The following is a 287,537-nucleotide window of genomic DNA, read 5'->3' as shown; positions in this document are numbered from 1 at the left end:
AAAATCATCAGATCTGTCTGCTTCATACCAGCAGAAAACTTGGCCCCAATTTATTCCTTTGCTACCCTAGTCCCCTTTACCACATCAGAGGAGAGCTAACATTTCCCTGTTGCTATAAAAGCTCTCCTGACTCTTGCTAGGGGCTGCCTGCCTTGAGGGGCATTTCCTTGAGCAGGACCTGAGAAGCAGGCACCCAAACATGGCCCCACATGGCCCTAGCTCCTTTTTGGCCAGGCTAAGAGCCAACGTGGGTCTGGTGGAGCTTTCATCTCCCTCCCCACAAGGCCAGACCCCACACCTACCTGGCCCCCAGACAAGCCCCAGCAAGCACCTGGAAGCTGGTCTGTCCCCATGAGCATGGCCTAGCTGGTGTGTGACCAGGACCCAGTCAACTTTGGAAAGGGTGGGAGCCCTGCACATTCCGTGCTCCCAGGGCCCCTGTGGGGTGAGTGTCCGTGCAGGAGGGGCCTGGAAATCAGGACCATAAGTAACAATCAGTTAGCTGAAAGGAATGTGCTCGAGCTTGTAGGCCACAAACCCTGGGAGGACAAGGAATGTGAATAGACAACAATTAACAGGATGGTCATGCCAAGAAAAGATAAGGGAATGAGGCACAGATGGCACCAAGGAGAAGTAACACCTTGCTGTTAATTGATGACTGTAAAAACTTAGTTAAAGTGTCCTTTGCTTGTAGTTAACCAATCAGGGATGGCCTAGTATGTAATGCTTAGCTTAAAGAACCAATCTGTTTAAAGCGCGCAGCTTCTGAAAACATATATAAACTCGTGATTGTGCACAATAAATCGACATTTGCTTGCATGAAGCAGCATCCCATCTCTCCATGGCAGCTCCCCCGCGCCTGCGAGCCTAACTGAGAAGAACTGTACTCTGCCCTGAACAAGGTGGTCCTGCGTCCTCACAGCCGGAATCTGGGTGCCCAGCTCTGCTCACCTGGGAGTCACAAAAGCGGTTTTCACAAAGCCAGGCAGCGAGGTGGGTCAGTGGTGGTGGGGTGGAGCGTGGTGTTGAGGAGATGGGGGCTTGCACCCGCGCATGCTGGGGAGGGCAGGAGCACTTGGCACCCTGCTGGCTGTGCCGCCCCGTGCTGGGCTCCCTCAGCGGCTTACAGCAGGGAGGCTGCAGGTGCCTGGCCTGAAGGCAGAGCTTGATGGGCCGTGATGAACATCTATCATCCACCTTGCAGTGTTATCATTGTGGTTTGTTGTCAGTGGAGTCACGCTATGGTAGTCATTATGGTTTTAAATGACTCACTTTCCACTTAACTGTAGTATTGTGGCTTACAGAGCATCTGGAGCTTTGCAGCAGTAAATACATCACTGAATACTACAGCAATATACTAATCTGTTGCTCTGAAGGATCTATTCAGCAAAATATAGTCAGGGCAGGCAGGTGTGTCAGTGCCTCCTGGCCCAGCTTGCTGCTCACTGGGCATCTGTCCTGGTTGTACCACAACACAGAGCACTGGCACGGGGCATAAACACATCCAGCTGGCGACATGTTTGCGGAAACTGATCGTCTTTAGTACAGTCTCATACCATCTGAAGTTGGTATCTTTTATAAGAAAATTATTCTTGTCAGGTGAATGTGAGAGATCCTGCTTTGGTGCTGAGGCGGCCAGGCCCATAAGGCATTGGTGTCCCGGGGAACGACGTGGGTCTGCTCTGAGCAGTCCGTCCTGTCTGGAAGAACCCCTCGGGACTCCTTAGTTTTTTTTGTTTTGTTTTGTTTTTACTCCTCAGCGTGAGCCCTTCCGTTGCTGCTGGCACGGCCCAGAACCGAGCTGCAGAGGGCAGTGTGGGAGCGAGAGAAACCCGAGCCAAGATGGCGGCGGCGCTGCCGGCCCGCTCGGACACTAGAGGGAGACGCCGGCCCAGCCTGGCAGCCAGCGGCCGCGGGCAGCGCCAGCCGCGGCTGGAGCCCCGGGGGGGACTGCTGGGGGCTGGCTGGCTGCTGGGGGGTTAACCCTCAAGCGCACCCCGCCTGCCGGCAGCTCTTGTGTCAGGCCGCAGACAAGCGGCAGCCAGTGCCCGCCAAGGACTGTGCTTCGCAAGTCTCCACAGATTTCAGCAGCCCTCGCCTCTGATTTTAGACCTGCAACACTAAGTTTGAAGAGTGAGAGGAAGCTTTAGTGAATAAACCATTACGGCAAAAAGCTGGCTTCCCCAGCCTGCACACAGCCGCTCAAGTCCTTGGCCTAGTCCAGCGTGTTTGTAATCCAGCTGTTCCCAGCATGGCACAGCTGGATGCTGCAGCGGGAGAGTGGCAAGGAGCCGTGCCATCAGCACATCTGGGGCCATGCAAGGGGTGAGCCTGTCCCAGGCAGGGAGTCCCAGCCTGGCCTGGAGGTTGGTGTTTTGCAGGACAGCGTCCTCCCAGGGCTTGTCCAGCTTTGGGGAAGGGGCTGGCTGCGGCCACACCGTGCCACAGCGCAGGGATTGGATCTGGCAGCTGCAGACGTGCTGCCTGTCCCTGCCCAGCCCACGGTGACCATGCCCCACGCTCGGAGGGGGGCAAGCTGGCTGCTGCGCTCTCGACATGGCCCTGCTGCCTGTCCAAGTAGAGTCTAGGTTGGGAGTTACTTTGATGAAGGCATCCTGAGGAACGCAGTAAGTTGAAAGAAAGGATGTTTCATATGTCGGCCAGGGCGATGGAAAAATTAAGTAGGAAAAGGAGATGGTAGACAGACTGGGCTTTTACAATGTATTTATTTACTTATCGTCAGAAGGAGGCTGCCCTCCTTGATCTGCCAGCACCTCTGAAGGCCGCCCCTCGCGTTCAGGGCTGTGGTGCCCTCAGCCATCGGAAGAACAAAATGGTGGCACGCGGTAGGGGCCAGGCCGGGGTGCCGGGGGCCTGAAAGAAAGAGAGAAAGAGAGAAAGAAAAAAGCCGGTCTGGGTAGGGGACAGAGCCCCCAGCAACCCCACTCCCTTTTTTCAGCTTTTTGTCACCCGTATTCAACTTGTTGCCTCTTCCCTAATAGCCTGCTTGATTTCCCAGTTTTACCTCAGATTAGCAAGGCAGGGTGCTGGGGAACGAGACCAACATTTGGGTGAGTTTTTTTGTTTGTTGAATTTCATTAGACAAGTTTGAGTGGGAAATATTTCTGTTTCCCAGGCACACCCTCAGCAGCTGAGTGGCAGGGTGGGATGGCCGGGCAGCAGGACAAGGTGCCATCCCGCTTGGCTCCAGCCCAGGCTCCATTTCAGCACCAGGGTGGGCCGGATCCTCCACCCCGGTGTAAAAAAAGGCCAGATTTTTGAAATGGCAATGCCGTATGTCCCAGCATCATGTACGTGTAATGGGACAGTAGGGACTCATGAGCTCTGGTAACATGGGGATACTGCCAGACTGCGTAGAATTAGAGGTAAAATTTGTTCTCGCTCCTGTTGTGTGGAGGTAGATCAAGCGTGTATTGTTCTGTGGCATGTTTCTTCAGATAACTGTGTGTTTTAAAATTGTATTTCAAAGCAAAGGACTAGAGGCTTCAGGTTTGTTTTCTGGTCTAGCCTGTTCAGTGGGCAGTCTTGAGAAAGCTGTATTGAGAATCTATGCTTTCGTTTCTCTCTCTGTGATATGACTCTCCCCCCGCCCTTTCCTTTGGTAAGGGCTTTTAGGTCTGTGATCAGAAATTCTATATCAGGGCTTTCAGCGTGGTGGTTTGTTTGTTTATTTCTCCCAGTTATATTTTGTAATACTTGTTATCAATGCAGTCTCTGTTCTGGCAGATCATTTAGTTTTATCTTTAGGTTGACTTGAATTTGGAGGGATTACAGTCAAAGCGGGCATCGGATTTGAAGAATTTTTCCATAATGACTGCAATAGCTTTATATCACTGCTAATTCTAAACTCAATGAACTTGTTCCCTCCACAGCTTTGACTTGGTAAACTTTGCTCTGAATGACACCAAGTCTGCTTGATGAAACGGTACATTCTATTTCCAGTAAATCTAGCATAGAGTAGTTGGATCTAGTCTAATTGATCATTTACATGAGTTTCCATGAAAATCTGGCAGACTTCTGTGTGATCACATTGGACCTTGTTTTTGTGCATGTACCTTGACAACTTTATCTCTACCCAAATGTGCAGGACTGAATTTGCCTGTTACTGAAGAGGTAAATTATGAGTGTTCTTTACTTTCACTTCCAAAGTATCTTGCATACGAATACCTGCAGCATTTTGGGGTGTGAGCTAAGCACTTTGCTAAACCTGGGAATCCAACTGAAAAATAAGGTGACAGCTCTGCAACGCTACACTTGATGATTCGTGGTTTTGATTTTCATTTTAAACATGTCCCATCAGTGAAATTGCAGTGAAAGACTATCATACTGCACGCATAACTCATCAAGACAGAAAAAAGACACTTGTAAATACATGGATTGGGGAGGACAAAAGACAAAATGTGGTGGTTAACTGTAAAATTGTGGGATTTTCTTTTATCTAGAATACTAGATTTGAGGTTTGGCTCTTGTAAAGAAGGATGGGTTTGCTGTTTTCTTTTTAGCATGTGGAAGTTCTGACAGATTCTTTGGATGGCTTACGTGTTGGCAGATACGGAGTTAGTAGCCTGGAAAAATAGCTGATGTGTATAAACACAGTGCTTTAACAGTAGCCTGGGAGAGGATGTTTTATGAGGGTATTTATGCTTTTGAGGAAGGGATAGAGGCTTGCCTAATGGGGAGATGAACAGGAGACCTAACAGGAAATTAATGGGAATGATTTATACATAATAGAATACTCTGTTCCAAAATAAAAATGTTTTTAATGTAAATTTTTCAACCTGCAAGTGGTACAAAGACAGAGGCTGATGATACTTGGGGATCTTTTCTTCCTCTAGGTAGCTAAAGACCTGTTGAAGATAATAAAACTCTTTCACTGCTAAGCATCAGAGAAATCCTAGGAGTTCTTAAATTTGCCACAGGTCTCAAAAAATTGATTAGACATGATACTGAAAAAGTTGTGGCAAAAGAGCCAATTCACTAATTATGGCTGTTGCATTTTTATTCCAAATGTGGAATACAAGGGAAATGGGCAACCTGGCAATGGCACCAGTCTGGGATTACAAAGCTGTGTGTATTTTCTTTTCAGTTCAGTAACAGACTCGCAAGCTTACATAGTTTACCCAGTACCAAAATAAGCCTAATTTCCCAAACTTCCCTGTGTATATTATACATTGTATTATATCTCCATTCTGTAGATGTATGAAAACAACAAACAAGAAAAGTCACTCTTCTGGGTGGCAAATGAAACTCTTCTGATAATGTTAAAAGACAAAACAGGAAATGTCATTTTGAAATGTTCTACCCAAAATGAACTAATAGTTTCTAAAGCCCCAGCCTGAGACTGATTGCCAGCAGCACAGACGGAGAGCTGGGACTATACCAGCTTCAGGAAGCAGCGTTCAGCTCTCTGTGAAGCCCAAATTTGCTGTGCAAATTCCAGAGCAAGTCAAGTTTCTCAGGGCTGCTAAGGGAAGAATTGAATCTTTGCAGTAACCAGACTTTCAGGTTCCCAAAATACTGACACGTAGCAGTCCAGAGGATCCCAAAGTAGTTTCTGATGAAGATACTTCCCTTTGAAATCTGACCAAAGGCTCACTTCTCATATTTTCCCTGAGGGGTGCACAGACCACAAATTTGAAAGCACTGCCAACTTGGGTAGATGCAAGTTTCCTATGGCTGCTGATGCTGTAGCAGTTACACCAAAAGCCCTTTCAGGTAATTTATGTGTCTGCTCTGCCTGTGATGTGAAATCCCTGCAGTCTACTAGGAGAGTATATGGGGAAAGTTGCCTCTGTTGTTGAAAGCTAATACATTTCCAGGAAGCATTTTCATTTTAGTTCATTACCCTTCCCCAGTGTTTTCCTGGAAAATTTTCAGCAGCTCTAATTCTACCTTATGTGCTTAGGTGGCAAATATCTCAGGGCACAGCCTGGCACACTGAGTGTGTGCATGTGGTACTGAGCCCTGTTTGCAGCTGAGCTCCACAGACCTCCAAAAGCTTAGTGAGCCTTGTATGCTTGGCTAAGGGATGTCTTCTACCATGTCACAGACAACACATCACATCTAGCTGAACAAGCTTTGATACTTTGCTTAGGACTTCACACAGCTGCAGAAATAAAACATGAAGAGGAATTGCTGCCTACCACACCAGGAGGGTGCCTCATCTCAAAGCAGCTGCTGGGTGTTGTGCCATGATGACTTCAGCTGTTCCCTGTGGGGCTATTTGCTTGTTTAGATTTGCTTAGTCTTGGATCTGAGTGACTTGTGCTGGACTCCGTGTAACGCAAGAAAAGATGGCTCACTAACCAGGTATGAAACAACCGAGACTGTGCAAAGGCCCTTGTCTTCAGATATAGCTTTGCCTTATCAGGATGGGCTTTGGTGCCATTTTTTTCAGTTAAGTGTTGCCTAGCTTTTTCAGGCAGTGAAAAAGCACTTCAAGGTGAAATTTGATGGATGCTCAAACCAACAGCTTTGTCTAACCTTTCAGGTGAGCTTCTCCCCCAGGTGAGAGGGGAGAGAATGGGAGAAAGTGTGCAGGTGTTTGCCTATGTAGCCTATGAAAGCTACAGCTGTAGCTGCAGCTTGGAGGAAGAGGAGAGCTGGGAGATTTTTTCTGTTCCTTCTCTTACAGCAGTCATCCTAAGCCAGGTCAGGGTACAGATTAATAAATTTAGTGTCTCATTGAACCATAGAGAACAGTGGAGGACTTACTGCTACATACTGAAGACAGAACTCTGTCCATCTTGTGGAGAGTGTTTTTATTCCCAGGAGTCTTGGTAAGTCTTGGGTTTTGCTAATATCTTGTAGTATGTGTTAGGCTGGTTGTCTAATGATCAAAATGCCTCCTGTTTGTTTAGTATTTCTGTATCTCACAGACTTAAATGTGTTTTGGTTGTTTGTAGGAGAGGTTTTATAAATGGGGAATGCAGTCAAAGAAAAATGAAGTTCAAGACTGCATGGAGCTGGTAAAGGAAGAAGGGGTGAGACCTCAGCTATGGTTTCCCAAGTTCATCCTTTTTCACCAGCTTGGTGTGGGCATCACTTGCAGTGTTGTTCTAGAAACCAAGAGCCAGATGCATTGTGAGTTAGGAAGGAGCAGGGGAATGCAGAGTAACAAACAAGTAAAGCCCCAGAGCTGGTCACTTCAAGCCACGAATGACTCTTGGTTTTGAGGAATTCTTTCTAATGCTACTAGTGCTCAGGCTGCTCTTTACACGAACAAAAGACTTGTCTCTTCTGGGTTGCCATGTAGCATTTTTTGCCTGTCCTGAATTCACTTAATTTTAACTTAATCACTCCATATTTTTTAAAAGTCTGTGAGAGTACCATGTTGCTGTCTCAGCAGTAATAGTGAGAAGTTGAAAGAAGTTAATCGTGCTGTGTAGCTCAATGCCTTATGGTTTATTATTAAGAATAAAGACAAGCACTCCACTATTTTGACTCTGATGTGCAGTTAACTTAATTCCTAATCCTCTAAAGAGATGGTGTTCTTCCTAACAGTTTGGCTTCTGCCTTGCTTTCAAGCCGCACATGAAACTTAAAAGCTGAAATGCTCAGTGCTGGGAGAATTTTAATAAATCCATACATAAGTCGGTCTTCATTAGCCTCTCCTTAAACATACAGGGAGAGAAATTTTCCATTTACTGGAGTGCCTAGTTGATAATAATGCTTAGCAGGCTGTTTGTCTTGTGCGTATAATGGCCATTGACTCGTGGTGCAGTGCAAACACATACCCATGGACTGATACAACATTGGCTTAGTTGGCTGCTTTAAATGTTGGTAACTGTCTCAAATATTTATTCCTCCTTGGCTGCTAGCTCTTTTCTTAGCCTGGTCGCCACCTCCTCCCCATTATTTTCATAGTTGCCTGTTAGATCCAAGTATTCACTGAGGACGTGTGGGCTGTGGTACAAGTTAATAAGCTTCTGCAAAGCAGCTAGATCTTTACAATGATAGTTTTCTTTCTTTTCAGAGTATTATAGTGCAATGGTATTTAGCAAACAGTTTAACAAACTTCATCTGCAGAGTGTTGGCATTGTTGTGTTTTCACTTTGGAAAAACTTGCACTTTTGTCCTTTTTCATTCTCCATCTGGGATATTTCGGCGCTCCAAAAGTGCCGAAATGGCGTCTGCTCAGGTTAAGTTTTCAAACCCCATTGTTTTAGAATATTGTTTTCATTGCCCCTCTCTTTTAGGTACATTTAATTTCAGCATCTTGCAGTCTTCCTGCTTCACTAGTATTCCCCATATTTATCTTGCTCCACTCAGCTAATTGAATTAACGCACTTACTACATTTATTGTACAGTATTGATTTGATGATACCAATCTTCCATTCTTAACTGTAATCTCATATTTTCTCTGGCCTCAAAACAGCCTTAATAAATGCCCTTCGTCCCCTACCTTTGCGCTTAGTCTTCATATAAAATCACAACAGTGATTAAAAGCCCTGAAGCTAATCGTGCTCTGCCCTGCCAGGCCCTGTGTGCCTTGCTGACTTCAGAAGCACTGAAGCTAAGGCGAAGGTGTTGGATAATGCTCCCACATCTCTTAATAGCTGCTCAATGCTGACATAAATGAACTCCCAATATCTGAGGCTTGTGTTTTTGCAAGTGGTTAAGTCACTTGGGTGCTTAGCTTTGGGGGAGGTTAAATACCTCTAATATTTGCTTGCCTGTGCTTACTCTTCAATGTTCAAACTTCTGGCAAGAGCTCAACATCCAAATTCCCTGGTGCCCTGTGAAAATCTCTGTCAAAGTGTCTAAAGCATAAAAATCTTAAGCTTTCCTAGAGTCAAGAAATGTTTTCAATGGCGCAATGTCTGATTTACTGAAATTATCAGCATCTTTCCAGAAATTGTGGCAAAACGGAACCTGTGTTGACCCTCTCTGTAAAGAAAGTCTTTTGTTCTTAAGCAGTCAGATGTACAAGTTTAAGTATGGACTTTGCAGAGATTTAAGCTTCAGGTGCATCTTTATTTTGATTCCTGAAAAAGCATCTTCATTGTGCACTGCACTTTTTGAAAAGCTGAAATTGTGTTCTGGGCTGGGCAGTGGTCTTCCCCAGCCACTCATCAAATAAGCTGAGGCTTCCTCCTACCTAACCTGCCTTTTCTTGTCTTTGTGTGGCTCTGAATGCTCTGAGGCTGCATCCACCCAGCCCTAGCTGAAGTCTTGTGTGCTGCGGAGGGGAGAGGGCATCTGAGGCTGATGCTCTGCCAGGAGCTACTTGCTTTTGGGCTCCTGGTGGTTCTCCTGTGTCCTCCAAAGCAGTACTGCAATAATGACTTGTGTTGGCACAGGGGAAATGGAAAGCAAAATGGCCTGCCTGCCCCTTTTTGCTGTTGATCCAGCATTTTGGAAATAGGGCTTGCCCCCACTCAGTGGCTGTGCAGAGGCTGATGTGCTCATTCACAGAGAGTACAGTCTCCAGGTGTAGGCAGTTTCATTTTCTGTCTCGCTCTGTAGTTGTCACGGAGTTTTAAAGAATACTTTTATTATACTATGGCAGTTGTAAGATGCTTCCTTGGCTTGACAGCTTCTACACAAACTCACTACTCTCATCACATAGATGAATTTCAGTTTCACATTCGATACTAACATTTCACTTTTCTGAGATCCAAAGCTGTAGTGTAAGCAAGGAGAGGACAACCATCAGAAAGTAACAGGCTGTAAACACGAAGTGTTGGATGGATGCTGTCACAGGGATACCAAAGGCAGGTGCGATTGTGAGAGGACTTTTGTTTTGTGCTATTTGACATTACGTTAACTTAAATTTTAGTTCATTCCTTAAAGAAATCCTTCTGAGGCTAAAACCACAACCCAGGACAGCAAGCATCCTGTGATATTTTGCTGTCTTTTGCTTGTTTTGGGGAGTCTGGGCCTCCAAATCTCTCTGCAGACTGTGTTGGGGAGGTTATTAAAAAAAAAAACCAAACAAAAAAAACCCCAAAAAACAAACCACGAAATCTGGGATCTGCGCTTGCCCCTTTCAGAGACTGGGCAATGTTATACCTCCTGTAGGAAAAGGAACAGAGGCAAAGTGATCTCAATATAGACAGTTGTGCATTGGGGTTTTTAATCCTGGTCTTCTCAAGTTTTTTTGGGGCCCTGGGCCAACCTCTCTGCTGTTGTAAACTGTGACCTATTCAGTGCCAGTCCCAGCAGGGTTGTGAGTTCTGGGTTAGGGTTGTGCTAGGCTTACTTGCTACTTTTTGCTCCCTTGTGGCCTTTTGCATCTGTGCAGCTAATGCCAGACGGCGCTTCATCTCAAAAGCTTACTGTTTCATTCCCTTTACTTTGCATCTAGTAGGTGGGTATCTAATCTGTGCTCCCAGGTGCTGCTAGAAGTCTGTTTTGTGGCAGCCTTAAGAAACCTTTGTGATGCTTTTCTGTGTTAGAAAAGCGTTCCTTGGGTTAAAGTAACTCCTCCTATCTGCAACACCTCTTCCAGCTTCTCTCCAACTCTCACGTAGGCCTGTAAACAATTTCAAGCAGTTGTGTTGTTATTTTTCCTCCTCTAAAGCATTTTCCAGATTCACTTCCTACCACCTTGCTTTCCCCAAAGTCTCACTTCCCTGGGAGCCCTGGGAAATACTTGGCACCACTGCAGCATAGGTGGGAACAGAAAGGAAATAGGGCAATGGGATGGGGCTGGGAGCAGTTGCAGCAGCAGCTGGCTGAGCCCAGTCCCCTCTCCCTCCTCCAGCCTGTGCAATCACAGGTCATACGTGTGCATTTGGGTTTGTTTCAGCCCTCTATGGACAGGGCTGTGGAGCTGGGATCTGGGTGGCCCAGGTTTGCCAGTGGAATTTTGAAGGTGGTTGCTGAGGATTTCCATGCAGCCTGGAGGTCAGGAGGTGGCAAAGAAAGAACTTTTGCATCTAGAGAGCTGGAGAGCTCTGCCTTAGGGCACAGGAGTTGCCAAAGCAGTGAGGGCAGGGAAGCCCTGTTGCAAATGAAAGAGCAAAATCTGGGGAGCTGTGCATGGCTTGGGGCTGGGGCTGAAGGTGGTTGAGCTGAGTGGTGTGAGAGCTGGCTTTTTTTGAGCCTTATGCAAGTATTTAAAAAGATACCATGTCTGGAAGAGCCTGGAGCTTGTGCATGGGGCTTAGGACAGGCCTGAGACAAAGACAGGGCAGGGGTACCCTCTGTCTATTATGACCCCAAAAAAAGGCTAATCCCTAACGCTTTGGAAAATCTGGTTTTCATCTGAAGTGAGAGTAAATGCTGCATTTCTGATTTGATTGTATTTGCTGTCTGACTTCAGCTTTGTTGCCATATGGGGCAGCATACTCTGTGGGGCAGGAGAGCAGTGGCCTCTGCTAGAGCTGCTGGGAGCGATGGGTTTTGAGGCTGTAGGAATGCTTGTTCTTTAATAAAACTGCTTCCTTTTGGACTGGAAAGAAAGCAAATACTAACTGCTGCTTCAACAGCTTAAGAATGTCTAAACTTCCTTTTGCAACATCTCATGTCGAGCCCCTTACACTCTTGCATGGTGTCAGTACTGCTGTCATCCTCTGGTGCTGGATCATTGGAATTGTTAGCAGTAGAGTTGCTTTAATACTGAAAAACAAAGTGTCAAACTACTGCAGTGCAACACGAATGGCAAATAGCTTTTACTAGAACAGCTTCTTAAAACTGAAGCTGAGGGGCTGTGGGCCTTTGCTTTCAGGTATGGGGCACATGCAGTGTTAGTACTAGTTGTGTGTAGGCATTTGTGTGGTATTGCGAGTGTAACAGCACATGAGAGCATTTTGTCTCAGGAAATCTCACGTGTTCTGTGGTGTGCTGTACAGCGATCCAAGTCTGAGGAAATGGGTTAGTCAAAACAACAAATCCTGGTTTTAGGATGTCTTTTGATGTAAACTTTCTAAGGAGCTCTAGCTCCTACATCAGAGTTAGGTTACAAAGGAAGAAGATACACTATCACTGCCACTCTGTCATGAAAGCACCTGCGTGACCCTTGTTTTCCCATTGACCACGACTGTAACCTGTAGGGCTCTGCTTAGAAACAATCCTACTGTGAGCAGCTTTTGATGCCCAGAGCCAATTCTCAAATTCTGCATTTCGGTTTCCTATTCACAGATCGTTCCTGAGTTGTCTTTCTGCATTTGATCCCCTGAACCTTTCTCTCTTGTCTTTTTGCTAGTTTATCTGTTGCTTTTCTAGTATGCACTTCAGAGACCGGGTGGAAATAGCTAGACTGCTGAGATTAAGTGAGGAGGGAGAAGTACAGCAGAAAAATAGCTAGTTGTATCTGCTCAACCGTAGACATTTCTTGACAAAATAAACCTTTTTCCCTTTCTTCCCTTGTGGCAATTTATCTCTGACTGAAGTTTTACTTACATTTATTAAATAGAAATAAATTTACCCCAGAGGAAAGGATTACTCTAACTCGCTAATTCCTCACACTTCTTTTAAGAAACCGCGCAGTAGCTGATAGCACGCAGTTTTGGGGAGGCTCAGCCCTGGGTTGTGGCTAGCTCAGGAACTGTGAGCAAACATTTTTTTCACTCTGCACTCTGTCTCCAAACAGTGGTGCAAGGCTTGTGAAATGGGAGTATAAGCAAATTGAGGGCAAGACTCTACAAGAAGCAGCTGGTGTACCTTGGCTTGTTCAGCTTCAAGAAGAAAAGGCTGGTGACCTCATCGTGGTCTACAGCTTCTTCATGGAGGGCAGGAGAAGGGAGGTGCTCATCTCTCTCTCATAACCAGAGATAGGACACAAGGAAATGGAGTGAAAGCGTCGGGAAGGGACATTCGGATTGAATATTAGGAAAAGGCTCTTCACTGAGAGGGTGGTTGGTCCTTTGAACAGGCTCCCCAGGGAAGCGTCACAGCACCAAGCTTGTCAAAGTTCAAGGAGCATCTGAATGATGCTCTTTGTCATGTGGTTTAGTTTTAGGTTGTCTTGTGGGGAGCAGGGAGTTGGACTCAATGATTCTCTTGGGTCTCTTCCAACTTCAGATATTCTGTGATGCTATAACATACCATTCTGTTCTTTTATGGAGTAAATATTTTGCAAGGTAAGTAAGCACATTAAACCAGCTCAGCTACCAGCATCCAATGAACATACTTTTGGGTGGATGTGTCAGTCACATGTTTCTGAATTATGTGCAAAGAGGCTTGTTATGGCCTGGCAGTGTTCATGTCACTGGACAGAGAAAAGTCTGTTAAATTGTGTTGGTTTGTAGTGGATAGCTTTGTTTTTAAAAACTGAGCTTGTGAATTAGGTTTTGCTTCTCATCATAGCTTCTCTAGAATTTAAGTCATCCTTGGCAAGTACCTGAGGAGCATGGATGTCCTCTGGTGTAATTTAGCATTGTCCATGACAGTTGGGTATCACTTCATCTCGGAGCAGTGGAAAAGGAGAGAGCCTTTTGCAGTGTTTAACCAAGGGATTGGTGTTAAGAGCCAGATTATGATAAAAATTAGGAAAGTTTTATATAAATGGAAGTTTCCAGTTGTGTAAACATAACAGCTAACAGGTGGCTAGTACTAACCAGGCAAATAGGAGTAAATTATGATTTGGATGCAGAGCTGTTGCCTTGTTGAAGATACCCAGCAACTTAATAAGCTCCAGGAATGTAACAAATTCCTAAGGGCCTGGTCCTGCAATGCATTCTGCAAATGGACTTAATTGAATTGTAATGAGGCTAGTTATGGACAACTGTTCCACTTATATGCAGCTCATTGCACGATAAGATTCAAACTCATGAGTGCAACATATGTTGGAGAATTACTTTATTTTTAAAAGTTTTCAAGTTCTCAGAAGGCTATCTGAACACCTTATTTATGCTTTTAACTTCATAAAGACTTGAAACCACCTTCCTGCAAATGGGCAGCTGATGAGGAGCTGAGTCTGAACACAGCCTGCAGTGGGAAGGACAGTTGAAATGTTTCCAGTGAATCTTGTAAGATGACCTTGTTGTGATCTGGCACAGGAGTGCTCCTGTTGAGAAGTTCTATGTCCGTCTTTAACTGAATATGACTGGAGAAGTACTTTGCATGAGGAAGGGATTGAGGTGGGCTTCCGGTGTTCAAAAGCTATGAAGACAATTGAATTCTGAAGCTGGTGGCACACTCTGTAGTCCTGTTAGAAGTGATTGTATTAATAAAAGGTAATATGTTCTTACATCCTTAAATATTAATAGCCAAATTTCTTGAGTACAAGAGATAATTCTGAACAAAATATTTTCCATTTATTTCTGCCAGTGTTTACACACTGACAGTTTAAAAGAACAGTAAATACCTTCAACTGTTTATTTAGAAATAAAATTGGCTATAGGGCTGACTAATACTGCTGAGGTTTGGGACACAATTATGTGACATATCAAAGGAGACTGACAAGCACAATTCCCTGAATGGGATCTTGGAGGGAAGATGTGGTGCTGCAGCAATAACTTGTGCTGTACAATACAATTTCATCCTAAGATGCTTTCTCTGGAGGTGAGAGAAGCATGTTTTAGTAAAATGCATGACTTTATTTCATCATATTTTGGGTGGAAAGTAGGCAAAGTTTGAGGCCTCTATATTAAGAGTGAGTTGAAGTAATTTAAACTGCATCCCACAAATTCTTTTCTCCACACTGTAGGCACAGTACTTGTCCAATTCAATTTAACTTGCCCTCAGGCTTACGTATAAATCTCTGCTGAAATATAATACTATAATTACTGTCTTAACTATTTTTAAATAGGTGAAAATGACCTATCAATACATAATAAACAGAGATAACGGAATATTTTATTCATGTTTTCTGAAAGCTTCAATTATTTATATTTGGATATCAATTAGAGTTTGCTTTTAAACAGAATTCAGAGCACCAGCATTCAATTCACTTACTCTAAATTAGATGGCAGTATGTTTCACTTAATATAAATTGTGTGTGATTACTTACAATCAGTTTAAATCAATAAGTTTTTGATGGATTTTTACCCTGTGCTGTGGTTTCTCAGTAATAAATCCCTTGTTTAGTCCAGAAGGCATTGCTTCTTTTGGCAGCTTTCCATGCATTTCAGTAATGAGTATTGGATAGGCACAGTTTCAGCAAATCAGCATTTAAGAAAAAAAAAAGTCCCTATAGAGGATAAATGCATTAAAAAAAAAAATCAATTTAACTCAACTACTCCCAATTCAAATGAATAGAATGCTCAGCTTTGAGAATCTTAGAGGCTGTTCTTTGTAGCAGAAACTTGTACATATCCTGGCCTGATAATTTAAAGGCAGAATATGGTCTGTAATTCAAGGGTTGGAAGCTTTGTTACAAAATCAGTGAAGGGTAGGTGCAGAATATTGTTTTCATGTTTGATTGATTGAACTGAGTCACAGGCTGGCTTGATTTGTTCCTGAGGTTGTGCCACCTATCTGCAGAAACCATTGCCTTATCCCAGAAGAGAAGACTCCTATGAACTAGGGGAGTTGCTGATCTGGAGAAATTGGTTAGTGGTCACAGTGCATAATAAAAGATATCCTGGCTGCAAAACATTTGTAGCTGGGTTTTAACAGGAGGGGGGAAAAGAGCCCCAAGAGGTGGTGGCCAGGCAGCAGGCACTTACGGATGGCGACATCCTGCATTTTGATGATGACCTTGAAGTAGGGCTTGCTGGTGAGATGGGTGGGGAAGTTGTTTGCCAGTTCCTTGAAGATGGAGGAAAATGGGGGCTCTAGGGGTGATAGAGCAGAGTGAAAGTCAGCCTGGCTATGGTACTGCAGCGGTATGAATGGCAACCTCCAGCCCCGCTTTGTTGAAGGTCCTGGCACAAAATCTGTTGGTTTAAAGTATTTACTCAGTCACATGTGGTCGGCTATAGTAATTAATTGAACCAGAGTGGAAAAATAAATTTTCATCTTCCTGAAAGAAGCTGGAAACCTTCTTCTAGGCCAGGAAGCTGTTCCCCATCTCTTGTGTGAACTCTATTCTCCAACTCATTTATGCTATAGTGTGAGTATATGTATGCTCAGTCTTTCTCCCATTTCACGCTTGAGCTCCTGGTTACAAAAGGCACACCCTAGCACAGTGTTGTTTCCCAAGACTGAGCAGACTTCATGAAGGAATTCTTAGAAGAAATAAAGCATGGAAATGAATTAGTGAAATCCTGAGCTTCAAAGACCGCCAAAAAAGTCAGGGAGCGTCAAGTATTGCAAGGTCTGGCAGTGGAGCGGCAGCGAGGGAGCAGTGTAGTGAAGGGTCTGTCGGAAGAGAGCAATACATTGTGAAACAAGCATTTGTTTTGGTGTGAGCATGGTAGGTTAGGGCTAACTTGCATAAAATCACTGAACTGTAATGCAAGCATCAGGGTTAAAGATATGTGCTATCACTTAGAATCATAGAATCATTTAGGTTGGAAAAGACCTTTGAGATCACCAGGTCCAACCATTAACCCAGGACTGCCAAGCCCACCACTAAGCCATGTTCGTAAGCACCGCATGTGTGGTTTAAATACCTCCAGGGATGATGATTCCACCAGCTCCCTGGGCAGCCTGTTTCAATGCTTGACAATCCTTTCAGTGAATAATTTTTCCCAATATCCAACCTAAATGTCCCCTGGCTCAGCTTGAGGCCATTTCTTCTTGCCCTGTTGCTTGTTACTTGGGAGAAGAGACCGACCTCACCTCACTGCACCCTCCTCTCAGGTAGTTGTAGAGAGCAAGAAGGTCCCCCCTGATCCCCCTCCTCTCCAGGCTGAACACCTCCAGCTCCCTCAGCCGCTCCCCATCAGACTTGTGCCCCAGCCCCTTCCCCAGCCCCTGCCCGGCTCTGGACACGCTGCAGCATCTCTGTGTCTGTCTGGGGGTGAGGGGCCCAAAACTGACCCCAGGATTCATGGTGCGGCCTTCCCAGTGCCGAGTACAGGGGGACGATCGCTGCCCTGGTCCTGCTGGCCACACAGTTTCAGATCCAAGCCAGGGTGCTCTTGGCTTCCTTGGCCACCTGGGCACTCTGCCGGCTCAAGCTCAGCTGACCATCAACCAGCCCCCCCAGGCCCTTTCCCGCTGGGCAGTTCCCAGCCCCCTGCCCCCAGCCCGCAGCTGCCTGGGGCTGCTGTGACCCATGGGCAGGACCCGGCACGGAGCCCTGTTGAACCTGATACAACTGACCTCAGCCCACCAGCCCAGCCTGCCCAGACCCCTCTGCAGAGCCCCCTGCCCCCCAAGCAGGTCAGCACTTCCCCCAGGTTGGTGTCACCTGCAAAGTGACTGAGGGTGGCTCAGCCCCCTCCCCCATAACGTCGATGAAGACGTTAAACAGGGCTGGCCCCAGCACTGAGCCCTGCGAGCACCGCTTGTGACCTGAACCAGCTGGATGTAGCTCCATTTACTACCATGCTTGCTGGATGCTCTGTTCTTTGGATAAATGGGCCTAACTTTTCATTCTTTTCTGGAACACTTGGATTGTTTAGGAAACAGGTGGCACTTGTCCAGCTCCTGCAGCAGAAAGGTGGTAAAGGGACTTTTAACAGCATGGGTTGCCTTCTGTTTTTTAAAGATTCTGCAGAACTGCTGGCTGTCTCGGCAAGAAATAGAAGATGTTTGTGGCTGTTTCTCTTCAGCAGAATGAAGCGTACTGGACTGGGTGTTCTTCATCTGCTTTGCCTGCAATGGCACAGAGGTGCTTAGTGTCTGTTAATAGACTAACCCGCAACCTCCACGAACATGCTGTGTGCATGCTTGCCAGGCTTATACCTCAGGCTTTTCACCCACTGCTTTTTTCCAAAATATATTATTATCCATGAACGTGAAGTATTATTTTGTATCTGGGCTACCTTAGTGCTCTGATTTGTAAAGTAATTGCCACTGGATCCAGGCCTTGCATCAAGACTAACACCAAAAAAGCTCTTTAGGGTGTGCATGCAAGTGAATAATTTTACAATTTTAGTTAGATTTAGAAGATCATAGAATGATTTGGGTTGGAAGAGACCTTCAGGATCATCTAGTTCCATGCCCCCACAGCATGGGGTAACCATGTGCTATAATTAAACTTTTGCTGATAGGCAATGCAAAATGACTGTCCTTTGAAGATTGCCAATCCTTTTCTCTTTGTGGTATCTGTGTTAAGATCAGTTTGTAGTAATCGCAATAGTTGGCATTTCTCATCCTTGGAGCTTTTCAGGTCTTGTCCCTTCAATAACCACTTGGACTTCTTGACCTGCGCTTTAAGCCACTGTCTAGGTATTCCAAGGACATAGTTTAGGGAAGAAATATGTGCATTATACTCGCTCTCTTTTTCTCTGCATATGGATACCATAGCAATTGCACAATAGCAAGAGCTACAGGTAAGGTGCCCTGTGATCTTAAACTAAGTTTCTGGTGCTACAGTGCTCAAGTGTACAAGCCTGTTGCAATGGTGCCTAAGGGTTTGCAGTTACCCTCAGCACATTTACCCCATCCAGAGCAGGGCAGATGAAAATGGCTTCTTGTGGTGAATATCTGCTCTACAGCCACACACCCGCCTCTGCTTTTGTTTTATTTCTTAAAACCATTTGTGAGCGCATCACAGTTCAAGATGACGTTTTTCTTGCCTTGCCATTTAAGAAAATATTCAGGTGATCCAATGCCTGAAGTTTTGTGTAACTGTTAGCAAAACCCCTACCTGTAGCCACCTACACCCCTGCTGAAGCCTCTGGCTGAGCAATTCTGCTGTCTTCAGTAGGAAAGGGAGCTGCAGGCAGTGGCTGAATCCTGAGATGTAATAAGGCTGCAAAGAGGTGCTTTTTTTTTTTTTTTTTTTTGAGTAGGGTGGGGGAGGACATTCCCAGAAGAAGCAGTTACTAAACTTTCCACTCAGAAATGGCTGCTGGTGGCGCAGGTTTCTCTGAACAGTGGAGCATGGGTCTTCTCTCCCATCTCCCATTGCAAACTGGTGTGGAACAGTATAATTGGCAAATTATTAAGCACTTGAGTCAGGCAAAGCTGGTCCTTTGCATTATAAAGCTGTATGAACAGACTTTTTAAGTTTTCCCCCAGCCCTTGCATGTGGCTTGAAAAATGTGGATGGTTCTTGTGTAGGTAGACTTGAGCACCTTCAGATCTGCCATTTGGAAATCTGGATTCTCTATGCCTTTTGGAGCAGCAGTTCTTTCCAGGCAGCCATCAGTATGCCTCTGTGTCACTTCCCAAATGCTTTTCATCTTCGGGTAGCTGTGCCTGCTCTTTCAGGCTTGCCAGACTTCTTAAATCTTTCCCACTGTTACAGCTGATCCATATTCCTATGGATGATTTTGCATTTCAATGTTGTGAAACTTCAGAGGGGACTTCAACTCGCCTTAGCCTTACCTTCTGCTCATGAGTCGTTTCTCAGAAGATACTGACTAAAGCTGGCTGAGTCCTGACAGGTAATAAGGTTGCAATCAGAAGAGGCAAAAAATGCTCTCTGCAAAACTTCTTCCCCATGTTCTTCTTTCTCTGAGGAAAAAAGTGCATGTTTGCAGGTGCTGAATCTGAGCAGCAGCAGATTCTGCTTTTTCTCATTTTCCTGGGAGAACAGGGAGTGACAGGCCAAACTCCTTTTTGCTCCCCTGGCTTGCTGGAAGAGTGGTGTGCAGCCCCGTGTCACGGGCGTGGGAATCTGCCCAAATCCTGCACGCCTGATCATCCGACAAGTAGTGTTCCAACTGAAGTTTGTGTGAAGGCAAACTGCCTGAGGAAAGGAGCCAGAGCAAATGGAAGTATTGCTCCACCTGACCCTGGGAGGTCTCTGCTTACTGCTTTTATTTTTTAATGCTTTATGAAGAATGGACAGGGAAAGCAAGATAGTGGGCCGCTCGTAAATAAAATCCATGCATAGTTTGGAAACGCAGACAGTTACAGTTGCATTCGTTTAGTCCTAAGCTACTGAAAGTTCAGAGCATCAGTTGCAAGTGCATGCAGATTTCCCTCTCTCCATCCCTAAACTGTTTCTCCTCTCTCAATGAACATGCAGAGATAGCATCTTCTGAAAATATCTTTCGGTATGTACTGTTGTGTGAGGCTGTTTTCTCCAAAGAACTTGTGGCTCCTTGGCAAGAGAGGACTTGACAAATGTGCAGTCCTCTTAAACATAACAACTGTTTTTAGAAACTGAAGTCTTTTGACCCAGAGAAGGGACAGATTACACACACATGCCTCTTCCCACCCACCCCACCCCCCGCATTCTTAGGTTAAATGGCAAGTAATGGATGAATTGGAGACTTGGCTTTGAGCAGTCCATATTAATTTAAAAAAAAAAAAAAAAGAAAAAGATGAAGTTCCTTCTTGTTCCCCCTCTCCCTTTTCTTTTGATTCTCTGTCAAGGTGATGTTACTAAATTTCTGTTGTCAGGCCAATGACTTACCCTGTGTGTGTCTAATGACCAGTGAACTTGGGTTGAATGTGGAAGCTTAGGTGGGAGTTTGTACGTTATCTACAAGCCAAAACTCCATCTCATAATGGCAGTGTTCTCAAAATGTTGGGGTTTTTTGCCACAGCTATGCTTCTAGACATTTAGCAGCTTGCATCCTGTCTCTACCCTCTGACTTAAAAAAAGGTTTGTGTGCTTGGTTTCTGCTGCAGTATATCTTCATTTCAATTGCAAACTGTGGCTATTAGTATTCCACAAATAACCATTTAGGCAATTGGGTTTCTCAGTAAAAGGAGAACTTAAAACAAGAATGGATGTGATACTCGGGATAGATGTCTCCAGAAAAGCTTGAGGTTTTGCTCAGAGGCTGTCAGATCTTGTTAGTGACCTGGGCTTATTTTATAATTGCCCCCCCCAATATTCTTCACACGCACTTTTTCTGTTTGTAACAAAGGCAGACTTTGAACTTGCATTTTATTTTATGACTTTTTCCCTGTTGGGCACAGGGAACATTCCTCTTGCTTAGCTACCAAAAAGCAATACAGAATTGAGTGCTTTCTCCTGAAGGAGTTGAGTGAATAATGAACTATGTACAATTTATTTCAAGAACAAAGTGCCCGCGCTTTTGTTTGTCCAAGAGTTGATAAACATTCAGAGACCCTCACTACTGACTTTGGAGATGCACTAAATTCTCGAATTGGTGACGTAAAGAATGTACTAACTACTGAGGCTTCGGATTTCTGTTATCTTTAAAAAGACACCTGGTCCTAATGATATGAAGAAATTGTATGGAAAAGGGACAATAAGTTAAGTGAAAATATATTTACTCAACGAATGTAGGTATAGTAATTAGGTCATGTAACCATATAGTTTGAAAGAAATAATTAATGAAATAACTAATGAAAGAAGGGGTCTGTTTCTCTAACTTTCTCTGACAAGGGACCTGTTTATAAGTTATCTAGAGGGAGCGACTAAAAGAAATAAGAATAAGACACAGATGGTTGACAAGGACATAAATTAGTTCAGCCCGATAAGAACACTGCAAGCTTGCAAGACCATCACATTGCAGGCAAAGGGTGAAAAGTACACCATGAGGAAGACCTACAGCCTTCCTCCCAAAGACCACTGCCCATGTCCCGCAGACCCCTGCCCACAATTCTTGGAAGAATTTGCGCAAGCACGAAGGACTGATAAGCTAATTAACATACGAAGCGAGAGTAGGCGGGTTTAGGTAGTGAATATGTATAGGCGTTAATTGAGTATTCATTGTTTTATTATATGAATATGAGAGAGTTCGTCACTTAGGGCGTGCATAACTTTGGAGCGATTCCCCCCATGCACCCAGCGCTGCCGAATAAAGATAACCTCTGCTCACTTGAATATTGGTGACTGATTCTTTAAATCATGAGGTAGCTTGTGCCGTGGGAATTCAGGGAGCCTGCAGGTCGAGCTGGTGAAGGCAAAGTGTGCTGGGAGGGAGCCTACTGCTCCTCTTGGTCTGTGGCCTCAGGCAGCCATCCTCTGGCTCTGTTGTCTTGTTTTCCCTTCATCCTGTCTTCTGACTCCCATTCATCCGTGTCAAATAAGCATGGATAAAGCTGAATTGCTGAGTCCCTGGGACTGCACCAGGTCCCATCAGTACAGAGAAGCTAACTCTGCTGAGGAGCAGTTGGTGCTTGCCATGGCTGAGTGCGTCTGAAGAATGTAAAGGAATTTGGGATGCACAGACTGTAGTGTCTTTCATCTTACCCATGTATTACCCTACAGGATCCTTTCTGGGTGCTTTGAAATTTTTTGGGATTAAATGGGGCTCTCCAGTGACCTCTTCACTTGCCCTCCCATTCCTGCGAGGGAAGGCATCTTGGCTCTGGACTGTTAGCGTGATGGTATTTCTACTGCAGAGAAGTTGTTTGCTTTGTTGTTGTTTTTTTTTTTTCTTTTCTTTCTATGTTTTCTGATAGTTGAATCGGGCTGGTTCCAGCCTAACTTCATAGCACAGCCTTTCTGTCTGTCGTGAAGGGCTGAAGGCATAATCACTACTTTCTCATTTAAATTCTAAAACTGCCTTTCAAATCTCACCTTTTCATTTCTTTTGTAAAAGTCTTCTCTGGCCTTTTGAGGGATGAGCAAACACAGTTTCAGTAGTGCAGTTTTGGAAAAAGACTATAAATTGCTCTCTGTGCACTTAACACAGAATTTACATAATCCCAAATCGTGGCATTGGAAGAGTAACTTCTACCCACCTAACTACGCTTAACTTTTGTGAAGTTGGATCCATGTCCAGGGAATGTTGGTGCTTCTGTCTCAGGGGATGTGGTTTGCTTGTCCACTGTTTGTGGTTTGCTTTATTTTTAAAAGCTATGCTTGAGCAAGGTGCCCCTCTGCCTCTGTTCATCCCTGGGCTGAGCCTGCATAAGAGGGCTGCTTCCTTTGTGGAAAGCCACAGTGCTCAGCTGGGAGACACCGAGGTGCATGGCAAGCACCCCACGAGCAGCAACGGGGGACAGTGAGAGGAGCTGGCGGCAGACCCAGAGCCCAGCCTCAGCGTAGGGAGCACTGACCCTTGGAGCAGCTGAGAAGGCAACAAGGAGAGAGGAGTCCCTTGGTTTATCCCTGCTTCCCTCTTTGCATGCTCACCTAGGAATGGCAATACCGGTTTCAGACCCTTTTATTTGAGTCTATCACACTTGGTGCGTTTATGGTTTTGCCACTGCAGAATTTAACCTGCTTTGGTTTGTTTTCTGCTAAGCTAGCTCTGGAGATTCAGTGCTCTTTTGGTATTTTTTACTGTGTTCACTTTAAAGGAAAAGTATAGGCAGATCCATCGCCCAGCTCAAGTTGACGCAGGATACTGTCACATAAATCAGAGCATCAGAATGTGTTTGCTACAGAGGACGGTCTGCTTTTTGATTATACTACCGTATTACCAAATATATTGCTCTTGGGCAAATGTGGGGAACCTTTTCCTTGCTAAAGGCTATATAGACCTTTCAAATAACTTTGACAAGCTATGTGTTAAAACACACTGGTGTGGGTTTTACCCCTTATGTTACTATTGAATAATTTTGCCGTGAGCTTTACAAAATAAGTAGTTAGCTGTAGTCAGCCGGAGGGTTTCGGATTCACCATATCAGTTTCACAGACTAATAAGCTTTCTCTTAATAGTGCCTATAAAGCTGATGCTGCTAGAGCTGTAATGCCATTTCTCAACTTGATGTCAAATACTTCCAGACGTGCCTGCCATGTTTTCTTAGCTGTGTTAGCCACTGAAAAACAGCCATACCTTGCTGGAAATGTTGATAACGGAGGGTATCTTTTGTAGCAGGATGGCCAGAAAATAGCCCTGAGTAGCAGCCCAACCTGTGTCGTAAGGTGAAGAGACAGGTTGCAACTGCATGCGTGCATCAGGACTTGGAAGCTGGGAAAAGCAGAAATTCCCTTGTGAACAGAAACTTAAGTTTTGGCAGCTATCCTATTGGCCACGTGAATTTTTTTGAAAGAATTACATTTTTATTTTTCTTAAGAGAGCCTTGAGTGAAGTCAAAGGACTTCAAACGTGGCAAAGCTTTGCCATTAATGGCTGAGTTAATGAGGGACTGAAATGATTTGTCTTTGGAGGTAGCAGCATCTTCATCCCTGGTGGCTACTGAGGTCATGTTGGATAAACACCTTTGGGGAATGGTGTGGGCTGCAGCTGACCCTGTCCGTGACAGGGGGACAGATGAGGCAAACTTACTCTCTTCCTGCCCCGTTGCCTAGTGTTCTAGGACTCGCAACTTTGAGAAGTAACAATGGCTTAATGCATCTTCACCATACATGCTGGCCCTGACCCTCAGCTCTTTTCCCTTTCCCAAAGAGGATTTTGAGCAGTGGCAGTACATTGCATTGACTGGTGCTTCAGTAGTGCAGGCATGCCAGTCCACACAAAGGTCAGCACTGCTGCTCACTTTTGGAGAGCGGTGCTGAAAAAACCTGTTTCAGGATCTAAGACTCTGAAGGAACTTCTCTAATTCTTTGAAGCTTTTATGAGTTTGCAAGTTGTTAAGAATAGGTGGTGGGTGAGGTCAGAAAGTGTTGTGTTGAAGCTTGTCTCCCTCATTACTAGCAAGTTATATAAAGGAGGAAGTGAGTAGGAAAAACACTAATGAAAGCATATAATAGTTTTTGCAAGCAATTAAGTAGGAGATAGCTTTCTGGCTCTGGAGAGAGTAAACAACTAGAAAATTATGGTCATTTGACAGCAGGAAATCTATTTTTTGTCACTTCTCTATATTGAAAAGATCAGTAAATGAGACTGTTTAAACCTCGATCAGTCACCAGCCCACACAGGATCACTTTCTTCTTTCCTCTTTCTTTTAATTTAATTTCATTGCTGAGATTGACAGATTCAAGTATGAAAGGCTTTAAATAGGTGATCATTCCCATCTCAAGGATTTGCCTGGCTTTTTAGTTTTCAAATCTCATTTCAGAACACATTGCAGTAAATGACATGAAATTACCAGGCACTTTAATTACTTTTTTTAAAAAAACAACAAACCATTCTTATCCATTGCTATTGCTTACAGGCTGTATGACGCAGAAAAGTGTAGTTACTGGTGTAATACCACGTTCTTTAATTGTATTATGCGTCAGGACATGAAGAGAAGTTACCCAGCTACAGCCGTGTGAACTTTGGGAAGCACAATGCAACTTCTAGTGCCAGAATTACAGCTTGCTGTAGGACTCTTCCTTTGAAAGTGCCTCCACATCTGCAGAGCCAGCTGTGTCTCTTGAGCTGCTTTTGCAGAAGAGAAGAAACCAATCATTGATTTGGAAATGAAGATGAATGGGTTGTATTATGTTTTTAGGTGTTGCTCCTAATACTGTCGACGTTGACTTGCTGCTGATGTAAAGTTTTGTTACCTGGGAAGGAGAAGTGAAGGAAGACAGCGCAACATGGAGCAAGCGATAAATTTACAAAGCTTCTAATAAAAAAGAATGGCAATGAGGAAAAGATTGTTGTTTCTCATTGGAAGGGACGGTGGGATCTTCCCATACAAATTACCATTTCTAATTGACTTGTAGGAGAGTGCTCGCTGTGTTTTTTCTTCAGTGGTGTTGCTAGGAAATGTTGCTAGGCAACTATTCAATGACTGAACCGACCTTTAAGATAAATATATGTATTTTTTTCCCCATTTTGATGCTGGAGAGCAGACCTCTGTTTTGTCTCTTGTATTGGTGTCTCTCTGCAGTAGGAGCTATTTGGGCATGGGGGTTGCTAAATAATAGTCCGCTTAAGATTTGGCTAAACTGTTTTGTAGGCACAACCTTTTTGTGTGTAACATTCTCAGGAGCTCAATTTCTTTCTTGCAATGTGAGCAGCAAAAGTTGGGAAATAATATCTTGAATAATTTATCTGATTAATTTTGTGATCTTTATTGAATAGATCATTGAAGAAACATTCTTCACTATTCAGGCTACACAGGGGCAGGCAGGGCAAAAGGAGAGCATGAAGTGACTGTTGGTGCAGTATGACACATAGGATTTTAAAGACTCTCATGTTGATTAGACCTTCTCGTAAGAAGTCTGGTAGCACAGCACAGAGCAGTTGCTGGGACCTATTGGGGAGTGTTTTCCTTTTACCAGCTGTCTTTGAAGCAAATCCTTTTGTCTATTATCATGTTCAAATGAATCACGCTCATAATTTTTGAATGCTTTTGCTTCTCCAAGATAAGTTGTGCCATGTGTTTTTGTTTTGGTTTGGGGTTCTTTTTGTTTGTTTTTGTGTTGGTTTTTTTTTTTTTTTTTCCCAGAGGAACAGTTTGAATAATCTGTAAGGCTGATAATTTGAGCATACTTCTACTTAAAGACAACTTGCAGAAAGCTATAGAGATACTATAGGTTTTTCCTTAGCTAAGACTGAAGTCTTAAAATCTTAAAATACAAAGACTTGCTGAGTGCATGCTGAGTGCCAGCCATGTAGGAGTCCTGTACTTTGTCTGCAGTCCTGTCGGAGAGCTGCTATGGAGAGGCAGCTTCTGCTCTGTGGAAACACTCAGGCAGAGGTTCGCATCCTTCAGGAGTGGGCTGTGCAGTCCCTCTCCAGCACAAAGCAGTGAAGAGGAGGAGGAGGATCCTGAAAGCTGAGGCAGAGCAAGTTATTTGATGGCTAGGAGCTGGATAGTTTTGTTCCCTCTTGCAAACCCATGGGTCTCACAGTGGATGACTGAAAGAAGAGCATAGGGCTTAAGGCAGGGAAAAGCATGAACCCACCTGCAAGCACCTCTGAGGAAGGAAAACAGAGAAGCCACCAGCTGCAAGGAGGCAGGTTTTGTTTGGGTGGTGCACAGCAACTGCAACCTGCCACTCGCTGCATTGTCTTGCTCCCTTCTTTCCTCACCTCTACCTGGACCTGAAAAGAGCTGCAAGTGAGAATACTCACTCCCCACCTCTAAACTTCCCAGAGACTTCACAGCTGGCCCTGGGCCCATCTATAACTGTCTTGAAGGATGCAGATAGAGATCTCTTCTTCCCTATACATTGACCCCCCACTCCCATATATACTCTGTGCAGTGAAGAGACCTGATTTCTTGCAGTGTGTTGCAGACATGCAGCTGATGCAATGCTGCTTTTGAAATAAACCCAGATATCCACCACTGTCCAAATTAAAATAACCCACGTTTGTTTCAAGCTTTAAGTTAGCTGATAGGGATTTCCCAGTGTCTGCCTCTACTGTGTTTGTTGCCAAGGAGGATGTTGCCAGCTTCTGCTTTTCCAGAACTTAAGCATGAAACCAGTCTGTCTCTATGTATGAAAGAAAGATGGACTGAGATTTATCCACCCTTTGTACAGCTTCTGTTGTAGTGGGGGGATTTACTTTGACCTAGCTGCAACCAGGGGAGAGAGTACCTGCGTCTGAGCACAGCAGTGGTGGTGGGAATGAGACTGCCAGGGAGGAGAGGGGAGCCTTGCAGTGAATAATGCCGCAGTAATTTCTAAAAGAAAGTGGGTTTTGCAGCACTTAGGGCACAGTACGACCTGCTCCTACTACATGTAGCAAGGACTTGGGATGATTAGCATGAAATTGAGTTATGTGTTAATCAATCTAAGGCAGTAGTACAGCACAGAACTGACTAGCACATAATTTCATTCCTTCCCATCCCTTAAATAATAAGAGAGCTTCAGTCCAAACTGGAAGGGGAACACCCGCTCCTGCACGGTCATGGGAAAGAGTCAGTGTAAGGACTGCTCTTTGTAAAGGAACAGAATTTAGATTCAATGAAGCAGCCCAGGGCTTAACTGGTGGGGGGGTGGAGGCTTTGGTTTTTTAGTATTTTTATTAGTATTTGGTTTTGACCTTTTCTTTTAGTTCTATGCCTAGGAGCAACAGTTGTTTTAAATTAGGCCAGAATGCAAGTTTTAGAGGACTATGACAGGGTATTGTGTAGATATTCTATTGCCAAATTTTAAAATCTAATCGGGTTTTGTAACCTCCTGATTACAAAAAAAAAAAAAAAAAGTCTTCGATCATAGTAGTACAAATGGACTTGTTTTATTCCTTGTTTGGAGAAAGCGTCATGGGTGCATGCAACACCTTACAGAGGCCAAAGTTTTAAGTCGTTTGTGGAAAGTCTAGATTCTGCAAATACATAACTCTCAGTACATGTTTAGTCACAATGGAATTAAAGAGTCATAGAATAATTTAGGTTGGAAAAGATCTTTACGATCATCAAGTCTAACTGTTAACCCAGCACTGCCAAGACCACCACTAAACCAAGTCCCTTAGCACCACATACACGTCTTCTACATACCCCCAGGGATGATGACTCAACCACTTCCCGGGGCAGCCTATTTCAATGCTTGACAAATCCTTTCAGTGAAGAAATTTTTCCCAATATCCAACCTGATACTCCCCTGGCTCAGCTTGAGACCATGTCCTCTTGTCCTGTTGCTTGTTACTTGGGAGAAGAGACCGACCCCCCCTCGCTACACCCTCCTCTCAGGTAGCTGTAGAGAGCGAGAAGGTCCCCCCTGAGCCCCCTCCTCTCCAGGCTGAACACCCCCAGCTCCCTCATGACACTTGTGCCCTAGCCCCTTCCCCAGCCCCTGCCCGGCTCTGGACATGCTGCAGCATCTCTGTGTCTGTCTGGGGGTGAGGGGCCCAAAACTGACCCCAGGATTCGTGGTGCAGCCTCCCCAGTGCTGAGTACGGGGGGACCATCACTGCCCTGGTCCTGCTGGCCACACAGTTTCAGATACAAGCCAACTTATTCCTTGAAAACTTAATTTCTGGAGGAGCAAGGCTTTCATTGTCTTTCAACTATAGAATGCCATCAGTTGTTAAACACTTCACCAAGCATTTATAATTGTTTTCAAAACTGAGTTTCCATAGTTGATTTGATGTTTTGGTTTGGATACCCCTATAACATCTAGATGGTATTAGCAAATAAAACATTAATATGTATTTGGCTTTACAGTGTTAAATAGACTAACTAAGTATACCATACCTCAATCCTTCTTGCAGGCTGCTGTCCTCTAAAATAGCACACTGCTGTTCAAAAATTACTTTCAATTGAAAAACAGCAAAAATGGGTAAGTTACATAGCTAATAAAGGACACAAAATTGTACAGCTTGCCACAGACTGCTATAGCTTTCAGAATATATTGATTTTGCAGCATTAAACAGCCTATGTGATGCCGGGGCCTAGATTGAGAACGTGTAGAATGAATAATTTACCACCTAGAGTGAGCGAGTCTGTCTGCAGGAATAAAAAGAAAACAGCCCTGTGAACTGAGACTGTGCTCTCAAAGCTGAGAGCTTTCTTGGAAGTGGGAGCATCTGATGTTGAAAGACCTCTGGACAGGGAGGCTTGTACATGAGAAATTCTACGCAGCAAGCAAGAAGAAATGTGTGTGTCTCATCTTGTGGCTTCCCTTCCCTGTCTGAAAAGATGAGAAGCTCTGCAGATGCATCTTTGACCTGGGCAAAGCTTCAGGTCATCTTGCTTGGAGAAGGCAGATAAGGGCTAAGGGTCAAACCCTCGCCGCTTCATGTGGCCCTGTCAGCTTGGCTGCAGTGTGGAGGGCTGGCCAGGAGAGATGGATTACTGGCATATCGAAGGAAAACACAATGCTGGAAAGGCTGTCTCTTGTTTAACTCCTTCAGGCTGTGGGTGCAGGTTTGTTGCTACGTGCAGGGAGATGACTGTTCCAGAGCCTTCTCTTGTTTCCTGTTATTTGGGTTAAAGGATGGATCGGTCCCGAGGAGAGGGTTAGCTAGCCCAACTAGCCAGGCCCAGGAGTCATTTCACAAAATGAATCATGAGAACAGCGGGTATTTCCAATTCTGTGGAAACTTTAAAACGTGATACTCACACAGAACTTCAGCAACAGAGATGGTTTTCCACAGAGCTTCTCACATCATCTGCAAGGCCATTTTCTGAGAGGTTTCTGACTGTTCTGACTTGTTTACTTAATTGGGATGAAGTGATTTTAAAGGCAGCAATCCCTCTGTTCTCCTCCCTCACCCAAAGTAAAGCACACGTATGCTCTGCCTCCCCGCATCTTTCTTTCCTGTCTCTTAAGGGGAGGACAAAAAGAATTAGAATCAAGGCAAGCACTAACAGGTTACAATTAACATACATTTCAAGTAAACCAGCAAGTTTTCACTTAGTATAACAAGTGAAGGAGGAAAGTGGAGGTTGATAAACATGAAATGTAAATGTTCTTCTGCAAGCAAACTATGGGAAAGCACATGGTAGAGAAGTGTCATTCCTTACTGCTCATCTTCTGTGTCTCTTTAGCCTCCCTTTGCTTGGAGTTATGTGAAAAATTACAATTCAGAAAGTGTTACGTCTTACTGGTCAGGTCACGAAACCCAAGGAATCTGCAGACAGGGACTCATACCCTGCTCCGCTGTTGTTTCTGAGCACATGGTTTCACTTCCCCAGGCCTTCAGTTTCCCTCTCTCTGTAAAAGGGAGCAACCTCACATGTCTGTTCACATGTGGATCTTAAGGAAATGTGTAGAAGGAGACCTCCGAAACTCAACAGCGTGTATTTGAATTCCTGGGAAGGAACCTAATACAATTTTTGATGTTTTTCTAACATTTGAAAACCAGACACAGTTAGAAAGATTAAAGCATGTGCTGTGAAACTCTGGGCTATGTAGATGCGCTAATAGATAGTAGTTGTACTGAATGGTTCAGGTTTTGGTTTCCCAGAATTGGCGCTGCCAGCCTTATGTTAATTTGTGTCTTGTTCTAAGGTACAAGTTCTTTGCCATAACATCAAAGCACATATTCTTTATTTGAATTACTATTATCAGCACAAAACTTGTGTTCACTCTTCTCCTAGCTTTACTTGAAGGAAACCTCTAGTCAATTGAAGTTCTGGGGTAGAATAATACCAGGAAATGGAGAGATCTTTGTCAATTACCTTGTGCAATTTGTAGGGGTAGTGACGCAGATGACAGATCATACTATTTTTTTGTGGGGCTAGCAGGCAAATGAAAATGCTTACCTGCTGGAACAGCCACCATTGCCTCCTTTTGAACCTTTCAGAGGCTTGTAAGATCCCTAAAAAACATGGGGTTTTTTTCTACTATTTGAAAAAGCTGGTGCTAATTCTATTGCTGCTTGCCCAAAGAAAGTGATCTTGCTATAAAAGAGGCTAAATGTTTCCAACAGCTCCCAGAAATGAAGAAAGCTTTTTTTTTTTTTTTTCTTCTGTAATGACTGTAAATTTGTAGAGCCAAAGAAAAAGCCACTACTTCTTGGACAAAATTTTAGGGCAGTACTTCACTTTGCTTGTTTCCTTATGGTACAAGAGCAGTAAGAATGCAGTGTACTATGAAGGGAGATCTACAGGAACTGATGTCGGAGAGTCATGTGCATGGCTGGGTTGTACCTGTTCATCAAGAAAGGAAGTAAATGACCCTTTTTGCAGCTGCATTATTCATGATCAATGGCACCTAGAACAGCAGCAGGATTTTTTTCAGTCCGAGAAACCAAAAAATCCTGAACTTGTTATTCTTTTAGTGACCCAGAAAGAATGTGGGTCTACCTGAATCATTGCAGGATGGGAGGTGTAGAGCAAATGGAAGGGAACCCACATCTGATTCATGCACACTGGTTTATAAAGAGAGCATGTTGCTCTAGAGGCAGTTGTGTAGAAGGGAATGCAAGTTGGGAAGATTGTGCTGATAGCTTTAGTCCTCATATTCTGAGGCTGCATTTAAAGGGAAGGAAGAGTGCAGAGCTGCAAACAAGTAACACCCTTGAGCTTTACCCTCTGTTCAGTTCTTCACTCCTGTGTTCAGCCCCTTCCCTGTTGCCATACCAGCTCTCAAGTGCTGCTGCTGAATTCAGTCCTTTCCCCTCCCTTTCCCTGTTCCCATACCTTGAATGCCTGTGCTGGATTCCCCACCTTGGTACTCAGTAGTCGGACCTCACCTAGACCCTTTTGAAAATGCTGGGGTGAGGAAGCTGTGCTGGGGCAGACCTGTGTGAAGCAACCCACAGAGATACTACTGTGTTACGGGTAGAGGCTTTGCTAGCTGGGATCATGCAGGGTTGCACAAAGGGGCTAAGTGACTCTTCTCCTTTTGTTTAGACCTTGAATACCCAAACCCCGGCCCCCCTGTGGGATGCAGCGGGACTAGTAAGTGCTTACAAGACAGTGCAACCTTTGCCTTTTCTTTAAGCCTGATGCAGTCTGCATTCCAGCAAGAAAGTGTGCTCTGAAATTAAAACAAGTCTGTGATAAGTTTAATAGGATTCATGAGTTTAATCTCTCTTGACAAACTGAATTCATCATGATAGTAAAAGAGAGGAGTTACTAGGCAATTAAATTGTTTTAGTTTCTAGGCAGGGTATTTAATGGACAATTGGTATGAACATATTGCCTGATACTGTGTTTTAATACTAGATTATAAAATTGTTTCCTGCCAAAAACTTTCTAAATGTGGGAAGCAAGAAAATATCTTTAAGCCTAAGAATGTTATTTAAGTATTCATAAAAGAATATTGGAAAAATGCTGGAGAGCATATTGCTAACTCCACTTTCCTTTTTAAATGAGAAGTCTTGTTAGCTGGAAGACCAAGTATTCATTTTTCTGCTAAGAATCAGAGAGGGCTTTCCACACTGGATTTACAGAGGCTTCTGGTTTTAGAAGTCCATGCCAAATCATATCAAATATATTGGTTAAAACTGAGAAACTGGCTGCAAGCCTCCAGCTCCAACATCTGTTCAAGAATGAATAGAACAAAGAAAACATAATGGCTGTGAATGATACGAGGAAGACAGTATTCTTTCATTTCTGAATAGGAGGTTTTTTGTATCACAGTAATATTTGAACACTTCCCAGTAGTAAATTAAATAATGGGGCTAACATCTGTATTCATTTATCAATTTTCAGACTGCAGAAAATTCATTTCACTTGCTCTCTTTGTGAGTGGCTCTCTTTGCTCCTGCAGCCACACACAAAGCTGTTGCATATCGCATTACTGCGCCATGTGGTCAGGTCTCTTCCAAATGGCCTTTATCTGCCTGTTTGCTTTTGATAGGGTTGTTTGCAGCACTACAGTGAGAAGTGTAGAACAAACACGTGGAGGCTGTGGAGTTCAGAAAGCAGGTAGGGCCAGGGAGGCTGCCTGGGTGTAAGTCTGCCTGCATCTCTTACCGGAGCAGCACCTCCTAAACCAAACCTCTGGGTAATGCAAGAGGGCTCCCATATGCTTTGTGTTACATAAACATAGATTCTTACATGCAGGTAGGCAGAAGGAGGACAAATCTATGCTAAAAAGCACCATATTCTGTAACGAGATACCTACAGTTATATTAGGCTGTAAGAGAGGAGAAGGCTTTGACGAGTTGGAAGAAAATGACTGTGCTGTTACCAGCAGTTGTATCCTTCCAGCTTCAGGGATGGAAGAAGTGTAATGACCCTCTAACGGCTTCAGTAATCTACTGAATTATAGCAATGGTATACAGAGATGCAGCAGAACAAGTTTGCTGCTGTTTGTGTACTACTGAAGAGTAAGAAGTTCAGTGCCTTTTTTTTTTTTTTTCCTTACTTTCTCTTTAATCCTCAGGGAGAAACTTCAGTGACCTGTATCCACAGTGGGTGTAATAACTTATTATAATACATCATATTCATGTTCTTGAGTCTGTATGGAGAAATATTTTAGGAAGCATCACTAAGGAAGTTAAACATTTTTTCTTGTCTGCAAAGGACTCTTTGGCCTCTGGAGAGCATGCTTTCTGGGTTAAAAATGAGACCTTTTTTGGATATATTTGGATAATGTTCGTTGCAAGACACTGTGACTTGCTTATGAATGAGCATGAAAATTAATCTCCTTCTTAAGAGGATATATAGATTAGGGGAAGCTTGAGAAATTATTATATCCTGTTTGAGAACACACCAAGTGAATAGAGCTTAATATTATTCATAATGATACATTTCTATCTGACATTAGCATAATATACCTGTACAGAAACTTAAAAATCTATTACTTCATTAGTGAAGACCAGTCGCATGTTTACTGTAATGCTTCAAACTGTCACTTTTGGCTATGGTTAAAAGTGCAAATTAGGCAGTAGTATTTTTGACTGAAGGCATCTGAATATATTGCTAATAAAGTCTGTTGTATTAATATGTCTCTCTTTGAGAATCATCTTGGGATGTAGCTCCTGTTTAAAGGCCATAGCCACACAAATGAGCCATGAATGGAAAAAGCAGGATGCGTCTGGTCATTTGCTCATGAGGGAAGAGTGGCTTCTTGGCTTCATGGATGAGCAGCAGCTTTCTCATACGTCAACTGAGGATATGAACCTTAGGATAAATGGACAGATGTATGCTTTTGTCCGTGAAAATCTAACAGCCATCTAATAGCCATCTCTGTTTAACCTCTGTCTTCTTGTGCTCCAATATTTGTCACTTCTCATGGTATTGTCAAAACAACATCTAGAGAAAACACTAAATTAAGAATTGCTTAAAATGCATTTGGTAAATGTTGAGACTGTCTTGGGTCCCGTCCCCCCACTTCTCAATAATTAACTGAAATATTAATTAACAACTCCAATTCTGACTTCATCTCATAATTAAGGGTTTGGGAGTAGCTGGGAATCTGTGATTGTTGGGAAAGCAGCCTTTAGGATCCTTTAGAGTTTGTTTTCCTTTTTAAAATCATAAACAATGTTAGTGCTGACCTACACAGCCTTTGATTTTTACTTTCTTAATCTAAATTGTTGCAAAGGTTACTAATTATACCATACTCAAAAATAAATTAGTAAGCCATCAGTAAAAATTACATTAAAAGCAACATTATTTCCCATAACATTAATAAGGACTTCTTAGGTGTGATTTATTTTTGCAACAATTACTGTAAAGTCTCCTGGAAGATGTATTTCTGTGTAGTTAATGTAATATACATGTATGCAATTTTCCATTTTAGTGCCTATTGATTGCTTCATTTTTCATCTGTCTCAGGCTATTCTTATAATTTCCTCTGGGCTTTCAGAAATGGCAGACATCAAGGGAAAATTGTAGTGGCATGCCCTATGGGAAATGCAAAAAAGCAAATAGATCAGAGTCTGACAGAAAGGACTGAGTTCAAGTGCACTTGCATCATGAGAATTTAAACTGCCTTCCAACCTTTTAGAGATCTGAAAGTATTTTATTGAAGAAACTTTGCTTTTATATCTTTTACCGGGAAGTGAATTCTAATTGTGAGTGAAGTCCTTGTGCATGTAAGAGAAGTGTGTCCATTCTGCTCTGTTTGGCAATCTTTAAGTTGAAAAGGTGAGGATGATTATTTCTCACTCTCAGCTATATAATTTGAAAACTTAGGTTCAAGTTATGGGTAGCTCAAAGAATTTATTAGAAGTCTAGTTCCCAAAACTCAGATTTGCTACTTCAAATGCCCAGGCCTGTCAGGCACACTAGTATCAACATACAAGAAAAGGTAAATTCTCTTGCATCCAGTGCGTGTGACCTTAGAAGCAAGTGGTTTAGTTCAAAACAAGAAGGAATGCATGCATGTGCAGTCTAGCTGCCCGTAGTTAATTACTAGCTCTTCACCTTCACCTCTCACAGCCTCCCAGTGGTGGTGGGCTCGGGGGGAACAGACTCTTTTTTCGGGGCAGGTGGTGCAATGTTAATTAGAGATATGAATTTACCTTCACAGCTCTGAGTAAGATAATTAAATGTCTTACTATTAATATATCCTGAGTGCCACAGTATGTAGCTCTTTATAATACAGTCTGAGATAATGTAGTTTATGCTATGTTGGCAGTGGTAGCTGTAACTTTTTGCTGGTTTAATGGTAACATGCTTTTACAACCAGTTGACAAAGAAGGGAGTTGGGTGCAGGATTTGGCTGCAATTGAAGAGCAAATGAACAAAATTAGAGCAAAGGAGCTGACACCTGTTGCAGCACAATCAAACTAGTAGACTGCAACAAGGCTTTACCGTTGATCAGATTCTACTGTCTGTGCTGTATCTCCTTCCTCCAGAGGTCAGAGGACCCTGCTCCTTCTTCATTCTGACATGCGCGCGCGCGCGCGCTGCGCGCACACACACACACACACACACCCCCACACACCCACCCACACACCCACACACCCACCCACACACCCACCCACACACCCACACACACACACCCCCACACACACACCCACACACACACCCACACACACCCACCCACCCACACACCCACACCCACACCCACACCCACACCCACACCCACACCCACACACCCACACACCCACACACCCACACACCCACACACCCACACCCACACACACACACACACACACACACACACACACCCCACCCACCCCCACCCACACCCCCCCCCCCCACCCACACCCCCCCCCCCCAATCCTCAGGGCCACCCACACCCCCCCCCCCCAATCCTCAGGGCTATTTAACCACTTAGCAGGAATGAGCCACACCTGCACATCATGGTCCATCAACCCACTGCCTCTGAGGCAAGGCCACAGCTGCACGTTATATGCGCTAATTAACCCACCACCTTCATTCCTCTACAAACACCCAATCCTTTAAGACCACGTTATTCTGCTGAGACCAAAGGTATTGCTTAGGGACACGGGTGAGAGAACCTCCAGCCAAACTTGTATGTAGCTCTGAGGAAATTCCTACCCTAAACCAGGTCACTGCATCCAGTCTGTACTTACTGGGGAGAGAAGGGTTATACTGGATGTTTCACCCAAACTATTTTACAAAGTGCTACAGTTTGGATGGATGAGAGTCTGGGTCCAGCTCAGCCCTCTGAAAACTTTTTCAATTTTGTCACAGAAAATAGTAGCATTGGAACCGATGAACCGGCCCACTTGTGATGAATGTAAGATTTTTCAGAAGTGCCTATGAAGGAGTTATCACACACCCAGCTAACCTTTTTGGAGGGATTTGCATGCCTGGCTACTTTAGCCTAATTTGAAAATCCTAGTGGCTGTAACTATTCCGTAATGAAGACCTTTGCAAGTTACATGACAAAAGTCTTGCGCCTTTTTCCTTTCATGCATTTCTCTTCCTAGTGCACAGAGCAAAACATTGTAAAGAGATGTTTCCCTGTGAACAGTAATTTAGAGGTTGTATTTATGCCCTTCCAGAAAGGTCAGCTTAAAAACTCCATTGCAAGATTAAGCATGGGGTCAAGATAGATATTAAACAAATGGTATAAAAAAGTACAAGTTCAGTTCTTTTCTTTGAATTAATTTAACTCTTGATTGAATACTACCCTCTGCTCGTGATTTGGCACCGTTAGTGCTTTCTGCCTTTGCTATAACCTCTTCCACTGGCACTTCAGATTCAGGTAGGTCTTCCAAGGCCACTAGCTCCTGCTGTCTTGGGGGGGAAGAAAGACTTCTAGAGCTGAAACCTTCCAACTAAAAATAAAAATTTTAAAAAGTCTTTTTTTTTTTATTGTGGCCTTATCTTCTGTGAAAGCTCCTTTTCTACCCTGATCATCCACTGGCCTTGCAGATTTCCTAGCACATTGCTACCTAGGACATTTTTATAAATGATGTATTATTAGATGTTACAACTTTAGCAAGCTGTTCCTCAAAGTATTTTGGCCTGTTTTGTACTACCTCTACAGTCAGCCTGCAGCTGTAGTACGTGGTGCTTTCGTTTGGGATACAAATAAACCTTCTTGAAGCCTCAGTACAGTGTTTTTATGTAATTTTCCTGCATGTGCAAGGATCATGCTTCTCCTGGATGATCTTTTGAGGTGTATGGGGGTTTTCTAAACTTAGTTCAAGTTGTTCTTGATTGCAACAAGAGTCTCTCACTTTTCTGTTAATCCAAGATGGACCTTGAACTGAAATACACAGGGATCCATGGGCCACAGCTGATCTGCATGAATAAGCATGAAGAACTGGATCCTTAGTGCTGACCAGGGCCAAGTCAAGAGTTGCTTTTCCTGTGGTTCCCTAATTAGCTTCTTAGTGAAATAGCCATTAATGGTACTGAAAAATCAGTCTTGGCATTATGCCTGGGTATGACATTTACTTGATGCACGTGTGGGTATCTGATTCTCCCATTACAGCTATGTTTTTTGGCACCAAGTTTCTCTAATCTCTATGAGCACACCAAAGCCATGGCCACTGGCAGCTACAGACAGTTGGTAATATAAAACTGTTCTTGTATTTCTCTTTTTAAGTCCTTCAAGATGCTACTGCTAGCTGTATGTGCAAGAGCTCATTTGTGTTGAGAAAAGGCAGCTGGGACAAGTGTCTCCTGCTCTTCGTACAATGCAATATCCACATAACGAGGTGGTGTGGGTGAGTAAAGTGACTATTGGCTTTCTAATTTCATATACTCAAAACCCTCTTTTCTTCATCCATGTTAGGATCAAATTGATATAAAATACTAGATGTCTGCTGGAAGAGAGATCTTTCCAGCTAAGACTGGGGAGGATGAAGCACTATAGACCATATTTTGTATGTACCAACCTTGAAACCCTGATCAAGACCCCTGAGAAATCCTCACTGCTTGAGCTAGCTGGGCCATGCATGTGATGCAGGTGGCAGCCAACCTTTTCAGTATCATTGACTCTTCAGGTGTTCTCCACTCCTGCTGCAGAATGTGCCAATTCTAACTGCACAAAGCTTACCTGTGTTCCCTAACGTGTTATCCTTTCCCTACCTTTGATGGGCCTAAGGATCTTTGTGGTTTCATTTCCATTGTCATTTTTTAACAAACTTCCTAGAGTAGCACACGCATGTCCTATCATCTGTTTTTATTGGGTGTGATGCAACTAAGGAGGGGATTTCTGCTGGGGAGAAGATAAGCTCAGAAGGCCTGAGGATAAGCATATCTTAACTACCATTCTGCTTATTGCTCGACACAACCTGCTTAACTTTTCAATCACTTCCCCAAAGATGACTACAACCAAGAACCGTAAGTTTGGCTATTTTTCTGAAGCAACTGATAATACCAAACACTGTTTCACATTTTTCTAGGCTATTTTTTTGCGACATTCCCTTTCTTGGGAAAATGTAACATTTGTTAAAATTTTAATACACAGGACAAAGTTGCCTGAATAAATTTGCTGAGATAAGGCTGGAGCATTTTAGTGATGAGTTTGAAGGGAGGATTAAAGAGGTAGGTAAGACACACAAAATTAAGTAGGCAAACTGTGTCGTTGCTGAGCTGACGTTGCTCTTGGGAGTGTGGAGACTTTCTTCCAGCACATGAGAAATTTTATAAGGACACAGACTCAGGCAAAAAGCAGAGTAATTCAAAGATCATCCATCTCTTCTAGTTATAATTTTATAGCTTTTTATCTCTCATTGAATCTAAAAACACTTAGAAAGGAATTGGTATATGTTTTCCCTGCTAGCCTGTGGTCAACTAACAGCTGAACTAGAAATCAAATTTGAGTGCTGGGTTGTCACTCTGGTGAAACACTGGTATCGGGGTCTTTGCCAAGATGAGGAGAGGTGGCTCCTGCCTGACAAAAGTGGCGCTGAACTTTGCTGTCTCGGATTGCTGTACGCCTCTGCCTGTTTCTGAGGTCACAGACGTTGGATACCCAGCGTACCTGCGGTGTGTGCCGCTCCTGATGCTCTGCCGCCTCGTGCGTGGCACTGCGTTGTGGCAGGGAATGCAGGGGAGGACATGGGGACTAGGGGTTGTGTTGGAGCTTTTGAGCCAATTTGCTCATTTCTTTTGGAGTGGGCAAAAGGGTGAAGAAGGCAGGTTTTGTACAACAAAGCTTTCTTGCAGCTGTACTGATTGCGCTGGGAAAGCAGGCCAGCCTGATAAATGATTGTCTGAATGTCATTATTGCTTTGCAGTGGTGTTGAATGAAAAAAACCTAGATTTTTTTTTTTCTTTTTTAGTCTACTGAATCTATTTTTATCAGATGATTTCCTGTTATGGGTCCTAAATTTATTCAGGAGATTCTAAAGGAAACCCTTGTAGCTACAGATGTGTGTCTGAAGCGTAGGCTGGTGGGGTTTTGGGGTTTTTTTTTGTAAAAAAAACCCCACAGTCATAAGCTAGTTAAAAATAAGTGATTTCAATATATGAGGCAATGTTGCAATGACTACAGGCTGATTAGCTCATCATGTCGCCTGGATCAAATTACTTACATGTAAGTAAACCATTTCTGAATCCCCCTCATCAGGTTTTGATATTATCAGTGTGGACTTGGGCAACTCAAAATGCTCACAATAAGTACAAAGAAGTAGGTATTTTGTCTTTACCCAAGAAGCAGATAAAACCCTAGGTGTGTGTAATAACACAAACGTATGTCATATCTGGTTTCCTTTTATATCTTCTTATTCCAGTTGACGACAAGAGTCAGATGTACCAGATACGCTTAATCTGGAAAAGAGTGGCAGCAGTATCAATTCTTTCTGTGCTTTCTTATTTCTTGCCCTCCTAGTACTGGGGCCCACTGATCTTATTTCTCCTGGCTGCACTTCTCTGTGTGCTCTTTTTCCTATTTCTATTTCTCTGGCTTTGTGCAACTCAGTGTATATAAATGTGCACATTCCTACCTTTACTTGGTTCTTCCAGAAGGAAAAGGAACTGCAATAATAAATGAAGTCTGGTGGGTGGAATGAAGGTTGAAATAATGTGGCGCAGTACATCATGTCTGTGACTGTAGGCTACTTTGTGGTAGATCTGTGTTTATTTTGGAAGTGTCTTAGTTACTGCTAGCTTTCTTTTACCTCTTCCACACTTTAAAAAATACACTAACAATTCTCATGCAGCAAACAGAATTGTAGCACTTTATGGCTTTAAAAAATTGGAAGCAAAGTCACTTTTCCATACTGAAAACTTTGCTAAATGATAATAAAAATCTTTTTTCATCAGAAATACAATTAAGATCAAACTACTTTAATATTTCTGAGAGGAAAAACTTGTAATTTGAAATGTTTAATTGAAATTTTCCTTTTCTTCTACATTCAGTGCGAGAGCCTATATTTCCAGGTCATTGGTGAGTTGAAGGTTGGTATAACACAATTTTTCCTCCTGGAATTTCTTCTGCTTTGTGCAATTTCAGTTAAATCGCCCGTGTGAGTGGGTGGGCACAGTCACCACAGGGGCCAGACTGTGGTGGTGTTGTGAAAGGGTGCACGAACCTTTGCCAAGCTTGGGGGCAGGTACTGCAGTAGTGGAGATGTTGGCCGGTGGCTTGACTGGAGTTTTAACCTCAGCAGTCTGTCTCCGTGGTGTTATTCTGAGATGTTGTTCAGAAAGCATTTGCAGTGAGTTGTTTTCCAGAAGATCAAATTGCAGGTGATGGCCAAACCGTGAATGTGGGAAAGGGTGGGGCAAGGGAAGCGTGGGGGTAGTTTCAGTGGAAATGGGTCATTTGGTTTGAATTTATGTTTGGCGAATATTGTAGGGGAATTACAAGGAGGTTAAAGTCCAGTTCCTCCTGTACAGGGACACTAGTCAGGGAGAGAAAGCAGATCTTGGTACAATTCAGTGGGAGGAATTGACACATACCTCTGGTAAAGAGGGAAGAGAAATCTTTAATGCAGATGGGCTGGAAATTGCATAAAGGTATGAGACGCAGTGAGCAGGTGCACGAAAAGGGCAAGGCCAAAGAGGGCATGTCTGGGACCACCAGTTCAGCTACTTGGCCTGGGCAAGTTGAGCCAAAGCCACAAAAGCCATGAGGGTGAGGGGTTCTCTGGGCTTGCCGATGGGACCCATGCCCAAACTGCACTGCCGCACAGAAAGCCTCAGCAATACAACCACCAGTGCTTGCATGTTCTCCTGGTCTTTGAAATGAATCAACAGTAAAAAAGTAGAATTTTATTTTTTTTCTCTCTGGACCACTCTGTTTTTTAAGCTACTGGAACTGGTACTAAGCAATTGAAATCATCACAAATACGACACTTGCATACACTGAGGGTCAAGACACTTGTTTCTGAATGGAGGGGAGAGGATGTTGTGCTGGTTTATATCAAAGCAAAACTGCATGTTTACATAAGGAATAGGATCTAGAGAAGTTTTAACACGGGTATTTTGTTTGAAAACTAATTTTTCATGTTAATTAAACCTCTGCAGAGCAAACCTTATATATGACACTTGGTGTTACAGATGGCAAGGGCTGGCTTCTAAGATCTCTGGTTTGAATCATTACCCCTATGTAATATACCGTGGGCCAACCATGCATGATATTCTTGACAAGGATAAACCCAGCTGGCTCATATTAGCAGAAACCAACATTTATTTCAGTCAGCTATTGAGTGATAGTCCTTTCAATGTTGCTCTTGTTGCCAAGTCTGTTTTCCAAAGCCCCTGAGGACATTGCTGAATGTTGTCAGGAACAGTGATTTTTCACACTCCTGCTCTTTGTGACCAACTTACCATTACTTTCCAAGTGTAAAACTGTTTTCTTTATCATCTAGCAAGAACATTTCAAATGAATTCATATGGTAAAATAAATTTGGAAAGCTTTTCCTGTCTGTTCTGAAGAAAGCTGCATTCCAGACATTGTCGGATGAGAGTCTTTTGGTGCATGTGATACGCTTTTTTTAAAAACAGCTTAAGAAAGTACATGAATAAGAATGCAGAAATTCAGCTCATGGGAACTAGAAACCGAAATGGCTCCAGGATCTGTGGGTCAGGAGGAAAACTTGGTGAACTTCTGCATATAACAGATACTTTCCTAGGGCTACGCTATACTTTTCACCTGTCCTAAAATGCAAACTGTGCATAGCGAAAAGAGAACCAAACGTGCAGTGGTACTAATGAGAAAAACAAATGGGAGGGGCAGGGAGTAAACTGATTTAGGCAGTGAAGTACCAAACAGTTGGCATTGACTTTGAGGGCACTGCAGCACAGCCTGATTTGGTGCGGAAGGGTACTTCGCATCCCAGCTGAGAGCTTGTAATCAGTGCTCTTATATCTTGCGATCTTGTTCTTGGTGTGACTGATCTTACTTACTTACTGAAGAGCATCAGGCGTCTACTGAAAATACTACAAACATGAGGAAAACTGGTTTTACAGTAACACAGAGAAATATCTAATTTAAAAAGAAATTTATTTCTTGAAGCAAGGCACTTCATTTTACTGTTACCTACATATTTAAGAAATGTACATATATGAAATTTGGTTTGCCTATAAACTTGTTGAATATGGGCTTTGCATTAGTTTGGACATGAAAGCATTCAATTGACCCTCCTTAGCATACATTACCTTAGTTTGAGTTTACTGTTGTTTTTCTCTTCAACTGTTGCCTGGATTTTTGTTTTCCTTACCGATACTCGTTCTTATTCATCCTTCTTGTTTGCCCTCATAATCTGTGAGTACATTTGAATTTTATTGTGCATCCAGAATTCCTGGTTATTGCATTTGACACACGTCCTGGATAGAGCTATTGGAAATGTAAACAAGGTGCTGAAAGCTGAGTTGCAGAAGGAATGTGTGAGGACTCTCTCAGCCCAGGGACATAAATCCACTCCTAGAGAGAGAGGAACAGGATTGCATTGGTTGTTATTGCCAATTCCAGGCTCCCTTCTGTCCGCAGAAGAGCTGCAGGGGACAGAACAGGCAGGATGATTTACACTTTATTCTTCTTTCCTGTTGACCCATCCTTGCTCTGCTCTTGAAGACTGAAATCTCCAGGAGCTCCCGTGTGTAAAGCTTATGTCGTCTTACAAACACAGAACAAAACACCCATCTGGTATAAGTGTTCATTACACGGAGGAGATAATCAGTGGCTTTAACAGAAACCATAAGGTTGCATTGCTCAGCTCACTGGATGACTGCCCCACTGTACCACTCTGTCCAGAGGGCCAGGTTAACTGTGGCCAGTTTGAAAATTATGTGCAAACCCTCTTGTGCTTGGTAGGAGGCGTGCCTGTTTGAGTACTAGAACTGAGTGTGTTGCCTAAATGCATGCTACTTGATCCACTTGGCTGTGCTTCTTTATAAACTGTTTACATAAGTGTGCCCAAAATAAATTACATTCTGATTACTTCATCACTGTGAAGTTATTGTAATCGGGAAGATGGTCAGAGAAGAGTAGCTAAGAAATTAACAGGAGCCTGAAGGATCTGGTTAATAAGGCAAATTGCTAGAAGGTGCTGAAGGTGAGGGAAGGAGGGAACAAAATACATTGTAAATATTTGAAGAACAAAAATACGAAGAGGGATTACTCAAGACAGAAGCAAGCTGAAACTAGAGAGGTATGAAATCAGTGCAAGGAAGAACAACATTCTTAACAGCGAGATGTTTCAGGCTGTGTATGCAGTACCTCGGAGGGACACTTGACCAACAGCATGTCTTTAAACTGAATAGAGAAGGAACAACAACCTATAGCAGGCAATCCTTTATGGTAAGGCAGGAGGAGATGATGAGCGACTTAAGACATTACTGGCAAGAGTAGGCACTGGTAACATGGATGGCACTCTGACATTTTAAAGTTGAAGCATCATGTAGGTGTGTGAATGGGAACAAGATAGTTGAGCAGTCTAGTGCATAGACCTTGTGGAAGGGAAAAGCTGGAAGCTGTCAGTCCTGTGATTTCTGGAACAGAAATACTACTGTCAGTACAGCTTCTAATTTCACCTTGGATTAAAGAATTACAATTTTGTGATAGAAAATGGATTTTTTTCATTGCATATTAGATAGATACAGTTGTGGTTTAGACCTATCCCAGTTGCTCCACCGTGCAGCAGCTGTCAGATGTGTGAAAGAAGTCCCAAAACCACGCTGTGGAAGGAACCCTGCGCTCATCTGCCTCAGTCCTGCTGCAGGGTAGGACTAACAACCGCATGCTGCCTGCTCAGCACACTTAATAGAAAGCACACTTCTAAAGCCTATCAAGCAACTTCAAAATGCAAACCAGTGGGACTGCAAATAAGGGTGCAATGAAGTTACATGGCAGTGTACAACTCCTAAGTGTTCCCTGCCCCTGCATGGGGGAGTAAGGTCTCCCACCAGCCAGGCTCCTGCAGCCCTGAAGAGCCACAGGTCTCCTCTCCCCTCCTTCAACCACCTCCTTTCGGTTAATTCCATACTATCAGGCAAGAAAAATGAAATGGATAAACTCAGGTCTATGTGGTATGTCTTTATATTATAATGTTTCTCAGTTGTCCAAAATCCTCTGCAGGAACACGTCCCGGTAGATCTATATAACTATCTTCAGTATTTAGTACAAATTCAATATTGTCAGCAAGAAGGATTGCTTACAATGCTCACATTGTATTTTACTTTTAGCGAGCCATTACTGGAGTCACGTCTTTTATTTATATTAACATGTTGCTAACTGTAACCTAATAAAGATGCAAAATGCATGAAATCAATTACCTACAGATTTAAGGGCTGTACATAAAGGAAACTTCCTCATTTCCCTTTGCATTTGTTGAATACAGACCTTGCACTAGCTTGAACATGAAAGCATTCAATTGACTGTTTAATTCCATTAATTAACTTCTGTTATCATTTTCCTTGCCCATTTACTTCAGTTTAAAAATACCTGGATCCCAGTTAGAAAATTCCCTTAAGTCATAACGATTTCAAATTATAAGGTTTATTATAAAAATATCATTTGGGCTCTAAGAGCTTATTAGTTAAAACCTATGTTCCAAGGTAATCTTCAACTTCACAGAGGGATTTCGGGTTTTTAAGAGATTTTTGTTTCTGTTTTTCATTAATTTGTAATTTAGAAAGTGTGGAAAGCCTCTGATTCAATAGAGAGAACTTTTCAAAACATGCCCAAGCCGATAGTACTTTGGGGTTTTGGGGTTTTTTGTTGTTGTTTGGGGTTTTTTGTTGTTTTGTGTTTTTTTTTTTAACAAGCAAAAAGCATATTAGCTTATTTTTTGCAGTATTTTGTCAAAAATATTGAAATCTCTATATATCAGTGCTATCAAATTAGATCTGGTAGGAATACTTTTTTTTTCCTGCACTGTCTACTTGTGAACCAGATTTCCATAATGCTTTTTTGTTGTTGTTAAAAAGCTGCTTCTGAACTGAACTGCAAATAGTGGCAACTGCAAAGCATTTGGGAAACTTGTTTGTTGGGTGGGTTTAGGTTCTTTTTTACTTGTGTTTAGCTTTTTGTACTGGCCATGCATGGATAGCATGCACATCCAGGTTTTGTTTTTTTTTATTTGTGTTTAGCTTTTTGTGTTGGCCATGCATGGATAGCATCCACATCCAGTAGCTCTACTGACAAAATAAGCATAAATGAGTCAGTAAGAATCTGGAGATCGGTCCTGTGAGCCAGTCATGTGGAGAGTTGCTAATGCCGATGTGCTGGTCTCGTTAAGATTTCTGTGCATGCAAGTAGGATGAGTTATGTTGCTGACTGGCTAATTGGCCTCTTGTCTGTCGTGCAGAGCAAACGAGCAGAGCTTGGTCAGTTTGGTCTCCCAGGGCTTTGATTCCTGCCAGCCCCTGGGTATCTGCAGTCAAAGGAGCCCCTGTGCTTCCCCATGTGATGCCGTTCACTTTGCTAGGAGCCTTGCTGTCCTACTTCTGGTGTAAACTTTGTCACATTTCTTTCAGATTCCTTACCAGAATCATTTCAGGTTGTATCTCCCCAGGTGAAGCCTCTCGGTCCAAGTGGAAAAAGCCCAGCTGTCTGTCCAGTGAGCAGAGCTGGCGGACAACAGGACGTGTGCAGTCTCTCAACAGCCTGCTCTTCAAAGCTGTGTGTGTGCACGTCATAGAGTGAGGATCAGGCCAGTGTGACTTGTAGCTGGCAGCAGTCTTTTAATAAAGTCCTTTAAAACTTAGATCTCTGATGCATTGAACATGCTGCCCCAGTCTCTGGGCACCTGAGCGATGTTTGAAGGTAAGGATGTGAGTACTTGGTTCCACAGGCTTCACGGGGACTTCTAGGTGTCAAATTTAGTAAATACTTAAGTGATGAGTTAAGGGCTTGGAGACCGAGGATCCTGTGCCAAACAGTATAGTATTGAGCCTCCAAGACAGCTGACAATCCTAAAACCCATAAGGGTTTATTTTTACAATTAAAAAGGCAAAAGCTCATGAATAATGTATGCGGTCAAATCAATTGTGCACATTCAAAACATCAGTTAATCACAGAGAAAGAAGCAGGCTGTGTACTGTGCTTTAATGTCTGCTGTTGGGAAATTAGGGGGGAAGAGGCCACTTCTATTTGTTCTTTGAAAGTAACAAGCAGCAACAGCAGCTGTAGTTGGCTGGGGCAGAGGCTTGTGCTATGAGATCACTTTGGAAAACAGAATTAGTAATGGATTGAAGTTGTAAAGTTACGATCTGACCCATGGCTGTGTCACCAAGCGTTTACAAGGGAAGTGCATCCAACATGCTCCTAAATGCTTATCATCTAATGAGACAGAATAGAGTAATTCTTCAGGGAAAGGATGAATAAAGGATAGCAGATATGCCACACCACTCGATTCACAGTACTTGGCCAGAAAAGCAGGGGTTTTTAAAAGGCTCTGGGGGTATGTGTATCGGTGGCTCAGGTGGGATATACCAAGCCAGGGATAATCAAAGTTTTTATGGCCACTGGGGCTCTGTACTGGTTGAACTCCATAGCTGTTACAATGGAAACAGATTTGGGTGGGATTTTTTTGGTGGGTTTTGGGGTATTTTTTTCGCTTTTGAAACCAAGTGGCTTATTCAGGCTTCCTTCATGGCAGTTATTTGTATACACTAACTGGGAATAATTTTCTAGGTAAATCTAATTTAAGCTGTCTCTCTTGCTGCTTCTCTTGGGGCCAGCTGAAACTGTGGAACGCCACAGCTGGGGATGTTGTCTCCCATTACAGCTGGAGGCAGAGAATTCTTTAGGGACTAAGAGAAAAATTCCACCAGGACCTTGCTGCATCTTATAAAGAACAGGCTATAAGTGACTTTTCCGGTATGTGACTAAAAGTCCGTTGGCACAGCAGAGAGTTGTCATGGATACTCCAACTCCAGGACACTATAAAGCCCATCATTCGCTACATTTATAGAATCTTCAACACTTTAAAATCTGCTCTCGGTACCATTACAAACCTACATCAAAGCAGGTGGTACAGCACTACAATAACCTCTTTACCTCCTCAGGCATGGTGAGGGCTCTTGTGCAAAACACTACAACGGTGCCAATGAGCCATCACCTTGAGCACCATTAGGAGACTCTTTAATGTAAATAAAGGTAAAATTCGTCACGGTTTGACTGGAGATCCCTTATTGCTATAGATATGTGACTGCATTTTTCAGTCTAAAGCATTCTGTGTTCCCTTAATTGAGGTGAGCTATTTTGGATACATGACATCACTTGATAAGCATGGACCTGCAACCCCAGAGCTGTTTTGTATGTTTTGGAAGTTGGGGTAAATGCTAGGATAAAAGGTTGACTCAATTATTATTATTTTGTTGTTGTTGAAAAGGTGTGGGGAGAAATTTTCTTCATGTTAAAGTTGCAAACCAGAGAACATAAGGAAAAGTTGGAAATAAGACCCATTATTAAAGTGCCTTGATTTGGAGTGGGTCTATATTTAATAGTCTGGCAGACTCTACCCTATTTCCCTGCTTAATTGCCAATTAGTGCAATAGGTCTCTATGCATCTCTCTAGAATTAATTTTAGCTAGGTGATGACTGATCATAAGTAGAAGCCAGGCAAACAGAGGATATGTCCTGAAAGGCAACTTCTCCCATGTCTCCTTCCCTAAATATTCGTTCTAGGAGCTGACAGTAACAACAATGCCCATGTTACTGCTCTGTTGAGCAGATGTAAGGAAAACAAATACATTTTTTCAGAAAACTTAGCTTTCAGGCCTGGTTCTAGTAAAAATATTTAAAATTACTTCAATAAGCAAGCTGTCGAGTGCATCAGTATTCGCATGATTCCCCCTTTTCATGTTAAAAAGGATGAAATGTAACTTCTCTGAGAGCGTGGTGTTGATACTTGGTTGTCTTGAGTGAAGCAGATAGCTAATTAAGGTCTGATTGAAAAAAGTGTATGTGGTAATAGTAATGCTTTCTGGCTGTAGTTAGTATGGGATAATAAATTTGTAATTAAAGGTGGTGTTTGCTTCCTGAGCACTCTCTGCCACTCTGCAGTGAAGAAATACAGCCTCGCTGGCCACTGACTGCTATGAGGGCATCTCCAGCTGCCAGAGCTCTTTAACGTGTGCATCTGGAGCCAGAGCGGACCTGTGGGCAACTGCTACAGGTGGGTTGTGCTCGATAGGTTCAGAGCCTGGCCCAGGGCAGTTGTGGCACACCGTTGGCCTTGTTAGGTGAACAAAGACGAGCATGTGAGGGTTAAAACTTTAGAAGAGCTTCGGACAAATTCAGAAGAGAGCTGTCTGCAGGGGAGGACTGCATTCCTGAGTTGGACAGGATGACCTCTTGTTGTTCCTAAGGAAAACAGAGGGGTTGAGTTGGTCCATTTTCCTGATGAAAGTGCATGTCATACTGACGTCTTCTGCCTCATCCTGGCCCTGAGCTAAGCACGGGAGGCACAGAATGCTGCAACCCTTCTTTTCTGTCTGTTCTCCATGCTGGGAAGTGAATCCAGTGACAGCATGTCGCTACAGAACAGATTAAGAACAAATACAACCTCCTCCTGAGCTGTACTTTAAGGTCTTGTCCAGGGTCTATCAGAGGTGATAAGAATTTTTCTTGCAGCCTTTGCTGCATTAGGCCCTTATTCGATATATGCAGTGCGTTTTGCAGCAGCCTCCTTTATCTCGGGCTTTGTCCTGTTTCCCAGCTGTGGTGTGTTTGATGTTATTTTCTACGCCCATGTGAAACCCTGTACTACTTATCCTACCACTTACTACTACTTACCACTTATGCTGTACCTCTTTATGCAGAATATTTTTCTGGTCTCTCTCTTGCGAGTGAAGGTGAACAACAATATAATATTAGAGAGGATTAGGCAGGGGGTACTCTCCCTTCATGCTGTCAAAAAAAATTGTTTTGGTGGTAGTTTTGAACTTTCAGTGCAGGAATAAATACAGGAAGTTAGCATTTCTTTTAATCATGCCTGAATTGAACTTGAATGAATCATTGATTTTATTTTTTTTTTGGTGTCAGAGATATACTGCATCAAAAAAATGTGTCTGTACCATAAAATTAAAAGTAATGGGTTTGTGTACGTGCTTATAGAAAATGGTCTAGTCTTATTCAGGGTGATAGTAATAAATACTGAAAGCCATGCATCCTACTAGGAAATATGACAGACCTGTAAAAAGAACAACTATAATTTGAAGGCTCTCTGCAATAAAGCCTCCTTTGGTGTTTGGTGAATCCGCTGAGGTTAGTAGCAGTGAAGCAGTGTTGCTTTCAAAAGGGGTCAGCTTCCTGAGATTTTGGTGTAGATGCTGGCATTGTCCATGGGAATGAACCAGTGTAAAGATGCAATACCCTTTTCTAAAGCAAGAGGAAACTTTCTAAGAATAGTAACTTTTATAACATAGTTGTGCAGTTTGAGACTTTGAGGGGTTGCAATGTTTTTTCTTGAACCTAGGAGAAACTGTAAAGCTGTCCTCGTGATGGGGTTGAAAAAATGATTACGGTAAATCTACACTTCAATGGATCTCCGTCATTAGCTTCAGCCTCAGGTATACTAACCTTTCAAGGAGAATAAATAAAAAATGCTTAAAAGTTTTAGATATGCTGAAGGTAACACCCACCTTTTGCATAGTTAGAACATCAAAAGGGAAAGAGGGCTTGACAATAATGAAGTTTGGGAACTTGAGAAATTACAGAGGTCACTTCAGATCCCATTGGCCCCGAGGAAAACTGTTTCAAGGCACTTTTGTTTTCTGACCTTCTTTGTACGTATTTGAAAGCCACAGCTTTTTACCTGAAGTGCTCTAAAGAAGATTAAACAGCTTTTTAACATCTGCTATGTTCATAGCGTGTGGGAAAAGTTATCAGGTTTGGTTGCTATTAAGATGGATGGGTTTTTACTTGATTTGGAAAAGGTGTTTAAACATACTTTGTTTTATTTTTTTATGTTCTGATATACTCTGAAAATGAAGGGAAAAAATACCTTGCTTTAATTTGGTGACTTTCATTTAAAAGGAAATAAATGCTTTAAAACCAAATTGCACCCACATCTAGAGGTCAGTTCTCTTGCAAGCATAAATAGCAGCATCTGTTTAACAGCAAGCAGCAACTCTGCGCAGTGCTGTAGTGTAGAGGTTTATCAATACAAAGGAGAACTGGGGAAAACTAGAGGATAAAAATATAGACTGGTTGGTTGAGTTGTAAGAGCAACTAGCATTTGACAGTTGTGTGCTGAATGAAGGATTAATCTGCCTGCCTGATTTTGTATGATCGTATCCTGCCTGACACGGTGTTAATCAGAGGCCCTTTTGCTCAGGACAGAGCTACTCAGAGTGGAGAGGAGTCCTGGGACATCAGGACTTGGCACGTCCCTACTGGTCTCCATGTTAGTTACTGGGTCCGACTCACCCCGGCCTGACCTGAGACTACTGGACGGCGAAAGGTCTTTGATCTGGAAAGGAGAGTGAAGCAGTGCCTGGATGAGGGGACTGAGAGGCGCCCAGGTCTTGCAGGGGGCAGTCAGCTTTGACAGGCCAAGGAAAGGCTCCAGAAGTGGCTTGTGATTTAGGTATGGAGACTGCATACGAGCACATCTCAGTGACACTCATCTCTGCATGAGGGCATCTTAAAGTCAATGAACAACATGTATTGAGATGATGACTGCTTCTGAAGAACTTTGATTAGAGACGCCTAATGAAAATGGTCTCAACTGGAGCAAGCAACAAAACATAGTTGCAGCTCAGAACTGGGGAAATTGTAAGTACCCAGAGACTGTTCTTGATTAACAGGACCATGTTCTGGAGAAAGGTGCCAGACCTAGGGCCAGGAGGTGCAGGTGAGAAGGACTGAGAAGACTCTAGAACTACAATTCTTAACCTTCTGTTTTTATTCTTCCATGCCATTCTCATTTTTCCTTTGGGTTGGTTTTGGTTTGGCTCTTCATGTGACCTCAGTCAGTAAAAGGTGTCTGGCCACATAGAACATTTGGAGTCCTCAGTGGAAGCCTCCTGCGCTTCACATTGGCATGTTACTGGATGTACAGAGCTCCCACCAGCACGGCAATGTCAACCTTTTGGTACAACTTCGGCTCTGAGGCAGTGGAGAAGCTCAGTTGCCTTGCCAGCAGCAGTTCCCAGCCTTAGATGTTTTGTTTTTTGTTTTTCTCAGGGGACTCTCATTGCAAGCACAAAGGTGAAATCAGGGCTGTACTCTGCTCGGTTTATGAATTCCCCAGGGATCATCTGGTAAGACAGAAGAGCAGCAGACATTGAAAGGGAAATGGTGGCGTTTGCAGTATGCTCTAGCACTGCTAATTGCAACCTGTGTTGCAGGGCTCTGATTCCTTCGTGTTCACCTAAATTCCCGCTTGGGGTTTCTAGCCCGGGAATACAGGCTTCCTGCCTGAAATGGCCTCACAATCAGATCTGGAGAAGTAACTGTGGATTTTTGAACTTCAGATGAAAAGCCAGTTGCTGAATCTCTTATTTATCTGAATTTCTCTTGACTTTAATAAGAGATTGAAATGAGCAGAGGATGCAGCGATTCAGCCTGACGTTTCTGGAATTCAAATTTGCTGTTGCCTGATACACATTGCTTTGCATAAGTCAATTAGCCTGTGTTGAGGATCAATATTTCTTTCTGTTCTATATTTACATGCTTTGCTTAGAGCTTGCTTCTGCTGGGATTAACAGGTTTCCTCTTTGTGAGGTTATTCCAGTGATGAGTATAAAACCAAACTTGAGCAGAGCTTATTTGATGTCTGGGCTCCAATAAAAGCATTCTGTAAATTACAGCAGTGGTTCTCTGGGCAGGTTATCTGCACATACAGGATGCTTCTGGTGAGGAGCAGGCGGCGGTGTCCAGATGCTTTTGTGTCCCCCAGCCTCTGGGATAGATTTCACATACAGGTAGGTGGGGCTTTGAATGCCACCTTGAACTTCTTGGAATATTCATGCTGTTGGAGCCAGCAGGACTGATCGTGCTTCCCTCAACTCTAATGAATACAGCACATCAGTTTGGTGTGTTTTGTCCCAAGGATAAAAGCTTTTATAGCTCAGCATATTTGCTAAAATCTCCACTGCTCTCTCAGTAAGGAGATTAGTTGAGGAAGTAAGTTTTGCTCCCTTAGGAACTGTGGTGCTTGCCAGTTTTTAAATACATAGATGCCATTGCAGGAAAAAATCCAAATAGTGTATCAAGCAGTGATGTCTGAAACATTGTTTTATATTCTAAAAGGCTCTTGCTTTAATATTGAAGATGTATATGTCTCAAAAGGGTATGTGTATTTAATTTTTGCAGGGCTACAGCTGAAGAGAATGGCAAATTGCTAGTGGTGGCTACTATTAGTATATTTGCAGGAAAAAACCCAAACATCTTCCTAACGTAAACTTCATGCTGTATCTTCTGGAGCGTGTTAGTCACAGTGTAACAGTCTTCAAGAGAAGGGAAACAGGAATATAACCAACCCTCTCTAGCCTCAAACTAGCCTTTATAATTGCTCATCTCCTTTTGCTTAGCTCTTGGCTTGAGTGTCCCAGATGATTCGAATTCTCATGTAGAGTTGGAGGACAGTGAAGCTGCCAGATATTCTCCTGTAGCTTTGTATTTGTCACATGAGATGTTTGGCTTGGAGAAATCAATTCCAGTTTTGTTTTACTTGAAAAAGGAAATACATGCAGCACCCTGCGTGCCATGAATAGGCTCAAATTATTTCAGGCCTGAATTTTCTTTCACGTTACAGTGAAAGAAAGATCCCTAAAAACTTGGTGATAGATTGGGCTGTTGGTGCATGAGATGTCAGCTGGCACCGTGGTCTTGGGGACCTTATCCCCTGCCTTTCTGCTTCCTTCTCACAAAGAAGTAGGTCGTTGCTAAGTTGCTTCTGGTGCTGCTGTATTAAGTTCCCTTGTTCACCTCATTTTACTCTGAACTGAGTGGGAAAAGATAATTTGCAGTAATCTTCAAGGACTGATGCAAAAATCCCAGTGTTGACATGAAAAAATGAGGTTATGTGAATCTGCGATAAACTTGTGGTGCAAACATGTTGGTAATTCGGGAGGAATGATGAATTTAACAAACATGTGCCCTGTGTTTTGGTGCTGTCACTGCTACCATCAGGCTAAAAAGGTCCCTGCTGTAGCTTTGACGTAGGGTTGGCTTCTTTGAGCTTTAATTTCTTCTGCTTCTAATTGCATGCAGATACAGTATTTGAGAAATCTATATACATGGTGGCTGCCAAGCTAAGCTGGGCTGTTGTCTGCCTCCAATACCTGGTGCTAACTGCTGCTCTGCCAATGCTGCTGCACCATGTCCTGCTGTTTGTCCCCAGCCCCCAGGAGCCGTGAGCAATGCTCCTGCTCCTCTGTCCCTCACGCTCCTGCTTGTCCGTCCCTCATGGCAGCTTAAAAAGCTTAAACACTTCAGGTCCGTGCCCTGCAAGGGGCCTTGCTGCTCTCTCCCACTCCACCACACCCAGGTGAACAAGCCCAGAATCTCCTCGCAGGCACATTTTAGTAGTTCTCTCTTACCATCCTTATCAGTAAACCTAGGTGGGGAAGAAGAGAAAGCATCTTGCTACGCCTCATGTTTTTAGAAGCTGTAAATAATAGAATATAACTTAAACTTTCCTGGAAAGGACTTTGTGCAATCTGATCATTTTTCACCCTGATTTATAATCTCTGTAAAGTATCTTATTTTCTTATAGATTTATTGTTTTCATTTGCCCAGTAATTCCCTAAGCCTGTCAGTGAGTAACATTTTATTTAGTGTATATACGATAAAGGGCTTGGCAATTAAAAAAACAAACAGAAAAAACCCACCCAGAAAGTACTTTGAGGTTTGGTTATTAAAAAATTGCCCTGTCCCTGTGGAGTGTCTGCAACGGAGACAAGTAAAATCTCTTGGGTTTGATCTGGAGGTAGAGCCCCTTGGAGAAGGGTTGTGGGGAGGAGGAGGACAGGGGGGCTGGGAGCCAGCGTCGTGGGTCTGGACTCTCGTGCTCTCACTATAGGATGCTTGGGAGACCTCAGCACGTTGGCTGGAAATGAAGATCTGATACCCACTTTGATCTGCCAGGTTCATTAATGTTGTGGGCATGATCCCTTAATAAAAGTACCAATATGAGACAGTTTAATTGGTAATTAAACCTGATGAGCCAGGAGGAGGTCCCTTCCCGCTGTGAAGTGCTCTGTGGCAGAAGGAAGCGATTTAAATTCCTTGAAAGACAAGGGCAGCTCAGCAAGGATGCTGTACAGAGGACAGCACAGCAGTGTCGGGGGTTTAGTGGCATCACCGTTTGGAATTTCTGCATGGTTTGAGTTTATGTAAGCCACGGAGAGTGCTAGGCAGGCAAAGCATCACATTAAAATTAAAATAAAATATTCAGCCATCTTGGACAAGTTAATATGCACTAAACAAGTACATACGTGAACTGCGTAGATCAAAGAGAAGTGCTTGATAATGTCTGAATAAATGCTTCCCTTTAAGGGACTTGTGCTAAACTGTACTTTTCCTCCTAAGACACAGGTATGGGCTAATTGCAGTGCTGTCAGTCTGACAGCCTTGGGTGTAGCTCCTGCCCTATGCTTTCTTCTCTGAAAATAATCAGAGATTGCATTCATAGGCTTTTGCTCGTGGCTTTTTATAAATGACCACCAAAGTCTGCTTCTAATGAGTTTAGACATTAACAGGTACGGATTTACCTAAGGAGGACTTCGCAAGGAGGTACTAAAGATCCTCCTTTCCCCTTGGTACCAGTTGCTAGACACTCTGAAGAGCTGTGGTGTGATGTTATTAAACTCATGCATCCTCTGGTTTAGAACAGAGCTGCGCTCTTTGCAGCATAGCAGGGATTTGATGTTTGTTGGTTATTCTACTTGTTGTCCACTCAAAGCTGGATTAACCTATCATTTCAGATTTTAAAAAAGCAAACCCTAAAACCACTATACAGTGCAAGTAATTTTAAATAATGTCAATATATATTAGACTTTTTGACAGGCCTGTGAGCATGGCTTAGCATAGGTGGATCTCTGACCACGTAAAATTGTAGGGATTACTGTTGGCCTTTCCTGGGTTGCTGGAGGATTTCCCTGTGATGTCTGTGGGCCTGGAGCATTCCTTGGTTGCTGGGGTGGGTATTAACATTCCAATGCAAATGTCATTGTGGTGTTTGGTGAGGGCATTGCTATACAGTGCAACAGTCCTAATGACTTCCATATGATCTTAATTGCTGGTTGTACCTTCTGGAGTATCCATCTCCTGTTCCTCCTCAAGGATTCTCCATCACCTCCCTTCAAAATCTAGCCAACCCCATCTCCCTGGTGTACAGGCTCCCCCCCCCCCCCCGCCCCTTTTTGTTGTTTGCTTATAATTTGGAGATGAGCTGTAAACACTTAAACACTGGCATGTTAGCAGGTGAACCTGCGGGCTGCTGCAGCAGGCATTGGACCCGACCCCGATGTACTGAGCTGAGCTGCAGCTACGGAAGACGAGGCTCCTGCAGGCTGAGAGGGATGGCATGCTCCTTAACATCATCACGGAGTCACCTGGAGCCAGGGTTTGGAAGAGGGCTAAAACTGCCAGTTGTAAACAACTGTAATTATAAGAAATATACAAGATATACGTTGCATTTAATATACTTAGAGAAGGCCAGGCTTTTCTATTCTTATTCATAAGATGTTAAAACTTACTTTGTGATTTATTCCAGGGATACAAATAGGCTTTACTAGGTAAAGTGCTACCTAGTATAAATAAAGATGTCAAATAATAGTCCGTAACAAAAATCCAGATAATGGGTGGAGGATGATGGCTTTCACTGTGTACCTAGGTCTCTTATATCTAATATGCCATAAAAGTGTTGTATTTTATAGCCATGGCTTATACTGAAGGTGAGTGATGTTACATTGCTTAGCCTCCAGTATTCCCTTTGAACAAGCCTTTATGCTCAGCCATATACTAGCAATTGCAAAGCCCGGTAAGTTTTTCATTTAAGGACCATATGGGAAGCATGTGTGAAAATATCTCTTTGGTTGACCTGTCATTTATTAATGGCACCTTATGAAATCTATTGTTTGTCTTTGCTTAGGTGTTCTTGCCTTCCCTTGAAATTCAACTCTCCTCCTCTGGGCAAGCTGATACTGTTGTCTGCTTGCTGGGGAAATGAAAAAGATATGCCTGCTGTGGTGGGCTGAGAGGGCCGGGTGCCCACCAAGCCGCTCGGTCACTGCCCTCCTCAGCAGGACGGGGGTTAGAGGAAATGTACCGAAGGGCTCGTGGGTCGAGGTAAGGACAGGGAGAGATCACTCGCCAGTTACTGTCACGGGCAGAACAGGCTCCGCTTGGGGAAATCAGTTTAATTGATTACCGATCCGGTCAGAGTGGGAGTACGAGAACTAAACCCAAATGTTAAACCCACCTTCCCCCCAGCCCTCCCTTCTTCCCAGGCTTAACCTAATTCCTGATTTCTCTGTCTCCTCCCGGGGAATGGGGCTGGGGTCAGCCCCTCACACGCCGTCTCTGCCGCCCCGTCCCCCGCACGCTGCCCCGCTCCAGCGTGGGGTCCCTGCCCCGGGAGCCAGCCCTGCGCCTCCTGCTCCCACGGGAGCCCTTCCCACGGGAGCGTCCCTCAGGAGCTGCCCCGGGGGGTCCCCAGCCCTGCCCCAGCCCTGCCCCAGCCCGGGCTCCTCTCCCCATGGGCCACGGGCCCTGCCAGGGGCTGCCCCAGCGCCGCTGCCCGCGGGTCACGGCCTCCGTGGGGCTGGCAGCCGGCTGGCATCGGCTCCGTCGGGCACGGGGGAAGCTTCTGGCAGCTCCTCGCAGAGGCCACCCCTGTAGCCCCCCCCTACCAAAACCTTGCCACGCAAACCCCATACAATGCTGAGGGTCAAACTTCAGTTTGGGAGAATAAGCAGCAGTAGAAGACGAGGACACTAATAAGGCTCTTGCTTCTGTGAAAGTGCCCTTGATGATTCAGATGGAAGGTAGATCAGCATGGAAAACTTGACCTAGATGTTCTTTCTAAGCAGAATACTTGTATATACACATAAATATATATATAATTTTGTTCCAGGCACTGGCAGCTCTTTAAAGGAGCAGCAAAAGCTCTTTTTTTCAGAGGAATACCACATCAACAGGCTTATTTGCCTCAGCGCAGTCCCCAGTGATTAAAGCTACACCTACAAGAAAAGCTGAAATCTTTGCCTACAAGCCTTCCTCCTTGCTAATGCAGCTGAAAGACCATTCATTATCCCACCCAAGGCAGAGTTTAAAAACAGCTCCTTTCCAGACTCCCGCATCAAAAAGGAGAGATTCAGGCATGCTTTTGTTCAGCAGCAGAATCAAGTATACACAGGAATATTTTAGCCCTTCTGCATTGATTCTGTGTAGGACACCCATACTATAGGTATATAGACTATCTGTGAGTGGTCAGTTGATGTGCTTATTCAGAAATTATGCACGAAGTTGTTTTGCATTATGAATGTTTTTTAACATGAAGTCTAATTTGAGGGTTCCTGGATAGCTGATAATTATAGCCATGAATAACTTGAATATGGTTAGTTAACATGAGCTAGAGAAATGTCATTTTTATAAGCAGATTTATCAAGTTATTAAAGTTCATAGCATTTGAATAACAATTTATTAAACATTAACTTGGTTAAAATTAACCCTTTCTTGGCTCACTGCATGTATTATGTCAAAATGTATTTTTTTCCCTGGTTGCATTGTAGTCCAAATTAATGTTGTGACCTTGGAGCTGTAGATCACAAATGATCTCATAAGCCAGAGTGGAACTAGGTAAACAGCATGATAACTCAAACACAGACTTGTACATGCTGATTATTCATGTGATTCAGTTCAGTGGGCTACTGTAGTGAAATTTTAAATACGGGGCTTAAATGGGTTTGAGTTATATGTAGGTATTATCCTGGCCATTTGCACAAGAATGATTAACAGGCTGTAATATATGCCTTCAGGTTCCTGTTGCAGTACTGAGACTGTAGTTATTTATTAAGAGAAATAAAATGTATCTTTGCAAGCAATTCGCAAATGCAAGATTTAAATCCTGTAAATGGTGTTTTCTTACTCATTGAATTGCTCGGTCTGAGTAACTTCTAGTAACTTTTCCCTGCCCTGCCCCGCCTCCAATCTAAAGCTTTATTCCAAAACCCAGTACTTAGGATCACCGTTTCAGCACTTACTGATGTAGTACATTTTGTCTAAATGAGTGGCATCGCTGACTTCAGTAGGACTCTCCATGTGCTTGGAGTCAGGTGTGCTTAAGCATCAGCAGTCTCAATAAAGCGATTTCTCGGTGTCTGGATGTCCGACTCCAAAGGCCGTTCTGTGCCTGCAGGGCTCTGGACACTAGGCCTTCAACTGGTAGCTGGAACTGGTCAGCTTAAGACCTGAAGTCCTTAATTTCAGTTATTTGGAGAGTTACTCTTGCAAGGCTGCAAAATAATTTGTATGTGGCACCTCTCCCTCTGTTAATCCTGAAAAGCGATAGCTGGTGTGCTCTGTGCACTTCTTAGCCTATTGAATTTAACCTATTGAATAGTTTCTTGTGATCCTGTCCGTGATTCCTCCTTCATCTGTACTGAAGGCAGCTTAGCAGATAAACTGAGTGAGTAGCTTTAATTTGTTTTGGTTTTTAAAATGTATGTGTATATATAATTTCCACATGACCTACTCAGTTTTCACTTGCTGCAATTTTGTACAAGCAGAAAAAAAAAAAAATCTGTGTAATTTTTCTGTTCAAGATTACAAATGCTTGGTTTGAAAGCAGGTTTCTTCCACTGGGTTAGCCACAAAGCAGGGATAGTCAGGCACATGTGTTTGCTCGGAGCTATGCTACATGCATCTCACTCTCCAAAAGCCTGTTCCCTGCGTGCACATGCCTTTCTCCATATCCAGCTGCTGCAGAAATGGGCTTACAGTGTCGGAGATGGAGATGGCCAAAATTACGTCAAAGAATCCTCCTTCCACCTGATTCAAAGAATCTATCACCAATATTCGAGTGAGAGGAGGTTATCTTTATTCGGCAGTGCTGGGTGCGTGGGGGATCGCTCCTCCAAAGTCATGCACCCTGAGAGAACCTTTCAGCCCCCTCTGTGTACAAGTCACTCATGTCTATTCCTTAACTTTCGGGGAACACATTAACATATCTCACACCTGGACAATTAGCACATTCCCATTCAAGGACCTAGTATATCTTCAAGTTAACAATATTAACATATCTCGTGCCTGGACAGCTAGCACACTCCAACATTAACATATCTTGTCCCTGGACAACTAGCACACTCCCATTCAAGGATTTAGCATATCTTCGAGGTAACAACAAGGATCTCCTCAGATAAACATGAGCACACCGTTCTTTAAATAAATCATATATGGCCCATTATTCACACCTTTGCGTGAATTTCTGAACAGCAAAATGCCGCATACTGAGAAGAGAAAAGTTATGTCCCATATTAGCTGTCCTGTCTTATCTGTTGTGAATTTTCCCTGGAGTAGTTGTAAACAGCCTTTCTGAATAGCCAAACCTGTGGAGTGAATTCTGGAAATGGGACGATGTTTCCCAGCGAGAGCAAAGCAGTTTGCAGAGCTTTGGGATGTGTTCAGCCTCTCAGGCCTGTGGATCTTGCTCCTCACGGACTATGATCTCTGTGGGTCACAGTAACCTTTCTTTCTTGCCAGAACCGTCTCCTCTGTACTTCAAGTACTTTGTTTGTAATTATTATACTGCTAGTGACAGCGCCATGGAATGAGTCAACTCCATACTGCTTACACTCGGCTGAATGAAGGGATGCTGAAGGCATAATTTCTTTATTACTGAGACCTGGTTTTGAATTCTAGAATTTTAGAAGCATTTTAGAATTTGGTGCTTCCTTGTAGATATGTGTGTTTAACTGATCAAAAGCAAACACCAAAGCATCATGTAGAGATCAGAGGCACATCACTGTGGCAGTAAGTTGCATGCCCCAATATCTGCTGATGCAGGAAAATAAAAGCAGCAATGCTCTGGTTATTTAATCTGCTACCTCCCTTCCTTTATCTTTTGTTTGTTTGTTTGTTTTTAGGGGGGTGGGGGCGAATAAATTGTTGCATGTAGTAGGTTATTTCCCAGACAAATACCAAAAATATATATTTTCCATGAGTTTTAGCCTTTCTGCAGTAACTACTCTGCAGAAAATGCAAATACAATGTCCAGGCCACACACAAACCCACGCTGGGATGGCATCACCGCCAGTGTGTGGTCCTGGCTGTATTTCTCCATTTCATCATCTTTCATTTCCACCTCTGCTGCCTCTACCAGGAGGCTCGAGCACATAGCCACAAGCTAGAAACTCACCTTATGTCCTCCTCATGTTTTCCAGTTCTTTGAGGCTTTGAGGAGCTTAAAGATCACCTTACTCGAAATATTTGACAAAAGTATCTCTACTCTGTGAGAAGGTAACTCCTGCATTCCTCGCCTGAAGCATTTTTCCGTCTGGCTGGTCTTTTCATGTTCTCTTTCCCAGAAAAATCACCTTCCTCCTTTTTTCTGTTTCATGGCCTGTATCCCCTGGCAAGAGGAAAGTTCAAGACCAGGTACTTACAAAGATAGGAAAGAAGCAAGGGATGGAACACAATTAGGCTTTGCATATGAAAATCTCAAACTTTATTTCCCGCTTGCATTACCCAAAGACTCTTTCCTCCCTGTCCCCCCATCTCATGGCAGCTCAACCGTTCCTCTTGCAAAGCCCTTCAGAAATAACCAGGGCATCTAGGATTAATAGGTCCACTTTAGTGTTTCCATCCACAAAATGGATATTGCTCATCTGGTGGTTATGGTCAGTGCTGATGGTTCTAAAGCTCCTTAAAGATATGATGCCATAAAAAAAAATGCAAAGGCTATTCATAGTTTATTATTTTTTATGTGTAATATTTACTGCCTTTCCCTGCCTTCTTGCATAACATAACGAATGGTATTCTGCTTCCTGAAAATGTGTGGTAAATCAATTGTTCAATGTTTTTTTCAAGTATCCTTACTTAATGTTAGTTTTCACACACACATTTTGGAAACTATGTAAAATATGTCTTAAATGGCAGAATAAAATAAATGCCAGGGCTCTTATAGCTTTTTCCACCTGCTTTCAATGCAGACTTGCCAAACAATTTCAGTGTTTTATAGCCTGTTGCCCCAAATCAAATTCTGTGTTGCTTTTGGTTTAAGGGCTAATAGCTTTTTGAAATATATTAGTGCTTTCTGGTGACAGATCCAAGATTAGCTGTTTATCCATAGTTCCAAGAGGTATTCTATAATCTTGTGGCACAGTAAACTTTATGAGGAATTTTACAAGCTTTCACGAGTGTGTTGTGTTTTAAAATGCTAAAAAAACAGTTAAGGAGAGAAGAAAACAAAGCACTGCAGTGTCTCTGTCTGATGTTCCTCCGGTCTTTGAAGTGCAGCATTGCTGGTGAGGGAGGAGGAATGACTGCAGGAGGTATGGTGAATGAGGAAGCCGGCAAGCCAAAAGCTTTAAGTGCTGCAGAACTGGTTTACTAGAGGCAGATAGGCCTTAATATCATGAGCATCAGGCGTGGTGTAACTCTGCCTTGAGCTGAACTCGCTGGCAAACCTTGAGCATGCCGTCGGTGGCGATAGCACTGGGAGAATGACATCCATCTGATTCACCTTCACCGATTTTTTGCTTAATTTTTGAAGCAGAGTGGAAGCAGGACCTTTGGAGCACATTCCCTGCACCGCTGCCAGTCCTTCGGCAGGTGGTTCACGCAGGGCAAGGAAGAGACAGAGCACTTCTGGGGTGATGGCAGGGCAGAGGACGGCCCTGTTTTCTTGTGCCATCACACACTGTGGATGTGACTTGAGGGGATCCCCCCATCCCGTAATGCTTTATTCCCTTTCTCTATGTAGAAAAGAGGAAATACCCAGGTGCTATGATGAGGCAGACCGAAGGCTCAGCACAGTGTTTTTTCCCCTTAAAAAATACTCTTCTCTGCAAGATCTTCAACCCTAGACATGGATGTATGTTCCTTCAGGGGATGCATTTCAGAGGCAGGGTCTAGCACATAATTCTCCCTCCCTCTGCTTCCTTAAAGCTGTCATATCCTTCACCCACGACAAATGCTATTGTTGGAAGGGAAACAGAAAATCTTTCTGGCCATTCTTCTAAAATGAAAGCAGCAATCCTCAAAGCCAAAAACAATCCCTTCAGGGTAATGCAGTAACTGCTTAGACCTTATGAAAACAGGCAGTTTGTACTTGTGAGGTATCAAGATTTGTAACTGTTTCATTAGGCTGGAGCTGCCTGTGGAGACGGTTGCACCTGGCAGTGGCTGGAACCGTGCTTCCCCCAGGTAGGGTGGCTGCGCTTGGTGACAGGGAAGATTGCTCGAATCCTGCTTTTATAACTGGGGAGAAAATTGCAGTCTGGTTTGGGCACAGGTTTTGATTTGATGGAGCAACTTACAAGTTTTACTCAGCCTGGGATCTGCCTTTCTTTGCAGCTCTGGCCGTCCAGTGAGCGGTGTGAGCGGGGCGGACTTGGCTGTGGCCGGTTGTCCTCCTTCCACATTCTTGCCTTGTGCAGCCTGGTAAGAAAGTGCAATGCAGCCAAAACTCTGGTTTGTGTTGTCCCCAATCTCCTATAGAGCTTCACCTAGACATTAACGAAGGAGGGGAGACAGGGTTTTGCCCTGAATGACTTCCCAGCTGAGAATATTTCCAGTAGAAAGGAGACTCCACCCTGGAAAGAGCTGCTTTCAGGAGCCTCCACACTGGGTTTTGCAGTTTTGTGAACCCCATCTCATAAACTAACCACCCGAAGCTTGTGATGGGGAATATTTCAGCACCGTTGCTGAGATGAAGATTCAGATCTGTTTCTCAGGGCTGCTTAAAAATATGAATGTAGCAGCAGAGAATGTGGGTTTGCACAGTATTTGTGCAAGAGGACAGATCTGCCAAAGAGCTCCCTTTCCACGCAGGCACCAGCTGTTCAGAGGGGCTCAGCACACTGGGATTTATGTGCAGAGTGGAGCTCTTCTGAATCCGTATGTCTGAATATTTGATCCATGACTACCCTGAAAACTCAGCTCTGGGCACTTTGCCTGGGGACACCCAATGAATCAACAGCAAATCTGGAATAAAATCCCATTTTGGTTTGGGTTTGTGGGTTTTTTTCCCCCACCCTACCTTTCATTGAACTGCACAAGGATACGCAGCATCCTGTATTTATCTATGAGATATTGCAGAGACATGCACTCAGTATGTTTTGGCAAGTGGTAAAACAGTTGATATCCAGACTCCTAAAATAAGACAAAAGGCTACCTGACAGGGAAATTCAGTTGTTTAATTCGAAGTATAAACATATATGTGTCTGTTTCTTGACCTACTTGATTTTCTACATGTTAAGAACTGCTTTGAAGTATTCTTTTTGCTGAGATGCAGGCCTCTTGAAAATTTTATGAGATGTACCTTTCAACTTCTGTAACAAGAACTGTATTCATATTTGTCAATGATAGTTAATTAGTGGGAAACAGTACATAAACTGGCATTCATTAAGCAGTTGTGGCAGTCTGTGGTACCTCTTACTGGGAGGTTTACATTTTTAAAGTTAAAATTGTGCATTATTTCCAGATGGTCAGCCTACCATTCAGAATCACAGCAGGATAAAAGCTGCCCTAGCATGACTGTAACATAGTTTAAGCACAATTCCAGTGCAAGAGGTATCTTCATTATCTGGAAAAAAAAAAAAAAAGTGAAAAAACTACATGACAAGACATGAAGAAGCAAGTCTTTGCACACACTGGCTTGTAAAACATTTTTTTTCTTGGTTTTCTTTATTTAAGATGACATTCTTTGTATTTTTGACATCAATTCTTGGAGAGCTCTCACAAACGTGGAAAAAACCATCAGGTGTCAGTTTTCCATTGATTTCTGTGGCTGCACCACAGCCAAGTCTAGAATATGTAACTTCAGCGCAGCCTCCGTGGCTTCGAACCAGGCTCCAGCCCCAGCACTGCTCTTGGGGTGGGGGGAGCAGGGTGCAGGTGGGAGCCATGCATTGCACCCCCAGGAGTCCATGGGGTCAGAAAAGGCTTTGCATCTTGACGCTGACCTGAATACTTGATATAAGGTATAGGACAATAAGTTATCCTTGAGCATGAGCTGTAGCATCTAGGCAGTCCTGAGAGCCAGGCTTAACGAGCAGCAGACAGAGGGGATACTCTTGTTTCTAGATCCCTTCTGCTGCAACAGAGGCCAGGTTGCTACGGGAAGCAAGATCAGGCTTTTAGGGAGAAAACTAAACCCTGAAAGGTTTTACTACATCCAAGCAAACTGATTTCTTGTCTCTGTTTTTGTTGCACTATCAGATCTGCACTTCTGACAGTCAGGTGAAAGGCACGCTGATGTTAACAGGAACAGGGATATATTTAAATTGGCTTTGGGGATCTTTGTGGATTTCCCTGCTTTCCGCTGGCATGGACATACTAGAGTGCTGATGAAGGAGCCATCAGCTGAGTGTGTTGAACTTAAGGGGCTGGTGGCAAACTGAGCTCTTGTGCTAAAAGCTCTTGGTTTGATCCTGGGCAGGTTGTTTTTGTTACATCTTCATTTTCTTGGGAATTTAAAGTACACTTTTTCATAGGTCTTTAGGTATCTTTTTATTTGCATGTGTAACATGAAGAAACAATAGTATTCCCTGGCTCACTTGAGATGCTCTGAAGGACTAAGGTGATTAGGTGCTGAAATTATATGGGCTGTATAGATATCTTCTGTAATAAAAAGAAGAGGGGAATTTTTTTCTAGTCACACAAAACCCCAACATTTAAAACGTATTTTCTTTTTTTTAAATTTTGTCAAAATTTCAATGAACTTGCGCATCTCTATTTCTTCCTGCTTTTTGAGAAAGAAGCTGAAACTTTTCAAACCAGTTTTAATAAGAAAATGATCTAAGAACTACATTCTGGTCATTCAAGAAGAATACTGAAGTTCAAAGCAGCAAAACTGAAGGGTAGTTGAGCTTTAAGCTATGGTTTTCATAGAGTAATAGAATCACAGAATGGTTTGGGTGGGAAGGACCTTAAAGATCACCTCGTGCCACCCCCGGCCACGGGCAGGGCCCCCTCCCCCCAGCCCAGGCTGCTCCCAGCCCCGTCCCACCTGGCCCTGAGCCCTGCCAGGGATGGGGCACCCACAGCCGCTCTGGGCAGCCTGTGCCCGTGTCACCACCCCCACAGCACAAATTCCTTCCGAAGAGCTGGGGTAAATCTCCCCTCTCAGCTGGAAGCCATTCCCCTTGTCCTGTGGCTACAGGCCCTCATAAAACGTCCCCCTCCAGCTTCCCTGCCGGCCCCTCCAGGCCCTGGGAGCTGCTCCAAGGTCTCCCCGGAGCGTCTCTTCTGCAGGCGGAACAGCCCCGACTGCCCCAGCCCCGCTGCACAGCAGAGGGGCTCCAGCCCCCCGAGCATCTCTGTGGCCTCCTCCGGACCCGCTCCCACAGCTCCGTGTCCTCCTTATGCTGGGCCCAGAGCGGACGCAGCGCTGCCGGGGGTCAGAGGGGGGGAATCCCCCTTCGGCCCTGCCGGCCACGCTGCTGGGGATGCAGCTCTTGCATTTCTGAACTCAGTCAAGAGTTGAAGCCATTCTAGAAGCTTTAGAAATGCTGATCCTGAAAGATCCTTATTGATAACCATGGCAAGGATATCTTTTTAATATCCTTGAGGGAACCATAAAGCAATCTCATAAGCCAGAAATACAATAAGTTGCTTGTTTTTTCACAGCATTTCCCTGATGTGTCAGTGATGAGCTGTCCATGCTCGCAGGCTGACCTTAAGAATTCATGAAATATGAATTGAGTTATTGTAACGTAGAACTAAATATGTTCCCAAACTTTGAAGATAAAATTGAGGAAAGTTACTTTTGTGCATTAGCTGTTCCCATAGTGGAGGAAGATTTCATGGTTGGAGATAAGGGGTTCGCTCCTTGCTGTTGAATATTTGCCTAAATTACTGTCAAAAATGAATCTGGAGGGAGCAGACAATGCACCGTCAACTTGTTAATATTAGATTCTGAAAAAAACCACCAACCCAGCTTCGTTTGCAAGCACTCACTCATTTCACATGGCCAGTAAGCTGGGGGTATGGAGAGCCCCAGTGACAGTGGTGACCCTCGCAAGGCCGGGACCACTGCTGCACATGCGAGGTGGCCCCGGACTGGGGGTGGTGGTGCTGTGACCCTCGCTAAGCTCCGCCAGCGGGTGGGCGCACGCCCCAGCCTCCCGTGCAAGCACTTGGCACTCGGTGGAGCAGATTCCTGCGTGGAGAGAACGTTGGCATGAAAAACAAAGAGCCCATAGGCGATGTGGAGGCTTCAATTCACCTGGGCAGATGTGGGAGGACCGTCTCAGGGCAGCAATTCTCGAGCGCCTGAGAGAAAAAGGGAAGCCTAGCAACTCCTGAGCACCACCTAAAGCCTGAAAACAAAGGAGAAACCCAACTGCACTAACAATACTCCAGCAGAACTTGCAGATTTTGAGGAAACAGCTCATGGCTTTAAATTCAACCCTTGGGTGGTTTTTTTGTTTGTGGGTTTTGTTGTTTTTTGTTTTTTGGTTTGTTTTTTTCTCCGGATCACGGTTTTCATACAGGGATTCCAAGTCACAGAAAGGCTAATGTATTTTAGACAACCCAAACATCTACTTTCTTACGTTGGTGTTTACAAGGCTGGAAATGTAGGTGTTTAGAGTTCTCCGGGTGGGTGCAGCCCCCTCCTTGCTGGCTGCCAGCCCTGGGAGCAGGTGGGAGAACTGGAGCTGCAGGGACGACGCCTTTGCTGCTCGCCCTGGCCAACACGCAGTGCAGCGCTGGCTGCAGCAAGTAGCAAGAAACCATTTTTTTCTGCCTGTTTTCCACCTACCAGAACGTGAAGAGAGTTTGCCCCTGATGCGTCATGGTGTTGTACTATCGTCGCAGACTTCTAAAGCAATCAGGATGAGAGAACTTCTAGAAACCAAGTTATTTTTGTGTTTTTAATTCTTCTTGTAACTGGCAGCTAGTGTTCATTATATTTTAAAGAGCAGAGATTTTAGCTAAAGGATTACTGTGTCATTAATCAATCCATTGAATATTCATGATTTAGAGATTTTTTTTCCCCCCACAGAAGGAGAGAAGTAATTATTTTGGCTAGCACTTGAAAAGTGCGTGTGTGCTGTTCGTAGAACTCCACTGTATGTGGCAAAAATAGAATTTTTCTATTAGACATGCGAACTGATCTTCTTCCCCCAATACTGATAAGTACCCTTTAGCTCTTCTTCTCTATTTAGTAACAATATTTCATGCTTTTTTTGTAAGAATGTAATGAAAATGGAAAAAATGAGGGGAAAAACCCCACCCAAAACCCCAAGCCCTCCAGTGGGGGTTGAGCTAGTCCTTGTTGAAACCCTGATTTACAGAGTGGGGTCTGGACAAAACTTTTCACATTTACAGCAAACTGCCGTTTTTGTGTTTGTTATTTCAGGTTTGTTCAGTTGCGCAGCGATGTGAAGCTCAGATGAAATACTGATTGTGGAGCGCATGGGAGGCTGTTCTGAAGACTTGTAACGGCACAAAGTGTAACCTTTTCTGGTCTCCTACAGCTACACCCCATGGTGTCCATCCTCAGTGGACTGTTTGGTCCTCATTGGTGTTTGTTATCTAAACTTTGCTGCTTTCTCCTGTGTCACCGCAGGGGAGGTATCAAGGTAATCTGTTAGTAGGTGACACTGCAACTCTCGGTGACGCGGGTAGGGTTAGGCGATTTGGGAATACAATGGAGTTGGGCAAGTCTCATGCTGAGTGTGCTAGTGGTCGCCTCTCAGGACATGCTAAAAGGGCACATAATGATTGGTGCTAATTCTTTGGGTTTTGCTTGATCATCAGGCCAAAAGGGATTGTAGGACAACTGAGCAAAACTTTAAAATCTTTCTCTGAGTAAAAGAAATTCAGAGAAGGTTGTTGCTGCTGCTAAAAGGAGCACACTGGAAGGAGTCCTGTGGAACATGCAACATGGCAAACCGGTTCAGGAGTGGGGGCTCAGTATTTTGTAAGGTTTCCCTCCACCCCCAAAAAGCCAATGCTGATTCATATCAGGAGTTTTGCAAAGGCAAAGAGCATGCCCAGCTGCTCCTCCTCCTGGTGAGGCCAGCAGCAAAAAAAACTTTCTGCTCTGTGATGGTTTGCAGGTGGCTTGGTGAATTTCTCAGGTGACGGCTGTTTGTGTCAGCTAGCAAAGCTTCAGAGCCTGTACTGCTTAGTTCAACCCTTCGTATAAAGAAAGGCAGCAACAACACCAGCTACCTGGGAAAGTTTTTGAAGTGAATCCTCCTGGACAGGGCAGGGGGGCTGTATGGTTGGCTGCGGAAAGCATCTGTATTCTTAATTTTCAGTCCTCGTGCTAATTTCCATATAGGGCATTTTTTTTCCTACAGGTTTTTGGATGTTTGTTTGGCCCTGGCATGTTGTCCTCATTGGGACCACGTACCTGCAGCAGCCGGGTGTCCTCTAACTATACACACCAACGCAGAGGCAGTGCAAGTTGTTGCTTCCTCCCTCCCTCACTGCTTTCTTGAGGGACTTAATCCTGGTCCTTTCTTCTTGGGTGGAAGGGGGCAGAAATACTCTCCTTGTCCTTCAGCGAGGAGCTGATTCAAACTGTGAGGTTTTTTTTTAAAGAGGCTACAATTTTATTTTATTTTTGCATTAGGGTTATATGTAGTAGCCATGTGCCAAACTTATTTAAATTTAGCTTTTTCCAACCACTGTTTTGTAATTAAAATAGATCTTGCTGTTTCTGTGCAAGGCAACAACGCTAACTTCGGTGGGAGCGTTGCGGGAGGAAGGACTTGCGGGAGGAATGGGTCTTCTTTATTTGAGACCGTTTTAAAATAAGCAGCAGGTAGTTTTTCTGTTTGCACAGAGATTTCTGCTCCTGAGAGTCCGAGGCCATGTGGCTTCCCTTTTTGGCAAACAGCTCTGCAAAGCTGTGTTGTTTTTTGTTTATTTGTTTGGGGTCTTTTTGTTGGGTTTTTTTGTTTGTTTTGTTTTTGTTTTTTAATAAAAAGTGCTTTTTTATATAGAAAAATGTGTCAGTTGACAGCTCTGGAAACAAAACTCCTCTGTTTATCCACTTGCTAAGACACCCCAGCAGAACCCCCAAAACTCATGATAAGCTTCCCCTCAGTGCCAACAAAAAGCTCTCACGATTTTTAGGAGTTTGTAAGGTTATTCTAGCCTCATGTCACCAAAATTACTCGCATCTTTACCCTTTTAGCTGGATAATAAACGTCGGTGTGGACTGACCATGTTCTTTTAGACTCTGACTATGAGTTATGTGCCTGTCTGTCATTTTCAGGTTCATAGCAGGGTCCTGGGTCTGAATGCAGAAACAACAGAAGATTTCATGTGCAGCTAATACTAAATTAAAACTCCAAATCCTTTAAAGCAATTTAAGGTTTGTTTCCATGGCATTGATTTCTTTTTTTTTTCTTTTTTAAATTATGCCTTGAAGGTGAGAAGGGGATATTCTGACATCTTGAAAAGTTGCCTTGTAGGACACAGTGACTCAACGTTGTTTGAATTTCTAATCCACATCCATGTCACCTTTGGGAAAGGCCGGGCTGGCTGTGACGGCGGGACACAGCTCTGGGTACTGGGGTTACTGTGGCTGCGCGGTGGTGGCCGAGCTCTTGGTTGGGGATACCTGGCACGCTGGGGTTAGAGCCTGTGTTGGGGATGCCGGGTGCTGGTGTGCGTTGGAGATCTGCGTTGGGGACACTGGGTGATGGTGTGTGTTGGGGACGCCGGGTGCTGGTGTGCCTTGGGGACGCGGGATGACAGTGTTCAGCACTACCCTGTTTTCGTGTTTGAAGCATAGAAATGCAGGAGACCCTTGCTGGCCGCCCGGGCGCCAGCCCGGAGCCGTCCCCTCGCACGGTCAGGGTGCGGGGGCGGTGCGGAGCAGGCCGGTTTCTCCGGGGCTCGGTGCTGCTGCTGGGGGACAGCGCTCCCGGCCGGGGGCGGGTGTCACAGCCCGGGGGAGGGACACAGCCCGGGGGGGAACAGCCCGCGGGGGGCAGCCGGACGGCTCAAACTTTCCGCGCAGCCGAGCGTCCCCCGCCCGTCCCGGCGCCGGCGGGGGGGTGGGGTGGGGGGCTGCCCGTTCTCGCCGCTCGGTGCCGGCTGCCGCCGTCGGGCGCCTCCGGGCCCCGCTCCACCGCGCGGTGCCCCGGCCTCCAGCCCGGGATTTACCGGCAGCCGGGCGGCGGCGGCGCCGCTCTCCGCAGGCGCGGTCGGTGCGCGGAGCGGAGCGGTGCCTGCCGCAGCCTGCCGGCCCTGCAGCCCGCGGCGGGCCGGGGGCGGATCCGCCGCCGTGAGCCTCCCCCTCCGCTTCCCCGTGCGCCGGGAGGGGCGGCCGGCGCCCGCCCCCCGCGTTCCCCCCGCCCCGCCGCGGAGCGGCGAGGCGGCGGCGGCGGCTCCGGGCGGGGCGGGGCGGCGGCCGGCGGGGCATGCCCCGTCCGCGCAGCGCAGCAGCGGCCCCGCGCCCCGCGGCGCAGGCAGGCGGAGGCGGCGGCGGAGGCAGGCGCGCCGGTGCCGGTGCCGCAGGGCTGCCGGCCCCGCAGCGCTCCCCGGCCCCGCGGCCGCCCCGGAGCCCCTGCGCGGGTGCCCTGCGCGGGGCATGAAGTTGCGGCGGCGGCAGCGCGGCGGCGGGCGGGGCGGGGCGGGCGGCCCCGGCGGCGCGCGCTCTGCGGGGCCGTAGCCCCGGGCGGGCTCGGCGGCGGCTCGGCCAGCGGTGCCGGTCCTCGGCGGCGCCCCCAGCCCCCCCCCCCCCCTCACCCCCGCGTCGAGCCCGGGGCCGGGCCGGGGCGCGCAGCCCCCCGCGCTGCGGCGGCGTGGGATGTGCGCGCCGCGGCCCGCCCCCCCCTAGCCCCTGCAGGCAGCGCGGCGGCCGGCGGAGCCCCCCGGGAAGTTTGATGGCTTCTTTGAGGAGAGTCAAAGTCCTGCTGGTGTTAAACTTGATCGCGGTGGCTGGCTTCGTCCTCTTCCTGGCCAAGTGCAGACCCATCACGGCCAAGAGCGGCGACTCCTTCCATGACATCCATCCCAGGGCAGAAGTGGTCAACCTGACAGCCCGCGGCATCAGCTCCATCCAGGATGCGGTGTTGAAGAGACTCTCCCTCCTGGAGGACATCGTCTACAGGCAGCTGAACGGTAGGAGTCGTCCCCCTGCTCCTAACGCGTCGGGGTCCGGCACGGTGGGCAACGGTGGCAAACGCCGAGTTTGCACCCTACAACCTGGCCTTGCCCCCTGCGTTACCGAGCAGGCGGAGGCTCGGTGGACTGAATCGTGATTTCCAAGTTCTGCTTGTGTTCAGCGCTCAGCGTGCCTCGCACAGGCTGGAGGAAGCCGTGCTAACATAACGCTGCCGTTCGGGTTGGTGGTAGCGGGCAGGCAGCGACAGCGTCGTGATTTCCGCATCAAACGCGGAGGGTGCTGGCTGAGGCAATGGCTTTTACTACTCCAGAGTTGGTTTTTTTGGAAGGGAGTTTTTCAGCGGCTGAAGTACGGTGCATCATTTGAGTGCAGAAGGTCAGAGAGCAAAATGTGCTTTCTCTGATATGAGTTGAGCAAACTATTCAGTATTTCCTATGGCTGAGCATTGACAGCTGCTAATTAAAATCTCAAGTAATGCTTCTCTTTATAGCATAACGAAGGGATTTCTATTAAAATCTCACCAGGTTCAGTAGTTCTGAGCTGCAGAAAGGGAGTTTTAAAGATGCCGTATGGGATAGAGAAACATGTTGTGAAGATGCTAGAAATCTAGGTGAGGTATCTAATTAAAACACTGACTGTGGAAGCTAATTTTTTTAAAATTGTTCCCCATAGATTCACAACTGGGAATGTAATCTCAATTAAGAGTCCCGTTTATTGCTTCCAATCTCCGTAGCTTTAATGACTGCAAGTTTTTGTGTATTGGAATTAGCAGAGTTAATGTTTTTGGCAATGTCAGTGCGATTCCCTCTCTGAGTTTTGAATATGAAGCTGATGCACGACTCTGTGCCGTGTCGAACTGAGAGCTGGTGTGCGCTGGGTCTCCGTACTGAATCAGAGCTATTGCTGATTATCCTTCTGCACCGAGGATGTGAGACAGGTGCAGGAATGTAACATGCCCTTCCTGGTGCATAGTCGTCCTCTCGGTCGGTGTGTGTGCGCTTTGGAGAAGGATAGGGTACGGAAGGAGAAGGGCTCAGCTGAGTCGGAAAGTGTTATTTATATTGCTACTTTATACGCTGGCATGAAAAACCTGTCCTGCCTGTGAAAGCGCCTCGCACCACGAGATGTTGAAGCAGCACTGTTGGGTGACAAACAAGGTGAAACTAAAGAATATAAAGGGATAAGGTAGAAAGCTGGATGTTATTTACAATCAAACTGTGAAACTGGCTGCTTCTGGATACTGCTGGGGCAGAAGTTCCCAGGAGGATTTAGGGCACTTATTTAAAAAGGGGTAATAGCTGCAGTTCAAGACAGGAGACTTTATGCTAGGACCTTGGGATTGGGCAAGTAATCATGCTGCTGCCTACTGTTCCCACAGAGGGAGAGATGAAATTGCAAGTTACTACCCTTTTCTGTGGGGATTAATGTGGGCTCCCTGCTCCAGCAAGCTCTGGGGGCTGCTTTTGGAGGTGGCTGGTGCTTGTAAGAGAAGCCGTGAGCACAGGGACGGCTCTGAGTGTGTGTCTGTCTGTAGGCTGCTGCGGGCACTCAGGGAAGTGTTAGTGGTGTAGTACAGGAGCCTGCTCAGTGCTGAAGAGCAGTCGTGCACCTGAAGACCAGGGGAGGCAGAGGTGATGGGTATGTTGCCCATAGCACAAACGTTTTCTTAGGGTGGCAGAAAGCTGAGCATGTAGATGTGACGTGTTGTCTGGCCCTTGCATACTGGCGTGATTTATAGCAGTGCTGATGAGTCTGGCTAAAAAATAGCTCTGGCATCGCGCTTATGTAACTTTGGGTCAAGTATATATTTGGTGCATGTGTTTTTCAGAAAAGTACGACACGGTCTGTTCTCTGGGTGACACCTGTGTGTTGTGCGCTTCAGGAAGGCATGGGTTTAGAGCAAGATGTGGGGGGCCGGGTGAACCCCCGTCACCACCCACTGGCACTCAGAGGAAACAGCAAAGTGTGCTGAGACAGCCCATAGGGCTGAGGATGCAGAGGCAGCTGGACCAGCTTCCCTGCCAGGAGCTTTCTGTGCCGGAATCAGCATTCATTCTGGGCACTTAAAGACTACCTAAAGCTGAATTCCTGGTGCCCGCTTGAAGCATGCAAATACGAGCTCATTTCTTTCTTTTTTTTTTTTTTTTTCTTTTCTTTCAGGGTAGGGAAGTTGAATGCTGGTGAGAAGTGCCTAACAAAACCCACCGCATGCTCTTAGACAAGCTCCCTGCAGAATGCATCCACCAAGAGAATTCCCTTTCTGTTGCATAAGGTCCTGTTTTGTTTTAAATCTGACCTGTGGTTTAGCACCTACAAAATCACAGAATATAGTACCCCACCGTGTAGCATGTGGGAAGGCTGCACTTCAGGGAGCATTGGGAAGCGTTTGGCCAAAGAGAGAAACTAAACCACAGTTTGGGTGCAGTCAGCTGTGGATTTCTTTCTGTATTATGGGACTTGGCTGGATTTCAGTGGGAGTTGAAGCCATCTTTAAAAAACTGAATCTCTTAAAAAAGCTCCATTCTGTAAAGATCAAATGAGCAATCTGATCATACCATTGCTGTGGTTTTGTTTTTTGAATCATGTAGTGTAAAGCATATTGGAAATAACAGCTCGCTGTGGTATGGCAAACCTTATTTTTTATGTATGTATATTTATTTCTGTAAATGTTGGCCATGAAAATAAGCTAAACAACACTGCCTTGAGTCTGGTAAAAGAACAATTTTACACAGTTGTTCCTTTTGAATGATATTTCTCTGCAGTGCCATTCTGGAAATAACACCAGTGCTCCCTCTTACTTCTCCACTGTCCTAAACGTGGTCCAGTCTGCCTCCTGCAATGACTCCTCGCTTTCCAGGTGATGCATCTTGCTGGTCTTGCAGTGTTTTCCAGCCACTCTTAGCTGGGGTTGCAGTTGCACAAAGCCACATTGTCAGCTGTGGGAGACTTGTTTCAGACAGTGTGTGGAAGGGTGCCTTGGGTGCTGCATGGGATCGGGGAGTCATCGCAGCAGACGGTAGCCTTGCTTAGTTTTCTCCTCGTTGTAATTCATAAGGTGTCTTTGAGAACTGTATGTGTGCTTTGTTCTTTCTGAAAGTTTATTATTGCTCCTTAGTTCATTGCACAGGTCTTGTGGGTTTTGCTTTTTGCTCTGCTGTTGCTCTTTGCAACTGGATGGCTCCCATGGTCACAAAGAAGTATAAAGGTGCCCTTTGGAATGAAGAGTTTTGTATGTGAATGCACTTATCTTAGAATTCAAAGGATTTTTAATTTCTGTAGTCGCTTTTATGGATGGAATTTTCTTGTTCAGCAGATGTTCAGAGAAAGCAAATGAAGGTCGGGAAGGAACGTGTGTATTTTACTTTGGGTATTAACTGCAACTTGTCTTTTTGATCCAAACCTAATTTTTTGTGTGCTGACATTTACATAAGCAAAACTTGTGGTCCAGATTATCTCCAGCTTCGGGGAGATACACACAAATGAACTTTTCAGTTTGGTTCTATGTTTACAAAGAGAGGGTTTCTGTGCTTATATGACAAACTAGTTAGCTAGTGAGGAGCTGGAATGAATAGAGACCCAGAAGAGAGCATTCAGCTTTTGCGGCTGCCGGCTGTCGTGTGCTTCCTGGAGAGTGCTGGACAAACTCTTCAATTAACCTAATCCTCTTCCTCTGGGGCTAATGTGGAAACCCGTTAATGACCATGAGAAATTTGAAATTGTGCTTTGTAGTATCCTGACACAGCAAAGGTGGGCCAACTTTTTCACATAAAAGTGACATATAGGATGAGTGACACGACTTGAGGAAGGGTGCAGCTTGTGTCACGAAGCAGCATATAAAACTCACCATGAGACTCACCTCAACGGGATGGGTCCCATGTCCATTGCATGGTGAGAAGCTGCTCATCTCTCACCTCCTATGAACGATGGCCTTGGGGGAGTTACCCAGGCAGCTTTTGTCTGGCTATGTTTCTTCTTCCTTGGGCTCTTGCATTACTCTCTTCCACCTCCCTTGGTCCTCTTGAAGGTGTGCTCGATCCCACCCTGGGTGTGGGGAAAGGAAACGTTTATGGTGGTGCAGTGTGCGTTCACCCCCTCTGCAGAAGGAGAGAGGATGAGGCTGGTGCAGGCCCTTGGCGTGCCAGCCCTCGACAGGAGAAGTGTTGAGCAGCTGGACATCCACTGCTGAGGCACTGAGAGGCTGGCGGGATGTACAGGGTCCATAAGGAGGTTTCCTTATGTGCAGAGCGCTGGGGCTGCACCGATGTGGAGTATTCATCCCAGGTGGGAGGAAAGAGCCTGGATCTGACTTTGTGTGTTGGTTTTTGTCCCCATCCTTCGCAGTCTGATCCCGCCCAGAACTGGGCAGTCCCCTCTTCTAAACCTTGTTCACCAGAAGCTCTTGAAGTCAATATATAAATGATTTATTTATTAAATAGCACTACCAGTTTGAGAATAAGATGCGCAGGAGGGGAAGCACTCTAAATAAACCCTTGGTTTGCATGTGGGGAAGCCATCTTCCATATCTACCATAGCTGAGCATCTTGAACCAACATAAGCAGATCAGTTTTCTGCTGGTCACCGATGATCTAAGGATGTGCTGGGGCCAACCCCTGCAGGGGCACGTGCAGCAGAGGGGGGGTCTTGGGTTGAAGCCTCCAAGCAGCATGAAGGCTGTGAGCTCCCTCTCCGGTGCTTGTTGGCTGAGACACGCAGGCGCTCAGCTGCCTGGGAGCCAGTGAGCAAGGAACTGTGCAGTGTCTTTCTGAATTGTGTGGGGAAAAAAAAAAAAAGTATAAAAATTCTTTACTTCAAGCTAAGTATTATCAAGACAGAAATCACTGTGAAAAGGCACTGATGACTCATCCTAAGCTCTTCTTTTAAATGTTATTTTGTAAACTCACAGCAGCTTATGTATAAGATCAGGGAGAATAGAAGCTTTTTGCAAATTGTTGTAAACGAGAGGGCAGTGATGAAGAACCGCAGAAGTGAAGCTGGCCAGAAGATGGGTGAGCAGAGAGGGCTTTTCCTCTCCTGCTAAGGCAGTGCACAGAGTAAACTGCAGCTTTACGAACGTTAAAGGTTGAAGAGGAACCTCAAATTCCTCAGCAGTTACATCAGCCTGTGCTCATTATTTAAACGAACTTGCATCTGTGCTTGTGCACATGGAATTATTTGCACACGCTGAGATATGAACAAGTGCATGTCAGCAGCCGCCTGCATACAGATTATGCTCTCCTCTGCTTATCCAATTAGGAAATTAACTTTGTGAGGGTTGCATATGGACATTGAGGCCGATACTGAAACACAGCCTTTTGCACGGTCTTGCTATCCCCCTTGTAAAGTGGCACTTAATTAACTTTAAACACTTTAGAGATATGTGGATTTACTTCCCGTAAGGATAAGATAATGCTTATCTTCTGTAGCACTTATCATCCTCAAAGTACATTACAAACTTAGCTAACTACTGAGTATAAAAATTATATATGTAAATAAGGCAGATTAAAAGCTGTTCTATCAGCCATTTAGTAGTATGTAATAGTGTTACACCCACAGACTAGTAATATTAAGATTTTAACAGGTATGTATTAACTAAATTGCTAAGAAATTCTCTGATTAAGATAAACAACTAAATGTAAATAATTGAGAGCAGGGAAATGCTGTTTGTAGGCAGAAGGGCCCAAACTTTAAATGTGTTAATGAAATAAAATACCTCGTTATATGAGCACAGCCTTGCTGAGGGAAATCCTTTGATACAAGAAATGATGATTTGGAGATAAAGTGGTACGCTATGGGGCTGTGACTGCCGTGTTAGATCCCGTCTCATAACCATCGGTTGAGATGCTGTTTCCCTGTCTACCCTGCTGCTGTGGTATTTATGAAGTAGAAACTATTATTTTATATGGCCTTGTATAGCAACTTGATAAAATTGCAACTTTAATATTTATTATATGCCTAACAGATTTGTTTACCGTATTCCCCATTAGGAATAACACAAGTTATTGAGATTCAGTACATGCTTTTATAAGTTCCCAGCCTAAAGTTACTAAGTGCGTAGCCTGCATGGTCTGCACAGGCTCGAGACGCCCAAGAGCTGCTGGCTGTAAATTATTCTTATCAGGTTCATGGAAATCAGGCCTGATACCAGTCAAAGGATGACTAAAAGAAATACTTCTTAGAGAAATAATAGAATCCAAAGATGAGGCTTCAGATAGCGATTTAGGAAGTATCTGGAAGCTTAGGCATTAACATGACATTTAGTTTACAACCAGGCTGACTAGGAACTGATAGATAATTTTTGGTTTTGGTAGTTATTTGGCTTCATCATCTGAATATTCACTGTCATTGGCAATGAATGAGTAATAAGCCTCTAACACATTTACCATGCAGAGACAACACAGGGTTCATGAGACGCAACAGCAATGACCAGAAAATAGTGACAACATAGGAATGTTATTCTTGCCTATTGATTCAGGTTTGCCTAACAGAGAAACAGAACCTTACCTCGAAGGTAAAATTTACAAAGGTAAATTTACGCTGCCAGATTAGGTAGGCAGCTTTTAGGAATTTTTTTCTAAGGATACAAAAATTTGAAAGATAGGTGCTTTACTTATGTGAATTACAGTATTATTTCCAAGCCTCAGTCTGAATCACCAGTGTGCTATTGTGTCTCCAGTAAGAGACATTTGGAAACGGATGTATTTGGCAAAACGTGGACATTTAGTGACATTTCAGTGCCAGAAGGCATCCTGCCTGGCTTCCAGCTGCCACTCCAGAAGGGCACGACTCAGCCTTCAGTGGAGTGTCACATCTGCTGGGTTTGCACAGCATCTCGGATACCCCGAGGCCTTTCGGCTGGCAGCAGGCACTGCTGAGACAACAGTGTCCCGTGCTTTGCTGTCTTGGAGATCTTCTGCTTTGATCAGGGAGGACAGACAGACAAAGTTAGCTTGAGGCATATGCTGTCAGTGGGCTTGGATTTTGGGGAGTCTGTCTGGTCTGCTCTTGGCCACCATCTTCCCTTGGTACTTCTCTTCTGGCAGAAAGCACGTGCATTTCTACTAAAAATATGCTGTACGCAACCTGTGAGCAAACTTACCTGTTAATAAGGCATAGCAGAAAAGAAAATAGAAATCAACCTTTCTCAGGTAATTAAAAAGGTTTTACTAGTTTCATGATTTATGCCACTAATCTTTATCTAAAACTGAACAATCTGGTCCAGATGTTACGGTGGGCTGGCAGACTGCCAGTTCCCAGCTCCTACAGATACGCCTGAATCCTGGGGTAGGTGAGGACGTTTTGCATGTTGAAATATTAAATGTAAAAGGGAGACATTTTTTTGGTAAGGTGTCATTACTGAAGTCTGTAAAGGGCTGTTCAAACTGAATGTGCGTAGTATTGACCGTACTGAGGGTTGACAACAGCGGTTCAGCTTCGGTAATGTATCCTAGGGGTACAATATTATTTTTCCTAAACAGTTTTGGGAGTACTGGCAACCGTATTTTCTAGCCCTCAGTCCCTGTGGTTGAATTTCTTAAAGAAATTGTCAAATGCTTTACATCTTATTGCTACAAGCATAGCTATTTCTGCCTATAAATCTAATAGCTATCGACCCGCATTCTGACATTCACTGATGGTTATCTAAAAATAATGTGGTAACGATGCAATGGGAGCCCTACGTAAAGCATTACGTGCAAGGCGAGTGCTGTGCTGAGCCTGGCTGTGCTGTCATTGAGCAATTACATACCGTGGTTCGTTCTGATGCAGTCTTAGGGCTTTGATACTTGTGCCACTGAGGAGATGCAAAGTTACCTGAAAAAGAAAGACAATTCCCCAAAATCGGGAGTGCGTTGGATAAAAATCACAGTTTGTCTTTTCCTTTTTTAAAAACCTGATGATCTGTGCTTGCATGCCTCTTGCTGTGTGATGAGTTCCTATGATACTGCCCTCCCAGGGATTCGCTCCCTGTGATTCACTCTGATACCCACAGACAGCGATGCTAAAGGCTATCTGCCATATTACAGCACTTGTTCCCTCTTTGAGCAGGGAACACCTACAGCTTCACAGGATCCGTGATATGGGAATAATAGGAGAATTCTTGGTAAATGGACTTTTAAAAAATATGGATCTTCCTAGGTTGTCCAACCTAGGCTGTTGTGCAAGAGCACTGTTCTTCCTGCTGACAGGGAAAATGATGGATCTCTTAAAAGCCAGGGCTGTCATACGTGGTAAATCACCCCTTCTTGCTGCACAGCTGGCATGCCCTGTTGCACCCGATTACTTAATTTTAGCGCAGTAAAACCAACGCTGTGATGTATCGGCATTTGGTGCGGAGGGAGGAAGGGGAATCCTCGGTCCCTCTACCCTTCGGTCCCCTCGGCGTCAAGCAGAAAGAGCTTGTGTGCCAGCCCGTGGCTCAAAGAGTGGCTGCCCAGCACGAGCCCCTCTCTGGGCTCTGGCAGGAATCTGGTGGGAAGGCAGGAGAGCTGGGCTTCGGGCTCTGCTGCCTTTGGACCCGAGCATCCTCTCACTGCACCCAAACGGGTTACAGGATTTTCTTTGCTTCCATCTCCTCTACGTAAGAGTAGGGCCTTTCTGTGTTTGCGGGCAATGGAAATCCAAATTGCTTTTCCTTGGCGTGTCTGTGTGTTGCTGAGATACAGAAAGCGGAAAACCATGACAGGAGAAAACCCAGTAGATTACCAGACACCAGCAGTGCCTCGGCTGAGTTATTTCGGGTGATTCCTCAAGGTGCAGAGAGCACGAGAGAGTCAAGCAAGGTCTTCTACCTGGTGGTCGTCAGAATTTATTTAATCTTCATTTGCTCTTGTATTTTGGGCAGTGTAACAGCTCGCCATGGTTGTGTGTGTTCTCAGAACATAAAGATGAAGCGGGAAGGTTAATTTTAAAATGCAACAATTACAATTTCTTTCTGGGTCTTTGCCTATATTACGCTTTAAATTAAATCATGAGAGCACTTGTGTTTGTGCCAAATTACTACAAATTCTTCCAAAACAATTGCTTTATCATACTCTAAAAATGCAAAGTAAGGTGGGGGGGCAGGGGCCGTTGGCGAAGACTGAAAAGCCGTTTTATGGTATTTTTAAAGCTTGCTTATATTCCATTATTGAGTTTAAAATAATTTTTGCTGACCTTTATGTGTTTTTAGCGTGTACCACCTTTAGTGAAGTGTGCTAGAACACTGAATGCTTTAAATAATTTCGAACATAAACCTCCTATTCTGGTAGATTTTATTTCGGTTTTTCATATTTGCACTGACAAGACAATAATAGTAATAACCATTACACTTGTCTAAACCTGTAGTCAAGGCTGGGGCCCTGTTGTGCTTTGTCCTTTGCTAAGTGTAGACCAAATGCCATAATGTGGAATTTCGGTTTGCTTGAAGATGTTATTGATGTAATCATGAGGGACTGGTGTCACCATTAAGGGCACCAGGCATCCAGGAGGAAAGGTTTACGTCCCGGTTTATGCCTCCAGTGTTCTGAGTGATACTGGACAACCCACTTATATTTTTTCTAATATTATTCTAAGAGTTAGGGATTCAGGTTCCTTTATGTATTACTGAACGAATGTCTCAAGGACAGAAGTGCTGATGAAGAGCTTTATAAGTGGGACGTGGTATGAGAACAGAGAAAAAGTTGCAGATGTGTTTTGGTGATTTGAAGATCCTTGGAACTGGCGTCAGAGAGGTAGGAACAGAAGAAGCGTGAGAGGTGTTTGACTGCCTCTTATTCCTTACCATAACAAATGGCTGGAATGGATCCTCAATTAAGTGAACTTACCATCCAGTGAGATAAATCAGGCAACAGAACGAGGCAGAAGATGGGGGGAGAATTACACCTAATGTTGTGTTAATTATCTCCGGCTTTTGGATTTAAAAAACTCTCCGTTGGTTTAAATCTGTATTAATTATACGTCGACTAGGTTGAAGGGGAGATGCGTAAGGAAATGAAATAGCAGAGCAGGGCGATGTGCAGGTGAAGCTGGAGGGAGGGAGGGCTGCAGCGGGGGGGAGCAAAGGCAGGGGTAAGGTTTCATCCAGCAGCAACACGCTGAGCGGGGTGGTGCAGCCGAAGGGTCGGTGGGCTCTGAGGGCTGGGGAGGGGGCAGGCGGCACATCCTGCCTGCCCTTCCTCGGGGTTTCTGCCTCCGGGAGCTTTACCTGCCCCTGGATTTATGGAGGGCAGCTCCGACATTTGGTTCCACGTTAGGGAAATATCCGCCGTGCACCTGTGGTGAAGGTGAAGGGCCAGACGGGGACCCCGGCTGTGGGAAGGAGGGGGGACCAGTTGCAGTTTGGTGGGACAGGTGCTGTTTGGATAAAACTGATCGACCCGGTGCAATGCCCGAAGGGACAGAACTGGTTTCTGAGCTCTGCAAGTAGAGGTTGGAGACAAACCTGCATTATCTGGGGAAATAAATGAATAATTGACCGAGTGGGCCCAGGGTGGGTGAGCTGCCTTCTCTGATGTGAAGGGGGACGGTTCAAACGTGGTGCTCTTTGCTTGGTGCTTGTGTCTGAAGGGGCAGGGTGACGGCTGGATCATGCAGATGATTTGTGGGCATACAGACAGCTTTCATTTAGAAATCTGCCCATCAGGAGTGTCTAAAGGCAGTTAACAGCTTTTGCAGTGTCTTACGTGGAAGGTGTTACTGGGGTCAGGTCATATTAACTTCAGTTGTCTTTGGATCAAGCGTTGAGTCAATAAGTGACTTTCTGGGGGACTTTAATAGCTGTTCTGCACAGACATAAAAGGGGTTAGACAGTAAAATGGGATTTTTCGCTTTTATCAGTCTTTTCTTAGGAAGTTGCTCAACTTCCAAATACTAACTAATGCTCTGTTCCTTCCACAAATTTTCCTCCTTACTGATGCCGCCTGTTTGATCCTGTCGAACAATATCAGACCTTGCAAATTAGAATGGCCTGACAGGCTGCGCTGTGGAAAGAGGCACTGAATGGAAAGGAGTAAAACTTTGATGTCACATCCTGATTTGAAGCATCCAGCATAATTTATACTCTTTATGCAGCTGTTTGGAAAATCCTGGAATTCCCTTGAATGGTAAGCTCTGATGAGAATTACTGGAACTGCGTATCCAGAAATATCCAGCTCCAATTACAGTTACTGGAGTTGTATATCCATGGAAAGTAACTCATTCCAAAGCTGCAGACCTGGGTGTAGACACCTTTGGGTAGCATCTTTTTATGACCCTGCCCAGCCTTTTCCATCATGGGAAACTGCTTTAATTTGTTTATAATTTTTCCAATTAGGCTAAGGTGGTCAGGTATTGTCACGATCATGTTTGTCTTCAATCTCAGCAAACCGGTCCGGATGTTTTTGGAAATGATGTATGAGGAAAACGTGTACCATTGTCCCCATGGAGGGACAAAAGCTGGTACAAATGGGAAAAGGAGTGGAGGGACTGAACTGGCAGCTCTGAAAAAATGGGGCTGAGAAACCACAGGAGAGGAGAAGGAGGGAGATGAGGAGGCTGACATGGGTGGGCAACATGAGAATCCGTGGGGAGAAGAGGCATGGGACAAGCTGTCCAGGCAGGGAGTAGCGGCCCCAGGGAGCAGAGGTCCTGGGAGCATCTTTGTTTTGCTGCAGGGATGTTTGAATGCAGCACAGTTGCTTGATGTTTTTGTTACAAGCAGGCAAGAAAAGTGTTATTTTCAACTTGATATTTTATATAAATGAAATATAACTAGAAAGATAGGTTACTTCCAGAAATCTTAATGCCAAATGTGGTTCTTGGGATATTTTTGCTCGTTTGATGATTAAAGTGTTAGCCTTGTAGAGCATTCAGAAGATGTGTGGGTATAAAGCCAGGGCAGGTATTATTAGCTGTGTAAAGCAAAACAATACAGTCACTGTGGAAAAATTATGGGTTTTGTGCTGAAGCAGATATTTAACCTTTGTTTTTACAACTCCAGAAATGAAGCAGTTTGTTTCTTAATGTAGGCTTAATGCTCAAAGTGTATGCTGACTGGATTTTCACATCTGAATGTATGAAGTACTGGGCTATTAGAATCTGTTTTAACGATCTCTTTTCCCATAACTCCTAATATTTGCCATTTACTAATTATGATGTGCCTAAGTAGTTCTCATTTGTAGTAGGTATTTTAAATGCTGCAGCTGTCCTAGTTTCAAGCTAACTGCTGGTGACTTTTTTACTGCCTGAGAATTGAGTAGCATGGGTGATTTTTTTGCAGGTTGGTGTTACTGCTTGCCTTGCACTGTTCTTCATTATAAAGTTTTTGATATGCAGGTCCCCAGTGGAAGCAGAAATAGGTTTGGCAGAGGAGCAGCAGTGCTGAAGAACACGTAAACTCATGCTGAGTCAGCAAGGGCATACCCAGGTGGTTGGTGTAAGCACTTGTGGATTTGGGAGTTCCTGCTCTTTTTTTTTTTTTTAATCCTTGGGATTTTCCAGCAAATTTATAATAGGGGACAGGGGGGGCGTTTGGAAGGTAACAGCCTGAGCAGCAGCTTTGCAGGCTTCCCAGGCAGCCTGTGGGGCAGGGGAAGGCAGGGTGTCTTTGTCAAGGTTCATTTTGCTGCTCCAAGGGCTGCTGTGACGGGACCATACGAACTAGTTTAAGGCCATTACTAGTTATGAGGCCGTTGACATTTGTATGGGGCTTGCGTGGCAAGGTTTTGGTAGGGGGGGGCAACATGGGTGGCCTCTGCGAGGAGCTGCCAGAAGCTTCCCCCGTGCCCGACGGAGCCGATGCCAGCCGGCTGCCAGCCCCACGGAGGCCGTGACCTGCGGGCAGCGGCGCTGGGGCAGCCCCTGGCAGGGCCCGTGGCCCATGGGGAGAGGAGCCCGGGCTGGGGCAGGGCTGGGGACCCCGCGGGGACCCCCCGGGGCAGCTCCTGAGGGACGCTCCCGTGGGAAGGGCTCCCGTGGGAGCAGGGGGCGCAGGGCTGGCTCCCGGGGCAGGGACCCCACGCTGGAGTGGGGCAGCGTGCGGGGGACGGGGCGGCAGAGACGGCGTGTGAGGGGCTGACCCCAGCCCCATTCCCCGGGAGGAGACAGAGAAATCAGGAATTAGGTTAAGCCTGGGAAGAAGGGAGGGCTGGGGGGAAGGTGGGTTTAACATTTGGGTTTAGTTCTCGTACTCCCACTCTGACCGGATCGGTAATCAATTAAACTGATTTCCCCAAGCGGAGCCTGTTCTGCCCGTGACAGTAACTGGCGAGTGATCTCTCCCTGTCCTTACCTCGACCCACGAGCCCTTCGGTACATTTCCTCTAACCCCCGTCCTGCTGAGGAGGGCAGTGACCGAGCGGCTTGGTGGGCAGTCAACCTTGTAGCCTGTTAGACCTCCCTGCAAAACAAAAGTGTGGAGAATGCAAAAAAAATGGTAATGAAGAAGAACTTGTAAGGTGTAAGTTAGGAAGCCAGGACTGTACTTAAAGGAAAAAGGGAAATAATGCAACTCGGAACAATTTAGATGCTCTGCAAGCAAGGAAGGCCTGTTAATGCAGTTGTCTGTCCTCCTTGCATTTAATTTTATTTTGAATTTTACCTGTTGATGTTTGTTTTTTTCTTTTTTCTTAATCCCTTTTGTCAATCACCTTCACCAGAGGCAATCCAGCTGTGACTTGACAGCTGCTACTGTCTTCTCCAGCATGTGCTGCCAAAAATCCCAGTTGATTCTAGGGCTTAAGGCACAGTGCTGTCTATTTTATGTATTTCTTCCTACATATTAATATTAAATGCGCTTTCCAAATTCAGAAGCCTCCCAGCCTATTGCAATTATGCTATTTTTTTAAAGTTCAGTTTTTGGCAGGTATGTCCTGGCAGTAAACATGGCTTATGAGCACGTTGCGGAGTATGGGCAGTGCGGGAGGGCTGGGTGCAGTGGACAGTACTCGCGTCTGGAATCAAATCCTGCAGCTCTTAAGGAAACTTGAATGTGAGTGAAAGCTTTGAATACAGTCTTTTCACTTTACATTCTGTGAAATAATTTCTTCTGATTTGGAAGAAGAGACTGTGGTGCCAGGGGTGCGATGTGCTGCGGGTCCTTCTTGTGCTGAATGTTTCCAACCAGCCACGGTGACTCCTGCACGGTCCTGATGTGGTTTCATGTTTTCTGAGCTTGTTTCTTGCTTCTTAGCCATAGGCTCCCCTTCTGCTGTCTAGAAGGCAAAACGCTGCGGCTGTTCAGGCAGCGTCAGACCCTCAGCCTCTTTCTCTCTCTCTTCCACAAGGCTAAAAAAAGAAAAGAAGAAGAAATTTTAACTTTTTTGCCTGCTCCTTCCTTTGCATGTCTCACACCTCCATGCTGAGCCTTGGCTTAAAACCGTAAGAGCTGAAACTCAAGAAGCTGGGGGGGAAAAAAAAAAAAAGCTGATCTAGGAGTCTTCTGACTGGATCAATGGAGCAAAAGAACAGGCTGAAGCTGCACAATTGTGAGTTAGAACTTTGTGGAACATGCTGCGTCAGGGTCTTGTACCAGGCGATTATCTTCAGAGGTGCACAAGGCAAATGCTTTTCCAGTCTTAGGAAATTCCTTTATGCTTGAATTTAAAAATGTTGATCTGTTTGTTTATTAATTTTAAAACAAAACTGCTGGTAGGGACATTGAAGCTATAATGAAATTCTTATGGGTCGTTTTCTTTGACTCATTTTTTGGAGGTTATTAGATAAAACCTTTTCAGTATTTGCCTTCTGTGAGTGCTGGAATTTCTTTTCAAGCCGTTATTTGCATTTCCTGCAGTGTGTATGCATACTCCGTCCTGCCAGGCGCCCAGAGCTTCCTCCGAGCAGCTGAGCAGCAGCATCCATCCCTGCAGGCTGCAGGAGCCCAGGGTGTCTGAGCCCCGGAGCAAAGCTCAGCTCCCCCCATGGTGGTCCCTTCTGTGTTCAGCGATCTAGGCTGAAATTAGAGCTGCTTGGTTCGATCAGCACGAATGATTCCTGTGAGGCTGTATGGGGACAGCTCAAACTGCTGATAAGTGTTTAAAACCCTTTAGCCCAGCCTGTCTGGATTGGAAATTCTTCTGATGAGTGGATCCTGCCTGCATCCCTTCATATGGGTGGGTTGGGAAAAAGCCAAAGAACTCACTTTCATCATCACGGGTGCCAGCTGTGTCGTTTCCAGGGACTTCAGCAGGGTTAGGATCAGGCTTGTCTTATGCGCTTTATTAATCAGAAGGCTCTGTGTTCGGTTGAAGAAATGAAAAGGTAGGGCCTAATTTACAGGCTGAAATTGGTATGAGCTGGGCTTCTCTTGCATCAGTCCCTCGAGTTTTTAGTCTAATTCAAGAGATTTTTTTTTTTTTCTTCCTTTTTTTTGTCCCCTTGCTAGGTCATGAAGACCCTTTGTATTACATTTGCATTGTGTTATCTGTCAGGGACTTGGACTTGTAGCTACGTACCAAATTCAGAACTAGCTGTATGGCAGCTACTTTGCAATCTTCCATTCATTTTTCATGTTTCAGGGTTTTTTTGGACAAGTAAATACAGTTTCATATTTATACCCATGCCAGGAATAAATCAAATTAGTCTGAAATTAGCCTTTGCTCTTACAGTGCTTTGCACACTTCTAATATTAAGGAGATAAGGAGGGAGAAGAGCAAACCTGCTTTGAAGACGAGCTGATTTCCATAGCAGGCAGTGTGACCTACTTAAAGGGAGGGGGCGAGTGAGCAGAGTTGAAAATGGGCTCTTTATTTATTTATATAATTTTCAAGTATCTGCGTCACTGCTTCCCAGGCTGAGCCCTCCCCTGACACTCACCTGACACAGCGCTGAAGAAACGTCGTTTGTCCTACAAGAGCCTCCTTTGTATGAAAGATTTGTCTTGGCTTTGCAGCCGGGGTAGGACCGCGCAGCTCAGTGTGGAGGCATTTGGTAGATGACAAGATTCAGACAGGGCTTTGGGGGGATGTTAATCACAGTTTAACATTTGTAGGAGATCTTCTTCATTGCTTCACTTAAATGAGAAGGAGCAGTGTGCGTTGCTTCAGGGCTCTTGAGCATCGTGTTCAAGAGCACGGGATGTTCGGGAACAGCCTTGCGGAGCGTTGCCAAACTGCTCAGCAGATCCGGAGATCCCCTGGTAGATGGGTTGGAGTAGCAGATGGGCGGTGAAGTGCTTCTATTCTTACACATTCCTGGTTTGGTAGCCAGGAGATGCACAGAGTCATGTGTGCATGTATGTGCCATCAAATAAACGCTGGCTGGGTAGGTGTATGGTTTGTTGCCTTTTTTCTTTAAAATGAGCTCCTTTAGTAATAACGTATGTCTGATTTGGGTCTGGTACCATCTTAGTAGGGAATTAACTACAAAACATCAATCATCAGTGTCTGGAGGGCTAATGCTGCTCGTGGGGCTGGAGTAAGCAACGCAAGCGTGTGAAGTTACAGGTTGCTGCCCTGTCCCTGGTACGGTCATTTCCTTTGGTGTGAAGTCAGTGTAACGTGCACCCAGATCAGAATGACCATGGATCGCACCAGACACTGAAATGCATTAATTTATCTAGTAAAAGCTGATTTGTCAGTCCTAGTGGTTTTATAACTTTTTTAGAGAGCGAACACAAGGCTGGCCATGCCCTGCTGGTGCTGGTTTCTGGTCTGCAAGCTGGGTTTGTGTCTTGATTCACATCATCTGTAAAATCATTTCTATATCCAGGACCTGAGTTGGGTGCAGCTCATGCCTTGCAAGAAACTGATGATCTGAACTTTCACATGCTCAGAAACTGATTGGCACTCTGCTCTTGTATTTAAAAGTATGATGATGTCTTGATGGGCAGAAGGGGAGACAAGTTGTTGGTCTGAACTTCTGACCGAGCTCCGAGCTGGTCTTGTCTGAGCTGTTCATGTTGACAAGGTTATGTAGAGATGAAAATTCAATCATTTAGTCAGAGAAGGTACCAAGTTTTCTTTGCTCACCCTGCATAGTAATAAGTGTTTTGTAAGAGCAATGTGTGTCTGGTTGTCTTTGCTTGAAATTTTTATTGCTTCCAATACCTGAGTAGAACGAGATGAAAACTTCCCTGCCCTGTGGGTAGTTACATTTCACTGGAGCCATATGTTAAGTCTGCAAAACCCCTTGGGAATTTGGCAGGATCTATGAACTAAGCTAAAAATTAAGAACTGACAAGTAGGTGAGAAAAGACTGCTCACAGCCACCTCAGGGCATTAATGCTCCCATAACACCTTTGTTCTATGCAATTATTGTCCCCTGTTGCTTTTTTTAATAACATTTCTTTTTCTTTGAGTCAAAACTCAGCTCCTTTTAACTTCCGTTCTTCACTAAGCAAATCTGAGAAGTCTAGAGGAAGTCTTATGGCCTGTTTTAAAAGTCTTGTATGTTTTAAGTACCATATATAAAATAGAACTGGACTGACCCATTGCAGAGAGGAAGATCTGTCAGGTCAAGCTGACGGTGTGATGCTGCTGCTCCACTGCCTAAAACACCACGCGGCTGTGCTGCTCCTCAGCCTTCCCATCCTGCCTGCGCTGTGCAGGGGCTCGGGGTGGCTGCTAGTCCCTCCCGGGTCCGGTGGGAGGATGAAGAGGATGACTCTTAACTACATTATGTTATGTGGAGAAGGAATGTTTCTTGGGATACTGGAATCAAGCACTTGATTGCAGTGGAAACACTTTGCAAGGAACATCAAGGTTCTGTGGGAAGCGCAAGCTCACCTGTGCCGAGGCAAAGCGGTCACAGCGGCGCCGGGATCACTGCGCGGTGGGTCCTGTGGCTGTGGGAGAACCTGGCTTCCCAGCTTGGCCGAGCCAAGGGACCACCTCTCCCAGCGCTACCAGTGGCAGAGCTTTGGGGAAGGACCACGGCAGGGCTTCTTTTTGGCTTTTAGCAAGTTCTGAACTGCCACTGGTAACTCCTTTGGTGACCTCAGCTTCTGGGGAGGGGCAGTGAGTAGCTGTATCTTTATCATTCAGCTTTGCAGAATTCTGTCATGTCCTCTGAGCTTATCTGCCTTCTTCCCAGGGTGGAAAGTCTTCATTTATTTAATTTCTCCAATATAAAAAAGCATCTTTAAAGTCTTTCATATCCTGTTGCTTTGTATTCCTAGATTATTTTTTTATATACTCCTGTTGGTTTGGTTTTCACTGGAGGTGACTCGAGCTGTGCCCAGCATTCCCAGTGTGAAAGCCAGGCCCAGAATAAATACGGACCGAATGCTTGTGCCAGACATTGGCAAACTGGCATCGGTATTTGCTGGAAGGTCAAAGATGTTCCTTTATATATAATTCGTACTATTAATGTTTAAAATGGTCCAGGTCTCAGATGGACGGTTTCCATACCCTGGATTGAATGGTGCTAATGGTTAAAGTCCTGCTCTCTCTACTTTTTTTTCCTGTGGTGTCTTGGTGCTGCAGAAGGCCAGACTGGGTGATCCCTTCGGTCTCTCAAAACTTTGGGCTGTTTAACAGGGTCTGTAGAGTCTCGGTGTATCAGAAAATAGAAGTAAGCTGCTTAAAGCTGAACCTGGAATGACATGGGCTGCTTGAGCCACTTGTGGAACTTTAGACTATTAATTTTGTTAGTATCAGGATGTATGGGGTTCTTAGAAGCTGATGTTACTCTCCACCCCCAAGGACGTGTCTTACCTGTTGTAGATGGGATTGCAGATGGATTTCCATCCCCACACCCCTTTTCTATGAATGTGCATGTTGTGGAAGTCTGTGGAGCTCTTGCTGAGCAGAATTTGGCAAGTCTGCGCTTGTTCCAGTCTCCGTTCTGCAGCTATTCCTCTTGCCCAGTGATGCAGTTCAGTCTTTTCCAGTCTTGCATGATGGATTATCTTGTTAATGTCAGAAACCAATAAGTATTTGAATTTTTTTTTGTAGCAGTTGTATTTAATATGTACGTCGATATGATGCACTTCAGATATGTGTGTGCCCATGCTGCAGAGTATGAGCAGTCCAAACAGGAATGTAAAACGTAAGACCTTTTCCAACATAATTCTGTTTCATTAAAACAAGTTGTGTCTATGGTAGGAATTTAACGATTCCATTCAGAAGGATTTATTTTAATATAATATTTTTAAAAACCCACTTTAATCTGCTGAACTCTTGGAGAGCTAGCAAGGCAGTGCTGTCCTAGTCATTTTGCCATTTGATTGAACAGTAAAACAGGTAAGTTTTAATAAAAATCTTATATTACAGAGCACTTAGAGATTTAAGAATTCTGAAAGACCAACTAATTCATTTTGGCTCAGCCCTGTGTGGCTGGTTAGAGGGGGGGTGTAAACTGAGGGGTGAGTATTTGATTTACATGACTGAAGCCTGGGCGCTGGATTCAGCTCTAGTCTCTCCCTCCAGTTGGTGCTGGTACCAGCAGCACCTGTGCTGTCAGCCAAATGGCTCAGCTTTGAGCCGGAATGATTTGCAGCCTTGGGGAGCTCGTGTTCGAGTGCAGGTTGTCACCTTGAGCCCTGGGCCACTGGGTTCGCTCTGCTGCTGGCGGGCACGAGCCAGCCCCGGCCCGAGCTGCGGCGGGATCAGTGGTTGAGGGTGCGGAGGTAACAACCGGGTTGTAGCTTTTGTCTGCCCATGAATCTGGTCTTAACCTCACAGTGCTGTCAGACACAGCAGGAAAAGGTGGGGAAAGCTGTGAAGTCCTGCCTCCCCAGCTACGCTGCAGGTCGCTCCCCAGTGGGGTGCAGTGTGCTTGAACCCTCTGAAAACAATTTGCAGTCAAAAGGTTGTTATACGAGCAGTGTTGGCGCTGCTCAAGGAAAGAGTCTAGAAATGTGCTCAGGTTCTCTGGCACTGGTATAAGGGAGAGGTTGTGAAAGGCAGGATATTGCCCAAATAAAAGCAGTTACCAAACCAGGATGCTTTATTTTTACCAGAAAGCCTGCTGAGAAGGGAGAGCTGAGAAGTGGCTCTGGTTCATGTCAGGGATTAACTCTGGGAAAGGCTGGCCTGAAAACAGGACTTGGGGATTGGTACAAACCGGAAGGTATCCCAAAAGGGAATAAAAAATCAAAGCTGTTTTATTCTTTGTTATTATAGAGCTGTCCTCAAATACATGGTAAATGAAAGCTTAGATTTTTAGTTCTGTAGCCTCTTGCCTTCAGCCGAAGGCAGTTTGTTATGGATATTGGCTTCAGATGGCTGGCAAGCCATTGCCAAGGTCTTTGGGGTACTGAACCAGTGGTGGCCATCTCTCACAGTGCCCAGAACAATAATCTGAAATCAAAGGTAGCGAGGGTGTTAGGGGATGCTGCGATCTGGTTTCATTTCAAATCTGAAAGCTGAGGCATTGGTGAGATGTCTCCCAGGGATGTGATTTAATCCTTGATACACATCTAGATGAAGGGTAAGTCTCCCCATGTAATAGCACTTGCTTTGGGTCAGCAGTTTCTCTGCTTCTCACCATCTTTTCATTCAGTTATTCTGCTCTGTCAGTGAGGTTATAAACACAAGGATTAAGCCTTATGCTTTGAAACCTAAAGCATTCTGTTATCGGTTGCTCCGTGTGGATGGCAGTGGACAAACTGGGCTGAAGCCTGATGATAAATACCCCGGAGTTTCTGTCCTCAGTGTTCGGTAGCTGGCAGAGTTTAGGTCTGGGGAGGGAGAGTGCAAAAATAGTTGAGCAGTGACAACGACAGTGTCCTTTTTCAGACATTCTTGTCCATGGCATAGGATAAAGACATTCCCGTGGGTCTGGCAATACAAATAAAAACAGTGGAGCTCTTGGATCCAGTTGTGAGAGATGGAACAGATGGGCCCTTGTGTGCAAACAGAGGGTGTTCTGCATTCGCTGGCACAGCAGCCACTGCGTCTGTTGTAGGAGTGGAGCTTTGATAATGCCAGGCCCTGTAAAAGCCCTGGAAAATCATATTTGCTTGAGAAAATTAACTAACTAGTTGGGTTTTTTTCTAATACATGTAAACTGACAACTTGTGGTGTTACATATGGAGGTTCTGCATCAGTGAGGCTTAGCATTCCTTCCCTCTTGCTCCTGTTAGGCTCCTGCAAATCCCTCACGCTGAGGGCAGTGAAGCTGCTCCTGCCCCTGGGGCTGCTGCCTCTGACCGCTGCTCCTGCGAGAACACCTGCCCCTGCCCTTGTGTAGGCACTAAAGAGATGCAACAGCTTTCTGGAGCCACGGGATGGATAAATAATGACAAAATGACTTTGAGATCTTACCTTGGTGTGGAAAAAGGATAGATGCAGCCACTTGGAAAGGGTTAGCGGCTGCTGGGGTGCCTCTGAGCAAGACTGCGTCGTATGAGCTAAAGGTGTGCGGGTGGGGGCTGGGGACGGGGTACATCACCTGTGCCTGGGGGAGGGAGAGGAGTGTGGCTTTAAGGGCTGCCATCTGCAATGAACTGGGCTTGGGGAGAGTATCTTTCCTGGGAGCGAGAGGAGGGTGCAAGTCTGGATTTTGAAAAGAAATTCTTGTGTCAGGTTTCTGCCTTTAAAATGATTTTGTGCAGCTTGGTGGGACCTTGCTCATGGGGCTGTCCAAAGAGATGCTGGGATTGGTGCTTCCAACAGATCTCGGAGCCAGAAGAGGGGGTTGATATCAGTTCGGTGCTTCTGTTCAGGTGTGTAAATAAAGGAGCAAATGCTCTGCATAGCTCATTGCAGCTGAGTCTTCCTGAAGGGTAAAACCCAGAGTGCTGCAACGTGGAGACCTTGAAGTGGAACATCTGGGATGCCTCAGGGTCAAAAATCCTCTCTGGGTTTGGAAGTGAAATGACAAAGAGTGTGTTGGGTTTTTTTTCGGTTGGGATTTGGGTTTTTTGTTTGTTTGCTTTGGAGATTTTCTTATTTGTTTTGTGTGGTTTTGTTGCTGTTCTGTTTTTTTGCAGCCCCTGTGGACTGGCTTGCAGCACAGTGCTGATAAAGGGAATACAGTGGTGGTGGTGCAGCGTAGGTGGGATCTGAGTCTCAGCTGAACATCCTGACCAGTGCAATCTCCTTGCTTAGAAAACCCCAACAATTCAAACGACAAATGATGTAGCCACTTGTGTATGGAAGGAAACGTAGAAAACGATGTCAGAAGGAAAATCGACACTTAGGCCCTGTAAAATAGAGCTTTTTATATTTTCAAATATCTAGTACCTGTTGTCCAAGTGTGGCTTGATAATGGGTTTAATTTGCTGCATTTTTTTGGTCTGGCTGTGGCATACCTGAGAGCTTTTGATCTGTCCCAAGCCTGTGATAAGCAGCTTCCCTTTGGCAAGAGGTCTCTGTGTTCCTCCCACTCTTTCTCTTTATGGCTTAATTTCTTCGGCTGTGCCACAGTTTGATTTTATTTTATGGCTTGCAGCATGAGGTCCCCAAATCGTTTACGTTTGTTAAGCAAACACCTATTTCTGGGATTGATGTTTTAATTTAATAAAACATTTTCTAATGGGGGTCAGCTGCAGCCATGAATTTGTAACGAGCGTTTGTTGGAAGCCCCGTCAAAGGGCAGCGTTTAGCACGGAGCACGTGAGGGTGCTTGTTCCAAGCTTCTGCAGATGGGCGATTTGTCGGAGGGGCTTTGCATGGCTCGTGCTTCTTGCCGTGCTGCTTGTGTTGGATCAGCTGCTCACGCCTGCGCTGTCTGAGCCCCCATGTTTGCCCTTTTCGTGTAATCTCAGGAACTGTACGGCACTGACATCTGTACGAAGAAAGGCATATTGGAGGCACAGTGTTTGGATCCAGCTGGAGACAGTCTCAAATGGAAAGAGCAAATACGTACGCAGAGGAGTTGAATATTAAAAGGCACTAGGGGCTGTTTCGAGGAGCTCAGCTAAGGGATGGTCTTCTGTAGCACACATGGGAGATTTTGCCCTGAAGTGTTCCAGAATATTTAGGTTGAGATTATGGCAGATGAAGGCGTTGCTTTCCCGCGTAGCCACTAGGAAGCCCCCGCAAACAAAGTGCTTGGCTTGTGAAAGCAGGTCCAGGGCTGACAGTCACGGATGCCCGAGAGCACCTCACGCTGGCTGGGGATAACTGACTTGTTGCTTAGCATCAGGCATTTCCTAACTATTTCTGAGGGTTAGAAAAGCCCCAAGACACAGATTGCTGCTCCAAATCTATGTTTAGGTAGAGTATGTGTAAGCCAGGACACAGGATTTTTGCAGAGGTCTGTGTCTAGTGAAGTTAATTGGGGTCTTGTTTGCTTGCTAAAGCAGCGCAGAGGGATTCCAGGCTGCTGGCTCTGTGCTTGGCCCTCAGGACACCAGGCAGAGCGATCTTGTATAAATTATGTAAGATAGATATATTAGTTTGTATATTCTTTCAGTATGGCCTTTCCTATCTTTGCTAATCTCTAGTAAATCAGGGTTTGGGGAAAGAAAACAGCGGCATGAAAAATCTCATAGTAACAGGTTTTTAATAAATTCTCCTTTGAGCCCTTCATTTCATTTTTCACTTTAACATGCTCTGTCCTGCTGCCAGTCCCTCCTGTTGGGGTAACATTTTAAAATGCACTTCCTTTGCCAGACTTTTCCAGATAGATTTGGGATAGAACATTAAGCATCTGATTAAATTTTGTTTTCTTTCCCCCTGTACCCTCCAAAGAAAATCCTGACTCTTTTCCAGAAGACGGAAATGAATTTCTAATGCAAGTCAGTGAACTTCTTTCACCACTGCCTTGAAGTGGTTTGCTTAGCCAGCCTCCTGCCAGCTCTGACCAGGGTATCGCTAGTCACACAGAGTGGTGTGCTGCCTTCCAGGGTATAAAATTATCTGTAACCTCTGATTTTAATTCCGAGATGGCTGTCAGGGACCCCTCGGGCAACAGAAGTTTTGTTGGCCTGTGTTAAATTCGAACTGGTGGTTTTAATTGGTGAGATTTTGCACCTTCCTAAGCCCCTCTAACTCTCTGCAGTCGCTTGTTTGTGGGTGACGTATCATGCTGTGCTTGCACGGTTTTTTCTGCTTTTCCTTGAGAGGTCTGTTACCACCTGGTTTGGACCATGTGTGTGACCCAGAGTGGCAGCTCTAATGATCAACACCCATGCAACCTTGACTAGCAGTGTTAAGCTTTAAATCTTTTTTTCTGCACTCTTCATGCCTTCATGTCATCTTCCTTTTCCTTTCTTTTGTTCTGTTTTTACATCCCTCTATATACTTTTTTTAATACTTCTCCCCTTTATTCCAGTGGTTATTGGAGTTGGGCTTTAGCACTGATCTACAATACGGCTTAAACCTTAGCAGATGGACAAGGGTACCCGTCTTAAAGTATTAGGGAGATGTAGCTGTCTGTAGGGGTGGTGGGGAGGAGGGAGAGGAGCGACGTGTGATGGCAGAGGTCAAGTAAAAGACATCTAGATCCAGACAGAAAGACGCTTAAGCAAAAGCTAAACTTGCCAAGAAGTGTCATAGTTCTTTTGATTGGTTTAGGTGGTGTTGGTGCCCCAAGTTATGTAAAATATTCTGGATGCTTAACATTACTGTCTGTTGACCAGCCATGGGCACCTGTTCTTTAAAACTGTTGTCGATCGCTTTCACCAAGAATTATGCTCTGCTTACAGCTGGAGCTTTGCAGGTAAATAACTTGTTAAGATCTGTGGGAAACCTCCCGATGTAACCATTGTTCTCTGATTGCAAGGAGTTGATGCTTTTCTGTGTTTGCCTTGTATTTCTCTATTAGGGACGTATGATTATCCTGTAGCAAGCGGCATTGCTGTGCAGAGAAATCTATGCTCAGTATCTCCAGCCTTAACCATTATCATGAGAAGAATGGATTTCTCCTTTTCTGTGTATTAAGGATATGTTGTGACATTGTGGAATCACTGCAGGAGTAAATGATGTATGAAATGAGAAATCTCTGCTCCATGCGTGCAGACACAGCCAGTGCTGTAAAACGTTCAGCTCTGATGCAGCCAGAAAAATCTCTGAAGTATTCAACATGACTCCTGGTTCTTTCTCTGGTTAAAGCATGTTCCACCAGGTTTGGCTTAAATTTCTTCCACAGGTCTTGATTGATCATTTTGGAGAGAGATGTCCGTGCAAAATGATGACACTGTTCCCCTTGAAGCCTGTAGTGAAGGACAGATGCTCGTTAGCTTGGGAGGAAGTTTCATGTTCCTTCAGAGTCCCTAACCCTTATATATTAAAGCCCTTATATAAAACTTCTTTTGTAGATATCCCGCTTCCCTCTTCTCCCCAGACAGACAGGCTGGAACTGGCAGGTGTTATGTGGAATTAATGCCCAAGTGAGTCTTGGAAAGTTCTGCAGTTTGCTGATTTATTGCTGTATGTGGATAAAGCCCAAGGCTGAGGTTAAATCTGCATCGTGACACACAGCTGCCCTTCTTCTGGGCCCTGATCCTCCTGCCCTGTCTCCCGCAGAAGAGCATGTGCTCCCCGTGCAGACGGCGTTTGCTTGAGGGTGAGAAGCTGATGGCTCATGGCTCATGCTGGTTTGATGACCATTGTCCAAGCTGCATGTGGAAACTCTACCGTTGCTGCCAAAGGGCTCGTTAAGCCGTCACCTCCAGTGACAGTGTTCACTGGCTTGAACCTACGCGGCGTAAGATGATGGTACTTAGCTCAGACCCAGTTCCCATTGCTACTATTGCTGCTTTGCAGACTCTTCCACAATACTTCTCTGTTGTCCAAGAGAGATGATGGGGTTTAGAGAACAGAAAGAAGTACTGCAAGAGGCGAGCACACAGGGTGTTTGGCTCTTGCAGCTTGTTCCATGTATGTTTGGTACTGCAAGATGGGAGGGAGCATGGAAAGGAAGATGGTTACTAAAACTAAACTGATGGAAGGGAGTTCTGTTGGGTGAAAAATGCAGAGGAGGTCTTCTGAAAACTTCAAAATTTTAAATGTCAGATTTAAGAAATTTTAGAGGAAAAAAAACCCAACTGTAGGAAACAACAAAGGTTCACATCAGAGAAAGGGTGCAAAATGTTTTAGTGGTCATTTCTGTGCTTTGGTGTATGGATCAGCCAAAAGGCACGTACTTTTTTTACACTGGAAAAAGGCAGCAACAGGAGCCTAAAACTTATTGTAAGGTAGGTTCATGGGGCTAAAAGGGTAGGACTACGTGTATTTTCTAAAACAATCTCACCTCCCTTCCTGGAAAAGGAGATTCTGTAGTTCTCTGTGAATCCCTGTAAGATCCCTGCAGATAATTCAATTGGAGAACAATTTGAAATTACAAAGGACATTTTTCTTCCTATCTTTAACAACGAGGCAGAATGACTGAGAGATAACTCCCTTGGATTTGTAGCAAGAAGCTGCATCAGTGTTCCTGGGAGAGTGCCTGGAACTCGCAAAAAATGTATCATCTGTTTAGCCAAGGCTAGATGAGTTATCAATTCAACACAAACTGTACCTCTCTTGGCTGTTGTAAGTGGGTCCTTCTTACCATAGTATTTGAGATGAACCCTTTTCCTCTTCAGACTTTCTGTGTGACAGATAGGTGACATTAATCCCTGAGGTGCTTCAGATCTCCTCCACCTGCTCCTCTGGTTCCAGATAACGTTGAGGGATTGCATCTTGCAGTGGCAGTGACCGTATTGCCTCCTGCGCAGGCTGCTCTTTCAGCCCTGCGGCTGCCGCCGTGCCTCCCCTGCATCCCTCCGGCCCTGGTTCCCGGGAGCTCTCCTTGCCGTGCCACATTTAGTGCAGGGTGGAGACAGAGCGGTGCTAGCTGCTACTCTGCTGTGATGTATTAAAAATCCTGTAAATGGCGCTTCTCTCCATCAGAATGTTAGGTACGGGGATAATATGGGTACAGCTGACCTCTTGCAGTCCTGCAGACACCTTGCTCACTGTTTTTTGGCAGAGGTTTCTTGCTGCATTAGTCATGCATGGGGAAAAATGACGGTGTTCTGTCGTCAGCTTCTTAACTGTCACCCTCAGTAAGTCTCTGCCAGGAACAAATAACCCTAAGCTAGGGAGGGGGGGAAGTAAGGTGGTGGTTGTTGTGGTTGTTGTAGCACTGATGTGGCTCTTTTTGCTTTGCTGTGCATTTCAGGTGTGCTTGATCAGCTGTAAGAGCTCCTTCGGTGATTGCAGAACATGGCTGTTCACAGCAGACCTGTAGCAAGGGTACCGGCAGTTCTTTTAAATTTTAAATCACAGCTCTATGTGATCTTCTATTGAGAAAATAGCTTTATCAAGCATTTGTTTGGGGGCTTCCAGCAGGCTCTGAAAACTGTTTAACATAGGTCCTCCTGCTGTCTCCTCCCAGGGACTGTTCTGCAGAGTTGTGGGATTGGCTCTTGTGTCTTAAAAACATCGGCAGTGCGTCTGCCCGTGCATGTTCATCTGGAGGTCGGTTCGCTTTCTGTATGGCACGTGGTGCTTTTCGTGTTTTTGTGCTGCTGTTTCAGCCTTGACGTTTCTCTGCCTTTGTGTGTTGAGGACTTGTTTTTCCTCCAGCTGCTGTTTTCTGTGCTTGAACCCCTGTTCTGCTACTGTTGAGCAAAACCCAATTTAAAACTTCTTGAGCTGCCCTCTGCGTTTCTGGAGAGACTCAGCTCTTGCAGGGCTTTTACCAGCACAGCAGCCACTTGCAACTGGCTCTTGAAAGAGCATTTTCACCAGTGCCATTCCCACATGTCCCGGTTTGTTCTCCTCCACGCACTCTGTAGCAGGGTTATTGTGTTGAGCCTTCTCATTGATGTTATGTAGTATTTTAACTTTTTATGTTCTCCTTGCATTGCAATGCTGTTATGTCTGCACATTTTTTTCAACGTGATTTGTTAGGTTTCTGCTGGCAGACATAGCAGCTCAATAACTATCTTGCAGTTGGTTTTCGACCTATCCCTCTTTTAACTTTTTTTTCAAATGTGGATTTGGGGTACCAGACAATACACTGCAATGACTAATTGAGCAGCTGATGTATGAGCAGATGGGGAGGTGCCTGCCGGATGGAGGGCTGTGCACAGATGGGGTGGTGGGCCCTGGGCTGCAGCACTGCTGGGGTGGCATTTCTGGGCCTGATTAGAGATTATGTTCACGCCATCATTAATAGTATATGAATTGCCTGGGCATTTAAATGTACTGTCTTTTTGGCCATTTGCATGTTGTAAGTCACGAATGCCAGACTTTGCAAAGGTGGCTACAAACAGGCAAAGGCAACCCCCCCTAAATTTTTGTATAGAGTGCATTAAACCCCAGATTATTGGTTGTTCCCGATAGACCTGGATCAATTTGCTCCCAAGTCCAGTGGTACCATATTTCCTTGTCCTTTAACATAAACTGATGAGAAGGTCCTTCCAGTGTCACATGGAGTGTTTGGCCATTAGAGGACAACTGATGACTTCTGTTTTGAGAAAGGTGTGTTTTATTTTTCTCTAGCATAGACCTGCAAAGGTCCCAGTGTAGTGAGCAGCAGAGCACAAGGAGGTCTCTGTGGGGCTTTTGCTTTGCTGTTTGAGGTTTTTGTTTTGTTTTCTTGTTATAGGTTTATGTTTATGAAAAGTGGTAGGTAGGTTCTTTGGTTTACACTTTTCGTCACAGTCTAATGGTTTCAGATGCGTGTTTTATAGTGAAATTAATAGTCTGCTTTAAAAATACAACCACATAACTTAGCTGTGGTAATATAATAATGTTCATAGAGAAATGTAATAAGCTTGTGGTTGAAACCACTGTGCCTGGAAACCTGCAGAGCATGGCTGTGAGCGGGAGCCTTTCTGTCTGGGTTTTGAACCGAGGAGGGGACATGGCTCTCCTGAGTTCTGCAGAATGGTTCAATAAACCTCATTTTGTGACACTGGATAGGACCTCTCCATCAGGGCAAACTGATAGCACTGGAGGCTCGAAGCCCTCCTTTAATAATGCACAGAAGTATTGTGTGGTCTGTAACTGCGCAAGCTTCCCAAAGAGATGGATGTCTTTCATAAGGGTAGCTCACAGAGCCTGATCTTTTTGGTGTGTGTGCAGGCTTGATTCACCTAATAAACCCAGCCGCATGTTGTGCTGTAATTGTAAATCCTGGAGATCAATGCATTTCTTTTCCATTTAACAACTCATGAATGAATGCGGAGCCGCACAAAGGCGGGTGGTTAATGATAGTGGTTAAGCAAGATGTTACAGGCAGGTGTGGTAGTTAGATGAGCCAGCAATCCCGTGGGTGAGTCTTGATCCTGATCTATACCATCCTCTGCCAGCAGCAGAACCTTCACCGGCTTTGTACTAAATGCCCGGGTCATTTGGGGGCATTTAGGAATTGTTTTTGTCTTCATTTTCAGGAGGGAAATCTGCTTATCACCCGTGTTTGTGGAGCGTGGCGTTTGAACTGCCTGCCTCCCTTGCGGGGAAGGAGAGGACGAGGCGAGTGGCTGCTGGCAGCTCTGCTCTGCTCTGGGACACGCTGTGTGCAGCGGAGCAGGCGGGCAGAGCGGTGTGAGAGGCGCAGTCTGGTCCGATGACTCGCACACTAACTTTTCCCCAGCTCCCGCTGCCCTCCTCCTGTGCTTAATGGCCTCACAGCTTTGTCCTGGGAAGGAGGGCAGGATTTGTAACCCACAGGAGATGTGCTGAATGATCATTACCACGTTACATCTCTACACTTTGATTCCTGGCTTGCCAGGCACATCCTCTTTTCAGTGTTTCAGCCACAGGCATCTTCTCCCCAGCTGCGCCGTGTCCTGTGAACCCTCCCAGCGTTCCTCTTAGGCTCGTGTCCTCCTGGAGAGATCTCTAGCCGGGGATATGTACTGGCACCAGCCCTAATCAGAGGGTGACCCTGTGTAGGGGAAGCACTGTGGCGGTGATGTGAACTCCTCCCTGCAGCTGAATTTGGGGTAAAGTTTTGGAATAAGGAACTATGTTAACATTTTTGCATTGTTAAAGGCTTGGGGAGCAAAGCTCAGAGCAAGGCTGGTGCGTCGCTGCTGGGGCTGTACTGGGTTAAGTCGCTGGACTCATCATTTAAATTCTGCCTGGGCTGCCTGATGTTCAGATTGTTGGATAACGGCTGGTGTATGGGCACAGATGGGCTGTGTGGTGCGTGTCGGGGGTTGGTTTCAGACCCGGTGTACCCAAGGAGCCCACCTGTGTGCAGGTGCTGCAGACAGGCACAGCTCCGCCACCCCGCGCAGACATGCTGGGGCTCCTCGGGCTGCCAGTGCCGGGGCGCCTGGTGCACCGCACCTCCTGATCTGTTGTGCTGTCATCTATGCTAATGTTGCACTGTTTATATTAACATAATTGCATTAACATAAACAAAATATTTATATTAAAGTCATCAAGGGAAAAATCTCTTTCACCTCCTTAATCTGTCTCGCATCTCCATGTTGCCCAGTCTTCTTTCATCGTGAATGTTTTAATCTTCGCTTATATTGCTAACAAAACCCCCCGAAGATCTCGAAAGTGCGGCTCACAAGGAGTAAGAGAGCTCGTACTAGAGCAGGAATGGTGTCAGCCTTTCAGGTACGGTTTCCAGAGCAAACGCTTCTGAATCCTGCTTTCTGTGTGAGGAGGAGATTTTCAAGGGCATGGCACTGGATGACGTCGGGAGGATTCAAAGGCAATATTTTCAAAGGAATCCATTTGGACTGAAGACCAAATTTTATTCAGAAGTCAATAAGAGTCTTTTACAGAAGTTAGGCTTTGGACAGTTGCATGTGCTTAAAGTTCATCAGTAGAGCTGCTCAGCAGTGTATTAAGATAAAAAGATACATAAGTTTCTGCAAGATGGCAATTCTAGCGGCCTTTGGAAAAAAATCAAAGCATTCAACTTATATATAAGGCTTTGGAAATACATTCTTTAATCTCAAGACCTAGCTTGAAGAGCCTACTAGCTTTAGGGAGCCAGTACTGAAAATCTTGGCCTCAGCCCGAGGCATACGGGTTTTGTATCTCCCAGAAAGCAAGGGCGTTTTACTGTACCAAGACCAAAGGTTATAGTAATTATAATTAATAATAGTCTCAGATTTTTTTTTTTTCCCTGTTGCTCTTTTCTGCTGCAGGAGGCTCTTAATACATTTTCTTAAAACAGTTGCTCAGGGGCAGAGGCTTGTATGTCAGGTTTCACCCTGGAGCCAAGTTCCTCTTTTCAGCTGGAAGGTACAGATGTTCGGGGAGATGCTGACAGCCTCCTAACGACACGGCTCCTGCACCGCGCGGGGAATGACGCATGATGGTCTGGATCTTCCATGACATTGATCTGTGTGAGAAGAGAAGGAGATTTGATAAGTTCAGCTACACCAGTCATGAGTTGTTAGGCCTATTCTGTGTCTTGAAGATGAATGTCAGGAAGTACCTAAGGCAGCCCCTATTCTTTAGACTTTTGCCCTGAATTATTTAAGCATATTCATATCTGCTTTTGCACCATATTACATCGGTGGCCATATGACAGAGGTGCTGTGGTTTGTGCAGAATACTGAAGCAAAAACACAATTTCCAAGCTGTGGTCACTGAAGAGGGTACCTTTGTCTTGTCCACCTTTTCCATCTTATCCATGATATCTTGGTAAAAGCCACATTTTTTCATTTGCTGTCCTTCCTATTAAATTGTTACTCATTTTTTCATTTGACCCTGTTACAGTTTGAGGTTTTTGCTTGCTTACTTGTTTCTGTTTGGTGTTCAACCTGGGTCTTTCTTACATGTTTGAGGTTAAGGAAGTGCTTGATGGCTGTACAGCAAGGCATCAGTGTTCCCTGTTTTTTTGTTTTTTGGGGTTTGGTGGTTTTGTTTTGTTTTTGTTTTGGTTTTGGTTTTTTTTCAGTTGAAGCCCAGAGGAAAATGCTGTGTGCATGCCACGGGAATACTCATGTTTTTAAAGTTAAGCACAAATGAGTAGACTTAAATAGTTGCTGGACCAGTGCTTCTGACTGTAGCGCTGCAGAGGATCTCTGTGCAGTGGCTCCTGTCCCCATGGAAGTCTGCTGGATGTATGGGATCCATCAGGAGCTCAGGGCGTGGGGAAAAGTAGTTTTAGTTAAGTTAGAGAGGAAAAGTGGGGAGAGAAGATCAAGGGTGATACCTTGGATCATGAGGGTCTCCTGTAGCCCACGTGAAAGCCTTGCTTCCTTTTAGACTGCAGACCTCAAGCAATTTACTGGTGCCTCCAGAGACATACTCATCTCCCTGTTCCCTTTGACCAGAAGCAGAAAACAATGTAGATGCAATGAAGCATTTCCACAGAAGTGAGCATTTTGCGTGTGAGTTGGGGGTAAGCATGTACCAGCCCCCCATGCCTTGGCTTTGCTCCCCCATCCATGAATTATACAGCTCTCTTCTTTGAAGTGCTTGCTTCCACGCTGAAAATGGCTCCCGGGACAGTGCTCGTCAGGATTTAGGTTTCCAAGAGCGTCCATGCAGTACCTTCCCTCAGACTTAAATTCACTTTTAAAACCCATTACAGGTCCTATTATCAAGGGCACTATTAAACCCCTCTAGCATTCATCTCTTTGGTATATAAATTAAGTGGATGATCTATTTCCAGACTAGAAGATACTATGACACCATTTATCACAAAGCTGCAGGTATCTCCGTGCCAGCAGTTAGATTCTTGGCTCGGTTTGCAAGGATGCTAAGCACAGATAGTTTCCTTCAATGTCAGCCATGGTCGCGTGTCCAGGTAAATTTGGTGTGAGTACTAAGCAAAGCTGGGCTGACTGTGCTCTCCCACTAAAATATTGTCAGTCCTTGCTGAAGGGAGTGGGTGTCTTTTTCCAGGTACAAATGGCAGCAGGTACCGTGGGGATGTCTTTTAGCCAGGCATCAGGCTTCCTTTCTTGCCTGTACGCATCTGCCCCCTATTAATCTGTTTCATTGGCCTATAGAAGTGTTTTAAGACCCAGAACCACTTAAGCACATCTTTAGCTTGAAGTTGGTTAATAGCCACAATTTAATGGGACTGTTCACATGCATAAAAAAACCCCATCAGGCTACCAAAAGCACTTAACTGCCCCTTCAGCTCTACTTAACTGTGGTCTGGAGTGTTTGAAGTCCTTCTCCCAAACCCAAATGTTTCTTAGAAGCCCAAGGGTGTGTCACAGAGCTTTAGAGTTGAGCTCGGGGTTGGGTAGGCATGGCTGGCAGGGTTTCTTTTCTCCCCAGTGCAGGGTGCGACACGCTTTGTCCATCGGAGTTGTCTGGTTTTTATCATTGGAGGGTATTTTCCAGACCTGCCCATTTAGGTTGTGTAGGGTGGTGTGGGTTAAGGTGCTTGCTCACCCTCACACTTGTGGGATACCACGGGGAGAAAATGAGGGGTTGCACCAGCACTTAGGACCCCAGACCTTCATCTGTGAGCCTGGGACGAGTTCCTTGGTACATGGTCACATCTTGCACTCGGGAGGTGCTGGGTGAGCAGCAGCCGAAATAGCACTGGTGCTGTGCCTGGGCCCTTGCAATGAAACTGGTTTTTTACCATGGCAAGGAAGATGCTGTGCCGTGCCGGGAGGAGTCTCCTGCCCTTATTCATCACCAGCGTGATAAATGCATCCACAGCTGCAAGGGTCAGGCGCTACAGAAGCAGCCAGGACTGCACTGAGAATGGGGACACAGATGGTGTCCGAAGCATCTCCTTCTGTGTCCCCAAGGTCCCTGATGTACCAGGAGGAAATATTATCTCTAGCTAAGTTTGTTGCGGGACAAATTGCAGTTCTGCCTCTTTCCAGCTGCCTCCTGTGACCTCAGGCAAGACATTTGGCTCAGACCCTCATAGATCATTTGTATTTCCAATATGATTTAACATGTAATGAAATTGGTGGAAATTGGAGTCTAAATACCCTTAGACACCTGGTTATAGGTGCTTGTCTGGAAAATCTCACAAGGTATGCAAATTGTGTGTCAGATGCCTAAAATAGAGCTTTCATTTGGCCAGAGGACAGAGAATTTTTTTGTATTTCTATATCACAGCTGGAAACATCCAGTCTGTAAAAGAAATGGATAATAAGTGGGGAGACAGATAATTTATTTTTTTTTCCTGGTCAACTCCTGTAGCCACCAGCTGGTTCTCTGTATACATATTTTATATGCAGCATGATTCAGTCCGGCTGGGCTTTTTGCTGTGTGCAGTGAGCTCTGTTCAAGGTAACAAACATTTGTGCTGCCTCAGTGGGAAGGAAAATGTGTTGCTTTGAGGACTTAAGCTTCTGCAGTTTGCTGTGGCACGTGCGAGCATCATGCACCGACAGAAGATGGAGTGGAAACGAGTTAAGAGCTCCCAAGACGATGAATTTGCTGATGTACACCAGTTTGGAAACGTGCAGCTCGTGCTGTGAATGAGGCTGGGGTGTGTAACAGGTTGTGATGTGCTTCAGCAATCTGACGGGGCAGTGACATGGGAGATAACTGGGGATGTGGTAATGCTGCTTGGATCTGCTCCAGCAAACATGCCGCCTTGCTTCTGTAGTGCCTTTTCTATAATCTCTGCACATTGTTCACCTTTCTTATCTTAATCATGCCTTGCTGCCTTTGAAAGGCAGTACTGTGATACTATTGGTATTTTATTTAGTGTTTGTGCTAGCACACTTGCATAGCACTAGCTAGATCTGTTGTATGGTTTCATTTTTCAAGGGGTGCACAGAAGTATTAGGAAATAAATATTAGAATATTAGAAAAACAGGTATTGGAAGAACAGCAGATAGAAAAATAGAACAGATACTAGAAAAAGAGCAGTTTTTCCATGGGAAAATTTGCCCTATGAAATCACTCATTTTGCTTCTGATTCCGCTTAAGTATCATTTAGTTGTATGTATTTTAAAGCAAAGGCTGTTCTTCCTTTGCCATTGGCTGTGTTGCATTGATACTTGCATTGTCAGATCCGAAACAGTTGTGCCTCAGAAGACAAAATCCAGCGGTCTGCAACTGAACTTACTGCTGAGATAGCGTGGAAACGGGGGACGTGCCAGTGAGCTGTGGAGGGCACGCTGGAGCTCTGCTGGGAGGGCTCGCCTGCTCTCCACCAAAAGCTGCAGAATCCAAAATCAAATGCAAAGAGGAATTAATAGCTCTACTCTTGCCGTTGCCTGCCTTTAATTACTATCATTATTTATTCTGGACCGAATATCTGAGTCCCAGCGCTGTCATGTCTCCACTCTGCTGTGGGTCTGGTGGTGTGGGGGGCGGCAGGAGCACACGCGTGGTGACACCAGGCTGGGGGCAGCTCCTCTTCCTGCAGTTGAATGGTCGCCACTGAGATTAAACAACACCCTTCATTTTGCAGCATCTTAACACTTAAAAATGTTTTCTATCCAAGCCGAAGTCAGATGCACAGAAAGATGCCAGAAATCTGCAGTTCCTCCACTTGTTTTTTATATCTCTGTTGCCCTCCTCTCCATCTGGCTGCCTTCCGTATGTGAGTGTTGGCTCTGGGGCTTTCGTGTGTCTCTACATACTCCTGGTTCCCGTGAGTGCTCTTCCTGCAGCCGTTAAGGGACAGAAAGTGCGTGGTTTTGGGGCTGTGTGTGATGGCACGTGGGATGGCAATAAGCGGTATCTGCTGGGGAGTGGCAGCACGTGCATAACCTGAATGTTCCCATGAGTGGCTGTGGTGGGACATCCACAGCTTCCCAGACCTTTGGCTTTTGAGGCTGGAATTCTCCAGACTTGCCCTGGAGGTGAATAGTTAGTTGGTGTATGTGTATGCCTGTGGATGATTTTTTTTTTTTTTTTTTTTTTAGGCACAAGTAAACTTAGCGAGTCTTGATTTGAAAACATTTTAACCAGCTTCTCTGTATTTCTGTAGCGATAACATGATGTGCAGAAATTACTAGAAAAAGGTCATGGATTACTTGCCTCTAACCTCGTTGCTGGTGCAGGGGGAGATTCTTGCTCTACCTTTACCTCAAATGGTTTAGAATTAAAAATAATCTTAACCCACTACGGTGTAAGACTTTTGAGGCTGCTCAGCTCTTTGCAGGGTTTAAATGAAACCTCAGGGTCCCAGACTGCTGGGTGGGATTCAGAGAGGTGCCTTCGGGAGCGCTGCGTGGTCCTGATGGAAAGAAAGGGGTGATTAGGCTGTCTTCTTTCCCAGGCAGCTGCAGACAGCTCTAATGTGTTAGATAACACTGCAGTTCAATAGTTGCATGCTAATACAAACCCATCTATCTTCATTTACTGTCCTGCTGCTGTTCTTTATTTTTTTCTCTCCTTATATTAGTGTTTTGGTTAGTTGACACAATTAGTTTATCAGCTCAGCAGGACTAAGCCTAGGTGTTGCCTGGTCGGGAGGCACCGAGAGGGTGCAGTGCGGATGCCCTGGTGTCAGAGGGCCCTCCAGTTGGCAGCACGCCGGTGTCTGTGTGATGCTGTTGCCGGTGATTGAACTTGGAGAGAGTTTAAATCTGTGGTCCTGATCCCTTTAGCAATTTAGTGATTGCTAAAGAGCTTTGGGCTCTTCCAGGAACCTGATATCAGCTCAGCTGGCTGCACTCAAATAACAGATTTCTCTACCTAAACCTTGATGCGGTGTCAGTAGGGATTTATTTCCCTTCCTCCTTTGGCGGTAGGATGTTGCAACTGCACGTTGTTACTTCAGTGTGGCTTTACGGAACAGATTGCTTGAAAGAGCGGTGTGCTGGGAGGAGGGTAAAATTAGCTTTGTGGAGCTCTCGGTGGTGGTTTGGGCCATGAGGTATGTGGTTGATGATGCCAATGTATGGATTTCATTTAAATTTAACATAGTAGCGAATCATGTGGATGAAAGCATGATGTGCTTTGCTTAATTTAGGCAGGGGAGCAGTGACTATGTTAGTCTGAACATGGGATCAAGCCTAAGAAGAAAAGTGACTGAATTTTCTCTTGGCCATGAACTGGGATTACCTGAAAACTTTTACTGGAATCTCGGAATTTCTTCTGTTGCTAGTAGTAGGAAATAGTACTTGATTACTAAGTCTAGGATATCATAGGATTAGACTTTGTGTACGTGTAATGATTTGCAGCTGTTTAGTATTTCATTTGACTAATGCAGAATTCACAAAAGCAGTTTTAATAAATGCCAGAAACGTGCACAGCAGGGGTTTAGTGTTGTTTTTTTTTTAAATATAAAGAGCAAGTTGCTTTCTGCAGACAATTACAGGCATGTAACGTATGGGGAATTACGGAATGAGGTCTGCAGTCGCCCTGTATTTATTGCAGAGTTCATATGGGAAGCATTTGTCTTGCTGCTTTGTGGATAGACCTTCCTGTGCAGGCAGCTCTTTGGCACGGACCCCGGTGGTCCCGAGGGGCTGTGGTGCCCTCCGTGACTGAGAGCCCACACACAGCCCTGCATTTGGAAATTATTTGTGATTTCATTGCCCTGTGATCTTGCTGTAAGGCAAGAGGTAGGTGATGCTTGGGAATGTTGGACTTCATAGGCATTAATGTTGACGAATAAGAGAAAATTGTGATTGCAAACACCAAGTCCAGTTGGCTCACCCTAGGAAGTTACATGAGCTTCTCTGACTTGGAAACCAAGAAAAAGGTATGTGCTGCTCCTCAGATGCTAATAAAAGTTTCCTGCTGGTAATTCGTGGGGCACTTGCCTTTCCTTCCCCTCCTACATTGTGTAGCCCAGTAGCAGTCAGCAGATGGGATCTGCTTTCCCGAATGAGATGCAGCTCTTCTCTCCAGCCTTGAGAGGGGAGGGATGTTCATTTCATAAAACACAGACAAGTGTTTAAAAATAAGTCAGCAGAGTGGCAGCCAGTGTTTGCTGGAGATGGGAGTTTTGACATTGCAAAAGATAAAGCAGATTTGGTAAAACTCTGTTTAGTCCCTGAAATCTAACCAGTACAATAAGCAAATCCCATTCAGTTTCCAGTCTCGAATGCAGTGTAGTTTCTGGTTACCATCTATTTTTCTTTCGCACTAGCAGACAGAGCCCTCCATCCAGGTTCAGGTCTGTGCTGAGGCACGTACTGAGGGTGATAAAGTTGTGCTGATTAACGCCTCCGTCCTGGAGTCTTGCAGTCACCTTAAATGTTTTGCATTTATTGTTGTCATCAGTTACTTACTCCTAGGTAGCATTTAGGAAATCCAGTCATGTATCAAGATCTCGTTGAGTTAGGCTCAGTTCAAATAAACAGTAAAATGACACACTGCTCCACAGACCTTTACAGTTAACGGCTTAACTAATTGCTTTAATTAATCTGCGCAAAATTTGGAGTATTTGCCCCAAGACCTTTTGAAAATTAGTAAACGTGTATTATCTTTTTTGTCTATCAGATATTCTTATCCGGCGGTTTTTAATCTCGGCTCTCCATTACAGAGGAGCAGAATAGCCACGCTGAGATGTCGAACTGTAGCCAGAAATGTTGATTTTTGTCCTTATTTGCCGAAGCCCCTGCTGGGGGCAGCAGGCTGGCGCTGAGCAGCACTGGGGGTGCCCTTTGGGGGTGCAGGGGGTCGGCGTGTGCTGGGGGTGGGGGGTATTTGGGGGGTGTGCGGGGTGGTGTGTGGCACGTGTGCTGTTTCTCTGCTTCAAAAGACGTGGCCCAGGAACAATTGGTTTTTGAGGCGGGTCTAGTTGAAGTGAGCACCACGTTTCTTACCAGAGTGCCTGTATTGAAAATACGACAAATTATTTGGCCTAAAGAATGCAATGCTGTCCTTCTAAATGTATCCTCTTGGGTAGCTGACCTTTTAAAAAGGAATCTTTTTTTGTTGTTTGCTTTTTTAGCAAGTTATTTTCTCGTACCTCAGACTACCTTTTTTGACAGCCCCATAACCATAGCCAGTTTGGAATGAAACCTCAAAAAACTCAGAGCAGAGATATTATTTTTGTGCTGTGTTTTTGTGTGCCTTTTTCGCCTCCTCCCCCCAGTGCAGAGCGTAGAGCATCTGCATGCACATATGAAGAAACCTGGTGCAAACTGCTAGTTACCTGCCTGGTACCAAAACTAGGTTTGTACCTTTGAGAAGCGATGGCAGGTACAAGTAGGTAATGGGGGTGATGTGTCACAGAGAAAACTTTTCCTGCGTCTGAAATGAGATTCAGTAAGTATGCAGCTCCAAATGGTAGTGACCCTCAGCAAATTGGTAAGTTTCAGATAAAAAGGTATCTGTTTTAAGGCTTACTGAAATAAGGTGAGGGACTCCCGTGAAGCCAGACTGCTACGAAGCCATTAGCAACTTAGGTTCAGTAGTTCAGATGCTTGTTTTAATCTGTAGAAGGTGGTATGGAGAGTAATTGCCAATATTGCAGTGCCTTCAGGTGCTGTCATGCAGGTTGCAAGCCTTCTGCCCTTCCACCCAGGGATCATGACTTTGGTTTGTGATGCATATAACTTACTTTTGCTCATGCAAATTAATCTAATGGCTTGCTTTTAAGTTCATGTGGAGCACAGCAAGGCACCAGCAGTCGGATTCACAGGTTCTTTCTGCATTTCCTCCAGGGAAAGCTCTCACAGAGTTACAAAGTTAAACTCCACATTTCACATTTCAGAGTTCTGCAGTCTTTGTTTCAAGCCCAAGTGCATACCTGGATTGTGGATTGATGCCAAAGCAGCACCAGCCTCTGAGCACGTTCACCTTGGTAGTTTGGAGTCTGGATTTCTGATGGTGATATGCTTCTATCAGTACTTTGAAAACTGAGTAAGGGTGTATCCAGAGGAATAAATCCAGAGCAGCCTGCATCATGCTTAGCGTGGTTACACAGGGTGAAAGGGTTTTGGTCCCTGGCGTTATCTGCGGGTAAACTCATGTGGCAGACTGAAGTGAGAAGGATCAGTTTTGAGGAAAAGAGGGATGAATGCTGTCAGCCACGAGATGCTTTAGTAGTAACAAACACCAATATTCCCCTCTCTGGTAGAAAGAAGGTGCTTCAGCATTCTCGTTTCACTGGAGGGTGTTTCTGAGGTCCTTGAACACGTGTAGGAGTGAGGTGCCTGAGCCGAGGGGTGGATTGTAGTATGGAAAGTGTAGGAAAAGGGAAAGGAAGGGCTGGGTGGTGCAGAGGGTAGGGGTTGTGGGTGGGGATCCAGGGCTGTGGTCTGGAAAGCCACTTCCATGGAGGCTGAAGGAGGACCATGCGCGCAGGGTGATCGTAGCAGTTCCTGGTGGTCGCAGGGAAGCAGAGATGTGAACATCTGGCATGATGGAAAACTGCACTGGAAAAGCAGCACTGAAGAACAAGTGCTTACAATACTTCAGCCTACCACGTTCCACTTTGAGAGTGTGTACTGTAAACTAAAAATTTAATCCCCAAAGATGAGTTGGGAGAGCGAGTCCCTGCTCTGCCTGTCTTTCCTTGCTTCCTGCTTGACATTTCTTATTCTCTTTGAATTGTAGATCCAACTTGTCAAAAGTGTTGTCAAAAGGTGGTATATCCTTAATAAGTAAATATGGAGAAATGAATGTAATGCTTCTGTTTTTTCTCTTGACCCGCATCTGAAGCGGGTGCTGTGTTTTGCTCATAAATAAATAATTTCCCCAAGGAGAATGCAATCTCTGCAAACTCGAGGTGTGTGGGAGGCTTTGTCGTGGCGAACGGGAAGGAAAAAGGTAGCAGATCCTGTACGGATGGCTTTGGGAGAGAGTGGTGGAAAAGAAACAATCCCTTTCAGCCCTCGTGTGAGTCTGGGGAGACTGTGACCCTGTCCTGCTAGAGAAAGGGGTTTGCAGCTTGTGTCCCAAGCTCCCTTTGTCTACCCTGAGCTCCCAGTAAGGCCTGGTTTTCATTCCTTGCTGTGAGCTTTGGCTTTGTAACCATTTTGGAGACTGTAAGCAATACTCTCCTTTCCTGAGAAAGAGCATCTTTTTAGGGCACCTTTTCCACAGCATTTCCAGGACCTGCTTGAGCAGTGAAAAGATGGGGCTGGGGATCTGGCAGCTCGATGTCCATTGCAGCTGCATTTTCCACTGGGAATCTGATTCCTGAACTGGAAAGGCAAGGAGCTGCTAAATGAGGTTGGTGACCCTGGGTATTGTACAACCACCTTTCCCCACCCCCCTTAAGTCCTTTAATCTGCTTAAGGGTGAAGAGGGCAGGCTTTTCCAGGTGGGTGTTAATTGCATTCCTCCCTAGATAGGTGGAGGAGCAAGAAGAAGATAAAACGCACTGTTTGAGCAGTTGTGAGGTACATCCCAACAAGTCTGGACCAATTAGCTTAGGCTAAGGCTAGGTTGGGCAAATTTGTTTTCTTTGACCATCTAGAAAAGCAGTCAGGTATATTTTCTCTTGTGTTCTCTTGTAGCACCAAACACAACGGGACCAAGACCCTGTTGTACCAAGTGTTTTATGTAAAGAACAAGGACAGCCCTACTTCAGGTAGCTTAAAATCTGAGTCATATATTTAGCTCCCTCTCAGGAGTGCTCTGAGCGTTAATTATGTTTTTAAAGTACTTAGTGCCTATCATCAGAGGCTCTCTATAGAAACACAAAGTTAAATAGTCACAGATCTGTGGCCTCTTAGGAATTGCTTCCAATGCTGTACGACATAACCATTCATAAATTTGCATTGATGGTAGAGAGCAAGCTCCAGTTCTCCTTCCTCGAGACCCCTGTCTGGCAAAGCATTTACACTTATGCTTTACTTAAGCACTTGAATAGTTTGACCAAGTTCAGTAACTTGGGTTTGGTAGCAAAGTACTTGAACTTAAACAGAGCTCTGCCTTCACCATATAGAGACCAAGACGTGCTAGATGAATTCCAGATTTTTATCTTAAGAGGTACCTATTGTGCTCGTATGTTCATTACAGTAATACATATATTACATAAAACATTTTGGATCCTTTAATAGTGGATATGGTTGGAGAATGTAGGGATGTGGTTGGAGAATGTAGATGTGTACAAGAATAAAAGCATTGCAGTGGAGAATTTCTCTCTGATAACTAAATTAGCATCTTTATTTCTGTCCTTAGATGTTGCAAGTCATGGTGTGTCACCTCTATGACCTATTTGCAAAGCACAGACAGATGGGAAGAAATTTGAAGAGCAAAAGCGCTCTCTGGGGTGTCCCGCACGTCTGAGAGTGCTGAACGCACGCCAGTAAACCAGCAACAGATTGGTTCAGTCTCTGAGCGAGAATAGCAGCTGAGCACAGCCAGAACAAGTATTATAAAAGGAATTAAGTGCACTAAGCAAAACCCTGTAAAACAGACTTTCCTGACCTTAAAAAGTAACTAGTAGGTCCTCAGCTCAGTAAAATGCAGTTAGCAGGAAGAAGCATGTACACACATGCTAAGATGCATGTTTTAACTCTTTGAGTTTCCTTTCTGCAGCTACATTAACATAATATTTACATGTTGGCTTCAAATGTTCGTTCATCTTTTGGGAAAGCCCATTGTGGGCTATTTCATCCCTTCCCTAATGTGTTGGTCTTTAAAGAGTAGCCTAATGAGCGGGTTTAGGGTAGCCCAGGGAGGAATAATACGGATCGAAGGGCCCCGGTAGAGACACTTGGAAGCCCACTGAGGACCCCTCTGAAAAGTGCTATTTCTCAGGGTACAGTCCCACATGCCCTTTTTTCTTTCTGTCCACTGATTCCCAACGTTTTTAGCATCTTGTCTTAGTGGTGTGGCTCTGCTTGGGGCCATGGGTTAAAAATACCACCCGTGCTCGCCTCCTTTGCCTCCCACGCTTCAGGAGTGGGAGCGAGGGGAGGAGGAGGGAGCTCTTGGTTGCCCTGGTCAACCTCTGTAAGGTTTTAGAGCCTGACCTGGTACAGCACTTTGGTGACCGTCTCCAGTTTTCTGCCGTTTCCCGTTCCATGGCTCCGGGTAGCTCCGCAGAGGAGGTGCCGTGTACACAGCCCGTGTGCTGAACGTGTAACCTGTCACGTAACCGTACAGCCCAGAGCGGAGTAGCCAGCTCTGTGTTTATGATATCTGCACTATAGTTATAGTGTGGTATCTCTTCTTTTCTTTTCTTACCAAATTGCAACGTTTTATGCCTTTCCAACAGGCTAATCTATAGAGAGAGGAAATGTTTTACGAAAAGGAAAACAAGAATATGCATTAAAAGAAACCATAAACACTAACAGCTTGTTATAGAAACACAATCTGGAAATAACAGATTCCTTTTGAAAATAAAAGTGCAAAACATTATTTTTAACCTTTGAATGGGGTTTACACAAAGTTGGCTTGTGGTTTTGTGGGTTCTGTTCTCTTCCTGTTTCCACACTTGTTCCTGTGGTTCTGCTCCTGTTCCCGGGGCAGTCCTGTCCCTGCTGGTGTAACTCTAGTCATGGTTTCTCTGGGGGCAAGGTGGTTTTAAGAAATTCTTGTTTCCCCACCTTGGGCTGTGTAGTCCTGTGCTGGCACTGAAGCTCAGCATCCCTGTAGTGTGCCCAAGTGGCAGCTCTGCCTGGATGCAAAAGAACTGTGATGGGGGTGGGAATGGACTGCATTACCTAAAGAAGTTAAATTTTACACTGGAGCATGAACACAGCAATGTGGAGTCAAACAACCTTTAGTCTGACCCTGGGTTTCTGGCAGTGGCTGGAAGGAGCAACTACCTGGGGATAAATAGTTTGCAGAATGGCCCCACAAGTCACTGCATCGGTGCAAACAAGAGGGGCAGTGTTTTGCTGCTGAGGACAGAAAGAGTTTGGGAACTTCTTAAACTGCCTGTACTAAAGAAGAGGTTATAATGAGCAATATATCCTAATTTGCCTTTGTGCTTTCTGATGCTTGGGCTGGATCTCAAATGAGGAGATCTCAGTGCAGACTTACAGAATCATGGAGCGGTTTGTGTTGGATTAATGATCATCTAGTTCCAGCGGTTGCTCAAAGCCCCATCCAACCTGACCTTGAACGCTTTCAGTGATGGAGCATCTAGAACTTCTCCGGGCAGAAGAGCTGCGCCTGCCATCTTCTCTGAGCCGGTCTTGCACATAGGCACGTGTCCTGCCAGACTGATTTCCAGGCTACTCAAACAGGAAAGGAAGATAGTTTTACTTGCTTGAATTGCAGCCTACCTTCTAAAAATAAAGCTGCAGACAATTGTTTAATTCATCACCCAGACGGGCTCATGGCTGACCAGCATAAATATGCACGATTGCTTTTGCCCTTGGCCTTTCTCATTCAAGCTCCTGGGCCCTGAGCTATCTGGTAGGGACGGAGTCAGCGTGTGTGGGAACAGCTCGGGTGCTTCGGGAAGGTCCATCAAGTGCAGAGCTGGCGCTTAGGTGTTTGCTGAATCAATACCCCATCAGGTGCGTGGACCAGGGACCTTGGCTTTCTTTTGAATGGTGACGCACCCTGAATTGATCTTCAAAGTTACTGGAACAATGTCAGATGTTTAATGTGAAGTCCTGCCATGGTTTGTGTTATATTACGTTGGTACACCACTAATACAGACACTTCTTATGATACTTCATCAGTTTTTAGATGGCTGTATGTTACCTCGTAGCAGATGTATTGCTGGACAAAGCTTTTAGTCTTGCTCTTTAACCTTGCTGCTGTCAACGTGAAGAGAAGCTGTGATGTTTTGCTCCTGTACAGAGCATCCCCCTCTCTCAGAGCACCCACAGCAGCAGCTGCGTGCCCAGAGTCCCCCACTGGCCCTGGAGCCCCCCGCTGGCCCTGGAGCCTCAGCAGGTGGCTCCCAGGTGTATGGCAGGTGTATGCTCCAGGTGGTGGAGCAGCCAGCCCTGCTCGTGTGGGATGAGTCTGGTCTTAAGAGAGGAAAAAGGCCAGACAGGCCTGGTGGGAGATGCTTATGGAGCATCTTGTTGGCAGCCACTTAAGTGACCACTGGTGGAGGTAAGGATCCTTGAAAGAAATTGAACCTGGATCACTGATGCTGGAGTGCCTCACCAAGAGGGTGCGTTTCAGCCATACGGATCTAGCTGTATTGCCTCTGAGTCCAGCTGCGTGTCCCGGGATGCTGGGCTGTGCTGGGGCAGACCTGCTCTGCTCTGTTGGGCATCTGTTCTCTCTCCAGTTAGGTCTCGTTACTTGTATTTGGTCATGCTGGATGTTCTATAGATTATTTTCCCTCTACCCTCTCTGAGAATATTTGCTTTCTTACTGTTACCTGGGCATGACAGTTCTTCGTGATGTTTTATGCCAATATAAAATAACAGTGTGAAGATGGCTTCAGACTGTTCTAAACACTTCATGGAAATATGTTGCTGTGTGTTGGTGGGGAAATGATTGTGCCTGAGTCCCAGCAAGTCCCAGCAAGATTGAATCCTTGAAAGCAGGTCTTAGGCAGGGCTTAATAAAGTGATCTCTCGAGTTCAACATCTCGAACGTGGATGCAGTGTGCCTGGAGTCAGCCATCTCGATAAATTATCTTAGTGATATTTTGGAACCCAATTTTCCTTTTCGTTATGCATTGCGATCTACTACCTTTTGCTTCCCTCCTTCTCTGCACTCGATAACACAGGTATTTCCAGAATATGATGGTCCCATATGTTAGTCAGAGATACAGATTTCTATTTGTGTTGTAACGTGCATGTGGGATTGCTACAACACATTCATTACCTTTTCTGCAAATAGACTTCATCCATCCCCCTCGCAGATCCAAGTCTACTGTCTGGAATTGCAAGTCAGCTGCTGGTGCTGCATATGTCACTCCATTACTTGGCAACTGCCTCAAATACATCAATGCCTTGCCTGCGAAATACATATATATATATTTGTCTTTACAACGCATGTGTCTTGCACCCGCTGGTGTAACAATGTGGCTCATGACAGCATATTTCATCCCCAGAAGCACAATGCACTGCGTAGCAGTCACCAGGGTCCCTTCTCCCTCGGTTGATGCAGGGGTGCTGTGGGGTGCAGACACCAGCTGCTGAACACCGTGGTGAAGGGGGGCAGAGCACGGGGGAGCCGTGTCTGTTCCCTGCTGAGGGTGGCAGGGTGTAATTGGTCATTTTGAGACAAACCTTTCACAAATGTAAGCCATCAGCCTCTTGATTATAATTTCTTATTTGAAAGGGGGAGCTCCCAGCAGCAGGGCATCTCCCGGGGTCTTTTGTCGGTGCACGCTTGGGAAGAGCGTTGCTCTAATTAAATTGCCAGGAATGCTTTGCATGTGTCCAGGGTTTTCCCTGGGATATAAATCACCTTCAGTCTTTTGTATCTGAACGAGATGTCTATACATTAAGACTCCCATTGAAGCACTGCCTGTTCTCCCTGCTGAGCTGCAAAGAGCTTTTCCTAGCCTACGTTTTTTTGACTCTAAACCAGTTCTGTTGCTCCATCCTGTCTTTTTTTCCGCAAGTTATTCTAGAAATATGAAGCAGAATGGTAGACGCTAACATCTTCAGACTTTTGGGGAGCATAGATCTACGTCCAAGCTTTTCTACTAGTTCCAGGTCTTAGAATTAACTGAATAATTCCTGCAAACTAAACAGCTTCAGCCAGTTGTAGGCCTTCTGTTATTTTGTGCCTGAGGTGAATTTTGATCGGGAAATTATCACTTGGAACCAGAACTTGGTGGTGTAATGGCCTAAACGGGGTGAGACTGGCTTTGAAATTCTCCTGCTGTCTGTGTTCTCCTTGCAATGTGCTGATCCTCCCTCTGGCTCCGAAGGTAATTTCTCTGTATTTCCATATAGATAAGAAAACTTCAGTTCTGAATATGTGTGTGTATGTATGTACATATATATGTGTATAAGTGTATATTTATGTTAAAACACTTCAAACGAGTCTTCAGACTCCATGCAGTTTGCCTGTTCTCTTCTCCCATCCTTTCCATAGAGTGCAAGGTAGGAAGAAGCCTTGATGTTGTCTGACTGTTCTGATAACGGTGTAAGCGCAGCTGTGCTTAAATCATCCTTGACACAGGTGTTCATCTAATCTATCCTTAAATATATTTAATACTGAGGAGTTCTGCCCATCCTGGGCAGCCTGTTTTGGTCCTTGCCTGGCTGGGCTGCAGGAAAACGCGTACAATTCTCACACACCCACCTGTCACAAGTATTTCAGTGAAATCTTAATGGTCTGTTGGACAAATTCATCTTAGTGAGAATTATTCAAATCATTTTACATACACAGGAGCTTTTTTTAGAGATGAAATATGTTGGGTTACAGGTGAAATATGCTCTATTGTCAGTTGGTCTGTGCCTGGCTAAATCCCCTGCTTGCCAAGCATGGGCGCAGCAGCATTCGTCTGCTGCTTTTTTTGAGTTCACATCTGGCATTCAGCGTGAAGCCAGAGGCGTGAAACTTTCTTGAAATCACCTGTTGCCAGTTGCAGTATTTTGAACCAACAAATCCTTTGCATGGCAAAGGACAGCAAACAGCTCTGCTGGATCCTTGCAGAGAAGGAGGTGTTCAGGTCAGCTAAAAGTGCACTGGGAAAGTACTGTCCCAATGGAAGGTGGTGGCATTAATCCTTTAGTAAGGGGGGTTTGTTGGAAGCCCGCTGCAGCACCTGGTTTTGGGGACATACTGGCTTTTGATAAGTGATCAGCCCTGTGAAAAACATACCTAGCATGTACACTGAATGAAATTGTATATTTTCCACTGGATTCTAGTATTTAAGTTAATAATAATAATAAAAAATATTTGGCTTAGTTTTCTTTTTAGCCTAAGAAAGTGATCTCTTTTTCTTCTAATCCCTTTACCACTATTTCTGGTTTCCTTTGCAAGAGTGTAAGGATGCCTGGGGAGGCAGCGGGAGCAAAGGAAGCTGCCAGAGCCGGTTCCATTAGGTAGTTCCGAGACGATTTCCATAGCTCTTGAACAGTGCGTGGTTGCATGTTGCATAGGTGTAGACCTGTAGTCAGAGGAACTTGCACTGTTTAGTCTAACAAACAAAAGGTCTGAGCAGAGACTGGGTAAAAATTGTGTAAAAGATGCTGCAGGGAGAAAAGAGAAAATCCCAGGTCTCGATTCCACCAAAGCTGCAAAGGAAAATTGGTGCCTCTTAGTCTGCTAATTGCCCTTTTCGTTAATGAGTCCTCCCTTTAATAGTCTGTATTTGCAGCAATCAGCAGGACAACACTAAAAACTTCAGCAGTTTTCCATAATTTCTAGCGTTACCTATGGCATTTCGCCCTTCGGTATCTATTCTAGTTTCTCATAAAATACTCCTAAAAGCCTGGCTGTTGTACCCTCTCTTTCCATCTTCACTGCGAGGTCGTGCAGAGGCGATGTCTGCAGCATAACACACGGCATGTATTAGGCTCATTTACTTCATCGGTTTTGGTTTTTTTTTTCCCTGAGTCAGATATTTCACGTTAGCCTTGAAATCTCTGGCTGAAGTGCAGCAAGCAGCACACATCCCTAGAAGAGCCGTTTGGGCTGGGAGATCCCTGGTGCTTAGCTTAGTAAGAGCTGTACTTTTCAAAGAAATCTACTTTAATTTTCTCTTTATGCTTCCCTTATTTTTCAATACCGTTTCAGTGTTGATTATTTATTCTCGAGAAGGAAGCCTTTGTGTTCCTCTTCCCTGTAGCAATCTGCCTTTCAATCCGAGCCCTACGTACTCTAACTCGTGCAGCAGGGTGACATGAACAAATAAGGATGCGATTAAAACATCTGCTTTTCCAGAAATCTTTTCTATATTATTTCTTCCTGTTCTTTTCCCTCCTCCTCCCTCGGTGTTAAGGCTCAGGACCCCTGTTTCTCAGAAACGCCTTTCAATTCCAGATGCTCTTCCCTGGCCTTAGAGGTTTCTCTGGCCGAGGTTTGTCGCGGTGGGGTTGATGCTGTCCTTCATCTGGGCTGACATGTAGCAGCAGAAATCTTTTCCACCACGCCTGCTGCCTGGGAGCCTGTTTGGCTGGTGCTGTAGAAATGAAGGCTGTGTATCCCGTTATATCGTATTTTACCAAAGGTTTTCTCTACCCTAGAAAACTCCTGTCTCCTCAAGAATTATACTGCCAGTTTAAGGAGAGACTAATATATTTACTATAACCGTACTCAGCCTGGGAATACTTTTGCTGTAGAGATTAAATTTTTTTATCATCTTGAAGAAAACCAACTCTTTTTGGGTCCCCAGGGGATCTGTTGTCTGGCCATTTCAGCAGGAGTGGCTCAGATCTTAGCAGCTCTAGGTGGTGGCTTTTTTTTCTTTCTTTTCCTGCAATATAAAGAGCAAAATGCTCCTTTTGTCCCAAAGTTCAGATGTGGTAGGAGATTCTGAAAAAAATTTTAAAAAAATCCTCGTTTCTTTTCTAAGGTACTTGTTGGGTGAATGTGGTTTAAGTATGAGCAAAGCTCCAAAATGTTCAGAACTCTGATCTACACTGAACATCTAATCTTGATGCAGCCGATTACCATCTCATGAGCTTGAAAAATTCACCGGGGAGTGAATTCACTCCAAAGAACAAGCTTTTTGTGTTGGGGATTAGTGCTGTTGATTGCGGTAGATAGGCTGGAGCAGGCATCAGGAGAGGCTGCTTTGGCAGCGGTTCGGCGCTGCTGCTTTGGTGCCTGCCCAGAATGAGAAAGGATTTGGTCTGTGACCTGGGAACACTTCTGACTCTTCATTTTTTAGCCTCATTCTTTAAGGAAACAAGCTGATGGGGTCATGCTCGTGCTCTTCCTTGCTTGGTGTGTCTCTGTGTGTAACTTCTGGCTCTTCTGCACCAATTTTGAGCAAGTTTGGAAAAGGGCCAGAGGTTTCAAGATGTGAAGATGCTACAAGCACATCCTAGTAAGAGGCCACAGCAGAAGGCTCTGCTGGAAACCAGCCCTGGACGGTTGTGGCGGGGAACCAGTGGCTTCAGAGGGGATGTCCCCTTTCTGCTCCTGCGCCACCAGAGGCACTTAATCATTCATTTGCAGTGGACACAATATGAGAGATTGCTTGTCCTTTGAGACCCAAATGGCATTTCCCTGCAGGCTGTGGAGGGCAGACAGAAGATGAAGGGAAGCCTGTATGTGCTGTCTCTGGAAACCTGCAGGCTGTAGCTCTCTGCTCATGCTGTGGGCCAGGGCCCCGCTGCAGGGACTGGGAGATGATCAGGTGAGCCCTTACTTAGGCTTGGGAAGTGTGTGGGTGTCTCTGTGCCCCCAAACGGGGGTTAACGTGAAGCCCTGGGACCTCCCTGCTGAGCAGGAGCTTCCCTTGGGTTCCTGCCTGGCTGAAGGGACCACAGGGGCCGGGCTGGGGGTATTTTCTGAAGCTATAGCAAAGGCATCTCAAGCTTACAGAAATGCATCCTTTTTTTTGTACAGCCCTAAATTGGGGCAAATAAAAGGAAATGGATGAACGAACTGACTGGGCGAGAGTCTGCTGTAACCGTTTGTTTTCAGTCCTGCTTCTCCTGAGGCATCTTTCAGCCAGCTGGAAGCAGATTTCTTCCTCTTCTGTTTGGCATGAATTATCTTTCTTGCCAAACATTACTTGAATCTTGCTTCCAAGTGCTGTACACCAAAGTGACACCCCGGCTGCACAGATGAACTCTTCTGACAGCCCAAGCTGGAGGATGAAATGTTTAACCAGCACGGGGTCAGACACGGAGATCGTCCGTGTCACATCGCACCTGGGGGTGCTCGAGGTCTCTGTGACTGGCCCTGCGGGTGTGTTTGCTGGCCTGGCTGGCACCAAACACGAGGGTGATGGTTTCACGGTAGTGCCCTGCCCAGCACCTATGGATCCATCACCTTCACTGATTCCTTTGGGTAAATGACACGGATTGATAGGTACTTACTGAGAGAGCGTCTATCGTAGTAGGAGGACCGAGAAGTTCATATGCAGAAATAAGGGAGTGTACTCGGTGAGGAGAGAGAAGTGCGTCCTGGGGTGTGTTTGTGTGTGCCTAGTTGTCATGTTTATGGTCTTGGAATAAAGCAGCTAATGGCATTAAAAGCTTTTCAGTCAGATCTGCTGAATGTAAGTCATGCCTTGGCATTTCTCTGGTGCTTCTGTGGTCAACAGAGAGGCTTCGTTTCAGCAGGATCTTCATTTTGCCTTGTCACAGCAGAGCTGCTACCTTGCGACAGCCAAGGGCACTGGGGGCACAGATGGGTCCCTGTTGGCTCTGCCCATGTCGTGACTGTATTTTGGGAGAGACGGTGTGTGCACCACCCCCTTGTGTATCTCTGTTCCGTAATAAGACCACAGATGGGCGAGTAAAGATGTCCTTGTGCCGGCTGGCAGCTCGCAGCCTGCTCTCCCCAGTCTGCCTTGCTGGTGGATGAGGGTTGGAGGTTTGGCTGCAGAGTACACCCAGTCTGCAATTTCAGTGCAGCCAGCTGAATTGCTTGGCAGATACATCCTTGCTCCCAGTATCTCTGGCTGCTGCTAATACCAGCTCAGGTTCAGCAGGCTGAGCAGCGTGGAAGAGGCTGGTGTAGCTCATTCCTGTAGTTGTGGGTAGTTTGAACATGGAGAGCTGGATTCCTCATCTCTAGTTGCAGGTACTTTATCGAGATGCTGTAGCTGGGAGCCCAGTTACTGTAGCTGAGGCAGAGGTAAGAGACAGATTCAGACCCTGTGGTGGATGAACGAGCCTTGGAGGGACCAGTCCTTCCCTGTTGACTTCAAGTGCGGAGCTCTGGGAGAAGGTGCTGCTTCGGCTGTCTGAGTTACGCAGTCACAGCCTGCTGGTAATAACCCGAGCTTGTGGTTTTTAAACCTGCTTTAAATGGAGCAAGGTGCCGTGATGTCGGTGGTTTGGGTACCCCGCTGAGCGGGACCCCCAGGTGCTGCTGCCCAGCACCAAGGTCCGCGGTCCGCAGAGCCTCTGCCAGCCCTAACCCAGCTCAGAAACTTCCCACTTCAGCCCTTCTGACAGATGTGTAGATTCAAAGCAGCAATAGCAAAAGCACTGGGGAAGTGAGAAATGTGTTAAAATGAAGGAAGAAAGGGAAAATGAAGCTTTAAAAGCAAACTGGTAGATCCTGAGGGTGCCTATGGTAGAGGTGTGAGCGTGCTCCATGCTGCAGGAGGAGCTCGTAGCTCTGCGGCACCGTGTGTCTGGCTGAGAACTAGCACTGGCAGACAGTACGCATGTGGTACGGATTTTGGTGGAAACATTTCATGGGGAAGGTGAAGAAGGAATTAAAATTAGGAAGTGAATTTCTGTTAGAATGTGTCTGTTATAGGGGTACAAACCCCTCAGCTCATGAACTGAGGAAGCTGTTGCCTTTCTGGGTAACAAGCGGCACGATCTAGGGTACCCTAAAGGAAATATATGCATCAACAGCTGCACTGGTCTGGGGTAGAAAGGTCTGATTTTGATAAAGGAATAGACATTTTGAGAAGAATTGTCTCTCCATGAGAAATTTTTTTTTTTAAAAATACTGTTATAATTCTGTTGGAGCCTATGTCTGCAATGAAATTGGTGTATCTTCTCTCCGTAAGCAAGCTGAACGCTGACCCATGTCCCTCCAGCCTTTTGGGGCTAGGGGGTTCCCAGAGTGATCTGGCCTTCTGCAGGCCAGAAAGGTTCAGCTTTCCCATCTTTGACTTGCTCCTCTGGCTGTTGCAGAGCCTAGGGATGGAAAAAGGCTGCTTGGATGGCTAATCCATCCCCGCATCCCAGCCAGCTGCTCCTGGCAGTTAATTTGTTATTATTGTCCTCAGATAAAATCTGACCAAACCCAGTGTGGTCAGAGGGGCTCCATCACCACAAGCTCCCTAGCAGGGAAGGCTGTTTAGAGGTTCCTTGTCAGAAGGAATAATAATAATGATAATTCCTATTCATGTGCTTCAAACTGTGATGTACATTCACCGATGATTTCCTTACTGCCACGCAATGCTACTTTTTGATGGAAAGGCTGTTTAAATCTGTTTTGCTAGATGGGCAGACAGTGCTTTGTCCAGGGCAGTGGAAATAAGTGGTGGGTTTGGGGGCTGGACCACGCTCATCGTGCATGACCTCGAGGTCATCGTCCCTTCTGAAGCAGCAGTGGAGATGATGGTCCGTTCTGCTTTCAGAGTCAGGGCTCTGCCATTAAACAAAGGGGATTATACCCTGGTGTCTTCTTTATTTACAACCCCCCCCCAAACCACCACCAATAAAACTGAAAACCAAACCCAAAACATCCATCTTTTTGTTGCTGTTGTTTCTGTGAAAGAGTGTGAGTCTCTGCTAATGAAAAACATTAAAATTTCAAGTGTCCTGTATAACAAATAATATCAGTATGAACTTGGGTTCCTACAATCACCACCAAATCATCAATATAGCTCTTTTTGTGCTGCTTGTTTTGAACTTTGCCTGTTTCCTTCAGCTATGCAGATATAAATAAATAATTCCCCTTGATAAAGGTCTGGGAATGCTATACTTAAAAAGATAAGAAGAAAGCTTTGAGGGGAAATTGGTTTTAAATCCATAATATTTGTATGTTGTTCCCTGTTCATACTGAGCAAAAATTTGTTCAGCTGGCAGTTAACCAACCCTATTTTATTTTTATTCTGGTTCAACTTATCCTTTTTCTGGGAACATCTAACTTTATGTGTAATTACCTCTCTGAGGGTGGGAAGGATGCCTAAATGACCTTCTTAAAAGCTAAATAAATGCACAACTGTCTGGGAGAGGTTATCAGTTGCAAGCTGGTGGCAGAGCTGTCAGGAACAGTGTGCCTGAGCCATGAGGAATTTCAAGACTTAACTCATTTTTCTTCAAGCATTGGGCCAAAGAACTAAAATTTGAATTGGTTTCAGAAAACCAAAACAGAAGACCCTGAATTTTCAGATTTTTGGTTTTTTTGATAGCTTGGAAATAACAGCGATGAATTTTAAGTGATGGCGTTTGCTGTTTTTTTTTCTCTCGAGGTCTGTCCAAGTCACTTGGTCTCATTGAAGGCTATGGTGGACGTGGTAAAGGTGGGCTTCCAGCCACCCTGTCCCCTGAGGAGGAGGAAAAAGCAAAGGGACCACATGAGAAATATGGCTACAACTCCTACCTCAGTGAGAAAATTTCACTGGATCGCTCCATACCAGATTATCGTCCAACCAAGTAAGTACCTGTTGCTCCTGGAAGGGGTGCGCATGTTGAAGCGTCATCCGAGAGCCAGGAGTGATGGTTGCTTTTATATTCTCATGTGATACTGTTCGCTTTTCCCTCCTTATCGTTCGCAGGACCATGCTCAGTAATGAGCCACCGATGTAGTTTGGCTGAAACTGAGAACAGTTCATAAAGCTGATTTATTGGGGGGGGGGGGGAGGGGGGGGGGGCAGGAAGAGCATTTCTTCCCACTCTTCTCTCTCTTGCTGTTTATTTTCCTAAAGCAATACATTATTTTGGGTGGTAGTAATGCGATCAGAAGCTGGCATCTGCTTTCATCAGCAAAGGGCTGTTCACTGAGCTATTGGCCTTCGGTGTTAATTATCCTGTAAATATGTGCAAAGCTTCTCCCTCTCTCCCCCCTTGTCAGCTCCTTCGTGTCCCTGCAAGACCTCCGGGGCTGTCCGGCTGCCCTCCAGCTTCTCCCAGCACGGTCCTCCTCCTGGGATGCTGCTGTGGGGTTCCTGTTGGGGACCTGTGCAGATGCCTTTGGTGGGAGTCGAATGGCTCAGGTGCCAATATCCTTCCTCTGCTGGTTCCAGAATCACCTTTTAAGATGATTGTGGTGGTGATGTTTACCTGCTAAGCACCACAGAAGAACAGACTTTAAATGCGGTGCCACATCATTTTGTTCGGAGTATGAGAAAAGACATGCCTTAAGTTTATCTTTATAAAAGTTAATTTTAGATATGGCCAGTGGAGTGTTCCTCAAAATAGGAAGGTGTCAGTTTGTCCAGGCCTGGAGTGAAATCCCTGATAAAAAAATGAGCTGAGAGAGATTTAGATTCTGAAAGGATACGTGTCCGATGCCTGTGTCATCAGGGCAGTGACAAAGCCATTGCTTGGCATCTGCAAACGACTGAAAATCATGCAGCAGGGGGATGCAGCTACTTGTCTCCAGTGTACTGGCAAATTGTTAAGGATGTGAGAGCATGGAGAGCTTTTGTTTCTTCACTTCTTTGCATGCTGCATGAATTTCAAGCAGCCACTCAGAGTTTCCAAGGCTGTCAGCCACTGACAACAGAAATATTTGGATGAGTTTTCAAAGGAATGGCGGCCCAGCCTCCAATTCTGCTGCTGCAGTTTGTCTGGACAGAATGAATTGCAGGTACAAATTGCACCTTTGGCTAGATGATATGCAAATCCCGCTACAATGACAAATCCTTGAAGTGAGACCTTCTCTAGCAGTTACCTGAGCCTGAGCTTCTTATTTTCATTTCTCATCCAGAACTCTGACTTCTAGCAGAGCCAGCATTACTTTGTGAGAATTAATTTGCGAAGTAATGTTTTCTCAGATCTTGGGGGGAAGAGAAGGATTAATTCTGACATTTTTAGGTTTGCACTTATTCTTCCTCAGTGCCACTATCCATCATTTCATGGGAGGATGGTGGAGAGGATGGAGCAGACACAGCAATTTATTAAAAATGCACCATTTTGGAGCTGGGCTAATACTTTGGAGAGAGAATTTGTGGGCACTGACTGCAGCTGCATAACTTAGTGCCTTTTATCTAGATAAAAAACTTCAGGAGCATGTAACATGTTTTGGTTATTGCTGCTTTTTTTTTTTTTTTAGGGATCAATTGTCTCGGTATTGTAAGAGAGCAGTTGGTCTGGTTGTGAAATAGGCTTGAGTTTGATGGAGGATTTGAAAAGTTTCGGCTTTTTCTACTGACTTCAAGATCATTCGCTATTTTGTGCATGCAATTTTATGGCTGATTTTATGAAGGGTTTAATACAAACCATTTAAGTCAAGTATCCTGGTCTCTGATTAAAATGGATTCAAGTCAAAGGAAATTAGCCTGAATGGTTTTGAAATTGCTGCATTAGTGGGGAAAAACTGTTGAAAACCCTCCAGCTGATAAGCATTACAAAGCATGTATTAGTTTTAAATATAATAGTGAAGCCTGTTTGGTTCAACTGAAGACTGTTCAGCATCCAGAATGCTGATGGACTTGAACTGTTCCTAGCAGCCGCTGTTGCTCATGTATTCTTTCCTTTTAGTCTTCTCTTTTTAAAAAGAAAGATTAATATGGTCAAGTGTCACTCTCCTGAGTGCTGAGCTATGCTGGACCAGACCTCTTTGTCCTTTTCCTGCCCCCTTTTTTTGTGGCTGCGGCCAAAGCGAAGGGGAGTTTAGGGGAAATCTGGCATATTTTGTAATCTTTCTGTATTAGGCTCCCTTCACCTCCTGGTCAGCATCACTAAGGGTTCAGAGGCACAGGTGTCCCTGCTCAGAGTGATTTGCAGGCAGATGTTGGCAATGAGGAGGCATGACGAGTCCCAGCTGGTGGCCTTCTGAGTTGCTGCCCGGAGGCAGCAGGAAGGATAGAGGTCAGTTTCCCTGGGGAAGGTGGTCCAGGAGGTGCTGAATACAGATGGTGCTTGGGAGAAGGTGAGGGCTGTCCCAGGAGTGGGGGCAGGGTACCTTGCTGGTCTTGATGCAGGGAACCGCAGTGTCTCTTTTTGTTAGTTTGGATTATCGCCATTGTTTTGATAATAAAATGCTGTTTATTTAAGCGTTTTTCTTAAAAGATGAGGTTGCTTGCCTAGGCTGGAAGGTAGAAAGTTTACCCTGCTCTTCACCACTGGAGCAGTACTGGGCTTTATACTAGACTGATGCCCCCCAAAATGCTGCTGATAGTATGGATACAGGAGATGCTGTGTGTGGTACTGATACCATAAGGGAGCTGTGCCTGTAAAACCTTAGTCTTGATCTCATTAATACAGATGTTTCTGATCCTGGCCTTCTGCTGAGCAGGAAAGGTTGGGTTGGGTGTGCTTTGTCATCTGCTTTTAGAGTGAGTCAGGTTAACGGTGTTAAGATTTCGGGTGAGCGAGAAACCTACCCCTTTGGCTGAAATGAGGGAGGACTGGTGTTTTCGTTCCAGGAGCCTTCTTTTAGTTCTTGCTGTGAAACAGTTGCCTAATGAGATGGGCATAGGCAGCACATTTCTATCTTGCTTGATTAGGTTTTTGGACTTTAAGATGAGATTCTTGCGTGTTCTGGAAAACAATTACTGCTTCTAGATTAGAAGGACCCAAGGTGCTGCCTGCAGACTGCGGGACTTCTACACAAATCTCCAAAAAATGAGCCAGAGAGATTCTCTTCAATTTTCTGCAAAAACAGTGAAGGACAAAGCTGATCTGTGAATTTTGTTATTGATCAATTCACAGCATTTTCCACTTGCCTATGAAGGCTGGTGGGGAGGGGAAGTTTAAGACATGTTGCTTTCTTCATTGAAAGTGAAGCGTGTTTACGTGGGATCCTGGGGGCTGCTAACATTCCTGGCTTTGATACTAGATTTTATGCACCTCTCTTTTGTTCTGTGATGTATGATTTAATGGGAACCCCTCCTATGTGTGGCAGGAAAATAAAAATTGCTGTGTTAGTTCAGTGTGCCTGTCCATTTTATCCAGTATCTAATCTCTGATAGTGGAATTACCAGATGCTTCAGGTTGAAGAAATCATATTAAGGAAAACTATGAAATAATCTGCCCATCTGGTACGTTCTGTCTGCTCTATTCTCTCTTTTCAATCCTATCTTATATAAATGTGGAGTTCTCATTATCTCTTTAAAAAGTCTGTTCCTTTCTGGAATCCTGCTAAGCTCCGATTCAGTGGTATTTTATGGCATTATAGGATTAAGGAGTAGATTTAAGAAAAATAATACCCACAATTGTTAGGACTGTTGAATCATTGGGTGAAGATGACACACTCCTGCTGCTGTGAATCTCTTAACAGCTGTTCTTGTACAGGCAAGCGTCAAGATACTAAAGGGAAGAGGAAAGACAGTGGAAGTGATAAGCTTACACTTGTGGAAGTTGCTTATCACAGCTTGATTTTCAGGTGTTTTGAGGGCTTTCTAGCCAGCAGAGCCTGTCCCTTCCTCCTGCCGGCCCTGTGGGTCCTGCACGTGGGTCAGGCAAAGCCTGGGAGGACTTCGGCAGCGTGTATCAGGAGCGGAGTCTGCTTTTGTGTTGTATGCAGCATGTCCCTGGCAAAAAGTTTGCATTTACAAGCTGGACCACATGGCCTTAGAGCAATGTCCTGGGTAGAGCTGCACCATCGCTGGAAGCCATTGCTAAGGATTAAACAGTTACATATCACTGACTTGATTTTAATTTTTCCCAGTGGTGTGTTTGGGGGTTGAGTCAGAGTCATTACACTCAAGTGTCTCAAGTGGCTGAATCACCCGTTTATTTCTGTAGCTGCCTTCCTTGGGAGCCGGGGAGCAATTGGGCTTTTTAGCACCATCTGGCTTTAGCTGCTTTTATTACCTGAGAGTCCTGTGTTGCGGCAAGTTGAAAGTCTTTCTTTGGGGTATAGTGGAAAAGACAGAGTTTTAGAGAAGGCTTCGGGTTGTTCTTTGACAACCTAAAGGTATTAAATCCGTTCTTGGTTTATTTTTATTTCAAGTAGTCTGTGTGTGTCCTTTGGGGGTGCTCAGCGTGTACGTACTGGGTGCTAGGACATACTCTGGGGTGGAAGGAGCCAGCTGTGGTGGGAGACGCTGCTCCCTTTGGGGTCTCTCCCCATCCCTGGAGAGCCTCGTGCCCCCTGCCACGGGTCTTAGCCTCCGCCTGGATTACTGGGATGTTGCAGGGCCAAAGAATTGGGTTTGGGTTTTATAATCAAAACTGAATACATCTTTGGAAAGTCGTGGATGTGGATGCCACTTAGATCCATCAGGGCAGTCCAGGAGGATGGGCCTTGGAGACCTGTAATCGTCTCCCTCCTGTGAGACCACACGTGCCTTCACATCTCGGCTGTGCTGGACCCCAGCCATTCTTGTCCCATGCTGGACGCTGGCCATGCTGGCTCTCGGGGGCTTCCCTTGCAGACTCCAAGACTGGCAACGTTTTGTGTCCTGAGGCTCGACCTGTGCCCTCTGCTTGGCTGCAACATGGCTCAGGAAAGTTTGAGGTGCTGTCATATTTACTTATTTTCCTGTGAAGAAGGGCAAATCTCCTCCACTGTGGAAATAACTAAAAAGACCTGGCTTGGCACGTGCCTTTGTCTCAGTTTTCTCTCATGCCAAGATGCTGAGATGAGATCATTTCTTAGCACATACCATGACACGGGCAGGAGACTGCCCTGTGTGCTGCTTCATACATCTGGCACCACATCTGCCTCAGCCTTTTCTTTTCTTCCCCAAAACAGAGGTCATACAACCTCCTTCAAGCTTTGCTTGAAGCAAAATGCTTCTTGCCTTCCACTCCGCCCAAACGAGCGTATTCTTTTTGGTAGACATGGCTGAGATCTGTGAATATTATTGCAGCCAGTGAGAGCGCTCTTTATTGGTGGTTTCCTCAATTTTTTTATAGCTGGAACATTCCTGGAGCCACACGTTTGTGGTGGTGTGGCAGTTACTTGGTCACGTCCTGCCCCAGGGTGTTTAGCCAGGCTTGATGAAATGAGTCTGAGGAGAAGGACAGCGCTTAGGAAGACGAAAACAACCTACTTGAATTATGCTGGTGATATTTGCTGGGAAAAGATTTCATGAGTTTTTATTTGTAACCATTGCTGTTTATTGCAAACAAAGGAGGTCAGAAGAGCTCTTTCTCTCTTGCATGCACGATATGTGATTTTACCTTTTGCAAAGAGGTTTTTTGGTTGGTCTTTTTTTTTTTTTTTTTTTTCTCCAGTCTTACATACAAACGATAGCAAGGAAAAGAGCAGCAAGACCTAGTGATTTTTCTTCATCAAATAACTGAAGGAAAAACTAGTGAGGAATCAAGACACTGTAAGAAGGAAAAAAACTATGGCTGTTTCAGATGTGAAATTCTGTTTGGATAGCATGTGGGAGGATATTAAAAGACTTTCATTTCCAGGAAAAAGTCAAAGTTAGTTGTGCATCTTCTCTCCTACTAGATAGTTGTGGGTCAGATCCAGCAGTATGTGAAAAACTCTTGCCCTTGGGCGTTTTTTTATGGCTGAAGCTGTGTAAAAGGGAAGGTAATGTTTTCAAATACTTGGAAAGGTGCCACCTGAACGTTTTCTGGGAGAGCCAATAAAGAAATCAAGTCGTTGAGCATCAGTGTCAAAGGTCTGGCATAAAGGAAATGTGCCTCAGAACAAGGCTCATCGAAACTGGGTCCGTTTCGCAGTTAGGAGACAGGTTGCCAGATGCTTTTGGTCTGTGCGTGCCACCCTGCCCACTCCCTGATCTCTGCGTGGCTTTGGGCATTTCTGTTGTGCCAGGCTGCACATGTTCCTGGTGCTTTCCAAAGGAAATGCTTGTGGTTGTGCCCCATCCGTCCCCTCTCTGCTGTGAAGATGATGGGGGTAGGAAGGTACTTGCAAACCCAGGTTCAGACCTGAAACAATTTGTTTTTCCTTTCTCTGGCATCATCAAAGGACGTGAGCTCTGCAGAGCCACCGCAGCTGTGCTGGGCCTGCAGGTGCCGTGGGCACTGCCTGCCTCTCCAGGGACGGTGCTGCAACTTTGGGTGATTTTTGAGTGATTTGCACGAGGAAAAAGCTGCTTTAATGCTGCGTTGCTTTTCCAGGACTAATACAAACCAGCGTGCTATTGAGTAAATGCTGGTATCGATCTTTATTCCGCAGCGCATACCAATGTGCGTGTATGGAGATATCGTTACTGACTTCCAGTCTTGGAAGTCCAGACTTTTTCTTGAAAACTGGTCAAGTCTCTAAAGACAGACTTTTCCAGCTGTGCTGGGTTTTTGCTGATTAATTTTTACGCCTGCTGCTGTGACCTCTTAGGGGGAGCCAGCTGCATGGCCCGGCACGGGTGGTGCCTGGTACACGCGTGCGGGGAGGCAGTGCTGGTGTGACTGGGGGTGATGCGGAATCACCCTGGACCTGAAGGTGTCTGACTTCCTACTGAAAAGTTCAGGGGTTCATTTTTTTTATTGCTGTTCTGGATTTAGATAGGGATGCAGGCCAGCTTTCCCTTCCCCCCCACCCCTTTGAAGTAAGGCTGTTGAAGTACACTCGGACAGCTGTGTATGAGTCAGTGTGTCAAAAGCCTTCGGTGCTTAGAAGTCTCAGTGTCTTCTTTAAACTCGGTCGCTAAGAAAGTGCTTTCAGGAAAGTAACTCGAGAGTTTGTTTAGTGGCTGTTATGATATTCTCCTGCTATCATTCTGCTGCATAGTGTAATGTTGAGCTGATGTGGATTGATACACATGGTAGCTATTTTTCTTTTTAATGCAATAGATTCCAGTAATTGTCAATTTTCCCTTCCTGACTAAAAAATTATTCCCTATTCTTTGTAAGTTTGGAACATGATGCTTCAGGGAAGACTTCTATGAAGTGTGCTATAAAACATTTACTAATGTAAACGTAAGTATTAAATGCATGCTTTGGCAGAGGATGGGATTAGTATAATTTAACAACTTGCATTTGTGCTCTTCTGAACTCTGGCACTGAAAAATACCTGCATTATCATAAATACTTCTGACTAAACTATACTTAGGAAAATAAATGAACCAAATTAAGCTTTGGATACACTTCTTTTAAGTTGGCTTCCAAAGCAATCAAAGCTTGCGTGCGCTACTGATCTGCTGCCGTGTGTTGCAGGGGGCTTTTCTGTGGCAGCAGAAGCTTCTCGCTAGGTTGTGTGCTCACAGCCAGACCAGGCAGTGTGAGTCAAACCCTGGTGTCCTGACAGAGTCGGTCCTGAAGGAATTTATTTAGTTTTCCAGCATCCAGGGCGATCTGGTGTGTTGGGTTGCTGCCTTCAGCTGCCGCTCAGAACGCCCACAGCGGGCTGGGAAGGGCAGAAGGACGGCTGACCCGGACAGGGCTGAGCTTCTCCTGCGGTCGATGGCTTGTTTCAAGGGACGATCACCCACAAAGCATGAATCCTTTGACATAAACCAGTATAACTATATGTTTGCATAGATTATAAAATAGTTTGAGTTTATTACTGAATTGTTCTCCTTCTCGTCCCTGCTGTCCCCAGTCGTGGCCGTTCAGTAAACCCTAGGCTGAGGAGATCTTGATGGCTCTTTTTCTTCATACATGTGAGATAGCTCATGTGCACGGGGCGAGATGGGTAAGTGGATATGACAGTCGTAATTGCTCTGGCTTTTATGTCCCTTACGTCTGCCTGAACCTAACGGCTTTATTACAAGAGCCTGTCACAAAAATAAATCAGCTTTGTAGATAATTTCTTGTTAGAACTTGTGACTAAGTAATGTGCATTTAGAAATGCCTGTATGTCCCTAAATATTTACATTGTAATGCATATTTTGTTCCTCTAATCCTAAAATATAAGGCATAGTATTTCTGAAAAATTAGTTACTGGAAATAAGGCAAGTGCTTTAAAATCAAGTTTCCTGTGGATATGTGGGGAGTTTTACAGCTTTAATGATCAGAAATAGTTTATGAGACTCTTGTGCTCTGAATCTATAAGCACTGAACTGTACCAGACAGCAGTAGGTCTGTTAAGATGTTTGGGTAATAGAAACTGGTTTGCTTTTCTGTGTACTTCATAGGGTAGACACAATTGATTGAATATTGATAATCCCTTTTGCAAGAAGACATGTGCAACTGAATCAGCAAAATACAAACGAAAATAATCATTAATGAATGGAGCATGATTGGGAAGTGGCAATATGAATAGCAGTCGGAACACTTGATTTCTTTTAAGCTTGTTCATAATCATTACAAAAACCAAATGAAGATCAATTCATTTCCTGGTGAAGCTTTATTTTTGTGAGGAGAACAGGAATGAAGCTCGTTTGGTATCAGTAGCTTCAGTTTGTGGAATTGCTCGTCACCAGTGCAGAAGGATATGGTTGTTTTTTTCCTTTCCTATGGATGTTTAAGGACAAAAAGCGGTGCAGGTATGTAAGGAGTAGCTGGGCAGCAGTGCGTGTGGCTGGATTAAGGAAACCCGAGCAAGCTTGAACCTGCCTGTGTGTATTCACATGTGCTACGTGCGTGTAGATGGTGGAAGATGGTAACTTGATTTACAGTATATTGTATTTCAGCCGTGGTGCTGTGCAGCCCAGTCACGAGTAAATCATTCAGTCCAGTCCGTGCTCCACTGATAGATAGGGATTTACCTCCCAGGTTTTCCGCTGCATCAGGACGAAGCACGTATCGGTTTTCTGTGGCAAAGCAGAGCACGTGCTGGGCCAGGAGGGAAGCAAAGCCGAGTCTCGGGTGTGTATTTACGTGTTGAGTTTGGCTGTGCAGGTTGGAGAAGATTTTGTGTTCGGTTTTGTGGGAAGTGGGTGAAAGTCAGATGGCATTCCTAAGGTGAGGAGGAGAGGGAAGAAGGCTCCTGAATTTTCCTGCTGTGTGGTTTTCAGGTGTACATCCAAACCTGTGGTAAATGACAAGTGTAGGGAAGATGTAAACTATGTGTTTCCATATTGTATGTGTTCCCATACAAGTTTGCTGTTTGTGCTGTGTGTCTTCTACTCATATCAAGTATATCATGGCCAGTGCTGCCTAAAAATGCATCTAGCACGAGGTCTGTACTTACAACCTGAAGTTGCAGTATAGATCTATCTCCTTTGGAGGCTCTTGGTGGTGGCAGGGTAAGAAAGAAGCTGATGCCAAATATGTCAGGCTTTAGATATGCCTGTTAATGTCTCTGATGTGGCAGCAAACAAATCTATAGCCTTAAATCATGTTCTCTTTGTTTAAGTAATAGTAAGAGAATTTCTAAAGTGTCGCTAGGTGTTGTCACTTGGATCCCTGCAGGTAAAGGCAGGCATTGTCCAGCCATAACAAAGAAGATGATACCCAACTCATGGGGCATCTGCAGCTCATCACTGAAAATGACAGAAGTGTGTTTTGGGGTTGGGTTGGTTGTTTTTTGGTTTGTTCCTTGTTTTTTGGTTTTCTTTGAGGTGTTTTGGGGGAGTGGGGGTGGGGGTTAAGTTAGGCTTTTTGTGTGTGGTTTTGGGTTTGGGTTTTGTTTTTCTTTTTTAATCCTGTAGCAATTCCACTCTTTTTTGACTGATTGTATTGGTTTGGATCCTTCCCTAACCTGCTTACTAGGCATTTAAATGGTGTTACTGTTTTGTGCTGGACTAAACTGGATGGCCTTTCTCCTTGTGTGCTCAGGCTCTGAGTTGGTTAGCTTTGTCTCCCAGTCTTGCCTACCTTGTATTTTGTTTTGGCAAAGGTGGAGAATACAACCTGTAACATTAGAAAAGCCATACAGGAGCAAATTTAATGATAGAGTAGCAGTGGTGGTGTGGATCTTCATCTGTGGAATAAAGGGAAACTTCTAGTGTATTGGAGTGAATGCTTAGCCTTTTGCATGTATTGCAACAACAACAACAAAAAAAAAACGCATGAAAAACTAGAGTACAGACAGTGTGGCCAGTCGCTGCTTTTGAACTCTTACCACTGCCTGCCTATGTGGTCTTCAGGTTTATTAACCTCTCCATGCTTAATGTTCCCTGTCATTAAGGGGGCACCAATATTTATAGGCAGTTAATTGTGTTCAGTTAACTAGTACCTGAAATTGGAATGTGAGTAGAAATGCAAATCAAAGTCAGCCTCATCCTCTGGTTTTTGACCTTTTTCATATTGCTTGTGACTTGATTTTTTGGTTTGGTTGTTCCCCCCACCCCCCAGCTAAGCAGTACCTATCTCTGCTAATGTTGTGCTGGCATGACCAACTGGTTCATGGCAGTGGTGAGCAGCCGGCGCTGCGGGGGTGGGCTGGTGGTGCCAGGGTTGCAGAGCTTTCCTTTGTGACTTGCGCAACGCAGACATTTGCTAGACGGGGCTGAGCAGCGCCCCTCTGCTGAGGCTGACCTAATTCTGACAGAGGTTAAGTAAACTTAGACAGTGAGGTCTGCACATAACGGAAAAGGTTTAAAAACTTCATCTTCCCAGTTCATAAACCCGTCAGCAGAGTGGATCTGTTATTACAAAAAAACCCTCCCTATCTCTACAAATCCATTGTGCCTTTTAAGTTCATCATTTTTACACTGGCTGTTCCAGCGATGGCATCGTTTCACCCTGTGTTCCAGGCAGCACAAGTGTTGGCCACTTTTCTTATTCATTGCTCTAAGTATGTGCTGGGGATGTCAACATCTTGAGTTCCCATGAGATCTATTCTAGTAAGCCACTCCCACGGTAAGGCTATATACCATGGGTTTCATTTTCAGTTTGGCAGGCAAGGCTATAGCAGGGGCGGTTTTATCCCAACGTACCTGAGCAGGGCGGTGAGCTCCTTGGTAAGGCTGGCGGCTGTGATTGCCACCCTGCCGTCACCGGCCTCGGGGCTCTGATGGGGGTGAAGGGCTCTCTCGCCTGGACGTGCCCATCTGAACCTTCAGGCAAGGTCTGTCCGTGATCGAGGGAGGGAAAAGGCATGTCCACCTGCCCCAGAAGTAGCTGCGTCGGTCTGTTGTACCATCGGTGACATGCTTACACAAAGGTGGAGGGATGGAGCACATCACCCTTTGGCGGTATCTTGGCATTGACCTTGAAAGGCAGCTTTGACTTCTGCCTTCGACTGGATGTCTCTGCGTGAGCCACGTGCAGTACTGTGGCTGCGCGGTGTAGCAGACCCCGCCGACAGGGCATGTCAGAACATATGCTGCTAATTTACAATTTGACATTCCTGCCTTTCATCCCTCCGGCTCTGAGCACTTCCAGGCTTTCAGGTTGTGGTTGCCCCATTGTCGCGGAGCCAGCATTCCTCTGCTTGGCCAGTCGTTCCTCGGTGGGGACGCGCGGGGTCTGCTCAGCAGTTCAGTGATGAAGTCGAGCACAGACCTTGCATCACTTGCTGGCTGCTCAGGACCCACGCCGCGTAGGAGGTGGGGGTTCTTCTCACTTGGGTGTAGCGATGCCTGCCTTTGTAAAATGCTACAGGCAGCCATTCTCAAAGCCCCTTCCTGCAGTCCGTGCCTATTTGACATAATTCAGTGTTCAGCTATGTCTGGAGGGGGCTGTTTTAAACCATACGGTCAAAAAAGTGCTCCTCAATTTCCCTCCTGTCTGATGCGCTGTGCCTGGAATGACGGAAAGGCCAACGGACTGGCAGAGCTGGTGCAGCAGGACCTTCGGTTTTTGTTCCTGAGCCCTGCTGGCCTCCTGCCACCTTGGTGTTGACAACTTAATTTCTTCATTCCTTCATTGGAAGCAACGATAACGTTAACTTCTGATGAACATGATGTGGTGCTTAAATCACTGATACTTTAGTTAAGGGGAGAGCAGCCTCCTTCTCCTGAAGACTCCTGACAAACAGAGTCCCCAGCTCTGCTGGGGCTGTCCAGGTGTGGCCCTGGGGGAGGTGTGTTCACCTCCTTGCAACGTAACATGGTCGTGCAGGGCGAAGGCACCGCTCTGTGTCCAGCCCTGGCCCTTCATGGGGTATTTTGTCACTGTGGGACTGATAAGGAGCAGACAAAGAGCGCGGGGGCTCTGTGCCAGAAGCAGGTACAGTGAACGTCACTGCTTGCGCTGTCCTGAAAAGGGTGTCGCTGGTGATGGGCACCCATGGAGTGGCTGTGGGATTGTAAATCACAGTGCGTGTTAACCCGCTCTTGAGACCCTGCTCCACCCAGAGAGTCCTGGTGCTCTGTCTCTGTCATGGGGTAACACTGTTGGTACAGTGTATTTGGGGGTGCTCTGAAAGTGCAGTTTTGGGAACCAAGGGGTTGGAGCTTCCTAGGTGCCGGGAGATGAACTGGTAATTCTTTTAGTTGCAAGGTGATGTTTGCCCCAGCTTGTCTTTGTAAGAGCTTAGTGAAACGGTAATCTATATGATAGTAATTTTGGGGAGAATTCCACTTAACGTGCAGAAATTCCAACCAAGTAATCTCTTACGTGCCCTTAGCTTTAATGTTGCAGTTCCATATATCATTTTAGGAAAGGCATTTAAAAATGTATGAGCTTATTACATTGAACTCTCGCTCTGCTGCTGCACCACATTTTATAGGAAAATGTACAAAATCCTGTAAAAGCTGTGCCAACATAGTTGAGCACTTTTGTGACGCTAACAGTATTTTTAAGGACACTAAGTAACAAGAATCATTTATTCTACTAATCAAAAGAATATTTGCCTATTTAAATATTCAAACCCTCAAGCCTCATACAAGAATAAAATGTCAGGAAGGGATAAGCTCCTGATAAGCATGTTAGCTGGATTTATTTTGTGTGATGGCCAGCAAAGAAATGATTAATAACTATACATCAGGAGCCAGATTGGGAAACTACTGGGTGCTCAGAATTAAAAATTGTGGTTGGGGAGGGGGGGAATCCAGTCACTGTATGTAGGAGGGGAGGAAATCTTTGAAAACCTGCTATCAGGATCTTAAATTGAAGAAGTGTGGTCTCCATAATTGGAACCACCAAATTCTTTGTCTACTCTGTCTTCTACAGGCATGTAGGATCTGGGTTCTGCTGCCCATTTTCTTCCACGGTACAAGTGGCACAGATTTTCATGCCTAATTATTTCTGTCTGCCCAGTTCATGAGTGTTTATTATGGCTGCTCACAAAAGAGATGGAGAGGGTTCAGTAGGACCCCCAATAGTAGCAAAAGGGGTAGCTTCATAGGATGTGGGGGCAATATGGAGCCCCAAAGACTTGGGGCATTCTGCATACCATGGTTGTTTAGCCTTCTCCATTGGTAGTTCCTGGTGTTGGAATTTAAAAGGACATGTAAAAGTGATGTTACCTTCATGCAGTGTGCGAGAATTGTGGCTTGACCAGCCCTAAAGAGCATTTCTGCAAAGGTGAGTAGTGGCGTAGTATCAAAGCCAATGATGATGCAGCTATTAAATAGACACACTGGTCACCATCCAGCCTCAGCACCCATCAGGGCTGGCACAGGGGGCTTCTGCTCCTGCCACCCTCTGCCACGTGGAGCAGGAGCAGCGGGTCTAATACCGGCACGTGGCCATCTGTGTGTTCCCTAACTTAAGAGCATACCACAGTGCTGTGTGCTCCCAGAAATTATCTCATATGGTGCTGCCTCATCCTTACCTGTGCCAGACCTAAGTCAGACCAATTAATTTGTTCCAATGGCTACAAAAAAACCAGCCTCCTGTTACTTTGTTGACTTTTCTCTCCTGTGTATGTTTTTTTCATACTTGATGTTCACCCAAAGCAGAGCAGAGCCCTGGCCGTCCTGCTTATAACATGGACACTATATGTAGTGTCCCCCGTACGCTGGGTTAGGGGGAGGGGGATCTTAGTGGCTTTGTGCTGGAGGAAGGGCACAGAGCAATAGGTAGCCCAGGAAGGGCTGAACATCAGCTGGGAGAAAGTCAGAAAAATCTTAGTCTAATCTGATACCAGGGTTTTACAGCAGCCTTCTACGTTCCTGCTCTGCCAGTAACTGTCTTTGGGGCAATCACTCTCCCGTGTCTCTGCAGCTGTCAAGCGGTGACCCTTCCTGCACTGGTAGCAGTGGGAAGCTTAAAGCCTGCACCGCTTTTCAGTCTCCAAGGAGGACGTGCTACTTTCTCCTGACAACAGTTACCTTGCACTGATGCTCAAAGTGAGCAGGAATTAGTCTCACCTGGTGCTGTTCTTTGGGGTGGGACTGTGTTTTGGGGATCTTCAGCACGCTAGTGCCCTTTCCTGCTGTGCGCAGCATATAGGAGGGTTGCTGGCTTCTCTCGCTTATTGAATGTAAGGATTTGGTAAAAACCCTCTGTGCTTTGTAGAGCACTAAACGGAGTGCTTCAGTTACTCATTAGGTGTGTGTTTAAAAATAAAAAAGCAGCTATGGGGATGGTAATTGTCCTCTCCTCAGGCTCTGATGTGGCTTCTGCTCTTTGGTTTCGGCACCATGGTCTTGTCCAGGACCCCATGCGCTGCTGCTTCCCTTGTGATGTAGGGCACGTTTGAGTGCTGCTTTTATGAGAAGGGGTTTTTTTGTTTTTCATTGGCATTTCTTGAACTTTCTGTTTGGCTTCACCTGCCGTTGTGTTGGCATCACTTACAGTAAGGAACCGAGCTGAGCGTGGGGTCAGAAGGGACCTTCACAGCAGGGGTTGTGCTGTGGTGGAGATTTGGGTGAGCGCTTTGGGGCGTGCGTTTGCACACCGAAGGGTGAATGGCCAAATCCTGCAAGCAGAACCTCTGCCTCTGCTCCAAACCAGAACCTCTGCTCCAAACCAGAACCTCTGCCTCTGCTCCAAACCAGAACCTCTGCCTCTGCTCCAAACCATGCCTCGTGCCTCGGGCAGCGCTGGGGTGGCACCAGCCTGGAGGAAAACAGCTTGTGGCAAAATGTTGTGTCTGTGTGGTTCCATACAATGCAAAAATACGTCTCAAAACAGATGGTGAGACTGTTTTACCAAAGTGTTTTAAGGCATGGTAGGTGTGAGGTTAGATTTTTCTCTACCTTGCTTAAAACTGTGATTTAACCACATCATCAGTGTTCTGGGTCTGCAGCAGCGGATACTTTTCCTTCAACAGTATTTGTCTAATACCTCTTTACCACCTGATAGTCCTCCCAGTTCATCTCTGGGTCTTGACAGACAACCTCTGCACCCCATTCCTCACTTGGAGGGATGGCTCCAGGGGACTCCAGGGTAGAGAATAGGCATTAAGAATGATTTATTAGAAACATATCAGTAGGAAAATCAGGTTTACTGATGGATCGTTTTCAGATAGCCCAATGAAGCCTGTTTTTATTTAGATCCAAGTATGACCTTTAAAACATTGGACATATTTGAAAGCCAAGGCACATCTGACCAAAGCAGGCTTTTCAAATTTATGGAGTTCTGCCTCCTCACTGCAAGTGAGGACAGCTATACTTTCTGCTTAATGGTATTTAATCGTCACTTAAAACTTTGGTAGGCATATTTATGTTGAACTGGGGGGAAGGAGGCAGTAGAAAAGGCACAAATTAGGGAAAAGTTGACAGTCATGAAGATTTGAGGTTCTGTGCAAAATAGATGTGTGTGCTGTCAAGAGTGGATGGCCTGAGTGAGACGTATCACGGAAGGTGGAAGATAATTTCTAGAGCCAGCGATGAATATAATCTTTGATGCAGCCCCTGGGATTAGTGATTACTGGATCTCTCAGCATTAGCAGTGTTTCTGCTTTGCAATCTGGGAAGGAAAGCAAGTTGCAAGCCTGTCTGTCCAGCCCCTCTCTGGACCGAACTCTGTTGCTCTTTTTTTCCAGAGGATGAGTTCATGGTCCTGTTGTCGGTGGTTATGGACTTTGAAAGAAAATAATGCGTTATTGTATCTTCAGTTAGATTGGTGGGTTTTTTTGTGAAAGGTGCTACTGGACAGCACCTGTCATCCATAGGAGGAGGCGCACCACACTCTACCTGTCGAGTCACACTGTCGGCGTGGACATCCACCGGCAGCTCTGCGCAAGCACGGCTTGGTCTGCAGCTGAACCGTCAGCCACGTGAGTGCCTGTTCGGCCCTGGGTCAGTCCATGTTCCCGGGTGTTCATAAGCTGCACTGATTAGTGCTGATAAATGGCTTGTATTGGGACAGTAAAGGTGCAGAAACCACCTGAGTTTGGCTCAGTTGCCTGATACTGGACAGTGTGATGCTGGGTGATTATGGCAATAGCTTTGCGCCCCAGAAGACAGTTGATACGCATTAATTGAGTAATAGAGTGGGATAGTGTTAAATCTCCCTGAGCAGGAAGAAGTGTTTTGTAAATGTTACTTGCCATTTTGTGGCCTCTTTGTGCTCCAGGAGTGCTTGCTGTGGTTCCAGGCTATTTTTCTGCTGTGGGATCACAGAGCAGTAAATGATAGGATATCCCTTTTCTGTTGCTGGGACAGCCAGTAAACATCCTGATCTCACTTGCTGCACTGAAGAGCAGATTTACAGCTCTGTGGTGGGCATAAAACAAGTGATCGGGGGATTCAAAGCCAGGCTCCTGCAGCAGACAAACATACATAATAGCAAAACTGGGGTGGCTGGTTTGGGGTTTTTTTTTTTGGGGGGGGAGGTTGTTGGTTTTGTGTGTGTGTGTGTTGAAATCAGTTTTCTTGATTGATACGGCCTGGTGTATGCCAAGCTGTCAGCATAAACTCAGCTGTATTTCTCCTTCCCCCATCTCCCCATCTAATCCTTCATTTGTTCCGAATGGCTTTGGACATAAAGCAGTAATTGCAAGGAATTCACAGTAAAAAATATCCTCCGTTAATATATTCTATTTCATATATTTCCTTGTGTGTTCTCCTGATTGCAAACTTGGGTTTCATGTAGAGTAAAGGTTTTGGACCCAAGAAAGGTGACAGTGTGCGTAGCCCAGTGGTGCCATAGCCCCTGCGCCCATCCGCCACCCTGGTTCCCTTGCGGGGCCGGTGGGGAGGACACGGGGAGCTGCTCCGTGGACAGGCTGGGCAGGGTTTCATGCTGGGTCCGGTATCTGTGGTTGGTCTGTCAGTCTGTTTTTGAAGTGAATAAAAGACGTGTGAGAGCTGTGGACCAAGGGTGGAATGAACCCCCTTTCTCCCCAACTTAAGGACAAGTGACACCTCTCAGTGAGAGCTCAGCAAGGTGCTTGGATGCCGAAATGCCAGATGCCGGGAGGTTTTCCCAGCCTCTTGAAACTTGGTTTTGTGAGCATGATTTAATGGGACGTAGTCAAGCATGATTTAATGGGACATAAAATGCCTCTTACTCTGATAACCCATTGATCTAAATGAGAGACAGGAATGTTAGGTATCTGTTTCTTTTGGCTATTGATTTCTGGTATTTTGATATAAATCCTGCAAGCAGGTGCCAGCCTACATTTAAGTGGAGAGGGCAGGCTTTAGCAGGGAAATGTTATTGTGTAACCTGCGCTAATTAATTTACAGCTGTTGGCAAGTAAGTAGTGTTCTGTGCCATACCAGTTGAGTGTTTCTCATCTAGCAGAGAGGGGATTGATTGCAAGGCATCAGCTGCAGCCTCCTCAGTTGTCCCCAGTCAGGCCAGGTATCGCCCTTCTGTGCCTGGGGCCTGCGGCTCTGCCTCGGGTCCACCTGCAGGTTCAGCACCTGGAACATGGGCAGGAAAAAGTGTCTGAGGCAGCCTTTTGGTAACGATGGACAAGTGAAAGTGGGCAACTTTAAATTTGAAACGAAGTGCTGGTCTTTAATCCCATGGGTAGCTAGTCACTGACACCAACAGGAACACGTTGTGGCGGTCTATCCATTGTATTTTATTTAAATTCAGTAGTTTTCAAATGTATGGAGTGTTCCCTTGAAAATCCCAACTTCCTGGACCGAGGCTTGTTTGTGGGCAGGCCAGATGCGGTGTGAGCTGAGTGTTAGAAATAAACCCTGAGATTCTCCCCTAGAAGATGTTAGGAGCTGCTGCAAAGGTTTTCCAGCCTACGTGTAAGATATGGATTTGCTTTGCTGTTAATTCAGGTTTTAGAAGAGCTTTGCAAAAGCCTCAGCACATGTTTATTCCTAGAGCTTCTTGTCTCCCGTGTGCTGCTTGGTCTCGAGCTCCCCTGAGAACCTTCTGGAGTATCACATTTATCTCATTAATTTGCTAATCCCCAAAGAGACCAGCCCACGGTCTGAGCTGAGGACTGCAGCGGTGCTGGGATCCAGTCCTGGCCCCATGTGTCCCTTTTGGGATAATTAGCAAGACCTGAATCTGGAATTTGGAAGTATTTTGGCCCGGGATCTGAATTTTGAAGGTAGCCCGGTGAGCAGCCAAGCGCTTTCTCACCCGAAGGCGGTGGCTGTGGGCAGAGGGGGACATGTCCCTCAGGTGTGGGCTGATAGCCCCTGCATTGCCTGGGGCTCGTCCCCCAGCCCCTTGTCCCTGCCCCAGCTGGGCCCTGGGCTCGGTGCTGGCTGCCCTGTGCCGTTCCTCCACGTTCCGCTCGAAGTGCTGGAGGTGGCGGAGGTTTCACGTTATGTGTCTTCCCACCTCACGCAGACAGCGCAGCCCCTTAGGGCTGGAGAGGTGCTGGGCTGGGCTGCGGGAGGTGGATGGGGCAGAGTTCTGCAGGCTGCAGCCACGGGCAGCCTCGTCTGCCGGCGGGACCCACAGCGTCCTGACCTGCCAACTCGCCGTGGGACAGTAAATCCTCCCAGAACTGCTGTCTCAAACGTTTCTAAGAGTAAAACAGTCAAACCTCTTTGCCTCCCCCTGTAAATGGTCTGAACGATAAGGCTGAAGCACAGAGTCCAGGTCAGTCCCTTTTCTATTTAAAATACTTACAAGAAAAGCACTGAACCACCGACCAACGAAAACCTCACTTCCCACCTTGTGTACTCATCATTCTTGCTATTTCTAACAAGTTCTCTGCTGGCCCTTCTAATTATGTTTGAGCTCAAGCACTTTTTAAAAATTATTTTTATTTTCCTTTTCCTTTTTTTTTTTAAATTTTTATTTTCCCTTTCTCTGGCCGCAGGAGAGCCCTGGTGTGCCAGGTGTTTCTTTGCATGCTGCAGGAATATCTGCTGACAGGTCAGCTTGTCCGTAGCAAACCGCTGTGCTGGAGCCGGGGGCTGGAGTCCGCCAGCACGTGGCTGCGGGCAGAGCGTCGCTCAGCCTGGCTGCTTTTTGCACCAGCAGTTGAAGAGGACCTGTGCGAGGAAGACTGACAAACTTGATGTTGATTTGGTTTTAAATTGCTGCCTTCCCATCTCCTGTGGTTGCAACCAGAGCCACCTGAGAGCACGGTGTTCGCGCAAACCCTTGCCTCCCCGCCACCCCCCGCCCGCCTTTGGAGAATTGCAGCTTTGTGCGTATGAACAATGTGGGTATTTGACATGCCCACTCCTTCCCCGGACTTATCTCTTCTCTGTGTATCTTTGTTCGCCTGTCCTCAGCAATCCAGGAAGGAGAACCCTGATAAAGAGTGGTGCAGGGTGAATGCGAATGAGCGGGAGATGAACCTCAAAGGGCTTGGTTTGGATTTTCCTCCAAACCTCTTTGATCATAAATTGAGCTCGTTATCCCCCCGAAGCACGCCCCGGGGGAAGGCTGCCCAGAGGTGTGCGATGATTAAAAGGAAATACTCTTGCTGCTGTGACCACCTTCTCTTCAGCTTAGCATGTATTGACGTGTATGAAAAGCAGGTTTTTAATCTCTGAGTCAGTTTAGTTTGACTCCCATGGCAGGATTTCAGGGTCATTTGTCACTTTACCCCATCACGACTGTTCGCTCATTCTAAAGAGAGATCTTCCCTTTGGAAGATAGTTTTCTGTATTCGGCATGCTCCCTTTTGTAGAGAGCTTGGCTTGCTTTAGGGTAAGCAGTAGTTAAATCAAGAAATACAACCTTGTTTTTATCCAGTATACTTGCTTAACTAGAGAAGATTCATAAAGAACCGTGTTTCTGTGAAAATCTTTGTCTCCCAAGTCTCATTTTGGAGTCTGAAGAATGCCTGCTGTTGCCTGAGAAACACCCAGCACAATTAAATACGGAGTCGTTCTTGGGGAGTCAATGAGCTTGAAGCAACCCTGGGATGATGTCGTTTGTGCGTTCGGTCTTTCCTTGCTTATCTGGGCAGGATTTACTTGGTAAATGCTCATTGTAATTCTGCGAACACTGCTAATGTTGCATGTCTAATCTGTCATGAATGCGGAGAAGGGAGCGTGGTGGCTCATTTTCTTCCCTCACACACATTATTGTAGGGGAAGCCGGAGAGTTGGATTAATTTTTTTGAAGTATTGGAGATTGCGTGTTTGCTCTCTGCGAGTACTTCGTTAAGGTTTGTTTCTGGTGAGGATAAAGTGTGGCCTGAACACGCCGCCTGTACGTCGTTGGGAAGGATGTGCGCTCCCCGGGGAGCTGCAGCTGCCTGGGACATCCCTTCCACGTGGAGCTGCCCTGGCTCTGCTCCGTGCTGAGCTCCATGGGCTCAGGGTCTGGCGTGTCGGTGGAACGTGAACCTGTTGCTGGCCAGGGACAGAGCTGGTGAGGGTGACCTGAGAGCTCCCTGCGCTGTCGTCCCTCTCTGACACCCAGAAATGCGTCTAAGCAGATGCCCAGCCACAAACCCGGCCCGAGTTAAGCAATTACTCCTGGAACCCAGATCAGTGGTGGCAAGTTTTTGGTTTTAACCTGTCTATTCTGGCTGTGAAGTACAAAGACACCAGTCCATGGCAGTGCTGTGCTGGGGTGCTCCAGACAGATATGTATTTAGAAGTATCTGCAGAGAGAGCTAAAACATTTATTAAGACCATTTAACCAAGAGTCATTTCATATTCATGTCATTCCAAAGCAAATGGGAAGAAAATTCACAAGTGCCGTTTAAGAGCAAGGCTGGCTTCTGAGCACCAATTAATCTTAAAACAAAACAGGAGCGAGCAGTTTCACGTTAGATGGTAAAACCATTTTCTCTCCTCTGGAGGCTGGTTTTCATTACCCACGTACACATGGGTGGTGTCCATGTGTGCCCAGCCTCAGCCGTGCGACGTGTAGCTCTGCACGCTGCCCTCAGTGCTCTCGGAGCCCGGAGGAGGCTCTGGCGCTGCTGCCTCATCCCGACAGCCCTGTGGACCGCGGGTGGCACTGGCTGTGCGAGGCGGGGGGGCTGTCGGCATCATCTGGCACTGCTCAGTGTGTGCCTGGCTCCAAACGCTGCGCTGCGTGCTCTGCTAACCATGCCTCTCTCTCTGCCCTTCATGCTGCAGGTGCAAAGAGCTGAAATACGGCAAGGACCTACCCCAGATCTCCATCATCTTCATCTTCGTGAACGAAGCACTCTCTGTTATCCTGCGGTCAGTGCACAGCGCGGTTAATCACACGCCAGCTCACCTCCTGAAGGAGATTATCCTTGTGGATGACAACAGCGATGAAGGTTAGCGGTGCTGGGATCCCAGATCTCCAAAACACCCAGAGGGCGTTTCATTCCTTAAAACCTGGTGGAGCAGTCACACTGCTTTGGGAGCGGTGACGCTGCTGGGAGGTGTGGGGTGTGGGGCGTGCTGGCCGCCACACCAGCCTTCTCCTGTAGCGACAGTGGAACAGCATCAAACCAAAGTCAGAATCTGAGATAATTATTGATGGAAAGTGTAGCTGAAAGGTAGAAGGCTAAAAGAAACCAGAAATGATCTTACCTTTAAAATTCAGTCTGGTTTCAGTCCTTGTTTCTCATAACAGCACTTTGGTTGCGGAGGTGCACCCCGAAATACTTAATACAAAGTTGAGGGACAAGAGCCCAGCGAGCTACCCTGCACTGGCCCCTGGCAGGGGTGTGAAATGAGACTTTCTCTGCGCGTGCCTCAGTTTCCCTATCTGCAAAATACCGTCCAAGGCTTGCTAAATGGCTGGGCCCCTGCAGAGGCCCTCTGTCCTCTTACATTATGTTTTTGATATGAGAAGGATAAATAAAGAGGCAGAAGAGGAAACAAACACACTTAGTGTGCTCAGGTCAGGCCGTGACAGAATGCGGAAAGGGGCTCTCTGGTTTCCCACGTTACACATGTGTCGTTTGGTTCCACCTGCTCGGTCACTGCTGTGATCCCTTCCCTGCTGGTCTTGGTAGCACAAGGATGCAGGAGGTGGTTTCATGTGGAAGCATTTTCAGACCGAGATTCTTCCAAGATTTTTTTCCCCCCCCAATATACAGTTGGAGAATGCCATTAGAGTAGTTAAAATCTTAATGAAGAACAGCAAATAGTTAAGTTACTCTGATTACTGCCTTCTTGATTTGTACTGCAGGCTTTTAGTATTATTTAAAAAAAAGAACAGGCATGTGCTGTGGATGTTGCGATCGGAAGGGAAGAACAGGGAGGGTGTGGGACGTGGAGAGCTCATTTCCAGAGGGAGCCTGAGAGGTTGCTCGTCTGTCTGCAGTGAGATGAGATGGTATACAGCAAGCTATTCAAGCCTGTAAAAATAGGCACTGAAATACCACAGTAATGAGCACCATAGAAAGCTGATGAATTATAATTACCAGTAAAAGAAACAGGAGGGCAGCTCCTCAGCTGATGGAAATCACAGCAGCTCTAGTGCAAAACCTAGCATGATGTGCACCAGTGAAGCTGTGGGATTTGGAACTGGAATGGTTTGGCTAGCCAGGAGAAAGTGCAGGTGATCTGTCGCTGCAGTATTTAGCATTGCCCAGTGCTTAAGGGGTTCAAAATTTCAAAATGAGATGCTGCTTCTCAAAATCTTACTGTATCGATGGGTGGAGGGGAAGAACGCTCTTTAAGGGAGAACCCACTGGTAATAATTACTGAGCTTCTCTACCCATTGCCATGCACAAAGAAACATGTTTCTGAACAGCTCCCACCCATCATTCAGTATGCAGCACTGAGGCTAATACTGAGTCAAGGACTCTGGAGACACTACTGAAAAGCACAAGACAATGAAACAAATCCTTTCAAAAAGCATCACCCTCCCAGTAAGCCGAGCCTGCAGCTGGCGGTGAGGATGCAGAATGAAATCTCTTTATCCACTGCTGAGATTGCAAGGCACCAGCTTCTCCGGCAGTCTGCTGCGAGGGCTGGGCTGGTGCTGGTGGGGTCTGGTGGTGGGGCTGGATGATGGCAGGGTGTTGACAGGGCAGGGAGATAGGTGGCCGAAGCTTGCAGCGTGTTCAAACACATCCCTGAGCCTGCTTTTGCAGGCTGACCGAGCTGCCTTGGTTGTGTTGGAGTGTCCTGTGGCACCCGCCTAGCCAGGGATGCAGATGCAGGGAGCTGACCCACACCGAGGGACAAATTCATGCGTCACATGCAGGAGGTGGGAAAATCCCAGCCTCCTGTTGCACCTAGGTGACGTGTGCTTTGGATCCCAACAGAGGATGCATTGGTTGCATCAGGATTGCGAGTGCCCAGGGTCCCTAGTGATGGGCCGGGACTGGGTTGTACAACACCTGAACACCGAGGTGGTTCTGTCCTCAGAATCCTTGTAATGGAAGTGTACAAGGAGGGTGGGTGTCGGGAATGAGGTGATGCTACTAGCTGGTAGGGTTAGTTAGAAATGTCAGTACTGTGCTGTTGAATCTTTGTAGGCATCGTGACAAACGATCTTTTTAAGGAGGGGTTTGAAGGACGATAATGAGGTAACTTGGCAGGTGTTTATGGAGAGCTCCTCCCAAGCGTGTAATAATCTAGTTTTCTCATGTAAAAGAATGATACAAACCAGAATGTCTCTCTGGGACCCATACATTTGCTTTCTGCATCAACAAGGAGCTTCACTGACAGCAAAGAATTATTAATGGTAATAACGTTGTCATATAGTACCCACTAATGGTAGGAAGTAATTGTGAGCAGCAATAGCAGCATCATATTGTTGATGCTTTAGATATTAGAGTCATTGTAATACGTACATTTGGCTTCTACAGGAAAATAATTACGGGAAAATAGTTTCTCGTGAGTTCTAAGATTTAGAGATGAATCCTGGAGGATCAAGCATATGTGTTGAGCAGAGGATGGGGTTGCATGGATGCAGCTTTCGCGGTTGTGACTGAGCAAGGGAAGGAATGACTTTAGCCTCTTTATGAGCAGCCTTGAGTGTTGGAAAGACGATTTCTGTGGGTGTATGGCTCGTTGCTGTAGCCCGGGCAGAGCCTTTGGAGGCTGGGTTTTGTACCCCTGAAAGGATGGTGACCTTCAGAGAGCAGCAGCTGGCAGCTGGTGGGGTGTGTACCCCACGGGGTTGTTGTTCAACACTTATGTCAGGGCTTCACACCGTGGGGTTTCTGCGTAGGTTTTGTCAGGGAGCACTTTGCACAGATGTGAAGAGGAACTACAGCTCCTAAGGGTGATGGAATAACAAAGCGTGTTCCCAAAGCAAACATTAAAAGACCTTTGGGATTTCCAAGTCAACATAAAGTCTTAAAATTAGTCCCAGGGACAGAGGTAAGAGCTGCGCACCCTGCGCACCCCAGCTGTTACTTGCCCTTCAGGTGGGCCACTAACTAGTTACACAGACACGATCAAAACCTTGCGGTGTTTTGTGGTTTTCAGACTGGAACAAACTGCTTCTGAAGACTCAGTAGACGTTTGCTCTTAGCTTTGTTGTAACGTGGTATGTACAACACCACTGCACAACAGAGGAGTATACAACGAGAGATTAAAAGTTAATAAACACAGTCATTCTGATTCTTTATATCTGAGCTGTAAATAGATAAAAGATACCAATGTATTGTAATGGGGAGGAAAAAAATTCCCTCCTTGAAGGAAGAAGCTTGGGGAGTTGTAGTTTGAACCCCCTTCTCCCTTGAGCTGCACCTTATACTTCATAAAGACTTTTTGAGGCTGCTTTTGTTTGTGTTTGTTGCAGGGGTGTAATTACAAAGCCGGTGCACAGGTTGTGTTTCTGAGTGATAACATATTTCCTAGGTTGTTGAAGGGATGCAGCAATGTGCCCCTGAGATGTTATGTTATCTTGCAGCTGCACACTTTGTCTGAGTCTGTTGCTTAATCATCACCTTCTTTTTTTTGTTGTTGTTGCTGTCTGCCTTTTAGTATTTTTAATCTGGGATAATATCTCTTTGAAAAGCAAACCTCTTCGTATAAAAGAAAACCTTTGGATAAAAGACTTCTTAAAGGAGCTGGCTACACTCAGGGAGACACGCTATGGGTTGTAATTTACCTCGGTGTAACATATTAGCTGTGACTTGATATATCGCTTTCTTGGTTTGCAGCTCATTTCAACAGCAACAACAGCAGCTTGTGCGCGCGCTCTCTCCCGGGAGCTGGCTCACTTGGGTTTTGTTTGTGTTTCGAGGAAGGTTTTAACAGAATTGCAAGAAGCCGAGTCATATCTCAGGTTTTGCTTGGTGCTGCTCCAACCCAAGTACCTCCTTATTCCAGCTGCTCTGACTGAAGATGGGTCGCTTGGCGCAGCCGCCCTGGTGCTGCCCCAGTGTGCTCAGGTCCGAGGCTTGCAGGCCCTGCCGGGGCGAGGAGGGCAGCAGACCTGCTCCCCTCGTCTCTGTTTAGCTTTTGCTAAACCAAACGAACCAGAGCCTTGGAGGCAAGTGCACCGAGTGGGGACCAGCTTTGCCTGTAGCCCTGTATGAGAATGGATTCATGCACCTGCTCCCCATGCCACCGTTTCCTCTTCAGTGTTTGCAGGCAAAGAGCTTCAGAGACTCACCCAGCTCTGAGTCTCGCTGCAAAAATTCTCATTTTCATTTGTTGCCTGTTGAAGGAGTTTCTTTTATGAGTTCGTGCTGCAGCAGTCCAACCCACGATGGCTTTGGTGTTTCAGGCAGGCGAGGGTGTGGGCAAGGGGGGGCTGGTGTCTCCCATGGCACTGGCGCCCTCCCAGCCCTGACTCCTGTGTCCCCCAGCCTTCAGTGTTTCTGATAACAGCCTCGGGCTCTGTAGACTTTTCCCACCCATCTCAGCCTGGCAAACACAACTATGTTTTCCTTAGGGGTGTAGAGGAGCGGCAGTCAGCTCCCAAGGACCACCTGGGCATCATCATTCAAGAAATTCTCTACTGTTGGTTGTTCCTTGGGCTCCTCTGGTGCCCTTGGTCTTTGTTCCTTCCTTTGTGCAGCAACGGGCAGTTCCCACCGTTAGTTCTGGGGACTTCAGCGGGATTTGGGGAGATCTGGGCAGGGTTTGCAGTGTGGAGCACTGAGCAGTGGATGTTCCCGTGGCTGCGTCTGGGCTGATGTCAGTGCGTGGTTACTTCCAGTGGCATCAGGTGGTTCAATTTCTCTGGCAGGCCTATTTCCCAGACAGCTCATGTAGGTGACAAAATACTTTGTGATAGATAATGTAAGTCACTGCAGCTGTCAGATTAGTTTTTTAATAGAGCAACAGGTCTATTGGATTCTAGTTCCTTGGACTTGCCCTTCCGTGAAGATTGATACGGACAGATGGAGAACAAAAGGCAGGATTGAAATTGAACCTGCTGGCATTTTCAGTAGGGTTTCTCTCTGCAAACCTTCCTTGGAAGTAGCTGATGCAACAGCAGAGACCAAATGTTCACGAGGACTCCCATGTACAAATACGGATTGCATCCTTAATAAACATGACTTAGGAATTACATGGGTGTGCTCTGAAGGGTGGTGCAGTGGGCTTGCTCAGAGGCTGCGTGAGTGTGGTGGCCGCAGGGTACAGAAGAGAAAGGAGTCTCTAGATTCCGTTGCAGTGCTTAGTTTGGATCAAGCTGTGGGTTGTGTAGGTCCACCCACTCGGATCCCTCATGGGTGCGTGGCCTAAATAAGTGATCCTTGGATTAAGAAGGCTGAAGGTGAGCTGGGGAGCCACTGCTCTGCTCCCACCTCAGCTCCTGACTTCCTTTGTCATTACTTTGCATCCAGAATTATTATGCATATGATTGTCACGCCAAAATTGTCATTGGCTTAGTATCTAGTATATATCCTCATTTTCAGCAGTGAGCTGAAGGGGTGAAAGCACCGTTAGGACCCTGTGGAAGGCACAGATGAGAGAATGGCAAGTTATCTGGACTGTGAGATGCTTACTCCCCTGCTTTAGTTTGCATGAAGCCCTTGAAACAGCAGATCCAAAGGCCAGGTTGCCAGTTCATGTGGAAGCTGACTCCCTTCAGCGAAGGGTATCTGCTGTTGTCCGTTAGTGCAAGTCTTTTAATTCCTGGCATACTCCTTCAGACCTCCCAACCTTCCTATTACAGCCCTGGTGCGTGCTGCAAAGGTACAACAGTCGGGAGTGAAATATTTCTTAAGTTCATACGACAGACGAAAAGCTTTACTGCTACTGACCTTAATGCAGCAGCTCTCCGCACCTTCGGCCTGAAGCCACGTGTTTTTGGATAACGCACGTCAGAGCTGCCGCGAGTTGTTTTCCTGTTATGCTGATGGCACTCAATGAGCGGGTGCTGAGTGAAGGAGAAAGTGGGGTGAAATCAGGAGTGACTTCAAATGACTTGGATTAAGATTAGATTTGCATGTGAGTTATGATTTCCAGCCTGCCAGACCTCATGTGGAAGGAGCTGAGCACACCTGGTCCCATGGGATCAGTGTCTTTGGGGCCGGGGAGCTCTGACGGTGCAGCTCTGCCCGTGCGGGGCTTCCACTGATGCTTTTCGCCGCAGCCAGGTCAGCCCTACTCGGTGGCGAGGGGAGGCTTGAGCCAAGGCTTGCTGGATACGTGAGTGGGAGTTCTGCGGAGCATTCCTGGAGACTGGCATTCTTCTGTTACCCAGTACCAGATTTTTCACACCTGCACTTCTGGAGGTGCTGAGAAATGAAATACAGAGCCCACCCCGTCCCTGTGCCTGCTGGCTGCACACCCAGTAGAGTGCCAAGTGTGTATCTCATAATACCAAAATGGTGCTTGGCAGCCACTGTGCACCATACCCTGCTCCTGCGGAGCTGCAGACCAGGGCGAGAGGCTGGCACAGGCCAGCACAGATGTGCGGCTGCCCTCTCTGCCCCCTGCGCTTGCGCAGGCACCTTACACAAGCGGGTTCTCACCCCAAAGGCACATGCTGTGGGCTGAGCCAGACGGGAAGGGAGGGCAGGGAGCAACGCCTGGAAATCTGTGCAAGGTTGTAAAGGAAGCCTTTGGTGAAGAGAGGGCCTGGAGCTACTTTTCCCATGTCTGGTTAATGCTTTCGTCTCTCTTGAGCGTTTCTCCACTTGGGTAGCAGCCCGTTTGGGACGCTTGTAGCGTGCGTTGTGGGCAGGAGAAGGGGCACTCTGGTCTCTGCTAATGAATGGGGTGATGGGTCAGGATGATGCTAATCATAAACATCTTCTTGACCAGCCCTCCATGGTCACCTCGCACCGTTTCGCAGGTGCACAGGTGTGCTGTACTGGCCTTCATGCTCCCGGCACTGGTGGGCGTCCAGCATCCTTTCAGAAAGGAGGAGGATGTGGCTGTGGCTCCCCAGGGAGTTTCTGACCAGCTGCTGGTGACACAGCGTGCTGGGCGTAGGAGTCTCTCAGGCTTCACTCTTCGCTGCCTTTGAGACATGACGTTAACAATTCTTCCCTGTTCCACTAGAGCTATACTCTCTTTCAAGCCACTCAGACAATTCCCATGGAGATTTTTCCTGTTTTCCTTCAACTGAGATGAAAACTCGAATTTGAAAGTTGTTTTAATTGTTCAGTCTAGGCTGTAATGCAGTGGTCTGCAACATTAATGACTTACCTTCTGACAAACCCACGTGAGATGCCAGCACTATGCTTTTGGGTTTTCATCTGTCAAGAAATCTGTGTCTCTGTCTCCTTAAAACCGTTTGGGAGAGTTGTTATCTCAATAAAATACTGTTTTTTTCACTGAGTGGCTCAGCATGAAATGGAAGTTGCTGAGTGATGTATGTATGTGATGCAGATGCTTTGAATTGAGGAAGGGGCTCATTTGCTTTATTCTTTTTATTCCCAGTTCAGCATAAAAGTGAAATTAGACTTTTGGGAAATTGATGTGTGAGGGGAACCATCCCAAAAAGGCAGCCTGAAGAAAGCACATTTTATGTGCTTGGAAGAGGGCACGGAAGGGAAGGGAACAGATAATCCCTTTTCCTTTGATGATTTCTTGGGCTGAGCCCAGCAGATGGGACTTGCTGTTTGCTCTTTTGCTCTCCATGGCCACGTTTCCTTCGTGTAGGAGCCCATGTGTGCTCATAGCTCATATGTCTCAAGTATTTTACCATGTGGATTATATTAATGGTAGCTCCCCCCCCGCCCCCTGCCTTGAGAGTGAGTATGTGTAAAGGGTAGTAGACTATAATTTGGGGTCACAGACCATATCTTAATTTTCTGCTGTCCTGGAGCCTCATACAGATAAGAGACATTCTTGGGAACTGCTTTCACGGTGTTAAGAGTCCGTGTTGGTACACAGTGGTATTGCTTAGCTTTTACAGAGTACTTCTCATCAGTAGATCTTCGTGCATTTAGCTGATACACTAGCAAGTAAAAGGATCAAGGTTTCTGGCAGAACACTAGCACTTTTCCAAATTGTTGAAAAAAAACATACTAGTACTTACCCCTTATTGTAACCTTTCATATGCTTCCATGTTCAAAGTCCTTTGTGTCTTTTATACTCAACACTTGTAGCAATAAAAAAGTTTAATGCTGGTAATGACTGCAGGCTGACAGATCCATTACCTTCACAGCCATAGAACGTATATGGGCTCAGACAACATAATTAAATGATCAAGTTTCCAACGAACAGGAGCTAGGCGGTATGAGGATCTCCTGAACAAAGCCAAAATCTCTTTCATCCTACCATAAAAGCGGGGGGAATTTCGACTTTTCTGGTGGCAGGCTTGGAAAACATACGGCAGATGCCAAGAACTCTGGTAGCTGAGTAAAAAGGATAGTGAAGCTCATACACAGTTTTGATGTAATTTAAGTTACTTCAGATGGGTTTTGCAGCATTTCTAGCAATCCGTTCAGCTAAAATCTCCATCAGGAATTCAGAGCACTAGTGTCTGGCATCCATGGATGACTTCTTTCTATTCTTGTGTTTCAGTGGGGTGATACCTAGATATTGCAAGGTGATCTAGCTGGCCTCTTGCTGCCCTTTGCCTCTAAAGGGCTCCTTAGTTATCCAACAGCAATGCTCTTGGCAGCCTTGAATTTCTTTTGTAAGGGTTGTGGTCGGTCCAGCATCGGTGTGGTCGTTTGCAAGTCATCAGTGATGAACTCTAAATTATTATGTCCCTCCCAGTGGTGTTGAGAGCTGTGTGGCTCTAGTAAGTTATGCTCATATACATCAATAAAGTGGGTTTATTTTAGGTGAAAACTGTTGCACCATTTCAATGGGTTCTCTGGCGCTTCTTCTCTAGAGGAACTGAAGGCACCACTAGAAGAATACGTCAATAAACGGTACCCAGGCCTCGTGAAGGTGGTGCGCAACCAGAAGAGGGAAGGCCTTATCCGAGCTCGTATTGAAGGCTGGAAAGCTGCCACTGGCCAGATCACTGGGTTCTTTGATGCTCACGTGGAATTCACTGCTGGCTGGTAGGTGCTCAACCTTAAGGTCTCTGTTAGAGCTTGTGGGGTGTGTTAAACAAGGGACAGTCCATCATTTTGTAAGGATGTGCCTGCAGATAAGTCCGCTCATTTATTAATCCTGTTTTCTGTAATGAATGGCCACTGATGAGATGCGATGGGAATGTACAAGGAAAACCTTTCCTTGCCCTTGTTTTCTGTAACCCTTTTCTCTTCCCTCCTTTTATGTGTGCACACTCCCCTGCCCTCTGTTTATATTTTTCAGGTTGATTTCCCATTTTCCTTAGCCTTAAATAATTTCTGTAAGTTTAAAAAAAAAGCCCAAGCAACAATGGATTGAAAGAGGAAATATTTCTTGCTTCCTTGCCTTTTGCAGCTGGACCCCGCTGGGGAAGGCTTGGATGGTTTAGATTGATTTGTTTCTTCTGCAGCTGGGAAATGAGTTCAGAGGTGCAGAAGCAGTGAAAGGTGTTTCGCAAGGATTTTTTCAGAGGTTCAAAACATTTGAGTTCCAGTGGCTTAAGTTTGAGTCTAGAACATGAGAGGAGCTTGACAGTGATCTGATTTTTTTTTTTTGCTTTTCTCTAACCGAGTTTAAAAAGTAAATGATCCATGTTCAGAAAAGTGGAGGTAGAAGATGCTAACTTGTGTCTAATTTGAACAGAGAGTAACATCCACCAGAAAAATGCTTTAGCAGCTTCAAATAAGTTCTGTGCAGTTATGAATTCTTTGTAACAGCAATGCAGCTGAAGGGTGTCTTTAAGAGTTGTTTCTTATGTTGATATCTGTATTCCCAGCTAAATGTTCCTCTCTTCAGGTCATGAAGTCCTCACACCTGATTTTATTGAAACACAGAGAAAGCTCCCATTTCCAGACCTCTTGAAACATCTTTTCTAGGGATAGAGACTGAGCTTTTCTGCAGCGTGGGCTTGACTGGCACTGGTGTTCTGCACCAGCCGCTGTCACTGGAGGCACCCAGAGCGCAAGTTACTCCTCATGCTGGCAGCCTGAGCCCAGGGCAGTCGGTGGCTCTTGGGCTGCAGAGGTGAGGGTGAGCACCCCCCCAGCTCTGAACACATTCAAATGTCCCAGGGGTGAATTTTGTAGCTATAGTCCTCAAACTGTGTCCCAAGGGAAAAAAAGACCCTTCTGATAGTCCTGCTTTCAATACTTTACCCTGTTCTGCCTAGGGTCGCAGGTTGTTTTATTTTGTTTTGTTTTGTTTTTTAAATTATTTGGGGGAAGACTGGACTAGTTAAAGCATGGTTTAAGCAAAATGCATCTTTCATGGCCTTGCTGTGCAAAAGGGAAGTTTTTGAGGCAGGCTTCCCAGCCTGTGGATGGTTTTCATGCAGGATGCCCACCCGTGCGTGACAGCAGAGGAATCCGTGTGCAGCTCCCCTGCAGATGCACATCACGCCTGTGCACGGGGTAACGAGCCAGGTGGAACAGGAGTATGTGAGAGCAGCTGTGTTGCGTCAAACCGAGAGCCTGTCTAGGCTGATGTTGTGACACTAACCATAGCCAGAAGCACGGGAAAGCATAAACAGGCAGGGTTAGGATGTACAATATTCCTTCAGAGCATGCTAGCGAAGTCAAACAATTTGCAGATGTGAGGCAGACATAGTGTCTATATATTTAGATACCCTCACTGCATTTCTCTTGAGTTTTTTCCTATTGAGCCCATGTAAACCTCGGGTATTCACAGCACCGTTGGGCAAAGGTGCTCCACAGCTTAACTACCCGCTGTGGAAAGAGCTGACTCCTTGTTGTCCATCCTGAGGCTGTTTCTTTGGATGGTCTGTAGCTCTTGGATGGAAAGTCTCCAGGTGGTCATTGAGCACCTTCTCTGAGCTGCTTGTGCCTGTGCAGCTGGCCCATGCTGCAAAACTGAAAATTAAATAGTTCAGAATATGGAATTATTATTCAATAACGCCTTTTTAAACCAGCACACCAGAGAAAACATGGCATAGTAGGTCTGCAGGCAAAGATATAAGATCCACTTTCAGAGGCTTTAATTAATTTCCACAGCTTAATGCCTCTAGTTTGTGAAGATAGTCCTTTCCTTGTGCTGAAAGCTTCAGCTGGTCCATGAATTTGCATGGCCAGCTGAGCAGGAGAGCGCTAAACCTGCCCAGACCTCCAGGGCTGCAGCTCCTGAGCTCCACGTGTGGCAGCTGCCCCCTGTGCTCCTGTGGCAGCTCCACGCCAGGGACGTGTCCAGGTGGAGCATCTCCCTTGTAGCTGACAAGGCTGGGCAAGCCTTTCAGAAATAACCTTTTAAACTTGGTAGCATGACTGCTTTGCCTCTGTGCCATTTGCACACGGATAAAAGCCCAGATGAGTGGAAGGGCGAGGCAGAGGCTGGCGTGTTGCAGGAGAGAGGGATCGGTTATTCCCTTCCATTGACTGAATGGTGTCAGGAATGGCTCTTTTCTTATCCTCATTTAAGTGCACAAGCTGTACGAAAGCTATGGTGTTCATCTACAAATTACGGGAGAAATTAACTGTGTCTTCCTGTGCTTTGCTTCTCTTTACCACTCAGGGCTGAGCCGGTGCTTTCACGAATTCAGGAAAATCGGAGAAGGGTCATTCTTCCCTCCATAGACAACATCAAGCAGGACAACTTCGAGGTGCAGCGGTACGAGAACTCTGCCCATGGGTACAGCTGGGAGCTGTGGTGCATGTACATCAGCCCCCCCAAGGACTGGTGGGATGCCGGAGACCCCTCACTGCCCATCAGGTACATCACGGAGCCTGGGGGCTGCGCGCTCTGCGGCGGTGGGGTGCAGCAAGGCAAAATGCAGGAGGATAAATGAGATGCCAGCCTGGGGGGTTGGATTTAGTGTCATAACGTGAGCCGGCTCAGAGAGGCTGGAACACATGCCAGGAAGGGTCTTGCGAGGATGAAGGGATTTGGAAAGGGGTATTATTTGGTAACAATGTGCAAAACCTCTGGGGGAGTATAGGAACTGTGTAGATTTGTACAGTCTTACGTTTAACTGCATATGACAAAGTCACTTCACCTTAATTACAGCATTAATTTTTGCAAGTCATAAGGAATAAGGTGATTGATTATTCCTGTGTCATGAACTGAGCCTGAGTTCACAAAATACAGTACTGTTTGTTTTTTTTTTTTCTTGAATAAAAAGTATGTTTCCTCTCAGGCCAAACTTTGTAAAAATGTATCTCAGGTTGTCCAGCCCCTCCAGACTTCAGGTGTGGGACAAGCCCATTTGGACGAAATGTAAGGAGGAGAGGGAATAGCTGGGTGTGGGTGGGAGACGGGGGCTGCTCGGTATGCAGAGGGCAATGACCTCCCCTTAAGAGCCCCTAAGTACCAGAAGTGACACTCAATATGGAGAAGGCTTGTCCTCGGGCATATAAAGATGCATAGAATCGTTGTGGTTGGAAAAAGCCTTTAAGATCATCAAATCTGACCATTAAACCAAGACAGTTTTTACCTAGTGGAGAGTACGACTGTCCAAGCCATGAGCAGCCGGTTTCTCCAGGAGACGCTGTGGGAAACGGTGCCAGAGGCTTTACTAAGGTCCAGGTAGACACCATCCATGGCCTTTCCCTCATCACTGAGTGGGTCATCTTGTAGAATGAGGGGAGGTTCATCAAGCAGGACCTACTTGTCATAAGCGCGTGCTGGCTGGGCCTGATGCCCCAGGTGTCTGGCACAGGCTGCATGATGGCATTCGGGATGGTCTGCTCCATGGCCTTCCCTGGCACCGAGGTCAGACTGACAGGCCTGTAGCTCCCCGGATCCTCCTTCCAGCCCTTCCTGTAGGTGGGCATCACATTTCCTAATTTCCAGTCCACTGGGACCTCCCCGCTTATCCAGGACTGCTGGTAAATGATGGAAAATGACTTCGTGAACACTTCCCCCAGCTCCCTCAGTGCCCTTGTGTGGATCCCACCCAGCCCCAGAGACCTCCACGTGTCTTAAGTGGAGCAGCAGGTCACTGACCATTTTCTCCTGGACTACGGGGACTTCATTCTGCTCCTTGTCTCTGTCTTCTAGCTCAGGAGGCTGAGTACCCTGGGGCTAACTGGTCTTGCTACTGAAGACTGAGACAAAGAAGACATTAAGGACCTCAGCCTTTTTGTCACCCTTTGTTCCCCCTTGCATCCGATAAAGGATGCAGGTTATCCTTGCCCTCCTTTTGTTTCTGGTTTTTTTCGCTTGTATTTGTAAAAACATTTTTTGTTATCTTTTAGAGCAGTGTATATGTGCAGATTTGTGCCTGATCTGAATCCTGACCCAAAATATCTGTGCTTTGGTCAATGATATAATCCCTGGAAGCTGAAATGGGATCTATTCCCATTTACACAGAGACCTGTTTTATTCCTTTGGGCTCCCTTGTTCCAGACAGCATATTCAGCTGTCAGTGGAGGAACTGACAGTTTATTCTGGAAAGGAATCAAGTCTATGAGCAATAAACAGTTATTTTAACCAAATGCAAGCTGCTGGCCTTGTTCAAGGAGGGGCTGAAGGACTGGGGTATACAGGAGGTGAGCGGAGGCGTTGGGAAGCCCTCAGCAGCGCGGTGCTGGCAGTGCCCACGGCAGCCCCACTGCGCTGCCCACGGTGGTGCCTCTGCAGGGGGATGGAAGTGGAGCATCTGTTGGGAGATAAGCCTTTCTTGGCCAGTGGGTGTAAAAGTCAAGAAAGACTTGCGAGGAAGAGCAGCCTCTTTTGTTAAACTGCTTTAGCTGGGAGAAACCAGGCAAGCTTTGACGTGCGGGATGTCTCCTGCGGCTGTGACAGCAGCCTGGGAGCTTGCTGTGGCTCAAAACCTGTCAGGCAAGGGGCACCAAGGAGGCTGGACCCACCCAAACCTCCTGTTCTGCTGTCTTCCAAGAACGAGGTTTGAATTTCAGTCTCCGTGGGCTGAGGGGAGCGGTTCCGGGGGGCGAGCTGCGGCAGGGGCAGGTGGGGAGGGACTGGCTGCGTTGTGGCCCTTGGTGCCTGGTGGCAGGTGAGAGGAGCAGGGGGGAGAGGTGATGGACTGAGGAGGGCGAGAGCTATGGGGAGCCGAAGGGGTGAGTGACTGTGAAGAGGCAGGGTGGGCAGGTCAGTGCCTAGTGCTAGGAGGATGTCATATTTTTAAGATGATTTAGGCCAGGAGTGTACATGGGGTCACAGGGATGCTGGATGCTTACGCACAACTCCAGATCTACCGACATGCTTTTTTTCTTGTTTCAGTGCTGAGAGCCAGCAGGTACTGTGAGCGAGCGGTGCCTGGAGGTTTTATGTGCTTCTAATCCCCTGCTGTAGGAATGATGGGTTTGCTGTGGGACTTGTCTTGCGTTGGGCAGAATTTCGTATTGAGTTGTTCTGGTGCTTGTTTTACCTTTAAAAGAAAATCCGTGCATGGTGCTAAAATGTGGATATTGAGCCTCGTATTTCTGCTTTTAAGCAGAGTTCAAACAGTTACTGCTTAGGAGGAGCTGGAAGGTGTGAGAGGTGTTGCTCTGGGGTTCCTGTAATCTTTCTGCACCAGTTGCATCCATTTTCATCTCTGATGAGACAGCCTAGGAGCAGCTGATGTGTGGGGAGCCCCATGGCACCCACAGCCTGGCAATGCCAGGGGTCTGCCTGCTGGGCTCTCCAGTGCTGCTGAGATGAGCCACTAATGAATGAGAGGAGGCTCGTGGAGACACCTGACTGGCAGCAGCAAGGATGTGTGACCTGATCGTCCACTCTGACTTTGTTAAAGGCGTCTGTAATGTGGGCACGGGTGCTGGAGGCCATGGTGCAGGGGACTCGGGGCTTCAGGGGAGCCAGGAGGGGGAGGGGCACTGCCTCCAAAGCGAGCTCTGGGAAAGGGCTTCTTAACAGACCCAGCAGCCTCCCAGCGATGCTAAATAATTGAACAACATACTAAAATAACATTGTTAACATGCACTGGGGGAAGGATTATGAGAAAGATAAATGGGCAGTGTCCACAACAAAAAGCTAATGAAAAATACTGTCTCATTGCATTATGTTCTGTAACCACATACAGACCAGAAATAAATGACTACAGTTATTTTTTTTGTCGTATAGTGCTATGAAAACTGTACACTTTATAGCAATATTTGTGTGGAAGGGATACTAGTGCAGTGCTCCATGTAATTAGGCATGGGATTAGAGGAAATTCTGAAATTATAGTATACAGAGGTACATTAGTTTTTTAGAAGCTTTTTAGGATAGAAGAGTGGGAGCAAAGTAAAGCAGTTCATTCCTTTTTTTTTTTTTTGTTTTACTCTCTTTTTTTACTTTTGGTGCGTAGGGACCATGGCAGCCCCAAGAGAAGTTCCCCAGCCCACGAGAGCCGCTCCAGCGTGCTTGTAAGCCCTGGTGTGGCAGCCTCTACCCAATACTCCGCCGTGGAGACTGGAGACAGACAGCTGTGTGAATGTGTTTGGAGACAATTTTCTCTCATGGATAATTCACAAGATATAATTATCCAGACAAAAAGAGCTGATGGCATGAAACCCATCTAAAATATGGCCCAGTCTCAAACTGGCTCCAGGCTCGTGCTTTATCCAATAACTTCCCTTGCAAGAAATAGTCTCTCTTGGTGCCTAGGAGGGATGCTGACGCAATACCTAGGCTCTGTAATACATCTTCTTTTGTATTTATTTTTTTCATTAACACTTAAAATCCTGATACACAAAGGTACCCTCACTCTTAGCACTCAGTTGTGCGTGCATTTCCCAGCGAGGCTTCCCTTGCCAGGCTTACAGACCTCCTCTGCCCAGAAGATAAAATTGTGATTACAGCATAGTGTATCATGTCTAAATGAGTTCTCACAGAAGGCAAGACAGTAAGTGACATATGAAATGGCCATCCCATAGATCCTGATCTTCATCAGCACAAGCTCTCGCAGAGCTGTTTTGATTTCCTAGTTCAAATGGTGCTAACGTGTGTGTATAAATGAATACGTGCTTGCAGCATTATGTATCTGGGCATACTTTGCTCCAGGAGATATAGCCAGGATATAACCAGTCCTTTGTTATTAATGATGTACCTTGCTCAGGGTTTACTGAGAGTCTGGAAGACCTGTGTGTCAACAAAAAAAGGAAGAAAGATGATGCTTTCCATGTCCTGTGAGAGGTCCAAAAAAGCTGTTTGGAAATGCTGTGAATTGCGGATCGATGACCTGATCTGGTCTTGGGGTGTCCCAGGGTGGGGTCTGCCTTCTAATGATCTCTGGGAATGATTCATTTCCCACCTGGCAGAGCGTGAGGTTTTGGGGGGCTTACTGGGGCCTGTCCAGTGGTGCAGCACTGGTGGGCGGCAGACCTCAATGCCAGCAGTTTCTTCTGCCTGACTTATTTAGTTCATGCTGCATCAGGTTTTGTCAAAAAGCAGCTTTGGAGAAATTGCTGATATCTGGAGGATTTACGGCTAGATGTGCTGATTGCGCTTCGGCTGCAAGACCCATGATTTATAATTACATATGTGAGATATTGATGGCTCCAGGGGTCTGATTCTGGAAAACAATTAAATGCACTCTTGCATCTGTGTCTCTTCAAGAAGCCAAGCAAGCAAATGGTGCATATTAAGCAGCCGTGAGGATTAGGAGCACTTACCTGAGTGTGGAAATTGGGGTCGTCGCGCTTTTCTACTGGCAATAGTTCATGTATCCCACCAGAGAGAAAAGCAACTCGAATCTTTGCTGCTTGTTGATGGTTTGTGAGTCCATTGACAGTGCTGTGACCCCACAGTTCCCAACTGATAGATTATTTACAATATAATGCGTTTCCTGACTTTCTCTTTGCATTTTCCACACTTGGCCGGGCAGATCAGTTGAGTCCAAGAGGTAAAAGCGCTGCTGAATGGCTCCATTAATTAGCAGCAACCCCCTGTAATGTGTTGGGGCTGAAGGAGAAGCCCTCGGGTGACTTCAGAGGTGACAAAAGCGGCTCTTCCCAGGCACACAGTGCGTGAGGCACCAGCTGGGAGGCAGCTCAGGGGTTAAATTGGGCTTTGGATGGGGCTTTGCTGCAGCTGTTTTATGTGGCACTTAATCTTTACTGATGTTGGAAGACAAAAGCTCATTTAATTAGTATTAAGTTCACCGCGAGGAGGAAATCGGTTCTGAGAGTTATGGATTGTAAAAGAATAGAAAGGCTGTTAGGTTTGGGTTTTTTAAAGATTAAAATAATTTGAATTAACCCACCCAATTACCTGTTATCTCAGCCTCACAAATGCTAATGAATTTGCTCTTGCAACGTACTTATGAAAGAGCGAACTCTCATCTCGGTTGTGTAAATGATGCGGAGGTCGAGATGGAAAAAAATCGGAGGGGTTTTGGGTTATTGAATGCGTCATGTGGGTGGGGGGAAGGTGCCTAATTGTACTGCTGAACAAAATGCTGGCGGTGTTTAATATAAACTGTTCCCTCAGTCATAGACTGCAAATGGAGTTGAGGTCATCTCCCACTCTGGTTGCTGTGCATTTCATTTTCAGTAAGACTGGAGGTATTTGTGGTGATTATTATTGTTACCTATGTTTATATGTATTTCTATTTCTCAATATATATTTAATTCCAGAAACCACTAGCTATTGTTTTTCCTGAGTGCTTCCAGCAGCCATCCATCCCGTGATGACTTTCAAAAGCACAAAAAACTTGGGTGTTTTCTTTATTTTAATCAAATAAATGGTGTGTTCTTTCCTGTTTTAGTATAACCACTGAAATTTCTTCCAGGAAACCGTTCTACACTCTGAAACGTTTCTCCACACAGGATATGCACAAACCCTGAAAGAGCCACAGGAGTAACAGAGCTCTCGGGAATAACCTCTGCAGTGACGTGAAATGATGCAAGTGCATCTTCACGTCCAGAACAACGTGTTCCCTTAGCACGTCTCCACCTTTGCAGGGCTAAGCATGATACAGCAGCACATCAAAACCTCGACAGAAAGGTTTAGACAGGTTTGCTTAAACTAGCGCAGATATTTCCACCAACATTTGAGTACTCAGTGTGGCAGTTTACCAGGAGCCATGTAGCGGCTCAAGAGACGTGGCAGACTGTTAAACGTAGGTGATGCGAGCAAAGGGCAGAATTTCAAGGATTATTTCTTGGGTTTCTGTTGGTTTGTTTTGAAAAAGCTCAAACTCCCGAGAAAACTATTTGTACAAACTGCTGAATATTTTTAAAATGAGTGCTTTGTGACTTAACATCTACAAACTGCAGGAAGATTCCCGTTTCTGTATGAGGGCAGCTGTGAAATGTTCCCACTCTTCTGGCATACCTGCTTTGGAAGTCAAGGGACAGCTGATTTCCATAGGAGCCAGACGTGGGGCGGGAAGGATAACTTGCATGTGGAAAGCTCACCTGGTATGTCTGGGAAGATACTTGTGTGCAGGTGTTCGCTTAGAGGGGCTGGATGTGTGTGAATGTCACAGCAGCTGCAGAATGCTTATGGAGCTCTTTAGCAGCTTCATATAAAATTTAAATCAAATGCAAAGATAAGATAATGGTACTGGTGATCCGTCTCAGTCTCTAAAGCCTCTTTTCTCACACAGCTCACAGAAAGCAAAGCTCTGTGTTGCCCACCCAGATGCTTTCTCTTCCTTGAAGCCTGGTTCTCCGGCAAGCCCTGTCGGGGCTGCAGTTGCATGTCCCGGAGGTCAGCGTCCTCTTGTCGGGTTTACAGCAAAAATCCCCCTGGCCCCCAGGTACCTTGACCCAGACCTCAGCCCAGCATGGGGACAGGACGGATGTTCTTCCACAGGCAAGGTTTTGTTAGTGCTTCTGGGAAGAGAGCTTCTAGAAGCATCTTCTCATGTAAACGTCTGAACAAATCAAACCCCATCCATCCGTAGTGTGGTTGCTGGAGACTCGTGCTTCCAGGTACGTGGCTCTTAAGGTTTGGTTGCTCCGGGCTGGCCTCTAAGAACTTGAAAACAAGCTAACAGAAGAAGAAATAGAGGGATTTTTTTCCATCAGTGTTCAGTTTGGGGCAGTCTTGTTTGGGCTCAGAATCTAGGAGTGGGAAGGTTTAGGTCAGTATCGTGACCTCAATAACTTTGTCATCCATTTCTGGATTAAATTAAAACCATCAAGTGCTTTACCACCTTCAAAAGTACTTGAAAACAAGAACGTTTTCAGTTTTCTCAGTTTGGGTTTTCCTTTTAGTCATGAGATATATATAATTTTTTTGTGTGTGATGATTTGAGGCCACAGATTGAAAAAAAAACATTTCATTGACTTTCTTGATTTTTATTTTAAAGGTATCAGGGAGAAGTGAACCTCAACCCACTGTACAAAGTGACTTTCACTCACTAGCATGCTAATTTTAAGCTCTTAAACTTCACAGAGATTCCCTGTGGTGTGAGATACCTGCTGTGAGCTTTGGACGTTTTGAAGCTGAGGTTGCTGGTGTTGAGCATTTTTACAATAAATTCTTCATCTGGTCATTTTTAATATTACGTAATTTTGTGCAAAGCATTAAAGAAGAGTGTCTAATAATTTGCAATAGTGTCAGGTTTTACAAGATGAACAGATTTATGTGTCACTGCTTGAAAGACTATAAAGCCTGTGCTTGAAGGTGCTCCTGAGATACAAGTGTACGTAACCAGATGACCAACAATCTCCATGCAGCGTAGTGCTGTGTGTTGTTTCAGGTCTCTCTGTTTTTCTAAGACTGTCCTTGGGATTGCAGATGTTGGCTGCACCCAGAAGCTGGGGCTGACCCAAACCCCACTTGAAACACGGCGAGGTTCCCCCCAAACACCAGGGTTTGGGCATGGAGACCCTACAAGCCACGTGATTTTTGGGTGAGCTCGAGAGAAGCTGCTGGAGCGAAGGATCAGTGTTTCTGGTTTTGCAGCTTCTGAGCATCGTGGCCGATATTGTCGTCGTAGATGCCAGCGGGTCATGGCACGGACACAGCGGAGGGACCCGAAGGGGCTTGCGCTTGGCCACTTTGGCCAAGTGACCTTGAGAAGGCAGCATTTGTGTGCTTTTTAGGTAGACCATGCTGGAGCCTGGAGTGGGGTTTGGGTGGTGCCCAGAGAAGGCTGTGCTTGTGCTGGGGTGGAGGAGACCCCCATCCCTTGAGTTCAGAGCCTGGGGCACATTTAACCCCTCCTGCAGCGAGGAGCCCTTCACAGCCTTGAGTGGGAGCTTGTTTTCATTGAAACCGCGGCTCTTTGCCGAACTGAAGGTGTTACTGTAGGTAAAACTTTTAAGTCCTCCAAGCACTGAAGTCAAAGGGGGCTTCTTCCTGAAAAGCCTTTAAAAGTGGGCAAGGGCCGGTTAGCCTGCGGGCTTGTCCCTGCGGGAGGTGACCAGGGGGTGCAGGGAAAGGGAGCAAATCCTCCTTCCTGAGGGGAGTCATAATTTATTGGTATAAAATGTTAATGTAACCAATCTCTATAAAGAAAGCAAGCTGACCATGCTGGAAGCATTTGCCTTTGTATTTTTAAAGCTTTGCACGAGGGAAGTATTTTGATTAAAAAGAAAAAAAAAAAAAGGAAAAAAAAGCTTGCTCCTGATTTGAAAAAAGACAAGTCACACTATCAGAACTTTTAATCTGAGCCCAAGTCATAAAAACAGCCTTTTCTGATGTCAAAGTTGCTTTAGAAAAGGAAAGAGTAAACAGGATTTGGCCTTTAATTTGTGAAGGGTTTTGATTTTTCAGAGGCGTTAAAGAGACAGAAAAGATGGGTATTGAATTATTTAACAATTTCTAGTAGAATTAAGCTTCAGACAGCCTGTTTTCACTGAAATAGTCTTATGAATAAAAACAAAAACAATCTGGGGCAACACCAATATACAGAGCTCATATCCCGCTGACTGGATTGTTTCAAAGTAGTCCATGAAGTGGTTTTGCAAGTCAAAGCCAAACAGCGCCTTTTCTGTGGTCTGTTCACACTCCCCCTAGGAGAAAGCTGCCGTTGATGGATTATACAAATGTCTTTTCTCTCTAAATCTGAAACTGAGGGGAAAATATGCAAAAAGGAGTTGGGGGAATTTGGCTCTTTGAATGTCTTTTTTGCTTTGGCAGATGGCATTTAAGTGATTTATTGGCCAAAACCAGTCTATTCTCGTTAAGAAGCAAGTATTTAATGACTTTGGAGGTGGGTATTCAAAATAAAGACGTGATAATCGAGCGGATTGCGCTCAGTGACAAAATATAGCCGCCCTTCATCAGGCAGACTTAAAAAGAGTGTTTGAGAGCAAGTGCCGAGGGCTATGATTTTCTTTCATGTGCACTTTAATTCACTGTCCTTTTCAGTCAGTGGCACATAAATAGGCATAGTTTAAATTAAAAGAAAAATAGATCCTTATTATCATATCCATTGGCTGAAGCAGTGTTTGATGCCATGGGAGCTCCCAGCTGCCTCTGCTTGGGAGCAGCGGAAGATTTATGAACTGCCCTGCTCTCTCCATGCCCAGAGCTCTGGCTCGCTGCTCTGCCTTGGGTCGCCTCGACCTTCTCGAGGTTAACGTGCTGAGCGCTGTCATGGTGCTTGTACAGCATGTGCGCCTGCTGTGGGAAGCGGGGTTGCATGTCACAGGTTTAAAGGACAAAGCGTGTCGTGGGGGTTGTCCCTTAAACCCGGGCTTGGGCAGCACGGGGCGGGTGGCCGCGGTCCCATCTTGGGTGCTCACCTTGGCCACCTGTGGCCATCGCACGTGCCTCGTCGCCATGCTGGCCAGCCCAGCCAGCCGTGGCCACCTCTTCACCCCTGGGTCCTGGGGCTAACACGTTGTTTTGGGAATCTGCAAGTGGAAAGAGCTGGAGAAGGCCGGGTTTGTGAGTTCCTGGTGGTTCTGCCGCTGTCACTTGTCCAGGTCACTGCTGAGCCTGCCTGTGTGTGGTTTTGGGTATTTTAAAATTCTGGCATTTGGTTTTGGTTTCTTAGAGCTTCTCAGGGAAGTTGGAGGTACCACTGCCAGCTGGGCTGTGTGGAGGCGTTTGCTTTGCGGTGGGATAGGATCAAGGCCACAGACCACCTTGTGTGGGGCAGCAGTCCCCTGCCTTGCTGCGGCATGTGTGGGGCTAGTGGGCTAGTGTGGACCAGCACCTCCAGAAACGCACAGTTGTGGGATCCTGAGGACCTTGGAGGTGTGGAAGGACGTCTGATAAGGTGAGAGTCACACAGGGGGCAAAGGGAGGGGATAATGTGGCAGGGCACAGTTGTAGGTAGGGTGTGACTTGGGGGCAGCAGAGAGGAGCGATGCTGTGGGTGTTCTGGCGTGTGTGAGAGATGTCCTGGCTGCCGGCTCTCTCCAGTCAGTCACCGTTACTCTGAAGACCGGACTTTCCTGGGAGGATTTGTTTTACAGTTGGTTCATGCCTGGATCAAGCAGCACCTTTGAGAGTGCTGTGAGCTGGGTGCAGGTTTGGTCTGTAGCAGACACTGCTCTTCTCCGTGGTGGGCTGTGCACATGCATCCTATGGATGGAAGAATCACTGCTGAATGCCGAGCTTTGAGAGAGAGACTGCTTGTCTCTGGAACACAGTCCCATGGCTGCATCATTTGTCACGGGAAGTGACACATCAGAGAAGCTCAAACTTCAAACTGAGCATTGCAGGTTGGAATAAAGAAGAGTTTTGACAAGAGGCTGGCTGTTGGGTTCCTGGAGGCATGGCACTGCAGGGTGGTGGTCCCCCACCCCCACACGCATGCAGGTGCACCCACCCTTTCCCCACCTCCTGGTCTTTGGGGAAGAAGATGTGAGAAGTTGGTGTTTGCTGCCTTTGCAGCCAGGCTGGTGCTTGCACGGCCCTTGGCAGTTACGTGTGTTGGACTCCTTCAAAGAACAGCTTGGGGACTGGCAGCCCATGGTGTTGCCCGTGATTTTTTTTTTGCATTCATATGTCAATGAAAATGCGTACGAACACGTTCTCATTGCTGGGTTTTGAGGCTCCAGACTGCAGCTCTCCCCGGTGCCTCTCCATGACAGTGTGCAGTGACTGCCGGGTGTCTGGCTTCGTGCCGTGGCAGGGGGTGCCTGCCTGGTGAGCCCCTGCTGCGAGGCAGCTTTCGGAGGAGCATCAGCTATGCTGATCCTAATGGGTCTGGTGAGGTGCTGGGTTGTCACTGCTCCTGCTTCCCCTGCCATGAGCCCTGCCGCTTCAGCTCCTGCGCTTGAATCCTGTGTGCAGGGAGGGTGAGGTGGGGGACAGTCCTCACGTCACATTAAGGTTTCTGGGATCCCCAAATCAGAAACCGACTGTGCATCCAATCCCGAGAGGATCTGGGCAGAGCAAAGGACTGTTCGGGGGAAAGAGGAGGCTGGGAGCTCTTTGCTGTGATTAGCTCTCTGGCCAAGTCCCTGCCTTGACATGGTGGTTGAGGATGTTGGGTTTCTCTGTGCTGTGCGCCGTGGTGTTTAATGAACACCTTTCTCAGATCCCAGTTGCCTTGTAGCTGCTCTGCTCCTTAGAAGATGAGCAGGTACTTGCTAATGAGCGTCAGGCTGGGGTTGTTCTTAGCGTAATCTGACTAGTGCTCGCTTTGCTCCGATTAATGCCTGGGCAAACTCCCATCTGTTCGAGGAAGGAGGGAACTGGTTCAAGTCTGACACAGCAAAGAAATGAGTTGTCGGTAAGGAGGGCTGGAAGTTGGGCTCTGCACCGGGCTTGTCTGCCTTGCCCTGCAGCCCATCCTGGCCTTCTTTAGCCTGGTCCTTCTTTAGCGGTAAGAGTCTGGCGTGGTGTCTCCGTTAACCCAGCGCAGCCTGCGGCACTGCCTGCTAGCACCGCGTCGCTGCTCGGACACCAGCGGAGCATGGCCATCTCCTTCCTTACCCCTTCTGTCACTCTCTGTGGTTTCCCTTCAGGAAAAAACAGTTTTGGAGTGGGGGGAGACATGAAGTATTTAAGTGAACGCCTTTCAGTGGCTTTGCGTGGTGCCATAAGACCTCAAAGATTTTGTAGTTGGAGCAAGCTGGTCTGGGATGGGAGAACTGGGCTGAAGAGGAGGTTTCTGCGCTGGGATAAGGTGGGCTTCCTGGCTCGGCATGGCGTGGGCTCCTCCACGGTGCATCCGAAACAACCTCCACAAGAGAGGGAGGTTCAGGTTTGCTGCTCTTCGTAAATTCTTCCCAAAGTCCCTACCTAGAGGTGCTTTTAAAGAGCTCTGCTCTCTGCTAAGTGTTAGATTGATGTGTGAAAAGGCAACCGTCCGTTCTGTTACCATTGCTGCCCCCACCACCACAGCTCTATTTTTTCTTTGCAATTAGAAAAGCCATCAATCATTTTCACAAATGCACACCTTATAATTGCCTTCTCACGCTCCCTGTTTAGCATCGATGTTCTTGTCAAGTCCAGCCCTGGGAGAAAAGAGCATCCTGATAGGTTTCCCAGAGCTCGGCAGAGATTCTCCATAAATGCAGTTTCCACGTGGGATTTAATGACTCTGTGATTTCCTGTTTCTGGCTGCTTTTTTAGGGGAAAGAAATAGTTTTGGTTGTTTTTTTTTTTTCCTATTACAATGACAGAAATTTTTCTTTAGGTGTGGGAAATGATCTAAGGCAGGGTGCCAAGAAGCAGTTTTGTGAAATCCTCTGTACAAACCTTGTGTAGGCAGAAAACCAGAAGAGTTGGAGAACCGCAGTCTCCAGGGGAGGAGCTGCTTTGGATGTTGGAACTGGTGGCGGTCCTGAGCAGGGCTGGAGCTGAACCATGGAACGTGTCGAGAATGGTTGTTGCCAAAACAGAGGCAGAAGCAGAGGCTGGCACCGAGAAGGGGTTTGGGGATGCAGCTTGTTATGTTTTTCTCCAAGTGTAGAGGGAATTGGGATGTTCCCTGGTGCTTGGTGGGCTGTGTGCACTGGAAGGGCCGATAAGACAGATTTTGATACGAAGCTGTTCGGACAGATTAATTCATGCAGCAAAATGGGTGTGTGAAAAGCTGCTCCTGCCTGCGTGTGTTTGCATTGCATAGAAAAATCAAACAGTTGGTCGTAAGAACGAGTGCTGCCATTATAATGTTTATTCTATCAGCTTGAAAAGCAGGTGTTAATTTGGTTTATAATGGAGGATGGGGTGGCTGAGAGTCGTTCTCCTGAACATTCCTTTCTCTTCTCAGTATCGCTGCAGCGTTCACAGTGACATGGGGTGTCTTACTGCCTTGCCTTTTTTTTCGGTGAAGGAAAGGGATGTGAACACTTGGTAACTAATGTTGTATCAGCCCAGTGGTTAGGCTTATCTTTTTGCTTCAGTTGACAGCTGTGCGGGTATCAGCCCAGAAGCAGGCTGAAAATACAGAGAAGAAATAAACGGCATGAGCACTGGGTTTTGGCTTTTTTCTTTGTCCGTAGGCATCTGTACTTTTATGTGGGCAGTCATGAGATTGTCACCATTTCCGAGAGAGGGGAAAAAAAAAAAATCTCTTTTGTTTTAGATGGCAAGGTTTTATGGAAGGTATTTCACCTTCCTCTGAGTGAATTTCAGGATCTAGATCTATCTAATCTACGTGATGTTTGGTTTTCTTCACATTGTAAAGCTCTCTGTCCACTGCTCAACAGATGTAATGTTTCCACTATAATTCTGCTGGAAGAAAATGTGGTTGTAAGGAGAGAAAAGCAGACATTATGCAGTATTGCTTACTGTTGGGGAACTGAGCTCTGACTGAAGGATGCTCTAAAAATAAAGTGGAAAGTGGAAGAAGAGGAAAGGAGAGATTCCAGTTACTTCTGGAACAGAAAGGAGGGGATAGGGGAAGCAGATGGCTGGCTTGCTGCTAGCCATGGTGGGTTGTTCCAGCTGATTTTGGGATGGGGACTTGCAGTTATTGCCAAGGAAAATCACTTGGGCCTTCATGAGGACAAGTATAATAAAAGATTAATAGTTTTCCTGGACTGTGGCACCAGGCTGATGGCCTCCTCACGTCCGGGACAGCAAAGCAGCGATCAGCAGGGACTCTTAGTGCCGCACGTGGTAAAATTGTTATGGCTGGGATTTTTTGGGAGGTCTTGATGTAAACCAAGGAGCTTTGCAGACCTATTAGTTACCGGGGCTGTACAACAGTGGCACATTTTCCATTTTAGCAAGGAATAGCCTTGTAGAAAGACAATATAGCATGTCTTGCTTTTTTTCCAGTGATCAATCCTTCTCTTGCTGATTTATGGGTAGCTTAGTCAAGAAATCCCTGCATGTCTAGTAAAATAGGTCCATTTTTAACTGCGAGGGAGCATTTTCTTTTTATACAGTAGTTTCTTTTTGTGCTTTTGTGGAATAGACTTTAATACAGAAATAAATCATCAGAGCATTACTAAATTAAAAATAAGTATAAAACCAGACAGTGGTGCCAAGCCAAGGTTAAGCTTGGATCAGGAGATCAAATTATAGTTTCATCAGTCTTTCCTCCCACTCTTTGCTTAATTTGGTACTTAAATGAACTTAATAACCATTTCAAAGATATGTACACCCAGCTGCTTTGAAGAGTCTCCCGGTCCTCATGTTCTTATTTTGGGTCACGCGCATCATTGCACTAATGTGCTATAACTGTACTCCTAGATGCCACAATTTATTTGGATGCAAAAGAATTATGCTTGCTTGGAGCAGAGATTAACATCAAGTTTACCTATCTTCTCTGTGAAGCAAAAGAAGTAAAGGAAGCATTTTCAGTCTGTCGGCAGGTTTTTGGTTGGTTTTGTTTACTCTCAGATCTGTCCCCTGGCTCACTTTTAAAAAGTGTTGAATTGACAGCATCGTTAGGAGGAAAACTTACCACCAGTAACAGGCAGCTTGGCACTTAACAGTCTTAAGGGACAAATTGGCAAAGGTATATAGGTACCTAATGATTTACTGGAGCTGCAGAGGATTTATGAAAATCTGTCCAGAGTATGTTTTGTCCCTCGCAATTAGTCTAACCCAAGAGACCTGAGTTGGTGTTTCTAACAGCCTTGCATTTCAGAAACATTTTGTCCCTTTCAGAGGCTCATCTTTAATTACTCTGCACCTCTATTCCCATCAGTTAAATGTATGTGATGATATTTTCTTCCCGCTTTTCCCCTTTCTTCTACTGAAAGTGCAGTGCAGCAAAAACACTCAGGCATGTTTTCTTAACTTGAAGACCTAACCAGGGATGTTTAAATGGCGCTAAATGTGTTAAACAGCAAAGTACTTTGCTGAATCGTGGCCACTGTTTGTAATGGCTTCTGTACAGGTCTTTTTGCTGTTTGTTTGCTGTAATCTCAATCAGTTGTCTAGATGCCATTGCTAAACAAATGAGATGATAATTAACATAGCAACATCAGAGGAAGTTGATTTTCCATCTGTAATAAGGATGATGATAATTAAACATGCATGACCTCATTGGATTGAATAAGAATCAATTAAAATTAAAGCTTGTTGGCAATTCTTTTTCTCGTTCAGTTTTTTAAAGGAAGCAAGAACAATATAACAAGTCCTAATGAAAAGAAATCGGGCCGATTTGCACCCTCAGTATTGAAAAGTGAAAATGTTTTGAGATTCATCAGGGGTGGAATATTGAATGGTACCTCACCCACCCTGCCCCAGCCTGGTGTAAATGTCCATTTTAATGAAGTTTTTAATTTTTTGGGAAAAAAGAAGTTAAAAACTTTTCAGCTGTTCCTAATGATGTTTAGCAAGACTCAGATCAAACATGTTCAAATGCTTCCTGAGTGTGTGTGTCAGGGGAGGCATATTCCACAGGCGCTGTGGCCAACAGGGCGCATAAATTAGTTTTATAACACATTTTAATTTCCTGTGCATGAGTGAACAGCACAGTGGAGCAGTTTATTTTCAAGGAAAATGATTTATTAAAGGCAAATTGCAGAGATAAGGCAAAAAAAAAAAAAAAGATAAAAAAGGGGTTTTAAGTTGGAAGCCCAGGTCTGGTGCCCGAAGCGAGAGTTTGTGATGCCCTCACCCTCGGCCCGAGCAGTGGTACCCAAGAGGGCTCCTCTGGAGCGCAGGTGGGAATGCATTGGGTTGAATTCCTTCTTTTTGCCGTTTTTCAAAAATGACATTTCAGTGGTGCTGTAGCTGTTGCAGCCAAACTTGCCTCAGGCTTTTGGTTTTGGTTTTCTGAGAGCTGTGTAAAACTTCTTATCTGGGAGCAAGATGCAGCCTGGTTCAGTTCAGAGCAGTGACCTAGAAAATGGGAAACCAAAGCTTGTGTGGTCCCAGGTCAGTGTTCAGTGTTTTGGGATATGCTTCCAGGCCTTTTGGTTAGAGCTCTTCTAATCTGTATAATTTATCAAACATGAGAAGGGGTTGGAAGCAAAATACAATAGCTGATGCTGTGGTGAGGATGCACAGGGCATGTTCTGGATTCAGCTGCTGCTTGCCCTTTTTGATGTCCTGGTTGAATATCCTGAACAAGATATTCAGTGTGCTTGCCCTGAGATAGTGTTGTCCTTTGGTCACCTTTCCCCACTCCCCAGGAGAAAAAAAAAAAAAATCCCATTGTATCCAGTGCAGAGTACAAACAAATGCTGAAGTCTTTCTTTTTCTCCTCTTCTGAAAGTGTTTTGTTTCTTGACTATCACCGTAATTGGTAATATGGAGTGTGTGGTAGTACATGTGTGTGGTGGGAGGTAGCTGCTTAAAATCTAGATGCAGTCCCTTGTGCAGGTTGGGGTTTGGTACTTGGCTGCACTTGCACAGGGGATGTTTACGATTCGGATTCTCAGTTAGCCTCGTATCACCTCATACCTGATGAAGAACTGTCGCACTACACCATGTCTATGTGGGTAGTAGTCGTGACCATGGTCTAAGCCATGTGTTGTCTTGCTTGAGCACGTATGATGTGTGACAAAACAGTATTGTGGCTTTTGTTTTAATATGTCAATTTAAACTTATGTGTGTCCTAAATGTTTTTGTTCATCTGTCATTGCTATCTTCTGTGAATGTGGAGAAAGTTTCTGAGGAAAACGGTAAGATGCATCTCCGATAGCATCAAAGAAATAACCTATCTTAGACTAGCAAATTTTGGTTTTATTTCATTTACATCTCACTCTGGCTTTGTCTCATTTAGGCTTCATTTCTGCAAGATGGGGCAGTTTTAACTGAACGCAGTGGGTGTATTTTCTGTTATCTTTATAGTCTTGGCTAGGGATGCAGAAACTACTATCCACGGGTATCAACTTAAAAGGGGTTACTAGGGATGCAGAAATCGCCACCAGCTGAGTTCACATGAAGGCAGCATAAAATGCTAAACACTGCTCTGAACAATCATGCTGTCTTTCCATGTGCCAACCCCCATCCGCTTTCTTCTTTTATTTGGCCATGAAGCTGCACATAAGGCAGCTCTTGCCAGTGGCTTTCCAACTGGGAAGAATACTTCCAAGTTTTCTTTTAGGAAATCTCTACCCACTTTTTTTTAATTATTTTTTAATCACACACCATGTGAATTGTTCATGTAAGTGCCTCGGGTTCAAATCCAGCCTCGGGTAAGCAGCAGGGCTGTGTGCATGCTCAGCACGCAGGGATATGGGGGTACACTACAGCACCGCACTATTTGCTGAACTGGTGCACAGTTTTAGTGGGGAAAAGGATAATGAAGAAGGTGTTCTCCTAGCTGTCTGCTCCTCATCAGGTGCTTCTCTCAGTGATGCGCATGGAAGAAGGGTTTATCCGTGGAGGAGCTCCTGTGCCAGACCCTGTGGGCTCAGTACGTGCTGCAGCCCACGAGTGCAGTGCAGGGCCCCCTTGCCTGTGCCTTCCGCCTCCGTGCGGGGGCTGCTGTGGCTGAGGGGGGTTGCCCAGTGGGGTCAGCACATCTCTCACCTGCTTCTTTGGTCTGACTGCAGGAAAAGAAGCTTCCTTTGGTTATGTCCATCTGCTTCACTGTCGTCTCCTGTTATCCTCAGGTCAGTAGGTTAATACCCCAGCTCGCGTTGGGTCGCTACCGTCGCGCATGACCTGCTGAGTGACTCTTCTCCGTGGCTTCTGGGATAGAAAAGACCAGAATTGACTCAATAGGAGAAGATCTGCAGTGCTAGTGGTTAGGAGAGGGGGGAAAACATTCTTTAACTTGGAAACTGAGTAGGTGTTGCTGCCGGAGTTGCAGAGAGACAGTGGAGGTGCCGGGTGTGCCTATCGTCACACTGCTGTCTTCTTGGAAGCGGAAGTTAAACGTGTACATTTGAAGTGGGTATTTATAAAACATGATGAATTCCATTAGAGCTGAGGGTTACGTTGGGTTGGAGGCAGCAGCCTGATCAAAGGACGAGGTTTAACGTCAGGGCCTCCTACTGTTCATTAGGAAAAATCTTGGAAAGAAGTTCTTTCTTTTGCCTTTTAATTGCACTATCAAGGCCAGTATCAAAAAGGCAGGATGCAAGTGACTGCTGCTGCCCAAGATGCTGTTATAATTAGAGTACTCCCTGAACCTCATCCAAACTTACAATGTAGTATCAATTCAGGTTAAATTGGGAAACTGAGCAGAAAATTGCTGTCTGGTGTTTTGAGTGGGTTTTGCATCTTAACATTATCTGATATTGGATCATTATGTACTGATGCAAAATGCCAACAAGTAATGGCACGGCACCGCAAGTAATGACACTGGGACATGAGAGAAGGAAATAGTGAGAGAAATGTAATTTCTTACGCGGTTTCATGAAATAAAGTCAACTCAGGTACACACTCGTTCAGATTAAATATAATGATCTGTGTCTGCAACCGAACTCTGCTGGGAATGCATATCTATAAGTTGAGGAGAGTAGGGGGAGAGTTGCCATGGAAATAAAACCAATGTCATAGTTGCAGCACGTTGTAAATGGCTCATGTGTCATGGCTCATTTTCCAGAAGAAGCGGAGAGAACTGGGAATTAAGGGGAAACGTCTTTAAATGCTTGCAGCAAGAGACGTCTGGGACTGTGCAGGGACGGCTTAATAGGCAAATGTTGGAAGTCCTAAGCACTTTGTGGGGAGAAGGAAGCCGCAGGTACGTCTGTGACAGAGCTGCAGCTCTCATGTGCTGCCTGGTTCATTCTCCTTCCTCCTCCTGATGGCTGCTCTCTGGGGCTGCTTCCCTCAGGCTGGCACAGGACAGTGTCGGGTGAAACTCCGGTGGTCTGGCTAGGCTTCACCTTCCTCTTGGGAAACCTGGCTCCCTGCGCCGGCCGTCGAGGTTTCCCTCAGTTTTAGGGCCTCTGAAGTCTTTGGCAGCCCAGTTTCCTTCTGCTTGCTTTTCTTTCCTTGCTCTCTCTTGTTCGCTTTCAGCCTGCAAAGGAAACCTTGGGTGTCTGCGGCGGGTTTGTGTAGGAAGAGAGTTTGCTGCAGTTGCGGAGCGGTGCCTGTTCCTTTCCAAGTTGCTTGCATTATGCCAAATGGTCCAGAGTTATTGTTTGATCTAATCCCTTAATTGAGAATTAAATTGCTCACTGTTGTGTGAACTAACACATCGCTTACTTTAAAATTGGATGAAGCACTCAAGGGTATTTTTCTTATTTTTCTGATTTTGGGGGGAGTAATTTCTTCACTATGCAAAAATAAATGAGGCTGCTAGACAAACAGCTTGGGTCTTTATAGCCTCTCTTTAAGTAATTACGGTGCAATTCAGGCTTCTGAAATAAGAAGCGAACAATAAATAAATGATTAACCTGTCTTTATAGTATTGAAATCTCTATGTATTTTAACACAGTCCCATTTGCCACAGTGGGTAAATATGAGCAAATGCATATTTGAACATGCAGCATAGGAGTGACACGGGGATCAGGGGATTTGGTGCCAGAATCCGTGAGGGTTCACCAGCTGGGGGCTTGCCTGGCTCCCTGCGCTTGGGTCAGTTATCTCCGTTTCTGGTATCAGAGTTTCTCTGCGCTACGGGTGTAACAGCCCTATTGTGGCTGGGGTTCACCTGTGTTTGCAAAGGGACTTTCGGGGCGTGCACAGAAGTGGCACTAGCTGGAGGTTTTCTAAAGACAGGTCTGTTCTGCAGAGCGATTTCTAAATGCAGGGACACGAGAGCTGACCAATTCTTTGCTTTGGTGTAGATGGCAACAGAGCTCGTGTACGTAAATGAGTGCTGAACCTCAGACACGGGGTAGTTTGGTCTGCTTTATAGAAATGCGAGTATATTCTCAGCTGTGTGAGACCTTGTGTCATAGCACAGCCCCCAGCTGGTGCCTCCAGATAGTGCGTTTTTAAAGGTGTGGACAAACTCTGCCGTTGAGTTGAAGCCCACCAAGCAAGTGGGGACCCCTTGACCCCGGGCTATGGACCACGGGCGTTCCTGCTGCAGAAGTGGGAGTGAGGCAGAAGTTAACACAGAGAGAAAAATACGTATCTTCCCTTTCCCCCCTATCTTCTACTCCAAGCGACTTGTCAACATCAGCACCTTGAGGTGAAAAGTGAGTAAAATCAGAATGTAAGTCTTCGGTTCCTCCGCTGTAATAATGATGCTCTCATTTTTGTCAGCTGAGAAATGCTGCCTTTCTGCCAAATCCCACCTGGGTGTGAATGGTGGGGAGATATCCCAGAGCTGCAACTCTGGGTCTAGTTTATTTTCTAAAGCAAGGTGATGCTCCTTAAAATTAAGTGTCATTTCTCTTTTCTTGTTGATGTATTTCCTTTAACAGCAAAGAAAGGCTGCAGAAAAAAATTGAGTAGAGTTTCTACTGAATTCAGAAACACTGTAGTGATAAATATGGTTCTGAATAAACCTCCTTGTAGTCACAAATCAATTAATCTTTTTTTCCCCTGTGCACTCCATCCTAAGGATTTACTTTTTCATTGAGGTTTTGCTAGCTAGTGCAGTATACCTAATTCTTCACCTGGATAAATAACTAGTGGCATTTTTATTCTAAAGCAAACCAGCATTATCTTTCTTGCTGTGTACAAGCGAATGGAAAATAACCTTTATTTTATTTATTTATTTATTTTCCCCAGAGCAACCTCTGGTGATTTGTAGCTTAGAATAAAAGAAGAGTTGAGGGCTTGGCTCTGAGGAGTAGCGCGCTTGGTCTCTGAAGCCCTGGGCAGTGTCAGGCTGCTTGAGCCCTTCGGTGTGCCATTGCCCCTTGGCGGATGGTGCTCCCTGGATTCTTATGGCAAGGGCTGTCCCTTGTCCCACTAGTCCTGGCGAAGGTGGTGGATGGAGGCATGTTTGCTCTTTCTCCGCCTGGAGCCAGCCAAAAGCTGTGCGGTGAGTTCAGCGGAGCTTTGTGTGAGCTCGGCAGCTCTGGGCTGAGCGGTGCAGCGTGTGGGCTGAGCTCGGGGCAGGGACAGCAGGCACAGCGTCCCTGCGATAAGCAGCGGAGGCACACCCTGTCTGATGGAAGCTCTTTCTTCAGCCTTCTGCTTCTCTTAAGTGAGGTAGGAACAGAGACTGAAAGAAGACTAGGCATGCACAGGCAGCCCGTGTCTTTCTGTGGGAATCCCATGCATTGCCTCGGTGACACCTGGGTACCTGGAGGCGCAGCACATCCTCAGCACAGGTTATTGCTTGTGCTGCTTTTTAAGCAGGGAGACAGTCTGTAGTAAGTCCAAATGGTGACTTGCTGGCTGTGTGGGTTGGGATTTCTGGTGGAAGAGGTGTGTGCCCGCGCTGAGAAGCTGGGAGGTAGGGCAGAGCTTGCTTTGAAATGAATCAGAAAATTAACTTAACCAGAATGGGAGGATTGCTGGCTGTATCCTGATGTCTGGCCTGTGTCAGCTAACTGCACTATCCTGTACAAGAGTTTCCTGGGGGCAGAGTCTCCTTGTTAAACCCTTTTCTCTGCTCTTCCTCCTCCCCATCCACCCCCACCCCCCACCCCTTCCCCCTTTCCCATGCTTGCACGTTATGATCTGGACTCCACAGACCTACCTCTGTTCCCTGCAAAACACAGGGGAGAAACGATGAGAAATAATCTGCAGTGTTGTCCTTAGGCTAAACTTTAAAAACTAATTCCAAAGGTCTTCTGTATGACCAATTTAATACTAGATATGAATGTGTATTACCAAACGGCTTATGCCTTTGCAGAATGAACTCTTCGGATCTTTAGTGACTTAATACTTGGCTTCAACAAGATGATGAGCATCATCATCCCGCAGCCTAAAAATGGAATGGTGGTTTAGTTCTCTCTCCCGCCCAGGTGCTGAAGGTGAAGGATGCTGCAGTGCCCCCCTGTATGCTGCTGGGCATGGTGGGGGCAGCCAGGGACAGTCAGCGTGACAGTCTTGGGGAGTGCTAAGAGGCTGCATTGGTAACCTATGGGTGGAGGATTTGTGTTCTGAGTTACGACATCACCTTCGTTTTGGCACTGTGGTTGTCTTACAGAAATATTTCTAAGAGAATGAGGCAGAGGAGTGGGAAGCTGGAAGCTGGATTGCAGAGCTCCCACGAGCTCTTCTTTCATCCCTTGTAGATGTGAATGTTGATTGAGTTCTGAAATCCCGAGAAACAGAGCTATTTTAAATCTCTAAAGAGCTCTTCTGCTCTGCAAGATTGTCTCTCATTAACATCCAACATCAAGGATGCTCCCTGAAAAGAGGAATCGTCCGGTATATAAGTGCAGTGGCCCATTAAAGGTCCTGCTTGTCTTGTCCCCTGCAGTTTATGATGGAGAGATTTTTTCCTCCTCGTTCTGGGTGGGAGACAAAAAAAGGCAAGGGAATACTAATGACTTGCAAACGCTCTTTCACAAGTCATGCAAAGTGTTAGCCACTGGATGTGATCTTTGTGGAAAGCTCCCTGTGTTAGACCTGGGGTTTTCCCCTGCAGGGTCTGGCTTGTTAGGTTTAACCCAGCAGATCACAGAACTCGTTTGCTGCCTGTTAGAGGTGGCAGGGAGCGAGGTGGGGCTGGAGGAAGGCAGAAGGATGCAAAGGGGCCGGCTGGGCTACCTTTGCAGTCTTGAAGAAGTATCCTGTTAACAGCAGTATGAGTCATAAAAGCTAAAATTAATTTATAACAACATGAAACTGTGTTAAAATGACGAAGTTTAACAACTGCAAACATTAGCTACGTTGAATAGCAAAAATAAGCCAGTAGCAGATGGTTCATAAATGCATTTCATTGGCTGTCTAAATGGTCATGGTTTAATTTACTGATGGCAGTTGCAGGCCTTTATTGTCAGCTTGACCAACTGAATCTCATTTTGGTCAACAAGCTTTATCTCCTCCTCCTTCTTTCTTTTTTAGCCCTGGGAGGAAGGAGGAGTGTTCAGCATTAGCTCTTACGTGTAATGCATGCACGTGGTTGTTCCCTCCTTGACCTGTTGATACTGTGGTGGATGTTTTTTCTCTGCATCACAGTACTTCCTATAGAGGTCCCAAACAAGATTAAACATTTAATAGGCATGCATTGAATGCGTAGCTGAAGCAATGGGTGTTGGAAAGGCCTTGGAGTCTGAAGAGCTAGAGGAAGGTGTTTACAGGTGGAGTGAAGCATGGTAAGTATAAGTGGCTCACCCAAGGCCACGCATCAAGCTGTAAGGAGGATATGAATAGAGCCATAGGCCTGTACCGTGAGAGCAAAACACTAATTCACATCTTCTCTCAGCACATTTATTTGCTGTACCAGCCTCCTTTAGACTAAGCTCTCTTGTAAGGTGGTGCGTGCACTCTGTCTTGCACAGTATGAAGCAGAAAAGAAAGGATCCTGCTGAGAAAAAGTGCATTGTATTCTATACCGTCCCATGGAAAACCTGCCAAGGTATGATACAACTTCCTAGCACATCCGAGACCACGACCTTTAACATCCCAAACCTTGAATGGATCCTGAAGAGTGATGCAGGTGCTGGATAGTCCAAAAATACCTCAGCATTGCTAGTAAATGGTGGCAGTCCCCAGGGCTGACCCCCACTGCTGGTGTGACTTGGCAGGTGAGCACCCCCGATGATGGCATGGCATGATTCTCCTGCTCTTTGTGGCAGGGCACTGCCAGCAGCAGGGTGATGAATTTGGAGCCACTGAGCCCGCTCTGTGTGTATAATTCATGAGGCTCGTTTGGTGACAGTTTGAAGGACATCCCTGTCACTCCAAAGCCAGATCCCTGGGGCTGTCGTGTCGTGAGCCAGCTCCAGGGAGCCCATACGTGGTTTTGCAGAGCTAAACTCTAAACTGCTGTTAGAAGAGAAGCTGCATGTGTAATGGATGGAGCAGTTTTCTCCTGTGTTAGCAATCAGCTGCAAAGCACGTGTGAATGCTAGTGCAAGCCATCCGGGGATATTGGTGTTTCACACTTTTTGCCCCTGTGGCACCAAGGGAATCCAGTTGTGGAGCAGAGAGATTTTTAACAAGCTGTGACAAAGCATAGTGAGTTTGGAGTGATTTCATCCAAAGCAAAGGCTGCGTGGACAGCCACAAATACAGTGTGGCTTTGGAAGGAGGGAGGCACTACCACTGTCTTCCAAAAGAAAGTCTGTCTTCGGGAAGGCTCTGGAATAAATGTCTACTCAGGAATAAATGTACCACAGGGCTGGGGTGGTACATGTCTGCAGTGGCTTGAAAGTCAGTGGTTTGGGGTTTGCCCTGGCACACCTAGGACTAGCTGTTGGTTGAACATATCTTTGGGATTGAAGAGTGGCTTTGGAAAGACTTGGGAGGGTGGAGTGAACATAGGAAGGGCATGTGGTGGGATATCCCCATGGCCCTAAGGACAAGGGAGGCCTAGGTGGCCTTGCCGTCACTTTTGGGAGCTCTGGAACATGTGGAGGTCACGACGCCTGGCTGCAGAGCTGGTCAGGGTGGCTGTTGAGTGTTATATCAGGGCCCAGCCCCAAATGCACAAACAGCTGGGAAGAAACATGAAAATCCAGGTTGCTACCAATATCTCTTCAGGTATTTTGATGACAAAGCTTCCTGCTGCATTGCTGAGAAATAGTCGACCAAATAAGTCACTTTGTAGCAGTAACACCCCGCTGTTGATGTTGAGCGTCTCCTGCGGGATTAGGGGAGCTAATGGGATTGCAGAACCATTTTCTTCATTTCTCATAGCAGTAAGAGGAGAGAGGGGATCTGCCCCATATTGTTGTGGTTCATGACTGTAGGCATCCAAGTCACATTTGAAAACTGGATTTTGGTTCTGAAGACCTCTAAGCTCTATTGAGTGATTTGCTTCAGTGAAACAGCTGAGGTTTTAGGATGCAATTGCTATTCACTGTGAACCAAAACTTTGTGAACTATTATAAACTGCCATTCACTCTAAATGAAAACAACATTTATAGAAAATTAACTTCTCTATAGACAACTACTCCTGCCCTTAAACTTTAAGCCATATCCCTTGGTTTTCTTCCAGAGATCAATATGTTCTCATCCAACAGCAGAGTCTTTTCTGAGTGCCGCTGAATATTAAGCCTCTGAAACAAGAGAGGGGGAAATAAATGAGGCAGTGAGGTTGAAAATGCATCTTGACAAGGAGAGCTAGACGATCGCAGCAGCTGAGCTGGGATGCTGATGGACAAGAGGTAGTGAGCATCCTCATCACATGAGGTTTGGGTCTGTGGATCTGTCTCAAAAGTTAATGATCAGCACCTTGCAGGATTTGTCCCTTTTATGCAGTAATAAGAATCAGACAAATACTGGCATATTTATTTCCTTCCTGAGATTTCATCAGAAAAATGGATAAGTTCTGAATTATTCACCATATGTTTCACACTTGGGCATCAGGCTTTGCACTCTCTCTTCCTTGCCGATGGGGACTGGAGTGATGGAGCAAGGGTATGTTCTCAAACCTGGCTACCATAATCTTCCTCCTTTGCTCAGCAACTTTGAAACACTAATATTTAATGCAGTGTCTTCCCATCCTTCTGCTGCTATTCCCCCCAGACTTTTCCACCCACTTGTGTAGTCAGCATGTTCTGCTCCCCCTTGCATATGGTGCGCATAATTTCCCATATATTAAAAACCAAACGCAGGAAATATTTAATGTTCCAATAAACATAACAGTGAAATTAGAAACATCAAAATATGATAGCTACTGAAAGGGAAGGGAATTCTACCCAGGAAATAACAAAGGAATCTGTCTGTAACACGTCCTGTTGCATTAGTGAGTGGTATGTGGATGGAGCTCTTGGAAGAGCTGTGTATTTAATCATGGTGACTTTGAACATCTGGCTTTGGGAGAGGGAGTGAAAGAGCCTGGCTCTGTTGTCTTGGTAAATGCCTTGCAGGTATGGGAGGCTATTAGCAGGTGTGTGTCCCCAAAGCCTTCTCCCCAGGCTGAGCCAGCCCTGTTCCCACAGCCGTCTCGGGGACCTCTGCCAAACTCAGCTCCCCATGGGCCAGTCCTTCCCTTGTCCTTGAGCCCCAGCACTGAATGATTTTTCAGATGTGACCTAACAAGCGCCCAGTAAAGGGAGATAGTCCTCTTGGCTGCTGGCTGTCGCTGCCAGCCCGCTGTGCTGCAAGCCTGGGGTGCTGCTGGGGTGAGCTGCTGGTCAGCCTGCTGTCCCCCGGGTCCTCCTCAGCCGCACTGCCCCCAGCCTGTCCTCGTGCACTGGGTTAGGCTGCTCCAGGTGCAGGGCTTGGCATTTCTCCTTTGTGACTTTCCTGAAGCTCCTGCTGGCCCGTTCCTCCTGTCTAGGTCCTCTGCATGGCAGTTTGCTGCTCCTGGAGTGGCTGCTGGAGAAGTCACCTTGGTGTTAACCAAGCAAGAAATTTTGGGATGGGCAGTCAGAGATACGTGCTGTTGCATTTGTAGGGTCTTCAAGTACTCTTGGGATGACTCCAGGCACTAAGGGCATCCATGCAGCAAGCATCACATGAGGCTGTTTTCTAGCAGCTGTCAGGACTGGTCAGCCAAGCTCTGTTCTCCGCAGGGACCTTTGGGCCCGCGACCTGCTCAGTCAGACCCTGTAGCTGGCCATCGTTACTGGGGAGGTTTGGCAGAAAGGGCAAAGGAAAGCAATACAGAGGTCATTTCAGTTTCTCGTGAACAATGCCCCAAACCAAAAAGCTCCAAAGAATATTAGATCTGAGATCTGTCCAGTCCTGTTACTATCATTACTGTTTTTTGAAGGTTCTTCAGTTAAGCAAGTCCATCTTACATGCTTCCAACATATGGCCTGAGTAAGTGATTGCCCTATTTATATCCCTGGAGTTTTGTCAAGCATCTGTTTCAAGCACAGTGTGGCAAGCATGAAATTTTTGGTCACACAAACGCAGTGTACTGTATGTATTTGTTAAGGATGCAGATGTGATTTTTAGGTCAAATGTCTGGAGCGAGCAGCTTTATACAGTTGTGTTGGCAGTTGCCTGTACCTTGAATAATGTTTTTTGTTAATCCTGGGACAGGAGTCCAGTTGTCTGTACGTGATTCTGTGATGACAAGGGGAACGGTGGGCTCTGTTTTCCAAAGGTGCAGTGTATTTGTTGGCTGTACGTGACCTTGGATCCAGCCTGCCTGGGATGGGGGCTTTCAGTGGAGCTGAATTATTTTGGAAACGTTGCCGCTTTGTTCTCGAGGTCCTGATTGTATGTAGCTTTAAACTAGCTGAGTGCAGTTATTGCTACTGGGCTAATGCACGTGTAATGTGAAATGGTATCAAAGGAAAGCAGAAACGATGTGCAGTTGGGATAGCATTACTCTCTTGAATTAACCTCATGGGTGTTGCTGAAATTCCTTGATCAGATTGCCGGTTCATCTGAAATGTGCTTTCTTCTCAGTTCAGTCATGTGTGGAGCAGCCCAGAGCTCTTGTGGTGGTTCGAAATGTCAGAAGTCAAAATTTTGATGCTGGGTTTTTGCCGAAATGTGTTTCATGGAGAATGAAGACAAGGTCCTTTTCAAGAAAGCAATATTGGAAAATCCACTGCTGCTGTCTGTTTATGACCCACCATAATGCTGTATGTATTGATTGTTGGGGCATCAAGGATACTGCCTTACATTTAAAGATATATAAGAAAACTAGTTGCCTGAATCATGAAGTTTTATAAGAATAATCATATTTAATGTACTGAAACCCCCATGCAGCTTAGCGTCCAGCCTCTGTGAGTGGGTGACAGGGTACCTGTGAAAAGCAGGAGTAAGGAAAGCTCAGGATGCTCTTTTTTCTCCTGCCTTGTGCTATGAGTGACATTGGACTCGGTTTGTGCCTCAACCTGGGTATTGAAAATGTGCCACAATGATCTGCTCTCCAGAAATCCTCAATATTAGCTTTTCCTTGTTCTCTGTAGCTCCCCAGCGTCACTTATATTTCCAATAACCTTTTATTTTTGTAATTCCTTGTGGTATGTTCCTGCCTTCTAGCATCTTCTCTGTAAGAAATACCAGGTAAACTATTCCCTACTGAACCTTTTAATTCCCTGGTTCACTTCACAGTATTGCACTTGACCTGCTATTTTTTCCTTCTTTTCTTTGTTGCTTGGGGAGTATGGAACTGTGACGGTGGAATTTGCTGGCAGTTCTCATGTTCCATCAAAATTCCAACTAGTTTTAAATTCCTTTCCTGGGCACAGGAGATGCAGCGCAGATGCTGAACAGTGAAACACTGGGAGTGTGTTCATGTTTCTGCAGGGTGTTATTTTCTGAAAGCACAAGCGCCATTCTCACTGTCTGAAGTCTTTAGTTGTATTCTATATAAATTTTACTAATAAAGTTATTATAAATTATATTCCCTTTCTTATCCTCTTTGGTCAATGGAAAGAAGTCTTATACCACTAGTTTTATTTTTCTGAAGTACTGTATTAAAGTGCATTTCATGTTCGTATAAATGAAAATGTCGTATTTTACAAATGGAACGTGTCTAGTTGTTTTGCAAACTAGTATTTGCATGGAGTTAAGTATGCATCGGTGTGTAATATTAAGATCCTTTAGAAAGAAAGATACTTTAAGTGGAGACTGAAAGTTTTTTGGAGGTTTTAGTTTGTGATCTGTTTTACCTGAAGCTTCTTGCTGCAGGTCTGAGGGTCGGCTTGTCGTGCATCTTGGTGTGGATTAGCTGGTCTTTGCCTGGGTTGGGTCATCCCCCGGTGCAGCCTGTGCGCCAGCCGTGTCCCTGCAGTGGCCACGTGCTGCCAGCGGCCTGGCTGAGCAGGCACCGGTGGGTTGAGCGCTGCTGGGACAAGCGTAAAGCCCCTGGGTTGCTTGTGTGAGAGTGGCTTGCAGTCCCCATCCTCTGAGCTCCACCAACAATCTGCTGGTTTGTGCAACAAGCCCACGTTGGTCCTTTGAACATGATGTCTTGGGAAAGATGGCTGGGGGTGCCGAATCCCTGGTGCTGCTGTGTAGGTTGTTCTCATAGTGAATTATTCCCTGCCCTGGGCGGGGGTGTGTGTGTGTGTGTGTGTGTGAAATAACCCACCCCCAAAGGCAGTCTGCTCCAACCTCACTTTCTTTTTAATTCTTGCTAAGACATTATGTGATGCTTATGAGAGAGCCCCCAAGCAGCTAACTCCTGGTGTGGGCGACAAGGGAGCCTTGGGGACAGGTTTCCCTGCTTTGGGAAAGTGCAGGTTAGCTTTCCCTGGCTGCATAATAGAGCGCTGTGCAGGACAACTGCTGCTCACAGCTCATCAGCTGGCAATTTTGAAGATGACATCATTTTCTAAGCCTGGTGTTAGGTTCTCAGTGACTTCTGTGTGTCAGAGATTTTTGTTTCTGTCATTATTTGATGTGAAGGACCTGCCCGTGTCTTCATGTGAGTGCAGCTGAATGAAAATTAGGCTGTCATCTGAAACAGAAATGTCACTTGGGGGATTTTTGGGGGGATTAATCTCATCTAAAATCAGTTTTCATGTCTGAGAGGCTTTGGGTGGCCTTCTTTAGTTGAAAAGTTTAGTTGGGTCTTTTGTTTGAATTAAATACAGCTTTTTAGATATTTTTTTTTTGTGTGTGTGTGAAAATGGTTGCCCGTCTCTGTCAGTAAAGTTTACCTGCTACTTGCCTTTTGATGTTGACTTCACATAGATGTTTGCTGCTAGATGATGGGAGATGGAGATGTAATGCAACAACAGAGCAACAGGCCAGGTAGTTATAATCACAGCGGCTGTGTTGCCATGGATAAAATAAAACCAAACTGGTCTTGATAAAGAACAGATTTAGAGGTTTATACTGTATCTCTGGATCCTGCCTTCTCTTAAAGCCACCAGAGATGACAGTATAACCACAGATACTTGGGGTTCTGCACGTGTCTCTGGTGTTTGACTCTCGGTGTGGTTAGTCCCTTAGGAAGAGGAGGTTTGTGTTGGCTTTTTCTCATACGGCATCATCATCTTCTAGCTGTAGGCCATTTGCCATCTCTCATAGCAGTGTCTTGTTGATTGTTTATATTGTCAAAGTGGGTGGCTGATAAAACTATAGAAAATTGTGAAGCAGCTGGTGTTTTAATTAGTGTGTTCCTTATATAGCTGATTTGCTGCACTGATTTCATTCTGACCGGGCTCAATGCAGAGCCGTTCAGTTGGTTGTGCTGGACGTTTGATGGAGTTGTGTAACTGAGATCATGAATTAGCGTCATATGTTTCTGCTTTAATTAAAACCTGCAGTTGCTAGAAGAGGTGGGGCAGACACAGAGGGCTTAGCTTTCGTACTGAAGTACTCTGTCAAAATCCTCAACATCATGGCTAAACCCCTGTACCTCACTGAAGCTGATTGCAAAACTCTTTCTCCTCTTTAGCCAAGATTTTCCATTTATTGAAGAGGGAGGGGTAAGTTTTCAGCCTGGTAGTGTTTATTGTTGCAACAGCTCTGCTGTGGGGTGTGCTGTGCAGAAGCAAAAGCATGTATCCAAGTTACAACTCCTACACGCTGTTTCAGTCAGCAGAGAAAGTCACCTTGTCCCTTCCCCACTTGGAAGTAGCGAGCATCCAAACCAGGACTGAGATTAGACCTCAAGCCTCCTTCAAGTCTGGATGCATTTCAGTTTGGCTGCGACGTCTATAAAGCAATAAAGGAGCCTCTTGGCTTGGAAGAACTTGTGCTCAGAAATGCTGCTGAGAGGTCAGTTGTTCATGTTTGGATGGAACCCATTGCTGCTGGTGTGAATCAGCTGGTGTCAGCAACCGTTGCTTAAATGTGGCTTACTGTGACCAAGAGTAGGTGCAGCAGATAAAATGCTCTGCCTGGTGTATTGCCTGCTACAGCCTGCACAGTGTATCTGCCCGCACTGGGAAATATTCAGGAAAATAATGGAAACAAGCAAGGTTTTAGGATCTCCTCTGCAGGAATAGTTGCGATGCTGAATTCATGCAGTTCTGACCACAGAGCTACACAAATGTTTTCCCATTAAATAATTACTCTTGGCAGTTTTTCTGAAGCAGTAGGATTAGGATTTCCTGCTCATGAGTCCAAACCCGGTGGATCTGGGGGGCGGTGAGGTGGTGGTGGGGTACTGCCTCTCCTCCTGCATCATGGGATCCAGCGTGGGAGATTATCTGCCTTGAAGAGAGAGAACTGTGTGTTATTTTTCCAATCAAAAGGGTCTAAATCGAAATGCAAAAAATAGGTTGAAACAGGCAAGTGGTAAGCATGAAAATAGTCTCATTATAACATGCAGGGCATGGAGGATGGGGTGAGGAAAAAGGCAGCACAAAAGGCTGTTAGCCAGAGCACCAACCTCTTTCTTTTCTGTTTAGTTTCAGCTTCCCTTAAAATTCCTGCTGTTTATCCACTTTGCCCACATGGGAACCAGAAGCTTTCCTGCTCTTTTCTGTCAAATTAAATTAATGGGGAGAAAAAACAACCACACAGATGCTCTAAATCCCAGGCTAATACTGCAGAGTTTTGGCTCTTGCATCTGATTCTCAGTGTGGTTCAAAAGCAACTCTGGAGACTCTGGGGCACTCAGAAAGGCAAAAAAGCAACGATTTTTGTGTTTAAATTGAGAGCTCAGTTTTTCATCCAGTTCTGGAAGGTGAGATATGATATCAAATCCTGGGTTTGTCTGTGATCTCGCTCTGCATATGTGTGCATGTATGATGGGGCACACTTGCTGCAGGCAATGCACAGGGATTTTCTACCGACTACGTTGGCCAGATGAGCTTTTTTTTTGCTAAAATAATTGTATAGAAAACTTTTTGGGAAGCTTCTGTGAGAGGGAAGAGTCTCGCCCATCTGCAGCTCCCTGATTCCAGCAAACCACCTGGGAGAGACAGAGATGGAAACCCAGCTGCTTGCACAAAGCAACGTGCGTGTGCTTTGGTGATTTGACTTTTCTGGGGGCAGTTTGATTTTTCCAAGATCCCTTGAAGTCTTCTCTCTGCCCTGAAACATTTTGCAGCCAGCACAGGACCTGGAAAATATCTCCAGATCAAATGGCCCACCCGCTTAAGGGCAGAACCGTTGTGTCCAGTGAACGCAGATAGGATTTTTGTGCAGGGGAATAATTAAGGCAAAGTTGCGACAGTCGTAGCACAACAACAGCCATCTGCTTGCTTTTTGCTCATCATATTTTCAAGTATGGAGAAGAGCCAAGGGGAGAGTGAAATGGGCTTTTGGCTTTAACCATATCTGAGATCTCAGATCACCCTTCTGTAAACAGCTTTGGTTTGGCTCTTTATAGGCAGCTCAGATCTTCTTTTCCTGTCATTGCACCTCTCCGATAGCACCTGCTCTGCTACTGTAGTTCCTCTTCCAGCACTTTCTTTCCTTTTCTTTATTGTGACCTGGATGGCTGGGTTACAAAGGATGCTCTTGTGCTCCAGATTTAGGGCTGGACTCATAGTGCCACTGGGAGTTTTGCATAAGCAATGCTATGTGCTTGGATTTATCTTTTCTCTTAAAAACTGTTGGAGGGTGGGAGAGTTCTGCAGCCTTTCAGGTGGATGGAAGCAGTTTTATCCATATTGATGATAATGAGCTGTTTTGCCCTCACCGAAAGCTGAGGCTCTGGATCCAAATAAGAGTAAAATATGTAATGCCAGGGTTCTGAAGCTGTTGGAGCTACTTGTGGTTGATGCCAAGGGTGTGTTTATGGTTTAGCTGAGTTGGAGCCTATACAAAGATCAGGAGTAAGCACTGATCCTATGGGAAATACATATTTTGGACTTCTTTCATTTAGTCATCTTTTAATTGGAAACATATTATTAAAGTAGATACTGCTTGCAAGACAAAATTTGCCAAGCAGTATTTCTAAATGCTGATGGATGGATAGATGTTTTGTGAGAGCAAAGTTTTGGGTTGGTTTGTTTTTCTCCAATATGGGAGATGCTGCCAGCAAGACAGCTTGTTTCCACAGTGTCTTTTGCTGTACCATACATGCCCTGTTAATGCTGCACATCTGCAGGCATAAAGCAGCGATTTCTAAAAATGTTTATGCTCTACAGTGTTTGGTATGACAGTATTCTTTTACTTTTTGAAAATTGCTAGGCCAGAATCTCTAAAATGTATCACAAGACACCAATACGGTTTTAAGTGGTGCTCTTGATTCACAGTAAATTCTTCAGCGAGAGCGTGCCATGCACAATTTAGTCTCTCAGCTGTTAAAATGTCAGGTTCTTGCCTCTCAATTAAAGCAGGGATAGTAAAGTGGGACCTCTGTAAAGAGGTTCTTCAGCATAGCATTAACACTGAAGTGTTTGGATGTATTTCACGTGCAGATCCTGAACCTTTTCATTATACCACTTGTCCCTGTGTAGCTTTTGTACAGCTTTACCCACAGCTTCAGAAGAGTTTGGTTTTGCTGTTCACTCCCCATTTCTGACTCCTTAACTTTGCAACCTGCTGCAGCTGGCTCTGGCAACCAGCAGGTTAGAACTTCCCTTGCCTCCTTTGCTATTCAGTGGTCTGTCCTTAGACTGTTGCAATAAAGACATGCTTTTTCTGATTAAAGGCAAAAGTGGAGTGGAGGTGCTTTTGACTCTTTTTGGCATGTGGTACTTTGTAGAAAGAGAGGGTATAATTGTTTTTCCAGGTAGTAAAACTGGCAGTGATTCCAAGCACATGCCTTTATTTTTTGTCTTTCCTTCCCACCGTTGATTTTGCACAAGCAAGAAGCCTCTGCAAAGACACTTTGAAAATGCAATTTAAATTAATACTCATTTGTCCAAGAATCAGAAGGCAGTTTGGATTAGGTGGTGTGGGACACATCCTTACAGTATGAACTCATTGCAGCTGTTGGTTTAGTTCAACAGTATTTGGATTTGCAGGACTCCGCAGATGATCCACTGATAAAAGTTTCCCCTCCAATCCGACTTCTTTTCTGGCAGTTCAGACACTGACATCCACTCCCTTCAGTTTTTTCCCAGACCGTGGATTCAATCACAAAGTCTTGATTTGTTCAAAGCCTGCAGCGTGTTGGAGATCTGCCAGGGCAAACTGCAGATCCTTTCCCCCGAGGAGCCTGGTGCTGCTTAACTTTTAGGCAAAACACAAATAAAAATCAGCCTTTTGGCCACAAGCATATTATGGCATGGGACAAATGTTTCGTTAGCAAAACAGGAATGGCACAGCACTTGGGATTCCCTGTGTAAAAATGTCACCTTTCTCTAGAAAATGGGAGCAGCTCCCTCTCTGCTCCCAGCTGCGTTTTAATGCATCAAGCTACAAAACCCTATTGCAGAGCTGGAGGACTCAACCATCCAAATGCCCCTCCATCCAACCTGCACCACGGTGGGTGATGGGCAGTCCCCTTTGCCTCCTAGAGAGGAGCCCATGGCCATGCCAAGCCTGGCGTGTGGGGAGCTAGCCTTCCCTTGGCTTTCTCCCTTTTAGTCCTGGGACCCTTGTTGCCAAATTGGTTGTGAATTGCCAGAAGGCACCTGCAAAAGTATGGCTGAGTGAACATTCCTGCTGATTTCTGCAGTCTGACTGTATAATCAGTGAATGGTGTCATATTCCTTGGGATGACAATTTGAAAGGGAAAAAGGACCCATTTTCCACATTTCTATTGCTCCCTGAATGCTGACTTCAAGCAAGCTCCCATCATATGAAGTGTACAAATTAATTCCTGGCTCTTCAGGTCCAACTCTTCTTGGGCTGATGCTGCCTTTAAAGATGGCTAAGCCCATTCATCCCAACTTGTGCAGTTGCCTAATTGTCAGGTGCCAGAGAGCGCAAACTGGCTGATGATGTACACTGGCTGCTTACGTGAGCAACCTGTAGACCTGTAATTCCAACACCTTCCCACCCACCCCACCCCCCCGGCCCCAAACATTGACCATGAACTCTTGCTGCCCCAGGAGTTAGCTGAGAGTTTTGCCAACAACTTCAAGAGGGCTTTGAATTCAGGTTCTCCAAATCAATACATTTGATGTTTGGTTTTTTGTTTTGTTTTTTTTAAATAAAAACCAGAACAAACTGACTCGGGGTAGGTTCATGTTGACTGTGCCCCATTCCAGCAGAAGTCAGTCACAGGCTAGACTGTTGTGCGTAGGCTTTGAGCTTTGTACCAACTTGAAGTCAGTAGATCATCTACAGCAATTTCATTGCTTGCACTGTGATCGGCATCACTTCACGCCACCTTTTTGAAAAGCTCTTGTGTCAGAAGTAGTGGCCACAACCTGTGCGCATCTGTGAGAGGAGATGCACAGGGACTTAAAATTTTCATAGGTCTTTTGATGTGATAAATGTACCTGGGGTGGGATTTCTGCTTTTGAAACTGTTGGCCCTAAGTTGTCTGTCCTTTAAGCAGGCAGTTTGGTTAAATCCCTTTGCAAATATTGGGACATCAGATTTGTGGTTGGGCTCTGCTGTAATCCAGACGGAGGTGAATCCAAAACAGCCTCTCCACCTCCGAGTTTCCTTACCTGGCAATCATCTTTACTGAGTTTGCGTTTACATTTCAATACAGTTCTTCCCATATTCATTTTTCTTTTCTATCTGCTTCGCTCAGTGTTTAATATAAAATAAACCCCAAACCCTGAGAAATGAGAATGACATTTACTATTAAATGCTGGAGGCACGAAATGTATCTGTTATATTTCTCAGGAATTGTTCCTCTGCGCTATGGATGCGTGAAGGGTAAGATAAACCTGAGCACTGCCCTCCCTACGAACAGGCTCATATCAAGTAGTTGTCAAAATAAATGCATTACTCAGCTGCTGTGAGGTGCTTACAGGCCTATTTCAGTGCACTCTCATTTACCCACAAAGTGAAACTGTTCCATCTGTCAATAACCGTTACTCATGTCCCTGTTCTTAGTACCAGCCTACTATGAACGTAAATGCTTTCGCCCAAATTCTGTCTGCAGGCATATACATGAAATTCCCAATAACTTCAGTCCTCCTGAATTTTTAACTTCAACATCCATTACAGTGATATATCAGAAAGCAACATGGGTCTGTGCAAAACTAATAATGAGGAGCTCAGTCATCACCCAATGCATACTTCTGATAGCACCTTGAATTTAGTGTTTAGGAGGAATTTAGGTTTAGGAGGAATTTAGGTTTAGGAGGTATTTCAGAGTGTTTGAAAGAAGACTAAGACTGGTTGGTGACTTGTGGTTACACTGTAGGTTTGAAAGCGACTGCAAAATAACCCCCTCAATGGCATTAATCTTTCACTGCCCTTCTATTCCTGTTGTTTCTTAAGAGTCCAGCTGGGCTGACAGAGACTTGTGCTCTGTTCCTGCCTGGCAAGGGAATTACTTTTAAACTCAACTCTACTTTGTGACAGCCCAAAGTTTCATTTGTGTGTTTGTCCCCAGATGCATGGGTTTGGCTTGCAGCATCTTTGTTACAGTCAATGATTCACCAAGAGAGGTTTCTGTCTTGATTTCTGGCTTGAGTGCTTAGAGAATAAAAATGACGTTTCAGCCATAAACAGAACAGGTTTTTTTTAGAGTGATGCTCACCCGCATGGCCCTCAGAGCCTGTCTTCATATTATCACCACCTTTAAAAACTCAATTTAACTGTAGATTGCAGTTTCTTTCGGTTTTTATTTGATAGTCACTTGAAGCAAGTTTAGGAGCTGGAGGAGTATTTTGGTGTAAGCGCTGCATTGGAGAAATGCTTTTTGGGTTTGTGCAATTAATGCACCAACATCTTCCTTGTGATGTTGCTTATCTTCATCCAAGAAGGGTGAAAAGGAGCCATGCAGTTGGGATGGGACCCATCCACCGCGTGGTGTCTGCCTTCCGAGCCCCTCTGCTTGGGCTTGTCTGTGTAGGTGTGTATCAGTGCAGACTTTGTGTCGTAGATGGGGTGGTGGCACAGCCTTCAGTGCGGGGGTTGGAAGTAAGCAGCTTGGCTCGTGTTTCTGTGCGGAGCTCATTCCGCTCCACCTGAAAAGAAGCTGAGAACAGAGCCCCCTGAAGAGTGCTCATTAAGATTTGGGAGCTCAGCGCATTAAATGGGGACACCGATTTTCCTGTTCTAGGGCACAACACTTGCCCAAGTCCCGTTTTTGGTACCGAGAGGTCTTTGGCAGCTTGGACCAGAGGGAAGGATCAGGGTGGTTGGATCCTGATCCTTCAGCTCCAGCTCAGTGCTTTAACTGGGACACAGCTTGTTGCTCCATGGGACTGAGTTGTGTCTGAGGCGAAGAGAAGTTTGTTTACCTGTGAAATTTATTCACTGTGATTTTTATGTAGGGTGGAGAGAAAAAACAGGACTGAAAGTCAGCTGCTTTGCTGCCCTTGAGGAAAAAAAATACTCACATTAAAAAAAGAAAAGTAAATAGCATGTTCCTGTTAAGTGCCTGTTAGTTATACTTATTACATCTAAAAGTAATTATCGTTTAATTAGCAGTCTAGCAGGAGATGAAGTTGGTTATGTTGCATTTATTACTGATAGCAGGCAAAGGGTCATATTCCTGATGAAGCCATTTCTACAGCATCGATTTGGAGCGGCCCTTCGGTGAGTGTGAGCATCACCACAGGGCTGAGCCCACCAGGGCTGGGGGTTGCAGCAAGCGGGACGGCAGAGACCCAGAGGTGGGGCCACAATACGCCCACTGCAAGTTTTCCATAATTGAAATCTACTTTGTCTTTAAGGAATTCGATGTTCCCGTTTGAAGATCAGTGGGAGTGGGATTAGGATTAGATATCGGATAAGATGAGCGTGTGCAGTCTTTGTCACCCAAGCTCTGGTCTCCATCCTAGGGATTTTTAAGGATAAATGTTTGGTCTCTTTTTTTGTTTTCCCTTTTGCTGCACCAAACATTTTGTTACAAGGCAGGGGTCAGAAGTGCCAAAAGATCCTGCGTTAGAGGAAAACAAGTACAAGAAGTCTTTCGCCTTCATAGAGGTGAAATCCTAGCGTTCACCTGCTCTCATGTTGCTGGGATTTTTGAAGTGGTGCAAATGCAATTCCTTAAACCTAGCCTATATAAAAACATTGTCTTCTTGAGGAGCTGGGAAATGTTTTAAAGGTGTTGGCTGCTTAGCTCTGTGTGTTAAATTGAAGTATCTAGGAGGACTGGTGAAGGTGCCTCCCATTCTGCTCAGAGCTGCCCAATGAGGTGGATTTCAGTCACTGCCAATTAGCAGAAATGAGGTTTTAAGCTACTTCTGGCAAAACTTTGAAGCCAGTCCCTTGTGTTGCCCTGGGGAGTTCTGCATCTCTAACATGATCTGATTTGCATAGACAAACACTGCTGTTTTAATGAAAAGTTCATGTGGGATTGAAAACCCCTGAAGAAACTGTTCAGGAGGGTGCTTGCCACTTGCATTGAAGAGGTGACTGACAGTCGATAGTAGGAAGAGACCGTGACGTGCTGTTGATTAATCTTTAAAGGTATGTGCTCTCCTTACCTACCCCGCGGTAAGAAACAGCAGCTTTCCTGGGCACGGTGTGGTGATATGCAGCGTGGGGAAGAAGCTCAAATTTCCTCTCACCTCCCAGCTCAGATTAAAATTGCAGACTGCTTTGTTTTGCTAGAATTTTGTCTCATGTTGGTTATGTTTTAACTAATGAGATATGAGAAAACATCTATTTTCCTAGTGGAGCCAGGGCTTTGTGGCTTAGCTCCTGGGTTTGATTACAAGATGTACGCTGGCTGGATAATTTCTGTGCAATTAAAATGTAACAACAATCTTCAGATCTTTTCTGAGTGTAAGACCTTTAGGGGACCAGTTATACAGGAAAAGTAAAACCAGGTTAACTAAATACTGCGCTGTTCTGACTCTTCATCTGTGCTAATCTGTGCTCCCTTTTGTATTCTGTTGTGACGTGCAATAGCTTTCCAGAAAGGGAAAGTATTTTTCTTGTATTTTTAATGCATTTTACAGTGGCTTCCAGTATGAGCCAGTGCATATATGGAAATCATGCTCTGTTTTATCTCAGCCTCCGAATCTGAGACTCTGCATTGCCTGTCCTGTAGGACTGTCCCTAATAAATCACTATGAGCGATTACTATTACTTCCCCCAATTCTGCCTTTTTGAATAAATGGGATACCCTTAAGGGTCCAGTCCCTGGCGTACTGATGCTTGCAGAGGAGCAGTTGCGATGCAGAGGTTTGTGGGAAGGAGCCTCTTCCCCCTGCGCTCTCGGGAGGACCGGAGCCCATTGCTGCGGGCCAGAGGGTTCACACCAAGTGTGAAAGATTGGGTTTCCCCTGAGTGCCTGTCTCTGCAACTGCCACCAGGAATAGCTCTGCAACTGCCATTAAATTAGCTAAAATGAAGTGCCATCTTTTAAGTATATCCCAAGGGAGAATGCTGTTATTGCAGCTATTTCCTCAAAACCATTCCTGAGCAGACACTGACTCCTATTTGAAGGGTAATTTTCAAATTGACTTTCTCCAAGGTGACTTATTTAGGGCTTGTACTCTGAGACTCAGAGCTGCACACCTCAAATGCTGTGATGCAGTGTTGCTCCCCTGTGTACACAGAAAGCACAGGACCAGGGCCATTGGAGCTAGCACCTCATGCTGTTGCCAGCACTTGGGCAAATGATGAACAGCCCAAAAGGCCTTCTGCAGATTCTCATGACCCTGATCGAGGCTCCCATCTTAGGGCTCTTGGTCTGGAAGGGTTTCTCAAGGTTGGTGTCTTTTGCTACGATCCCAACAAGATGGCTGTGGGGAGATGGTTGGGCAATTGGCACATGGCATAAGTGTCTTCTGCTTCCAAGCAGCTGTGGAAATAGGGTTGTAAGCCCTGATCCATGTAATGGAGACCTTTTGGACTGGAGTTTTACATCAGCTGACAAAATGTGTGGAGTTGTGGACGATTAGTACCTGCAAATGAGCATTTTGACAGTCTGTAGTGGCAACTTTCTGTACGAAAACTCCTGCTAAAAGTGCTGAAGAATCATGCGCATGGAGGTGGGTGCTCAGGCATCCCGTGATTTTTAGTGCTGGGACATCCTTGACTTTTCTAGAACATACAAGGAAGGAAAATGCGTTCAGGCAGTGACCTCGGCAGCAGTGTTTATCCTGGCAGGGAACTTTCACAGTTGAGCTACAGTCCTGAAGCTTGGACTTGTAAATAGAAATCTGCTTTAGGCTTGTACGCTGTGTCTTAGCACACTGTGGGCACCATAAGGGTGTGCACGCTGCTGGTGGCTTAGAGCAAGGCTAGAAACAGCAAATTGTGTGTGCAATTCCTCGCTTATAAGGTTATTAACTGCCAGTGCTTTTCTCACCGTAAGTGACTTCAACTTAGGAGGTACATGGCAATACATAACAATATACAATACATAACACCATCAGTAGTTACATACATACATAACAGTATCAGTATTTAATTCAACAGCTCCAATGTGGAAGCCACTAAACTGATTTATAAATGCATTTTCTCAAGAGCATCCAGGTATACTTATCTGACAGATGAGGAAACAGAGGTACAAAGAAGTTAAATGCTTTGCCTGAGGTCCCAGAGCGAGCCGCTTCTTGACGTGGAAATCGGAGTAGGCATACAACAGTGACAAAGTCAAATCTATCTTGAGCAAGGTCACAGACATGGGTAGACATAATAGGTATTTTAATAAATACATAGTTTTCACAGCTTCTTTGCCATTAAAAGTTAAAGTCGTATTAATCTCCAGTAAATTCAGAAAAGGCATTCAATTCAGCATCTCTTTTATGTGGTATCTCTTATTTTAATTTGTTTCACAGATTCCATAGTACTTAGCAACAGCAGGAAAATAAACCCATTTGAAACAGACAATTAACCAAGGTCACTGGGGCAGGGAAACTAGAATTATTCAAGAAACAACTATTGCAGATGCCATCCCGGGGATAATATTAAGCAAGGTATGCTGCTGTGGGCTAAAATGCCGTTCCTTCATAGAAATTTTATTACATTCTTGTGAAAGGCATCCAGCTTTTATCTGCCCAAGCCATTACGCAGGCAGTGAAGGGAAGCTGCGAGCATGGCTCCTGCCTGACTCCGCATCTGCATGTCGATGCCCCGCCGTAGGAGGCAGAGGGATATGTATTTCTCCTTTGGAGATGTGCATCGTGTGTGACATTAGTTTTGGGCTTTTGCTATCGGCATCTCGCCCTCGTGCGCTTCTGTGAGCCACCTCCCGCGGCTGCCCTGCCGCTCAAACGCGCTTCCATTCCTGCAAAGTTTTCTTCAATTAATGAGCTCAAGTTCACTTTTAAAGCAAACACCGCTCCGTAGCACGCACCGGGGCTACATTGGGTTTCGGGGGAGGCCAGGCCGGGGCGCAGGGGGAGGCAGGGGCTCCTTGTGGTTGCAGTCGCAGTCAGGCAGCTCATGGCAGGGAGGGCCGCCAGGGCCGGTGCCAGGCAGCAGGTACCCAGGCCGCTGCCTCGCCCCCACGGGTGCCTCCTGCCTGGGGCCGCAGCCCCTGTGAGGAGCAGGGAAGGGAGGCAGAGCGCGGCGGTGGGCCAGGGCTGCTGGGGACAGGCAGGCTGGGCAGGGCCGGGTTTGCCTTGGGCCTCTGGTTCGCTCTGCCTGGCGCCGCCATTGCCTGGGCGCAGTCCCCTCTTGGGGAACGGGCCGCTTCCAGCTTCGGGCTCTGCCTGGCCGCTCCAGCGCAGGCCCCAGCAGCCGGGTCAGGCTCCGCAGGGCAGCCCCCAAGGCTGCTGATGGTCACCAAGCTGAGTGCAATTGAAAAACAAGTTGGAATTTTTAAATCATTCAGTTCCTCTTCCATTTCTCTGCCCCTAAAACCTGAGGGACCAGAGGTTTCGTCTGTGGCTTTGCGGTGGGACTGGCTGCCACAGCCCACGAGTGCAGCGTTGCCCGGCGATGGCGCAGCCCCAGGTGGCCCTCCGCAGGCTTGGCGCTGCCCCTTGGCCACCAGGGCCATCCTGCAGCCACCTGCGCCTTCCGCAGCAGCCAGCCCGGCCGGGAAGGCAGCCGGGGTGGGAGGGCTCCAGCCCGGAGCCCCCTCATGGGGCGAGTGGTCTCCCAGCCCCTGGGTGCAGCTTGTGGCCGGTGGAGCGGTGGGCCAGGTGGTCCCTGCCCCATGGAGCTCTGCTGCCTGGGGACAGGCTGTGGTTGACCCTGCCTTATGGCTGGGGTGGACAACCCACAGGGCCACGTACTTGTGTTTCATTCCTGCGTGTGTATTCTTTTGCTATAAACTTGTGTTACTCATCCCGGTCTTCATTCTGCCATACATTCTCTGTGCCACAGATGCAGAAGCACAGAGGTGACGGCACTGACGGGTGTTTCTGTTTGCAGTCAGGTCCTTAATTTCATCAATGGCCAAAAGAAAATCAAGTGTTTGATCATAGAGTGCCATGTAAAAATAAAGAGGGTGTTCTTCCTTACCCTGGTATCATCAGGGAAATAATCGATAGGCCACTGTTTAAAGCCACGGGCTTAATTTGACTGAATTTGATAATCTGCCTGTAATTTTCTACACATTACGAGCTGGTTAAGCCTAAGGCACAGAGCTGAGTGTCTCCCGGCATTGGCTGCTGGGGCACTGACTCCCACCAGCGACCCCCGGCTGAGCAGTGGGGGTGCAGGCGGGCATCAGCAGTGGGAAACTGCACGTTTGGGATGAGTCCAGAACATCAAAACGGAAAATAAGAAGTTTAAATTTGGTATGTGAAATGAGGGATGGCAGGTTTGAGAGAGGGACAGATGAGCCTTTCTAGGCAGGTACAGGACCACCCCAGATGCACTAAACGCGGTGCCACGTCTGCTGCCGCAGTGGGGTTGCGTTGCTGAAGGTGAGCAACTCCATGACTGAAGTTTATTAAAAACAACAGCAGTTTAATGGAAACTGGACACTCCAGCAGTTCTTAAAGTATATTCTCAGCCTTCTTGCACTCAGTGGTATGACTGCTAATTATTTTTTTAATATCCTTTTTTCTACATATTTTATAACTTGTGCTTTAGTAGAAAATCAGAAGCAAAATCCAATTGTGTAAGAAAATTAATTTCCTTGAATTGAAGAAGCAATCTACTTGAGTCTTTTTAATCATTAGATGATAACTGTGCACTAAAGAAAGGAAGACCATTAAAGTAACTTAATAGACTAGGATGGACGTTTTTCCCTCTATCTTCTTCATCTTTATTTAGAGATTCATGCTGAGGATATTTCATAAAAGATGCTCTTTCCTGACCTTTCATCGCTTGCTGTATAGAGGAGCCAACCAAAATAATGGCAAGGGACTAACGCTCTGGATTTCTGGATACAAAACCAGTAATTCTGCTAAACATCTCCGTTCATCCCTTCCTGCCAAATTCCGCTTTTCCTTCCTCATTAAAGAAAGAATAGCTTTCGGGACAAATAAAAATGCATTTAGCTGAGCTGTGTGATTTTTAAAAAACAAACTGCGTTAATGCTTTTAATTAAGGGGCAGAGGAACAAGAGGCTTTATCAGCTCTTTGTCTGCAGGCCATTATTTCATTGTGGATGGGCTATCTATTATTGTAAACGTCCACCTTTTTGAAGGATTTACTACAAAACCAAATGGTGTTTTTATTTAAATTGTCGAGCGCCGCTTGATTCCTCATTTATTTAATATGGAGGCATTGTTACAAAGAAGAATGTAGCACTTAATTTGTATTGCTTGAGGGACCTCAGATCCGCTTGGGAACGCCGCTTTGCATGCTTCATGGTATTGCGTGTTGAAAACAGAATGTGCAGCAAAACGAAGAAGAGGAAAATTTGAAGGTGAAGTTCCAAAATCCCAATCAGGCTTTTCCAAGACCATTTTGGAAAGGATTGGTGACTCTGTGGTCTATAAAGTGAAGTCATGTTGTAAAATAATAATGAAAGAAAGCTTTCTTGGGGTAGAGCTCCAGAGCATGGCTGTTGAGTGCCTTCCAGTTCAGAAAACCTTGTTTACCTGGTGGTGAGTTCCCAGTGATCCACATTATTGGGTCAGAACTTTCACCTGGATTTTTTTCTGTCTTTAACTGTTCCCTGAGTACCTTTAGCAGACCTAACAGGTTTTGACTGGAGAAGTCAAAGGTTCCCGTGCTCCACCATGCCTATTCCCAGTGGAGGAGATGAACTGGGTTGTTCATGCTCCGTGTAAAATCAGAGCAACTTACCCTTCTGTTTAATTCCAGGAGGTAATCTAGGATAATGGAGCTATTAGATTTGGCATCTGTAATGTGGTTATCATTTCAGAAGGAATTGTTTCTGCTAATGGCAGTTAACTTGCTACAAATAAAGCAATAGAATTGAAATCTTAAGTACTAGAGTGGCAGCAAACCATGAAACATTATACCGCTTATTGGAAGGAAGGCCAACCTTGCTGTCAGGGAAGAAATCTATTGAAAAAAACCTCTGATGGATTCCAATTCTAACTAATTTAATATGGCAGCAGCGTTCAGCTGTTCTACCAGTCTATTAAAAGTATTAAAATGTCCATAAATAATAATACCTATGTGACTAGAGCTTTTCCTCCAAGGAGCTCAAGGATTTCGCAGAGATGAATTCGGCCGGCTGTTTGCAGAGCCGAGCCGTGAGGTCCTTGGGGGTCATAGAGCCCTGCGGCTGCCTGGGGTGCATTGGAGACCCCAGGAGCTCCTCTGGCACACAGGGACATTTTGTGTGGTGTGGATGGAGAGGCTGAGCGTGGGTCTGATCTTTGCCATCTGTAAGCTGTGTCTTGGGTATATGCAAGGGTGCTTTCCACCTCTGCAAGCCTGAACTGCTTAGTTCAGCCTTGAGCATGCTCCGCAGCATGGACAAGCTGTGAAACGTGCTTTGAGCCAGGATTTTAGGGCCGCTGTTAAAATACACTATCCCGTTGCCCCATTTCTACCTCAAGAATAGGTTCTCTCTGAAGAACAGGCATTTCTAAGTGGTGTGGGATTTCTAGATAGGTGGGCTACCGTTGGTGCTACACCCTGCAGGTTTTCCCCAGGCAGCACAAGGCAGGTGTCCCCTAGTCCCAGGCAAGGAGCGGCAGGGGTGGTGGCCATCCTGTCCTGCATGGTGGGGTTTCCCTCTGCTCAAAGCTTTGAGCTCAAGGTGGGCCGGGGAGCCCCACAGCTCCCCACAAAAGCATATTCTGGCAGTACCTTGGCATGGATTAGCTTTAAAATTCATTGTCTCCTCCCTGCTGATCCCTCTAAGTGGGTCCTTGGGGGTTTTTTTCTTTCCAACATGGATTCACATGGAAGCAAGTTAAATGGGAGAACGGTTTTTATATTTCTATTTTAGTACAGAAAATATCCCAGGGGGTAAACTTTCCATATACCGTAACTGCAACAGATTAGTGTATCCCCAAGCTGCAAGAGCATAATGATATGGTTTTGTTCAGTGCCATGCTCTGTGGCAAAGTGTAATTTTATGGAGAGGGTCACAAGTGTTTAACCACTCAAAAAATGTCCCCAAATGTGATCTCAGCTTGTGTGAATCAGAATAACATCCTCATCTCAGGGCAGCTGTATCAGATGGAGATCTGGTCCAGTGTTTTGCAAGGTAATGAGGGAGGGACAGTGCATGTGCATGTTGCAGCCCCAATCGTTAGTAAACACAACCATCTATTATGTCCTTGAAATTGCATAGTTATTACAGATTAACCCCTGACAATGTGGTTTTCTTCAGTCTTTCTGCTATTCTATTGATGTCTGTATTATTATTACCACCCTCATTCTTCTCTTATAATTTTCCCTGAGCGGACAGAGTGCTTGGCTGCTCTTGCTGGAGGGGGAGCTGAGCAGCGCTGTTAGCTGGAGGGCACAAAGTTTTGCAGGATGAACGTGACAACTTGATCTTTTAACCCAGAGCTCTGTTGATACTGGTGAAACTGGGCAAATGACACAGCAGATGTTTCTGCAAACAGTTGTCTTGACATTATCAAGGATTTGCTTCTGCAGATTTGCAGTTTAGCTTGCTGCTGCTGGTTGGCGATGACTCCTTTGTGATATATTATAAAGTTCTGGATTAGAAACCCTTTTTCACAGGATACCATAAAAACTAGTGTCTGTCCTGAAGTCTACGCTGTTACTAAACGTGTGGGAGAAAGTAAGAAAAAGGAAATGCCATTATTACGTTTCCTTTGCTTATGGGGAGTGGAAACCCAAAGAATTTGTGCCCTTGCCCATAGACACACCAAGGTGTTTGCAACAGAGCCAAGACCTGAAAGCTTTTTAGTAATTTAATCCCAGGAGAGCTCTTTCTCCAGTCTATACACAGTGAATTTTGGACAGTTTCATTGCAGTGGTGAAACGATGGCTTCAAAGACACAGAGCTCACTCATTGCTGCAAAGTCTCTGGGATGTCTGTCAGAGGCAGGAAGCATATGGAGCCAACAGGAACTCAGCAGAAATTAGCCCTCCGTCCATTAAAAATTGGAAAATTTCAATAATTGTGCATTATTGTTGTTCTTCTCTTCATACAGGACACCGGCGATGATTGGTTGCTCATTTGTGGTGCACAGAAAATTCTTTGGAGAGATTGGGCTTCTCGATCCTGGGATGGATGTGTACGGAGGGGAGAACATAGAACTCGGCATCAAGGTTTGTGACACATTTGCAAGAAAAATTGCACCTAACTGTTTAGGAAACACAAAGCAACACTTTAACAAGTTAGCATAAAGCTATTAGAATGCTTCAGGGAAACAGCACCGATGTGTTTTATAGCATTTTAATTTAAGTTTAAGGGGGAAAAATTACTTGCTTTTAGGGGTGTGGGTTTTTTCCTTGGGTTCTTATCTGTTATTCTTACTGTCTTATTCTTATTCTTTTGTCTGACCTGATGCAAAAAGCTACTGAGTTGAAATAGCATGCCAACCAGAACAGGCCCGGGTCACATTGTCACACCACTGCTCTAAGTCATAGGTATCCTAAATACCAAGAAAAATGCAGTGCCGTTCTCATCACGTGAACAGTTGTAGGGGTGGTGGTGGGACTCTTGTGACTCTCTCAAGAGGACACAAAGCCTGAAAATATTTTACAGGCATTTAGCATCTGCAAATGAAGTATGTTCATAAACAGGCAAAACTTGCTTATAAAAGTGAAACACTAATAATTAGCCATGTTTTCAGAGCTGCTTCAGTGCATCCGTGCAGACATTCGTCATTACAGAATCCACTGTGTCAACATCACTTGATTACTATGTACAATATTAGATGTGGCTTAGTGATTCAAGTGTTTACATACATCAAGTGATTCATAAGCAATGAATTCAATGTTCAGAAGCAACTTGGGATGGTGAAGTCTTTTGAGATTCTTCCAGGCATGTTTTAGAGTAAAGCACTTGTACATTAACAAGCTGATAGGGAGAGGCTTGAGACTTATAACGGGAAAATTGAATTGACTGTGCTGTTGTAAAAATGAAAAATCATTGTTCAGCTCATAGATTTACCAGAGGATATTTGCTTTGCTGGCAAATCAGAAGAAACTTAAGAAATCCATTGTTATTGGCTACAGGGAACAGTAATCTCACTTAAACCAGGGATTAGAAATTAAAGGCTTTAAATATGCCACATAGCTCTTCTCCATATGAAGTAATAATGGCACGTCATCATGCAGCTCACTGCATGGGTATGGAGAGATCCTGCTCTAAACCAAGCTTCTCTCGTGGTTATCCTTATTTGCTTATTTGTGGGATTTTTTAATAATATCATTGTGGAACGAGTCTTCTCACAATTAGTAAATCAACCCATCTGCTAGGTTTTTGGGGGATTTCATGGGAGATTGGCTTCCTAACTGGAAGAATAAGATGAATGTCTCAGGGACAAGTGATGAGCCTATGTCCTCTTCATTTTCACATGCTGAACTTTTTAGAAAAGCTATCTAATAAACATCCTTTTGGAAATAAAATAATCCCTATCTTCCCCAAGTGACTTTCCCAAGCCTGCATTTCTAACACACATTTCCCTGCTGTTTGCATGCTCATATGCTGTGTGTTCTGGTCAAGGTTTTAAAAATATTGTTGCTTTTCAGAGCCAAAATAAATCCACCTCATGAAACTGCATAGAAAGTAGACATCCAAAAATCAGTCTCTGTGCAAGGGTCTTATTTAGAGACCAGGAGTTCATAGCACATCAGTTCTGTTTAATAAATGTTGGCCATTGTGTATGCAGGTCAAGTAGCTCATACGGAGAGTGGTCCCAGAGAGATGGTGTGTCTCAATTGCCACATATTTAAATTCCATTTCATAGTAAGATTTCAGTTATAAATAGTTTATCCAAGGCTAGTCATCGCATGTGTAAGGAAACAGAGTTGTTATGGGTTCAAGCAGATGTCAGGTCTCAGGTGGATATATCTGGTTCTAGTTGCCAGCCCTTCCTTGCGTGCTTGCAGTCTGCCATGGCTGGGGTCTGTAGCAGCCTTACCATGTTACCAGTAATGAAGGACTCTGTATTAATAAAATTGTTCTGAGGATCAACTTGAACAGAAAATTATTAGGCTTTTTGTGGGTGTTTTGCTGTTTTGCCTGGTAAGTGACTGCCTGTAGTCAGAAAAGTAATTTGGTGGTTCCTTGTTTGTTCCAGTGATCCTTGGATGAGAATAAATACAGAAAGTATTTATTTTCTTTTTAGTGATGGTGAAGTTCCATCCTCTTCTGAGAATCATGTGACATTTTTTAAAAATTATATTCTTGTATTACCAAGAATGTTCAAAGAGCAAAAATGAAACGATAAACCTGTTGAGGCTATGAGAAGGTCATGGAAAAAAATACAGTGTTTCAGGCAAAAGCACAAGCTAACTACATTATGGTAAAATTGAATGCAAGTAATCTGAATAACAAAATGAAATAAATAATTGAGAAAGCTGGTCTGTCCAAACCTAGAACGGCCAAGGCCATATACTGTACAAGTGTCTTGTTTTATTAATAAGCTTCAACGATTCTAAAGTAAGCTGTATGGCACCTATGTGTGGGGAAATATATGGGCTATATGTTTCAGTTGCTGAATTCAGTTAGCTAAATGGGAAAGTACCTGTGTGAGCCACTTGAAAAAATAACCCTGTTACTCATGTTCACAGAGGTGGCTCTGGGCTCGCTGCTCTCCTGTACGTGCTGGGAAGCATCCTCGGATTGCTCAGATAATAGTAATAAAGCCATTAAGCATGTTGCTGCCCCAGGCAAATTCCTGTTCTGCTTGCGGGGTAGCTTTGGCCCTGACGAGGGGAACATGCTGTTCTCTGGATTATTCTACTTTCTTTTATTGCACTGGAGTGTCTCCAGAAGGTTGTGCTTATTCACTCCTCTTGTCCCTGATGTCCACTACTTCACTTCCCGAGGCAGAATTGAGTCTAATTCTCCTTTTCTTGGCAGAGAGCAGAGAAGTGTTTGCTATGCAAGGCAGTTTAGGTTAATATTTCAACTGAGGGGTTTTCAGTGTGCTTTTTTTTCCCTCTCTTACTCCCCCTGCCCCGCCAAGTGTGCCATGCCGTTGAATTACAATAGTGCCAGGTCGTTCTTACAGTGTTGACAGCCATGGGGACAAAACATTTGGTCTGTCCCTGCGTCCGTAACTCTCCCCAGCAGACTTTTTGGGGAAACCAAAACCTGGTGACCAGGTGGTGCCAGTGAAGGTGCTGGAACCAGGGCGTGTGGAGACATCTCATACCTGGTCTCAGTCTTGCTACAGGAACAGGGAGAGCAAGCGTTGCTCCAAGCTGCCCGTCCTGGGGAGCGTGTGGGTGCTGTGCACTGTGGACCACAACCTGGCCCCTTCCCCAGGCCCAGTTTCTGCTGTTGGTCCCAGAGAGCATGACCTGCTCTCTGAGCAAGCCTTGAGCCAACTCTTCTAATACTTTGCTGTACCGAACAAGTTTCTGTTCTGATTTTATAAACCTGGTGTCCAATTCCAACAGCTTGAAAGTGTTGACACTGCTGTGAGTCCCCACCAGCTCCATGTGTGAATTTTGGCACTGAGGCTTCTCTGACCATCTCTGCTCCTTCTGTTGAAAATTTTTCTTTTATTTTAAAACTGTTTGTGGCCCTGGTTTTTAGTGACTATGGGACTAAGTAGGAAGACTGCTTTTGCTGTGTGTCTTGCTGTTTCTCTGCAGGGAGGGTTTGATGGGTTTTCATGGTTAGTCACAGACATTCACTAAAGATGCTCCATAAAATTGCGTGTGTCTATTTGAATAAAGATGCAAAAGTCTATTGCATGACTATTGCCATGATTTCTAAGCATGGGATGGGTTACAAGGTTGTTTTCAGAGTATTTTGTGCTTCTCTCATGCACTGCTAATTAAATTTGAGTTGTCTTTTAAAGATAAATTTAATCAATAAGGAAATTATTACTACTTTGATGGTATCATTTGTACAAATTGTCACTTGAAGAAAGCAATTAAAAGAGAATGCTTATTAGCTGATCCATCCCATACCTTATTTGTGTAGTAAGAATCGATTATTGAATTCATTAAGAAAAGCACAATTCAGGGGTCCCTTTGAGGTTTAATGACTGACTGGAGCTACTCTTTACTATGGATGTTAAATTGTCTGAAGTTTGGGTTGGATCTTTTCAAATGATTTCCAGAGGAAAAGCACAGCGTGTCCTCTTAATATTCAGATATTTTTTTTCCCCAGATTTGTCATATAGATTCATCATGCCAGGTTTCTGGTGCTGCCAAGCCAGCAGTTGCATGCGTGGAGCAAGCAGAGTTGCACCCCTGTGCATAACTGTAAGGGCTGGGAATATGAACCTTTGAAAATCAAATGGGTACAACAAGAACATTGAGCATATTGTTGTTAGTGGTGATTTCTTTAATAATTGGACTCTCATCCTGCAGCTGCTTAGGCACAAAAGGGGCCTCATTGCTCTGGCAGTGACATTGATCCTCTCCCAGAGGGTACCGTGCCTGTGTACCCTTCAGTCTTTCAGAAACCCTTAAAATAGATTAAATAGCATTTTAATGGTACAAATCTCTTGTGTGCGTTTCATCCATGAAGGAGCCCATTTTGTTTATATGCGTACAATTATTCATGTGCTGAAATATTGAGAGGGTCAGGCAAAAAAAAAAAAAAAAAAAAGAAAAGCCGTCAAATAGGTATATTTAAATTCCACAAGGGAGCTTGACTCTTTCTGCATTCAGAAAATCAAATCCTTCCCTTCCTGCATACATTTTCCATAAAATTATGGCTGTATCCTTTTTGTTAAGAAGAAAACAGTGAGGGTATTTAGAGCAAGCGGTTCTTCTGGCATCTGTGGATTTGTTGCATCTGAGGTGAGGGATGGGCAGCCTCTATCCAGCCCTATGGGAAGCAGAAAATCCCTGCCATGGGGTGCTGGGTGGGAGCAGAGCAAGGATGTCAGGGCAGGGCTATGAGTCATGAGAAAGATGTTTTGATTATTTTTTCCCTGCTCTTTTTGTAAAAAAAAACATGCTAGCACAGGCTTACTTTCCCAGCCCAACTGGGAGCACAGGCTCCAATGCAAATACCCTATGTCTTTAAATGACATTGTGCACGTCTCTAAAATGGAGAGTGATAGACACAAGCGTAATGGGAAGCACATAAATATCAGTGCTGGATGGTGTTTGGCTGGGTTTCTACCTGCATGAACCTAATATCTAAAGAGTTAGTGCCTGTCATCAAAATGTAAAAATATCCCTGGTTAGGGTGGAATTTGTTTTTATAATGTCAGCCAAACGTGCAGACATGTAATATCAGGTGTCACGTTTTGACTCTGCAATGTGTGTTACTGCTGTCATTTGAAATGGTGTTTTGCCAGTGCTTTTTGTTTGATCATCTTCAAATGTCTCTCTCTCTCAGTTCTTCTGATTAATGTCTTAAAGTCTGGGTGTAGGCAGTACCTGAAATCCCTTTTTAACCACTCTGTCCATCAGCACCTGGGCATGATTTCCAGCATTCCTCCATTGACTGTCACATCTGCTGGCTTCGCCGGCCGCTGCATGATGAGCGTGCATGCCGAGGCTTGCAGGATGCGGCGCATTGGTGGGATCCATGAGATCTGCAATGATGCATTGTTACATTTTTTATCACTTCGAAAAACAGGAAGCTGAAAAGCATGTAATTTATTCATAAAGCTTTATTAGCTTTGTGAGCGTTCACTGAAACACAGTAGTTAGGGTTGAATTGAGTTTCTCATGATGTGCAGGGTTTTTTCCCCATCTACACCTAGCTTTGCTGAGACAGAATTAGTCATGAAATTACGACTGTGGCAGTGAAGGGGTTTTTTGGAAAGTGTGGGAACAAATCAGCCTGAGCTTCTGAGGGAAGGATTTTGAGGAGCACAGATGCACTTTGCTGTGAGACGCCTCCCAAGCTTTATTTAGAGCTTGGCTGCAGGAGGTGTCAACGTGTCTGGTTGCAAGGAAGGAGAAGAAAAAGCCTTTGACTAGTTGAAGGCTTTGAGGTAGAATTACCAGATATCATTTGGTTGTCACGGAGTATGTACTGTTCAAATATCCACTCTTTTGACATTTCTGAGAATTTATACTGAGGAACTGCAACCTATGCACAGTTGGACAGGTGCAGATGATGCAGAAGTCAGTGCCAGTGGTGGGGGATGCTCAAGTGGGGCTGCTGGCAGGAGGGGAAGGGGATGAAACTCTGGGCTCACCTGTCAGGGAAAGAAATTTTTGAGTTAGTGCAAGCAGTTTGAGAAGTTAGAGGCTAAACCATGGTAAAAAGCAACAGGGGAACGCAGTTTGAGAAGTTAGAGGCTAAACCATGGTAAAAAGCAACAGGGGAACCAGTGAAGCCCTGGGAAGTTGTATTTAACAGACACAGGAGTTAGTTGGCCCAGCCTGATCTGCAGGATGAAGGTGCACGGGGCTGGAGCGCGTCTCCCTCCTCTGTCTCCAGGCACAAGAAGCCTCACGGTAGCATGGAGCAGCCGTAGCAGTGGTTTTGGTGCAGGCTATCACAGACCCACCAATGGCTTGCCAAGACCCTAGAGACTGCTGCAGTTTAAGAAAAAATAAAAAAGAAAAAAACAGAAACACACACCCCCCCAAACAACAACAACAAAAATCCCCTAGAACCCAAACTTGCCAATAATATAAACTCAAGACCAGCTTTTCAAACATACTTTATGAGTCAGGCACCAAAATCCACGCAGAAATTGGAGCTTAAGGCTGTTTCCACATAAAAATCAAGTTAATCTGAAACAAAATAAGAGTCAGAGTAGTACTGACCTTGGAAAAGGTCTTAGAAATATAGCTGTAGAAATAGCGATACACAGGTAATGCATTACCTTTGTGTACAGCCACAACATGTTTATTTGTATGTGTATCCCTGTTAGAGAAGTTGATTTTTCTCTTCAGAGTGATTGTTGTGTGGTTGGAAGAAATATTTCCACCACTGAACAATATCCAATCACTGCCTGCATTTATTTTAAGAGCAGGAATCAGTACAAGTACAAATTCAGATCCTGTGTTTGGCATTTTAGTTGTCAGCTCGATATTTACTGTAGGTGCTTGAAGATGCTTTATAAGAAGCAGTGGTGTAGTTTTCCAAACGGGTAAAATGCTTTTCATCACCACTGCCTCCATGGAAATGGAGCTGTATTTTGATTATTTCTAAACGGGCTATAACCTCTGTGCTGGGAGCCAGAGAGCAGCTCTGCTCTTAGCGCCGCAGTGCCTGCGTGGCCGGCAGCCGGCTCTCCTGGGGAAGGGGGGTTGCAGGCAGGCGGCTGCACAGCTCCCGTCTGGCTCCTTCCCCTTGATAGAAAATGATTTGTCATCCCTGCCTGTTACCTGCTGACTGATGGGGACAGGTAGAAGAGGGGGAAGGGACCACTATTTTCACCCCAGTTGATTCTAGTGTTTTTACTGACAAGTTTGGTTTTATGCTGACAAGACAGTGATCATCTTTGCTGGGAAACATAATAACTCTTTTCGTGCAATAGGCCGTGTGTTGCAGTTGAGGTTTACTGGTAAGATGAAGAAATCCATTTTAGGGCTCAGCCGTGCCTTATCTTCACCTGAAATGTGGCAGGTGCCAGCTTTTCACTGATTTTTACACGATAGTTGCCTCTGGCAAGCAGTGGTTAGGGATCTGCCAGGCGGCGGTTTAACATTCTGGGTCATGGTCAGAGTCCACCCTCGTCACCCTGGGCTTGGGGCTTGGGTGGAGAAAGCCAGATGTGGAGAGCAGCCACAGCATCTCCATAGCTAAGGGGGCTGTGGGGAGCAAGGACAAGTGGCCGTGCAGGTTCGTAGAGACTTAGCGAAGTTTGGTTTATTTATACTTTTCACCAATGGATTTTAGAAAATGGAGCCTAAATCATGAGCGAGGTTTCTTCAGTGCTCATCTTTAGTCTAATTGTGCTCCTTCTGAACAGAGCCATTCCCATGTTGCGCTTTCCACTGAATTTTGTGGCAATTTCAATTTGAATATACCCTGCTCTAAGTTTTGGACCACACTGATGTTGTCCAGTGAGGTTGCTCCAGGGGCTATGGACATCGAAGACATCTCTAGTATCCCCAAGACAGATGGATTTTTAATTTATATATTTTTTCTATCACATGCTGTGTTTCTTGGGCATGACACCCATTCCACAAGCCTTTAACTTCTGGGCTTCCAGCTTTCCATCCTCTGTGGAGAAAGATGTGGCAAAGTCTTGAGTCTCCGCATTTTCACCCTTTCCTGCGTGTTGCTCAGGGGCACATCCATTCCTGGCCATGTTCTGCCAGTATTTTATGTGGAAATGCCTGAACGCTGCTAGGTGTGAGGTTGGGGCGGGGGCTCAAGGTGCCTCACCATCCGTGGTTTGTATTATGGCTATTGGGATAAAACACGGCAGATACATAGCACCAGCTGCTCTGACATTTGCACCCGTTCTGGGCTCTGTTGAAGATGTTTGCATGACAGATTTCGGTTATCTGGCAGTCCTGGCTTTGATGCTCAGGCAATGGTTTCCCTTCAACCCCAGACATACCTGCAGTGCCGCCCTGTGTCTCAGCCAGCCCACCCTTGCTGTTGCAGGGAAGACTCAAGAGGCTTTGCTGTGGCAGCTGTTCCTTGCCTGGCTGGGCAGGGGTGCCGTGGCACACTGAAATACGGCATCTTTGCAGCATCTCAGCAGGCATTTTAAGGACTGTGTGGGTCGGAGGTTTGTTGTGCTGATGTTCACCATAGGCTGCTGTGTCTGGGAGGTGAAGGAGTTGGCATGAGGGATGCCAGCGGGCTTGGCACAGCCATGCTTTGGCTCTCAGCCTCTGTGTTCTTGCAGGGAAATAAATTACTTAAGTCCTCTTAAACAGCAGTGATAGGTGTGAGTAGCTGAAGAAGGATTCCCATATCATTTCAACTGACATATTCCCCTCTGTACTGCAAGGCACACTGGTTTGCTTCTTTATTAGCCCTCTGGGCCCTGCTGAGTGGAACAGCCGCGGGACATCCCTTCCCGTTCCCTGTTGCCTGGGCTGTGGTCACGTTTCCAGCACTGAGCACTCATTAATGTGGGGATGATGCATGAGCTGGAGCGGTCCCGGCTGTCCGAGTGCCTGGCAGCTGCAATTTGGTCAGGAATTGCTGAGATGTAGCAAAGTTAGTCCCCCTGAAAGCTGGTTTTATAGCATCACTCCCTGGAGGACAACTGTCCTTTAAAGTATTTCTGGGCGTCTGAAATAATAACTCTCTGAGATCTGCTTTTTCCTTTCACTCTTCACTATACAAGGTGAGCAGCAGCACATTTACTCTGTGCATGTGCCTATGGTGTCTAGGATATAAATTACTCTATAAAACAAAAAATAGGCTTGTGTCTTCCTAAAAACCAACTCCAAGCCAAACTGAACTTTGTCTTCTTACAAAAAGCACGCTTGGGAAATGCCAAGAGAAAATTTGACATGAAATTACACACCAATAAATGAGGCTCATAATAAACTGAGATGAGGAAATGAGGTTTTTTTCATCCCATTATATTCATAAAGCTTTCAGAAAGCTCCGTGTTCGTCATGACTGCAAAGGCAAGGTTATTTTTTTTTGTCTTTTCATCTGTCCTTTCTTATGAGAAGACTAATTTGTGATCCACTTGCTAGGGCTGTGGGACATGCAGATCTCTTCCCCATCCCATCCAGAGCCACAAAGCTGATTTTATCCCTCTTGCCGGCCTCCAGTGACCCAGGCAGGGCAGCAGCCTCAGACCTGGGAGCGGTCCTGTCTCATAAGCACTGAGCGTTGGGTTTTTTCAAGGGTAAGGCACTCTCTTCGTTGACTACAGATTTCTCTTAGGCTTGGGGATTGTTCCTGGTGAAAATGTAATCAATGCCGTTACACTCCTGTGATTTTCAACCAAAAAGCTTGTAGTTAGAAATTCCCAAGCAGCTCTTGGTGTGTTTAGTGTCTGTGTAAGGCTTTGCAGTCATCCTCTCTCAAGGACTTTCAGGTCAAACCTGTTCATTTTTACAAACGAAAACACTGTTTTCCAAGAGTCCCTGCTGCAATCGCAGCCTTGGCTCTGAGAACTGTTCAAGCTGTATTACTTTTTCATCTGAACTCCTCACTGATACAGAACGCAGTTAAAATGCAGCTGACAGCCTGATGGTGATGGCAAGAAACAGAGAGTGACTGCATTTCCCTGCGTATGTCTGTCCCAGCTCTGCCAAGTCAGCAGAAGATTATAGGAACAGTAATGGTATTCATGACCAAATATTGCCACAGCCTTGTAGTGAGGCCAGTTTCACTCCTGAATTAAGGCAGGCCTTTCTGTCCTGCCTCCTGCGCTCGCCCTTCAGGCATCCTGGTTTTGCTGGAGGACCCTGCATCTCCTCCTGGACTCCTTGAACATCCAAATCCTTTTGAAGCAGGTATCCTACTCTTTGGGATTGCTTTATAGCACTTTATTTTATTTCAGTATATGGCCAGGTTCGATGGGTTGTGCCATGTTACACCCATTCCTCCAAGGAATTCATTCCAACGTGTTTGTATGCCAGTCAGCTGCCTCCTGACCTTTTGCTTTTTGGTGTTACTGGGCATGATTCACCATTGCGCTGTCACAAGCTCCAGCATGCTGTGAGTACAAAGCAGATGTAAAAGACTTAATAAGGATTATTAACAACACAGTGGTGCCCAGCTCTGAATGTCTCTGCCTCTGGCAGCCTGTGCTGTGTCCAGCCCATGGTTTGCTTTGATCTAAACGATCCTGTGTACTGGAGCTCACTTTGCCTACTTTACTGTATTCAGGTAGCTTTTGTATACATGAAGCTCATCTCATGTTTAGAGAAGGTGTTGGCACCTTTGGATTGTAGCAGGATTAATGGCAGTGATAAGTAGCATCAGATTGGTGGTCTGCTCAAATTAGTTGGTTCACTTCTTCCACTGCTTTTCCAGTACTGGCTGACCTGAGTGGCTTCTTTGGTGTGATGAGGGAGGAGAAAATTCCCAGCAAAATTCAGTGGGAATTAGTCCGTTGTCTCCTTCAGCCATCCTGGAAAATCTCTTTCCTTTTGTGACTGGCACTGAATGCATGTCCCTCGATGTGATATCACTTGAGACTTGCCCTGTGCATCATGGAGAATAACAGTGGACATAACTAGACATGATTTATGTTTCCCAGTGCATTTATCCTTCAGTCTAGTGTGTCCTTGTGTGATACTCGATGGAGACTGCAGAGGTGGTGCTCTGTGGGGCTCGTTTTGAACAGCGTTCACAGTCGGAGCTTCCTGTAAAGCGAATACTATCACAGCAGTGAACTTTCTGGCTTCCCTGTGGCACATTTATTATTCATAGGAAGCCTATTGCCTCATGAATGATCTAATCGCTATGACGCACCACTGCCATAATGCATAAAAGGTAGTTAACCCGCGTAACACTGCACAGTTTTCATTCATCTCCTTGACTGCAGGGTTTCTCAGGAGTCCTATGGCAAGGGGAAATGTCGCAGCTTGACCTCTGTGTCGTGGGCTGCGTCCTTGGCAGCCTCCTTGCACTGGTATGAAGCTGCAAACCAAATACCTTCCTCACATTTTGTAAGAGTTGAGGTAGGTGACCAAAACTTCCTTGGCTTTGCCTAAAATTGTGGCCACTAAGGTATTAGATACCGTGGAACTGAAGTATATATTAGGGTGGTTTCTGCAGTCAGGATTTTAGCAATCTTTTTGGCATCCTTTCTCTGCCAGAGCTGGATAGAAGTCGCTGGTACAGGAAGCTGGTGAAGGCAGATCAGAGAATAAAAGGAAATCCACCTTTGACTAGTCAGGCTGTGATCCAGCAGAGCACTTCACTTTCAAGCACCCGGGCAGTCCTCTTAATTCCTGTGGCACTACTGTGCCTGCTTAAATGTCAGTGCTTCTTAAGTGCATTTCTGGATTAAGGCCTCTGGAGATGAACCTGAGCCAGAAGGGTTAATATTTTCAAAACACATTTTTTCACTGGAAGGTGGTGTCATTTCTCATCCTTCCACCCCTTGCCCCCTCCAAGCAGTTCTTCCATTTTATGAGCTAATTAACTCACCTAGCTTTAAATACAAGTGCATCCTTCTTGGATTTTGTCATGTGTCACCACCTTCTAGAGAGTTATTATATCTTATTTGCACAGAAAATACTGGGAGAATACACCAGGAACTAAGCTAACCTGTTCATTGAATAAATTCATACCTAAAGCTTCAATAATAACCCCATTATTTCATATTCATCTACAGACACAAAATATGTATTAATTAACTGAAGTACTGCTAGTGGGCATATGCAAATGAAGTGGCATTAAGCAAGCCAAGATCACCCCTTTTTTTTGCGTTTTTACTTTATTAGGAAATACTGCTTTGTGCTGACCGCAGTTCCTTATTATCAGATCTGTGCCTTGAAGCTCAGTGCCAGGACCGAAAAGAGAATCAGAATTTCCTAATGCTGCAGAAACTGCCGCAAATAATGCAGCTCATGATGAAGAATTCATATATAATCCAATAGAGGAGGTAACTGTTTAGATCTGCCTCGGGCACAAAGAACCCAAGTTTATTTTTGTAGAAGGTACTTCATTCTGTCAAAGCAACAGAGTTAAAATGAGAGAGACAATTGGGGATAAATTCACATTTGGACTAAATATATACAACTTAGTAAGTAAGATAGGAGTTTAAGCCTATAGCTCTGCTTTTCCAAGACACAAGATGATAGCAATACCCAAAGCAATAGATAACAAAGTATTTTCCACACTGGCCTGCTCACTTTAGGAGGACGATGATCCTTGGTGTTGTCACCCTTCCTTGCTCCCTGGGGTGCCAGCTGCCAGAACGCCAGGTCGAGCAGCACCTCCCAAGTGCCTCACTCCTGGCCAGAGTTGCTGGGGATGCTCCTGGTATGTTGGCTTTTAAGTGCTTCAGATGTTTGCCCAGCATTTTGCACATCCCCGTCCTGCACATCTCCCAAACCACGGCAGGTGGGTACCTCTGCAGGAGAAAGCACAGTAATAAACAGTCTCATTACTGACCTGTTCAGCTCAGCAGCCTGTTTCCAGTATCTTTTATCTTATTTGTGCTTTGGCGTCCTTCAAGCATTGATTGTGCTAAGGGCATATTTTTATAATTGCCTAAGGGTGCATTTTGTTTGCTTTCCAGATGAAGGATCTAGAGCTGGATATTAAATGACGAGCCAGAACTGTGGGTGGGTGCTGTAGCCTTTAATGCTTAAGAGCTAGCATTAACATTGCTGGCAAAGACATTGTGAGTGGTAAAGAAACTCCTTGCTATATGGTCTTTTCCATGGAGAGGTGTTGATCCACCTACCAAAGGAAGGTAACTGTTAATATTCTCCTTTTGCTTATGGGGCCCTGTAGCACAGCTGTGTCTGTGTTAACCCCACGCACTCAGTATGCCCCCTGTGCCTGCCCATTTTGTCTCCAGAGCTCAGGATGGAGAGAATTGGTCCAAATTCCTGGGTTGAAACATCCCTCTGTGACTTTCCTTGGGTTCCCTGTGCTGGCAGGACACACATTCCACCCCCACCCCCTACCTCTTCCCAGTCCTCTCCAAGCAGCAGAGAACTTCAGGAGAGTAAATCTAAACCCACACCTGAGGCTCAGCTGTCACCCCTCTATTTGGTCTGATTTGGTTGGCTTTGCATCTGTAGAGCTACAAATAAATGAAAGAAAGTTTGTATCCAGATGTAAAATGTTTCCTCTCTCCTTCCTGGGATTTGAGGTTTAAAACCATATAAAGGTACAGAATTACGTCTGGTTTTCTATTCATAATTTTGACTTTGGCCATTTGTACTTGAATCTATGTGTGGGTCATCAGAAAGCTCATGATCCTTGCTGGATTTTTCCAGGACTAGGAACCTGGGCTTTGGCTGTGAACATTAAAAGAAAAATAATATTCCTATAGCTCTGGTTTCTGCTCAGGCAGCTCCAGATCTTGTAACACCTCACCATCCTGGTGAAATTGGATTTTGGCGAGCTTTGTTTTCTCCTTAGCTGTCCTTGCTCCCATGGCATATCCAGTGGGTGCTCAGAGGTGGTGAGTCACAAGAGATGACACATGCTGCCTGCCCCAGGGGTTCCCCTCTCCCTGCTTTAATGGCCACCACAGATGTCTCCATTCAACAGTCTGAAAAACCCAGAGCTGGAAGAAAATGCAGTTTTGTGATCTTCCAGCTAGCTCTTGCAGTGAGCTATTCTGACAGCACCCAAACTCTTCTGTTCCCACCAAGAACTCCTGGCAGCCATGCCCAAAGCCACAAGCAAGGGGCAGTGTGTGGCCTTGGCACCTGGAGACCAAGAGATCTTGCCAGAGCACCCAAAAGGGTGATCAGCCACATTGTCCATCCCAACCCCCTTCGCAGCTCTTGCTACCTACATTATCAGAGGGTTGCAACTGCATTTCTAGTCCAAGATCATCACAGCTGCCAAGTCCCTGGTAGTTTTCTTGCATTTCTGCTGCCCAGACAGGGAGGAGCTGCTGCCCGGTGTTGGGGCTGTTGATGTGCCACGGCGATAGGTCACCAGCTCTGCTTGCTGCTCAGCCTTACTCCTCACCTGCCCATTCATCCCGCGGCATCACTTCTCCATTGCTTCACTTTGATAGCAGGCATGGATAGCCTCCCATACTGACCATATCTGCTTTACTGGGACTTGACCTCTTGGCCAAAGGTTTGCTGATGAACCCCCCCCCCCCCCCATGTCTCCTTGCAGGGCTCCCATGTTGGCTGAAAATGCATGTCCATGTGCTTCTGAGGCCATGAAGCAAAAGCTTCAAAATAAAGAAGACTTAAAAATTATTAAGAAAACAAACCTGTTTGATCGCTGCCTTGGAGGTCTTAGTTACTGTGGTTTGCGAGAGCTGCAGGAACAGCATACAGAACTTCTTAAGCAGGGCATCTCAATGATAATTTTTGCTGACAGTCAAAAATCAGCCAAGTGAACCATTTTAAAAGCCTTTCAAAATCATTCATTTACATCATCTGCTGCTTTTGTCAAATACACGAAAGAGTGTCTTGTCATGTCTTTTGTCTCATTTTTACAAGAGTTATGTTGTCTATTTAGATTATATTACAGGAGCAAACAGTTGTTCAGGGATTATCATTTGTGTGATACAGGGAGAACATCAAGAACAGTAACAGGATGATTACCTCGGCTGAAACTGGCATTAAATATTACTTTTTTCTATTAATGTACAAGCTTAACAGTAGGCTGAAGCTGCATCCAGTGTTGACTGGGGTCCCCAGTGCAAGGACAGGCTTGTGGAGGAGCATTTCTGGTGAGTGAAGTGTGCTTTTTGATTTGGCCAAGCGAGGCGAGGGACCAGAAGCAGGTATGGGGTTAGCATAGTGTGAAGGCGCTTTGTGGAGCAGGTTTTGCTGTTCTGGTTTAATGACCCGACCACATGGAGCTGTGTCCCCTGGTGACTAGGGAGGACAGGAGCCATGTGCCCTGGAGGAGGGTGAAGGGCCGGGGGGTGGGCTGTGAACTGTGTGGGCAAGACCTCAGCTCCCTTGAGAGGGAAATGCTTCTGGCAAAAACCTGTGTTGGTGGGATAGAAGATGTAGAGACAGGGTGTGCTGGTCTCATTTGCGTCTTCCACGGCTCCAAAAGCTGCTCTTGGTAGAGATTTACACACCAGGCAGGGAGCTTGGCTGTATATTCTGCTTTGATTTCAGCTGGAAAGTATCTCTTGTTTTTAAATTCTCTGTTGTATTTAAAAACATTTGCAGCAACTGTATTTTTATTTTTTGTGACGGACACTTCGATGCCAAATTGCTCCTCTCCTCCCCTTTTCCCAGCATCTTTCTGAACAATAAAATTGAGAACTATCTACTTAAAAACTGAGCACCCTGGGGGAGCGTGTGCCTGGGCTGCTTTGATTTCGTTTGGGCGGGGGAGCGCCTTGTTCCTGGTGTAGCGGTGTGCATGTTTAATGGCTTTGCTTGACTCTTTCTGTGACATGTGTAAAAGGAAAAATGTGTTTATTGGTATCAATTTTAGAAGACCTGTAACATTTAAGAGGGCGATATGTTCACTGCTTTTGAAAATGTGATATGAAATGGGAAATTGTCGGTTTTGCTATCTTTGCAGAAGTTTTCTCAGCTTTACTGACCAGGCTTGTGCGGTGCAGTTATAATCCAACTCCTAAAAAATTGAATGCATAATAAAATACCGATGGCATGTCATCATTTTTGGTTATATTACTGTAACTGGTTTATATATCTAAAGGCAATCATCGCTATAGAGGAGGGAGGAAAATACAGAGGGAGCTTTAAATTTCTTTAGACATTGAAACATCTGAAGGAGGAACTATAATGGTAATATATAATAAACCTCTTTTTTTATCTTCTCATAAAATTGTATCTCTCTTCCTTTTTCTCATAAAGTTGATCTGACTTCCAGTATGCAGGTTTCAGAAATAAATCAATGATTAACTAAACAACAGGTATTCATAAAATTCCTTGTTTTATAGCAACATTTGAAGTAGTGCACAGTACATGCTCTTCAAGCAGATATACACACCTTAGGTACATTATTTGAACTGTAGATAAATGAATAGGTATGTCTGGTAGAGGTTGTGTTCAGTTGGTACTTATGCTGGTGGTGTAAATTCATGTAGGTTTATGGAGAGAGAAGAACAATATTTTTTTATAGCTGTAGGAGACCTGGCCCAAGGCTGAAGAACTTTGGGCACTGCGCTGAGGGAATGATATTGGTTCTGGCTTAGGAGTACATCTCAAGGGGTGCAAATGAGATTTTTTTCTTGGATTTCCATATTTCAATTCCAGTTAAGAGTAAGTCCTGAGGCATTTTGGGACCGGCTGCTTTCATTATTGGAAAGCTTCGCTGTAAAGGAAAAAGGAGAACTTTATTCTAAATGAGCAGCTTGTATTAGATTATTCTCATTGAAAGCATTTAGCTCTTGGCAAATGTGTATCATGTAAATAGAACAGACTTAAAGAATATCTGTGTGGTGGGTTGACCTTGGCTGGATGCCCAGTGTCCGCCAAGCTGCTCTGTCACTCCCCTCCTCAGCAGACCAGGGGAGCAGGGAGAGAGGAAATAGAATGGAAAAACCCACTTTTTGGTCAAGATAAAGACAGTTTAATGAAGCAATAGCAAAAGTTGTATGTGCAGAAGCGAAGGAAGACAGAAGATGTTATTCCCTACTTCCCATCAGCAGATGATGTTTGGCCGCTTCCGGGGAAGCAGGGCTTCAGTGTGCCTAGGAGCTGCTCCGGAAGGCCAATGTCATAAATAACGAATGGGCCCCATCCTCCTCCTTTCTCTCAGCTTTTACATCTGAGCAGACGTTATATGGTATGGAATATCCTGTTGGTCACTCTGGCTCAGCTGTCCTGGCTGTGCCCCCTCCCAAGATCTTGCCCACCCCCAGCCTACTGGTGTGGGGGGGAGGTTGGAGAGGCAGCCTGGATGCTGTGCAACACTGGTGCGTTATCACCATCTTTCCAGCTGCCAATACAAGCACAGCCCTGTGAGGGCTGCTGCGGGGCTCAGCCAGCCCCAGTACAATCCGATAATGTCAACTGAAGGGCATGAACAGCCCTTTGTGCAAATGCTCTTGGTAATCACCTGGAAGGGTCTGTGGCACTTAGGAGTAAACACACGGGCAGGTTTCTCTGTTAGCATTGCTTCAGAGGCGTTTGGTACTTTAAATATAGAAGTATTGTTATGGTTGACCCACGTTTGATACAGGGTCGTGCGTGCCCACTGATTTATCTGCTGATGTCCATTTTTTGCTCTGTGAAACTCTGTCCTCTCTGTGGGGAGTTGGGGATTGGCATTTCAGTGGCTTATCGTGGGCAGCTCCTGAAAAAGTCATGTCTGTGTCAGCAGCCATGAAAACACTGGGATTTGTCAGGAAAGGAGCAGAGGGTAAAAATGAGGCCATTGCTAGAGCTGCCCACACCCTGACCATGCTGTGTAGCTCTGGAACCTCAGTCTCAGAAAATATTTTGAGTTGGAACCAGTTCAGAGGAGGGCAGTGGGGGTAATGAAGGGGTACGAAAGGTCTCCTGCACTGGGGAGGTGCTCAGCGGAGAGGGAGCCTGGAGCTTGGATAGAGGGCGGGGGGGGTGGGGGGATGAGGGAAAGCTGCAGAATCAGCAGGGCCACAGAGTAAGCAAATGGAGAGTTGTTTTTTCTTGGGCCCTTCCACTGGGGCCTTCCATTTCTTCTCTTCACCAAGCACTGGCTGTTGGCCACATGCAGTTTCACTCCCTTCTCAAAGACCTAGGCCTGAATGTGGCTGAAGGGAAAGAGAGGACTCCTGAATGTGTTTCCATCTCGTCGCACTGTGCGTGCAAAAGTGGTGCCACCGCGGACGCACCTGGCTGTGGCCACACGATGCTGCCGGCTGTGCTGCCGCAACTCTGGGCTTCTTAGTTGAAGAGTCTCCTATTCCATCCCTTGCTGAGAAATCTCAGAGGGGGGTATGTGTCCTTTATAATGAGAAGAAAGAGTTGGGCACTTGGGGTGATTCATGCTGCTTAAGTTTAACTCCTGCAGTGGGAGTTTGGATAAATGCCTTAGGCTGGATGCCTGCATTTGGGATCGCTAAGAAGAGCTGCACCTTGCGGTCCTTATGTCACCTCTGTTTGCGTGGCCTTGCTTCACAACTCATGTATGTTCATAAGACGACTCTGGGAAAGCCGTAAAGTGCGGAAGATGCGCACAAGTTTACAGCAAGTGATGTCCAAGTTGTTTCTGCACCCTGCCGCTGGCTAAATCATAATATGCAGGGGAAGCGCTCAGCAGCAGGAAGGATTTCTCCTGACAGAACAAATCAGCTCAAAATCTCCTTGCAGGAGAGGTTAAGCACAGCAGACCCAGATCTGTCAAAACTACACTCATTTCATCATCAAGGCAGACAGTGTCCTCCTTTCTGCTGTTGGGAGTGTGGTATTTGTTAGCCCTTTGCCCCCTTCTTTTCTCAGTCCGTGTCCTTTAATCACCTGTTAATCAGATTAGCGTGCCTGACTTCCTCCTCCTCATCGCTGCTGTGCTTGCCAGCCCATCTGAGCCAGTTAAAAGTCAGCATTGGCAGGTATTACAGATTTTTCTATTTGATTTTTTTTCCTGCTGCTGTTCCTCGTTTGACCCTTCCTTGTACATCACTAGTAGAGATGCTCAAAGATGATACTTGCTTCCTTTTGTGTGGATACTGCATTTGGCACTCGTGTTCTGCAGCAAGGGCTGATGCGTCAGCGCTTTCATTTCAAACCACTTTAGGGAGGTTTAGATGGGCCATAAAAATGTGTGCTAATCTGAGAGTTGATGTACAGGTAGCAGGGACATGCACACTGGCATTGATGAGTTGTGGAGATGCAGCTGACAGAGTAGACATCTCAAATGCATCTTCTGGCACTGCTGTTATTGCCAGAATTTGTTTTTTTCACATAAACAGCGGGTTGGAAGGAAGACAAACAGAATCAATGCATCAGTGGCGCTTAGGTGAAAAAAAAAAAATCACTGCAGGAAACATTTATACTGTCAGGAAGAGCAGCTTTGAGAAATCGTCCCCACCTTAGAAAATATGTTTCTCTTCTAAGGGTGGTTGAAATGTTGCTTTAAAAAAACAAAAAGGAAAAATATTGCAGACATGTGAAGCGTAGTGACACGGCTGATATCTAACAGTCCCGGGGCTGGGTCAAGGAGAGACAGGCCTTGGTGGCCTGAACACCTGCAGTGCTTGAAAAGTCTGAAGCCAACAGACACCGTGGGGCTGAACTATCAATGTGAAGCGGCTCCTGCCTTCCAGCGAGCAGCATGACAGTCAGTCCGCTTATCTTAAATACTTACCAACACACTGCATAAGCTAGACACTTCACACCTAAGAAAACCAATTGCTTCTTCTTCCCTGTTTATCATCTCGGATATAAGTTTAACTTTCTAATGCTCCTGTGGTGCTGGAGCACCCTGTGCCATAACTGGTGCATCCCCTGTCTCTGGTAACTGGCCCTGGCCCCCTCAGGCCATCAGGGTCCTGGGGCTGCCCTGCGCGGGGCTCTGCTCAGGAGGACCTGCCTGTAAAAGGCTCATTCCCAGACTGTCATTATCTACTTTTTCTTTTCCCTATCAGTTTCTTTGAAAGGCGATGCTATTTAAAGACAGCAAATGTTCCTCCTGAGCATGTACAAATATAAAACATATTCCATGACGTCTTGCCTTGCGGTTCGGGCATGTTACATAAGAATCACTGTTTAAATTATGATGTCCTGGAAGTGGCATGATCATATCCTGAAGAAGTGAGCTAACTTATTTCACTACAAACATGTGCAGGACAGCAGGTAACAACTGAAATTATTAGAAAATACCCACTTTTATGCTCTCGTGCCTTTTGAGCTGATCCACAATGAATTCCCTGTAGGTAGAAAATGGCAACTCCTTGATGTTAGCTAAGGGGAAATCTTAACATATTAAAAAGAGTAAACCCATCTGGTTTTATGAGTTATGCAAATATAAAAAAGGCAAGTCTTTATTCAGGCATTTTCCTATTTCTCTTGGTTCGTCACCACAGTAGGTAGAAATTTTCTGTTGGAATGGGATGCAGTATCTGGATCTAGGGATCTTTATTGCTGCTATGGGCATGCCCTCAGAGTAGAGTATTGCTTGAATCTAAGAAAGCACAGAACTCAAGTTTATTGCTGAGAACCCATTTGACGATGAAATAAATGATGATGGAAATGTGATGATGAGCATGATGAATTCCTAAGCATGGAAATACAGGGCCTCACATCATGCGAAGAAATCTGAGCATTGAGAACAAATCCATAGCCATCATTCGTTCCAGGGCAGGAACGTGCATCCAGCGCCAGCCTCTTTGTTTTGCCCTGCTGTTCTCCTTTCCAGATGCCTTCAATAGAGAGCAGAGTGAGATGCAGACAGGCACGTGGTTTTCTTTCATGATCCAGTTGTCTTGTCCTTGTGAGAGTTGTCCTGGCATTCTGCTCGTTGTGGTGTAAATGTTTCCAGTTAATTGATTCAGGTGACATTAGCCTTGCTCTGCTCTCAATATTTTTGGAAGATGTATGATCCTGCCGACTCATGATACAAAAAATAATCCCTGTGATTGAGGATGAGTTAACGGAGTATTTGAAAACGTGTTTTCCCTGAGTGTTTCATCAGTTTTCTGTTTTGATGATTGCTGCTGCTTCAAAGTAATGCTCATGGATGGAATCTGAGTCAAACCACTGGTCCGAGTGGAACTGAACCTTTCTTTTGACAGTGTGATCGATGCTGATGGTAGTTGTAAGAGTTTGCAGTTCTGTAGATCAGATTTTCCGTGGGAGATACGCAGAATCCTTTCTAAACCTGTGATCTGGGTACAATAAGAGATTTGGGTCAGACTTGGAACTTACTGAAGTCTCCAGTGCTTGCCGGTTTCTGTGAAGTTTGACTGGGGTCTGTTCTCCCAGCTTTCCATTTCAGAGGACCTAGGCCATGCAGAGCTGTGGCACTGCCACCATCCAGGGGCACATGTAAGACCCCCAACATCCCTCTGGACACACCGTGTTGCTGGAGCACCTACACTCTCAGCCTTTGCAGGTGACCAGAAGATAGTGAGGATCTTCTTGGGATCAGTTTACAGAGGGGTTACATGCAGGGCCTGGTGTCAGTCCGTGGGACCGCAGCACAGTGAAGGTGCATCTTGGCCAGCGTGAACATCCGCCCGCAGCTCTCCCCAAACCATGCTGCAGCACACGCAGCCCTGCTCCTGGTCTGGGGCTCCCCTGCTCCCGCTGCCGGTCTCAGAGACGCAGCCTGATCAGGTTTTCTAAAAGAACCATAGAATTACCCAACAGTTTGGGTGGGAAGGACCTTAAAGATCACCTCGTGCCACCCCCGGCCACGGGCAGGGCCCCCTCCCCCCAGCCCAGGCTGCTCCCAGCCCCGTCCCACCTGGCCCTGAGCCCTGCCAGGGATGGGGCACCCACAGCCGCTCTGGGCAGCCTGTGCCCGTGTCACCACCCCCACAGCACAAATTCCTTCCGAAGAGCTGGGGTAAATCTCCCCTCTCAGCTGGAAGCCATTCCCCTTGTCCTGTGGCTACAGGCCCTCATAAAACGTCCCCCTCCAGCTTTCCTGCCGGCCCCTCCAGGCCCTGGGAGCTGCTCCAAGGTCTCCCCGGAGCGTCTCTTCTGCAGGCGGAACAGCCCCGACTGCCCCAGCCCCGCTGCACAGCAGAGGGGCTCCAGCCCCCCGAGCATCTCCGTGGCCTCCTCCGGACCCGCTCCCACAGCTCCGTGTCCTCCTTATGCTGGGCCCAGAGCGGACGCAGCGCTGCCGGGGGTCAGAGGGGGGGAATCCCCCCCCGGCCCTGCCGGCCACGCTGCTGGGGATGCAGCTCAGGGCACCGATGGCTCCCTAGGCTCTGGGCACACGCTGCGGGGCCGCGCTGAGCCCCTCGTCCACCAACACCCCACAGTCCTTCTCCTCAGGGCTGCTCCCAGTCCACCTCTGCCCAGCCCGTGCTTGTGCTTGGCATTGCCCTGAGCCAGGTGCAGGACCTTGCACTTGGCCTTGTTGAGCTTCATGAGGTTCACACAGTCCCATGTCCCCAGCCTGCCCAGGTCCCTCTGGATGGCATCCCTTCCCTCCAGCATGCTGACTGCTCCGCTCAGCCCGGTGTCGTCAGCAAAGATGCAACTCTGGTTATTTCTGCAGGGAAAAAAAGGCTGGTGAGCTTCCACATCCAGGCAGAGAGGGTTATCTCCGGGTGAGAACCACATGTGTCAGTCAAAAGAGATTTTTATTTCTAAGAGCTGTGTGTGAGCCCGGTATCAGCCTGGCTGAATCTTCAGGCAGGGTGTTGCTCAGTCAGCAGCAGAGCAGGTTAGCTGGCGCAGTTTAATGTGGGTAGCCACAGCACCAGATCCTCCTTGTGTGAACTGGGCTTGCACCGGCATTGTGTCACCATTTATATCTGGTGTCTGGATAAAATATGCTGCTTTCTTGAGTATTGCTTCTTCATATAGTAATGCTGTGAAAAAAATAATCTCCCTCCCTGGCATTGCCCCAACCTGGGAAAGCATGAAGGAAAACAGAGACTCGGTACTTTGCACCACATCCTGCGATTAAGCCAGGTGTTGTTGAGAGCAACGCTGGACTGTTTCAGACAAGTGCTTTTTGCTGAGGATGAGCGTTACAGGCTGATACCTCTGTGACCTGTGAATACCTGGGACCGGGTGGCCCAGCAAACACTGCACGTTATCAAACATCTCAGAGAGGGAAGCAGAGCAGAGCTGGCCATGGGAAGGGCAGCTGCAGCCGCTGCATGGAGCCTGGGCATACACATACATAGCTGGGGCAATGCATTGCTTAAACCTTGCTGCTGTGGCCAGAGTGGCTCCTGGTGTTTGGCAAACAGTCTGCTTAACCCCCAGGGAAGGCAGGTTTCTAATTGAGGAGCTGCGTGCTGTGTATTCACCCCAAGCTCTGATTTATGTGTGCTGCTATTGGAATACATATTCATGACATTTTTTGCATAAAGTAAAGCAAATTATTGTTGTGAAAATATATAGGGCAAAAATCCCTTCAATTTGTTACTTCCTGAAATGTCTCTTGTGATTTGAATGAAATGCAAAGTGGAGCGTTTGGGTTTGCATTAGGCTGGGAGGGAAGAGGGGGTGTCATTTTTTAGAGAGCTGTCCTTTCGTGAAAGGGATGTGGAGCATTAACGAACGATCATAAACCCTGTCATTTGTATTTGGTTGTATCCCCAGATCGCTCTAGCTTCTGTCAGCGTGTGACATCGGTTATATTATTATCAGTTACATTACAGTAACCATTGAGGTTACTGTAGTACCTTCTGCTCATGCACGTGTCATATATACAGTGTGGGTTAACATAGCTCCGAATGCACCTGAAACCAGCTTTGCTGTCCCCCCGCTGTCCCTCAGAAATGTCACCAGTTTCCATATGTTTGTTGGAACATGCTGTAGCACGTGTGCGGTGCCGAGGCTTTGGGGTTATTGCTGAATCCCGTAGCCTTTCAAGATGCTTGTATTAATATGCTCATCCTAAGCTGTAAATATTTTAAACACTTACAAAATACCAACGCTTTTGGCAGTTCATAAGTGGGGAAGGTGGTTGAAATTGTTGCCTGAACTGGATAAATTGCTCTGCATGAGTTCTTGGCCCAGCCCTGGAACTGGCCGCTGTGTCATTCAAGATGAGTTACCGGGTTTGGGTGCCTTGCGCTGCCTGCCTAGGGATGAAAGGCTCTTGTCCTTCATCACCACTGCCGGAGTCAGGCCAATCAAAGAAACGGGGGAGAGGTGGTGCTTAGGAAGCGTGAGGCTGATTTCTGATTAAATGTGAGCTTTTAGCATACTATGTAGATGAGACCTACCGTTAAATTAATACACTGTGAGCTCTAAATAATTACTTGAAGGAAAAAAAGAGCTTGACATGATGGATTACTTGCCAGCATGCCTAGCGTTTCCCGAATGGAAGACAGGTTGCTACTGCTTCTCTCCTGGAGAGAAAAATACTTTGAAAAAGGCTGTGCCTGGGTCTGTCTTGTGCAAATTCAACCTTCTTTCCTTTTCCATTTGAATTATAAAATGCTTCTGTTTGTTTTATACAACCATTTGATTGGCTTTGAGAAGGAAAGCGATGTTATTTAATGTGCTTTAGCCTTGTACTTTAATCGGTTTTTTAGTAGCTGAACAAATTAACTGTTTTCTCCATCTCTGGTAAGAGGGCTCTGGTTCAGAGCCAGCTTAGCCTCAAAACAAAGGATGCTTTTAGTCACTGCATCTTCCCAAGCTCCCATCTTTGGTGGATTATTTTATTATTCTTCCTCTGATTTGAGATCAAAAGTGGATATGTTTAAAGCTATATATTTACAATATACTAAGCGTAAGCCCCAGTGAGCTAATGCAGTTTAGCTTTACACAATTTAGGGCACTGCATGTTACTCCAGATCAAATGCTTTCCCAGAGTAAGTGTGTTCTGATACGTGTGAAATCCTTTTAAATGGCAAATGCTGCACAGGCGACCAGATACAGCAAGTGATTATTAATACCAGGAATTAGCATACTGGCAAATTACAAGGCCAAAGAGAACTTCTGAAAGGGGGGCATCTTTTGGAGACCGCGTTGTAGCAAGAGCGTGCCATCCTGCAAGCCTAGTGTGAAAAAGCCAATTCCTCCCCAGTAGGGAAGAGCCTACAACTACTCCTAATGCAACTGGGAAAGAGCATACCAGAGGGTAAAAATGATGGTGATGATAATAGTAATAATAGCAGCACAAGTACTAGAGATAGATTTTATTTTGAAACAGTATTTCAGGAGGCATCACAGTCCTCTTCTCTGAGCAAAGCTGCACCAGTCTGGTGTTGCAGAGATGCTCATGGTCTGGGAAATCGGGGCAAGACTCATCACTGGGAACCAAATCTTCTGTGTCCCTGAAGGTATTACAGCAGGAATTTGGAGTAAAAGTGGTGGAGAGCTTCAGCGTGTTGCACGTAGCTGGCTTTGGATGAAGCTTTCTAAGCAGATCCTGCCAGAAGGGATTTCATGTCCTAGTAGCAGCAAAGTGCCCCAAACAGCCATTTTTCTGTACTGCTGGCCAACATTATCACAAAAAAAAATATTATTTCCGCACTGGAAAGCTGCTTATCAAAACTTTGCTCAGACCTGATTATTTCCTGGTTCTTTGGGAAGGATTTAAAGAAAGATCATGCCTATAAATTCACTTGCATTTTTTCCCCTGCTGCCTTCACAAAAAACCTAAAACCTCACATAAAGTATCTGTTTCTTCTCAGTCTTCAGTTACAAATCACTGGATTTCATGTGTTTTCCCACTTGTCTTTTTCAAATATAGATTGTGCCACGCATAGAAAGGCGTAATTATTTAAGGCTCAATAAAAAACAGAACACAAAGCTCTCAGTTTCTCTAGGTATTTCTGTCTTTGGGTTAAATTCAGGAGAAAACTGCTGGAAGCAGAAATCATATTCCCCTGTCCAAAAGGATAGTCTGGACCTTAATGAAGCTTTTCAGAAGTCAAAATAAACATACTGTAAAATCTTATCCCCATTTTAGTTCACATCCCTTGTCTCAGTTATAACAGTTGCATGACAAAGCCAGACATGAAATGATAGAATTCCTGAAATAAAACCAGATGCTGCAGGAATTACATGAAATAGTTTCACTGAGGAGAGAGGACACTTGGAATATTATTTTCGTGACTATGAAATGGAAACCATTTTTAGAAAATGAACTGGTTTTCCTACTTAAAAAGAAGAAAGGCACGATCTGTGCTGGCTGGAAGGCAGGCCCATTTCTGTGCGAGTTTTGCATGTTTTGCTGAATTAATTGGCTGCAAAGTTACTTGGAAGAAAACACTGAAACTTTCCCCATGTGGAAATATTTTCGTTGGTTTCACACAGCTTCTTGGGTGATGGAAAACTGTGCCGATAATAGATTACTTGCCTTAGAAGAAAATGTAGTACAGATTTTTTATAGCGCCTTAAACTTTGTTTGGTTTGAATGTCAGGTGGTGGTTCCATCGCTCAGGGGATGTTGGGATTTCTCGGTGGTCTTTCCCCGCTTCCCACCGCCGACGGAGGAGGGGGCTGGAGCCATCTGCCTCTGTGGGCTGTAGCCATTCCTTTCCAAGTGTCAAATAGTTTCCAGCAACTGTAAGTCTAAGGAAATAATCCTCTTTTTGTGTAACAGCCCCCAAACACCCACGTGGACATGGATTGTCTGGATCCAGCTGGATAAAGAGTTACCGCGGTGGACCAAGGTCTGAGGTCTTCAGTGCTGACAGTGTCCCCCTGCGTCTGCAGGCACCAGGGCAAGGTGGGGTTGAGCTGGGATTTGTAGGAGCAAAGGCTTTTGAATGCAAGCGTCTCCTAAGCATGGAGGTGTGTGAACATTCAATTTTCCTCTGAAGAAGCCATAAATGCAAAGCGGGAGACCCTCTTCCACACTTGTCCTTCAACTTAGGTGGGACTGACAGACAGACAGCCCAGACCATCCCCACTGTCCCCAAATTCCAAACAAAACCAGGGACTTGGAAAAATAATCTGCAAAAACACTCCTGCAGAGAGCTTTAATGATATGTATATATATATGTGCAAGTCCCAACTTGGTACTGTGCTAATAGCTATAAGCAGTTATTAGAATTAATTAAAATATAAGACATGGTCTGGGAAATGAAACTCTATTTCACATTCAGTCTTTAGTCTAGTTATTCTGTTATGAACGCAGTAATAAGTGTTGAAAATGCAGGTGAATATCATGCAAATTAAAAGGAGGATGAAGTATTTTCTAATTTTATCTGGAAAAGGATAAGGGCTGCAGCAGGTCAGCTGGTGTAGCATTAATCACTTCCCACTCCCTGTGGTTGGGCTTTTGGGGCACTTGGGCGGCTGCCTACTTGATCAGGGAAAATAAAGGGAGTTTTAGGCATTCTAGGCATCCTGCCCAGCAAAAACAAAAGGTGTCATTAACTGGCTATTAGTGCCTAGTTTTTCCAAGTTAGTTTTGATGAAACATTTGTGCAATGTGATTACTCCTGATTATCTACATGAAGTTTAAACTAGTACCAAAAGATACTGACTTACACTGAGCTAGCTATCAGCATTTAATTCTTAGTATGCAGCAGCCAAGAATTAAGCTTTCTGGCTCTTTCTATTACATTTTTTTCCATCATTTTGTTGTTATGGATCTGAACTCCAGTTGACTCATAGGCTTAATTTTTTTGCCAGCAAAGCAGGCACATCCTATTGAGCAACTGAGCTTGTATGGAAGGTGGTCAGTAAAAAAAAAAATAAGATCTGGACTAAACTGTGCGCTGTTGGATGGGTGCAGGTTGCTACGGAAGAGAAGATGCAGCCAGCTTGCTGGTTTTATAGCTGGTGTAAATCATTGGATTTGGCATGAAATAAAAATCCTACAGCCCAGCACTGTCCTGGTGAGGTATGAGCCATTGGGAAGGTGACAGGTTCCTGTGGTGGCTGGGCTGCTCGTGGGGGTTCTGGATGAGGGGTGGGAGGTGTGGGACTCCTGTTCATGACCACCCCGGCTTTCCCTACCCCCCTGAGCCTTCATCGTCTCTGAAATGGCAGGAGGGTGCTGGTGTGTTTGAAGTGTGACCAAGGGTGGGTTTAGATCACCCAGCTCAGATCTTGGCGATTCAAGCCCAAATTGCCTGATGTCCTTAAACCCATGCCCATCCCTGAGCTTGTCACTTCAGGTAGGGCTGCAGGAGTGGGGTTGGATTTGCTGCCTCGCTCCTTTGTGGTGACTGTGTGCAACAGCTGCCCGCTGTTACTTCAGTGCTGTTGCTCACCACTTCGGGCGTGCTGTTGCTCCTCTGGTTTTCTGGCCTGCCGTGTGTTCAGAGGAACAGGATCAAAGTGCTTCGTTCACCCTCCTCTTTTTCCTCCCTCTTTGCACTGGCATATCGAGCAGGACTGAGCCCCAGTCCTCAGTTTTTGTTCCTTAGAAAGAATGAATAAAAACAAGGTCAGTGCATTGGCCTCAGACTGACCTTGCCTTCCTCAAGCCAACACATCTTAAGGGTTTTTATCATGTTGGATGAAATCGCATGTGAATGGAGTATCTTTTATTATGGCTGGTTCTAGTATGACGGGGAGGGCATGTATTGCGGTATATTTTATTCTGTGATTTTTGCTTAGGCATAATGTTAGTGTGGCTTAGGGACTTGGTCGTGCTTTTGTCACTTCAGCATTTGGCATTGCCTTCTAAGGGTGCCCTCAGCATCTCATGGTCTTGTCATTGCTCCAGAGAAACCCTGGGATGGCTGCTCAAAAAGGAGAGTTGTTGTCCGGGTGGTACCAATTTCAGTGTATGTTTCATCACATCTCTGGGACAGAAGTATTCTACCTCTGATGCAACTCTTTCAAGTAACACTTCCAGCACTTGTTTTTCACTGCAAAGTGGCCAACAGACAAGACTAAGTGATTCTTTCGTGTGTTGAAGGCCCAGGAGGAGTCTGTTAAAATCCCTGGGAAGCGTGGCAGGAGCAGGGAGGCTGTGCAAACACATACATTATGTTACATGTCATATAGATCATACCACATACCTGAGATGCTGGGGTTTGCCAAGGACCTAGCAGCGGTTCCTGCGGCAGCCGGGTGGGATGCAGAGCTGTGGTCTGCGCTGGTGTTTGATGGAGGTATCCATTTCAAGATCTGTATTTTCATGCAGTTTCATAAATTTGAATGAAAATCCATGCAGTAACAGATTTTATGTGTTTGTATGAGTTTGAAAAACTGTGGACACTTCAGAATTTAATTTCAAATTGAATTGTGTTAGGTTTAAAGGGTTTATATTTATGACTTGTACATGGTCGTGAAAGTCACAGCAGCCAACTTTTGAAGGAAATATTGCAGCTTTGTATTACAGTTAAGTTGTACTGTGTTCTGTGGTCTACTTTCTATTTGTCTCTTTTATTCTAATATGTGAGAGTGTTCCTGTGCATAATAGTGAGCAAGATACCTTTGTGTCCAGAGAAGACTATATGTTATGTATTTTTCCAATAAACCACTTTAATGCTTGAATTATTTCAAAATGATACAAAAATTAAAAAAAATGAAAAAGTGAAGGTTTTTCAGATGTTACAATCTAATGGGGAGATAATTTTTGAATAGCTGATTTTCTGAATTTTTTCAGGAACGTGTTTGTTGTTGCTTTGCCTCTGAATTCAAATAATTTAGTGTTGAATTTTTCAGTATTACCAGAAGCTGCGTATTCTGTGGAGTGTAACGTCCCTGTGATGGAGTTCATTTCTGGGCTATTCGGGGCAGTCAGTTATCATCAGCAAATATTGAAATAAGGAAGGAGGGGCTCACCAAACTTTAAGACTTTTTGGAAGCACTGAATAAAATTAGTTTTATGATCTGAGTTAAATCTTTAATCAACATTCCACATTAAAAAAACCCGCCGTACATCTAAAAGGACATTTTGATTAGCAGTCCTGGCTCTGGTGACGTCTCATAAGTGAAGCAGCAAGAAGAATAAATGAGCCCTGTCTCTTGCTTTACCTTTTCTCTTGATATCACACTTGCTAAGTTTTAAGTGCAGCAGTTAGGAGAGGAGAGGAAAGGAGAGGGTTGGTCATGGCAGCAGCAGTGTAGCAGTGAGGACCAGGGATGGACCTCTCGCTTGCATCATGTGTTTCCAAAGTGTGTATTGAAGTCCAGATGATTTGAGGACTACTTGAAAAGTAGACCAATAAAGGGAATTTACCTAGATGAAGAGATTTACAAAAAAAAAAAAAAAAATCAAGGGAACAAATTCAAGATGTAGCCCATCACAATGAAGAGTATTTATCTTCCAGGCTGTTTAGATAGTCCTGTTCCTTCTCAGTGGTTGTGTAACCTCCGGTCACTCTGCTTCCCTGCAATCTTTTTATTTCTCTCTCTTGTCACTTAGAAGTTTTCCCTGGTTTGAATACCACCCTCGGCATTTCCTGCTGTTGACGCTTATTCTGACTGGTTTGGACAAAGGTGGTGGATTGACAGTGGCCTTTATCTGAAAGCAGAGTATGAATTTTAGTCAATAGAGAATGAGCTTTACTCTCAGATTTCATTTTGTTTTTTTCACCCTAGTTAACTGTGGGCAGAAATTGATGTGCCTGTCTGGGCAAATTGGTGCAAGAGGCCGCCTTTCAATTCTTTAATTGAATTTCTGTATGCAAGGAACCTTTCGGGCTGCTGCAAATGTGAAGTCTGATTGTATCACACATGAAGGATTGAGCATCCCTGGACCAGTCACGCCCAGAATCTGCTCATGACAGCACCAGTCCTGCCCGGCATCCACACCCTTGGCAGCCACTGCAGGAGTTATAGCTGTAATATGGGATTATATATTGGAGCTTAACGTTGTTGTAAAAGTCAGGGCTGCTTTGGTGGGGGGAGAGGGGAATTGTGGTAGCATTAGTTAACTGATATAAGGGGGAAATAAATACCATGCACTTCTTTGAAGATAGCTGATCCCATGCTGCACGGGCTGAAAATGTTGACATTTGGGAGTCTGAACCCAGAAGTGCTGAACGGACATGGCTGATTGTGTTTTGGGTTTCTTCCTGTTCACAGCTGTAATATGTTCAGAGGGTAAATTGAAACTACAGCCTTTTCTCCTTCCTGATGATACCCGACATGGTTTAACATCCCGGCCAGGTCCAGGCTTGCATTTCATTGCAGGGGCATTGTGAATTTTGCCATGTTTGCTGCAAAGCAGGGCTCAAAGCTGTAAAATGACTTTTCTACAAAGTGAATGTTGTCAGTTTGAGCCTCTTGATCAGGGAAAAAGATCCATTTCCGTGTCCCTTGCGAGCCTTTTGTAGGGAATGTGGCTGGCTGGCTGTGGTTCTTTACAGTCTCGTGGGTGTGAGCAGGCACATGCTCTCCTGCAGCACAGAGTGGGGCAATAAATAAGACTTTTTCTTTTTTCCCCTTAATTCCTCTCATCCTTGCTTATTTTATGTAGTGAATGTAAGTTTTCACCTATTTGCAGTGCATGGGAAAGGTCAGTTCTTTGCACAAAACCACCCCGTGAGTTTTGGTTCAGTGTCTGGCTGTTTCAGACCCCTCCTGTAACGCTGAGTGATGCAACTATTGCGACTTTGGTTCCCCATCTTTAAAATGGGAGTAAGAAACATGTTTTGGTGCCTTTTTATGCAGCATGTGAGCAGCAGAGAATATATTTGGACACAGCGTTAAGCAAATCCAGCTTCCAATTAGTTGCCGCTAATTCAAAGAGCAAAAAGCCCGTGTTACCTGGGACTGCCCAGCTTCCCGCGGCACTATCAGACAATGCTCTGCAAGGTTATTGTAACACTGTGCGGTTGTTAGAGCATTACAGATACAGTGGCACCTGCAACAGTAAAGGGCCATCGAGAGCACGTTGGTGAGACCTCGGGGGTGACCGGTGCCACGCACATACCCTGTCGCAGCCCTGTCGGTGGTACTGCCTGGGCTGTCCGCTTCACAGGGCTGAGCGTGCTGGCTCCATAATATATCAGAGTGTCTTTATAAGAGAAGTGAGCAGCACATATGTCGGGAGGACCTTGGATACGTTTTCATGAGGCTGAGCTTTCAGGTAGGTGGAGAATGAGGATTTTTGGAAGGGCTCAGCTGTAGCCAGTACTGTATCAAAAGCCATCGTGGGCCATCACGGCAGTGGCTGTGCAGCGATGGTAGCTCACTGACGCTGTTGTGTGTAGGGGTATTTTGGCCTGTTTATGATCTACTTTTGAATATTCATACCATTATCAGACTAATATTAAAGGAAATAAGACAAAATAAGCTTGAGCTGCTGTTCAAGCTGCTGTTGCCAAGAGGCTGTCAGGGGCTGGGAAGCCTTTACGTGGTGAGAAGCAAGATAAAAAAACCAAGCCCATGAAGATGGGATTTTCTCGCTGACTTTCTTTTTCAGGGTCCACGTGCTCGAGTCAATGTGCACGCCAGCTCTGAGAGCCCGTGTGCTGAGCTAGGCAGCAGCACGGTGCTTATTCATGGGCTTCCTATTAATATATGCAATAACTCATCATGGACTAATTAAGCAGCTCAATTTGTAAAAGAGGCATAAGGGAATTGGATACAGGGCATTTGTTTAAAGAGCACAATGCAGTGTTTTGTTTTGGGCAGCCGACCGTTGTGAATCCTGCTGTCCCCTTGACACTGGCAGCAAATCTAGGGAGCGTGCCTGCTGGCAGCGTGGGGGTTCTCGGTGTTACACTGTCACCGCGTTTCAGAAAACAAATAACTTTTAACTAACCTGGAGTACCTTGGAGAGCAAGAGGAAATGCTTCTTTTCAAGGTGACATGGTACCTTCTGGCCTGGAAGCTGCCAGCTCTGAGCGCCAAAAGTCCTGATGCCAGCCACACTGCCAGCCTCGGTGAGCAGCTGCCGCCGATGGGAGCAGCTCATCTCTCAGGCAGCTTTAATAATACTGCTGCTTTGTCAAAGGGAGCCGACCTGGGGCTGCCTGGCTTCAGGTGGACCTTGAAGGGGCTGAGATGCCATGATTCAACACGTTTTTCTCATATACATGCCGCCACGGGGATGGAATTGGTCACAAGTGGTCTTAGTCAAAGCACTCATCTGAAAGGCAGAAGAAACCCTTGGAGGATGTGAAATTGCCAGCAGTTCGCAAGGGTTTGACTGATTTATCAAAAAAAACCCCCAACCCTTATGGTTCATCTGATGGTGTCTGGGGGTGAAATGGCAGGGGTGAGCCCCGTGTGGGACCAGCCACAGAGAAGGGAAAGGTGGAAACAGAGCAGAGAGTCTGATGCTGATAGCTGGGACGGAGGGAAAAGCCACAGCACTACAGCCCCCTGCTTACTGGAGGGCTCTCGGTAACTACTAAAGCTAATTAGAGCAGGGTTTTGGCTCAGAAGGATACTGGCAAATATTTTAAAGCTGTCCTAATACCCGGAGCACTGCTCAGAAACCGTAGCCCTAATGGCATGTTTATTATCCAAACTCTTTTGGTTGCTTCGGTCAAAGCAGCAATCCTGGTTGCTGTGTGTGCTGTGTAGTCTCACATGTGTTACATGGTGTCCTACTGGAAATCACATCTTGTTTACTTGCCTTTAGTACACAATTAGGATGAAGTGTGTCCACAAAATGGATAATAAAAGTTAGCAAGTAAGAAAGCAAAATTCTCCTTACCAGGGAAGACATCTGGAATGACTGGCAGTTGTAAGTGTGTACCTGTACTGCGTATGGAAAATGTTTTGACAGTTCAAACCAAAAGCAGGCTTTGGAGTTTGGACTGGTTTTTTTTGAGCACACTGATTATTTTTTAAAGAACCGTGGTGTGGAACATGGCTTTGATGCTTTAATGGAATCTAGAGAGCTCAATAATACGTTTCAGGTTTGGATAAAAGAGAGGAAAATTGCTTCTAGCACATTTATTCGCAAGAAAAACAAAGCCAAAATCATCCCTCTGTGATGTCTTATCTATAATATTTTATCAGTGTGGTGTCTGATTGTAGCTTTGGTAGAGCTTGCTGAGACTTCTCAGGTCAGAGGGGAGATCCAAGAAGACTGGAACATATTCTGAGTTACTTTCTATTGACCTTACTTTTAAAAAAAACACAAGAATTAAGAGAATTGGAATTGGGTGGGTTGATTTTCAAGGTTCATCTGCCCATGGTTCACTGCAACATGCAGGAAGCCAAGCAAGGGTGACAGGAGGCCTGTATGGATGAACAAGGAGCTCCTGACAAACCTCAAATATAAAAAAATGTGCCATGGGTGAAAGCAAGAGTCAGGTCACCTGGGAAAACCCAGACACTCTCCAAGTGTGTAGGGATGGGACTGGGAAAGCCAAAGCCTACCTGGAGTTGAGTCTGGTGAAAGGTGTGGAGGCACCACAAAAGCTTCTGTGGGTCTGTCTACAAGTGGAAGGAGACCAGGGAAAAGGTGGGTCTGCTGCTGGGTGGGGCAGGGTAATGGGAAAGGGTCAGGGTCTTCAGTGCTACCTTCATCTTGGTTGGACTGGCCCTGAAGAACCCCAGGTCCATGAGACCAGAAGTCTGTAGCCAGGAGGACTTACCCCCAGTGGAGGAGGGTCCTGTTAGGGAACATACACAAACTGGACATACCCAAGTCCATGGGGCATGAGGGATGCACCCGTAAGTGCTGAGAGAGCTGACCAGTTCCGTTATGAGGCCACTTGAACAATCAGCTTTGAAAGCCCATGGCAACTGGGAAAGGTGCCTGAGGGCTGGAGGAGAGCAAATGTTGCTCCTGTCTTCAAGAAGAGCAAGAAAGAGGATCCAGGGGATTCCAGGCCAGAGAGCCCTAACTCCATCCCTGGGAACATGGTGGAGCAACTGATCCTAGAAGCTGTTTCCAAGTATCTGAAGGATACAACGGCAGTTAGGAATAGTCCACATGGATTTACAAAGGGGGAATCGTGCATGACCAACCTGGTAGCCTTCTGCGGTGAGGTGGCTGGCCTGGAGGATGTGTGGGTAGCAGTAGATGTGTAGCTTGACATTAGCACAGCTTTTGTCACTGTCTCCTGTACCATCCCCATGGACAGACTGGTGAGGTACAACGTAGGGAAGAGAACAGTGGGGTGCTGGGCTCAGGCAGTTGTGATGCTGGGCACTACTCCAGCTAGCTAGGGGCATTTTGTATTGCCATGAGACAGGTGTGGGTTTGGGGTTTTTTTTCCCAGTGCTGGGCTTTCTGGGGGCAAGCACATGGAATTGTACGGGGAAGCTGGCACAGTCCTCGCCTCAGCTGCATCTCATCTGTGATACGTCCCTGCTCAGCAGCAACTTTCCAGGTTCCTTGGGAAAGACGGACGGACAGACAACGCTGGCCAGCTGAGCTGAACTGAGTTGTGACAATGAAGGCTTCAGGACAGCGTGGCAGTGCGCTGGCAAACAAGCATTTACGTAGCACTGAGATTTAATCTTCAAATCCTCCCATTTGCTTTAGTTGCTGCTAATTCTGTCCTGTGTGATTTTCAGCAAGAAGCCCTATTAACTCAGGCTGTGTACAGTGCCTTCATGAAATTGCACCACAGAAGTTAATCTCTTCTCTTTCATCTCTGTTCCTGTGTTGCTTCTGAGCGATAGCTTTGTAGGTTTTCGCCCTTTTTAGCATGCCAAGCATTTCCCCCATCTCTTTATCTTCTTTTTTCCCTTTATGTCCTTATCCTTCTTCTTGAGACAGCCTCATCTGCAGGGACCACTGTGCTGCAGACACGGAAAAGCTAGTCTGAGGAGGTTTAAGAAAATAGTTATCTGAAGATTAAGCGGAGATGGCAAACAGCTGTCTCTAGTTTTATCTGCTTTTGCTCCTTGTTAATTGCCATTGGAGAGAAAAAGGGGTTTTATGTTTCCAGTGATGGGGAGCTGATAACTTGTTTAAATTATCTTACAATCTCACTCGTTCCAGTCTCATGACTCACATTGGAAGGGGGGAAAAAAAATGTCTAAAAGATCATGTGAGATAGCTGCGGAACAGCTTCTTTCTTTGGGCCAAGCTTCTCCCTCTCATTCCCAGGATAAAATGAAGCCAAAGACACAAACTGTCATGCCAGCCCCAAGCGCCGTGTGTGGGTGTGGGTCAGACATCCTCAGGGGTGATTTCTTGGTGGCTCTTTTGATCCGTGGAGTCCCTCTTTGTGCACCCGACGCCTTGCCGGGGGGGAACAGGGGGTCCTGGCAGAGGTGTGCTTTTGCCCCATGCTGCCTTTTGCAATGCTATATATTAATTTTGGAAGTTGACTTTAGACCTGGAGCCTTTCTGGCTGGCCCCGGGGTGTGAGCAGAGCTGTGTGTCGGCAGCCAGTGCTTTGGGACCGTGCCGGGTGGGCTGTGCTGTCAGACAGCTTTGGCAGCAAGGGGCAGGGAGCGCTCGCCCTCCTCTGCCGCATGCTCTGGAGGTACCTATCGAAAGGATGAGTGGACACTTGCTGCGCACAGGTCTTTTCTCCTCGTTTTCAGCTGCCGCTAAAAATTCCTGCTGGAAGGAGCTGAGGAATTTCTTCCCTTTCTTGCAACCATTTGCACTTCATTATTTTTACGAAGGAGAAATAATGATTTGCAGATGGCAGCAGAAAAACCCTCTAAGAATGTGCCTCTCATTTTGGATATGCCTTTTTACTATGGTTTAAAGCCAGTAGAATTAAGAGTCAGAGTGAAATCACATGAGGCCAAGCAGAGACTGCCAGACACAATCTGCCCAGCTCCAGATTTTCAATTCCTCCTTTGGTCTGGTGGGCTCTTGTCCCAGGAGGGTCTCAGTAAGTGCCCAGGCTGTCCCAGAATTTGCCCTTCTCCACTGCAAACCCCAGCAAGGGGGATCCGGTGGGGTGGTGCCAAAGGGGAACGTGACTCATGGTTTAACAGTTCTTCCTTTAAGACTTGGGGGTCATTATTCTGTTTTTTAATCCTGTGATTATCCCAGTTCCTACCAGTTTTTGCGATCCTCGAGTGAGTCACCACTTCAGTTTTCAAAGACATTTTCTCCCAGCGTTAGCCTGCATGTTTCCTGCTGGTTTATGGATGTGATTTTATTGTAATACGTGGATGAGCTCAGGAACCTGTAATTGTTTGGCCAGCAGTGGCCATGACGGTGTGAATTGCATCGTGACTGTATTTGTGTGGTGTTTGGGTTCGTTCCTGTAGTTACTGTAGGTGTAACAACACGTGTGGAACAGCCCTCGGCTGCGTGTGCCGAACAGCATTTGCAGCTCAATTCCTCGGTCTTACGGCACGAGGAAATCTCCTCCATGGCACAGCGACACTGCAAGTGGGATTTGTTGCACTGAAAGAGAGTCGGGTAGAAATTAGATATTTAGTTCTAATTAGCCTGACCAGTGCTGGAGGGGAGCTGGGTACTCCTGTGGGTGCAGCTCACCCTGGGGCAGCGCCTGTGCCTCCCCACCGATGGCTGAGTGACCAGCAGGGACCAGGTGCCTTTCTTGTGAGCAGCTGATGGCAAAGCGAGATGAGCCTGGCTTAAAGCTTAGCCCAAGAAATCGCTGCGTGTGGAAGCAGTTCACAAAGAGGAGATGAGGCACGGGCTAGGTGGGGACCCTGGCGAGGTGCTGCTGTTGCGTGTGCTGCCATGTGCTGCCGTGTGCTGCTGTGTGCATCCCAGGGCAGCGCGGCGTGTGCCATGTCCTGCATGGGACAGGCTGTGCCTATGTCCACCCTGCAAAGGTGAAGGCCTTTGGATATTTTTTTTTTAAGATAATCTCTTGTGTCTGCTTACTAAGGACCAAATAACAGCTTGAGCTTCTTTCCGGTGACTAAATATTTTAGTCCTTATTCAATGTCTGTTGAGGTTCATAGGAATGTTTTACTGATTTTGATGGGTGTTGCCTTAGGCTTAAAATACACTGCTCCAACCAGACACATGGAAGTGCACTGGTGTGTAGAGAGCCAAGAGCATGGAGATGCCAGCTCCAGCCAAAGCTCTTCCTAAATAATTCCATGTGTGGATGAGCTGTGTAAGATCCATCTCACCTATCTTGAAATGTTTTTCTGTGTCTGGCCCCACATCTGCAGATCAGAGGGAGAGAAGTGCCTGCTGAGGGGTGATGCATCGCACCCTGATGTTCGTGGATCAGGCTCTTTGTGGAGGTGCCTCTCTTTCTACACGGGTTCAGGAAAAATGTAGGTGATGAGCTTGGGTTAGAGATCTTCCTGTTAAAAGCCTGGGAGGAGGAGGAGATGCTCCCTGCTAAAATCTTTTTTTCCTGCTTTACTTTAATTGAAAATCAAATGTAGGATGGAAGACTGGAGCTGAATAAGAACAGCGTAGACTGGCCTTGAATTTCAAGAAGGACCTGCCACCAGTGGGAAACCATGTGCAAGTCGGCTGGTTGGCTCGACGACCGCTTCAGACTTTGCACAGCCATGACTGCAGGGTTAAGGTCTCTGGTTTAGGTTGTTAAGTCAAATCCAGCACTAGATAGATGAAAGCCGTCACGGCAGTCCTGACCCTTGCCACTGTTGTGACTCAGTGGGTTGTGCCTTTGCTTTGTAGCTGCGGCACTTTACAGCTCATATGTGGAGATCATGTGTCCGTGAGCCCTGTGCTAGCTCGGGCAGGCAATGGTGTCGGCTTCAGCCATCCCCTCCCAACTGCTGCCAGATCTCCACTGATCTTCCAGCTTGGGAAGATGAACAGTGTTATTCTTGCTGATGCCAACTAAAAAAAAAATAATGCTGTGAACTGGCTATGAAAGTATTTGACTTGTCAAAAGCTTTCCAGTACTTTCTTTCCAGAGCAGGAAGGGAAAAGCAGAAAAAGAATGGTTTTCAGCTTTCTTTTCCTTTTTTGGTGTGTAAAAGTTGTGGGATTTGCTTTTCATTTAGTAAATGCAAAAAGGGAAACAGTACCAGTGTGAAAGTGAAATACAATAGGTTTTGGTCAAAGCAAAGCCCTTTCAAGAAAAACAGCAACTACAATACCATTGTCCTAAGTAATTGTTGCTGCCTTTTAGAAGGAGTTAAATACTGCTTAATTGTTGATCTGCAGATAGTGTGGGGTTCGACCTCTGACAACACATAAATTAATTGCTACCTTTAAACCATGCATTTACTTAACAGCTGCTATTAGTTCATTTTAAGAGATTTTACAGATCTGGGACTAAAACCAAGTCCCTCTGCCATCATCACAAGATGTCATTGGCAGCATCAAGGCTTTGGCTGCGCTTTGGGCAGCACGTGTGTGACCTGGTAATATGTGACCTTAACTCAGATGAAGTGAAATCCTGTCTCTCTCCTACATGTGTGGAGCTTAAGAGAAATAAAAAGCAGCTGGTGTTAGACTGGCTTGCCACTGACGCCACTGAGGGAGGTGTCAGTTGCTGATGTGGTTGTATGGGTTTGGTGAGGAGCGTTCATAATTAAACGTTGTGTGCGTGTTCTCCCAGTGCTCCCAGTAAATCAGTGCATCTGCTGATAAATCTGCTCTGGTGACTTTATCTGGGACTGGTGAGAAGGAAAAGGAATTTCCAAACTGCAGTATTTTTCAGGGAAGTGGGAGCTCCTGGTACCTGACAAGCCCACCCAGCCTGGGCTGTGGCTCCTCGACGGGATTTCTGCTGGGGACCTCGGTGCCTGTCTCTCTCTTGCTGAAGCAGGGCTGGCCTTGGACTCCTGGCCAGCGCAGAGCCCAGGACAAGGCTGGGGTTTAGGCAGAAAATCACCCCAAACACTTTCAGCAGGGTTTTCTTGCAGCAAGAGGGTGTTGGAGAACTCGAGAGTGCGTTGGTCTCTGGGAAAGCTGAGTCATCTCTCTAGTGAAGGCATCTATCTCAAAAGTAATTATACCAAGATGAAAATAGTCAGTGACAAGCTCTGTACCAGAAGTTTGAGTTCAGATTCTCATTTCATGCTGCAGAAGGATGAATAATTCTAAATAGCTCTGAAGACATTTAAAAGCACCCAAACCATGACAGACAGAATATAGCAAATGAGAACAAGGTAAGTTATTATATGCTTTGTGAGCATATACAAAGCCCTGTTATCACTGGTACACTGATACACACGTTATCATTGTGTGTGTGTACCTGTAATGTGCTTCTCTGGTGAGGGGCAGCTTTGATGACACCAAGCCCCATCCTTTCTTCCCCGGCAGCGCTGAAGGCTTAGGCAGCAGCCTTGTCACCTCTGAGCCGGGTCAGGTAGTGGTGAAAATAGATGTGCAGCTGCTCTGTCGCGGTGCTTGCAGCAGGAAGCAACTTACTCAAAAATACAAGGGAACCGTGTGATGGTAGAAGGAAAGTCTTGCTCTCGACCCTCAAACAGAAAGTAAAAAATACACAGAAATGCCAAGGAGACTGGAGGAGGAGATCCCCAGCCTTTCCTTGCTGGGCTATCCATGGCAATAAGGAAGACGCGAGCATCCAGGCAGGCTTTTTCTCTGCCTCCAGCACGATGTGCGTAACTGTGCTTAATGGTGTGCTAGAGCTTCCTCATTTACAGGAAAGATCAATGAGCAGCTTCTAGTTAAACTAATGAAGCAGAGCTGAGAGGTACTTTTCAGACCCAGAGCCTCGGAGGAGCAGATCCTTTTGCACCTGAATGCATCTTTTTAATTAAAAAAAAAAAAAAAAAAAAGTTTTACCAGCATATTCTGATTGAAATCTCAGCCCTGGTAGGTAATGAATGGTATTGGCACCTCCCAAGCAAACCGCTGCCGAGTTTGGCATGTGGGACCACACTTGAGGCTGATTTAAAGCCTATTGAAGTGGATGGAAGTGTTTCCATTTTCCTTTAGGGACTTGGCTCATGCGTTACAAGTGTAATTTGAAGAGCCAGAACGTGGCCCAGGCTTCATTTTAGATGGAATTTGGTTGAAGGCTTTTCATTGCTTAAAGGTCTGCAGTGACTTTAAGGGTGCCCGGTGACCTACAGGTAAAGTGAAATATCTTAACACGCCGGTATGACTTGCAGAACTATGAACAGTGTTGGAGCAGCCCTTCTCCTGCGTGACCTTGCTAGAGCAGAGGGATGCATGAAGGGCCACCTCTGCTCAGCCTCCCTGGCTGCAGCGACGGGTATTTTATCCAGCAGGCAGTTCAGAAGAATTTAGTGACAGCTGTCTGGGAAGAGTCAATGTGGGATCTTCTGATTTTATGCTTTGTTTCCATCTCTTGTGGTTTTGTGTGTTTACAGACAATTGCTATATTTGTCATTTTAAACTTGTACCAAACCTGGGAATGCTGATGAATTAGGCACTAATAGCAATTGATGTTGGAATCTAAATGAATGAGTCATAATGGCATCATGACCTGAAGATGCAGTTCTGCTCATTGTCTCTTTTCTTCTGTGTTGTTCACTTTATACATTCTGGTTTCCAAAACTCACTGTTTCTATTTGGGTGTTGAAATGCATTTCAGAAAAACCTGAAAAGTTTCCAAAACTGAGGTTAAAAAAATGCTTTAATTGATGAAAATGTTTCATTTCAGTAAATCTGAAATTTTGCTTCATTCACAGCTTTTATTTTTATTATAATTTATTATGAATTTTGAACTTGATGCAAAACCGAAAATATAGATGATCTCCATTCTGATGAGCTCTGAATGAGGCTTGGTCCATTACCTTGAAATGCTGCATTTCCTTTTTGGTGGAGTTTCATTGAAATCATCATATTCTGAATTTTTAAAGAAAAAGTTTTTAGATTATTTTGACTCATGTCCATTTTCAGACATGGCCAGAACTTTATATGCTGAGTTCACAGCAAATCGCTGTAAGGTAAATGTGTGAGAGCAGAGCGGGGCGCTTCGCATCCGTGTCCTTTGTGTTTGTGGTGCAGTGGAGTCTCCCAGAGCAAAACATGGTGCATGCGTGCTGCAGATCTGTCCCTGAGAACGTGTCCTGTGCTGCTGCTCTGGGTTTTGTAGCCTCTGTCATGCATTTGAAAGGAATAAAATAGAAGTAGCTGCTTCAGCAGAAAAGTTATTAGTTCTGGTGCGCCCTTGAATGGCAAGCCTCGTATTAGGAGGCAAAAGCTGAAATGAGACATTTTCCATTTTACGATTTTGTCTGTGGAGAAAGGCCTTTTAATCTCAATTTAATGAAAGCCTGCTCAAGATGTGTGAGTGACTGTGAGTGCTTGGAAGAGGCAGAAGTAAAGCTTGAAGGTTGCTCTGAAGCAAGATGAATCTCTTCTTTAGACAAGGCAGAATTTGGAATGTGGCTGGGTAACCACCATACACTTACTTGTTTATAAGTACATGATACTTCATTTAGATAAATAGCTTGGGAAATACATCATATACGTGGCGGAAAATGTGGCAGAATAAATTAGCTCACTTACAGCTACATCAGGAGCACCCATCCTTTTCAGTTTCTCAGACCAAAATAACTGAGAACAGTCTGGCCTCGTTAATTGTTTACTGTTAACGGGTGATGTCTTTCATCCTTCTGCACTCCTGTTAAATGACAGGGGTTGCTTTTTCCACAGATTTTTTCTCCAGATGCAGCCTTTGGAATATGTTGGTGAGTGCTGATATAAGAGCACCCACCCCTCCCACCTAGATGTCTACAGGCTCTTCTGGGACTTGCTCCTGTCCTTCATCCGTGCCTTGCAAATTCCGTGAGCCACCAGAATACCCTACGCAACAGGTCCCATTGTCCCTCCCGTCCCTGGTGTGCCAGCGTGTTGTAACAGGTGACTTTCAAGATATTAGGCCAGCTGAGAGAGGGAACAGGAATGTCTCCCCTATGGACCGGGGCCATCTCAGAAGCTGTGGTGCCCTGGCCTCAACCGGATATATATCTAGAGCAGATGTGTACCAGGAACTTGGCCAGATAGGTGGATGGCATCGTGAAGAACTTGAAACTTGCTGATTTTTGAGGACATAATATCTGATGGCAAAACTATTTTGCCCCTATAAGGCAGGATGATTAATACAGACTGTTAATTTCTGATTGCGGAAGCCTACCTGATTGTCCCCTTGCTGAGAGCTGCCATGAGTACTTGAGAAGCAGCAGTGCTTTTGCTGGATTTCTGTCTTGGTCCAAAACACTTGTTGCCTCTGGGTGTTGGTGCCACCGAAGTCCTATGGCATGCAGCTCAGTCTGGGAAGTCCTCTTCTGCTGAATTGCTTCTCTGTAGATGTAGAGCACAGCCAAACACGACAGGACCGCCCCGTGATGGTGCAGTATCCCAGCTGCACCCACACCACATGGGCTCCTGTTCTTCCATGTTCTATACATCCTTCACCTGGAAACTCTCACTTTTCATCTTCTTCCCATGAAACCACACTGCCCACATCTTCTCAGCTGCTCTCCGGAGCCAGCTGATGTGGAGGAGCTGTTGTAGCAGGGAGTGAAAGCCGGCTGCGTCAGCCAGCCCTCTGGTAAGAGAGCTCCTTTTGTGGAAGAAATGCATGCTCTTCCCTGGACTCTTTGCTCTCTGGCTGTAATTGAGGGATGGGAGGGCATTTAGCCTCCTAAGTAGCCTGGCTTCCTTCCCTGCCTGCTCCAGTTAGCCCTCCCCAATCTTGGAGCTGCTGGAAGGAGAAGGGATGGAAGAAACGGCTTTCCCACAGGATACTTGAGTCCATAGTGTAGATGTGTAATCAAATGATAAAATGGTCAGCTGTCCAGGCAGTTTAAGCAGAGCTGCTCTGGCCTCACTAGCAAAGGTTCTGGGGAGCAAAGCCCCCACAGTCAGCCAGTACTCAGCAACCCAGAGCTTTGCTGCTTCTCTTAGACACCAGAGAAAGAAGAGGGAACGTTTTTAGGGAGACCAGCCCTTCTCCATGAGATGGCGTGTCCCGCTCCAGTCAAAGAATAACAGCTCTGTTTTTCACAAAGAACTATCCCTTCTTTGTTGGTGCCAGCTCAGACTCAGTATAAACAGCCTCACTCAGCTGAGGAAGACAATAACTCTATGTATTGGTGTCACTTTGAATCCCATAGAGCCCCACTGGATTAAATGCGATCAGAGCCCTCTTCTCGCAATGGCCTGAAGCAAATTAGTTGGAGAGAGATGGGATATAAAAGCACAGGTCGTGATGTTTAAGACATACCATGGTCGTGACATGCAAGAGCCCTGGCCTAGCTTTTGCAGACATTTAGAAAAAGTGAGGTGCTCTCCCCATGTCTGCTCCTGGAAAAAAAAATGGAATTAAATCTGCAGAGGGTTGTTGAATACAAAGTTTCCACCTCTTGCTCAAGGAGTCTTTAAGTCACAGATTGCCTGAAGCTGGGAAGGAGCTGGGGGCAGGTTGTCACCACGTGCTTGCCCTGTTCTTCATTCTTATCCATGGGTACCAGCACATGGTTGCCATCGGAGAGGCCAGCTGTAGTGTGTGTACAAAGCCAGCTTGTTGTTGTATTGTTTGCACAGCGTAGGTAAGGCGTGTGTCCCTGCGGAGTGTGGAGCAGAAGGTGGGATTTTCCCATTGGAGAGGCGCTGCTGGACCTTGCACCTCTGTGGCCATGGGAGCCTGCAGTCATGGGACACTCCAGTTGATAAGGCTGCCTGGAGTTGATCAAAAGGAAAAAGGGAGAAAAACATCAGTCAGACTGCATGGCCCCAGTGGCTGCTCTCTGTCTGTCTCATCAGACGTGTGCGATACTCCCCTGTGCTGCCTGCAGCATCTCCAGCACTGGCTGGTTGAATGCCCGCTGCTCTGGGCATTCGTAACGCTTGGCAGTGTTGGGTTAGTGGTTGGACTCGATGATCTTAAAGTCTTTTCCAACCTAAATAATTCAATGATTCTCTGAGATGGTGGCATGGACTGCGAGGGAATGGGTTGGAATGCACGTGGGAGGTGGATGCCACCCCATGGGGTAGCCTGAAGTGCAGCCCAATTTTGGCAGGCTTGGAAAGCAGCAATTTTGACTTAAAGACAGTTTCTACAGTGAGAGTCTGTTTTGTATGCTGTTCCAGGCGTCGGTTGAAAAAGTAGAAATATTCTCCCTGGAAATGTCTGATTAGAATATAATCACCACTTTCATACTTCTTTGTGCTTTTTGAGGCTCTCAGTTACAGGGAATGTTAATTGGTTTCTTCGTGTTAGAACAAAATATCTGAGTATATGTGTTCATAAGTATGTATACATATAAATAAATGAAAACATTAATTGTTTTTATCAACATGCTTCATTGGGAATAAAAAAAATCCTTATGAGCTCTTTTTATGGCTCTCTAATAGCCATTTGGGTGACAGTCTGTCTGAAACCAGCATTGTGGGACTGTATCACTTCCACCACAGTTATTTCTAGTTGGCAAATCAAGGACAAGAAGAGTCAGGGAAAAACGGGTAAGGACTGTGCTCCTGTTATTAAAATGCAATCTCAAAATCAGCCTGTGCTGAGTGAGATGCAGTGCCACTAACTAGGCTTGCGGCACCTTTTGCAGGAATTGAGGGCGTCATTATTCTACAGAGGTTTTCTTTTTGGTTTTTTTAGGAGTAGATTAATTAGTGATTTTAAAAAGGCATGTAATGTGAAACTAGAGGCAGGTGGATTTTAGATGATCTTAATGACTGTACATTTGGAGACTTAGAACTGTAATTCTTAAGACCTGTTAAATACTCAGTGAGATTTTTATACGTAACAGGACAAGGGAAAACACAGAAGTGTGGTAATCACAGTAGTATCAAGTGAATAACCACCAGCCTGTCAAATAAACACATGAAAGTCTTGCTGCATGTTCTTACCAGTATCTCCATTCTGCACATTTCATCCAAAATAAATAATATTAGTTCCTAAACTTTGTAAATAAATAAATGAACTGAGTCTGTGACCCGTTCAAAGGTGTTTTGATTTGCCTTGATCCACAGACTTCACATGAAGCTCCTGTGGCTAAGCTGTGGAGCATTTGGGGAAATAACTTTTCTCACCATCTTCCAGCACAGTTTAATTCACTTGAGAGATTCGGCAGTTCAGAAAAATAGTGCTTTTATTGAACCTCAGAATTCCTGAAAGTTTATCCTTTGACAACTGGCAATATGCCTGTGTTGCCCATCTCTCTTCTCCTGATGAACTTCTCTGTTACAACTTTGTTGATGATCTTTGATCAGTTGACGTAGAAACTGACCTTTAAAAGACTCTTAACCATGGCTTCCTTGTCCACCAACCTGTGGTTCTTGTAGACCTCAGCCACAGTTGAGGTCTGTGTGTGTGCTGTTTGCTACGTGGACAAAAAGGAATATATACCCTGATCCACCTCACCTGTGTTTAGCTGTCTAGTCTGGCAGAATCACACAGTGGATGGTCCCATCTCCTCCGTGCTCCAAGGAACTTGGAAGATGTCTCAGACCAGGTTTCCAGTCTGGTACAGGTGGACAGTGTCTGACCAATCTCTGTGAAGAGAGTCAGGAAAAAAAGTTTGTATATGATGCACAGTAATCTAACTTGGAGAAGTTTCTGAAGGGATCTTCTCAACTGGAAAATTTCACAAGACTTGGAGATTAGAAACATCTGAAAAACACCATAGTAGTCATTTAAGTTCAAAATACCCCTAAAATCCTGCTGTACGAAATAATTTCTTATTTTCCAGTACCTTGAATGAGCGCAGCTGAGGTTAGGCTGCCGTTGCACTAGGAACTGTCTGCAAGTGTTGTGACAGCTTCTCTGCTCAAGTGATTGTATCTCAGTTAGACTACATGAGTTGTAAAAGGAGAGAACGAAACAGATAGCACAGAAATAACTTGTCAGGATGCTCAGTGGAAGAACCAAGACAGTATTTCTCACTTTCTCTACCCTAGCCCAGTGGCACCCTCGCTGTGACCTCCAAACATCTGTCTTAAGCATCTCAGCACAGGAACCGTAGAATAATCCAGTCTGGAAAGGAATTTCAAAGGGCTGTAGGCCACTTCCAGCACAAAGCTGGCCAGGCTTCCAAGTCGGATCACCTTTCCCAGGAACTTGCCCAGTCAAGGACCAAGAGCAGAGGCTCCACAACCTCTCGTGGTCCCAGTGCTGGATGCTCTTGTTGTGCATCCTGGCTGTGGGAGCTGGCCATAGGGGTGGCACAGTTTCCTGTTCACGTTAATATAAACAGTTGGAAATCAAAGTAGTTACAGACCCAGAGCTTGTTGTAAGGTGCGTGTAGGAGCGGGGACTGCAGCCCTGGGGTGCTCACAGCTATGCACCCAGCCAGCTGGCACTGCAGGGGCTGAGGGGCTGCGGCTCTGCTCCCCACCCCTCTGCTCCCCAAGATGTTTCTTGGACTACATACTATATACAGCTGCAGGGGAAAAGTCAGGAATCTGGGATATTTCAGGCTTTTCGTAAGCACAGACAAAGGGCTAAACACCAAAGCGGTTGTGCGTCCGTGCGATTTAGCTTCTGCACAAAGTGCCTGCTTCGACCCGTCAAGCACAGCCGTACGTGCGATTGATTTGCAGCGATTTTGTGTGTGTAGCTTAATCTTCGACCACCGTTGAGGGCAGTGGCCGGACACGTGCCAGGGTGGAGACCCCAGCTGTCCCTTCTGGGAAGGATGATCGAAAGGGCATCCTGGTAGAGCAGCTTGTGCCACCTCTTCTGCAACGCGGCAGCCAGGTAACGCTGTCACGCGGGGACGGTGCAAAGCCAATGCTCCACTTGGGTCTCGCCGCCGTTGGGTTGCACTTGAAGAGGTGTGATGTAACGAGCACAAATGCCAGCTGGCATTTACTTCCTGAAAAATCATGAGTTGTGATGCTCTTTGAAGTGGTGTCCGTGCTGTGACTGGACCCCAAGGTAAGTGGAACGAAATGAAGGAGATGCTTTATGGCTGGGCTTTCGGGAGTGGGGAGCACTGAAGCGTGCTCCTGGGGAATGGGGTGCCAGCTGTAAGCAGCTAATGGTGTCTGCAAGCAGCAGAGGTAGGATTTCAAAACCGCTTTGATCTCTGCTCTGGAAGTTCAGTCCTGTGGATCAAAAGAACGATTTGCAACGTGAGTTATAAGAGGACTTAATGTGAAGCCACATGCTTTCTGGGCAGCCATGAAGGACACTTCCCTACCACAGCAGTGGGATACGTGCACACAATGGCTGCCTGGTTGGCAGTAGGCAGAGGTGGATGTGGCTGTGCTGGGGAGGGTTACTGCTGCTCTCCTGGACATTAACATAATTTCAGATCTCCTAATGGAGCTGAGACCAAAGGTGCTCTTGTTCCAGTGGGTTGGGTCACTAGTAAATATGTTAATAATAATATGTGGAGACCAGTGACAAGTGGTGTTCCTCAGGAGTCGTTATGGGGACTGGTGCTGTTCATCATCTTTGTCGGAGACATGGACAGTAGGATTGAGTGCACCCTCAGCAGGCTTGCCAATGACACCGGGGCTGAGCGGAGCGGTCAGCGTGCTGGAGGGAAGGGATGCCATCCAGAGGGACCTGGGCAGGCTGGGGACATGGGACTGTGTGAACCTCATGAAGCTCAACAAGGCCAAGTGCAAGGTCCTGCACCTGGCTCAGGGCAATGCCAAGCACAAGCACGGGCTGGGCAGAGGTGGACTGGGAGCAGCCCTGAGGAGAAGGACTGTGGGGTGTTGGTGGACGAGGGGCTCAGCGCGGCCCCGCAGCGTGTGCCCAGAGCCTAGGGAGCCATCGGTGCCCTGAGCTGCATCCCCAGCAGCGTGGCCGGCAGGGCCGGGGGGGGATTCCCCCCCTCTGACCCCCCAGCAGCGCTGCGTCCGCTCTGGGCCCAGCATAAGGAGGACACGGAGCTGTGGGAGCGGGTCCGGAGGAGGCCACGGAGATGCTCGGGGGGCTGGAGCCCCTCTGCTGTGCAGCGGGGCTGGGGCAGTCGGGGCTGTTCCGCCTGCAGAAGAGACGCTCCGGGGAGACCTTGGAGCAGCTCCCAGGGCCTGGAGGGGCCGGCAGGGAAGCTGGAGGGGGACGTTTTATGAGGGCCTGTAGCCACAGGACAAGGGGAATGGCTTCCAGCTGAGAGGGGAGATTTACCCCAGCTCTTTGGAAGGAATTTGTGCTGTGGGGGTGGTGACACGGGCACAGGCTGCCCAGAGCGGCTGTGGGTGCCCCATCCCTGGCAGGGCTCAGGGCCAGGTGGGACGGGGCTTTGGGCAGCCTGGGCTGGGGGGAGGGGGCCCTGCCCGTGGCCGGGGGTGGCACGAGGTGATCTTTAAGGTCCTTCCCACCCAAACTGTTCTGTGATTCTTTGTTCTGTCTTCATTGGGTTTGGTTGAGTAAGGTTTAGGGAGGGCTCATGCAAGCAGCTTTGCCAGAAGATCCAAGTATTTTGTTAAGGCGCCCTGTGATTCTTTAATTATTATAAATAATCCAAACGTGTGAGTTCACTGTAGGTAGGGAAAAGCATGAAATGACCAAGATACGTTTGCCTTTTTTAAGCCACCAACATGAGGTCCTTTTTCATGTGGAGGGCATAGCAGCCCGGGTGTGCAGATTTACCCTAATCAAATCCACGTGGGTCCTTTCTGCAGCTGACACAAAGCTTTTGCTGCGGCTGGTTAGAGAGAGGCTGAAGTCCTGGCTGACGATGGGAGTTGTGCTGCTGATCCCAGGGACCACAGGACTTAATATCCAAACAAGGCTTTGATCAAGATTAGATTGTACAGGAGCCATGTTAATACTATTATTAATAAAAATAGAAACCAGCTCTGTTTTTAAACGGTGCTGTATGTAAAGGGAGGACAAAAAGCATTTTGCATCAGACACATTTTTGCTTCCATCCCTTCCAAACCCATCCCCACTCGCTGCGCAGCCTCACTGCTCCTCGCTGTTGCTTCTGTGCGCTGGTTGAAGAGCTGCATGTCTGGCTGCTGCAAGCAAGTTCAAGTCCTCTGAAGTCAGTGGCCGTGCACCCAAAGTATGTCTGCATCAAGGGAACGCTGCGGTCTTTATTAAACCAACATCGAACAGTGAGTACGAGCACTGGCCGCTTGCACTGGAAACTTTTGAAGATGAGAGAGAGAGAGTCCAAATGGATGGCCACCAGGGTGATTTGATGGTCTTGGAGCATTCCATAGATAGATTCAGCAGCTGCACCACAGTTCCCACCCTAAACGCTGCCCCCAAAGACAGGGCTGCCAAATTTAAAATCAAAGCTCCGGCTTAGCAGCTGTTCTGTCCTGTCAGGAAACGTTTCAGGAGTTGGCCAGACTTGAAGCAGTGATGTTCAAAGGGTGATGGTGCCTACCATGTTGAGATGAACAGCTGTTAGTAGCTTATTAATCTTGGAGAGCCTTTGCACAATGCTTTTACCTGCACATGTACCAGAATTTTAACATCGTTTTTTAGCAGAGGTTGAAGGCTGGCTGTGACAATCAGTTATCAGTGGTTTTGCTGATGATAGCTTCAGAGCTACAGCAATTGCTCAGGCTTTAAACTTTCATACTTGCTTTGAGTTGCAAAGTATTCATTATTTCAAAGTATGAGACGGCTCCACTGAAGAGGGGATTTTAATACTGCCAGAGAAAATAAGCAGATGGCAGAGTGAATGGCAAAAATATGACAGAGCCACCCTGGTCTCTAACCATCTGGTTTGGACCTTAGTTTAACATTTCAAACTTGCACACGCTAAGTCCATCTGCAGCAGGCTTGGTGCTGGGAGGGGGAGCACACTGGGCAGCGGAATGCCACTGCCCACATGAGGATCGGTAAAACGGGCAGTTGCTTTTTCCCCTCTGCAGCAAAGGGCAGACAACAGCCAAGTTCCAGATCTTGCGTGTGCTGCCTGAGCTGCCTATAGGTCATGACTGAAGTGACAGTGGTGGCCATGGCAACACTGCATTGCTCTTGGTTTTGGCAGGACCAAGAAAACAGATTTTGCACTGGCTCCTTCCAACTCTTCTGGACATCAGTTCTGAGCATTTCCTCCTGTCTAATCCACAGGCAACTAAAATACAGTGTTAGAATTGGGAATGGAGCATTTTTCAAAGGAACGTACGTACCTGTGGTTCAGACACATCCAGCTCTGTGCACCAGGGATGGACAGGAGCCTTTGAAGCGCCTTCTAAGAAGAACAAGATTTAAAACTACCCTGGAGAGCCTTAGATAAACCTGGCAGTTTGTTTCAACGCTGTTGTTCAGGATCTTTCCTGAGCATAATGAATGTGAAAGACTAAGGCAAAACCAATGGAGAGCTTGGGAATGTCTGTCCACCTGGCCTTGAGCTCTGACGAGGCGTGAAACACCGTGTGCATGTGTGTGTCTGTACGTACTCATAGGCATCCGCACCAAATAATAGCCACACACAGACACTGCGTACGTTTCCTTCCTCTGTATTTGTGTGCTCTAGTTTTAAACTCATTAGCTGCTCTTTTTGGTGAGTTACTTGAGCAGTTTTCTGCAGGGAGGATAGGCTGAATCACATGCAATCGCAACCATCTATGAACATCCATGGAGGAGCTCGGCTTCCTTCCAGCGCCTTCCCCGGCAGGGTCTGATGAGAGGATATCTATAATTACAGATCACAAAAGCTGCAGTCGTGATGGAGTTAAGAGGACTAGAAAGAGCTCAGTGGATTTGGGGTGCTGTCAGCTCAGGAACTGCTCTATCACGCGCCTGCCTCTCTCTGCATAAATAATTCTGTTTCAGAACTGCCTCTTATGCTTAAAATGATACATGGCACTTTCCCCCTCCTTGTGCCGCTCCCCCTGTGAAATCGTGCTAGTCCAAAGAACCATCTATGGGTAATTTTCTCTAAAGGCTTTTTTGCATGAAAAATAGATCAAAATTCTGCCGAACTATTTATGCTGGTTTATTTTTACAGCTTTGACAGAAACGGTAATAGGAAAATGAGATCAAGATGCTTTTGGTACATTACGGGCAATAAAATAAAATAAAAAAAAGAGCAACCTCCAAGTAGTTCAGGGTCAAATCTTGCAGGTAATTTCTGTACTACAAGCGTAAAAAGCCCGGCGTGTTCCTCTCATTCTGAAAGGGCTTACAGGTATTGTGATGCTGTTTTTAAGGCACTTGTCTTTTATGAGTCTGTAATAATCTTTGCATTATACTATTACAACATAATCAGGTCCTTGTCATGCTGCCAAGACTGATCAGATAACATCAGAGCACTGAGGAAATTTTAGTACTAAAGTTATTAGGACAGACCCAGATTTATACCACGATAGTTGCAAACCACTTCAGCGCATCGCTGGAGCTCGGTACTCTGCAGGAGTGCGGGTCTCAGCCCTGTGGGAGCTGGCAATAGAAATGTTGGCTGCAGCTCCAGCCAAGGCTGGAAGTTCAGGTGTGAGAGCATCTCTCCAGTGTCACCAAGCATTTGTGAGATGTGGATTTAAAAATACTCTGTTCCTCTAAAAAAAACCAAACCAACAACAACAAGCATTTGGAAGTGCTAAAATGACACAGCTACAGTCGCTGTGGTTGCAATAGTTTAATTTTGCAGCAATTAAAATATCAAGCCCAATGCACCGGGAAGCAAAATGCTTCTTTTCAGCAGCTTTTCCAAGCCAAGTGGATGCGGACACTTGTCATTATAGCTAATCCTCCCCGTGCTGTGCTTTGCGATCAGAGTCTTTTAGATGTAGCTTCCCACCAAGCCTATTCTTATGTATCTTATCTGGTGATAAAGTCAGATCAATACCTATTGTAGCCGGGAATGATGCTCTATTTAGAACAGGTTGTGTTGCATTTGTTGGAGAAGCACTGCATAATTTTTTCATTGGAAAAGCCTCCAGTTTGAGCAAACACAATTGTGGTGTGTGTGTATCATTCTCCTTGAACTGTGGCAGCGCAGAGAAATCACTGCTTTGCATTGATGCGAAGCTTGCTTTATTCTAATGTCTCCAATATGTCAAATGTTAAACTATTTATGTTCCTTGCTGAGTTAACAGGATGAAAACCGTGGCTGCTCCCCGATACTGCTGTACGTTAGGATTTGTGGAGTGAATTGTGCACCTGAGTTCCACTTCTATTTGGCATTTTTAAGTGGCCATTATAAAAGGAATGAATTCAGTGATCTCAGCAGGAAAGGTAAGACATTTGGACACTGGACAATCTGGACATTTCTGTTATTGGTCTGGCACAAGATAGACAGGAACCTGTCCAAAGTGGTATCATCCGTGAGGAGAAAATGTGAGAAAATTAATGCCAAAAAAAGAAAAATGATTTTTTTGAGTGTAGTGTTATCCTTTCCTCCCGCTTCCATTCTCTGCCTGAACGGACGTGGTTTGAGATGGTCAGGTGGAGACATGGTCCGTTCATTTTTGAAGGAGGTGGCACATGAGTACCACACCTGATCTGGCTGCTTGGTGCGGATCTTCTGAGAAGGTTTTCTGTGGCCTCATGGCAGAGAAAAGAAACGTACAGGTTTCCTGCAGAAATTCCTCTTCCTGTTTCAGCTGCAGGATGCCGAGTCTCTTTCGCTTCTTCATCGAGGTTTCCAAGAGAATTTATGAGTTGTTCAGAATGAAATTATATTGAGATTTTCGACAAAATGTTCTTTGTTGGGTCTGTCAGGGCACACATTGTCCCTGCCCGTGTGGTGTTGCCAGAGGGTTTGTCCCTCCTCACGCTTGGAAAGGCTTCATGCCTGGGGGGTCTGGGGTTCACCTGGCCGTAGATACAACGCTGCACCTCAGCCAGGTCTGTAGCAAAATGGCCTCAAAGGTGGGACCTTCACTGCTTTTGCAGAAATTCTCACACCACCAGTCCTCCCTTGAGGTGAGGTGAACTGTGAAAATCCGCATACCCAAATTCAAAAGCAGTCCTCTTCAAGGGGTGCCTGTATCCACCTGCAGAGGTCACGAGTGGTGTATTCCACTGTGGTGGAAGTGAAAAGTCCCCAGAGAGCTGGTTTGCCTTTTCTTTTGCCCCCTCTCTGTGTGGTTTCTTTACTCACCTTCGTGTAATTCAACTTAACGTTTCTACTGAAGTTCTTGCAGTGATTGTTCCATGCGATAGCAACATTCACATCAGCTTGGAGGAGCACTTCAGTGATGATACAGGAGATATATATATATATGAATATTTAAAAAAAAATTAAAAGCTTGCTGCGTATGAGAGTTATGCAACTTCTGATCGTCGCCCATAAACAGCCATCAGCCACTGCTGTGGAGCTGTTTATTTACCGGAATTTGGATTTAAGAGCCTTGCTGTGGTACGTTCTGTCACCACTGTGGTACACAAGCCCTGTGCCAGGGAAATAAAAGGTACTACTGCTAAATTATGCTTGTAAGTACCAAACCATAAGGCTTTCTAGAGGGAGTAAGGCCAACACACCGCCTGTGCACTGCGCTGAGGATGCTTAAATAACAAGCGGGTGCTGCATGACTTCTCTCTTCAAGAGGGATTTTGAGTGTAAGGGATGGTTGCTCCAAAATTCTGGTGTTTTCTTGTCCTGCACAAGCGGTTGCTGTGGGAAACCTTGGCCCCAGTGCTTGGGGGTGTGTGTGATTGGTGTGGGCTGCCCTGCCCCATGTCAGCACTGCCTGCTCCAGTCTCGTCCCCGCTGTCATGGAGCACCCGTGCCCCGCTGGAGAGCGGCAGCCGTCATGCTTTGGGCACGAGGGATTGCAGAGCTTGGGAGGGGCAACTTCATCCCATTCCTGACTCCTTTCCTGCTCTGGCATCTTGGGGAGCAAGGACGTGGTGGCAGGGGCTTGGCCCTGGAGATGTCCTCCGTGGTGTCTGCAGTGACGTGGGATGGAGCACAGCCACAGTGGGAACAGAAAGTGCAGAAACTGCTTCAGCTGCGTGGCTGGAAATGTATCTGTACGTGTTGTTTCTTCCGACAAAAGGAGTAATTTGGAGAGATATCGTCTCTCAGAACTATACAAGGGAGCGTGTGGAGAAATGATTATTTCTTTGCCTTTTTTGCTGTTTCTCACTTTTATTATTTAGGTCTTTGTTCTGATACATCCTTATTATTTTAGCTGCCCTGGGTAATTGTGGTTTTCCCTTAACTTTGGAAGTTACTTTTAAAAGAAGGGAGGGGGGCGAAGATAAGGCAAAGCTGTTAAATGGGAAATCTATTGCTAATTAAGGCATGGTTTTGCTAATCGCCTTAGAAATGAAGTTATCAGCTGAAAAAGCCTGGAGTCAGTGTAATGAAAGTTAGGAGCAGGGTTTTTTTCCCCCGTTTCCTTCTGTCACAATACATTCAGAGATTAAAAGTTTACCTTGCAGACTCATCTTGACACCATTAGACATGATGTCTCTTTGCATTAACTGCAGGCAGGCTCGAGCTGTTCTAGGATATATTTCAGTCTGAATAGTTAAAATTTGGCAAAGTTAAAAGCAACTAAACTCAGGATCCTTTAATGGGAGCTGTCAGTGTTCATCATAGGTGTCACTTCACACTCCAGCTAGAACACCATGTCCAGGACCCAAGGTAGTCACTGTCCCTTCTTATCTTAGTATTTTTTTTAATTATTATTATTATTGATATCCCAGGGATGAGGAGGAGACAGCATTATATAAGGTGGTGGCCCAGGGGCACCAATAGTAGGATTTTTCATCTGGAGATGCTGATGGCTGAGAGGAGGAGGTGCTGTGCTCAGGCAGGGCACCATCCTGGCACTCCGCCGGCTGGAGGGGGGCAAGAGACCAGCCCCAGGTTTGCCTCTGAGCTTGCCAAAGTCCTTCTCTTTTTTTTTTTCTTTGTTTTTTTTTTCCTGATAGCTTTCTTTGTGCAAAGAACAGATGGTGAGCCTGGATTCCCCTGTATGGCTTGCAGCCACGTGAAGGGAAGGGGGATGTACAAGTTTTTCTGACATGCCAGGGGAAGGAGCCCTTGCGTCAGTATTTTCTGGTGAAAATATTCTCCTTAATTAAATAATTTTATCTTCTGCTTCCCTGCCAGTGGGCACCATGGCATAGCAAGGGCTGCTTGCAGAAGGCTAAGGAGGGTAACAAGTTTTTCTTAATATATATGCATTAATTAAACCTCTGTTTTCAAAGTTGATTTTTTCACCTATTCTTTTGCTAGAGCTGTGGCTGTGCCTCCCCCTGTGTCCTTTGCTGCCTGGTGGGTGCTGGCTGGACTTCGATGCTGCTGCACCTGCACCCAAGGGAGGGAGCCCCCAGGGTCCCAGCGCTGTGGGGTGAGCGCAGGGGGACAGCACGCTGTGGAGGAAGCAGCTCTGTTCTGCTGGAGAGGCTGGGGTGGAACAAGGCAGCAGCCCGTCATGCTCAGCATCCTCCTGCTGCTTGCCCCAGGTGGCATCCAAACGCATCTTCTGGGTTGCTCCGTCCCAGCAAACCAGGCCTGTAAAGCACTGCTGGCACCAACACTGCCAGCCTCAAGGCGTGGGCACGGCCAGCCCCTCCAACGCGTATCTCCAGCCCTGCTCAGCTGGGGAGCACAAATGGTGCCTTCAGCCTGGTGTGGCACAGGACAGGCTTTCGGCACCCTGCCGGGTGCTGGGTCTCCTCTGGGTCACCCTTTGCTGCCTGGCTGGCTCCTTCGACATCAGGCAGATTGCCAAAAGCCTTGTTTAAATAATGCTCCTCGGGAGTAATTGCCAGCTCTGGCAGACAGGAGCAAAGCAAATGGATAGCTGCAGTGCATTTTTGAGGGCAAAGGGGATTATGGACAGTAATTGTTCTGAACTGCATAATACTCGGAAAACTGTTTCTGTGGCTGCTGCGATGAGCTGGTCAAGCGAAAGTGGGATTTTCTCCCTGTATCTATTACACGCCCAGAGGACTAACAGTACACAGTGTTTTGTGAGCAGTCTTCTATTCCCCCTCCATTAGCAGCAGTGCAGTAGCCGCAGGGGATGTGCCCTTGCCGGCAATGCCAGGGTGCCTTCTCCCTCGCCTTGCTTCTGTCCCATCTAACAGGGCTGGTCACTGTTGTTTTCCAGGATGCTCCCAAATGCTGCGGTTAGTCACGTCCTAGATGCATGAAGGATGTGTTCTAGGAATGAAGACCTATAGAGTGCTCCATAAAAGCACTGTAAAAACAACTGATTTTGCAAATGGAGGCTGAAGGCTGGTGGCAGAGGAGATGCTGATGTCTTGGCCGGGAGGTACATGTGCACACGAGGGGTGCCTGGACCTCCCTTTGAAGCTCTGCTGCTGTATTGCATCAGACCTGCTCCCCATTTTGGGTTATCCCAGTGAGGTCACTGAGATGCCAGCTCTTTCACAAATGCTTTCGCACCCTATTGACACCTTCCTGCTTCTGAAGGGTGACCAGAAAGCGAAGGTGGGTTGCCCCATCACTGGAGCATGGTGATGAAGTCTCACACTAACCAGAGGTTGCCTCCCACATGTGCAAAAGCTTCTAGAAGGTAAATGGCTGGTGCAGTTTCAGCTGTACTCGGATATTTCACTGCCTGAGAGGAATTGCTGTTTTTCCATGCTGAATTGTTAGGACAGTTACATTTTGCTTGGAAAATAATTGCGGATGTATTACCCACCAGCTATCTGAAAAACACATCAAAGATCTCTGGATGATGGATTTGTTTTCTGTTTGTTTCTCTCGGATTTCTTCACTAGAATTTGGGGTTAGCTGGTTATTTATAAATCCAGGCATCTTTCTGTATGTTTGATTACTCCTATGTGTAGAGTAATGGAGAATTTACTGAGTCACCATCATTTACTGGAGGGGGATGCTTCTATTTTAATTCTGTGTCTCTTTACGGGTGGATGAATGGCAAGCTAATAGTTGTGTTGGAATTTGAATGTCAGAAAACAAGAGAAACTTGAGACTTGCTCGCCATATTTAACCTGTTGTGTTACATACTCTTTCTTTAACATGCCTTTACACAGTCTTTAAACATGCTTTTACATGCCGTCCATGCATATTTTGTCAAATGAAATGAACGTGACTTCATCCTTTGTAGGAAGCAATATAAAATACACTGCCTTGTTGAACAGGCTAAACATGAATTAATTTGGCAATGCCTTATTTTTCTGATTGGTCTTAATGTTGTCCCGGCTCTCGATTACCCATCTACTAAGAGATAATTCCTCAAGGAATTAGCAGAAACAACTTGCTGGATTGATTGTCCTGTTAATGCTGTTAGTTGCAGTAAATAGTCTGTCTTAAGGGATTGTAGGTTTATTTGCTATGAACGCGAAAAATCTACTTAATGGGAAGGTAATCTATCTGTTAAAGGTCTTTGGTGGGACAAATAATTGCTCAATAGGGACATAAATGAAGGTTCCCAAAAAAACATCTGCCCTCAAGGTCTGAGTGCTACAGGGGTGAAGTTGCTGCAGGTTGGGACATCAGAGCGTCAGTGAGGCGATGACTTCCAGCCTTGCTGGGGGGATGGAGGTCCGCTGAGCCCTTTTGGTTGCCGTGTCTCTCAGCTTATTGGCACCAAGAGAACAAAGTCTGGGGCCTTTCTGTGGGCCATTCACCACTCCAAAGTCATGGTTATTGCAAGGATGAAGCATCACACTGAGGTTGTAGGGTAAGTGCACCTCATGCTTCGTGGCCAAGGAGGATGTCCCTTGGGTTGCAGCCCCTGTGCTGTCTCCTGTGGACCTGTTCCCATGCATTTTTGGATTTCAGCAGGAACAGAAAGTCCTTGCCAGGCCACATGGGAATAAACAATGTCTTCCTGGGGCCATGGTTTACTCCTCTGTATGCTGAGGACAGTGATGCTGGGTGTGACTTGGCCATTTCCCATGCAATAGTTCTCTTCAACCCCATTGTTACCAGCAGATACATTTATAAATGCCTTGTAAAAAGAGTTATAATGACAATTTATGTTTTATTTAGGAGATAGAACTATGGTCTTTCCTTGCATAAGTGCCTTTTTTGAATTAAGTTTTTATTGATCTCTCTGGGACTGCGCTTGGATACGTATACAGCCAATGCCCTTTGCACAATGCCCAGCACTCTTTTCTCTCTCAGGTTATTCCAACCTGTGCATTTCAAGATAGTCTGTACAGATATTTGAGAAATCTCGGAAAGCTGTCTACCATCAAGCTATGTGAATTATCTAACTAAATCATGGAAAGACATGGAAAGACACCTTTACTGCTGGAGGCAAGCTTGCTGGAAAACGACATTTTAATTGTGGCACAGTTTTTACATTTTTTAAAATAATTATTCTGATCTCAAATCAGGACAAAACCTAACAAATCTGCCAAAGTGCAAAAAGAGGTGGTGCTGGGGATCTTCCAGGGCTGGCAGTTTTATTCAGCATTGAACCCAGCAGCTTTGGGAGCACCCAAGGGCAGAGCCTAATGCTTCGGTTTCACCGCAACTCTGAGAAACTAAAGAACTGAGCAGGCAAAAAGCACAGGCAGTTTCTGTCAGACTGTGGCCTTGGGAATATTCCTTTTAAAAGTATTTCTTTTCCTCTAGAACTATCTTGTTCACTTCTTATTTGCTTTACCAGTGTGTGGCCTGTTGCAAAACTTGGAGCAGACCTTGTGGACTTGGCTGGGCAGAGGCGAGCGTGGCTGTGCTGGAGAGGAGGGATGGGCATGCCCCTCATTGCAGACATCAGCTCTGAAATTGCTTTGCAGTCACGAAATTGTATTTTAAAGTGTTCATAAAGGTCAAATGACAGAACAGGAGTAAGATAGGAATTTTTATTTTATTTTATTTTTTCTACAGGTTTATGCACTAGCTAATAAAACAGGGCTTTGATTTTTTGATGATACTCTGCAGTGCTGCGAGTGAGAGCAGCACGGGTGGCAGGATTACGCTGAGTGAAGGTGTCCCTGCTGCACTGCCCCTTAGTCGCGTCAGCTGGGCTTGGGATGTGCGCGTGCCCCACGCCGGGTGGGCTCAGCCCACTGCCGAGAGATTAAAAAGGGGCAGCTGATAGAGCCAGGAGGCTCCTTGTGCTGCCGGGAGAGCGGATCGAGCAGGGTCGGTAAAATTTAGGGAACGCAGAAGGGGTAAAAGGTGGTGAGCCTGGAAGAGATCTCAGAAATGATGGGTGTTGTAACAACTGTGCAAAATGATAATGCAGAGCAGACTGCAAAACAGGCAAAACTGGGATTATTAGGCCTGTTCGGCATATGTGTTTGTAATGATTGCCCGGTGCCTGGTGTCCTGGATACGCATCTTTAATTTAAGATAAATAACTTCTTGATGTAGACAAACAGGGGGGGAAGAACCCAGGTGTAGCAAGTCTTTCTGTGAATTCCTTTCCGTGTGATAAAAAGAAGACCTTGAATTTATTAACTTGTACACTGTGATTTAAGGGAATTTTAAACAGCATGTGAAAAAAAAATAATGAACAAATGTTTTTAAGTGGGAGAAATCTGTCCCTGCCATATGTTTCACTGAGTCATCCCTTTTTCGGGAGATCTTGCCATGGTTTCAACTATTCCAGTTGCGAATCCTTTTTATTTAGTAGCAACATCACTGTAAACTCAGCGCCTGATCCTACAACGCGTTGAAACCACATACTGGATATAGACCCGATCCCTCTGAAGCTGACGTGTGTTTTGCTCTGGGCACAGGTTAAATTCTCTGTGTGTCTCACCATTGGGCAAAGACCAAACCTGGCTATGGGTTTTGGCTTGCCAGCCAAATGGTGTGATGCTCGGTGCTCACCAGGATATTACAGAAACCTCAAAACCCACCACTTCCTTCTCTTTAACGTGTACGTGGACCTGTTGGCATCACGGCAGAGCCCCGTGCTGACAGTGCTGTGCGGTTGCGTTGCAGGTGTGGCTGTGCGGTGGCAGCATGGAGGTCCTGCCCTGCTCCAGGGTGGCTCACATTGAGCGCAAGAAGAAGCCCTACAACAACAACATCGGTTTTTACACCAAGCGCAATGCTCTGCGCGTGGCCGAGGTGTGGATGGACGACTACAAATGGCACGTTTACATTGCGTGGAACCTGCCGCTGGAGGTATGGCCTTTGCACCCTTTCTTAAGTCTTCACTTTGTTGGGTTAGAAACTTGAGTTATAGAACATTAGTGCCCCTGGGTGAAGGAGAGCCATAAATACCCTGGGTTGCATCCCCAGCTGTGGAAGTCAGCAGAGCTCGCTCGGCTTTGACAGAGATGCTGCAAAACCTGCAGATTTTGGAGGAATTCCTACTGTTCACATCAGCCTTTTTATTTTCATTTCTAAAAATTAAACCTGTGTTATAGTGTTTATCTCTCTGTGGTGTGTTTACACAGCATGGGTTTATGTCATGATACTGCTCCGCAGATGGAGTCTGTGTAAAGTCAGTTGGCAGAAGGTTACTAATGCCAGCATCTTTAGTACATGAGGGTTTTTTCCTGCTGCTCAGGCAGGTCCATGTCATGTGCAGCCCAACCCAGGTTTCCCAGTTTGCAGATGCTGTCACTGCCCAGAGCTCACTGCAAACAGTATGTGGTCCAGGTCCCTGGGCCATTTGGTTTCCCAGTGTTGGGAAAGTCGAGACCACCAGCACTTCAAAATGGTGTTCACAGGTAAAGGATTGGAGGTTGGTGGCTCACAGAAGGAGATCCCCTCCTAGCAGCACCACATGGAAGTGCCCCAGAAATGCTCTCTTTAAATAGCTTTGGTGGTTGTATTTATTTTTGCACGGAAATGCTTGGATTTTCTTAGATCTGAAACATTATTTTTCATGTAAATCCTGCCACATCCCAGTGTGGTGCATCATTGGAAACCGTGGGGTCCCACCAGCAAGACAAGTTGGCCAGGCCCAGGGGACACATGCTGTGTGTGGACCTCTCTAGGTGATTCCCAGCACTTCTGCATAAAGCTCTATGGGCTCCAGGAGGGCTTTATGGAGGTCTGAGGCTGCTGCTCGGCTCTGGTCCCTATGCAGGTTATGTCCAATCATGAAACCCAAGAGCATCTCCTGCCTCCCGGCTCTCAGCCCTGCCTGGAGCGCACTGGGAGCACCCCCAGCTGGGCTGGTCCCTCCATGTCCTGCCTGGGGTCCTGCCAGAAGAAGGGGTGGTGGGGAGGGGGAGACAACGATGCTCTTCAGGTTATGGGTGGGTTGAGAATTCTGGTGGGGGCCCTGCAGAGTCCCCCAACACCCACTCCACCTGCAGTGTACTACAAGTGCTGGGCTGCTCTGTTCAAGTGTGTGGAAAAACTGTTGCCACAAGTGGCCAGACCCCATGTGAGCAGTTATTTACAGCGACCCTTTTGGTGCTAAAAATAAACATGAAATATTCATAACTTGCAGATCACACCCCTGCACAGCGCTGCTGTGGTCCTGGTCCTGCTGCGGCAGCATCCCTGGCTGGCAGCTCTGTGCTCCGGGGCATTTTGGAAAACATTAAAACGTAAAAACATGAGCTGCTGCTGCTGCTTTCTGAGGAAAGGTTACATCTGGGGAGAGTTACTGGCATTTAGAGCCAGGGTAGCTGCAGCTTCGTACTGCATTAGGGAACAACAGGTACCTGGGCAGGGTCGATGAGCTGCCTGCGCTGATGGTTTGTGGTCCTGAGGGTGGCAGGGAGCCCTGGATTAGTTCGTTATTGAGAACAGATGAACAGAGATGGAGAGAAATGCTGTTTATGCAGCGAGCTGCAGGAGGGCGCTGGTGGTGATGGGCACCGCTCCAAGTGTTCCGAGAGGCAGAGAGTTGCCTGCAGGACTGAGTGATTTCAGGTCTGTCTTAAAAATAGGTTGCAAGATCCAAACATCCATAGGCAGGAGTTATAAATTGCTGCAGGTTCAGCCCCAGTCCTTGGGCTGATTCTTTTTCAGAGGTGAGACACCATGCTTCTGCTCAGGAACAGCTTTGGAGCACAGCAAAAACGTATTAAAATTAATTGGGAACCCACAGGTCCTGTACGGCTCAGAAAAGGCAGCATTACATGGACCAGCCTTGGGGGATGGGTCTGGAGAAACAGACCTGGGTTACCCTAAAAACAATTTGAGGTTTTTACATAGGTCTTAGCAGTAAAATTAAGATTTAATTTTAGAGAAGCCTTGTTTGACAGGCGGTGTTGTGCAGGGGGTTATGGATATACAGCGAATTACTTTGTGATGCTGCTATATTAAAAACCAAGCCAAACTCCATGCACTGAATATTTCAGGTGCTGACTGGTTTGTGGCCCTGTTTTGCTCTGCATCCCATCTCGCCCACTCAGATTTCAGCCTGTCCTACCTGTCTACACTGAATCATCTTTATTTTTACCTATGAGCTACCAGTCGTGCATTAAAATGGTGTCTTCTCTAAAGCAGAGTGAATAATTCATTAGAAGATCATTACAAGTGTTGTAATGGAAAATTGCTTTCCCAGCTGTATTTAATGATCACTACAAAAGACAAGAGCAGGAGCTAAAACAGAGTAGAAACCCAGACACCTGTAGGAAGGAGCAGAAGGGGCTGCAGTGTGCCTTTGGTTTCCTTCCTGCTGCATTAGTTCCCCAAATTCTGTAATGGAATAAAAGGTTAAAGGGGGGGCAGCTCTCTTCAGACCCTGCTCCTGGCTCCTGTAAGATTATTCCTTCGGGGACAGGTACCATAGCTTTGTCTGCTTCTAAATTGTCTTGAGCAGTGGGGTTCCTCTGTGTCTCCAGGGAGACTATTTCACTGCGTAATTGTCAAAATTGTCAAGAGGTTTTTCTGAGGTTTAGCCTCACCTTCTCTTCTGTAATTTTTATCCTTTATTCTTCGCTCTCTGCCTCTATTATATGAGTCCTAGACCTTTCTCATTTTTCTTCTTTTCTTTTCCCCCCTTATTTTATACCTTTTAACCGTGCTGTCCTCTGTGTTGCCTCTTAGTAGGGTCATGCACCCTTGGTGTGTCAGGGGAAGGGTTTTGGTGCTCAGTGCACAGACGAGGGGTTCCACTTCCAGCATTCAGCACGTGACCACCTTTTAAATCCTGATGTACATTCACCGTTAAGTTCTTCTGGAAGTCCTGTACGTCAGTACCTAAACAGGAGGTGAGATCTCTCAAAAATACTTTGTCATTGGGCCCGTTGACAGGTTCAGTCTGGCTCAGATGGATCCAAAGCCCAGGGGAATCGGTGAATAGATTCAGCTCTGTCACACTCCACTTCTTCTGTTTCCTCCAAAACCTATTCTTCTCCATTTGGGTCCTCTTTTCTAAATTACATCCCAGGACCAAAATGTGCCCAGCATCAGCCTGGTGGCCATTGCAACAATGCCTTCAGAACCTTCAAAACCTATGAGAGAAGTACATGTCCCATGCTCACAGTGGCTCTGAAACCCAAATCGTCTTTCCAACTTCTGTGAGGATGGTTTAAGCCTTGGACACACATGCCAGAATTCCCTGGCATAGCCTCTGTGTGGAGTTACTCAGCTGTTGGCAGTTTCCAGGCAGCTTGGAAGTGATATCAAACATCAGTGAAATATGCTCGTTTTTAATCTTTGTTAAGAGTAACTGTTCAGTGATGTGTTGTGTCTTTGTTTTTCAGAATCCAGGTATTGACATTGGGGATGTTTCTGAGAGAAAAGCGTTAAGGAAGAGCTTGAAGTGTAAAAATTTCCAGTGGTACCTGGACCACGTTTATCCAGAGATGAGAAGATACAACAACACCATTGCTTATGGCGAGGTAATTAAGGCTGAGAATCCCTTAGATCAGGCTGGTAATACTTCCAGCTGGTGAGGCTCTGATGGGAAATAGCCCCCAAGGAGGGGAATATCCTTGATGGGGAAAGCTGGGCCACTTCAGCCTGGAGAGGAGAAGGCTGAGAGGGAAGCTCATCCATGGCTACACATATCTTAAGGGCAGGCATCAGAAGAACGGGGCTGGGCTCTTTTCAGTGGTGTCCAGTGACAGGACAAGGGGCAACGGGCACAAACTACAACACGAGAAGTTCCTTCTGAACATGAGGAAGAAGTTGTGTTACCCTGAGGGTGGCAGAGCCCTGGCATGGGCTGCCCAGAGAGGCTGTGGGGTCTCCTTCCCTGGAGGCAGTCACAACCCAACTAGACGCGACTGTGCACCCTGCATGAGGTGACCCTGCTTTAGCAGGGGTTGGACTGGATGGTCTCCAGAGGTCCCTTCCAGCCCCCACCATGCTGTGATTCTGTGAACATGAATCAAAACCTATTATTTGTGTATAATTTTCTAAATTTGTATAAATCTGTTCACAGTTTCTTCTAAAAACCTATTTTGGGATTTATTCTCATCTGGAGACCATATACAGTAAAATATTCTAATACCTCATTTACTGATTTGACAGAAAATTATCTATGTTACCCATTGACTCCATGGATTAAGCAGCTGTATGTATATTTTTAATGCATAGTCATCTTATAAAACCCATTGACTTAAACTCAGCCTAATTCCTTACAAGTTCTCTGTAGGATGCAGCGCGTTGTCACAACAGCTTAAGGAATAGATAAAGTAAGGAGACTTAATTCAATCTCTGCTGGCTTTGAGACCATACTGGGAATATAAAAACAGGCATTTATGGGCTTAATACTCTGTTGCAATAGGTCTTGTGAAACAGTGGCAGTTTGAGAAGGCTTCTTGAAGCAGAGCCTGAGCACCCCAGATGGACATCAGTTTTAAGAAAGATTTATTACCAAACTTACTTAATGCCTTCAAGCTAAAGCCTCAAAAAAAATAGTGTTTTCAGAGGCGTTATTGCAGTTGCCCTACATGGGGAGCCTGAAGAGAGGACAGCTCTGTGTTACCAGACCTGGTGGCTGGGGTTCAGCAGCCACTTGGCTTTGTAGCATGAGCCCAGCCCTTCCACGCTCCGTCCGAAGTGCATCCTTCAGTACCTGACGGCTGGTTTGCCATCGCTGTGCCTCCTCCTGCATCCCTGTGATGATTCGAAGGGGCTCCTTGTGTTAGCTGGACTTTTTTCCCTGCCTAGTTGAGCACTTTGAGATTTCAATGAAATACAAGCGATTCGGCATTGATTTCAGACTCCTGGCAACATGCTGACGATAGTCTAAAAATATGTTTGTTACCACCATGCACGGCCAAATACAAAGAAAACTCTGTTCAAGGAAGTTGGCTGCTTTGAATGGTGATTATTATATAAAAGCAGTCATCATTAGGCCTTGTATTTAAGGAAAACATATGGCGCATTAAACCTTTCTCTGCCTGATTATGCCTAGTGATATAGCACCGCATGTTCGTTCTGTAGCAAGGGGCTAGAGGCATTGCCGCGTGCCGGTTTATTGCTTATCTCTGAGGAGACAGGACCGTATAACTCTGCGCTCTTTATTTCTTACAGCTTCGAAACAACAAGGCGAAAGATGTCTGCCTTGACCAGGGCCCACAGGAGAACCACACAGCAATATTGTACCCGTGCCACGGCTGGGGACCGCAGGTGAGGACTTGCTCTGTGGGGACCACGTGTGCCAGGAGCAGGCGGTACCCGGCAGAGGCTGGATGGGCAGAGGTCAGCCGCGCACCTCGCCTCTTGGCTTCACCCTCAAATGTATAAGGCCCACCTTCTTCTTAAAAATACCTCAGGTATAAAGGTACATTTTCCCAGCTTCTCTTAGAGTAGCTATTTTCTGGATCACCATAATCACGCCAGAGCTTCAAGTAAAAGCATAATTTGGAAAAATCTTCCAAATGAGGGTAAATAATGCTGAAAGCAAATAGCCAGTGAGCAGAGCAGAACACACACAAGCAGAACGTTTTAAGACCTTTCCTTTCTCCTTCACCCAGCAGAGTAAAAACTACCCTCTGGGTAAAGAAAACAAACAGTGCTTTTTAATGGAATGATAATTAGCCATTTCAGCTGGACTGGGGTTTACCATAGCATTAGTTTTCTAGCACTCCTTTTGCCTTTCCAAAAGTTTGGAGCAACCCAGAAGCTTCTTATCCTAATTCTAGATTAAAAATTATCATTCCAAGATCCACTCTAGATCTCATATCTTATAGAGGATTAGTGGATGTGTCAAATACTGAAAGTTAGTGATGATAAACTGATTCAGCCTCTTCTGTGGTTTTATCTCTTACCATATTTTAAAAGGAAAGCAGCATGGGCGTACTGCTGGTTCCGTCGCCGTAGAGCTAGAACAAAAGGGGGTACCACACCTGCTCTCACTGCTGGCATGTGTTAAACCAACAGCAGACTCTAAGCTGGACTTTCAGGATTTGCAGCTCCAGGGATCTCTGCCTAGTTCCCCACTAACTTTTCCTGGGTGCTTTTCTTTTATCTCTGCCCATATCCCCAGTTCGGTATTTTGCCTACATTTCCTTTGTGTTTTTCTTTTTGTATACCTAGTGGTCATCATCTGATCATGCAAATCCCTTAGCACAGTATCCTTCTCCCCTACAATCTTTAAGGAGAAAATACAAGTTTCCCTTTAAGCCTGGAAGCAGAATGGCCATCTTATGACATACGGGGTTTTCAAGAATTACGATGTGATATTTTAGGGTTTTTTTCATTACCAAAATCATGACTGACCTTCTTAAAGCCACAAAGTAGCAGCACTTGTTCTTCTGGCATTTTAGCTCTATGCAGTGAGGCCCTGGGTGCTTATCCTCAGGATCTGATGTGTGTTCAGGATCTGATGTGTGTATCTTGTATCTTGTTTGCATTTCCCATGTAAATGCTGTGGCTATCTATGTTGGAAATTTAGCCAAGGCAGAGAGGTTGCGGATGATGGGCTCTTCTGTCACTGTGCTTGCCTGGTGTGTAGTGGCGATGGGTGGAAACAGGGATAAACTCCTCTGTGACAAGGCTGTTTCTTCTGTTGCTTTTCTTTTCTCTTTGTTGAAAAGTCCACGCTTGTTGCCAGACAGAGGTATTTCCCTGTTATCATGGATCATCCGCATTTTTACTGAAGGGGTTGCGTCTACTGATCAGCTTAGAAATTAGGGGAAAACTGTGACTAAAAGCGGTCTGAACACCCCAGTTTGTAGGCTGGTACCATCACCTACACTCTCTCAAAAGAAGGCAGGACGTGCCACAGGAGGAGACCGTGGTACCTCCCACAGCGGGTAAGTCCCGCCTGTTGTTCTCCATCGCCAAGAAGATGAGTCTTACACTTGGAGGGACACCTCACATTGATCTGGGAGAGAGTGGGTGAGACAATCCCATTCCAGCTGTGCCTGGATGCTGAGTCAGGTAAATTTAAGGTGTCTACAGAGATTTCTTTTTATTTGCAGGACAACAATCTGTCTTCGCATGTTTTAGGGAAGACCTGCCCTCTCATTGAACATATTCTCATCACTGTGCTATATGGGCTGTGTTCTTCCCTCACCCAGGAAGGCAGCCATGGCTTGTCATTCCACCATTTTCTGCCTTGGCATCATGATGTTGATTATTCTGGCATTGGCCATGCCTCCCAACAGCTTATTTTAACATCACGACTGCAGCCCAGAGCTGTCAGTGCTGGCAGGTGACACAGGGTTTAGGCTGAGAACTGCTGGATGGGCAGTAAGCCTTGTGAGCACCAAACTCTGGGTGAAATTACTGGCATGACAACAAACTGCCGTGATGAAGCACCACAGGTGACACAGCAGTGTTCCATCAGAGGCAAGGTACTGTATCAAACCTTCGTCTCCACCCAGAAGTGTATAAATTACATAGGAATGCTCAACAGCAGGGTTTGAATTCCTGCTCTGTAAGCCTACCCTGCTTTGCTCCAGGTCACTGGGATCTCCGTGCAGGTCTGGGGAGGGAAACTTCTGGTTCCTTCGTAGTGTTAAAAAAGAAAGCAGTGTTGGTTGCATTCATTAAGACCAAAACTGTGAAATACAACATAATAAAGACCAGCCCATTAAGTACCTTCAGGTATTTGCGTAATAAAACCCTGCCTGTGAAAATTTCTCCCATGAATCAGAAAGGAGATCAGGGAGAGGAAGAAAATGCCGCACCAGGCAGTAGGGTTTCCCAGTTTATTTGTGGTAATTTATTTATTGAACAGGTTTCTAATTTAAGCAGCAGAGTGTTCCAGTTCAGAGGCTGCTGTGGCTAGTTTGCTGGGGCCAGCTGCATTCTAGCCCATGAAGGGTTGCAGCCTTTGGGTGTCTTTTTTTGAATACCCCAATATTCAATACCTGTGTGAATACCAGAGGTAGGTAAGCTCAGTCTTGGGAACAGAACTTTCTTTAATCCATTGGATGTTGCAGATTATGTCAGTCTGGCTCCTTCCCAGTGCTTGTGCAGCCCCTGCATGGGTGGGGGTCTTTGCGAGGTGGGGAGATGCCCCAGCTGCTGCTTTTCAGGTGGAAAAAACAGACTGGAGTTCACAGCAAAATCTTGTAGCTGTTCCCTCAGCTCTGGGAACATGTAATCCCATTCCTGGTAGCTTTCCTGAGACAAGATACAACTTTTTTCTCACGTCTTGAGGATTAGCTCATCAAATCTGGATGAAAAGCTGGGGCATTAATTGGAGCTTAGCAAAACAGGATGTCAACGCTCTGTTCTACCACAGGCCTCCGATATGGCTTAAACATGCCTTTTATTTCTTCACCTGCAAAATAAGCCTCGTTGGCATTAAGGATGAGTTGCAGATTGGGGTGGAACCCAGTGGGGACGCAGAGCTGCAGGACACTGCAGTGGTGGCAGCCTTAGTGAGTATCTGGCATCCAGCGTGCTCAAGGAGCTTCATTTTCAGCCTAAGAAATACATAGTTCAAGTGATGGGAATGCATAAAGAGCCCAGCCTCACAATGTGGTCACCCTGAAATGTCCAGGCTCACCAGGACTAAGTACTCCCAAAGCTCACCCGAGCCTGAGCTGTGAACTTCAGGAGCCACCTGAGCCTAGGAACCAGCTGCGGGAGTCCTTCGGGGTAGAGGTAAATCTCACTTTGGTTTATCTTTGTCTTTAAACAATGATCAGTCAACTGTGGCTGATTGAGTTATTGCTAAATATAACCTAGTTGTTGCTTAAAAGGACACAGGCTTTTTCTTAAATGGCACAAACTGCCTTTTGGACTTTCTGGATGGAAACTTAAACCCCAAAGTGCATTATAGTACGAGAAACTGAATTAGCTTGATAGTGTCTGCTAACACTGGGCTTTAAGATGAATGGTTAAAAGCAGGCTATTTATTTTTTCCTCAGCTGTTTTTGTGATTAAACTTAACGATGTTTTCTTTTCCTACCTGATGTTCTGAAGTCAGATGTTGCAGTGCTGCTGGCTCCCTTCAGCTCGCCTGTCGCACAAGCTCAGCACAGATTTTTCTTCCTGGTCTTCCACCTCCACGCTGTCCCTTCCTTCTCCAGCTGAGAGCCAGTTCTTGGCAGTTCTTTTGTTTCACGATACATGCAATTAGTTTAACTCCTTGAAAATGCTTTTTAGAAGTAGCTATCAGTGAGTGCAGAAGCTTTGAAATTAGCCTTTTGCAGAAGCATGAGCGCCACGCAAAAGAAATCGGGCTTTCACTACTACTGTTTAATTAATGGGCTGCGTGTTGTAATTTATTGCTGGGAATATAGTTAGAGGTAATGTAAACGCTTTGTTCAAATAGCTCGCTTTTTTTATAAAGATATATGTGTAAAAACCACTAGGAGTTGTAATTCCTTTGGAGTTTTTCAGCATCTGAAAGACACGCATGGTGCCTGTGCTGGGTGTTCATGTGGGGCCCCAACATCACCACTTCTCTCCTTCACGGGTGGCCTGTCACATACGTGTTGAAAAGCATTTCACAATTAAGGAGCAGGTTCCTCAGCGTCGGCGAGCGAGGCTGAGGTGTAGGCTCCTGCTGGCATTTTACTGGTGCAAGGACAGCGGTGTTGTGGGTCCTGCTCCCTGCCTTGCTGGGTGACGTTGGGATTCTGTTGGAAGTACTCACTCTAGGTCCATGCCCCACCCCCACCCCCCGGCTAGTGTCTGCTCAGTATCTGTAGATGAGCAGCCCCGCTCAGAGAGAGGGGGAGGGGTGTTCTCTGCGGGGAATCTGTCCCATTTGAGGCAGGGCAGCCTGTGCTATATCTCGAGTTTCTGCTCTCGCTGCTGGTGGCTGCTCATGGGTGTAAGCTAAGCATGCATCGTTCAGGTGGGTGCAGTGGGGTATGCTGGATCCCTGCCTAGTGCTGAATGCAGATGAGATCTTGGCTTTTGCTCACAACAGCTCTGTTGTAGCATCTATCAGTGGGGAAAAATTTTGGTTTTTCTCTTGTTTTCCCTTTAGCTTTCCGTTCTCCCTGCTTTCATTCACTTCCAGGTCAAATCATTATCAGCTTTCATGATGAAGTATCCTTTTATCCTGTAATTATATTGAGCCTGCTCGTGGATTTTTTTTTCTTCCTGATGGCTTCATCTTTTAAGCAATACATCATGAAAACACCTTGCCGTAATGATGTATTGCGCTAATAATATAGTAATACCTCATTGGAGTGACAGAAGTATGATGATATATTTAGGTGATAGAAAGCACTATAATACTATAAAACTTAAGATAATGTTCACCCAGCAGAGCATTTCATTTAATTATAGGATAAAATATGTTTTGCCCATTTAAGCATCAGAACTTGAGGACAAAACCATCAGTACTGAGATCATCCAGGACACAGCAGTATCAAGGGTGACAAAATAGCACATCAGATTAAATTCTGTTAAAAAGAAAATACTGTATGCTTTACTTATGCTTGCTAATTGATGATCTGCTTGGTGCAGAAAGGAAGCTAAGCAACCCTAAATTATTTTCCAATAGAGTCAATGAAGGTCATCAAGGCTTTTATTTCCCAGGTGCTAAGATGTCTAATTAACTTTCCCCCATCCCTGAGATGCAGCCAGCCAGAAAAAATAATCAAAGAAGATGTATTGGTGGTGCAAGTTTGCCAGTGGGAGATCAGCCCCAGCGAGGTGCCAGGCACGTGTGTGGCCCCTCCGCTCCCAGCACCAGCAGGGCTGTGGGTCCCCCCCAGGGCACAGCATCCCCCGAAGCGGTACCTGGAGGCGGGGGCTTTGCAAGGTGCCGTTTTACCCGGGGTGCAGTTTTACCTGGAAGGGTGTCCCTGAGGGGCTGGGGTATGAATCGGTGTGTCTGCCTGGGGACGTGCCTTTTGGCCCTTTCCATAGATTGAGAGTTTAAGACCCCATCGGTATTAACCACTTCTAAATGGTGAGCTTGTTCATCTTTTTAAACTGGTTTTCTTTGGTCCTTCCTCTTGGTCTTTCCCTTTGTCTCCTGTCCTGTGCTGGGCTGGTAGCTCCATGTTTGTTTTTTTCCTGCTGGATTGACCGTGCCCCTCGCCACTGGTTCAATGGTGCCTGGTCCTGCTCCGCGGGCAGCCAGACACGGGACAGATCACTTTAAAGGACAGACATATTTGGGGGGGGCAAGAGAGCAGGATTTGAAGTCAGATGATTTCAGTGATTTGTCTTCCCACAAAGCCAGGAAAACATAGTCTGGTTATATGTAGTATCATTGGATTTAAGAGGTTCTGTGATGTGGGCTGTCATTAACCTTCTGAGGCTGGACCGCACTTTGGCAAAACCTCCTTCTCATCAAGGAAATCGTGTCCTTTGGAAGAACAGACAAACTTCTGTTGTCTTTAAGCACCGCAATGACCATGTGAGGACGTCATTGGTGACTGCAAAGCAGCCATGGGATCTCCAAGGGATCCTGAACAGCCTTGTTCAGACACTTGCTGGCAGAGACAACATTTTTGGGGTGGTCAGCAGTGAAAGAATGAAGAAGAAGAAGGACAATCCTTAGGAAACATCTGAGAGGAGAAAGCTGATGTGGACCAACAGGTGGAAGAGCCTTCCCAGATCCTGTGGGAAGTGCTTACCTGGCTGTGCTGTGAGGGTGAGGAGGGAAAGAGCACAGACCATTCTGGTGGTGCTGGGTGGATTGCGTACACCCCTGGGCTAGAGGGCAGGATTTACACAGCTGCATCACCAAGACTCCCAGACATGCTGCCCAAAGAAGGAGCAAAGTAAAATCCTGCTGCTGGGAAGCCCTTTGTGTGCTCCCCTGAGCCAAGGAGCGGTGTTGCCCCAGGGGTATTTTAAACTGATGCTGAATAGCCCTGTGAGCACTTCCAGAAGCCTCTTACATCTTGTTCACTCAACCTTCATACGTAGGCAATGGATGAGTTCTCAGAGATCATCACCTGGGGCTGTGCTGGCCACGTTGGAGCAGGCAAGTTTGTTTGAGGTGCCAAGTTGTTGAGTTGGTGAATTGCTGCAACCACTCGGAAGGTTTTAATAACAGCAGCATGTGTAATTCACTGATACCGTCAAGTATCTGTATGGCATCTTCAGTTTCTAAGGTAGGCTCAGGCACAAGCCCAGCATCTGGAGCTGCTGTTTAAAATGTTGGTCACCCTCCATGGTGATGAGTCAGAGGTGCTTCCCTCCTCTTACCAGGCAAATCCAGATAGAAAGTGCCAGCCAGGCTGCAGCTCTGCTCCCCGCGGCTGCCTGTGTGTTGGCCTCTGCTCCCTGTTTTCCTTTTTATTGCTCAAGAGAAACCCAGCAGCAGCGGCAGCAGTGCCTCAGCGCAGGAATCCCCTGTACCCGAGTGCTTCACCCCCCACTGTCGCCTTGTGGTTGAGACCTCCTGCTTGCTCTGGAGAGGAGCAAAATAACAGGAATTAAGGCATGAAAGGCAAAATATCCCAAAAGAAAAAAAAACTGTGAATGTCTTAGGAGCACGGCGGAGCTTGCACTTGCAAGTTAGATGGGATTTTTGGGAATAATTGCTCTCAGGTTGGACAATTGGACAGGCTTGAGGGCTGTGGCTGAGCCTCCTGCAGGCTCGGCAGAGCAGATCAGGCATTAGGCGGTGTGCTAGATCCAGACGCGTGTTTAGGCTTTATTTATCAGGCTATTATACATAGTAGGTGACACATCTAATAGATGCACTTAATGCATTTTTCATAATACCCGTGTTTGTTTTTCAGCTTGTTTTTTCTCCCTGCAGCCCCCGCCCCGCTCCCTTCTCAGGAAAGATTTGATTTTTGCTTTACTTACTTTTCCTACCACATTAAGCGATAACATGTAAGAGTAGAAATCATGTTGCCTTGTGGGCATTAGGCCAACTGTCTGAAGACAAGCTGCCAAACATCATAAAAAAAGAAAGTGTCTAGCACGCTAATTATGCATGTGGTAGGAAACATTTCGGAAGCAGGAGAAGGAGTAACTTGCCCATTTGGGACCTCAGTGATTTCTTCATCTGCCGTGGAGAGGGCTTGTCTTTTTTTTTTGTCTTTTCCTTCCTTGTTGCGAGACAAACAGCCTCATCCTGGGTGGTTGTGCTCAAATACTAACTCAGATGAGTTGCGTGGTTAAAAACATGCTGTCAGGATGCAAGCGCCGTCTCACTCAGGGGTTGGCTCATCGAAACGTCCAACTGCTACAAACAGACCGTGTGAGTCTAAGCCTTCGGCAGGGCTGGAGGTGCCGGGGGGGTCATTCCCAGGTTGCTGCAGCCTTGTGGGCAGGGCAGCTCCCTTGCTGGGAGCTTGGCACAGCGTGAGCTGAGCTCGGTGGTGGGAAGGATCCCCATCCTGCGGTCGGGCACCCCACACCTGGGGACACAGGGATCGGTGGGAGCAGGCGGTGATGGCTATGACTTTAAGCTCTGCAGGCTGCCCTTCCTTTCCACCTCTGCTGTGCCAGTGCAGCAGTTTGGAGGGGAAATTACTGTAAAGCTTAGAGAGACATGTACTGCTCTACACCGTCTTGCCAAAGGCTTTGGGGGCAGAGGAGCAGGTGCTGCACTGGGGGACAGGATGGGGCAGCTTTGCCCTGGGCTAGCATCAGCTTGGTGGTGTGGGCTGCTGCAGCTGAATCTGCCTGGGGTCAATGCCTTGGGAAGAGACCTCCGTGAGATGTGAAGTAGCAGAGGCTTTGCTTTGCTATACAGCACATTGTCTAAAAGTGTAACTCTGCCAGCAGCTGGGAGCAAAGCACCCCAGGCAGCCATCTCAAGGAAGCTGGAGGATTCAGCACACCTGTACCTACAACCAGTGTCACTGAGAGAAGGAAATATTGGCATCAAGCACCATACCTGTATCTGCCATTATTAGCTGCAGTCGGACCCTGCTACATTGTTCTAACTTGATTTTCAACATTTAATTATTCTAACTGAGATAACCCGAACTCCCAGTGTGATTTACTGTCTCTTTTTAAGCATCTGGGTCACAGATATGCTCAGTTAATTAACGTGCTGAATACTCTTTATTTGTCTGCTAGATAATGGATTGATTCATAATTTAAATAAGCAGCTGTGTATATCCTTCCCTTGAACTATAAAAGGCAGGCCACTGTCATTCATCTCTTTTCACTCCTGAATTTAAATATGCTTAGGGAAATATTTGGGTGAGATTCCTTAAACACTGCAAATGGAGGAGCCCTTTGTGTGTGGCCCCTCTGTGGCTGTCTCAGTGCTGTCTGGGTGCCAGCTGGGTGCTGCCCCCGAGAGCCTCCTGCCCTGCCAGATGCTCCCAGCCTGCATCCCCTTGGCAGCCCCGGCAGGTCCCTGGGAGCGCTGGCTGGTCGGATGCCGGGGGTGTCACAGGGGTCAGCTGCAACCCCGAGCCTTTGCTTCAGTGCCGAATCATGGGGGAGATGTGGGCTCGCATTGCTGCGGAACATGGCTGATTATAGATTGGCCCCCTTTGGCTGACGTTGCTGTCCGGCTGCTGTTGGAGATCTAGAGGGCTCTGCCAGACACTAGAGCAGCATCGTTAACAGGCCAAGGCAAGCCTGGCTCAGCAAGCATGCGAGGAGCCCCAGGCTGGGCCAGTGTGACTGCCAAGCCAGCTGGCTGCAGCTGAAAACCAGGGAAAATCATCCTTTGCCCCAGCCTACAGTGGTAAGGCCCAGGGGAGGCTGGAGGACTCTGCCCTGTGATGGGTTGAAGGCTCAGAGTTGTTCTTGTCCCTTCTCTGTGCCCCAGCTCCTCACCTGCATCTGCAAAAAAAACCCAAAAGCAACACACAAAAAAAAAAAGGCTGGAGAAAGTTGGGTTTTTTTCCTCTTGTGAGTTCTAGTTTCTCCGTGCACCATCCTCACAGTTTTTCCCTGGGGCTCTGCAAACCTGTTCTTTCCTCTGTCACTTTTTAACGATGCATCAAAGATACCGATGGTTGTCTTCCTCTCCTCCCTTGCTTCCCAGCTTGCACGCTACACCAAGGAGGGATTCCTTCATCTCGGGGCCCTCGGGACCACGACTCTTCTGCCTGATACCCGCTGCCTGGTAGATAATGTGAAAAGCCGCTTCCCTCAGCTCCTCGATTGCGAGAAGGTCAAGAGCAGCCTCCATAAGCGCTGGAATTTCATACAGGTTTGTTGCGAGTATGCCATGGATACTGCTCCTCTGCTTCCCAATCCATGAGTTGAGGCACATCATCTTTGGCATGAGAAGGTGTGGGACGAAGACAGAATGGTCCTGTGCAAGAGCAGGTGCCAGGTCCTTGGGCGGAGGGATGAGGTTAACAGGGATCAGGGGCAAGGACAGTATTTTAGGACAATTCACAGTAGTTTCCCTTTCTGATACCTTCAGGTGTATGTAACCTGCCCAGCTGATGACTTGCAGATTTCTTTTTTTCTTACAGATAATGAATGATGAAAAATACATGATAACACGGTACTTTTGTCCCAAAGCAGAGCATCAATAATATTCACTCTACAGAAGCATCACACCTTCCTAACGCAGGGGTATAGCCATGCTGTTTAAAGGTTACAGATGTCCTTTGGTTGCTGACATGTTGGGATACATGTTGCCAGTGATAGCGGTTGCTCATTCAATAAACATTGATTGTTTTAGGAATTATTTTATTGTTTGGATTGCATTACCGCCCAGCTAAGCGCTGTGCACTTTCCAGCGATGCACACAAGGACACAGCTGCACTCCCGGGCAGCGCACAGTCTTGGCTAGCTTCACAGGCTACCCCACATCTTCAATTTTTTTTAATATTTTCCCCATATCCTTTAATTTTAGAATGGTGCCATCCTGAACAAAGGAACGGGACGATGCTTGGAAGTGGAGAACAGGGGAATGGCCGGCATTGATCTGATTCTTCGCAGCTGCACAGGACAAAGATGGACAATTAAAAATTTCATCAAGTAAAGGGCAGAAGAGTGAGAGGAGTTTGACTCGAAGCACGGCTGACTTGGACTGATCTGACTGGACTCCTTTGGAAAGGACGAAATATCAAAACAGAGCTTTATTCGTGTTATTAGGAGAGGACATGGGGGAAAGGGGCATTTGTGTCTTTTTATTTTTATTGTGTATTAGTCTCCCACAGCTGATTCCAACTGTGTGAAATTGGGTCAGAACTGCTATTTTCTTCTGGCAAGCACTCTAAAAGGTACCACTTATTTCTGCTGGAATGACTGTAATAAGCTCATGCAGTCTTGTGAGCATTTTACTGACAGGGAATTGTTGCTTTCCCAGACAACCCCACGCTCTCCCAGAGGGCCGGGTAGGTTTGCGCCGCAATGGGAGTCGAGAGACCCTGGCTATATCTGCCTGGCAAGCACGAAAACTTACATGCTTGTGAGAGGAGAACATTGCCGAGCCCCAAATGAGCTGAGTTTGAAAGATGTGGTGTTTTGGTAGGTCCTCCCTCCTCTTCCTTTCTTGCCCCTACATCCAGCAGCCCCTTTCTTGAATCTGGGAGAGGCAAATCTCACCCGCAGTAGCTCCCATGGATCTTTCCAACCCTTAATCACAGGTGCCATCAAGCAAAATTCTGTTGAATAAAACCAGTGATCTCCCATCGTCTCCTCTCCACCGCCCACGCGCTGCTGTTGGCCCAGCCAGCCCCGTGCAACACCAGTCCCTCCCACGGAGGCTCCAGACAGGTTTTCCTTGAAAAAGACCTGGGATGTCTGCCTGCCTGTTGGGGCACTTGCCTGCCCTTGCAGGTGGCAGTCAGACTGACGCGTAGCGCGTAAGGCTTGGGAGATGCCTCCTGCCCCACGGGAGCCTGGGCAGCTGCAGAGCTACCTTGCCCTCCCGGCAGGGCTCTCAGCCTGGCACTGTCCCTTTGGAGACTCACCTTTACCCTTTTTTTGCTCTTTTCTTGTTGAAGTGAGGATGGATGCGCTGGTGAGTGCAGCAGGCTGAGAGCAGGCAACATGAGAGAAAGTCCTGCTCAGGCTTCCCTCCCGTGGAGGCTGTAGGGTTTGGTTTAAGGCATCCTTGCTCTGAACAAAGACATCAGTAACGGTAGTCTCATAACTTGGTAGCAGTGTTCTCCTCCTGAGGCTCAAGCCCACCTAATCCCACCTGGTCAGTGTGTGACTGTGGTGAAGGTCCACCCCAAACTGCATGTTGCTGCGGACCTTCATGAGCTGTGGTGAATTGAGGAAGGGAGAGGGAGGGCGAGAGACCCATAAATTCTTGACTTTGCAGTCACTTGAGGCTTGTTAATATGGTGGGGCGAACTCATCTGCTTTTTTTGGCCTGCAGTCATCTTGGCTACCATATCTACCCAGGCATCATGGGAGACCATTGGTTTGAGGTCCTGATGTCTGGCTACCTGGAAAAGGGAAACGTGGTCTTGTAAAGTTGCTTTACAACAGATGCTAGACTAATGGGTGGATACAGGCTTTGCTCAGTGGAAAGGAGAAGCCAGCCCATCTCCTGTCCTTCTCTTTCTGGTTGCCCTCTGGCTAGGGTGCACTAAAAATATATTAATATATGAGCCGTATGTGTAAATATGTTTCCCAAAGACGGGATGTGCACAGAGTTGTTTGCTGCAGAGCACTCATGCCTGTCTTCCATTTGCATCAGGATGAAGCTACCTGGATGTTTAATGAGTTCAATTTTCAATGCCATGCAGCAGGTTTATAACTGATGTTTTAGTAATTTATTGAACAGAAGCAGATATATTTCATGGTTCCTTCTACAGCAATGAGCGTCACATAGGACTGATTGTTCATTTAGGCTTGACAAGACTTCCTCATCCATTGGGGTTGTCTCTGCTGTTTTTTTTCCCTTGCTTCCTTAATGAAGTAAAACCTCTTAGTTGTCCTGAATTGCAAAGTAGGGAGTCAATGTAGAATTTTGCTCTCTTAATCGCTGTTGCATCATCTCTTGTGTAATAAATTCTAGCACTTACAAAACCAATATGATCACAATGTCTTTAGATGCATGATATGTTTGCCCTTACATTTGTTGCTGCCTTCTAAGAAAAGCAATTCGTTGATCAAGTGGACTCCAGGAAAGTCTGGGGGATTTGAGACTTCACAGCTAATGGTCAAAACGCTAAAATGCCCTTTAATTGAGGAGTTTGCTGTCATTCATCAGTGGAAGCCACATATTGTTTAGTGTTGGGAAAACCCTGCATGTTTCAGGATAAACAACCAAAAAGCCCTTGGATGTTGCCTGTGCTATAATTCACGGTTCCCAGTTCAGCTCTAGCCCTGCCAGTGCTCAGGGCGCCAGCAGATGGGCTTTGTCAGATTTAATCGTGATGGTATAAGGTGTCGCCGCCCCCAGCCTTCCATCTGCTTCAGCTGCTGGAGGGTTTTTGTCCCTGTCACCGGCAGCAGAAATGAATGTGTGGCTACACCTCGGCTACTGTCGTTGGCAGGATGTGCTTCAGCCACCAGACAGGAGGGACTTGCTCTATTTAACACACCGGATTGTCACCCAAAGTCACTCCGGGATGTCTATGCGGCTCCGCTCGGGAGGCAGCAGCCCTTGGCAGAAGCAGGGCGCACCACCGAGCATCTCCAGCTGCCTGGTGGCATTTGTGCTGCCTGTCGGAGGCAATGCACAGGCGCCCGGGAGCTTGCCTGCAGGCGATACAAGGTGACCTGGCGATGAGGATCCTGTTGGTGACGGCCTCTTTGATCCTGTAAAATATTAAGGTTCAGAGATGCCTTGCCTTCGTGCTCCATAAGGGAAACAAATGGCCATGTATCCAAAAGGAAGGGGACAGTGGAAATGAACGCTTTGCTCCAGGAGCCTCAGGTGGGGCAGAAACCCCGCTGAGGTGGTTTGCCCATTCTCACAGGTATACATCGAGTGCTTTCAAATGACTGAACAGAAGCAGCATGAGTAAAATCAGGATTAAAAGAGAGAATTTAATCTGCTGTGTCCATGTAACTGAATTTCTGTTCTGACATTGGTTTGTGACATGCAGAGATGATTGCCGAGGCGATGAACCGAGGTCTGCACCCTCCTAAACCGTAGAAATCTGTCTTAGAAATCTGGATCTAAATGTTGCATCTTGCGCTTATCTCTAATAATATGTTAATTGCTTTAAAAAGTGGTATCGAAGTGGTTCTTATTAAATATATGATTTGAGCCTTGCCTCTTGAGTGATTTTAAAAAGATTCACTGATGATGAGATACGGAGGCAGTCATTCTTCTCTGTTACTTATTTAATAGAAAAGTGCTGCCGTTTTAATGGAACTTCCATTTTAAAAAAGAAATGGAAATGAAGGAGAAATCAAGAGAGATGGCCGATGCAGATTAACCTCCCATTTCATCCATCCCTGCCAGCTGCTGCTCACCAAGATAATGCAGTTACATTCAAGAAGCTGAAAAGAGACGTTACTTGGTAAAAAACCCTCGCTTGCAAGTGCCTTCCTGTGCTCGGGCTGGGTGTCTCTACATGTAACCCGCAGGTTGGGACACCCCGTAGACCCACTTTCTTAACATCCATATGCTCCTAAAATCCAGATTGCCTGGGGGTGCCGTGTGCCCGTAAGGACAGCAAGGGATGGGTAGGTGCATTCCGGTGCAGGAGGGAGGTGTATCGGTGGGCGCACCGTGTAACAGGGGCGCCCTTGCAGCCCCCCCGGTGGGAGCAGCAGCTCTCCCACCCAAGCGGAGGATGCAGCAGGCTGTTGGTATCAGACCAGGTAAGTGCAGCATCCAGCCTTGGGCCTGTTGGGGCAGAGCGTGGGAGATGGAGCTCCGTGGCGGAGCGTCCCGTTTGCAGCTGGAGCTCTCATGGAGGATGTTACGAGATGAGACCTGTGCTGTTAGGGCGTGCGTTGTCCACACTCCAGACTCTCTAAGGGGGAAGGTCCAGGTTAGAAACCAGTACGATCTGATGTGCTTTGTGGCTGATGGAAGTCAGCAGGGAGCTCTTACTCTTCCAATGCCCTTAGCAGGACCTTTCTGCTGCCCAGGGCAGAGAGCCAAACTCTCAGAAAGTTCCTTCTAAGCCCTCAAACAAATTAAACTGCTGTTATTTCCAAATCAGAAGTTTAACTCGTGGACTCCCAATAGAAAAGCCTCTCTGCTTGATCACAGGAATTTGGGCACTCATCCACTGCTAATAGATACAGATTTAAGCACTCCGCTATGCAGTGTGAAATTAGGCATTTGAAATCTCTGCAGCTCATCTTTGCAGATGAGAAAGCCATCTTGCATTGGGTTGGGGAGTGGGAAAAGCATCTATGACCATTAGGCATCTCAACTGGATTTCCAAGGACATTGGGATGAAGTATTAAGGGCCTTTGCTGTCACTGCTGATCCAAAGTGATCTGTAGATGGTCCTTTAAACATCAGGAAAACTTTGTGCCATCTTCAGGGACATGAGCCCTTCCAGCCCCACCAGCCTAGTGCCAGCAAGGTGAGGGGCTGAGCTCTTCTGCATTTTCACTGAAAAACTAAGATCTTCTAGGTGGGCTGAGCCTGCGTGTTGGGAGGAGGAGGTTCCTGGAATCGCTGATCTTATAAATCAAAAAATTCTCCGATTATCAATGGCTTTAATTCTTAGTACAGGCAGGAGCCACGCAACACACTGAATCCAGTAAAGTTACTCAGCTTATCCAGGTTTTTGGCTAAGCCGGCACTGGTGGGACTGGGATCTCAGCTGCGCCTTTTGCTCAGGAGCAAAGTGACAGCATCCTTCCAGCAACACATTCAAATAAAGTCACACAGCAGAAACAACAAGCTGGAAATCCCAGCTCAGTGGTCTCCAGTTATCCAGGCTATCT

General features: G+C 45.8%; 1 protein-coding gene across 1 annotated transcript; it reads left to right on the top strand.

Moving 5' to 3' along the window:
- The first annotated feature begins 71,146 nt into the window (after positions 1–71,146).
- GALNT17 (polypeptide N-acetylgalactosaminyltransferase 17) lies at positions 71,147–284,706 on the top strand. Its single transcript, XM_055700832.1, has 11 exons — positions 71,147–72,064; positions 125,559–125,742; positions 147,318–147,484; positions 156,370–156,544; positions 159,081–159,278; positions 206,009–206,126; positions 266,484–266,669; positions 270,161–270,298; positions 271,941–272,036; positions 281,746–281,913; positions 282,571–284,706. Exons 1-11 carry the CDS (start codon positions 71,827–71,829, stop codon positions 282,697–282,699), a joined length of 1,797 nt encoding a protein of 598 aa, XP_055556807.1. The 5' UTR covers positions 71,147–71,826; the 3' UTR covers positions 282,700–284,706.
- Positions 284,707–287,537: the final 2,831 nt, after the last annotated feature.

Source organism: Falco cherrug, chromosome 1, assembly GCF_023634085.1.
Source record: "Falco cherrug isolate bFalChe1 chromosome 1, bFalChe1.pri, whole genome shotgun sequence".
Lineage (NCBI taxonomy): Eukaryota > Metazoa > Chordata > Aves > Falconiformes > Falconidae > Falco > Falco cherrug.
This window is presented reverse-complemented; position numbering and strand designations above follow the sequence as displayed.

Excerpts from the sequence above, each read along its gene's own strand:
- GALNT17 (XM_055700832.1), top strand. The coding sequence starts at position 71,827 with ATGGCTTCTTTGAGGAGAGTCAAAGTCCTGCTGGTGTTAAACTTGATC. Across the intron at positions 206,127-266,483 it reads ACATAGAACTCGGCATCAAG|GTGTGGCTGTGCGGTGGCAG; the intron begins GTTTGTGACACA and ends GTTGCGTTGCAG. Across the intron at positions 270,299-271,940 it reads ACACCATTGCTTATGGCGAG|CTTCGAAACAACAAGGCGAA; the intron begins GTAATTAAGGCT and ends TATTTCTTACAG.